Here is a 264,221-nt window from a genome sequence, read left to right on the forward strand (position 1 = left end):
GCAAACCAGTAGCCAACATCAAAGTAAATGGTGAGAAGTTGGAAGCAATCCCACTAAAATCAGGGACTAGACAAGGCTGCCCACTTTCTCCCTACCTCTTCAACATAGTACTTGAAGTCCTAGCCAGAGCAATTCGACAACAAAAGGAGATCAAGGGGATACAAATTGGAAAAGATGAAGTCAAAATATCACTTTTTGCAGATGATATGATAGTATATATAAGTGACCCTAAAAATTCCACTAGAGAACTCCTAAACCTGATAAACAGCTTCGGTGAAGTAGCTGGATATAAAATTAACTCAAAAAAGTCAATGGCCTTTCTCTACACAAAGGATAAACAGGCTGAGAAAGAAATTAGGGAAACAACACCCTTCTCAATAGTCACAAATAATATAAAATATCTTGGCGTGACTCTAACTAAGGAAGTGAAAGATCTGTATGATAAAAACTTCAAGTCCCTGAAGAAAGAAATTAAAGAAGATCTCAGAAGATGGAAAGATCTCCCATGCTCATGGATTGGCAGGATCAACATTGTAAAAATGGCTATCTTGCCAAAAGCAATCTACAGATTCAATGCAATCCCCATCAAAATTCCAACTCTATTCTTCAACAAATTAGAAAGAGCAATCTGCAAATTCATCTGGAATAACAAAAAAACCTAGGATAGCAAAAGCTCTTCTCAAGGATAAAAGTACCTCTGGTGGCATCACCATGCCTGACCTAAAGCTTTACTACAGAGCAATTGTGATAAAAACTGCATGGTACTGGTATAGTGACAGACAAGTAGACCAATGGAATAGAATTGAAGACCCAGATATGAACCCACACACCTATGGTCACTTGATCTTTGACAAGGGAGCTAAAACCATCCAGTGGAAAAAAGACAGCATTTTCAACAAATGGTGCTGGCACAACTGGTTGTTATCGTGTAGAAGAATGCGAATCGATCCATACTTATCTCCTTGTACTAAGGTCAAATCTAAGTGGATCAAGGAACTTCACATAAAACCAGAGACACTGAAACTTATAGAGGAGAAAGTGGGGAAAAGCCTCGAAGATATGGGCACAAGGGAAAAATTCCTGAATAGAACAGCAATGGCTTGTGCTGTAAGATCGAGGATTGACAAATGGGACCTCATGAAACTGCAAAGCTTCTGCAAGGCAAAAGACACCGTCAATAAGACAAAAAGACCACCAACAGATTGGGAAAGGATCTTTACCTATCTTAAATCAGATAGGGGACTAATATCCAATATATATAAGGAACTCAAGAGGGTGGACTCCAGAAAATCAAATAGCCCCCTTAAAAGACGGGGCTCAGAGCTGAACAAAGAATTCTCACCCGAGGAATACCGAAAGGCTGAGAAACACCTGAAAAAATGTTCAACATCCTTAATCATCAGAGAAATGCAAATCAAAACAACCCTGAGATTCCATCTCACACCAGTCAGAATGGCTAAGATCAAAAATTCAGGTGACAGCAGATGCTGGCGAGGATGTAGAGAAAGAGGAACACTCCTCCATTGTTGGTGGGATTGCAAGCTTGTACAACCACTCTGAAAATCAGTCTGGCGGTTCCTCAGAAAATTGGACATAGTACTACCGGAGGATCCCACAATAACTCTCCTGGGCATATATCCAGAAGATGTTCCAACCGGTAAGAAGGACACATGCTCCACTATGTTCATAACAGCCTTATTTATAATAGCCAGAAGCTGGAAAGAACCCAGATGCCCCTCAACAGAGGAATGGATACAAAAAATGTGGTACATTTACACAATGGAGTACTACTCAGCTATTAAAAAGAATGAATTCACGAAATTCCTAGGCAAATGGTTGGACCTGGAGGGCATCATCCTGAGTGAGGTAACCCAATCACAAAAGAACTCAAATGAAATGTACTCACTGATAAGTGGATATTAACCCAGAAACTTAGTATAGCGAGATACAAGGTACAATATGTAAAACATATGAAACTGAAGAAGAACGAAGACCAAACTGTGGACACTTTGCTCATTCTTAGAATTGGAAACAATCACCCATGGAAGGAGTTACAGAGACAAAATTTGGAGCTGAGACAAAAGGATCGTCCATCTAGAGACTGCCATATCCAGGGATCCATCCCATAATTAGCCTCCAAGCGATGACACCATTGCATACACTAGCAAGCCTTTGTTGCAAGGACGGTGATATAGCTGTCCCTTGTGAGACTAGGCCGGGGCCTAGCAAACACAGAAGTGGATGCTCACAGTCAACTATTGGATGGATCACAGGGCCCCCAATGGAGGAGCTAGAGAAAGTATCCAAGGAGCTAAAGAAATCTGCAACCCTGTCGGTGCAACATTATGAACTAACCAGTACCCCAGAGCTCTTGTCTCTAGCTGCATATGTATCAAAAGATGGCCTAGTCGGCCATCACTGGAAAGAGAGGCCCATTGGTCAGGCAAACGTTATATGCCCCAGTACAGGGGAATGCCAGGTCCAAAAAATGGGAATGGGTGGGTAGGGGAGTGGGCGGGGGTACTTTTGGGATAGCATTGGAAATGTAATTGAAGAAAATACGTAATAAAAAAAAAGAAAAAAAAAAAAGAAATGGGCCTCAGTGCATAGTCTAGTCCAGTTACTACTAGCCCCTATGGCCTTACAATAGAAACCGAGTCTTTCATTTTGTTTAATTCTAATGAGCATATCTAAGGGTGTGGAACTTAAATTTAAGTGTTGGGTGTGTTGGGCAGTGCAGTACAGCACAGCACAGTCAGGCATTTCAGCCAGAAAAGGAATAAATTTAAGGCTCTGAAGTAGAGCAGTGAGGGGCAGGATGGAAGGGTTTGATTAAAGGTAACTTGGACAAAATTAGAGAAGATGGTGTTTATGCATAAAAGGGCATCTCAGGCAATGTGAATAGAGGGAGGTGGGGGAGGACAGAGGCTTCATCTTTATGGTGTCATCATTCTCCTGCGGGATTAAATAAAGACAATGAACAGTGGCCCAGCAGTTTCAGTTCTTGCCACCAGGGGGCCCCATTGACCTAGTGCAGCTTGGTTTCTGTGGTAGCAGAGGCAGTGTTTGTGGCTGGCCAGCAGCCTATGAGGATGCTGAAGGTGTGGGTAATGGATGAATGACTCACTGTTTGGTGCTAAGCACTAACATTAAGTATTTTTAAAGCAATAGATGGATTAAAAATTTTTATCACCCCCATTTTTGCAGAGGAGGCAATATAATGGTTCAAATCACCATCAAGCTGTTAAATTCAGAGCTGGGAAATGCCCTCAGCAGACAGACTTCTGAAGTTGAGTTGACTGTTGTGCTACGCTGCTCCTGTGACGATCAAGCCTAGAACTTACCTAAGAATATGGCCATTCAACTAGGCTATTGCTACTCTTCAATGAGTACAAAGCCTTTGAGAAGTTTTATGGGAAATATCGTATTCTTTTACTGTTTCTTTCCCGGAAGTCACTCCTTAGCATTTATTTATCTGCCGAGGGGCTCAGCAACAGACGTAGAACATCCTACACACTGAGGCTGGGATCACAGAGCCTTAGAGAGGTGTCCCTTGGGGACTGATAAATCAGCAGGAGTTGGGATATAGATGGACTCGTAGTGCCCACTGTACACTACGAGTGCCTTGAGGCAGTGTCATCATTATAGAGGTGTGAAGGGAAGAATGCCACTTGTGGGGAAATTCATGGCTCAAGCCACTTGGAGTGTGACACTGAGTGGCCACAGCCTGGTGTGCTGAGGGCATTGGTGGAGAAGCAGCCTGTTCAGGCTTTTCCTGCCTCCTCTACACACTGACCTTCTTTGGATGCACATGATCAGCTAGAGCAGCCCCCAAGGCCCAGACTTCCTCCCAGGCCTTGTCCAGTGCCCGACATCTGGATTCCTCAGAAGCCGGCTCTTGAGACCTGTCCAGCAAGGCTTGGAAGCCCAGGTCCCTATAGACCTGCTAGTTAATGAGTTCTGCAAAAACTAGGTCTGTCTGTAATCGAAAAGGGAGTACAAGGCCCGCATAGTCCCTGAATTAATTCAACCCTGCTTGAAAAGGAGCAAGGAGAGGGTTTCCTGCCACTGTTTGTCAGATCTGGATCCAGGGAGAGGTCTGTGAGCATTGCTTCCATTTGGGGCTCCTTGTTTCTATCACTTCAGCACTCTGGGAAACACTCTCCAAGTGTATCACTCCTGTCTCCTGCTGCCACACTAAGGCAGTTTTAACAATGCTCTCTGCCCACACAGGTCTCGCCTCCATTTAGTACAGCCGGAAGGGCAGAGAATATTTAATGATTGCTCCAGACCAAAAGTCCCTATTATCTTACTCCCTCCTTACCCTCGTCCTGTTTCTTTCCAGGGTGGGGAAGGGCAAGTAGAAAACAAATGAGTCATGAATTCATGAAGATGAGATGTTAGTGCAGTGGGAAAATTGGATGTTGTCCAGAAGAAGTTGTCCAGGTCTTTGTGTGTGTGCTTAGGATCTCACAGGCCACCCACTCCCTGAGTCTGGCCAGTCCCAAGCTGCTCTGGAATGAGAAATCAGGGTATCTGAAATCTGTTGTCTCCTCAGAGATGTCTGGATATGGGATGAAGGAAAGGAGAGAAAGAGGCAATGGGTTCTCAAAGGGACAGCCTTCAAGAGGCATGGACAATGCTAACCCCAGGCTACCTTGGTCCCAGTTATTGTGCCCCTGGTGTGACAGTACCGTATTTCCTCTCGTTCTTTCAGGATTTTTCTTTCTTTCTTTTTAATGGATACATTTTCATTTGAATGGGACTTATTTTCTTCTCTCCTCTCTCCTCAGATGCTACCTCTGTTACAAAGTACTGCTCCATGCGCCTGGAATTAGTTACTCTCAATTGCTCCCTCACACCCTGCTTATGTCCTAATTAAATGTGTTATTGGTGTCTGGTGTCTGCATGGTCGATTGTCAGCTTGATGCGATTTAGAATCATCTAGGAGACTCACCTCTGAGCATGTATTTATAGAGAAGATGAACGGAAGGGAGGGGAGAACCCACAGTCCAAGTGGGCGGCACCTTCTGAGGAGGGGCTGGTATATAAAACGGACTGAGGAAAAGGCAGCCCATGCTTCAACACTTCTTTCTGAATTAGTGCATCTGTCGCTGCTGAGGTGGGCTCCATCTTCCCCAGCCTTCCAACACAGGCTCAAACACAGTGGAAGTTCTCTGTGGAGCTTCCAGGTTTTCACAGTTTGACTGGGACTGTTGAGGTGTTCAGCTTACTAGACTGAGAAGCCAGAAGGCTCCCAACGTCTGCAGGATGCAGCTGGCCATCACTGGGCTGCTCTGTCCCTTGTATGCATAGTCTCAGTCTCATACATTTCACACACACTCACACACAAATGCACACGCACACGTATATATACATATGTATATGTGTATATTCAATCTGAGCCACAAAAATGGCAAGATCTACAAGGCTGTTGAGAGCAGTGTGTCTGAGATGCCAGCTCCCTTCTTTGGAAACTTCTTTAGGAAATGGGACTCTGTGGTCACACCCATGTGGCCTGAAATTGTGACGCCACCATTTTCTGGCCATCCGTCATAATTTCCCTGTGTCTCACTCCTTCATCTTTGTAATGATGAGAATGTCTGATCTATCTCTCATTGGAAGACAATACCTGGCACCATATAACACCCAAAATGTTAGCCATCACAACTGCTGTTGTTATTTTGCAAACTGCAAGTTGGGGGCAGAAAGCTCAGCCTCTTATGGTACCTGGTGCCTACTAAGTCTGGAACATTTTTTTTTTTAACAAGAATGTTCTATAGGAAATTTGGGTGGTGCATGCTACAGAGGTACTGCTGGGTCATGGCATTCTTTGTCAATCAAGAATATTAAGATATCCTGGTGATCAGAGTTTGCAGGGTCTCCCCCAGGGCCAGTTCTCCAGGGTACTTAACTTTGTGGCTGTCGAAGAACCCCTAACCCCTTAGTCTTCTAGTTCTTTTAGAGGCAGGGACACACGGGTAATAAACACTCATCCACTGATGGCTGGTTTAACCCAGAAGGAAAGAAAATCCATGGCTGTCAGCTCACACACAGTCAGCAGCAATTGCTCGTGAGGCAAGGTCGATGGCCGGACAGACGGAAGAGCCAAGGACGGGCAGGCATTGGTGGAGGCTGCTGACCCCCAAGCTCTGGCTTCTGATGAAGCAGAAAAAAATGCACCCAGTAGAACCCTGTGGGGCCTGTGGAGATCATGGCCTACCTTCCAGGCCGAGGGCCTGGGACTTCCCTGAGACGTGGGAAAACTAGCTAACCTAAAGTGATCTTGTATCTACATCTGGATCTATAAATGTTCTGTGGCTATGTAGGATGAGGATATCCATATAGCTAATGTTTATTAAGAGCTAATTCCATTCCAGTTTGCACTGACCAAACCAGGTAATATCTAGACGTGCCCATGCATTAGATGCTAGTTCCTCGCCGTGAAGTGCAGAAGCAAACAGGTCCCATGGGCATTAGTTTGGATCAGCTCATCTACGCTGCGGTAACGAGCACCTCCCAGGTCTCAGTGGCCTACACCACACTTCATAGGAATCAGCCAAGGGCACTGGTCCATGCTGTTGTCATTGTCAGCCAGGCCCTGACAGACAGGACAACCATTATATGGAACACTGCTGTTCACTGTAACAGAGGGAGAGAGAAAGGGTGGCGGATCGTGTGCAGACTCTTAACGCTTCCTGTTAAAAGTGACGGACAGAACTACCATGCACACACTGGTTAAAGCAAGTCACACCTAGCTGTAAGTGGATAGGTAGGTATGGTCCTTGAAGGTGCCCAAAGGTGAACTGGAAATGCTAAGTGCCCAGGAAAGCAGCCACATCACCTGATGCCATATGGGGGCCACCCAGTGAACTCCTGGACTCAGCCATTGAACAGAATAGGTGTCTCTGGGGCTGTGTGTAGATGTGCCAGATACACTATTACTGCTTCTATTTGCTTCTGAAGGCAAACAGAAGGGCACAGCAGTGGTGTGGGGCCTCATTAGAGGTTGTGAACAAGGTCCCAGCTCCTGAGATGTGTTCCTGCTGAGAGCCCAGGCTTCCAGAATGGCCATGGGGTTCCCTCTTTGCCCTTAAGAGACAACCAGTCTGTCACTGAATGGTACATGCAGGGTGTCATTGAGTGCTCACAGAATTGTGACAGTGAACGGCCTCTCGGATGCTCTCTTCAGGGGTGGGGTCCCGGCTCTTTCAAGGCACTTAGAGAGTCAACTCTAGAGTGAACAAGTGCCACTTTTTATTCCCACAGAGGGGCCAGGTGTGTGTGTGTGTGTGATATATATAGGGATACACAGATACACATTCAGAGAGACAGAGATACACACAGAAAAAGACATACACACACACACAGAGAGAGAGAGAGAGAGAGAGAGAGAGAGAGAGAGAGAGAGAGAATATGTATGTAGCAAGCTCCCTGTGAGCAATCACGTACAGACTTCTGAGGGAGAGGTTCTATCTTCCATCTTCTGCTGGGGCACTCAGACAGGCTTCAAGGAGGAGAGGACATTTTTCCTGGGCTGGATTTTCTGGTTGGCTCTTCATAGCTATGTACGACAATAAGGACTTTTGTTCACAACAATAAAAACTTTTGTTTTTATTTTTGGGGGAATAAAAAGTGGCACTTGTTCACTCTAGAGTTGACTCTTAAGTGCCTTGAAACAGCTGAGACCCCATCCCTGGAAGAGAGCATCCGAGAGGCCGTTCACTGTCACAATTCTGTGAGCACTCAATGACACCTTGCATGTACCATTCAGTGACAGACTGGTTGTCTCATAGCTAGAGGGGGGCTGTGTTAGGGGTGGCTGTGAGGCTGGCACCACCCCAGTATCACCTCTGTTGGCAGTGCAGACTAATGATGCATGCCCCCATGCACAGTGGGCGTGGCCGGAAAGGAACACTGATCTAGACACTCAGCAGGAAGCAGCAAATGCCTGGTGGAGGGTGCTGGAGCCTGTCCTTTCCTGGCTCTGCTTTTCACCCTGTCCCCCTGCTTCCTACTCTGCAAGACTGGCAGCTTTCTGGCTTTCTGGAAGGTGCCAGCAGGAGGCAGGGGGTGGTGATGGAGGGTGAGGTCTTGGGGTAACATACTGGGTAGCTACGTTTCTCTCAATGTCCCTTTGCCAGATGTAACTTCAGTGGGATTTCATAACCACTTTCTCCTGAAGTCCCTTCGGGGCTAATGATGCTAATGGCTCTCTTCTGTTCCTAGTGGACAGTTTAATCAGCCTTTGCTGGCGTTCTCTGTCTCTCCCCCTCCCTCCCCCTCTAGTATAGGAACTCACATGTGTGAACCACGAGGAAGCCAGAGGGTGATCTAGAGTATCATTCTCAGAAATGAGGATCTCTCATTGGCCTGGAGCACACTGACTAGTCTAGATTGGCTGGCTAGTGGGACTCATGCTCACTATTGCTTCCCAGCATTAAAGGAACAGTGTGTACATCACTCATGGCTTATAAATAAATAAATAAATAAATAAATAAGCAAGCAAACAAATATTGCATATATATATGTATATATATATATATATACATATATATATACATACATATATATATATATATATATATATATGTAAATGTGTGTGTATTTTCCTGAGTGTATGTATGTGCCACCACATACATGCAGTGCCCTTGGAAGCCGAAAGACGACAATAGACCCCCTGGAACTGGAGTTACTGACTGTGGTGGGTCACCTGATGTGGGAATTTGAGTCCTCAGGGAGAGCAGCTAGTACTCTTAACCGCCGAGCCCTGTCTCCAGCCCTGACATGCCTTGCTTTTGCAGTGTTTTCTGGGGGTTGATCTCAGGTCTTCATGCTGCAAGTAGGCACTCCACTAACTGAGGTCACCCAAGCCCTTGTGGGGTTTCGTTTGGTTTGACAGAGTCAGGCTGGCTTTGAGCGCTCCTGTCTCAGTCTTCCTGAGTGCCGGGGTTATAGGTGTACATAACCACACCAGGCTATTTGCTGGGTTTTTCCTTAATCATGCCACACCTGTGTGGTCGGCTCCATTCTCTCTCTTTTCTTGATTCTGGGTTAGACATCTCCCTCCTGTCTGATGCGGCTGGTCTACAGACATGATTTACACAAAGTTACTGTTCAGGCAAGCAGGGACCTCAGCAGCCTCCTGGCCTTGTGGTATAAGCACTTGGGAATAATTTGAGGGGAGGGAGGGGGGTCAGAGAATTGCTCATAGCGCACAGCTGCATCAAAGATGGAGAGAACAGTGCTGTGTGGCACAGCCAGGGCTTGGAGGTTTGTTCTGTGTTTCAAGATGTGACTTCTGGGCTCTCTGTGGCTTCTGTCCTGAGAATAGCTGAATGCTGTGATCTAGGGTAGGAGATGCAAGGCTTAGGACTGGGGAACGTTGAGCAGCAGCGGTGTGTTTCACTGTTCCCACCTGCAGGAGATGGGTGCTGCCTCAGTTTCTCTATTAAATGGTGAGTTCTCCAGCACCAGGTCCAGCCTCCCCCATCTCTGCTGGCATAGCCTGGAGGAAGGATTCAGGGAACTGCACTGTGAGACCACCTGACCTAGGTTCTGCCAGTTCGACTTGACCTGAAAACTTCTTTTAGGATGAGTCCAGATTCCCCCTGGAAGCTGCCCCTCCACCCCCATCCACATCAGAGAGATGCCTGACTTATGCGGAGTCTAGAAAACACCATTTTATTCTTCTCCAGACATACAACAAGCAATCAAGACCATTTCTCTTGAGTCGGGTGTGATTTCCTCTCCAGCTCACTGCCCCTGCAGCCAAATCCCAAGTCTGCTTTAATGAACATAGAAAACTCACTTGTCATTAGTCGGACAAAGGCTAATGGACTGGAGTCCTTGAGGACGGTGGGTCTCTCGAGCAAATTAAACACTCCCCTTGCAATCTCGAAGTCAATGTTAAATTGTTTATCAAACCCTTCCTTCCCAGGTAGCATAAGGCTGAAATTTCCCACCTTCTGGCCATTCGGTCAGAAAATTTTATTGAGCTGGAGACAGGAAGGAGGAGGTAATTTCAAAATTGTTTTATTTTGAAGAGGGGGGAAAAGGTATACTGCTTAGGGTTTAGGGAAGGGTCCATAAATCTGCTTCACCTCTGGTGTCACTCTGGCCTTTGCTCATGACAGACATTACTAATCAATCATATATTCCCCTCCCATTAACTCAAAGCAAAAGGCATTTGCAAACCAGGGCCTAAGGAGAGTAGGAATGCACGATTCTGGCAGTTGAGGTTTGAGCACAGGGCTGAGTATCAGAAAGCCTGGCCCAGTGCTGTGGCCTCCACTTCCTCACCGAGTCTGGTTGTCCTTCTGCTCAAATGAAGACCCTTTCTTCCCGTGCTTCATGAAGGTGCCCTGAGTCGCTGTCCAGAGCTTAGCTATAGATACAGCTACATGTGAAACGTGTGACCTCCTGAGATAACACAGCTTTACAGTCATAGTGTCCCGGTTCCTTTTTTCTATTCTATGAAATTATACATGAGGTGGTAATTTATCAGGGAAGGATGCTTAGCAAGGGTCCATGGCTCTGGATTCTGGGAAGTCTAAGAGCATGGTGGGAAATTCAGGAGCAAGATACCACGGTGGGCAGTAAGACAGTGTGTGGAGCAGACCGAGGAGGGGAAAGATGAGGGGAGCCTTGCTCTGTAACAACCCAGTCTAGTCTAGTTGTGTAGGGTTAAAACAAAAGTTACGTACCCTAAAACGACAAAGAGCACGTCCAAGTCTCTGAATGGGGCCTTTGAAGGTGGAATGACTTCATTTGTAGACACCACATCCATTTCGTCCCATCTGTAAGCGTTGTCTCTCTACTCAGGAGGAAAACTGAACTCAGCTCCATCGATTGGCCCACGCCTGATGGTTTGGGGGAAGCCACCCTTTCTCAGAGGCTCAGGCTCAGCACTGCCAGAAGGTGCAGGAACCTGGCTTGTTTTGCAGAGCGTTGGGCTAGCGAGTGCTTCTTCAGTTGTCTACTTTCCGTCCTCCCAAAGCCGAGACTCACCAGGAGCAGCTTCGAGATAGTAACTTCGTATCTGAGAGAGGTCTGGAGGTCATTGATGCGGGGGGGGTGGGAGGGAGTATGTGGCAGCCACCTCTCTGTCATGGATCAATGTTCAGGGCTTTTCTTTCAGGAAGGACAGATGGAGGAGAAATCCAGGAGGCAGCCACCATCAGTCCTGACCTTTTCTTGGATCTCGGTTTTATGACACTTAGCCGCCCTGTTTGCTTCTGAGCACGACTCTGGCCGGGGTCAAGTTCGGATATTATCTTTCTTTACACCCAGATACTTCCCCACAGAAGTGTGGAACAGTCTCCGATACCTACTTTGATCTTCTTGCCTGGCCTGGAAGTGTATGGGCCAAAACTGGAGAAGAGCAGGAAGTAGATCCTGAGCACAGTGGCCTTCGCCCGTCTGGTTCCGTTCCATCTCCTTCCTCATCTTGTTTTGAGTCATGGCAGCCTGCCAGAGGTCCCACTGGGATTCTGTAGGCTGGCACCTCCCACCGTGAGCAGTGGCCACGGCCATGAATGCCACCTTCAGGCACACCAGTTGCTACTGAAAGCACGAGGGAGTACAGATGACGTGTCTTCACAGGCCCAGCCACTAAGTACCAAGTACCACACCTCAAGTAGGGCTGGCAGAGTGTAGGGGTTGGCAAAGGTGGGAGAGCAAGCGCTGAAGGGCCAGTCAGTTTTGGTTTGTTTGGTTTTTTTTCTCTTTCTCTTTCTCTCTCTTTTTATTTTTCTGCATCTGTCCTGCCTTATCACGTTGATAAAAGGAAATTAGAAAGGGTGGAAAGGAAGAGGAGGCCTCAGGAGAGAATCCTGTCTGGAGTCCCTGCTCCTTGTAGAAGACAAGCTGTTCTCAGCCGGCCAGCCCTCCCTCCCGTGATGGAACCAGCTCTCATTGTGTTAAATGTTGACGATTCCCATGCCACAGCCCCTCAGGGACAGATTCTGGCAAAGATGATAGATAGACCTTGGAGTGGGAAAGCAGATGATGTTTGAAAACACAGCGGCGCCCGGGGAAAACCAGTCTGGGGCTCAGAGAACAGAACACGTTTTATTTGTTTTGTTTGTTTCAGCTGATCTTCTTCAGGGGAGTGGAAGGAAACTGCAAAATATAACACATACACACAGACATACATGTACACAAACACACATACAAATACACATAAACACACATGTAGAAATACACATACACATGCACACACACACATCATTTTGTTCTTTGTTGAAGCTCAGGTTTGGGTTGGCTGATATTTTGCAAATGTCAGAAGCCCCTCTCTGGCTCAGGCCTTGAGGGGTCTCTGGGAACACAGAAAGGCATCCAGTGTGGTTCTTGATGTGAGTGCTTTAGTGTGGGGTGGGGAAGACAGTATGTTCAGACAAGGATGGTACAGAGTGACCCACACTGTAATGGAGGGGGACATGTGAAGGGAGGGGACACCTAGTGTGTTTGTGTTTGTGTGTGTGTGTGTGTGTGTGTGTGTGTGTGTATGCTTGAACATGAATGTGTGTGGCTAGTGAAAAAGATGACGAATTAGAAAGAGAGGTTACTGTCTACATATCTGTGTCTGTGAGGGGTCTGGGTAATTGAATTTTTGTTTCTTCTTTTAAAAAGATAATTATTTTATGTGTGTGTGTGTGTGTGTGTATGTGCACACTCATCTGTGTACACAAATATAGAGATCAGAGGACAACTTGCAGGAGTTTGCTCTCACCTTCTACCCAGTGGGTTCTGGGAATTGACCTCCAGTTGTCAGGCTTGGTGGCCAACACCTTCACCCACTGAACAGTTTTGTCAGCCCTAAATGTTCTTATATGTCTCGGCCCATGCAGAATCAACGGGACAGGAAGCAGAAACCTGTTCACAATTAGTGAGAGCACCAACCCTTTTTTCTGAAGGTGCCAGGGAGACAGGGAGTGCTTTGTTTTGTTTGAAGTACTGGGAATCGAACCCAGGGCCTTGCATACACCATGTTAGCACTCTACCATTGAACTTTACTTATTTGTTTATTTGTGTTATTTGTTGGTTTGTTTTTGAGGCAGAGTCTTGTTAAGTTACCCAGGGTTGGTCTTAAACTCACTTTGTATTCCAGACAGGCCTTGACTTTGTGGTCATCTGGTTTGACTCTCCTAGGAATAGTGTTGTTGTTGTTGTTGTTGTTGTTGTTGTTGTTGTTGTTGTTGTTGTTGTTTCGAGACAAGGTTTCTTGCCTTGGCTATCCTGGAACTCTTTCTGTAGACCAAACTGACCCCAAACTCAGAGATTTGCCTGCCTCTGCCTCCTGAGAGCTGAGAATGAAAGGTGCGTGACACCATTCCTAGCTTACAGAGTAGGTTTAATAGAGTGACCCAATGAGGTCAGAGCTTCACAGGGAGTGTCTCCCCAGATAGGAGGGGGGAGGGGCAAAGGGCCCAAGAGAATGGAGGTGGGAGAGGGCACTCCAATCCCTTCCTCTAGTGGGTGCAGCTGCCTTGCAGAACCCAGGGGGCATCTCCCCTGGGTAAAGTGGAACCTGGGAATGTGGTTATCCAATCAGCAGGCTGGGGCAGAGAGCCTGAGAGTGAGGAAAAGGGGAGACAATGTCATAAGCAGTGCCTGAAGCTTAAAATGTAAAATCAGGCAAGCCTGCCTTCAAAAAGGGTAGTACGGGTTGTGCTGCGATATCAGACAGCTCTGAAGTCTAAGTGGCAGAAAATGACGGCTTGCTATGTGTTCTTTAGTTAGGGTTGGCTGGCACTGTTATCCATAGGGGTAAACTGGGAACAGGTTTGTGGAAGCTTCTTTTTATTGCTGTTTCTCTGGTGACCAGAGCAGTGCACAGAGAGCGAATGACACTTCCTGGCTTTTAAAGTGACCCGCCTCATTTCTACTCCAGTTTTATTGGTGAAACTAATTCAGCCACCCATTATCTACAGGGTGTGGAGAAGCAAGAGCTGAAGTAATTGTGAACAATCCATCTGAGACCCAAGTCTCAACTGCTTTATCCGTACGGTGGGAATAAACTTGACAAGCTCAGACCGGCACCAGGAGTCTAATGAGATAATGTGTGACAACCCCAGTAGAATACAGTCACACTCAAACAACCACAGCCCCAAACCAGAAAAGGCTGGGCTAGCAGAGGAGGAAAGAGAAACATTTGTTGCTTTGGGGGGTTTCCTAGACACCATGGTTGACTGGCTAAGGAAAAGCTGCTGTGCCTGGAACAGCTGTAGTGGGAGCCACAGCCCTGCCTGCGACCCAGGAGCAGTCCCCGGTGCTCCTGCAACTCCTGGCAGCAAAAAGCTTCGGGGTCCTTGGAGAGTCTTAGGGCTGAGCTGAGGGTGTTCTTGGAGGCAGTGGCGGGTCTCCTTGCCAGGCATGTGCATTTCAAACAGCAGCCAGTAATGTTCCCGCTGCTGCTGCAGCCCCAAGGAAGTAGAATTTTTATTCCAAGAATCAGTTCCCATTCATCACCGTGAAGCGCAATACCTGGGGGGGAATGGGAGTCGAGACTCTTCGAGTCTCCAAAGAAGGGAGAGTGTCTGTAGCAGCTGAGTAATTAGAGCAGCGTTCTGCACACATGCCTAATCTTTATTTAAGACATTTCATTTAGGTACACATCCAAGTTATTCAAGAGTCAGTTCGGTTTGAGACATGTCTGTCATCAAACAGTTTCCCATCCCTATTTTGGAATAGTTACAGAAGCGCCTGGAACCATCATTTAAGTATTTACTGGTAACTCGCCATAGACTAAGCAGCATCACTCAGTCTTTTCAGGAAGATAACTCCCCACGTCTAGAACAAGACCTTATTTTGTCTTATAGCTGAGAGACAGGAAGGAGGCTTGAGCCGTCTTTCATGGGAGAGAGGGAATGGGCAGAATGTCTAGCCTGGGCGGCAAGTGGGAAAAGCAGCAGTTCACACTAGTGGGAGGTGTGATCTTTCAGGTGCTCGGGAGTCGTGGCTCATTGATCTTCTCAAGGACCTGGAAGGGTAGTACCCCAAATTTTCGTTAGTGTGACTGGTAAGAAGAGATTGTGTAACTCCCTCAATGTAATAATAGCCAAGAGTGAGGTAGAACTAGAATTTTATCCCTAGGCACCAGGTCCCTAGCTCTGGACCATAGTACATCCCAGTGTCTTAAAATACTGGGTCTGTCATTGGAAAGCAACTTTTCAGATCAACAAAAGTAGACACAAGCCACAAGCCACAAAGGCAGAGGGGACTCCACCTAAGAGGGAACTGTTCAACCTGCAGCGCCCTGGTGTTAGGGCTTCTTGTAAACAATGAGCTTCTGTGCCCTGAAATCTTCAGGAAGATGCTGAGTGGACACAGATGCAGAAGTGGGGGTGAGATTCCTTTCTAGCTTGTCCTGACTGTGGTGGTCTGTTCGTCCTTCCTTCTTTCCTTCCTTCTTTCCTCCCTCCCTCCCTTCCTTCCTTCCTTCTTGCCCCTCCTTCCTTCCCTCCAACCCTCTCTCCTTCCCTCCCTCCCTCACTCTGTCCTTCCTTCCTTCCTTCCTTCCTTCCTTCCTTCCTTCCTTCCTTTCTCTTGCTCTCGCTCTCTTGCTCTCTCTCTTTTTTGAGAGTATCTCAGTGTATAATCCTGGCTGGCCTGGAACTTGCTATGTAGACCAAGCTGGTTTTGAACTCATGGAGAGTTGTCTGTCTCTGCCTCACGTGCATGTTGGGATTAAGGGCGTGTCCAGACACTCCCAGCTTTGCTATCCTTTAACATGAGAATCTTCCAAGGACAACACAGGTCCTGACACCAGTCAGAGGCAAATTTGTATTGTTTACATTTCTTACTTTCTTCCATATATGCATTGTGTGTGCATGTGTGGAAGTCAGAGGACTGTAGTTCTTGCCTTCTATCCTGGGGGGTTCTGGGGATCAAACTCAGGTCACCAGTCTTGGCGGCAGGCACCTTTACCTGCTAAAATATGTCCGTGGCCCTAGAAAAAACATTTTTACACTAATATATCCTTCCCGTACTGATAACCAGGAATGGCAAAGCTGCATTGTAACTCAGAGACCTAAATGAGAGAGTTCTGTGCTATCATCAAATTAAACTTATCAGCAAGCTGGTCTGACACATGATAATGATGCAGATAAAGGCTCTACCTGAACGATCGACTGCCCTTAGCTCACTTCATTGATTCTAAGCAGTGTGATTCGCATTAGCCATGCCTGCCATTCCGTTGTTTTCCCACCAGCTTCCTGCATCTCCCTAACTTTTACAGGGATGTTAGATGTGGCAGCTTCCCTGGGTTACCTAGAATTTTGTCCTCCTTGGGGCAGCCTCAGGAGGAGGGAATTGACTTATCACAGCTCAGACTGGGAGAACCAGGAGCCACAGGCGTGGAGACTCAGCGGGAACATACATTGGATGTGGTCCAGTTGAGGGAAGAGTCAGGCAATAGCAGGTCGGAACCAGGGAATGCAGCGTGCTCCCCGACAGCTCTCAGACCAAGAGGCACAGCCCTGGGATTCTGCATGGAGCTGTCCATTGGTCGATGTTCACCTATGCACAAAGCCACAAAGCCCTGAATCTTATTCCCAGTACTGCACAAACCAGGTGTGATGGGGCATGCCTGTAGTCCCAACACTCTGAAGTCAAGAAGATCAGAAGTTTAAGGTCATTCTCTACTACACAGGGAGTTCCAGCCTAGCCTGGAATATGTGAGACCCTTTCCCCTGCTCCCTTCAAAAAAAAAAAAAAAAACAAAAACAAAACAAAAAGATGCAACAAAACAGGGTGAGCAGGAAGGTGCTTTAGACGATTCTGGGCTTTTCTTTGCTCCTTCAGAGGCAGCTTTTAGCAGGTGTTTCAGAGTCTTAATGCACGAACCCAAAACTGGTATTAATAAACAACAACAAAGACAAAGGAAAAACACCAAAACCCCAGCCCTGGAGACCCAGGAGCCTCAGGCGAGAAGTTCTATGTTGGTTCATAAGCTTCCTCCCATCCGGTTTACCCACCCACGACCACAGAGGTGAGGTCCTGACACCACAGAGCCTCTTCAGTGTCTCTCCCTTTGCTGGCTGCTGGGCTACACTCTGCCAGTGACAGACCTGGTACAGAAGGTTCCTAAGGAACACCTCCTTCTGGAACACAGTGGGGGCACCCCTCAGATCTCAGCACCACCTCCTAAAAGGGCTGGCAGAGAGGTTCATCCGACCTAGAGTCGCTTTTCCTTTTGCTCAAGAACTAAGGATTTCTATAAACTGAAAGTTTTGATTTATAATCCCAAGAGCAATACGGTGCAGGGGAGAATAATAAACTAGTTAGACTTGGAAGCTCCTGACAGACATGACACATGTCCCCCCAAGGGAAGGTAGACCAGGTGGGTCTCCCAAGGTCCCAAAAGGAGTCAATGGACCTGCCTCTTCCTTGAGCACCTGGTGAGAGCACTCAGCTCTCACGTTCTGAGTAGCTGTTCCTGTGTCTTACATCCCACAACCAGGTCACAGGCTGCTGAGGTCAGGGACTGAGCACTTAAGCTCTTGGGGAGGACTCAGGGTGTGCTTGCTGGCTAGTTGGAGAGAGGAAAACCTTTTTGCTAAAGATGGAAGTGTCCCCCATCACCTTGGTGGGATGGCCCACTGGGACCTGTGCTACTTTAAAATTGCATAGAGGTCCAGGCATAATGTCATATACCTATGCACACCAAACTCCTCAGAGACTGAAGTAAGATGATCATGAGTTCAAATCCAGGGTGGGAAAGTAACAAATTCAAGGGCAGTGTCTGAGTTCTACAGTGAGACCCTCTATCAAAAATAAGATAAAACTCATTTAAAAAGAAAGACATACAATCTCTGGGGCTTTTGATTTCTTTATATAGAGTAAATTATAGTGAGTTAGAGGTGTCTCCGTTTGACCCCTAAATGCTTCATTGCTGTGGTCTGGTCTCTAATGAGCACTGCAATATAGACCCTGGGTGCAGGCATGGGCTTCTCCCAAAAACTTTCTTGGCATCTTCTTAGTCTGAGGGACCCTGGAACTGGTACCCCCATGGCATTGTGCTCTAAGTGACTACAACAATTAAAACAAAGCATTTTTGGTGTTCGTTCGCACTTAGGTTCATGTGTACTTAGGTACCTGTGTGTGTGTGTGTGTGTGTGTGAGCACGAGTGCGCATGTGTTGGTCTGAGCTAGATGTTCAGTATCTTCCTCTATTGCTCGCCATCTTGATTTTTTGAGCCAGGGTCTCTCATGAAACCTGGAGCTCACTAACTGGACCGGCTGGCCAGGAGCTCTGGCAAGCTTCCTGTCTCTGCCAACCCTGGACTGCTGCTACAGATACCTGCTGCTGCTTTTGGCTAGACTAATTATTGCCAAAAAGCTCACACTTGGCCAGAGTCTGTGCCCGTTCCTTTCCCCAGGGAGTAGTCATGGCAATCCTGCTATGGGAGAGCTTTGGTCCACAGCTAAGGAAACCGAGACCCAAATCCACACAGTAGGGCTATTTTCCTCAGGCATCCTCCTCATTCAGGAGCCTCACTCCATGCTTCTTCTTACACAGTTCCTCACCATGTGTGGCAAGTAAGAGTGATCACCATGGGAGGTCTCATATATTTGAATACCTCATATATTTGAATACTCATTAGTCAGGGAGTGGCACTATTTGATAAGGTTTAGAAGGATTAGAAGATGTGGCCTTGTTGGAGGAGTCATTGGGGATGGGCTTTGATATTTCAAAAGGCACATACGAGTCTCAGCATATTCTCTCTGTCTCTCTGTCTTGCTCTCTCTCTCTCTGTGTCTCTGTCTCTCTCTATCTGCTTGCAGATCGGGATGTAAGTGTTCAGCTATCCCACCAGCACCATGTTTGCCTGCCTGTTTGCCACCATGCCTGCCATCATAATGACAGTGGACTAATTCTCTGAAACTGTAAGCCAGCCCCAATGAAATGTTTTCTTCTATAAGCTGCCTTGGTCATGGTGTCTTTCCACAACATTAGAACGCTCAGATACCACCCAACACTCTACCACCTGGGCCTCAAACTCAGCCATGTGCCTAGGCCTCCCAAGGCCTTAGTAAAGCACAAGTTACTGGGCCCCACTCCAGAATTTCTGATCCATTCGGCTTGAGCTGGGGCCCAGGAATTTGCACTCTGGATGTGTTCCCAGGTACCCCTGAAATACTTGGCTCAGACTTTAAGACTCATTGCTAAGGTCACTGTTTGTTTCCTTCAAGACACTAATCTGAGATTGCAGCTATGTAATTGATTTGTTTACTTCATTGGGTCATTTCCACATTCACCAGACTGTAGTCTTGGAGGGGTGGGGGTGGGGGTGGCAATGGCAAGAACATCTGTTCACCTCTGGATTGCTGGCTTCCAGCACAGATCATGGCAAGTGACAGAGGCTCAGTTACATTTCTTGACTGAATGGGTCACGAGGAACTGAGACAAAGCCCCAGCCTGACTGCTGACCGGATGCCGTAAGTGCCACAGACTACTGAGTGCCTCTGGTGGTACACCTTCCAGCTGCTCCAGCCTGTTGTCACTACGTAGGTGGACACCAAACTTCTGTGTCCTGACCAGCTCTTCAGCACAGTTCAGCACGTATGATCTGGTAGCTCCGGAAGGCCACAGGGGCCAAACAAGCAGTGTGTGAAGTATCTCAAGTGCAAGGTGTTTGGCTTCTGACAGTGCCAATGTGTGACAGCCAGGAATACAGGATGAGCTGGCCTACCATATCATTGGCCATCTAGTCCTGTTGGGGCGCCATTAGCTACTAAAAATTAATTAACTGATGGATTAATTGATTAATTAATTAATGTTCTGTCTGTCTATCTGCCTCTGTGGAATGGGGGACAGCTTGTGAGACTCAGCCTCCTCCTTCTACCGTGTGGGGTCCAGGGACTGAACTTAGGCGGTTAGGTTTGGTAGTAAAGGCCTCTAGCAGCTGAGTCTTCTTATCAGCTCCTTACTCAGCGTCTTTGGACCCAACCCCGGGGGCCACAGGTACTCAGCTCTGATTGTGGGGAATGTAGGAGGCACCAAGGGACACAATCCTGCAGATCTTTCATGTTGAAGGGGAAGGCAGAGGGAAAAGAACACGGAAAGCAGGGTCTTAAGTATGCTGAGGTAAGGGGACCGCATACCCCTCTGTTTAGCCAACCAAAAAAAATAAGCTGACCGAGATTAAGTTAAGCTGTGCAGGCTTTGGTGGGTGTTTTGGGGGGCTATCTGAGAAGAGCTTGCTTTGGGAGACTTCCATTAGAAACGACTCCATAACTAATAATGTGGTCTCTGTCACTTAACTGGAAAGTCCCTCCTGGACCCAAACAGTGAAGCGTTGAGGAAATGAAATCTCTCTCTCTCTCTCTTTTTTTTGTCATACACAGCAAAGTTTGATTTGTTGAGAGCATCTCTTCAGCTGACGAGTTATAAGCCATGTCTGAGAGGCCCACTGGGAACCTTCAAGATTTGAGCAGCATTTTCTAATCACTAGCGATCATTAGCATTTTAGCAGATAGATTTTTGATAAGAAAAATCTTTGCTCTGTGGGAAGACAAAAAAAAAAAAAAAAAAAAAAAAAAAAAGCCCTGACAGCTGATAACACAAACAGAGCGGCAATTTTAATTAGGCCCCCAGTCCTCCTTGGGGTGGCACATATCACACTTGATCCAGATGTTTTTGGTCTTGTAGGATGTGAGCTTACGGTGGTGTCAAGGTCCTTGGTCCTGGGTCCTATGACTGTGAACCTCGGGCCCTGCTCTCACTTGACTTACTGTGGCTCTCATTGTCATCTTGATAGGTGGCTGCCATTGTACAGTCACTCCCATGTTATCAAAGGGAAACAAAAGCCCAGGGCTGTTCTCCATCCCAAGGTTCTCCAGCAGTTGGAGGTGTGAGCTCTAGATTCTCCATTCTTACTCACTGAGCCACACTGCCTCCCACTTGCCATTTAAACAGGGGCAGGCTGGGTAACCAGGAGAGAGCAATAAACACTCCCACCACTAGGTCTCTGCAGCTGTGCAACAAGTCACATGACCTGTCCTGGCTTCAGTTTCTATGGGATGGGGACACTGGCAACCACATCTTTCTCACTGGGCTCTTGGGGGTCTCTGAGGAAGGAGTGGCTGCCTTCAGGGGAACATTTTCCTTTTTGGATCCACACACGGGGCCACCTGGAGAGGCCTTGCCTTGGGAAGTTCAGGAATCTGTAATCAACTCTAGGATTTCCCGGCCTTCAAAGACTCAGCAGTTTTATTCCTTCAGCAAGTCTGCATGTGTAGAACAAAGACATTGAAGTCGCTGTGAGGATCAGAGGAGTAAGGGCCCAACGCTCAGAGAGCAAGCACAGACATCCCAGGGTGTGCACACAGTTGTCGGGCTGACACCTGCTGTTCCCCTTCAGTGATAGATCCATGACCTGGTTCAGAGTATCTCAGGGACACTGTTGCCCGGCTCCCCTGCAGGTGGGGGTTACCCACCAGGTGCAATCTGGGTATAGCAGGATGCTCACATTGTAAGTGTGTTTTCTATCAGTGCCATGAATACACATTAAGACAGCCTTTTTCTACACAGCCACCCCTCCAAGGCTTGCCCATTTTAGAGTAAGTGGTGTCGTAGATTGCACACTTTCTGTGTCTGGCTTCTTCCTTTTGTCATGTTTTGAGATTCGTCCTGCGTGCACATCACTGTGGCCCGTTCTTTTGTGTTGCTCAGTGATATTCCATGAGATAACTAGCTACTCACTGACATCTCAATTGTTGTCCGCTTTTAACTGTTGTGGGTACAATTCTGTGACAATTGTTTTGACCAGTCTTTTTGTGCACAGGTTTTAATTTTTCTTGAATGGATACCTAAAAATGGTGTTGCTAGGAAGATAAATGCTTAGCTTTCCTGGAAACTGTGAAAAGAGTTTTCAAAAGTGGTTGTACAATATGACACCTCAGACGACAAAGTGCACAGATCACCCTTGCCCACATCCTTCTCAACATCTGCTGCTGATGCTGTTCATTGTTTCAACCATTCTAGATGATACGGAGAGATGGCTCGTTGTGGTTGTGATATGCACTTTTACGACAACTAATGCCAAGTGACTTTTGGGGTATGTCTTTGCCAGTGGTAAATAGATCTATCTTCTTTGTAAAGTATCTGTTCAGGACTTTTACCTTTTCCTTTAGAAATCACGTCTGTTGTTATCTAGTGTTGGAGACTGACCCCAGGACAGTGCACATGCTAAGCAGGTGATGTCACTAGGGGTGGGCTTTGAGGTTTCCAAAGCCCATGCCAGGCCTAGTCTGTCTCTGTCTCCCTGTCTGTCTCTGTCTCTGTTTCTTTCTCTCTCTGCCTGCTGGCTATGGATTAGGATGTAAAGCTCTTAGCTACTGCTCCAGTGTCCTGCCTGCCTGCCTGCCCGCCCGCCTGCCTACCTGCCTGCCTGCCTGACTGCCTGCCTGCCTGCCTGCCTGCCTGCCTGACTGCCTGCCTGCCTGCCTGCCTGCCTGCCTGCCTGCCTGCCTGACTGTCACTATGCTCCCTGCCATGATGATAATGGTCTGTCCTCTGAAATTGTTAGCAAGACCTCAATTAAATGCCTTCTTCCATAAGTACTGCCTTGGCCATGCTGTCACTTCACAGCAACAGAACAGTGATTAGATACCTGCTGACCCGACTCTCTAGCCCTTGATGATACTTTTTGATAAGAGAAGCTTCTATTTTTATAATTCATTCTCTTTTCCCTCTTATATGTCCTAAGACATGTCTGCTTACCTAGAGGTCATAAACATATTCTGCATTTTCTTTTTAACAGTTACACTGTTCTCATGTCTTCAGGTCTGTGCCCCATCTTGCATTAGCGTTTGTGTGTAGGGTGAAGTGGGGTGCAGGTTCCTTGTTTCTCTTCTAGGTGGCCATCATTGCAGACCATTGCCAAAGACATTTTCCTTTCTCTTCTCACTGGCTCTGCATCCGTGATAATATGTGTATGGCCCTGTGTCTAGACCCACCATTCTGTTCCACTGTCGTAGTTATCTCTGTTTCTATCACAGTCACACTGTAATTTTGATTATTGTGGCTAATATTAAGTCATGAAGTTTGTCAGCCTCTGCCTTCTCATTTTCTTAATTGATTTTAAAAATTCTTTCAGCAATTGTTTGCTCTTTGCTTGAGACAGAGCCTTATTATATATCCCTGGCCAGCCTGCAACTCACTAGGTAGTGAGGCTGGCCTCGAACTCACAGATCCCTGCATTCTTCTGTCCCCCAAGTGCTGGTATTAAAGGTGCAAGCCACAACACCTGCTTTCAAATAAAATGTAAGGTTCTTTATGATTTGGATTTGGTGGGGGGGGGGGCTCTTTAGATTAGTTTCGGAACGATGGATATCATCACAATGTTGAATCTTCCATCACGTGAATTTTAAATTTTAATTTATTCCATCTCAGCTGGTAATTTAAAAAGCACATTTCTTCTAAGCACAGTTTCATGATTTCAGTGTAGAAGATCACCCTGTTTTTATTACATTCACACATTAGTATTTTGTGTTTCCTTTCTAAAAAAAAACTTTTTACCGATTCGTGGTGAATCTCACATCATGTGTTCCAATTCCATTCATCTCCCTGTCTCTCCATATTCTCCCTCCACCCTTGCAAGCTGCCCTCCAAAAACAAACAAACAAACAAACAAACAAACAAACAATCTTGCTGAGGCAGCTGGGTCATGTGACAGGTGTCCCACAGTACATCCTTTTGCCCAAACAGCTTTATTTGCAAATGTTCATTGCAATGAGTGTAGATCAAGGCCTCCGGCTTCTGCTACATCATCAATACTGGATTCTCACCCAGATTCCTCTTGGACGCCCTGTTGTTACCGTGAGTCACGGAGATTCTGTGGCTTTGGTTCTGAAGGACCCGCCCTTCTACATGTTCCAGCAGTCTGTAGGTGGGGTAGATGTTGGGGTGGGCCAACTCAAAGCCCTGCATCTGGGCCTGACTGGGATGTGAGTTAGTGGTCAGCCTGACGGCTCTCTTGAGCTCAAGCCACTGGGACCAACTCTTCAGCACTGCCCAGGCAAGGGGTGGGGCCAGCTCTCTGGCTCACCTTGCCCATATCACCAGCTCTAATGTGCTGCCCAAGCAAAGTGTGGGGCTGCTCTCCTGCCTCCTGCGGACAGCAGGGACAGGGGTGGGGTGCAGCATCTCTCTAGAACCCATGCCACCAAACGGCCAACAAGGGGTAGGACCAGCTTGTCCTCTCGTGCTCAAGTCCTGTGAACGTCTCAGGGCCAGCCCTATTGTGCTTCGCAGGGGTGAGGGGTGGAGCCAGTTTTGCACAGCCCTGGAACATCAACATGGCACCAGGGAGTATTTTGTGTTTCTGAATGCTGTTATAAAAGGCATTTACTTTAACTTCATTTTAAAACTGTTTGCGTGTAGAATGCAATTGACTTTTCTATTGACTCAGTATTTGGTGAGAATTTAAATTCACAGATTCATCCCAGGAGGTTTGTTTCATTGTTTTGTGTATATTTAGGTTCTCCTATGTGCAAAGTCCTGCCAGCTACAAGTAGAGCCAACTTTAGTTGTTTGTTTGTTTCAATCTGCACAGCTTTTATTTTTCTTGTCCTATTGTGTTATTTAGTGTTTTTCTCTTTAACATGTCTTGATTTTGGAAAAAAAAGTCAGTCTTTGCAAAGGTCTTAGTTTTTCTGTCTTTCTTTCTCCTTCTTCACTTCCATTTTTCCTTCCTTCTTCCTTCCTCCCTTCCTCATTTCTGTGCCTTCCTAAAAATGTACAATCAGTGGTATAATTTTTTTCTATTCATAGAATTGGTATTTTCCCAGACTTAAGGGGAAATTAGCTTTAATATTTTTCCTTTTGGCATAGGATGAGATTTAATGCCCGTGTTAGTTATTAGTGTGAGTTAGCAATCATTTCTAGTCCTCTACTCCTTTGCGCAGATGTATTACCCTTCTTGGGTGCTGTATGGCTATTCCAAAATCATCTCCAATATGAGATATGTTGCTTCTACACAGAGCATTGGATGGATTAGACAGAAGCTTTTCCATCTGCCTGAGCCTCCGAACACAATTAGCAGAGCCTACACTGCTGGCCCACAGTGAACCTGTGGCTTGAGGTAGAAATAAAGTTTTGTTGATGGAAGGCACTGAAACCTGACACTATTTGTTACAGCAGCATTACCTTGCTTAACCTCACTTGTACAACTTTCATGATGTTTCAAAAGACAGGTGGCCAAGGAAAGTGAAAAAAGAAACAGTGTATGAGGACACATTGTTTCCTGCTCTGTGTGGGACAAAGGAAATGCACCCCTAGGGAAACCAGCAGTGAAACAGAGCCCAGACTCTAATTAAAGCTCTGTATGTAAACAAGAGCCCAGACATAGTGGACAGGAGAAAAAAGATGCTTCTAGTCCAGCAGGCCAGAGTTTTGTCAGTGTAAAGCGAGCTGGCTCTGCATAACTGAAAGCATAACGTCTCCCTTCCCCCCACTTCCGCTCTGCCTGCAAATGAGTAGGACAAAAAGAACTTGTCCTCAAAAGTTGTCCGGAGAAACTGTGCTGATTGCAAAATGCTCCGCAAATGTAAAGTCCTATCTAAGTGGCAATTTTCTCCATGGCCCTGCCAATTGTAATAAATAAATATTGTTTTTAAAGCTGGCTCCTGGCTTGCTTTCCAGCAGTCATCCCATCAAACACTCCCCCAGGCCTGGGGTTATTGTCCACTCCGGATTTGCATGCGTATGCATGGGGCCTGCCTAATGCTGTTTACTGAGGAGTTGAGGACGCCCATCTTGTAGTAATAAAATTTGAGAACGATGTCATAGCCCATTGGAGAGGTGATGGGTCAGAACAATTCAGGAAAAATGTACATGTACTCTCTAAGAGCAGGGGGCTTGTTCAGCATTTCTGCAGCCCTAGTGTGCCTAGACTAGGAAGTGTTCTCTATGGCTATTAAAATGTTTTAGTTCTTGGTTTAGCTTGAATCGGTGCCCCAGCTTCCTGGCTCCTTAGATAGTCATTAGTAAAATCTGGGAATGGCTGTCAATTGTGCACTTGCTGATGGTTAAAATCATGTTTCCTGGCTACTCACAGTGACTATATGCTAGAAACAATGAGGTGCACAGAGTCTCTGGTCCTAGCAGGTTCTCAGTTAGTAAGGGCTTAGGAGAGATATTCATTCATTCCCTTACTCTTTCATCTGTAGACCTACTCAGTCACTGCTTCTACCAGTGCCCTGTCTGCTCACATTAACTGACATTTCAGACATGAGGGGACTCAGCCAGGAAAGTGTTTGCTACATAACTATAAGGACCTGAGTTCAATTCCCAGCATCTACATAGACTTTGGGCATGTTCTTGTAAACTCAGCACTAGAGAGTCAGTGACAGGGGGATTTCTGGAGCTTCCTTGTCAGCAAGTTTAGCTGAATCAGTGAACTCCAGGTTCAGTGAGAGACCTTGTCACAAAAACAGAGGTGAAGAACAACTGGAGAAGACACTACCTCTGCCCCCCATACAAATGCATATGTATAGACAGACAGACAGACAGACCGACAGATATGTGTGTGTGTGTGTGTACTCACACACACACACACACAAATCTCAGCCTTTAGGGAACATACATTCTGAATAGATGATATAAATATCAATCAAATATTCATGACAATAAACATTAGACTATAAAATGCAATAAACACCACTGGAGAATAATATAAAATTCTGAGCACATAAGCTAAGGAAATGAAGGGAACAGACTATGTTACAGAAAGCAGGCAAGGGAAACTTCTTGGGGCAGCTGAGCACTGAGGGAGGCCTAGAGGAAGAATCCAGAGTTGCAGGGTGCCAGTGTGGGGTGCAGTTGGTGGAGGAGAACAAAGCCAGGTATAAAACCATGTACTAAGTGTAAGGCGTACTGTGGTGGGCCACTAAAGAGGGGCAGATGCTTTCATGGGTGCCCCGAGAGTTGCTGTCTTTCTGGGGGTTAAAGAAGGCTGCTCACAGGAACAGTGCTTGGGAAGGGCCTAAGCAGCACTTCCTGGGTGCTTAAGAAGGAGGTGGGGGAGGACAGCACAGGTGGGAATCCAGAGGCAGGTAGGAGGGGACAGGGGGCTGTGACAGAAGTGGCTCCTCTTGACTGCTAATGATTTCTTGGCAGTGAGGGGGTCACTGAAGACTTTGGGACAGGAGAAGTGGTGTGACTGGAGTCCTTGGCTGTGAAATCCCCCTCCATCCTTTCTGAAGACAGAAGTTGGGGAGATGCCTCAGGTTGGTAAAGCTCTCACTGTACTGGCACAGACTCCTGAGTTCGGATCCCCAGTGTCCACATAGAGTCTTGCAGTTAGTGCACATCTGTGATCCCAACACTGTAGTGATGGTGAACACGAATCCCTGAGGCATGTGGGTCAGCCAGCCTAGCCAGATTGCCGAGCAGCGAGGTCAGTGAGATAGCTTGCACACGTGAACAGGTACACACTATCTCTGTCAGTTAACCAATCAGTGTTCCTACAATGTTCAAAGCCTTTAGCCACCATTGAGCTCAGAGAAGGGACAGAGTGGTCAGATTTCCTTTGTCCCAATGCCTTAATGAGACATCACAAGGGAGGCACATGGAGACAGAGTCCTGTAGTAGAGCTTTCTTCTCCAATGATAAGGCGATGCGCATCGGAGCATGGTACCCAACGTGGCTTAGAGCTGGGGGGCCCCGTGAGTGCCAACTGTTGTGCAGAAAAAGCTGGCAAAGGAAAAGGCCCTGTGTTAGTTTTGTGCCTCTTTTCAGAAGCCAGGGAAAGGATTTCAACACATTCTGTAACAAAGAATAGAGTAATAATTGGGCCAAAGGAATGGACAGCTCTGGGAGATGCCTCTGGCTTCAGGCCCGGCTGAATCAAGGCTTAAACCAAGCAAGTGCTCAGGATTCTCTTTCTTCCCAGTTTCTTGGGTTCACTTATTTTGTGTCCTGGCCTCAGTATTTCCCACCTCAGTGAGCGTCCTCAATGCAGGTGATGGCGCACACCTTTAATCCCAGCACTCGGAAGGCTCTCTCTGAGTTGGAGTCAACCTGGTCTATCAGAGCAAGTTCCGGGCCAGCTGTGGCCACACAGAGAGACCCTATCTCAAAAAACAAAACCCAAAACACCGCCCTCCCCCCCCCCAAAAAAAAAAAGAAAGAAGGAAGGAAAAAGAAGGAGAGTCTTACATTCAGTAGAAAGAGGGGAGTGTCTGTAGGGTGATACCAGAGAAATGTTCTGATTGGTTCTGGTGAATCACATGACCACACCTTAGCCCAATCACCGTTGCCAGAGGAAAACAGTTACCTCGGTTGTAGTTGTCCAAACCCATCCCCAAACTGACTGTCAATCGGGTAAATTAGCTCGAGATCAGAGCTTCAGTGGAAGTAAATCAGAGCTGACAAAAACTACTTTCTCCCCACAAGCTCCCTCTGTAATCTTGGACGCGCTTATTTTTGCTCTGTGGTCCAAAGTTTACCCACCTTCACATCTGAGGGCGTTTCCTTTGCTAGTAGTTCTCATGGGTCATGGCTTGTTCGGCAGTACTAGCTTTCTCTCAGTTAAGTCACTCTGTAGGGAAGACCTATTGTGCCCACGAACACAGCCAGACCCCACAACCTTCCCTCTGAGGACTGGGTGACCCGAAGCATATGAATTCTGCTGATGTGGAAAATGAACTAATATTCAGTGTTTCTAAATTTCCTAGTTCTGGGCCTACTAACAAGAGCCCACAAAGAGGACCTTTACTACTGTAATTGCTCAGAAGTAAATACACGGAGTCGCAGGGACCCTGGACCAGAGAAGGTCTGAGAAGGTCTCATCCTATGCCGAGGCTCCTCCCCTGTCCTGAAAACACTGGCTCCCCCAGCTCTGTGCCCAACATCGTTCCTGGCACACACGGGCTGCCTTCCATCCTTGGGTTCTTCCAGCATCTGATTTGCTAGGACATCTCCAGACAAAGAATAGCCCACCAAAGAAGACAGCCTGTTTACACAGACCCTGAGGTGTCAGGAGGAGAAGAAAGGGTTGGGGAAGGACAGAGAGAAAGGCAGAGGCAGAGAGAGGAGTCAGGGACACAGGGAGGCATGTGGATGGGACAAAAGGCAAGAACAGGGGAGAATAGTTGGAACCACAGATACCCATGGGAAGCGAATTCCATCCCTCGAAGGAAGCCAGGAGAGAGATGCTTTGGGGACATTCCCTGGCTGGGATAGGGACGACTATGGAATTCAGCAGTGCCTGAGGGTCCCGCTCTGAGAGTGCTGTGTCAGTGAAAATGTGATGGTAGGTATCCACAGTAGGGGGGTTGTCTGGAGGCAGGTGAGGAGGCTGAGGGTGTGGGTGGAGGTAGTGGTTCACTAGGTGTAAGCTACTACCAACATCACAGCTGGGCAGCATATCTGGATGAGGAGGGCTCTAGCAATGCCTTTGGGTAAAGGATCGTGTGCGTGTGCACGTGCGCGTGTGTAGCTACCTGGAGACTTCAGGAATAGTTAGAGAGGTGGCATTTCAGACCAAGCACCCAGACTCACATCTACCCTTCAGCAGCCTAGGCAGTGCCTTTCCTGGGCCTCTGGGAAATTTAGTTCCACTTCTCTCTGTCTCTGTCTCTGTCTCTCTGTCTCTCTGTCTCTCTGTCTCTCTGTCTCTCTGTCTCTCTGTCTCTCTGTCTCTCTGTCTCTCTGTCTCTCTCTCTCTCTCTCTCTCTCTCTGTGTGTGTGTGTGTGTGTGTGTGTGTGTGTAGGCAGCACCCATTTCTGAATAGCATTCTGTGAAAAACAAAGACCTCCCCTTCCATTTGGAACTCTCTGTGGGAAGGGTAATGAGGGCTGTGGAGGGGGTCGGCTGGAATCCATTAACCCTCTGAGAACAGAGAGATTCCCCTGAAGTCCCCTTCCCCTATGATACCTCAGGTCGGCTGGAAGGTGGATGGAGGTTGAGAGGGAGAGAGAAAGGTGGCCAGGTAAGTATCAGTCCCCTCTTTCAGATGGCCTAGTGGGTGGCACCTGCCATCGGTACATCGGAGGGTATGTGGTTCTGTATCATTACACATTCTTTGTTTAAAGTGTATGAGTGTCTTTCCTGCATGTATGTCTGTGCCAAGGGCATGCCTGGTGCCCATGGAGGCCACACTAGGACATCAGATCCCTTGGAACTAGAGTTTCAGATAAAGGTGAGCTGCCATGTAGGTGATGGGAATTGAACCTGGGGTCCTTTGGAAGAGCAACCAATGTTCTTAACCACTAAGCTATCTCCCCTCAATACATACCCAGGTGCAGTGTTACCTATGGGTGAGGACCACAGAGAAGGACATACCCGGGTGCGGTGTTACCTATGGGTGAGGACCACAGAGAAGGACATACCCGGGTGCGGTGTTACCTATGGGTGAGGACAACAGAGAAGGACTAGCTTTCCAGTTATCTGACTCTGGATGGAATGCTTAAGGACTTCCGAGAGAAGGAAGGGGGTGGACCAGAACACAGCAAAATTGAGGTGCATAAAAAGGTGTAAGATTATGATACAAATACTAGATGATGATATCTGTGGCTGTATAGCTGGGCACTGTGGCATGTGCTTATAATGCCAGCACTTGAGAGGCCAGACAGGAGAACAGAGTTCCCAGCTGGCCTGGGAGCCACAGGAAGATCTTGTCTCAAAACCCAAGATCGCGGGCGGGTTTCTGAGTTCGAGGCCAGCCTGCTCTACAAAGTGAGTTCCAGGACAGCCAGGGCTATACAGAGAAACCCTGTCTCAGGGAAAAAAAAAAAAAAAGAAAGAAAGAAAAGAAAAAGAAAGAAGAAAATGTAATGTGTATTTAACAAGAGAAGGGCCAGGGGCAAGGCTTCAGCCTTCCTTTAGCCTGGGATTAGGGAGGGACTGGGCTCCCATGCCACAGTCACCAGGATCTGACAGAAAGGGAGGCTTGGTCTGCCAGGAGGTTTTAGGTTCTACCTGCTCCTTTCTGGCCTTGGCCTCTGTCTTCCTCCTCTGGAAAATGGGAGCAAGTGCCTGTCAGTGGTGTCATAGGGGTGGGGCAGCTCCAGTCAGGGGGCTGGGCTGATGATGAATGTGAGGCGGAGGGAACTGCTGGAAACCGGTAATTAATAAACGAAACGCCCTGGGGCTGCCCAGCCGCCTCACATGACATATCTGTCGCAGGCTCGGCAAACCATTAAATGGCCATTTTCTGACAGAACGACTTCCCCGCTGCCGTGAGCGGCAATGACTTGCCAGGGGACTATTCCCTCTTCCCCAATTCTCTGCCTGCCCCCATTCTTCCGTCCCAGACTCGGTCCTCTTTGCTGGGCTACGTGTCTTAGGAGCCTGTCCTATGATCTATCTCTGGGTGTCTCTGACTGTCTCTCTCCTACTCTGGGTACCCGTGTATCTCAGTGGGTGCTGGTTTCTGCCCTCTTGGTGTCCCTCTCAGACCATTTCTAGTGTCTGTCTCTCTGTCTTTTCTCTCCCACTCTGCCATCTCTTCCTCTGTCTTCCGCTCCCAAGCTGCTGTCTCTCCTATGCCCCCCTCCCTGGCCCACTGTACCTCTCTCTCTCCTATTCCCCCTCTCTGCTTTGACTCCCCCCCTTTCCCCAGCTCTCTGTGTGTCTGGTTTGGCCTCCCCCATCCCACTTTCCCCCTCCCCGGCTGCCTGACGGCTCTAGTTCATTTCTGCCTGTTTAATTGGGCCCCGGATGAGTTTGGTCGACAGGGCCATTCATCATGTGGCCGCGGCTGGCGGCGGAGCCCGGGGGAGCTGGGCTGACAGCTCCGCCAGGCTGGGATGCGGCCTGCGTCGGGAAGTTCACATATTTGGGCATTAGTGCAGCTATTAGTTTAACAAGCTTCGTTTATCCTTGTCACTACCACTTCAGCTTCCCATGTAATCATTTGAAATGTAGATTACAGCCAGACAAATGGGACAGCACGAGATGCGTGGGGTGGAGGGAGTGACACGCAGCTCGTTAGGGCTGCCTTCCTGGCCCCATCCCTTCTCAAGCGAAGCTTTGATTAGCTTAATATTCGCATGATTTCAGTGGGAAGCTCCAGTCACCTGTGCCGAGCGAGGGGCTGGGCAGGGGTACACAGGGTACATCCAGGTGAAGGGCCAGGCTCTCCTAGGTTACTAGGCAACCCAGTCTGGCCACGACACCTGTCAGAGACCAGGGGCTCAGAGCCTGCCCCTGTAGCACCTCTTCATGAGCTTTCCTTCCAGGATGAGGTGGTTTCCAGGCAGACCGTGGCTTCTTCCCTCACACCCTCATCTTAGTAGCCTCACCCTTGGACTGCTGTTTTGTTTGCAGCCCAAGTAAGAGCTGACTCTGTCCAGACCTCATGCCCCCACGTGGAAAGTGTACTGCCAGGGCCCATCTCACCCCACCTGTGGGGCCACCTCACTTCTGGCCCATTTCTATGCTACACACTTCAGAGCATGGGATCTCCTATGGATATAAACCAGATTGTGTACAAGAGCCCTGGGTCCTGAAGGTCTTGGAGGGCTTGGGGGAGGGGTAGAGGGTAAGTGGGGGCTGCAGATGTAGCACTGTCCACCCTGCAGGGTTTTCTCAGATGCCTTTTCTTTGTTTATGCAATCTGCCCCCTGCAGCTGTCAAACGCCCCAGATCTCCCTTGACTATGGACTTTTGTATGCACGGTTGTCTCCTCCAAAAATCCTTGTCCTCCACCGTCCCCTTGTCCTTCCCCCAATCCTTTCTCAGACGTTTTTCATCCTTTAAGCCTGTAGTTAGGATGTTTCTTCCTCCAGGAAACGTTGCTCTCTGGTCTTCCTGTTCCCCTCCTCTTATGTGTTCTTCAGATTCTGAGCCACTCCACAACAGTCGAACACACAGGATCAACCTGCTCTTGTAAACTCTCTGAGGGCAGGGTCTGCCTACTCTGATCCGTGATTCCTGGAAGCTGCCCGACCAGCATGTGCGTCCGATGTGCCTGAGAAGCCTCAAGAGGCAGCCATGCACCAGTGATCCTCATGTAACAAATGTGCTGTGCTGAGACTCCCTCCTCCCCACTCCCCTCTGCCTCCTCCTGCCTGTCCCCCACTTGTACATGCAGTTCCTGAAACATTGAGGTCTCAAGGGGGAGGGCTCTTCTGAGTCAAGGAGGGTCTGCAGAAGAAACGGCTGCCTCTTAAATAGTTCAGCTATGGAGAGTCTAAATGATGGGCAGACAGGCAGAGGTGGGGGCAGGGCTCAGGATGCCATAGGAGATGGGGCAGGAGTGGTGAGGAGCACAATATACCTGAGGCTGGAGGGCAAGAGACATGGTAGCCGGCTCTAGAGGAAGCCTTGAATAAGAACAGCAAACTCCAGACAAGCAGCCATTGGAAGGAACAGGGGACAATCCCTCTGACTTCCATTTTCTCTCCCCACCCAGTGCCTCCAATTGACTACACCCAACCGGTTGAGAGTCAGAGGGTTGGAATGTGATCCAGAGACCAATCTTGGATCCAGGACAGGACAGAGCAAGAAGATTGGGACCAATGTGGATGAGAACAATGGGATGTATCTAGCACAGCATCTCTCTGAGGTACCTCAGGCAGGCTACCTTGGACCACAGCCATCCCAGAAGGACCACAGCAAAAGATATCTCAGAGCCAAATGGAGGCCCCCTAGAGAGGATGCTTGCTCCATGAAGGGACACTTTCGTTTTGATACTCCCACTGTCACATCGCCTTGCCTATCACAGCTGACCCAGAGCACTCTGAAGCTCCCAGCCTTGTTCCTTGGCTCTCTCCCTGCGAGGAGCTTGTCTCGCTTTCTTCCTGACACCTTCTGAATAATGACACCAGACCCTGAAAGCAACGAGTCGTGAATCAAAGTGGCTTCTTGCTATCATAAAAGAGATGTTCTAAACCCCAAACATAAAGATCGTTTTATCTTTATTAATAGTTTAATGCATCTGAGAAGCTATTTGACATTTTTTACACCTCCAACTCTTTCCTTCATGCATTGCTGGTCAGATTACACCAGGGTTCAGCCACTTAAATCCACTTAATAACTGACTGAATTCTACACTGAATTTACATTGAGCTACAAGCTGATTCTAGGATACAGATGAATTTTCTAGTGGGAGAAAAAAAGCTCAACACCCTGACTCCAAAGTTGTAAATCTGCTCTAATAATGAAAAAGGAATTAGTCAAAGGATTGGTACTCTGATGTCATGTTTAATAGCTCTCATTGATGAAGACTCGGCAGCATGGAGTGAAGGAGTGTCCCCCATTAATAACTGGGAGTGAGACGTTTTCTTCACCTATGTAATCAAAGCAGCACACTTGCAAACACAGATGTGAGATTAATTGAAAACACATGGAATTTGCATGGAGAACAATTTGGTCCTTTCCAATTGCTGGCAAGCACAACATGTATCAGTGCATGACACTGAGGAGAGAGGTTTGTTATTGATGGTATCTGGTTTGGAATCACATCTAATTGGCTAATTTTTTATTGTAGGTACATCTGCACACCACCACTACCACACATCACAAATACATATGCAAATGCGTAGGGCTACACTTGACACATACATGCACACACACTGCAGCCCAGCACACACTAACAACCCCATGCTTACATGCACACATTAAGCACATATGCATAGAGCTAGGTTGTACAAAGTCCTACTCTCATGTCGTAGTGTAGAAAGCAAGAAAACATGTTCTCTGCCTCTCCCCAACTTCCCAGAAAGGAAAAAATATCGTAACTGTCAGAAATGTGATAGGACCGTCAAAGACATATGGAAAAATCCCAAACACACCATGTAAGTTGTGAAAATAAATCCTGATTCTATTTGTTCCGTGACAGTGTATAAACCACACATTTTTCATCAAGATAGAAAATTAAAACCTTCACCAGGTTCAGAATTACTGGGGAAGTTGGATAGAAACCCTAACGTCTGGCAGACGGAGGGACATCTGTTGGCTGGGATAAGACCTAAAGATGTTTCAGCACCACGGACAGCGGCACTCACTAGCTGGGGGTTCTGTCTGACTTTCTGAGCCGGCATACAAACCCAGGGGTCATGGCTGTCTACATACGGCACAGGCATAGCTTTCATGTTAATTGTTTTTTAATTAGGAACTGGCAGTATAACTCAGTGATTAAAAATTCTTGCTGCTTTTTTCAGAGGACCCAAGTTTAGTTTCCAGCACCCTCCTCTGACTGCTCACAATGGCCTGAAACTCCAGCGCTAGGGGAGCTGGTGCCCTCTTCTGCCCTCCTTAGACACCTGCACACATGTGGCATGCACATAAACAGACATACACATAAATAAAAATAAAACAAGCCATCCAAAACTTTAAAGAAATAAGCATAGGTTTGCTTTGGGTCAGTCCTTCCCACACCACCTGAACTGCATATTTCACTCCCCCAAACCCATTACTAATTCTCCCCCCTACTAAAACACATTCATGATTCATTTCAAACCTCCGCGTTGCCTGGGAACATTTCCAATACCCAACTTAACTCCTTCCTTAACCAGAAAGTTCCCCCAATAGCGGTTTTAAGATTAACTAACACCAGTTAGCCTCGTGCTCTACAGAATTTGAGAATGTTCCTCTACTCCACTCAAAGAAGTGTCTGTTTAACTGCCCATTGGGTCTTTCTTCCCCTAAGTCAGCTTTCTAGTCACGAGGAAGGGTGAGGAAGGATCCCAGCACCTCGCTAGAACCTTGTGAGTGGGGTTCTGTAGGATGTTCTCAAAGCTGCCTGAAGACTGGCCAAGGTGTTAACCTTTGACTCTTCTACATACCATTGTTCCTCAAGAACCTCACAAGTCAGACAGACATCTTTGCAGAACAGAATTCCCTGTTGCGGTGGTTTGAATAAAAGTGTAGGCTCTGGTCTTTGTATACTAGGTCCCCATTTGGTGGTGCTGTCTGAGGACGCTTAGCAAATATACCCTTGCTGAGGGAAGCTTCAAAAACCTCATGCCAGCCTTCATTTGCTCTCTTTACTTCCTGCTTGTTGTTTGGGACATGAATTCTTAGCCATTCCTTCTGCCATATCAGCTACCATACATCCCTGACAAAATGGACTCTTCCCATGCTGGAACCATAACCCCCAACACACTCTTCAATAAAGCTTTGCTGCAGCAAAAATGCCAGACAGAAACAACTTAAAGGATGAGGGTTTTTTTGACTTTTGGTTTGGGAGTGCAGTCTGGCCATCAAGATGGCCAGAGTGTGAGGCAGCTAGTCACATTGATTGCTCTTGTGGTCGGGAACAAGAGAGACACGAATGCTGACACTCAGCTCATGTCCTCTTCTTCATTCAGCCTAGGACCCCAGCCCATGGACTGTGAGGCTCACATTCAGTGGGGCTTTCTGTCTCCATTAACTCAATCTAGAAACTTTCAGGGAGGTGTGTCTCCCAGGTGATTCTAGATCTGGTCAAGACGGCTAAATTAACCATCACGTGTGGGCAGCAGGATTCACTGACCTCCAGCTCACCAGCTCAGAAGTATAACACTTGGGGCTGCAGAGGACTTCTGGGCTACCAGGATCAACAGAGGGGAGTCCAGACACAAGTGACCTCAGATCTCTGACTCATCTTTGCTTCTGAGTTCTCATGGGGAAGGTGAGCCACTTGGCTGTGGCCAATATGGAACTCACAAGACTTCTGAACTGAGAAGACCAGAGATTTCCAGGCTCAGTCTTAAGTCTCCATGTGCAGATAGAGAGACTGAATCCCACATGAGAACCTTCTAACCCTGATGGAAGATGAATCGGACAAGAAGATGATCGTTCTCTGGGGTCTGGTCTCATCTGGGCCTTTGTGGGCTTCTAAAGAGGTCCAGGTCCTCTGACATTTCTGCACAAGACTGTCCCTTCTCCCACCACCTTTCAATTCAACTCCACTGAAGGAATGTGTCTTTGAACCGAACTAGGTAGGGAATGAAGTCTAGAGGACCCTATAGCTATGCTTCATCAGCTCTTCTCAGTAATATTAATAGAATAAACAGATGGACAAACAGATTCTCAGGACAGCGGTCACAGTCCTGGCCTCCCCTGCAATTCGATGTCACTACATGATTCAGTTCCAGCCAGTGGGGTGTAGGCAGACGCATCAGGTAGTGGTTTGCTGCTGAAGGGACAGTTTCTTCTTTGTCTCCTCAGCTTGGAAGCCTGGAATCCCTACCCTCCATCTTGGGCCAAGTGGTTGAGGGGATGCAGTCTTGGGAGGGCCAAGGTTGACTGAGTCTGCTCCCTGTGGAGCTCCTTGGCCAAGCTGCCATATCAGCCATGGATCACTGACCTCCAGGCTGCATCTGTGAGAGCAGATGATCTCTCCTGTTTAAGCCACTGCTACTCTGAATTTGTCAGTCATTCATAGCAGACCTAACTAACTATTACCGGCCGTAGAATAAATATTTAACAAGGATTTGAAAGAGAAGGAAAAAAAAGTCTGCTCTTTTAGCCTTGCCAAGGAAAACATCGCACTTCTTTACAATGAAATGCCCCTAAGAATCTAGACTATGGCTGAAAGTATTTTTAAATAAAGCGATACAAGCAGTCATCCGGGCAAGTGTCTTTCGGAGACTAGGCAGAGGCTGTGGTCAGAGGCAAGAGACCTGAGAGTGTCTAAGGTAGGGAGAAAGTGAGATCCACTTGCTTACTTTTAAACAAATATTCTTCTTTGATTTGTTTCAGTTAAAACATTTTTAAACTTCTAAAAAATTATTTGATTGATTGGTATGTGTGTGTACTCACACACATGCCATAACACACATGTAGAGGTCAAAGGACAACTGGCAGGAATTGGCTGTCTCCTATTGTGTGAGTCCCAGAGATCTAACTCAGGACATCAAGTTTAGCAACAAATCCGTTTACCACTGAGTTATACTGATTAGCCAGACATTTTTTTAATTTAATTTTTATTTCTGTGTCTGTTCCTGTGTGAGTATGTGCACGTGTGCTTGCGAATCCCTATGGGGGAAAAGGAATCCCCTGGAACTGGAGTCACAAGCAGCTGTGAGCCACCTGATGCAGGCTCTAAGAACCAAAAGCGAGTCTTCAGGAAGAGCAGCAAACCCTTCGAACCAAGAGTCAGTTCTCCAGCCTCTCATTTGTTCATTTGTCTGTTTGCTCATTGTTGTATCCACAATGTATGTGTGTTCACAGGAATGCCACGACACATGTGCGAGGGTCAGAGGGCAACTCCATGGAGCTGGCTTGTTTCTTCTACTCTTACATGGGCACCAGGGGTACAACTCAGGTCTCCAGGCTACTTGTATTGGGTAGTATTTTCCTATATTATCATATCTGTGTATTTGTTGTGTGGTGTTGGTGTGTGCATAGTTCAGAGACAATCTTTCCACCAACTGGGTCTTGGGAACTGAACTCAAGTCGTCAGTCTTGGTAGCAGAGTCTTTACCTGCTGAGCTGTGTTTGCTGGCCTGTGCTATCTTTTTTAAGCTCCACAGTAAGAAACAGATGAGAGCTCGTTTTATGCCTTCAAAGACCCAGCCCAGGTGTATCAGATGAGCCATTCAGTGTTGCCAAGAGGCCATCTCGATTCTACTTGGTATTTAGTGGCAGGTCACTTACCTTGTCCCCAGATGAGAACAAAACAGTAGGTGATTTCCTGTATTTCCTGGAGGAAATACAGAAAGATCTTACAGGCCTGAGTTAGCATGCTTAGCAGATGTGGACCAGTCTTGCTGTTTGGTGACAGCGCTGACTCCCAGAGGACACCTTTTCCACACAGTCCTGCACTTCTGAGTAGCTTGCAGACACCATTCCTGAACTTCTGAACCCCCATCTGTTTGCCTCCCCTGCCCAGCAGAAGGGGTGTCCTCCCAAGGCAGGGTCCAGGCTTTGTCCTCCCAAGGCAGGGACCAGGTTTGTTTCACCTCTGTCCTGTGGTCCCTGTGCCCTGTAGAGACCCTGTTACAAAGTGGAGATCATGGAATCCATCTTGACTGAGGAACAAGGAAGCTGGTACTGCCTTTGAAGTGCAGATCCGGCCAAGTAGGGTGGCACATGACTGCCAACCTAGCCCTTGGGAGGTTCCATATGGCCTGAAAATCAATCGGTCAATCAGTCAAACAAATGAACAATAGGAAAAGAAAAAGAGCACAAAGAAACAGCGAGAATAGTAATAACAAATGCAGACTGATTCAGGATTTCGTTGGCATTTTAGTTTGGCCTAGACTGAACTGAGCCCACCAGAGGCACAAGAGCTTGAGAAGGGCCCAGAGGTTCTGCCTCTAGGGAAAGATGAATACCCTTGGTACCCCCCTAGGCCTTTGCTGCATTCTGGATTGCTGGTTGAGGTGCTAAGACCAATTACGTTGCGTGCTCAGTTGTGGTACAGTGACTCTTAGTGATTTTCTTTTGGGGATCACACTACCTGGCTTCAAGTCTTGGCCACAAAGCCTACCACCTGCACAAGGGTGAAATCTCTCGGGGATCATCAGTAGGACTGGTAATTATCCCGACCACGCAATTGTATGGGTTAAATGAGATGATGCATGTGTGGGATCAGTTCACTTAAGAGGCATCATTCCTTGTGGTATAAACATGGGATGAGGTAAGTTTCCACTCTGGCTCCACTCTCCGTACTATGTAAATCTGTTCCTTTCCGTTTCTTGTAGATTACTTTGTTGTGGGAAATATTAAAACAAACTGGCACGTTCCTGTGCTTGTGTCCGCAGCTCTCTGCCCTGGCGGCCTGGCCAGTCATGCACTGGCAGGCAATGGTCGACTTGTTATTGTCTCATGGAAACTCTGACTCAAAACTCCAAAATCTCTTCACCCAGCTCACTAGGTTTCCACTGGTGGGTTGCTACCATGCCAGCCCTATGCTTCAATACCCCCAAGGCCTTTGTGGTACACATCAGGCAAACCCACGCTTTGCCACCGTACCTTTCTCTCTGGAACCCAGTTGAGTCACAGAGAGAAGAAAAACACAACACAAACTTAGTTCAGAAACAATGGTAACTCAGTCTCTGGGTGCAACAACTAGAATCTTAATCTTGTAAGTCATATTAAATCTAATTTCTCCGGTGGTGAATCCACCAGGATTCGCCATAAGCCAGCAAACACTTGTAGCTACATCTTGTCCTCACACTATCCCCATCCAAAAAGGCCTAACTCTCTCCTGCTTCCTCTCTTCCTCCAAGCAACTTGAAAGTCCTGCCTACTTGCCCAGTGATTGGCTCCTTTATTCATTAGGGAATTGGTTCACAAGAAGTCACTTGACTATGTAACTCACTCCTTGTCCACAACCCCTCCCAGGAGAGTAGAATTAGCATCAACATACAAACAGCACCAGGCCCATTCATATTACTTGGTCTATTATTTGGACATCAGTGGTCAGATTACTAGAACTTTAACTATTTTCAGTTATTAGAACAATTTCATTTTGATCTCAGCTCTGTTCTTTTGGAAACGTCTCTCGCAAACACAATCAAAGGGGGCATTCTCTCCTTGTTCCCTGTACAGCTGGGCCTTTCTGTGGCCTGAAGAGACACCAGGTCCATCTTCTCTTGTTGTGAACCACAGATTCATTAGCTCAACATTACTGTGGGCCAGCAGTTTGACCATTCCTTTGCTGAGCCCTCTCCTTGAGCTCGAAATTTCTGGGAAGCCTGTTACCACTCTTAAAGCTCCAGGCCTTCTACATTACTGAGTTGCTGATAAAACCTGATTCTCTCAGGACAGTGAATCAAGTTCCTACTGCTATAGAACTGATAGTCTCAGCTCCCGGAGGCTGCTAGCCATTCCTTGTATCATAACTCCGCCTACAACATGGCAGATATCTGCCTTTCTGACCCCTTAGACACTCTCCTAAAGAAATGGGCTATTTAATTCAGGCCTACCCAAGATTCTCCCTTTCAATCAACTTAAAGTCAATGCATTAGGGCCCTGCATTACATCACTGGGGTCACAGCAGAAGAGGAATCAGTCATCTTCCTCAAGGGGAGGGAGGGTTCGGCCTCTCTGATGAACCTGCACATTCCCTCCATGTCCACCTCCTTCTGGCTCCAACCTTTTGTATTTGAAGTCAATGGCTGTGGTCACGAATGGTGAACGGAGGTTGTTACTGAGTGCCAGATCTAATCTCTTCAAGTATGTCTCTACTGCAGGAAGTAGCTTGAACATTTGGCTTCAATTAAGGGCCTTGGGTATGTCATTCTGGAGCAACAGGAAAACTTCCACTAAGTATCAGCGCCCGGTAAACAGTACTCAGTAAATGCTAATGGGTGTTCTTATTCACTGCTTAGCCCAGGGCACTTTTCAGAAGTGGGGCAGTGGATCAGAGTGAGGCAGGAGCAGGTCTGCAGAGGATGTAAAATGCCTTCACTTCTTCCAGGACAGAGGCACGCTTGGTGTCAGCGTGGATCCCACTGAGGGTTAGGGTAGAGGTAAGGCCTGGAGCTGGGCAGAGTGTGTTCATACTGTTCCGAGGGAAGCCAGGGCTTCAATCTTCAGCATTCGTGTTCATTAGGATAACACGATAGTCCTTCCCAAACCCTGTCTTTTCGTCTTCCTTATCACACAGCTAGACGGCAAGGCCAAGGGGCTGGGTTCTGGCTGGGTGATCGTGAATGGGGATACATACCCTTTCAGCCCTACTGATGGGAACATCTGGCATGGTCCCTGGGCTCCTCCCTTTTCTGCAGGCCTAAATAAGGCAAACTTGAAAATGGCAAAGCCAAAAAGAAGAAAGGAGCCTGGATCCTTGGGTCACCTTGCGGAAGGCTGTCTGCCTTCCAGGAGTATCAGTTATATGAGCCCCAGATTTCTACTGGGCTGACACTGAAGTTGCAGGCTATGCTTATTTTACTGTATAGACTGGCATCGCCTTGACAAATCAACACATTTACCAGTGGGGGGTGGGGGTGGGGATGAGAGAGCTTCAATTGGAGTCCATGGCTTAAGAATTTCTGGAAGTTTTCAACTTAGCTGCCATGCTCTGTAAAATACACACAATGTTTTAACTCTACTTCACAGAAGGGCTTTCTTCATGAGTCCTCTTTGGGGGCCTTCCCTATTAGAAGAGGCCCATTTATAGAAACGACTACTTAGCATTTTTGGAGCTTGTTATCCTATTCAGCAGAGCCCAAGTCCGGAGGCTCTGCACTCGGACAATTACTGCTCTTGATTAACAACAAGAGCTGATGAGTTGGCCTTTCCAGTGCGCTAAGCAAACTCAGCCAAGCAGAAAATATCACTGAAGGGAAACAACAGGAAGTGAGTTCCTTGGTTACATTAGTGCCGCGGCAATATTTACACATGTTTGTGGATGATGGGAGACCCTCTGCTGCCGCGTGCCCTTTCAGATGACATCAGCGAGACAGAAAAGCCCCAGCTCCCTCCCAGCCTCGGCTGTGCATCCCATCTCAGACTGCAGGCTGCGGGCTCTTGGGAAAGTCACATACCCAGGGATGGTCAGGCCTATGCTCAGAATCTCTACCTTGCCCCATTCGAGTCCCCCTCCTCCTGCGCACTGAGGGACCAGCTTCAGGCCAAGAAACAGATGAGCAGCTTTAGCCTCCTACTCTCAGCCACAGACAGCTCAGTGGCAGTGTGGCAGAGTCCATTTCTCTGCATTCTCCCCAGCACTGACATTACCACGGTTCTTTTTGTGGTGTGTGAGGTAGTGACTAGAAGGCTGAGGCAGAAGGATCAAATGAGTTCAAGATCAGTCTGGGCTAGAGTAAAAAAAATCCCATTTTAAACAACAAAACAATAATTATCCCTGTAAATTCCAATTATGCTTTTAATCCTGGTACTGTGAGGTGATGCATGCCCTTTCGTGAATGAGCTGTGCTGTCTTTGACCCACTTCTCTGTTGAGATGGAGAATCTCCTCCTCCTGTCTTCATATTTTGCATTAAAAAATTCTGTGTATTAAGGGCACCCCATCCTTTCATATTTCTTAGATTTATTTAACCAAGCAACTTGCCTTTGCATTTTATTAAAAGTTTTAATCACGCATAAAATTTTATCTATATTATACAACATATGTTAGCCAAATACACTACTCTTTTCTTCTAAGACTTCATATCTCTTTTTGAGCTCCAAAGTCCCGTCCCATGCAGTAACTATAGATCTATTGGTTTTAAGAAAAATTCTAAAGTAACCCCTTACTTAGTCTTGCAGTAACTGGATTAAATGTGAGGTATGAGGAAAGACCTTTCTGGGGTTTATACTGGAGAGTTAAGATGGAGGTGAATGATAGAGCAGAATTCTTTAGCATAGACAGGGCACAGACTGGCAGGTAGAGACAGTATGAGACATGCCAAGGGATAGCTGGTATGTGAAGAGCCAACCTAGGCTGGACATGGATCTGCGAGTCTTTGTAATCTTAGGTGAAACTGTGGACAGATCCCCAGATTCACACGCTGAAGTCCTACTCCTCAGAACTGCAGGATGTGACTGTTTTGAGCCAGGGTCTCTGAGAGGTGACGAAGGGGAAAGTGGTCATTAGGGAGGGACCTAATCCGGGAAGGATGGTGCCCTTCTGACGTGACATGCGGAGGGAACACAGAGGCACGTCTGTCTCCGTCAGTAGGATGACGAGGAGCCTCAGAGGGCTTCAGCCTTGATCTTGGACCTGGAGTCTCCAGAACTGACAGAAAACAGATTAGTGCTGTGTGAGCCACCCTGTGTGTGCTGCGGAGTTACTCAGCCTTGAAAACAAACACTGGGAAGTGCTGTATTTACTACATGCCCTCAGGGTTGGCCCGAAGCAGGGCTTGAATGGCTCCCACCATCAGATCCCGGGGAAAGACCAAACCAAGGACAGCTTTGTTGACTCAAGAAAATTATCTAAAGATTGTGTACAAGGCATACTCCCAGAGGAAAAAGAATCAGGACGTAGCAATAAGCAAACCAAAAATAAATAAATTAATTAATTAATTAATTAATTAATTAACACAAGATGAGATCACTTGGGGTGTTAATGTTTGTAGATGTCTAAAACCACGGTGGCTGTGTCTACTATGGGAAAGCTTCAGGCACTGGCCACCCCTTCTTCCTCCTGGACTTGGGGGCCAAGTACCTCTCCTGGAGTCTGTTGTGGCAAGTAGACTTGGAGGTCTCCCTGCCTACATAGCCATAGGTTGGACATCTTTGCATCTCTTCCATCTCTGCAGCCTGCTGAGGGGGAACCTTGGCCCCTGCCTGCACTTAGCACCTCCCTCCACTCCTTGGGCAGCCCGACCTGCTAGGGAATGACACAGGTCCAGGCTAACCATCTCTTTTGGTCCATACTCATATTAGCTCTGACTTCCAGAGGGCAGGGCCAAGGTAAGCAGTCTGGGGTCTTCGGCCAACACACCTTTCTGTGTTCATGGTTACCCTTGCCTGGGAGGCCTCTCCTGCCTTCTCTAAAATCTGTTGAAATCCTGTGTACTCTTCCTGGTTCAGCTCAAAAGGCACCTCTTCAGGGAAGCCTTCCCTAACACACACACTCTCTCTCTGTCTCTCTCTCTCTGTCTCTCTCTGTCTCTCTCTGTCTCTCTCTGTCTCTCTCTCTCTGTGTGTGTGTGTGTGTGTGTGTGTGTGTATGTGCCTGTGTATCTATCTCTGTGTGTCTCTATGTGTGTGTGTGTCTATGTCTCTCTCTCTGTGTCCGTATGTCTCCGTGTGTCTGTCTGTGTCTGTGTATGTGTGTGTTTGTGTCTGTGTGTGTCTATGTATCTGTGTCTGTGTGTATGTCTACTATGTGTGTGTGTGTCTGTGTATGTGTGTGTCTGTGTATATGTCTATTTATGTGTGTCTATATGTGTGTGTGTGTATGTCTATGTGTATGTGTCTGTGTATGTTTAGGTGATAGGCACACACCACAATGCCCGGCTTTCACATGAGTTCCTGAGGATCTGAAAATGGCTCCTCATGCTTGTTCAGAAGGCGCTGTAGCCATGAATCCATCTCCCTAGCCCACACTGTGACTCCTTCACACCAGAGAAGACGCCCTGGCAAATGTCATGCTCATCACTTAGAAAGACATACACTACACAACACTTACCCCTCACAACACTGAGGCAAATATGACCTAGTGCACACCCATTGAACAGGTGAAGAAAGGAAGACCACTGGTGCACCAGCAAAATGGTTCCTATCAAACCCTTTAAAAGACAGTGTCTTGTCAGATAGAGGTTTCATTGTCCACGCTGGGCATCCCTGTTTGCTGCCCTTACCAGGGCCCAGCTTGGAATGAGTCTGAGGAAAGAATGGACCTGAGGCTTCACCCTGAACTTTGGCCCCAGCATCTCTTCTACCTGTCTGTGGTTGCTGTCAAGTGGAGAAGGCTGCTGCAGGCTGGCTGAGCTGGCGCTTCCACCCTAGCATTTGTGATTTTCTTTGGCTGTGATAAGACACCTACCAGGAAGAAGGGCTTCTACTGGCTCACAGTTTCAGAGGGGTCAGCACGTATTTAGTCCCATGTGCTTGGGCAGGACCTCATGATGGTTGGAGCATGTGGCAGAACAGGTCAGTCCACCTTGTGGTTCAGGGCAGAGAAGGGTCAAGGGGAAATGGCCAGTAACAATATGCTGCCAAAAACCTACCCATTCCCCCGACCTGGGCTCTACCTCCTGAACAACAGGGAACAGCAAATCACCCAGGGACCAAACGTTAAAACCTGTGCATAACAGTTACATGAGCCGTGAGAGACAGTTCCAATTCAAGCTGTAACCACCCTCTTCTCCTGGAGCCTTTGTCCCTCACTTCCATTCAGCTGTCACAGGGAGCCACACCCGCCCCGGCTATCATGAACACCACTGCCCTATTTCTGAGACAGCAGGAGCAAGTTTTCTGTCCCCAGGAAAGCAGAAGCATCAACCTTGCTGACTGCCCCCCTGTGTCACCTATCCAAAAACACAGGAACCTCTCTCTAGAGTTTGTGCTCTAAGCCAGAGCCTTGGGAAGGAAGACGAGCTGGGCTCTTCCATGCTCGCTCCCCCTCTCCTTCCCTGAGGAGTCATCTTTGTCGTCATCATCCATTGCAAAAATGAATGGAGGCCGTGCAGCCAGCTTTATTAAATATGAATGAGTCGCAGTCCATAGCCCCCACGTGGTCACTTGCCCACTCCATCTCTGGCAATTACTGAGTTGCACACACTGTGCCAAGGGGCACAGCGGTCCCTGCCTGCCCTTGCAGACTGACATAGCCCGGCAGGGGCATGGCTCAGGTCTATAACTGCTCTGCCCCCTGATTGGAAAAAAAAAAAAAAAAAGAGCTCTGTCTCCCATACTGCCCAGATGCTCAGTTCTAAAGGCTCTGGACAAGGTTTCCCTGCTCAGGACGGTGGAGCCAGGTCACAGAGTTCGGGTCAGACAGAGCTACGTTCTGGAGATGAGGGCCACAGTGTTCTAGTGTCAGTAGCTTCTGAGGTTTGAGTCAGCACAGCCTGGGTTTAGGTTAAAAGCATAGGTGCAGGCAGGTGCCACTCACTCGGTGATTTACCTGTGTCACCTCAGGGCTCCCGAGCTACTAGTCTGATGTGAGCCAGGTTCTTGATTGCCCTGATATAACAGGGACAGAATAGATGTTCAGTCAATTGTTGAATGAATGAATGAAAAAATGCAACGTACAATGTGGGCAGCCTTGATTATTTCTGAATTGCAGAGGTTGAAGTTAAAGAGTTTATTAAAGGGGCAGGGAGGCATCTCTAGGATGTTCCAGAGATCTGGGATGGAGGTTGGGGGGTAGGGAGACCCCAGGGTGGCTATGGAGGAGACCCTAGCTGAGACTCCTAGCAGTAGGAGATATGGAGCCTGAAGTGGTCACTTCCTGTAGCCAGGCAGGTCTTCCAGTGGAGAGGTAAGGACAGCAACCCACCCACAAAACCTTTGACCCAAAATGTGATCTGCCTAGAAGATGTACAGAGACAAAGATGGAGCAGAGATAGAAGGAATGGCCAACCAACTTGAGACTGGCCCAACCTGAGACCTGTCTCATAGGCAAGAACCAATCTCTAACACTATTAATGATGCTCTGTTATGCTTGTAGACAGGAACCTCGCATAACTGTCCTCTAAGAGACTCCACCCAGCATCTGACTCAGATGCAGAGACCCACAGCCAAGTACTAGATGGAGCTCCTGGAGTCTTGTGGGAGAGTTGGGGGAAGGATTGAGGAACCCGAAGAAGATAGGGACTCCACAGGAAGACCAACAGAGTCAACTAACCTGGACCTTTGGGGGCTCCCAGAGACTGAACCACTAACTAAGGAGCAAGCATGGGCTGGACCTAGGCCTCCTGCACATGTGTAGCCGATGTGCAGCTTGGTCTTCATGGGGGTACCTCAACAACTGGAACGGGGCCTCCCCTGACTCTGTTGCCTGCCTGTGGATCCCATTTCTCTAACTAGGCTGCCTGGTCTGGCTTCAGTCGGAGTGGATTCACCTAGTCCTGCAGTGACTTGATGTGGGTAGTACCTGGGGGAGAGGTCCCCTTCTCAGATGAGAGTAGGAGCAGGGAGTGAGGGAGGATCTGTGTGAGGGGTACTGGGAGGAGGGGGGCTGATATTCGGATGTAAAGGGAATAAATAAGCTTTTAAAAGTTTAGTGATGGTTCCCATGCTGAGTGACATAGTATGAGTGTGCATATGTGTGTGTGTGTGTGTGTATGTCTGTGTGGTGGGGAGTATCAGCCATTACTCACCCAGCTAACTGGGCTGGAGTCCCCTCCGAGTCAGAGGCCCCTTCTGTCACATGCACAGTCCTATAAATGGATGTCTAAATTCATTTCTGACCACAATTTCACTAAGAGCCAACAAGTTGTCCACTGCCCTAGGTAGCTTAGTCAAGGTTGTCAAAGACTGTGTATGAATTAGCAAAAACAAATAAGATCAAATCCTTTTTCTGAACTTAAAAAATTACTTTTATTTTAGAAACCAATAAAATTATGGCAAATATTTACAAATAATTATCTCACATAAAGGTTACATAAAATCAATTCTTCACAAGGGACAGTCACTCATGAAAAGACATATATATTGAAACTACGCGTCTTATTGCATGTTTCTCCTGCTAATTTAAAATAAAGATGTGGCAGTCATTTAAGTTAAAATAAATCCACAAATCCCAGATTCAACAAGAAAAAAAAATTAAAAAAAATTAAACCAGTATCCCATCCCAGTCCCTCCCAAGTCCCACCCTCAGTCCCTTCCCATCTCCCAACAAAAGAAAAATAGTCCAACATCTTTGGCAAATTGGCACTGCTGTAATTACATTCAAATATTATCACACACAAAAGCAACACACATCACTAAGAAAAAAAAGCCACCAATATTTCAAGTCAGTTCTACTAGAAAAAAAAAGAATATAAAACATACATACTTTTAAGAAGCTTTTTGTTTCTCAATCTGTTGGAGACACATTGTCTCCCATTTTCAAAGGCAATTCAATTGTGTGGTTTTATTTATTTTTTGTTGGTTTTTTTTCTGTATTTTTTTTAACAAGCGTCTATGCAGGCATCACAAACTTTGGCGGATACAGTAGATCAGTAGAAATGTATTTCTTTGATGCTGGAAAGGTCTGTCCCTAGGACAAGGTTAACCATCTAAAAGAATGAAGAGCAAACCCCATGTGTCTTCCTGGCAGAGTTCCCTAGGAATGTAATCTTCATTTCTACAAATACTCAATGTCTGAAGGCCACTAGAGGGTGACAAACCAGGGCAGCATTGTCCAGAAGGAGCCAGGGCCACACTCTGGTCAAAATTCTACCTCCTGAACACAGTGGGGGTTGACCCTGCAGCCAGGCAGAGGAGAAGCATGCTGGTAACATCGGACCCCCATTGCCCACTACTCACACTGTGCTGGTGGCTTAGGGCTGGGGGCCAGCTCTTTCCCTTTCTGAGCCCCTGGACAGGCTGCTGCTGGGTTGCTTACCTTCTGGGACTAAAGGCAAGGAAAGCCAGCAAGAGCTGGCATTGGCATACTCAGCAGTTCTTCTGAGTTTCATGTCCTAATATCAGAGTGTGTGAGTGTATGTATAAGTGTGTGAGTGTATATGTGATTGTGTCGGGGGAGTGTGTGACTATGTGTGTATATAAGTGTGTGTGAGTGTGACTGTGTGTGTAAAAGTGTGCTAGTGTGTGTGTGTGTACATGTGTGACAGTGTGCATAAGTGTGAGTGTGTGACTATGTGTTTAAGTGTGTGTGACTGTGTATAAGTGTGGGTATGTGATTGTGTGTGACTGTAAGAGTGTGTGTATAAGTGTGTGTGAGTGTGTGACTGTGTATAAGTGTGTGCATGAGCATGTGACTGTGTGTGAGTATAGCAATGTGTGGATGTGTGGGACTGTGTATGAGTGTAGGAGTGTGTGTGTGTGTGTGTGTGGGACTGTGTATGAGTGTAGGAGTGTGTGTGTGTGTGTGTGTACATACTCCCCTTTCCATGCATCTCTGCACATGGAATGGAGAGGAAGGCCTGACTCTGTGGCTCCGAGTCTTGCAAGATGTTTAGAATAGGCTTGGGATTTATTTTCTTTTTATGTTTATAGCATTTTTTGGCTATTGATTGGTTGGAATGTTCAACTCTCCATTTCCTCAAATACAATAAAACAGTTTCATTAAAATGTATTCGTGCTTGCAAACGAGGGGGGGTCATTAAATGGGTTCCTTTCTGTTCCACTCGAAGGGAAACGCACCGTCTATAAATCAAACACCTATCATGTTCTTAGTGGTGCTTTTGGAGAAGACGAGGGGTGTGGCATCTGCATGGTGGTTTGGGGGGACTAAATTCCCATGTACGGCAGCCTTAGCGGGTGAGTGAACCCAGGTGGAGCAGGTGAGACTACAGGCTGGTCTCCTGAAGTCAGGCCTCAGAGTCAGTGAGAGGCACAGAGCTGCTAAGTCCCCAACCTTCATGCTGGCTTCCTCTATGCTCTGTGCTCAAAGCTGTCCTGACTGAGCTGGATCCATCAAGATGCCACCAAGATGCCAGGGCATTCGCACAGTGAGAACAAAAACAGCAGCTCGGTGCTGCCCAGGAGTCTAAGGTGTGGGCAGAAAGCTCTAGAGGTATCACCAGGTGGCTGTGTTCAACTGATGTCATCTGATGTACTAAGAGGAACCTTAGGGTTCCTAAGGACTGAAACCCGTGAATGGCAGTGATCAGATATAAGTTCTCTTGGTCCTGGAAGTATCCAGGAACCTGGCCGTGGTGCTGAGGAATTACCAAAGACAGAGAGAAGGATGAGTGTCTGCTCCCAGCATGCAGCTGATGGAGATGTGTCAGGAAAGCCCCTGTGCAAGGGACTCACTATGTGCTCTGCAGCTGGTCCTTGGGGACACAGTACCACTGCAGGAACAGCCTGAGCTGACAGCAGGGAAGTGTGGATCTATTCTGTGGCTCCCTCATGAATATGCAAAATGGGATCTTGAGGTCCAGGGACAACAAGGGCCAAGGGGCCACTGGGAGGTAGGGCAGACTGCAGGCGGGAGTCATGGCCTGACTGTCCAAGTCTCCAGTCATGTATTTTGTTTCCTTTTAAGAAATGCACGTGCCTTGGCCCTCTTGGAGGCTAAAGCACTGAAGGAATAAATTTACCCAGGTGCACCAGTGTGTGCCTGGAAACCATCAGAGGCAGACTCCAGACGGTGACAAGGCCAGGCCCACCATGGAGCTGGTCTAACTTGGAGACCTATGGGGTCGGCCTACCCTAGGCTGGCCTGCACAGGGGACTCCCGAGAGACTGTGTGTCAGACGTCACTTGCTCCTAGTATTTGTTTGGAAGTGCTTGGTTTGTTTTTAAGATTTGCTCCCCATGGCGTGGAGTTAAATTCTAGCTGAAATGTCATCTACAAAGAGCTAAGGCTGCCAAAGGCAGGGCGGCCACTCTAGAGCCGGACTCCTCATAAAGGGATTTCACCCTTCGATGCTCAGTGGACACATCTGGGGCTCTATACATGGAAAACCAACAGCTCCCTCCATACCCAAGACATCCGTTGTTTCACCCACTGCCACCTCCAAAGTCCAAGCAGCTCACACACCTCTTGCTTCCCTGACATCTTCTCCAAGGGTCATGAAAGAGTGAGAAGAGGGATGGAGGCTTTGACAGGGCCACGATGGGCAGAGACAGCCTATACATAGCTCTTTCTTTTGGCCAACAGAGTGTTTTAAAAGTTCTCACTATTGAGGTGCCAGTTCACGGGCCAGTTACACTCTAGATACCTGGGCCACACCATACGCTGCTGCTTTGTACCCTGCCCAGAGCATGGCTTTGAATCAGCTGTCTGTCTGTCTGTCTGTCTATGTTTTCTGGCTTATGGATAGCCAAGGTTCTAGAACAGGCTCTCCTGCACCTTGTCACAGTTCATTCCAAAGTAAAAAGGGCAGAGAAAAGAGAAAGAGGGATGAATGGCTTATGGAACTGCTGCGTTATACTCTTGAGAGTCAGAGCAGGTTCATGTCTAGGCCCTGCCAGGGACTGTGCCTCCGGCTTGGACACACTGTCCTGTGAGCCTTAGGGAACAGCAGGGAAAGGCTCCACACAAATACTAAGTATTCCATGAATTTACATAAAGAAGGAAAGTTTCAGTATTAATGGGACCAGCAAGGCCACTGGTCCCTAGACCCTTCCTGTTACCGGTCCAGTTTCTGGGCTCTGTTTTCCTTGTTGCATGTCTGGGAATTTCTGGAGGACTGAAGAGTGAGTGTCTTCAAGCCATATGCTCTGTGATGGATGCTAACCCTGTGGGCAAAGAATGTGGCTCAGAGAGCTGAGAATTCATTTCATCCTCGTCTTCACAGTGAGCCCCAAATGTCAGGGTCTTTGCCCCGTGGGGGAGTGAAGCATTACAAAGCACTATACAATGTCGGTTAGGAAGGCTCAATCTCTGAGAAGGTGTCTTAGCAAAGGGTTGGCGGATTTGCTATCTAACACAAGTTCTCAGGCGGGAGCTAGACAAATAGTATGAAAATATCTTTTTATCACAAAGTTCAAACAGGACGAAAGAAGTGAAGGCCCGTGAGGAATGCCTGGGCCTCCCGGCTCAGAGCTGCTAAAGCCCCCGGATTCTGTTCTCTGGCATTGTGCGTCTGTGGTGTGAGCGTGCGAGCGAGCAGGTGTGTGAGCCTGAGGACGCACACGTGCCCCTGCATCTCACGAGCTGGCAAGAGCAGAGTGTGCGTGAGCAGCCATGAGCCTCTGGGTTTTTGTGCTTTTAACCTGGCATTCCAGGAACCATGGTGTTGTCTAAGAAACCCCGTCTCTGATCTGAGGACCAGCAGCACCTCAGGTGAGAGAGGGAGGACGCAGCTCCTTCCAGGGGCTAGATCAGGTGGCTGGGGGGTGGGGGATGGGGACCACTGTGGGGCTGGGTGGGCTTGGCTGAGGAAGGTGTGCGGAACTGAGCAGCCACATTCAGGGAGGCTCCTTTCTTCCCAACAGTTTGAAACTGAAACAAGCACAGAGAGAACACCCCTAGAAGAGAGGGATGCAGGGGACAGGGACAAAGGGATGAGGACGGAGCCTTCTCCTACCTTAGCTGACAAGTGGAGGCTGGAGGCATGTCACTTAGCTCCTGGAGGTGGCCTGAGGCTCTAGCTGCTTTCTTTTGCCTAGCAAGTTCCCTAGGTATCCAGCCTGCTTCAAGCTCATGGGCCTGGTGACCGGGGAACCTTGGCAGTTGTACTGGTTTGGAAACCTAATCTGGAGTTCTGCGACAAAGCAGTACCTCCTGCTGTTGTCACTGCTACTTCCTCTCCCAGGTGAAAGGGACAGGAAGCTAAAAGTGACAGAGAGCATCACATGTCAGAAGGCAGGGGCCCAAGTCCCAATCCAGTCACTGCTCAGAGCCTTCACTATTCAGAGACGTAATTGGGGGTATGGAGGCACAGAATACGTGGGAAGGAGGTCTGTTTGGTCTCCCGGTCTGGTTCTGGGCTTCCATAAGCTGGGCCTCAGGTCCCCTCAGAGACTAAACTATGTGGTTTTGAAGACTCCTCTGTTTGCCATGCCTGTTTTACACTTGATTGGAACATTAACAAGATCCCCACATACTTGTTTAGAAGTGAGGGCTGACCTAGGTGACAGTCACCACCTCTGCTCTCTGGGAGGAAGAAAAAATCGTGAACTCAACCTACTGTCAGCCCAGCAGTGTCTCAGAGAGGTAAAGGGTCTGAGGCCCCACAGTATGGCTACAGCAGGCTCCCAGGGGACACTGTTAGGTGAAATGGTCACGTTCTCCATTATTGTTATAATCCAGCCTCAGTTTAGACCCGGGCTCTTCTCTGCTATTCAGAGTTGGCAAGAGGGACTGTGCAGAGAATAGAGTTCCAGATGAGAAAATTGTGTCACTGGGTACCCCAGACTCAAACCCACCCCCAAGTCACTCACAAGTTCTTCGTTGCTTAGCCTGTCCCTCCCCTCGCCCTTCCTGTACCTTTCCCACCCCGAGTTCCATCTCCACTTCCTGTAGCAGCAGAGGGACCTGCATGGTGTGAGTCAGGCACCCACCACCATCCCCAGAACCTCCATACCCAGTCACACGCTGTGCTCCCCAAAGGTGGGCAGGGCTACGTGAGAGGAAGCTCAGGTTCTGGCTGCTGGTCCAGTATCCGCTGGTCCTCGATGCAGGGATAAGTCCTTTCTGTTAGTCACTGTCTCTGTGGCTGGGACAGGCTTGCCCAGAATCCAGTAATTGGGGTCCCAAAGGACAGTTGATGGGTGAAATGTCTGTGGCTGATGCCCAAAGTGACCTGAGCCTGAACATGCCTCAGAAATCATATTCAGTTTGGTGCTTCCGGGGGTGGGGCCAGGAGGACCAGGGGAGCCTCAAGCCTGCCCCTGGCCTGGGTCACATGATCTTTTGATCCAGACAGCCATTCAGAGCTACAATGGCTCAGCACTCTTACTTTAGAACGGCCGCTGAAGAATGTCCCAGATAGTTCTCTTGGAGTCCCCGATCAAGAGAAGGACTCTCGACATTGCAGTGGCTCTGTGGAAACAGAGACAAGAAGCCAGAAGAGGAATTTCCCCAAAATGTATTCCTCTTAGGGGAAACCTCAAAGGAGACTTGCACCATGACCACCGGTGAGCCTTCTAGACAGCAGAGAAGTAGAGTGAGCTAGAAGCTAGGCATCCTCAAGTAGGCACTGCCAGTTTCAAAGACAGCTTTGAGATACCTGACAGGGCACCGCGCCGAGGGATGCTCTGTGCACAAGTGAAAGATGTCCTGGGCTGCACTGTGGGTTGGCTAATCTGCTCTGTCGGACCCTCAGGCCCACAGAGGAGCAAGACGGTATTTACATGGGTGCTGTGAAACAATAAAAGCTCCTTTCCAGACCTGCTGGGCTGAGATGCAGAGATGGTCAGACAGTCAGGGGGACTGGCAGGCTGGGCTTGGCTGCAGTGGTCTTTAGATCAGCAGAGACCCTGTCACCATCTGGAGAAGCTCATCAAGCGACCCTTGAAATGACAAGGATGGAGAGGTCCAACCACCCTACCTGGATCCCAGGCAGGGCGAAGGGGAGGAAGGACGTTTCAGGGGAGTGTGGGGCGGGGGTGGGAGACGAGTCGTTGGGCCCCTCTGTCTGTCTCAGGGGTTGGGAGGCTGCCTCCCGCAATGATATGTGTTGTAAGTGCTTGGCACCCGTGGCTCTGAGGGTCAGTGACGGTCATAGGCGGTGGCTGCGGCCGGTGGGGCCGCTCCTCGGGCTGCAGGGCTGTAATAGTATGGGGAGCCTAGAAGACACAAGAGAGCACTGAGGTCAGACCTGGAGTCCCCTGTCCACAGGTCTCCCCATCTCTGTCTCCTCTGTCCTCTCAGGCACTGCCCACTCTCCCTTAGACCTCTATCCTGATCTTTTCCCTGAAGTCTGATCAGGCCTGATCAGGGCCGCCTGCAGGCTGAAGGCAGGATTCTGTCCTGGCTGGTTACACACGGCCTCCCCTTCCTTCTGCGTGGCTTCTGTCTGCTTCCATGTCATTGAGAGGAACTAAGTAGTTGCCCCTCTGGACCACAAAGCCCAAAGTATTCAATATCTGGTCTTGTGAAAGCCATCTGAGGCCTTCCCTGCAAGAGTAAGTGTTTAGGGTTCTGTCTGATTGAGAAGTAGTCTGTAGTCAAGCCTTGGCTAACCCCTCTGGGCCACACTGACCATGCTGACACTCCAGCCATTCTCTACACTATGCCCAATGCTTATGCCTGACACCATCATCTTTACATGCCGGATGTTTCGTTCAAATGTATGGGCAGGGCCAGGGACCCCATTTATCAGACTCAGGACTCCTTCCTGGAGTTTCCAGCCTGTGCTCACACCCCCTGTCGTGTCTAGGCCTCCCTCAAGTCCCAGGGCCCTGCCTGCCTCCTCTGGAACCCCTCTCCTGTGAGCTCAGTTTCTCTCCTTTGTGCGTTTCCCCTATCCCAGGGCAGAGAATCCTAAACAGGCAGGGCTGAGCTCTGGCCTTCCTGCCATTTGCTCCCAGTTTCCAGCTAAGGGGAATCTGACCCAGCCATGTCTGCTCATATGTATAATCCGGATCTTGGGAGCCTGAGGGAAGAAGACTGCCAAAAGGCCAGACTACATAATGAGACCCTGTCTTAGAAAAAAAAAATTAAAAGGAATTTGTGCTCAGGAAAGCTGGGTTTTCAGTAAAGCTCTGTGGCCACTGACAGAAAGTGGGATTGATCTGGGCTGGGGCACGGGCATGGAGCAGTGGTGGCTGTGTGGGAGACAAGGGCTCTTCCTGGGACCTCAGGACAGAGTGGTCCCTGGGTTCCTCTCATGTCTCTGGACTATTTCTGCATTTTGGGCACAAATCTGCAGTAGCTACCAGACGTTCCGTCTATACTAGAACTCTTCCCCAGGGACTTGGGGAGCTGGGGTGGGTGGGAATTGGGGGTCCTGGCTGGATTCTCAGAACCACAGAGGTTAGAGCTTCAAATCTTCCACAATGAGGAGATGGGTGATCAGCAGAATAAAAACCTATTCAGGTCACAGAGCCCCTCAGTGCCAGAGCCTGGCCCCGCCCCCAGGATGTGTGCCCTCGGTGAGGCGTTCATCCACCTCACCACAGTTCAAGGCCGACACTGAGGGCAGGCTCATTGCATCAGACTCAAGGTCAGCCCCTGCCAGCCTGTCTTGTTGGGGTGGGCCTGGTGACCTTAATTCCCAGAGGAGTCAGCTTGGATTTGTTCGAAAGTGTCACTCAAATCCAAACCAGACATGATGGTTCTCCCAGATACCCTAACTAGGGGCTGAGCTGGGGTGGTTTCTTCACAGACCCAATCACACCTTGGTGAAAGGCAAGTGACTTTACTTCCCAGGACTCAGTTGCTTTTGTCTAATTTAAAAGGGGGTCTCAGCGGAGCAAACGTGAGGTCACTGTGGAAACGATCGCTTCCGTCTGAAGACTTACATTCATGAACTTGAGCAGGTAGGAACTATTATTGTTCCTCTTTATTGATGAGGATGCTTGCAGTGGGGTAGGAGGACACTTTAGCATCTAGACTCCTACCCACTCCTGCCGCAGACTCTGGCAGGGGTAGCATGGTCCCGCTCCTTGCAGTTCCAGAAGGCCCAGGGCCCAGGTCAGCACAGTCAGTCTCCTGCTGCCTTCAAGGTCACTTCCACACCCCAGCCGGGACTCAGAGGCATTGTCAGTCTCTGTACTTTCTCAAACTCTGTGGGATGGGACAGCAACAGGGTGGGGGTGGGGCTTAGTCCCTACAGGTCTGGGAATTTCATAAGAATATGAAAACCATAGGGGTCGCCCTCACAAAGGGGCAGAAAGTGGAGGGGAAGGCTCCAGAAGCCTCCGGTGGTGAGCTTTCAACTCCCTCTCTGGCTCCATTCACGGTCACCCTCAGGGCCTAGCCAGCCTGGGTGAGGGTTTGATTTACCACAGAAAATGAAAACATCACCTCGCCAAGCACTCTGTCTTCTGTGCCCATTAGACCTTCGTCTAGAATAAACTTGTCCTTCCTTCTGTCATTTTTCCTCTCTAATTCATATTATCATCAATTTACCTCTTGACACAGCCATTCCAGGCTGGCTCAGGGCTGGTTCCCTCTCTAATCCCTTTACAGCAGCCACAGGCGCCCCTGTTCTAATCCTAATTGACCAGGGCTGGCTTTTCTGTTGCCAGCCCTGCCAGCTCTGCCTGCCTCTGCGGGCCCCCTCCCCAGCCTGAGGGACCCTACAGGATGGGGTGCTGAGCATGGGACTGCCAGTGTTGACTGTCTGTGTTGGTAAAGGAGCTGGGGCAGCAGGGGTTTCTGAGAGCCAGTGCAAGGCTGTCTGAACGGGAGGAGTGCGCTGTGGATGCGTGTCTTCAGGGCCTCACTGGGACCTAAGGACACACAGGACAGGTCGCCCCATTCCTGGCCTCCTCCACACCAAATCAGAGAAAGCATCAGACTGAATCTTTGTAGTCTGAATCCGTGGGATTTGTTTGCCTAAACCGCTGAGAAGTCTGTGGCAGGGCCAGTGTGGTGGTAGCAGGCTGGAGCTCTTTGCAGAGCTGTGGTCGGGTGAGTCGTGTGTCTTCTTCATCAACATGCAAGTGGGATCCCAAAGGGCTCAGAGCCCGTGTCTCAAGAGCTTCATGTTCAGTGTCTGTGTGAGAGGCTACCATGGTAACCACCCTCATTTTACCCCAGAAACCAACTAAGGTATAGGCTGGTGGACGGCCTGATGGAGCCAGGCTATAGACTCAAGTATTTCTCATGTTTGGAGCTGCCCTACATGATGAATACTCCTCTTACGCTGGCACATTTCCTGTGTTGTGTGAGTTACCTTCCCAGCTTCCCTTGCTGCTGGGGCTCAGGTGTTTTACTTGGAAGCTGCCCGATAGACTCTCTTGCATTGGACATTGGTTGCAAAGGCTGCAACTTAAAGAAATGGACTGCAGACTCCATTCAGCAGGAACAGGTGTCAAAGACCTCCATGGCTGAATGGTGGGAGGGAATGCCCTCTGATGCTACAGAGCACCGAGGAAAAGTTGCATCGTGGCATAATTGGTAGGTGCGAGCTGACAGCCGTGGGGATGCACAGCACAGCCTGCAGTGCGGATGGGTGTGCTCCTGGCTCTGTGTCCCATGACCATCTCATCTTGGAAACCCCTGATATCTTTTACTAAATACGCGTTGCTTAAACTAGCCAGCGTGGATTCTGTTGTTTGCAGTTATACGTCATTAACCCAGTTTTCAAAACCAGCTGGCTGTCCTCAACGCACACAAGGCTTTAGTGCCGGGGGGTGGGGGGTGGGGGGCTCTCACCTGTTTCTACAGAGGCACAAACCCCCTCCCAGCTGTAGCTGTTCAGACTGAATTAGTTTGAGAGCTCTGAGAACCCTAGCACATACAGCCTAAGGATATAGTCTCTGGGGTCAAGGTGGCACCTTGTCTGACATTCTCATGTGTGACCTGGGGCGAATGAATCTGCCCACATTTCTCTGTCTCTCAGAGATACTAGGATGACTTCCATAGAGATTTTGAAGGGAGGAAATGAGATGTGTTTCTTCAGTGCCTAGTACAATTAGTAAATGCTCACTTAAATAATCCGAGTTCTGAGTCAGCTTCCTCCTCCCTCCCCCTTCTCTAGCCCTCCTGAAAGCCCTCAGGACTTAGCATAGGTACACCTGGTTGATGCTTCCTTACTCCCAGCCCGTGAGCTCACAGGGCCAATCCCTTCACATTATGAGCTGGGAACTGGGCTTTTACTCAGACTTAAGCAGAAAAGTCTCAGATCTCTACTCCCACCCCCACCCCCATCCCCTTAGACACGCCACTGCCCTGAGATCAGCTCCAAATTTCTTAGCCTGGTTCCAAGTCCCTCATCTGTGCATATTCCACAACCACCCCAGCTCCTGTGCCACCACTGTGGTTTTGTCATCACTGCAGTGTCCCTTAAGTCCCCAGAAGTGAGCATCACTGCTAATCTCTAGGATGCCTTGTAGAAAGCACACATGGCAAGTCCTCTTGGCAGGGCTTGGTGCCACCCACCGGCTGGATTTCTGCCCTTCTTGGTGCGGCCTAGGCCTTGAAGTAGAAGCCCTGGGTCAGTGTGGCTTCAAACAGAGCCATTCCCACAGGCTCAAGACCAACTTTGAGACACATCCTCTGTGCCTCTCCCTGTAGTACTAGGACCAGGGCTCGGTCGGTCAGAGGAAAGTTTATAGGAGGGACTCCTGAGTTTGAGTCTCAAACTATGACCTCTCTGCTACATCTTCAGGGAGACACGGTCACTCTCACGTCTTCCTGACTGAGATGGACAGCTTGGCCAATTCAGAGTCCGTGTGAGGGGAGACGGCAGCAAGATGCTTGTTCAACGCTTAAAGTGATTTTGACCAATCAAAAGAGAGACAGTAACCGGCAAACTTAAGACCCCTGGGAAACCAGAGCTCTGTAAAGCAGGCTGGAACGCTATCACACAGGGACATGAAACACCAATTAGCAGTGTTCCTTATTGCGTCTACAGTTGTGCATGACACACAAGAATGCTTGGGGTAGCCCAGGGTACCATGAGTGCATCTCACGCGTGGCTCTCAGGGTAGTAAGAGAGCTGTAGCACCCATACTGTGTGTCTGTCTTATTCAAGCTAGATTGGGGAGGGAACCAAAGTTTGGCAACTTGAATGTGAAGACTTTGGGTTAGTGCTTTTCTGACAAAGTCTATGGTTCTTGGTCCTAAAATAATTAAGGATTCGAGAGAATTAGCGGGCTCTCACTGACAGAGGCCTGGTTAGTGTGGACAGAGAGGCCAGAGCTGTCTCAAAGCTTCCTCCACTTTCCTTTCACTGGTCCAAACAGAACATCCTTGGCTGACTGTAGGGCGAGGTCAGTATTGGACCTTGCAAGCTGATTGGCTGGTTCTCCATGCTAAGTGGTGACCTCTGCATCCAGGTCCTCTGTTTTAAGTTAAACTTTGGTGGGCACTCATCAGCTGGCTTCATGTAGGTTTACGTCAACAAAACAAAGCACTCTTCTTGAACCTTGGAGAACAGTTAGGATGCTTGGGGTGTGTGTGTGTGTGTGTGTGTGTGTGTGTGTGTTTGTAAATATACCGATGATATTCACAGGCCAGGCTGGCTAAGGCAACGGATGTTCTGCCAATTTGAGTCTTGGATAGAGGTTAGGCACCAGCTGAGCCCTACACAGCATGCCTTGGCAAGCCACAGGGCAGCTGGTTCCTAATGGAGCTGGCACCAATGATGCCCATGGCAGACATCATTAATCAATCACTGGGCCTCAGAGCCCTTAGCAAGACAGTTTTCTCAGCAGCCAGCACCAATCAATGCGAGTTTGTATTTTCAGTGCCTCCTATTTAGGGAATTTTCACTCTTTTCAATGGTTCTTAAGAAATGTGAGTTACTCATGGGCGAGCACTTTCCCTTGCTTCTGTTCTCCCTCACATTCCCTCCTCCATGAGCTGCCATGGCATTAACTGTACTAAGACCACCAGAACAGAACCACACACATGGCCAAAGATATGACCAGACCTCAGAAGGGACTGTGGCCCAGCAAAGAGGACATGTGGGGCAGCCACAGACCCAGGGACGCCACAGGTTAGTACTCACCAAGCAGCCCTGGGTTGGGGAACCTCCAAGAATCATTGTAGGAAGAATACTGAGGGTGGCTGTAGGGACTTCCAGAAAATTCACTCCCTGCAGTAGGTGGGCAGAGAGAAACAGAAGACAAATGTTAAATCAGGTTCAGAAAAGGCAGTGGGCTCAAGTCCGTTTAACTGCTGGCTGTTGATGGTGCTCATCCCTTCCGTGAGTCTCGGGTGCTTTTGGTAACCAATAACAGCATACCGGGGTCATCCTCTCATCCAGTGAGCTGTCTATTTCACCCCAAAGCCCTTGGTATCAATGGGAATGGAGGCCACGGAGCCGTCCTAGGTGCTGGGTGGGGTCTCTCTGGGTTCACCTGCACAAGTCCAACCTTAGCCCGCTGGGCTGTTGGCACTGGCTGAGGCACCTCAGGGACCCTAGTGTGTCGGTTCCGTCCCTCATGACCTCGTCTCTAGTGTGGATCCTCTGTGCTGGGAATTCTGAGTGACTGTGCCAGGGCAGCTGGCTGGACAGGAGCATGAGACACAGGGCTACCCCATGTGTCTGCTGACAGAAATGGACAGGCTAAATGCTTAGGAAACAAAAGAGGAAGTGTGGGAGGGGGTCTAGGCACTTGGGAGGAGGCAGTTGTTCTTGGCGGTGGGCATGCTCAGGCAGGTATACATGGGTGAAGGGAGGGTAGGGTGAGCCCGGAGGATAGTTCACTCAGATCCACAGCCTGTAGAGCTAAGCACCCCTGACTATTCTGGGAGTTCACAACAGCCCCAAGAGAGTCTTCTGCCAGCAAGGCCAGCCTCGAGTCCTGTCCCTACATGCTTGTAGCAGTAGACTCTGCCCATTTCTTTCTTCCTTCTTCCTATACTTGGGACCCAGAGGGCAGACCGGGTCCTCTCTCTCCCACTCGAGTGCCCAAGAGCCTGGCATATCTATCTAGCAGGGGCTTTGAAGCAGGGCAGGGAAAGCCAGAACACTGGATGGTTTTCTTAAGCCCCCAGGTAAGGCCCTGCCCTGCTGGAGGTGACAGGCGTTTAACACAGTCCCGAGGGAGTACCTGCCGCCAAGCGTGACTCCATGATCCCCCTAAAGGGAATGTACAAAGGCCAAAGGGCAAGAGGCTTTGGAAGAGACCGGTTCTCCTCCCACCTCATAGGCAAGCACAGTCAGAGCACGCACACCACACACACACACACACACACACACACACACACACACACACTTGCTCAGGCCTCTCTGGGGGCCATTCCCTGCCTGACAGGCTGAGCCTTCCAATTCTCTGTTTTTTATGCCTCAGCGGTCAGGGTGCCAGGTTCCCGCATACAGAGGGAGAGTGGTGACAGGGCTGGGCCGCACAACTCAGCCTCAGCAGATCCATCAGTGCTACAGAGCCTCTGCTGCCTCCTCCCCTCCCCTCCCCTCCCTCTTTCTTTCTCCTCCTCCTCCTCCTCCTCCTCCTCCTCCTCCTCCTTGAGAAACAGGCTGGAGAGAAAGCACTCTTGCCAAGGCTCTCATACCCATAAACTGCCCCGTCAGAGGCACATCCTGACAGCCCCACACCTGCCCTATCTCTGATTAGCACCACTGTGCCAGGCCACCTCGTCCAGGAAGCCTCTCTGAGCTGCATGCCCAACGGGGAATGCCTTAAGGCTGCTCAGCTGGAGTGACTTGGCATAGACCCTGGAGGTCCATGAAGGCTCACAGGCAGCTTCCAAACCCTCTGGATTCTAGAGACTAGAAGACGAGTCCCAGTCAGCACCATCAGCTCTTCCACCTGTGTGCCCTTCCCTGTCTCCGCTGTGGCACACAGAGTCACCTGCATCATCCTCTCGTATCCCATTGGCCTTGCAGTGGGTGGAGTCCCCACAGCACACGAGTGTCTGTTCCTACAGGTCTCTACCCTGCCTGCTCCCAGCAAACACCCTGTTTGGCTTCCCCAGGGTCCCTGAGGCTCTCCTGCCCCCTTCCTGGGCTCCATCCAGGAGAGGCCCTCCCTGGGATGCTTCCCCTGACCAGCTCATCCTTCTGTCCTGCCACGGTTTATCCCACAGAGCTCATCACTTTCCAACCTGTCTTGTTCATCATGTTCATCTTGTTAATTATCTGTCTCTTCCACGAGGCTGAGAAGTCCTTGGGGACAGAGTTTTGTCTGTTTATGTCTCGATCCCAAGCTTCAGCACAGGCTTGGCATCCGTCTGCATGCATGGATGACTAATTGTTGAGTGGGTGAGTGGATGAGTGAATGAATGAATGAGTGAATGAGTGAATGTAGGTCAGCCAGGGACCTGTTACTGAGTGGACTGAGTGGACCTTTTCTTGGATAATGGCCCCCAATTTTAGTTCCCACAGCCAGGGATATGCTGTGGACTCTTCTGTGGGCTAAGATTTAAATTATTTTCTGATTCATTGTCCATCACAACATCCTGGGCCCAGGAGGAGACACCTACCTGGACCCCTACCAGGTGCCCTTAGAGTCATGGTGTGGTGGGTATCTGAGTCCTTGTCCTGTGTAATGCCCTTTAGAGTATTATACTCTTGGAAAGGGATCCTGGCTATCTCAGGGACTTGAAGCTGACCTGGAGGCTGTCCAGCCACCTGTTGAGGACTCTGCAATGGTGCCTGACTATCTCAAGTGCTATATAGTAAGCTAATATTGTGTACAGAGTAGAAAAGCTACTCCAGATCTTACTACCAAGGAAGCTGTCCACAGAGCTGGTCCACACAGTAACAAAGTTGGCTGGGGACAACAGACTGACCAGGCAGATGCCACAGTCTTCGATCAACTGGTGTGGGGCCAGGCTTCATGGGTTCAAATCCTGAGTTTGCCTCTTCAAAGTTCTGGAAATCCCAGTGAGTCGCTCAATTTCCTCTGTACCTCAGTTTCCTTCTCTGTAAAGCTGGGGCAATTGCAAAGCTCATGTGGTGCTTGCAGAGGTTCAAAGAAGGCTCAGCACATGTCAGCCATGGTGACATGCTCCTCCATCAGTCCCCAAGTCTTCCTGGGCATCCAGAATCAAACTGAAGCTCCCAGCCACCCTGTGATGCTCACAAGACTAGTAAAACTGCATTTCAGTTGTGAAGTGGTTTCCCTGGGGCCAGAGCATAACTCCAAGGCCAAGTTCCTACCTCCCGGCCCGGCCCTGGACTCTTGTCTTTAAGACATTGTTTTTCCACCACAGGCTCTGTTTCCTCTTTTGTCAAAGGGCAGAGCAGACCAAATGCTGTAGAACCCAGTGGTTCTCAACTTTCCTGACGCTGAGAGCTCGTCATCCTGTCCCTCAGCTTGTGGTGACCTCAACCATAAAATTATTTCATGGCTACTTCACAACTGTAATTTTGAATCCTAGTGTATCTGATATGTGACCCCTGTGAGGGTGAGACCCACAGCTATAGGTCTTTACCCAGCTGTGGGGATGCCTTTTCTCTGGGGTAGGCCTGGGGCTCCAACCTCCTCACCGCCATCCTCACGGTGAGGAGAACCTTAGCCTTTGCTGGAACCTAAAACAGAAGCTTGAAAGAGCAAGGTATGCTTAGCTTAGAGTCCTGGGAAGCCTTCTGGGTCCACTGACGGGCCACTGAGAGCAGTCTTAAGACTGGTTAGGACTCCAGCAAGGGAGACGGGACTCTGGGCCAAACTGAAAGCAGGAGCTGGGGCTTGAGGCCGTTCAGTGTGTGTTGTGGGGTGGTGAGGCCTGTGGCAGGGTACGTAAGGGTCAGGGAAGAAGGGGTCTTGTTAGCTGGCACTAGGATCCAGTCAAGGCTGTGGTTAGAAGGGTGAGGTCAGGGGACTTTCCAGTTGGCTAGTATATGATCCTTCTCTAGAGCAGGGAACCAAAGTGCCTGGTTCTAGCTTTTGCTGGGGCTTCCAGAGGTAAAGCCAATAGGCCCAAGGTCAAAGGTCATACAACAAAACACCTTTCTTTATGAGTTTACCCAGCCAAAAAAGACTCTGCCCTACCTTGGGGCTCCTTGCCTCTTTCTACTGATTCATACTCTGGATACCTCTCAAAGGAACCCCTTAAATCATAGATTTTTTATGTCTCATTAACAAGGAGGATTCTATGTGGCCCCAGAAGGGAGGGAAGGTCACCTTGTGTCCAGATAGCTGTCACTCAGATACCTGTTAGTAAGTAGGACCCATCACTCAGTAGAATCTTCATCCAAGAGGCACAGCGCATCCTGGCTCTCCTTCAAGAGCTACAGGTTCTGTCTAGAGTTCAACGCATGGAAGCATCTGAGAACTCTCCAATAGCAAACCAGTGCCAAACAACTGATCTGTCTGGTCAGTGGAGTGGCCCCATGGAGGAAACTGTGGATGAAGGCCTGTGGTTAGCACACAAGCTGGGCCCCTCATGGTGTCATGGGAGCACAAGGGAGGACCTGAGGCCAGCTGAGAGCTTATTAACCATCAGCACTTCTTCTCAAAGGATGTGTGGCTTTGGGCAAGTGACTGCACCTGTCTGAGCAGTCTCCTCATCTTCAATATGGACTAAATAAATCATTACTTATGGTTTGGATGTCCCCACACAAAAAGTCAAGTTGGCATTCATCTCTAGTAAGAAGCGTTAAGAGGGTGGAAGGAGCTGGGTGCTGTGGTGCACGCCTTCCATACCAACACTGAGGCAGAGGCAAGAGGATCTCTGTGAGCTCAAGACCAGACCAGCCTGGTCTACAGAGTGAGTTCCAGGACAGCCAGGACTACACAGAGAAACCCTGTCTCAGAAAAACAAACAAACAAAACCCAAAAAAACCCAACTAACCAAAAAACAACAACAACAAAACAAACAAACAAAAAAAAAGAGGGTGGAAGCCAGATCAGATTATTGTATTTGGAGGCTGGACTTTGGGGAAGTAACTAAAGATACCTGCGGTCATGGGGGAGGGGCATTAACACCATGGAACTGGGGCTTTATAAGCAGAGAGACTTGAACTATGTCCTGTGGTCATGTGAGGTCCTGAAACACCTCAGGAGTCAGCAGGGTTCCCTGTTAGCAAGAAGAGCTTCACCGGGTACAGCTGCCTGAGTGAACCTCCCAGTCCTCGGAGCTGTGAGCTAACCAACCCTCACTCTCTATAAGTACAGCCTGCACCATTCTGCTATAGCAACAGAAAACGCACTAAGGCAAGCACCTGCATCACGGGCCCTGCATCACAGTGATGCAGTGTTTCTGGAGGGACAATGTGACCTCCTCCCAACATGGAGAAACTAGGGAAGGTGGGGATGGAGGGAAATGGAAAAGAGCCCCACTAACAAGTGGGGGACAGGCTCCAAATGGATTTCCCAGCTTTTACTGAGTTCTTAGGTATGCAGAGGGAAGATCTGGGTGTAGGGGTGGAAGTAGAGAGAGCTGAGGGCCTGGCTGTGTGTGAGAAGATGGAAGGACCTGAGTGGAGGGACTTGAAGATGCAAATGCCCACATGGAATGTGTATGAGTACGTGTGTGCATATGTGTGTGTGCGTGCGTGTGTGTGGTATGTGTGTGTGTCTGTGTGTCTTTATCTGTGAGTGTGCATGTGTGTGAACATGTGTGTCTGTGTGTCTGAGCATGTGTGTGAGTGTGTGTATTTGTATTTGTGTATGTGCACACATGAGTGTGCATGTGTGTGTGTATGTGAGAGAGCCGTGTGTATGCATGTGTGTCTGTGTATCTGTGTGTGTGAGCATGTGTGTGCATGTATGTGTGTGTGCACATGTAAGCATGCATGCATGCATGCATGTGAGAGAGCTCTGTGTATTTGTATTTGTGTATCTACATACATAAGTGTGCGTGTGTGTATGTATGTGAGAGAGCTATGAATGTTAGAGAGCTGTGTGTATGCATGTGTGTCTGTGTATCTGTGTATGTGAGCATGTGTGTGCATGTATGTGTGTGTGCACATGTAAGCATGCATGTGTGCATGCATGTGAGAGAGCTCTGTGTGTGTGTGTGTGTGTGAACATCTGAGGAGTGGGAATCCTCGATTCAGTCTTAGGTGTTGTGTAATTACTGAAACTCTCCCCCTGTCCATCGCCCATGCATCCTTAAAGCTTGCCATTCACTGGTTTGTGTATGGATGCCCTCTCCAAAGTTCATGGAGAATTTTGGGTGCCATGTGACTATTTTGAGGGTAGTCTTATGGGACGTCAGCTCTTAGGAGGGTAAGCTGTGGAAAGCTAACCCACGCGTTCTTGCTTGTCACTCCTGTGCTCTTGCTCTCTGACTTTCCCCACATCATTCCATCCTGGCTGGATGCTGCTGCTGTGCCCTTACACTTCCCAACCTCCAGCACAGTGTGCCAAGAGAAACTTCTCCTCCTCACAAAGCACCCAGCCTCAGGTATGTTGTTATAGCAACAGAAAACACACTGAAACAAGTCTGACGTGGTGTTTTCCCCAGACATGGGGTCAGAGGAGATTCCTGGGTGCCATGCTTGTATGGACAGTGGAGTTACGGTACAGGCATGGTCAAAGGTCATAGTGTAGATCACAGAGTCACAGGCCAGTGTGGGAGAGAAGCCTGGAAACACTGCGAAACTGTGAAGGAGAACACCGTAGTTTTCTACATGGTGGCAGACAAGGATCTGATTACCTCTTGCTTTTAATTGTTGTGTTAAAGGAGAGCAGCCAGAAAGGAATGGTTTGGCCCAAAGAGTCAACTGAGCAAAGGCAGGGAGGTGTAAAGGCTGGATCCCTCCAGACAGTCCCAGGCCACACCCTGGGTGTGGTCCTGCATGCTCTGACCTAGAGCTGCCTACCATGGGGAAGAAGGTAGAAAAATGGCCTTTAGGGGTCTGTAAAGACAGCTCAGCTGTTGAGTGCTTGCTCTTCCAGAGCACCAGAGTTCAGTTCAATACCTACATCTGGCAGTTTATAATTGCCTGGAACTCTAGCTCAGGCAGATTTGGTGACCTCTTTTAGTCCTGAGTGCACCCACACACCGGTGGCATACACATATACAGATACACAGACACACACATAAGTAAAAACAAAATCTGTTTTAAAAGACAAAAAAAAAAAAAAAAAAAATCGGCTGGTGGTAGCACACACATTTAATCCCAGTGCATGGGAGGCAGAGGCAGCTGGATCTGTGTGAATTTGAGGCCAGCCTGGTCTACAGAGTGAGTTCCAGGACAGCCAGAACTACACAGAGAAACAATATCTCAAAAAAAGCCAAACCAACCAACCAGTCAAGCAAGCAAGCAACCAACCAAAATCCTGAGTTTGCAGACCTGATTCTGAGGGGTGGGACTGGGTTTCAAGCCTCTTCTGTTGAAGACTGATAGAGAAAACTCTAGGCTGGGGAGAAGGGCGGGTACCCACTGCAGACCCACCCACTGCAGACCCACCCACTGCTAACAGGCTTCCCCAGCAAGGCAGTCCAAAGAATTTCAGAGGACACCACTCCAGCCATCCTCCTTTTAATCACAAGCTATCTCAGGTTTGCCTGTCTCTCTATCCTTCTAGCCTGTTACTGTTACCATTTTTTTTTCATTTTTAAGTTAAGTTGCCAATATCAGTACATTTTAAGTACTCCAGTATACATATCATGAACTAAAGTTCATAGCCAATTTAATGAGCACATTTTCCCTTTGGATATAAAGTTTACATGTAACAAAACAAGCAGCTACTAATGCCTTCATTTGACAAGTGCATGAACTATGTTACCCAAGCCAGAAACTCTGATGAGTTCTGGAATGTTAGCATCACCCTACAGAGAATGCCAAGACCCAGCTGTGTGGCTATATCATCACATGCTCTCAGGTTCCAAGTTAGCTCTGACCACTGAAGGGCCCCTGATGGCCACCAGCAGCCCCTGCGAGGTCACTCAGAATTTGCGGGGAAGAGCTCTTCCCTTCGAAGTTTAAGGAATGTAACTAGAAGTCAAGCCTGCTGGTGTGGACCTGTCAGTCCAGCCACTCTGGAGGCTGAGAAACAAGCAAGTTCAGAGTCTGCATGACAGGGAGGGAGCCCCAGGTCAGTCTGGGCAACTTAGGGAGAGTAGGTCTCAAAACAGAAAGTAAGCAGAGGGCCAGGGAGGGAGGGATAGAGTGCCCCACTGGCATGAGCAGTGCCTAGTGCTTCCAGACAAGCAAGCAAGCAAGCAAGCAAGCAACAACAAACAACAAACAAAACAGCCAAACCACACCAAAACATTAGGATAGACGTGGGTTCCCTCAAACATCCCAGCCTTCCAAATACAAAAGAAAAAGCCCTGAAACTCTCACTACATTTGAGTGTAGAGGGGACGGTGATGAAATGGTCTCAACCAGAGAAGCCTGGGGCTCCAGCATCATTTTCTCCTTCACTCAGATCCCAGAGATGGCAAGAAAGTCAAAGTTTCCCAAAATCCTCAGAAGTGACAGGCAAACAGGCTCCACATAGCTCTTAATTAACCCAAAACGACACCTGCCAGATGACAGGAATTTGCGTGCTCGCTGGGGGCCGACCTGTCTGCAGATGGTCCGCTCCCACCTCTGCTCCAGACCTTGCCGGCTGCAATTAACATATGGAAAGTCTTTCAAAGTGACTTCACAGTCAACTTCTGTTTCCGAAGGAGCCAAACTGGGCTGGGAGAGAAAAAAAATCTTTGTGGAGGAGGAGGAGAACTGGACGAGGAGAAGAGATCTGAAAGGAGCCAAGGGTTCCTCAGCTGTTCCCTGTGGTCTTGTAGACCCACATGACAGGTGGTGGGTCAGGAATCAGCAGGTACTTGGGCTGTTGCGTTGCAGAACTGTCTGTGACCACGGTGACCAAAATAAGGACATGACATAGACACAGCCTATGCATTAGTATGCTATTCAATATACATATTACACATAGACAGGATGTAAACATATATGCATACACCTGTATGAATATACAGCAATATAAACAATATATACATAGGTATGTATGTGTATGCTTATGTGTACATATCTCTGCATGTGTGTATATTGACAGGGCTCTGTCAAAGTCTCTCTGAGTGACCAAATAAAAAGATTATTATTATTATTATTATTATTATCAAGCCTCAGTTTTCTCTGTGAAAATGACAACCAGAAGACTTTCCTTTCCCCTCTTCTCTGCATCCAGCCTCCAGCCTGGCCCTACACAGGCCAAGGGATGCTTGCCCTCCCTCTCCACAGCAAGACCTTCCTGGGCTCCCAATAGGGAGGCAAAAACCAGAGCTCAGGGAAGGTCAGCCTGTCAACCTGGACAGCCCTGCGCTGTGCGCATCGATCCACTGCTGGGAAAAACCTCTTCCCTTACCAACTCAGGCCTTCCTTCAGAAATGCCGAGGGAAGAGAAAAACCGAGACGGAGGGTGGAGGTGAGGAGAGAATGCACAATGCGACTCTCCTCTGTTACTGGAGGCCCATGGCAGGGCTGGAGAGCCATAGAGACCCAGGCAGAGGGCCGGCCTGGGCACTGGTTCTGCTACTGGCCAGCCAAAAGCAGTTGTGTGAACCTTCCTGACCCCGTTCTGTGTTCTGCTTCCTATGACTGTATCTAAAAACCTTCAGATTCTTCAGGGACTGATGCCTGCATTATAGCAGCACCACCCTAAGCCACGACACAACCAAGCTTTCTCAAGTTCTGCCCAGTGGTGGTCCATCAGATGCAAGAATGGAGCCTTGAGCTGCACAGTCCTGTTGGCAGGGACCCAGACCGAGGAATAACTCTATTAAAAGCATAAATGTGCATTAGCCACAAACCAAGCAATGCAGGTCCATTGTCTTGTTCCCAAGGCTTATTCCCCGCCCCCCCCCCCCTCCTTTGACATGCTTGTTCCCCTAGGCATCTCCATTTGAGACCATTGGCTATGCTGCTGTGGCACATTTTGAACAGTTCTGGTCCAGTGTTAATCTGCTCTGTTATACTCTTATTCCAAAACTCTGATCCATTATGCTCCAATTTAAGCAGACAACGGGCAGGACAATGCACGTGGGTTCCTTCCACTCCCCGTGGTGGCAGACAACACCTGACTTTTATGGGTCTTGAATGTGGGGCAAGCGAGCCAGAGCCTGGCTGTGTCTCAGAAGGAAGTGCCCACAGGCTTCCCACTTATGGAGATGAACTCCCAAGTTGCCTCAGGTAGGCTAGGTGAGGCCCTTCAGGGTCTGCTTATAACAGACGTTCCAGCCACATGTCACTGCCCACGGCCACACGCCACACTCCAAGTCCCTGCACTGCTGCTGTTTTCCACAGATGTCGCATGTCCATCCGGATGTGCCATTTTCTCCACCCAAACTCTTCCTTCCTTTCCCATTTCACATCCTATCCCCAGCTCATCAAGGCCCAGTTCAAATTCGACCTCCACCAGGAAACCCTCCTGAGCAATCCTCCCTATTGACAGCCTCCGTATCCTGAGTCCCCAGCCCTGGGTCCACCATTGCACTTTCTGGCCAGACTCAGGACCACTGGGAACTGTCTTCTCTGCCATTGAGTCTGTAGCTGCCTCTGGAAACCAACAGAGCCCTGTAGCTCTAACCCAGGGCCCTGCCCATCTCACCAGTACTTATTGTGTGCACTAAATGTGGCCTACTATGGTCACAGGACACTTTCAGGAGCCCTCTCCCACTCTGTGCCTTGGCTGATTCTTCCAGTCCCCACCTTCTACAACTTAGACGAAATGACACTGAGGTATGATCTGTCACAATGGCCCGAGATAGCTAACTTGAAGAGCAAACAGATCTATTTTGCCTCACAGTTTTGAGGCTTCAAAACCCATTGGTTCGGAGTTTGAGGCAGCACATCATGGCTGAAGACACGGCTAAGTGAAGCTGTCCACTTCACAGCCAGGAAATGGGAAGGAGAAAAGAGGACGCACCTGTGCCCAGAGTCCCCTCAATGTCCCAATGACGTCAAGAACTTCCACAGGCCTCACCTCTTAAAGGTTCTACCACCTGTCAATAGCACCAAGCCCTTAACGTGTGGGCCTTGGGAATCCTTCCAGATCTCACAGATCTACAGTGATTACCAAGAAAAACACCCACATATTCATAATTGCATCACAAGGTCCATTTTGGACTCCTTTGTGCCCAGCTTAAGAGTTGACAGAATGATTAAAATAGTTCTTCTGCCCTAAAGTCCTGAGACTCCTCCTGAACCTCAGACATGAGCTCAGAGGTTCTCACCGTCTGTCTCTGAATTGGGGGAGGCCCCTACATTAGTGATGGGTTTTATTTTGGCAAGTCCATCCAGCATCCCCATTGGCCTTTCTCCCTGACAGAGGTCCATAGCCTTGGGAGACAGAGCCCAGGTCCCAGACCTGTGAGAACTTCTGTATCAAAGACACATGGAAGTCAGCAGAGAGTCAGTGTAGAAGCTGGAAATCATTTTGACGAAGAGATCCAGGAAGTGGCTGTTATCTGGATCTCTAAGGACACTGTAATGTCATCATTCACGAGCTTCCGAAATCTACCCCTGTCCGCCAATCAGCTCATACAACATCCTGAAGCATCAAAGATGGAGGAGGGAGCCCCATCTCCTCCAGTCAAGAGGCCAGTTCAGCAGGAGGTTGGATGCCTTCCCTAAAGACTCATGTGTTAGAAGGTTTGGTGCTCAGGGTGGTACTCTGGAGAGGGGCTGTGAGTCTTTCAGGAGTGGAATGGTCTTTAATTCTCTGCAGGTGGGTGGCTGGTCCCTTCCACTCTCTGCTTCCTTATTCACAATGTGACTATTGACCGAGACACAGGTGCCAGTCCCGCCTCAGGCTCAGACCAGCAAGACTGTCCCATCTTGAAACCGAATCTCCATAACTACTGAACTTGAATAAGCTCCTCTTTTCTAGGTGAGTAGCCTGCTCAAACATTTGTCTTTTAGGGGATCCAAGGTGGTGTACACGCCTAGCAAACAATGGGCCACACCCTTCTTCTCTTAACACTGCTCACAGCAGCTGCTGGCTTTGGACCCCGTCTGGCAGACTTGGGAGGGAGCCTGGGCAGCTCCGAACTGCAGGACAGGTTTACAACTAAAGATGGAAAGGTGTGTCCGGATTTTGCACAGTCTTAGAAAACTGTGGCTGCCACTCTGTGCTAATAGCTGGGAGGCTGTCATCAGACCTGGCCAACGCCCACTGGCACTTACTCAAGTGGCGTGGAAAAGTCACTGAAACTCTGAACCTGAGGGGCTGACCGGCAGTGTTGTTATCCCAGAATTCACAGGGCCAAATAATAACGGCACACTTGAAGGTCCACTGCGGATTAAAAAGGGTGGCACAAATGTAAGAGGCTATTTGATGTTAAACTCAAGGCTTCCAATGACTGATTGAAAAGTGGACATGTTGGGGATTTTTATTTTTTGTGTTAAAACTTATATTTCAGATGGTTAAAAAACAACTGGTCAAAGTATGGAAAATGAGTGTGGGTTACTCAGCCACAAACGAGGCCTCTGTACCACACTCCATCCCTTCCTTCCTTTCAGTGACCATCTCAGAAAAGGGGACAGAAAGATTGTGAGAGCCAGGGGTCAGGAGGGCTGGAGCAAAATGGTGTCTCTGGACGTGACAGGACCACTACATGCAGGAGCTCACAGCAGCTGTGGCTGCCTTCGAGAGACCTCTACAAGATCAAGTCAGTCGGCATTCCACAGTAAACGGGAAGAGGCTGAGGAGCCCCCAGCCCTCCTAAGGAGCTGTGGATAGATGATGGTTTCTGGAAGAAGGAGAGACAATTTTCTTTAAGGGTGTGGCCTCTGGGGGCACTGCCCTGCTATGGTAGATGGCCTCATACCCATGAAATTGGATTTGGTGAGTGATTAAAAAAAACATGAAGAACACGTGAAATTGGGTAGGGGTGAGGAGTAGAGGGTGGATCTGGGAGGAGTTAGAAGGGAAGTGGGTAAGTGTGATAAAAATACTTTGGGTGAAAGTGTCAAAGAATTGAAAAAATATAATATTAAATATGTGTCAGGCTGGGTGGTAGTGGTTCATGCCTTTAATCCCAGCACTCGGGAGGCAGAGGCAGGTGGACCTCTGTGAGTTCAAGGCTAGCCTGGTCTACACAGAGAGTGATCTGGGATAGCCAGGGCTATACAGAGAAACCCTGTGTCAGAGAACCCTCAGATACATTTCTCACATTTCAACACATGTCTAAAATACTTGCCTGAAGGAAAGCCTCAAACTGGGAACGAGGCTCCTGATCACGGGTCTCTTCCAGCTTGTCCCTTTCAAATGACCTTATCCTTGGTTTCCCACAGGTAGAAGCAAGACGAGACTGATGTCTGGACGAATAGTCCCTGGGCCTGGACTCTTTGCTTGCTTACTGATACTCCAATTCCCAGTCCTTCCACGTGATCTCTCTTTCATTTGTTTGGTTCTTGAAAATAGACAGCTTCCTCTAGGCTAAATGTAAAATCTTGTCCCTGGTCCTTATCACCAGTTCTTAATCTCAAAAAATTTTCCCAGGCTAGTCCAAGTTAGAGACCCTCTAATGGCATCGTCTTAGTCAGGGTTTCTATTCCTGCACAAACATCATGACCAAGAAGCAATTTGGGGAGGAAAGAGTTTGTTTGGCTTACACTTCCATGCTGCTGTTCATCACCAAAGGAAGTCAGGACTGGAACTCAAGCAGGTCAGGAAGCAAGAGCTGATTCAGAGGCCATGGAGGGATGTTACTTACTGGCTTGCCTCACCTGGCTTGCTCAGCCTGTTCTATTATAGAACCCAAGACTACCAGCCCAGAGATGGTCCCACCCACAAGGGGCCTTTCCCCCTTGATCAGTAATTGAGAAAAATGCCTTACAGTTGGATACCATGGAGGCATTTCCTCTACTGAAGCTCCTTTCTCTGTGATAACTCCAGCTGTGTCAAGTTGACACAAAACTAGCCAGTACAGGCATATTCCCAGGGCCTATGGGAATTCAGCCTGACACCATTCCAGTGTCAGCCCAAAGCAAATGTACCTTCCTGTGGCCTTGACCTGGCCTGTCCCTCAGAGCAGCCATGGGCCCGGGAACTTGCAGGGCCCCTGCGCTGGCGAGGTTGGCTTTCCCCGAGACCCAAGCATCCTAGGCTGACTAATGAGATGGAGGTGAAGGTGCCGTACCTTGCTGGGAAGTCACAGTGCTAGTGCCGACCCGCACTGCCTGCCATCAAATTTTAATGCTGCGGCTGACATATTTATGGAATGCCTCCCCAAGTGTTTGCGAGGAGACTAGACAAGATTTACCTCTGCAATTACTACTGCGACGGTGGCTTCACTGTGGGCTGGGAACTCCGAAGCCCAGAGCCCCGCCGCACCCCGAGGAACACACTCAATTTTGCACACCTTTCCTGCCCCCCAGCATGCAGGGGTAGAAGTGCGAGGTAGAGATGAATCAGATACGGTTCCTGCCCACGGAGAGCCCACAGTCTGCAGGAGTGGGCTGTACACACATAAATTACCTTCCTCTGAGATGGCTGGGGACCATGGTGCTGAGACAGGTACTAGACACAAGCTGGGGCTCAGGGGTTGGGGGGTGAGGTGGGGGAAGTCTTATTTCTTTCCTCCGAGTCAGGATTAAGGAAGAAGTCCGAGATCAGAGCCTTCGGAGCCCTTCAGCTGCTGTGGCTCTCAGGTTCTTTCCTTGCAAGAGGGACCTCCCCAGTGCTTCCTGACCATTGTCAGAGGGACAATTCCCTCGTTTACCATGCTACATCCCTGCACAATCCTCTGGGGTTTCCCTTCTCAAAGGAGGTAATGGACCACACGGCTTCTTGCTGCCCACCAGTCCTCACTGTGCCAACAACCAGATCCCCCCTGCGGAGACGCCCCAGGGCAAGAGTAGATCCAGAACCTGGGATGGGTGGGGGCAGGGCTCCAGTTTGGCTGCACTGTATAGGCTGCAGAGTCAACCACAGAGTTCTGAAACTTCAGACTACAATAGACACCCCAGACTGAGTTATCCTTTAATCCCAGCACTCAGGAGGCAGAGGTAGGTGGATCTCTGTGAGCTCCACACCAGCCAGCCCTACATAGTAAAACACTGTCTTAAAACAACAACAAAGATTAAAACAACCAAGATAGACAGCATTTTCAACAAATGGTGCTGGCACAACTGGTTGTTATCATGTAGAAGAGTGTGAATCGATCCATTCCTCTCTCCTTGTACTAAGGTCAAATCTAAGTGGATCAAGGAACTTCACATAAAACCAGAGACACTGAAACTTATAGAGGAGAAAGTGGGGAAAAGTCTCGAAGATATGGGCACAGGGAAAAAATTCCTGAATAGAACAGCAATGGCTTGTGCTGTAAGATCGAGGATTGACAAATGGGACCTCATGAAACTGCAAAGCTTCTGCAAGGCAAAAGACACCGTCAATAAGACAAAAAGACCACCAACAGACTGGGAAAGGATCTTTACCTATCCTAAATCAGATAGGGGACTAATATCCAATATATATAAGGAACTCAAGAGGGTGGACTCCAGAAAATCAAATAACCCCCTTAAAAGATGGGGCTTAGAGCTGAACAAAGAATTCTCACCCGAGGAATACCGAAAGGCTGAGAAACACCTGAAAAAATGTTCAACATCCTTAATCATCAGAGAAATGCAAATCAAAACAACCCTGAGATTCCATCTCACACCAGTCAGAATGGCTAAGATCAAAAATTCAGGTGACAGCAGATGCTGGCGAGGATGTGGAGAAAGAGGAACACTCCTCCATTGTTGGTGGGATTGCAAGCTTGTACAACCACTCTGGAAATCAGTCTGGCGGTTCCTCAGAAAATTGGACATAGTGCTACCGGAGGATCCCGCAATACCTCTCCTGGGCATATATCCAGAAGATGTTCCAACCGGTAAGAAGGACACATGCTCCACTATGTTCATAGCAGCCTTATTTATAATAGCCAGAAGCTGGAAAGAACCCAGATGCCCCTCAACAGAGGAATGGATACAAAAACGTGGTACATTTACACAATGGAGTACTACTCAGCTATTAAAAAGAATGAATTTATGAAATTCCTAGGCAAATGGTTGGACCTGGAGGGCATCATCCTGAGTGAGGTAACCCAATCACAAAAGAACTCAAATGAAATGTACTCACTGATAAGTGGATATTAACCCAGAAACTTAGTATAGCGAGATATAAGGTACAATATGCAAAACATATGAAACTGAAGAAGAACGAGGACCAAAGTGTGGACACTTTGCTCATTCTTAGAATTGGAAACAATCACCCATGGAAGGAGTTACAGAGACAAAGTTTGGAGCTGAGACAAAAGGATCGTCCATCTAGAGACTGCCATATCCAGGGATCCATCCCATAATTAGCCTCCAAACGATGACACCATTGCATACACTAGCAAGCCTTTGTTGCAAGGATGGTGATATAGCTGTCCCTTGTGAGACTAGGCTGGGGCCTAGCAAACACAGAAGTGGATGCTCACAGTCAACTATTGGATGGATCACAGGGCCCCCAATGGAGGAGCTAGAGAAAGTATCCAAGGAGCTAAAGAGATCTGCAACCCTATCGGAGGAACAACATTATGAACTAACCAGTACCCCAGAGCTCTTGACTCTAGCTGCATATGTATCAAAAGATGGCCTAGTCGGCCATCACTGGAAAGAGAGGCCCATTGTTCAGGCAAACTTTATATGCCCCAGTACAGGGGAACGCCAGGGCCAAAAAAATGGGAATGGGTGGGTAGGGGAGTTGGGGGGGAAAGGGGGGGGACTTTTGGGATAGCATTGGAAATGTAATTGAAGAAAATACGTAAAAAAAAAAAAAAGTGAAGTAAAAAAAAACAAAAACAAAAAAAACAACCAAAATACAACAACAACCCAGCGGTCTGGGTTATTTGAACCTGAGTGGAGCCAACTGTAAAGATGTATCGAGTGAGTTTAAAAACTAGTGACTCTGGTTCTCAGAGGGGCAGGGCTGGCCTCCAGCAGAGAGTGGTTGGAGATGGAGATTCCTGTGTTAGCAAGCTGCACAGCTGGCCACCTTTTGCCTAGGACGTGTCCCCTTGACAATGTGCAATGGAGTTGCAGGTATGCTGGCTAATATTACAGTTTCCCAGCATCCTCTGAGGCCTAAGCACCTGAAATGGGTTTCTCAGAGGCCAGTCTCTAAGAAGGCTGTCCTCTGGAGGCTAAGCACCCAGAAGGGCTTGCTGGGTAGGAGGCCACCAGTCATCTTAGGGGCCACTATTCTCCAGAGAGTTTGGTAAGGCGTAAACACTGTATAGGCAGCTGAATTCGCAACACCCCCTGACTAGGTCATATGCAGGTACCTGTCATGGCCCTGTCTTCACCCCAAAACTCAGTGAATCAAAGTCCTTCCCATGCCTGGGTCTCAGTTACCCCAGCAGCACAGTGAGCAGGTTTACCTTAAAGCTGGCTTTCCTGATGGAAACCTTCCTCCTTTTAAATACTTTTTAAAATCACGGATCTGGGCTGGAGAGATGGCTCAGCGGTTAAGAGCACTGACTGCTCTCCCAGAGGTCCTGAGTTCAATTCCCAGCAACCATATGGTGGCTCACAACCATCTGTAATGGGATCCGTTGCCCTTTTCTGGTGTGTCTGAAAACAGTGACAGTGTACTCAAATACATAAATAAATAAATGTTTGCTTCAAGCAGCTGTTGGAATCACTTTTAAAAAAACCATCAATCTAGTATGTATGTATTTATGTGTATGTGTATGTATGCATGTATGTATGTATGTATGTATGTATGTATGTATGTATTTGTGCGCATGTTGAAGTTGGAGGACCACTTCTGGGAGTTGGTTTTCTCCTTCTGCCATGTGGGTTCAGGGATGGAACTTGTCATCAGTCTTGGCAGCTGGGCTCTGACCCTCTGAGCCATTTTGCCTGCTTGAGACCTATTCTTTCATAAATGCTACTGACACTTACCTATGTGTCCCCTGTGGCTGCCCCACAGACTTGTCTGAGGCAGCTTTGTGGGTAGACAGCCAAGGGGGAAAAAGGAAAGGGGGGATAGCTCAGTGACTAAGGGGAGAGGAACGGGCATGTTTCCAGGGGAGAAGAAGCAGAGCCGGTGCAGAAGTCCCCCAGGAGTGCCAGGGGACCGGACAGGTGCCCAGCCTGAGGCCAGGCATCACACAGGGCACCGTTTCACCCCTTTGTTCCTGTTCCAGCCACAGAGAGGGTGCCTGAGTTAGACACGGAGCCACAGGCCTGAGCAGATCAGACTGCAGTCCTGCCCCATCTGCGCTTACACTCCGGGGAAACAGCCACACCGTAAAGTCAGAGCAGGCAAACAGAGCACACGGTGTGCTGGACCCTGCGAGGAAGACACGCAAGGCATGGACGGAATAGACAGGGCGGAGGAGGAGATTTGATTTTAAACCGAGTGGCTAGGGATGGCTTTCCTTCCACTAAAGAGGAAGTGAGAACTAGCCAACTGGTGGGAAGAGCAGGAGAGGCGGAGCCACCTGGATCACAGAAGGACTGACATCTACATTTCAAAGAGACCGTGGCCTGTCATGGGACCCCACAGTTGCTGTTAAAAGTAGCCTGGCAGCTGGGAGCAACCTTTGATAGCAGAACTTGGGAGGCAGAGACAGGCAGATCTCTGTGAGTCTGAGGCTAGCCTGATCTGCATGCGTAGCAAGTGGCTGCCAGCAAGCATCACAGTGTCTTAGTTAGGGTTTCAGTTGCTGTGAAGAGACACAATGACCTTGGCAACTCCTACAAAGGAAAACATTTATTGGGGCTGGCTTACAGCTCAGAGGTTGAGTCCATTGTCATCATAGGCGGGAAGCATGGCAACATGCAGGCAGACATGGTGCTGGAGAAGGAGCTGAGAGTTCTACATCTGGACCAGCAGGCAACAGGAAGGAGACAGAGAGACTTGGACTGGCTTGAGTCCACTCCCAATGGCACACTTCTTCTAGCTAGGACTATGCCTGAGGTACTATTTTCATCCGGAGATCCACACCTTGTCTCAATAAAATGAAATAAAATGAAGTCAAGGCCTGGAGGAATATGGCTTGTGGGTAGGAGACATGGGGAAGCCATCATGAACTTTCACTGGAAGACTGACCTTTCCATAGGGAAAGGAAACGCTGGCCCTTGGGATCTTATGCCACAAGGCTGGGAAGGGTCAGGCCACACGCCATGCAAGTAGATGGTCACTGGCTAAACCTGAGACCACGTGTGATGCTGGGCTCTGGGTCTAGTCCTGGCTGCACAGGGCCGGCCCTGCCCTCTCGCTGAGCCTCTGTCAAGAGCAGCCCAAGACAAGATGTGACTTTGAGGTTGTGGTAAGAATTCTGGCAGAGAATAGATATGAAGACTGAGTAAACCAGGATAGGGGTGTGTGTGTGTGTGTGTGTGTGTGTGTGTGTGTGTGTGGTGTAGTGTATGGAGTGAGGCATTTCTCTTGTCCACTAGGGGGAGCCCTGCAATCCTCTCTTCAACAGAAATTAAGTTGGCAAGCCTCTGTGCCAACTCATGCAGAGAACTTCAAAAGCTCCCAGCAGGTCTCAGAGTGGAAGCAGGAGAGCCCCTGAGATGTTGCCATGGTGCCAGGGGTCCTGTGATTGGCTGGATCTGAGAGGTTGATACAGTGCCCAAGTTTCTTCCCATGCCCCACCCCCCACCCCAACCAAACAGACTCTATTGGTGGGAAGGGAGGAGAGAGGCTTCTCCGGGGACTGAACGGAGCATCCTGGTGCCAAGCTCTGTCTGTGTGCCTCCTGGATAGATGAACAGGTTATGTAAGGTGAGCTAACATTCCCACGAGCGTGGGCCTTGTGCCCGTGCTGAGCGTGAAGCAGCCTTGAGATGCCGCAGGAGTCCAGGCTCAGAGCCAGAGAGCCAGGAGAAGCCCGGGCTTTGGGTTTCTTAGGATCCCTCTCACCTCTTCATTTACCCAGTGGTATAAAAGGCCCCATAAGGAGTAGAGATGTGGCTCAGCCACTAAGAGCACTGGCTGCTTTTCCAGAGGACCAGGTTCGGTTCCCACCACTCACAGAGTTTCTCACAACTGTTCGTAATTCTGGGGTCTGACGCCGTCTTCTGGCCTGGATGACTGTGTTGCTTACTGAACAAGAACAGCCAGGTGACAGACAGGTCCTGGGGACTAAGACCTAACCTGCTTTCCACTCACCAAACTTTGAGTCCCGGCAAGAGGTTCTGTCTGTACAGGAGAAGGAACAGGGCCTTAAGAGATAGCCTGAGAACACCCCAGGGAAACCGGAACAGGCCATGGGTCACACGCCACGGATAGGGTCACCTATCTACCATTTCTCTTCACAGGAATCTGAGTGTGGTTCCTTGACTGAGTTTGCCTCGGGTTCCACCTTCGGCAGCACAAAACAACTGAAATAGAAACGTTCAGGGGTTCAAGGCTAGCCTGGGCAACAAAGTCAGGCCCCACCTCCAAAAAGGGCTCTGTGACACTACAGGACTCTATTCTAGTACTTCAAGTCAGAAGGGGGAAGCATGCGCCAGCTCTATCCTCCCTGAAATGGGATAGCATCCGCTGACCTCCAGATGGACAGTGAAAGGCGGGGGCTGAGGGGTGGAAGGGATTAGCCCAGGGTCCGTGGGGTGCACGGTGCACTGCAGGGAAGGTCCCAGGTAATTTCGCTGCCTCTTCAAAGTGAGCCCTTCACTCCCTCCCAAGGAGAACCGACAGATGGCGCTACTGAGGAGAGGGTCCTGACAACAAGCCTAGATGGAAGGAAGCCCAGCTCCCTCCGAGCTGGGAATCCCGGAGTCAGAAGTTGAACAACCATCCCGCAGAAGTGCGGATGGAGAGGGTAGAGCAGAGTCCCGTGGGGTCACTGGGAGCCCATCGGCGGCTAGGACTGGACCCTGCGTCAGGGGACACCTCTCCATTCCCACACGGCTCTGTGTCTCTAAGCCAGCCTCCCCCGCAGCCCACCCGCTAGCCTGCCTTGGGCCAGCGTGGTGGCAGGCCCTGCTTGCTCCCCGGGGAGTCCGCCGCCAGGCCTGATGGCGCTAGCGGAGGGAGGGAGGCCGCCAAGCTGTCAGTCTGGAGGTGCCCCTCAGAGCTCCTCCTGGCTGGAGCGAGGAGGGTGGGCCGGCTCCAGAGCTGGGCTGTCAGGGCCTTCACAGAGACGAGGCCGGAGAGGCCTGCCTGACAGCTCGCCCACCGAATTAGGACCATTTGCATGCTAATTTCTAGCGCTCCAACGGGCTGGCAGGCTGGCTGGGGTGTGCGGAGTGTGCAGAGAGGCGCACACCTCCCAGCCCGCCTGCGAAGGAACAATGCTTGACTGATCTAGCTGCGTTAACGAGCAAATTATGGTAATTTTGTTATTACAAATGCATAGAAATTTCCAAAGCAGGCAGCCATTCAGGGTTCCTCCCTGCTCCTCCCTGCCCCTAAATCCCGAGTCCCCTGTTTGTACACAAGGGTCAGCCCCTGCTCAGGACTGAGATTTCCAGGGGCCAGGCTTCTCTCGGAGCCTTTCCAGGGAGGTCTAGGATGAATGAGGCCGGAGCTGGCCACCAGTCAGGCATATATCCCGCAGGCAGGCAAGCCTCCAGCTGCTGTGTCCTTCAGACCTTGCCTCTTTGTATCCCCTTTGCCTCCTGGGACTCTCATTCCAAGGAAACCACTCCCAAACACCGTGTTCAAGTTGGCTCCCCTCCCTTGTGAACATGAAACATGGGGTATTTCTCTTTATAGAAGGTTCGAGTTTCAGAGTCATTTGGCCATGTCTGTGTTCACACTGTGAGCTGGGCTCAACAATGCGGACAAGCCTGTGATCCGATGAATGAATGAATGAATGAATGAATGAACGAATGAGAGTACGTGTGAGGGGAGACAGGCAGAATGTCGCTCACAAATGAGGATTCTCCCTTGCCCCCCAAGTTGGGTCAATGCATTGAGAGCAAAGCCAGTCCCAGTTTACCTGCCAACTGGCAACCTCACCTGGTGTTTGTCATTGCCCACTGTTAAAACAGCTACATGCTCATGTTTCTAGTGGTCGTTTTTGGTTGGAACTGCATCTCTGGAAGGATGGTCTGGGATGCATCCAGAGAGGCACTGTCTTCTGGGGGCTCCCAGTTCCCAGCTGTGGTGGGGAGGGGTGTGGCCACTCCATGGTTGGGGCAGGGCACCAAGGCAGTGAAGTTGCCTCAAAGGGCAGGGTGGCCATGTGTCCAGCACTACAAGAGATGGTGACAGTCACCGTATTCTGTGATCGGGATTCCAGGCCAGCCTGATGTGGCTCGAATCCACTTTGAAAGTTGGTCAAACAGGCCTCTCTAAGACTCACTTACAGGAAGCCTACTGGGAGGGAGGTCCTGCTTCTGGTAACTGGGAAAGCAAGGACCCAACCAGTGTCCGGGAGACAAAGGCCTAACCCAAGTGGAGACTTCAGGCTGCGGGTCATGGTCTGAGTTTTCTGTCCATCTGATTTTCTAGTTGGGTTATCACTTCTAGAGGATACTGAAGCCAGAAAAAGAACACAATCATGGAATTCTGTCAGCTACCTGACTCCAGATGAAAAGCCCAACTAGCTAAAACAGGAACAACCCCCACCCCCACCCCCACCAAGTGCCTCAGGTTCTATGCCCCACTCTGCTGGCCTGAGATATATCCACTGCTATATCCACTGCTCAGGGCAGCAGAGGTCCACAGGAGGGGCTGAGGTGATGGGGACATGAAGGCCAGCTGGCTCTTCTTTAACCTGCCCTGTGACTCTGCTCACAGCCTCTCTTACCCTTAGCGTGGCCGTCCAGGCCTCTCTATCCATGGTGGAGGGTGAAGTTATCGTAGACTGCATGACGGTGTCTCTGGCCCCTGAGAGGTGTGTGCTAGAATGAACCCCATCTGCACTTCCCAACCCAGGCCTGCTTCACCTCCAGCCATGCTTCTCCGACAGGGAGGACTTATCCACCAAGGACAGGGCCCAGAGGCCCTGCACAGCTGCCCTTCCCAGACAGACCTGCAGAGGTTTGCTATGTGGCTGGCCTCTTGACTTGTGGAAGGAAGACACAGGATTTTTTGCATTAACCAGTTTTTTTTTTTTTTTTTTTTGGTGGGGGGCTGGTTTTTGTTTTTTGCCCCACCAACCCCAGTGGCTCATTCCTGGGTGCTCTCTCTGAATGAGTCCTTAGCCAACGTGTTTTTGGAAAAGTGGGACATTGCTCAAGTTCAGGTGCATTTGGCTGAGCCCTGGCCCTCCACATAGACAGGGCGCTTCTCCCAGGTCAGCCTGGGTCACAGACCTTCTCTGCTGCCTCACAGAGACAACCGCTTCCAGATATGAACACAGTGTGATTAAGAGTCAAACTCCACGTGGCCGAAGTCCTTCCCCTTGCCATCCGGAATCCTCACTTGCTGTGTGACTCTAAAGCAACCATCTTTTCCTGGGTCTCAGTTTTCATCTCTGTAAATTGGGGCCAACAACTATGCCGGGAGGTTTGGGAACTATAAAACTCTGTGCAAATGGGAAGTCATGAAAGAAGTCTCAAGATGGTCCCAACCGTTCTGTACACTGGTCTGGAAGGACAGTTTCCAAAGCATTTTTGAGCTGGGATATTCTTTAGACAAAAGAATATGAGGAGTCAGTTGCCATTTTAAAACCCTCCGTTTCTCCCTTGTGCCCTCCCTTGCCTCTCACTTCTTCCTTTCAAGCCTGGCTTTAAGTCTCCCTGTAAGTCCTTTATCTGTGACTCTGCACATAGACTCCTTATAAAGAAAATTCATTTGTTCAGGGTCACCGCGTGGTTTTTCATTAAAAACAAATTACCCACTCTCAGGGAGGACATCTGGGCTTCCTGGCTCCCATTAATGACTATATTTCCAGCCTCCCCAGCCTGGTTGGGCTCCTCTTGCCTGTCACCCTGCCTTCCAGGCCCCGGGAGGACAATGAGAGTGACAGCCAACTGAAAGGGAAGACATGAGGGATGAGGGCGAGAGGCGAGTCCCCCGGGACGAGAAGGAGGGAAAAGTGAAAAAAATAAATAGCTCAAACAGAGGGTAACAAGGGCCATTGTCTCAGCATCTTCCAGAGAGCAGGTACTGAAGGACCAGGGCAGCGATGAAGAGGAGCGCAAGCCCTGTTTAATTACACCCTGGACCCCGAGCCTGGACTCCATCCTGACTAATAAGGGAGTGAGGGAGCAGGAGTGTGGTATTCATGTAAGTTCTATCTAGATCCCGCCAGCATCTACCGTGCCGCGTGTTGGGACTGGGCACAGTCCCTCTTCCAAAAAAAAAAAAAAAAAGCTCCGGGCTGGGTCTCACCCCAGAAGCAATCAGGAGACACAGTCCGACATAGCCCAACAGTTGCAAGCAGACAGAACATGGTTGTTGGCCTGGGTTGAGATGTCTATGGGCAGGCACGGCCCTGCCTGGGGTGCATGCAGGGGAAGGGGGGAAATTGAGGACCTATGTGACAAATAGGTCCCCTGAAAGAGTAAGTGTCAGTTAGGCGAAAGCAGACTCCACATGGACAGATGGACAGGGAGGAGGGAGGGAATATCCCAGAATCTGAAATGCAGTTTCCCAGGATCCCAGCAGCAAGGGGGCTTCCCCTGGCCAGGAAGGAACTGTGGATCGGGAAGGCTGCCTGAAGCATCAGAGGACCACCAGGGAAGCCACATTCTTCTCCAGGGACCAGTGTCTCTCAGGTAGACTTCATGCCCTCTTAGTCTCCAGGGCCACCAAGGCTGGGCAAGCTTGAGATACGAATTCTAGACCTTGCTCAGCCTCGATGCTCCCAGATTGCCCCTGGGGGTAGGACCACAAAGGTTATGTCACCACCAGAGTGGCTAACTTGCTTGTGAACTAGGGTGAACATTCCACTCTCACAGGGTGCTTTCAGCAGCAACCTGGGAACCAAGTGGGTGTCACCTCCCTAGCCGGTCAACACCATGAAGGTTAACGGGGTGGGTGGGAGAAGCATGGGAGTCTGGTGTCAATTAAGAACACTCTTCATTTGGAAGGCAAAAGCCAAGCCCTACTGACTCCCTCTGCTCCTATAGGCTCTGGGCAGAGGAGGTTAGTGTCTCAGGGGCAGTGAGCTAGGTGTGGTGGCTGCACCAGCTCAGGGCTGACAGGTGACAAAGTCTTGGAAACGGGGCGAGACTGTGGATTCCAGCAAGCCAAACGGTCCAAACACAAGAGCAGAGCTACTTCAAGGACCTGAGTGCAGACACACGGCAGACGCACGGCTCAGGACCTTTCTGTGTACCACCATGTCCTGGCCCTTCCATTGTTCAACCCCACCCCCTTCCCTCACTGTCTTGCTAGGCTCCTCCCATGCTTAGGGACAGCAGCACAGATGCCTCTGAAGGCTCTGGCTGCGTATTTGACCACCTTGGAATATGACAGTGGTGTGTCCCCTGCCTTTACAGCCTTCTGTAGAAGCACCTGCCCCGCTCCTTCTATGTCTGGCTAAATCCCTGTTCTGTGCTCCCAGAGCCCCTGGGCTTATGAGACACCATACCTGTTCCACTGTGGGCCCTAAAGGACTTGCCTCATGAGGTGCCCTTAGGTTCCTGTGTAGACGCTCAGTAAACTGAAGGAAGGAATTGGGGGCTGCTGACACCCCATTATCTGAAGGCCTTGCATTTATTCATTGTGGTCAGTGGGGTGCAATAGGAAAGCCAGGCTTTCCCAAACCCTTGCCCCCAGACACACAAGTACCATCCTGCGAAGGCCCCTTCCACCTTACAGCACAATAATTACAGCACATTATTAATTTCTGCTCTAAAATTACCAAAAGCTTCCATCTAGAATCTTGCCTGTGGAACCACGTGACCGTGAGTGATGTGCGCTATGATGAGCTGTGATGTCTTCCCAATTACTGCTCAGACTTGGGAACTTTCACAGAGTGAGACAATCTAACCTAAAATTGTTTTCAAGTGTGATGAAATTTTTATGAGCATTAAATGTAATAGTTAATAAAAGTTAATGTTGCAACGTGCAGACATTTCCCATAATGTTTATTAATACTCGCCTGCCAGTTTCCTTTTTGAATTTCAGAGGCAAAGTACATTTTTCTTCCAGCATCAGACTGTTGTAAAACCCTGAAAGGGGACTAGGCCTTTGGCACAGGGCCCGCCTGGACCCTACACTCCTGTTTACAGTCTTGTGGGACATCCCGGGGTGGGCTACCTGTAGGAGCTTCAGTCTGGCAGGGGCTGATACACACAGGTAACATAAGAAAAGGTGAAAGGAAACGTGAGCAGGAGAGAATGTGGGTCCTCGGCTTTAAGTGGGCAGACTGCTGATGTCCAGTGGACATGGGCTGGTGCGAGCCCTGAATGCACAGCTCAGGTAGCAAGGGCAGAGGGTGGTGGGGTGCTGCGTGGCCTGGCTCATTAGACTGCAGCGTCTATCCCACCCCATGCCCTGATAAGCCAGGCCTGTATCTGCTGTTCCTCATTTTCTCCCAGGCCAGTCTCAGAGAACCAGAGAGCACTGCCATGGGCGCTCTTGGCTGGCGTTTTTGGCGAGCAGTGGTACTGGGAGTCGTTCACAGAAGGACAGCCTTGAGTCAAGCAGTTTTACGCTGAGTGTGGGGCCAGGGACTAGGGATGGCCACCCTTCCTCAGTACTGGATTCAAGTCTAATCTCTCCCATCGGGATCCGGCTTGATCATTAGGACTTAGAAGCTGAAGGCCCAATGCCCGACAAGACCATCCATTCTCCTTAGAGCTCCATGGGCCCCCTGTGCTCCTCTCTGTACCAAGCCAGCCCTCCCGCCTCTCAGCAGGGGAGGGCCCTGAACCATCGGGCTCAGCCTGCTTCTTATGTGTCTGGGGTGCAGATACTCCTTCCCACAAATGCTTTCATTCCTTCTAAAGCAAATCTTGACTTTGATCTACAAGGCTGTTACAACCTAGTCGTTTTATTGTTTTCTGTCTGACTGTCTGTCTGTCTGTCTATCATGGCACGCACATTCACGTGACTACATGTGGAGGAGGCCATGGGACAACCTCGGGGTCACTCCTCAGGAGGCACTGTCTGCCTTGTTGCTTCGATGGCCACTCACTGATCACCCAAATAAGGGAGCTGGCCAGCAGGCCCCAGGGATCCTCTGTCTCTGCTTTCCCAGAGCTGGAATGACAAATGTGTGTGCCACCATGCCTGGATTTTTTTTTTTTTAATATGGGATCAGAGGATTTAACTCAGGTCTTCACGCTTGCACAAGTATTTTACTGACTGAGTCATCTCCTCAAAACTTCTAACATAAAACATGGGATTTTTGTTAGGTTTTTTTTTTTTTAATCTGTCTCCCAAACTAGACTGTGAGCTCCCTGAAGGCAGCTACTGACTCTGAAATGCCACACTGGACCCCAAACCAGCACTTAGTGTTTCTCAGGAAATGTCTCAAGAGTGAATAGCGAACACACAAATGGACCACCTGTGGCTTCACCCTATTTGCGGCTGGCTGGGTTCCGTCCTCCATTCCTAGCACGGCAGAATGACTGGCGGCCACTAGAGGGCAGCAAAGAGTCAGAAACAAGCAACAGGTGTGCGTCTGGGGGCCCAGGACCACCCCAGCCAGAGGTCCTGCAGAAGGCCCAATGGGAGCTCGTTGAGAAAGCCAGTGGGGCGGGGATGGGGCTCAGAGAGCAGGCAAAAGCCATTCACTCTCTAGAGAAGCACCCCGAGGGCTGTGGTTCAACCTCCCTTCAGAGGCTTGAGACTCTGTCAAGTCCTGGCTTCTGCCGGTCTTTACTAAACTGGCCCAGTTCACTGGACTCCAGTCCAATTGTGGGAAGGGTGTCCCCATACCACGGGAATAAAGTTTCACACCTGTGTCCCCTGTGCAGAATATATTTTACCCCGTGAATAAGAACATGACGGACTACACAGGGGTCCCGGCCACATCCCGCCAGATTCTAGCCCCACCCTTTCCGCCTGGCTAGCACAATTCAGGGATAGTCAGTCTCACTACAGATAAAGAAAAGTCCTTCCTCTCCTGACATCCTAGGCAATAGAGCCTGTGAATGTGTAAGATTCCACAGCAGAGAGAGATGAAGGTGGTAAAGAGGAAGCTGTTGCTGAACTGTCCTGGGTTGGGTGATAGTAAGTTCCTTCTAACAGGAGAGAAAGATGGCGGCAGCATGTGAGGTGGCCCAGCACTGCCAACTTTAGAAATGAAGCAATGGGGCCACAAGCCAAAGGATGCCGGAGGCATCTGTGAGCTGGAGAATGAAATAAAACCCCCACCCCCTGTGCGAGTGTCCAGAAGGAACTCAACCCAGCAGACACCCAGACTTGAGCCCAGTTTTGGGCTTCAGACTTTAAGAACTGGAAGATAAAACATTTCTGTTGTTTTAGGTCCCCGAGTTACGGTAATTTGTTATAGGCGCAACAGGAAATGAATACACTTAGGTTACTGGAGAGGACTTGTCTAGGTAGGGGAACAGAAAGCTGTGACTGAGCCAGACAGGCTGGCAAAGAGGGGTTGGAAAGCCACAGAGGCTGATGTCAGAGAGGCAGGTCTGGCTCCTGCCCCGCCTACTTGCAGCTTGCATCAGACTTCTCTTCTGGTTCCCAACGCTCCTTCTGTCTCTTGTCCTCACTCCCTACCTCTCAAGTGACTGGAGACTGTCATTTCACTGGGCACCTTCATTGCAAGGCGTTTAGAAGTAATATCTCCCAATCCTGACTACTAGTGACTACTAGTGACTACTAGAGTGCCTAGGAACATAGGGGCCACAGGGACTATAAGGACCAGCCATGCTCCTTTGTGCACTGTCTAACATGCATCCCTCTATCTGCCTCTGCTTCTCTGCTGCAGCCCAGGGGAGATGAGGAAGTTAGCCCCGCTGGTACTTCTTCCTAAATCTTCAAAGCAGGAGCTAAGCAAGGGGCTGGGGAGGGAGTCCCCACTCCCTTGAGTGATTTTCAAAGATGCTTTCCTTGTTTTCAGACTCACTGAAGCCAAAGGGCAGGGAACTCCCTCCCCTGCAGCCCAGGGTATTTAAGAGTTCCAAATGCCATGTCAATATCTGTTAGGTTGCACAAATATCTTCAGGCAGGTACCTGGTACTAACTCACCGATCAAGACACTGTGGAATCTTTGGTGCAAAACTTTTGGCATTTGCCGAGACTTGATGGAAATCAAAACTGAAATCTGTCTCCACCCTTAGCTGATAAAATACGAGGGCCTTGCTTTCTTCCGTATAACTGATCTGCAAAGGGCTGCCAGGAGGGAATCCGTAAACCCCTCAGAGGAATTAGATGCCATGTTCTGCAGACACGAGGATGCCCTGGAGCAGGAAGGGCAGATAGTACCTCAACAACATCAAGGCCAGGACGCAGGACATGCCAACAAACTGCCACTCACCCCAGAGCTTAACTGCCCGAGTGCGCCCTGGAGACAGTCCCTCCCCTGTGTTTCCCAGAAGCAAATGTTATAAATGGAAGATTCCACTTGTATGTGGGAAACAGGGACAGCCAAGCATTTCCTGAAGCCCACGGAGGCAAAGAGCCATGGGGTTTCTGCTTTCTCTGCAGACTGCACTGCAGACCCACAGCCAGTATGGGATTTACACAGCGAAACTATCCATCCCAGTGTGGCCACCTCAGAGCTGGGAAACCACATAACAGCTCCCCCCGGAGTCTTGTCAACTGTTTTCTCAGAACATGCCAACAGGCCCTCCATGGCTGTGATAACTGGATCCCATCAAGAAAATACCTCATGGGCTTAGAAACTGGAGAGGTTAAGCAGCAGAAATCTGAACAGATGCAAGATCAAAGCCCTCCAACAGATCACAGTGCAGCCACGGTGTGGTCCCTAGGACCTGACATGTGAGGCTCCCTGTGTGGAACCTGTGATGCCAAGACAAGTTGGCAGATGTGATTAAGTTGAGTTATCAACTACCTTGATTATCCACACGGGTCCCAAGGCTCGAGTGCCCTTATATGAGTGTAGGGAAAGGTGATGGAGTCACATGGCCTTGGAGTGGTGCAGCTGGATGAGGAGAGAGACAGCCACTTCCCAGGGTTTGCCAGGGAGTGTGACTGGGCCAGCGCCAGTATTTCAGCCCATTGATACTGATTTCAGACTTGTTACAGAAATGGGAGAGAACGTTCCCATTATTCTGAGCACTGCATTTGGGGTTGTCTTCTGTCTGTCACAGGAAATTAGAACACAGGCCTATCTGCTTTTCACAGCCTCTGTCCCCTAGCCAAACTACACAGAAAGTACCTAGAACCTGCTTGGTGCTATGGTGGCACCCATGGCTAACAAGGTTCCAGCGAGAGCAGTGTGCACCACGTGGCTGATGGGACAGAAAACACTAGTTCCCGATAGGACCATCCTGGAAGGTTTCTAGTGTTTGTGCTCAGAGCTGAATAGTGGAGGTGAATTGCCCAAGATCAAGGTGGGAAGTGGTCCAGGGTGTGGAAGAAAGGTCACTGACTGGTCAGAGTGATTGTTGGGACAGCGAGGGCTGGGAGAGGAAAGCAAAGCAAGCTAGGGCAGACCTTGGCAATGCATGGGATGGGGAGCAGGGGGAAGCAGGGAGACCAGGCCACTGCTCTGCTGAAAGGTGAGGGGTACAGGCCATCCAGGAAACAGGTTTGGAGACAATGGAGAATCAGGACGCGACAGTGGATAGGACACCGAGGAACAAGAGCTAAGCATTAAATGCCTGGTGTGGGAGAAAAGAAAGCTCAGAGCCAGCAGGAGGTAGAGACAGGATGGGAAACAGGGAGAGAAATATGGAGAAGAGTGCAGGGCTCTTGGGCAGCAGGCTCCTCACCCATAATTCTCGCTTCCTTCCCTCGGTGTGGTGTACCACCCCTCTGTGGTAGAGGACTGAGTCACAGAAGTTCCGTGTTCCCCTGACAGGAGACTTGGGAGATTGTGCCCTTGCATGGCCCTGGGATTCCTGCCACCATCCCTACTGGATGGGGAGCTATCACCATCCTGCTGGGGCCTCCTCCAGGTCCATAGCCACCATCCTGCTGGGGCCTCCTCCAGGTCCATAGCCACCATCCTGCTGGGGCCTCCTCCAGGTCCATAGCCATGTCTCTGGGGCCTGGTAACCAGGACTGGAGGAGTGACCAGGGTCAAGGGTCATTGTTTGGATAAGACAGAAAAAGTTCAGCTTCTCAACTTGGTCTCAGGAGAAGGGGAGGTTTTCTAGGATGGCCACTGAAGTGGTCTCACAAGTTCTCACAAGTTCTAACTGGGACCAGGATTCAGGGCTCCTACAGCAAGTCCCTTCTGAAAAGCCAGAGTTGTAGGTACCTCAGCACCCCATGCTAGGAACCAAGTTCATTAGCAGCTTCCTGCAGCCAGCTAACTTCTTTGGGTCCCAGCCATTTAGAGAAACGGGGTTCATACCCTCAAGCTAACCCATCTGACAGAGTTGTTCTCTATAAGCACAGAGAAAGGTGTTTACTTGTTACAAGGTACTACATAAACCTGAGGGGCGGTTCTCAGATGTGGTCTGTGGCCACATTTGGGGATGGCAAGCCCAGGTGTGTAGGGGCGGGGGGTGCCGTGTCACCTCAGCCTGTGTGCAGTATTTCTCTGGCGTCTGCCACAGGCAATCCTTGCTGCAGACGAGGCAAAGCTCTTGCAGTGCAACCTGGCAGGCCTCCCCGGTGTTGGCAGGGCCCAGGACAAGAGTGTTCACGGAGGCCATTTCCCATATGTCTCATATTTAAAAGGCATAAATCAAGCTAACAAACCGTTAAATGAAATATGCTCCGTCCTCCTACCTTGTTAAATACACCGTGCACACAACTAGGCCAGAGTGGAATTTTGAATTCTGGGCTCCTTGGCATGCTGTGCCAGGGTGTGCAGTGTGGAAAACTCCACTGGTCTCTGCCCTCATCTGCTCCACTTGTTACCACGTGAAGCCTCTCTCTCTCTTTCTCTCTCTCTCTCTCTCTCTCTCTCTCTCTCTCTCGCTCGCTCGCTCTCGCTCTCTTTCACACACACACACACACACACACACACACACACACACACACACACACCTATGAAGCCTTACATACTTGCAGGATACTTATCTTAAACTCAAGCTCATTCAAGTCCCCATTAAGAACCCTCAGGGGCTCACAAATTGGCCAATCGGCACCTTCAAGTAGACAGCTCCAAGGAAGAGCCTGAAGGAGCTCGGCTCCATCTCCGAAGAATGAGCCCCTTGGCCCTGTGGACTCACCCTGGTCACCGGGCTGAATACGGAGAGGGAAACAGAGAGAATCCTTTAAGGGATGGTGATCTCTGTTCTCCGTGTGAGAACTGACCCAGCACTGGTGGAGAGACAGGTTTTCTTGGTGCTCAGTTTAGCCCCAAATGACAGTCACAGTCAATACACTGTGCTCAAACTCAAGGAATGGGGCCATGGAGACCCAGGAGGGGCTGGCTCTGTGTGGCTCATGTTACACAGACTGGGGAGCAAAGATGTTGGGGGAGGAAGGAAGGTTAAGGGAAGACCCTCTGGGTTCTGGCACCCAGTGTGGCTGACAAGGGACTTCCCAAGTGTCAGACAAGGACCTACTCCCTGATGTCCTCCCCAGGACAGCCACTACTCTCCTGGCCCCACTGCAGACCCAGCTACAGAAGAGGCTGGCTCAACCTCTGATGACTTATTCAGGTCGGCTTCTCAGAAGCATGGAGGTCACCTGGACTGCTTTGGGGCGGGGGGGGGGGGTGCCCGCCCTCCCACAGCAACCCCGTCTGCTGCCTGCTGTGGAGACGCCAGCAGTGCAAACTCACCAGGCACCATCCCTGTCAGCGTCGGTGCAGAGTAGCTGCCCTGTCCAGCGGGGGGGACGTGTGGAGGGTACCCCGGGAGGGTTGTGCTCGCCAAGTCTCGGCCTGGAGAATCAAAGCAACAAAACACAGGGTGAGCATCTTTGCAGCCTGCTGCTCAGCCACAGCTCCTGGACAGCCTGCATATTTGTCTCCTCTAGACTCTGAACACCAGTATGTCATACATCACGCATGCACGCGCACGCGCGCGTGTGTATACACACACACACACACACATGAATATGCACACACACACAAACCCACACAGGCACACACCAGCTACCCTGGCTCTACTTGGCAAGGCCTAAGCTAAAACTGTGGTCTATCTCTGAGAAATCAGCACCCCCTCGAGGACCTGGGACAATGGCAGTGTACACACCAGGCTGTGTATCCTCAAGTGTGACTCCGATTGCTCCACCTCCATCCACCCCGTTGCTTCTGACTGGTTCTCAGCCTACCCTCCACAGCTACAAACAGCCTCCAGCCATTGCTTTTCAAAGATAGGCTCACACATCTCTCTTCTCCATTCCCAACAGCCCGTGGTGGCAGCACCTCAGACCCCCAGCTCCATATAGGCCTGTACTGTACTCCCCCTCCCAAGACACAGGGGTCGTGGGTTTATTCAGTGAACATGCAGGGTGCTTTTCCCATCACCAACACTGCCCTGCTGCTGGCACATGGAGGTGAAGGCCCTGGCCCTCAAGTGGATAGAGTCAGGCTCTCTGCAGGCCCCCAGCTCCTGGAGGGCAGGATAGCCTCATGTGCATCACCATGGCCCTGCTAGAGATGTGGGAATCCATTAAGAGTCTTGCCCTTTGTTTGAGAATCAACACGAGAAGAACACTGATGTCCCTTCTAGTGCCATCATTCGGAGGCTGATGGAGGCTACCCCACTTTACAAGTCTGTCAGAGGCTACCCCATCCCCCCAAGTCTGCCAACTTTCCAGAACCTCAGACAGTCCCAGAAAGGAGCCCTTGCCTGCCATGCTTATCACTGCCCTGGCTTTAGGCACCTTGGCTCGGGTGTGTTTACATGAGATGTTGGAGTTGAGCCAACACCCCGGGTTAACCTTGGAAGTCACTCATCCTCAGCGCGAACTGCACCTAAGCAATCCTCTCTAGGAAGGCCAAGAGGAAACAGGAAGGCCAAGCCTGCAGGACTGGGAGTGAGTTCCAACCCTGGTTAGATGTCCTATGCTTCTCTGCAGTGTCGAAGCTCCAAGTCAAACCTCTGAACCCCAAGGTCAGAAGGGCGCAGTCCTAGTGGATTTAGTGTAAGAAACCACTCCACTGGAGAACTCACGCAGGCCCCTCCACCTCTGTTCAAAAAGACATTCAAGAGGGCGCGCGGTAGGCTCTTCATGATGGATCTTCTCGCCATTTTGCAGTTGGAAAACTCAGACCTGGTGGAGGAAGGGGGTCAACTGGCTTGGGGCCCACTTAGACTATGTCAGAGCAGACGCCTGAGTCCAGTGCCTACACCAGCCCAGGGCGCTCTCACTCCCAGTCTTCTTTACAGCATCAGTGACTGGGCTTGTGGATGAGGGAGACCTGGGATGATGTCTCGGGAGTGGAGTGGGTGGCATTCAGACTACACAGGGCCTGAGATGTCAGTAGCCAGTGTATGAGATAGCCAAAGTCAGGGGCTACGTCAGTGAGGGGCTTTCTCAGGAACTGTGGGAGCATCTCTACCACGCAGGGAGCATCTTCATCAATCAAGGGAGCCTTTCCACCCATCCAGGGAGCATCTCCAACCCTGTCCCTGATCCCAGGTTCCTAACTAGCGATGACAACTGCAGGCAATGAACACTTGCAAGGAAGTGATGGAATGCAAGGCTCTTGCCAAGGATTTTGAAAGGGTTAACTCCTCTATTCTTCAGCCTTAGGAGGTAAGGTATTGACATGATTCCTTTCTTACAGGGAAATGAGATGTCCCGGGTGAGCCTGGGTCAAAGTCTACATGGTTAGCCAGTCAATCTGTCCACACCACTACCTTGCTATGGGACTGTCTGAATGAGTCCTGAAGTCCCTCTCTCCGCTGGGACACTGCCATCATTACTCTCTGTCTTCCAGAAGGAAATTCAACTACATAGAATTTATAGTGTACATATTTTTTTTTCTGGAGTTTAAGACAAAAACCTCTCTTCTGGAAGATGGGGGGGGGGTGCTGTGGGGAAGCATGCCCAGTGCAGGCAGCTGGGGTGTGCTCGAATGTGTCTACAGAAGCTCAGTGAGTCTGAGCCAGGCTGGGCTTGGACTCCAGCACTCCTGCCTCCTGGGATCCAGCTCGCTCTTCAAGTGTCTGCCCTTTGGGTCTTGTTTGGTCAACAGTTTTTGCTGTTGGTACACACACTTTAAAATCTTGATCCTTCAAGCAAAGTTTCAGAAAATCAGAACCTTGGCAAAACACTCAACGCAGAAGGCCAGATGAAAAAGCAATAAAAGCAACTTGGGGGAAGGAGGAGGAAGGAATCAATAAACGAACAGGCAAACAGAGGCAGACACGGCAGGAAGAGTCATTGTTTGAAAGGAACAGAGAGTCTGTGGTCAGACCACTCTGAGCATGCCCAGTCTTGTCCGAAAAGGCCGATAGAATAAACAGACCAAAGAAGATTAAAAACAAATCCCATAGAATTATTAAGATACAGAATGAGGAAAGATATAACTAAAATCATAGAAGAAATAATACTTATCAAGAAGAACACACACTGCCACAGTTATAAATAGGAAGTTCTCGACAGAAGGTTCAATTTTCCAGGAAAACATAAATTACCACAATTAACACAAGAGCAGCTAGAAAATACCAATAGCCTAATAATCCTAGAAGAGGCAGAATAAATGTCTTTAATAAAAAAACAAGAACCTCGTCCACTTAGCTTCATGAGCAAGTTTCTATTTGTTCTTATTTGGGTAAGTTGTTTTAAATCTCCAAGAGATATATTATTAGGTTATTAAATGGTCCAGATTATAAACCAAGAGAGTCTAGTTCATTCCACCAACCTGGCCAAATTTTGATGTAAGCACTTAACAGCCCACAGGAGAAAAATTAAGAATTAAATGCTAGTCTCATGATTCCTTCATATGGTACCAAGTTATTTCGTTTTTGCTGGTGTGAACAATGGCTGCCTACATCCACTGCCGCACCAGCTGAGCACTGCTGGGAGCAGTGACATGCTGTGATCACGTGAGTTTCAGTCTATGTATGTGAGCATGGTTCAGTATCAACACATTTGTGAGGACTTCCCATCACTATAACAAGGAAGCAAACCTGCCCAACTGTATAAAAGAGACAGAAAAGACATCGGCCACCATTCAAGATTCATTCCTTACGTGTCAGTAAGACAGACTCAAAGTACACCCCAAACTTACACTGACTCTAAAATTGTCAATATTATATTGTACTTCACAGTTGAAACACTTGGGGAATTTCCTATCGAGGTCAAGAATGTGACAGGAAAACTCATTATAAATATTATCATGGAAAATTATCCTGAAAGTTTCAACCAATACAATAAGACAAGAGAGGTAAAAGTGAGACGTGGGAAAATGACACCCGGATTACAAATAGCAGGATTTGCCTTGGATCCAGAAAATCCCAGGGAAAGTATTTCAGCTACTAGCACCAGTGAAAGAGTTGGTGGGCCAGCCAACTAATGGATAGATTTCCGGGAGTTTCCGTGTTTAAAGGCTGAGTAGCTCCCCCCACCTTGTAAGTTAAGAGACTTCTGCTTAGTTTTCCGTGGCCTCCTTAGTCTGTGTTCTCCCAATTTCATCCTCTCCCACCAGCCCCGGAGCCCCACGCCTTGGCTCAGGCTGTTCCCCTTTTAAGCAGCCTTCTTTCTGTCCTACCTACTTGGCACTCGGTCTAATCCCACAGGAGCATGCTCCTCCCCACGGCCTCTCTGGTTTTTCTGATGGTCACTTCCTCCAAAGGTTTCCCTGCCTGCCATCCCAGGCAGGAAACACCCCAGAGGGGAATGGACAAAGCTCAGGTCACGAAATTTGACTGACAAAGTAGTCTTTGCTTTGCTCAGAGACACCCTCAATCTATCATCCTGACGGCTCCATGAAAGAGGAAACTGAAGGAAAGAGCAGACACGTAACCTGTCCTCAGTAGCACATCAAGTAGGAAAGAGAGCTTAGCTTTGAGCTCAGGGATCCGACCTGTAGCCTGAGACTCTACTGATAGTGAGAGGCGCTGAGACCATGGGGACCAGGGAGTGAGGAAGGGTGGCTAGCAACTGGGAGGGTGGGTTGGTAAGTTGAATAACAAGATCAGATGAGCAAGTGACACAGCAGAGAGAGGGAAAGGAGCAAGTGAGAGAGGGAGAGGGAGAGGGAGAGGGAGAGGGAGAGGGAGAGGGAGAGGGAGAGGGAGAGGGAGAGGGAGAGGGAGAGGCACTGAAAGCCCCAACAGGGATGGCTGTCAGTTCCCAAAGAAGAAGCCATAAGCTCCCCAGGGTGCAGCTGTGTGATGCTGAACACACAACACTCACTAACACTCTGGAGGGGGAGACATAGAGACCACCTAGGGCTCTTTGGTCCCAGCTCTAGCTCTGCTTCTGAGCCTCTGTGGGACCCTGGGCAAGCCAGACTACTGTCCACTCCAGGCTCAGCTTCCCCAACTTCAGGCACAATTCTTTGCTCTCCAGCCTCTCAGAGCCCCCGGCGTTCATGCTGCATGTTCATGCTGCCCCAGTGTGCACACAAGTGAAGGGCATGAGTGTATTACAAGTGCTCGTAGCCTTGACTTCCCCTGCAGGTAAATAGCACTCCTGGAAGGTTACAGGTGCGCCCTGGGCTGCTGGTGGCAGGCTCTTCCTAAGCACAGCCACAATGGGGCATGGTGCCAGCTCCAGCCTCGTACTGGGCATACTCCTTCCCTTATCAACATGGTGCCCCACAAGAAGCTGGCAAATGGTGTTCCACAAGGGACCCTGCCGCCGGGTCTCTCAGTTCCTAGGGGCTCCTTTGTGTTACCTGTGAAGCCATGTTTTACTCTGAGAAGGGGGCTCTTGGTGCATGTGAACCTGGGTACGGCCCTGTGCATATCTGCCGTCACCATAAGAATATGTCCCCGTACCCTCTCATCCAGGAAACAGGGAGAGAAAGAGAGAGCTGAGATGAACTCATCCTCCACTAATTCAGCCAGTTTCCAGTTGACTCCCAAAAGGCACGAGCAAGACAAGCGACTGCTGACCTGCATTGCAGCGTGGACTGCAAAGCCATTGATGATTGATACAAACTTTATATGTGTGACCCATTCTGTTTCCACCCCCACCACCACACCATCATCATCATCACCACCACCACCACCACCACCATTATTATGAGCACACTTCCTCAGTTTCCAAGAATACCAGTCTGAATCCAAGCAGAAGCTGCATACATCCTTGGTAGGAAACAGAAATAACTCACGGCTTGCATTTGCTGTGTTGGCCTCTGAGGACTCTCCTGACCCGGAGCTGTGGCTCCCGGGACCCTCCCTGAGAGCAGTGGGTATTTCCGCTGCCTGGTGCCTTCTCCATCACTCTCCTCAGTGAGCACGAACCACACCCAGTGAGAAGCTACAGCTCTTACTTAGCGGATTCAGGCCTCTGGGCTGGGAGACCAAGCACAGCATGACATGGGAGCCCATGCTTATGACCAAGGAGGGGACGGTTTACACCGTCTGCAGTGCAGCGATGGTCCCGAGGACGGCAGCTCCTTTGCTGATAACTGAGCAAGATGAACTGTTGGGTCCCTGACACACAAAATGGCAGCTGAGCACACCCCTGTCTGACAGAGTGTAGCCTTCTCCTAGAAGCCTGGACTGTGAAAAGCAAGGAGTTCTAGGGACTTGGAAAACTTGACAGAACCTTGCTCTTCTCATGAGAGGAAGGGAAGGATTTAGTACCTGACGTACCACTGAAGAAACTGAAACCCAGAGGCCTGAGTCTCAGAGAGAGTTGCAAGAGCAGCAAGAGATTTCACCTCAGGTGTCTGTCCTGAGGTCTGGTGGGACTCAACTCTCGCTGGGTTATTCAGTGTCTCCCACGAGGAACTGCCCCCCTCCCCAGATGCTAGGACTTCCGTGGAAGTCTTTATAATTGAAAGCGTGACACCTGCTCATGACTAGGGAGCCAGTGGGATGGAGAGGAAGCCGGGAAATAGACCAGAGTGTACTCAGCTCCAGCCGGGGGCGCCTTATGTGTGCTGTTGGTTAACACACGAGTCTTTCAGAGAGATAGAACTGTGTGAGGAGAGTCTGCAGACTCAGAGAACAAACTCCACGTGCATCTAAGGCAAAGAGCTACACCAGAGCTGGGAAGGCCACCGAAGCCCCCTCCAGGCTAGATGTGCAGAAAGACTGCTAACAGTGACACAAAATCAGAGGTATGCATGCCCGCCGCCTCAGCGTGACTCAACATGAGTGTCAACATAGCTTAGACTTTCTTTAAAATCATGCAAATAAAGCAAGCAAATAAACAAAAGCTGGAAATTTAATTTATTATTATTATTTGCTTTAAAGGACAGCAATAAGAAAATGAAGATGAGCCGGGTGTGGTGACACATGCCTTAAATCCCAGCACTTGGGAAACAAAGGCAGGTGGCTCTCTATGAGCTCAATGCTAGCCTAGTCTACATAGCGAGTTCCAGGCCATCTAGGTCTACATAGTGAGAACTGTCTGAAAAATATGCTTTTTATTTAAAAATTTTAGAAAGAAAATAAAATGAAAACGACCCACAATATGGGAGAAAAATATTTGCAAATCAGGTTTCTCATAAAAGGCTGCATCTAGAATTTGTAAAAAAATTTTTTTAATTAATAAAAAAAAGAGAAAGAGAGAAACAAACCAATTACAAATGAGCAAAGGACTTTCATAAGCATGTGGATAAAAAGGAGCAAATGTAAGCCCAGACTAAGCTGCTCAGCGCCAGTGGCCATTAGGGAAATGCAAATCAAAGGCACAGTGACACGGTGCCTCTCCCCTGCCGGGACAGTTGCATTAAAGAGACAGATTATAACCGTCTTCCATAGAGGAAGGAAACTGGACTTCTCATCTCCTGCTGGAGGGGATGCAGAATGGTGTGTGGACTTTGGAAAGTCTGGTCATCCTGCAGAAGGTTGCACATAGAGTTCCCGCATGACCCAGCAATTTCTGGGTTGTGCAAGCAAGAAAACTGGGACCAACAGTCCCTGGGCAAACCTGTATGTGAGTGTTCAGAGTAGCACTGTGATAGCCAGAAAATGGAGACTGCTCATGTACCAACAGCCGACAAACCCAGGAAGTCCAAGGTTCGATTCCAAAAGGCATAAAGAAAGTCTAGGAGGGACAATGGTATGTGTGCGTGAATTTGGATGAACAAGTGAAGGGAAGATGTGCCATTCTGAGATGCAGCTAGGGAAGAAAGCAGGGTTGGCCAAAGGCAAGCCAAATCTGACCAGAGGAGCATGGCCGCCAGAGGGCAGCCTTACCTCCAGGGAGGAGATGCTGGGTCAGCTCTTTGAGGACCAGACTTGAAGAACCAGGAAACCCCCATAACCTTTCCTTTCACAGAGCCTCCCCAGTTACCTCTACAGCCAAATCTAGACCTTGGAATATGGCGGGGGGGGGAGGGTCAAGTTTTGGAGACATGTGGGCCTGAGTTCAAATCTTACCTCCATTACTTAGTAAAATCACCTGAGTCTATTTCTCTGATTGGAAAATCAGGGTCCTTTAGGGAAGCAATGGCACTCTTCATGTTTGTTTTTGAACAAAGCTGGGAATTCTTTGTCGCCCCTGTCATCAGAGGTGGTGTCTGTTTTGCTTCATTGTAAATCTAGGCTGCCCATCAAGAGAGCCACAGCCTCCTTGGGGGTTCCTATGAGCCGCACTTTGGGCCAGGTACTTCTCATGCCCAATCTTCCATGCTAGCCAGGTTTCTGGTATGGACCACATTCTAGGCATATTTGTGTTTTGTAAATACTCATGCGTTTAACCCTGAACACCCACAGGAGACAAGCCCCATTACCAGCCCGTGTTACAGATGTGGAAATGAAGATGTAGAGATTGTTTAAGCCCTTGTCCACGTTCACAGCGTTGGTAAGAAGCAGAGCCACACCCCAGGCATTACGACACCAGATCCCTCCACATTCCCGCCTGCACCCTACCCCTTGTCCTGCCCTGGGAGGCAGTAGGCACTCAGAAAGTGTCTGCCAAGACGACCTTAATCCACCGATACACTTCTACTCAGCTGAATAAACTATGCTATGGCTTCCTCTCACCCACGACTCAGAGGCTCCTCCTTACTATCTCCACAAAATGACCAGACCTGGAGAACCAGTGTCCGCTCAGTTGCAACTTTTTCTTTCTCCTAAGTAGTCTGTATATATACTAACGGGGTGGGGAGTGGGGGCGATATGCATCCAATTAACTTCAAATTTAGCTCATAATGAACTTATCTCATTTTGCTACCAGCTCGGTTCTCATCGTGTGGCAGTAATTAACCACTGGGGGTTGTCACTCCTAGACACACGGCACAAAAATCCTCCAACCCTTGCTTCAAGCCCTTGCAGAATTCATTACTCTGACAGTGTGCAAAGCCTTCACTTTGAATGCCACAGAGTACACACTCAACTCCCCCTCCACCTACCTGATGGTGAGTGGGAGGGAGAGAAAGGACTGCACCCCACTCTCACTACCGGGGCTGTCATTAACTGTGAAGGAGTTTGGGGTGGAGTAGGTGGGCAGGAAGCTAGTGATGGCCTTGGCCAAGGAAGGGGCTGCTGTCCTTGGTCCTGACCGTCCTTGTTGGACTAGAGGTCCTGCCCTCGGACCGGAGGTCTCTGCATGCTGTCTCTCCCTCCAGCTCAGCTATAAAGGACTTTGGTGGAATTGATTGGAAAAGATTCTTCACACCAATGCTCTGTGAGTTGGTGGCCTTATTGCTGACATGGGGACAGAAAGAAAGGCTGGTTCTGGCCTCGGGTAAGACGAGCCCAGCAGTGTCTGCCTGACAGCTGCACACAGTCCCTGCTTCCCCAGAGCCTCTGAGCTGCACCCAGTGAGAAGAGGTTAAAGGACAGCCTTATTGTCACGTGCCCAGGACAGAAACCTCTCGAAGGAGACAGGGTTGTTGGCCTCTGCCACAGGTCTCCTCACTAAATATACACACGGGTGTGCAGAACCTCTTCAGCTAGCTGAGAGAAGTCCTGGTTTTTACTTGGTTTCATTTGGAACCTTTTGACTACATCAATGCTAATAACTAATGTAACTTTAAAACACACACACACACACATGATGGTTTTCTGCAGGCTTTTACAATCAAGTTTACTTTAAAAATTAAAAACAAAATTAAAACAAATAAATACATCCCGAGGAACAAAGAAAATATGTCCAAAGCCCATGTCTAGGCCTCAGACTGCCAGTTTTCCACCATAACTCACCCTTACGGCCCCCGAGTCCCATCTCACCCACATCACCAGCACCAGCACCAGCCCTGCCCACTGCCAGGCCTGGTGAGAATCAGGACTGCTGCCTGGTGCCCAGATACCTGACAGAGAGGAAAGTCCCTGAGGGCGGAGAACAGAGAGACAGCATTTGGGAAGATGGTGTGTGTGTGTGTGTGTGTGTGTGTGTGTGTGTAGTCAGCTCCCCGGGGCCACCCTGTCTCTTCATTCCTGTGGGTGACACTCCTAGCTTCCTGGCCACTCCACTTTCAAAGTGAAAAAATTTCCTATGAAAATGAGAACTTCCCTTTCACCCAGTGGGGTCTCCAAGCCCTGAGAACTCTCTGTCCCCCTCCTCCACAGCACCCACCTGTCCTGGAACACGCTGTTCCTCCCTCCCACCATTCTTTCAACTGCTCCTCCCTACCCCCACCCCATGCCAGGGTCCACACGAAGAGTGCAAAGGCTACACACACCCCAGCTCCTAGCCCTGTTTTATCAGCTCGCCGCTGTGATTGCAGATGCTTTCTCCTCCTTCACGATTGCTCATGGCGTCTTCCCAAAAGCCCCTTTCTCACAGCCAAAGAGCATCAAGGGATCTGAGGAATGCCCTCACAATTCACAAAGCAGGCATAAAGGTGGGCAGTGCACAGGCCCCTCAGTGTCACCTGACTCCCCAGTGGCAGCACAACGGGCATGTCTCCGAGGGAATGTATGTATCTAGGTTTGCAGAGGTGTGCGTAAGCTGACCTTTGACCCAGTGAGGAAGGCCCAGGCTAACACGCAGACTTCCACAGGGTAAGAGACATGACCTCCTAGGTTTCATATGACATTAACCAATTTTGTTTTTAATCTGGTTTTTATGCTAATATTATTTTTTAAATGCTTTCCCTAAGGAATTGGAAGTACAGTTCAGTGATAGTGAGCATGCTTAGCACACACACAGGCCCCGGATTCAACCCAAGCACTGCCCACCCACAGCTATTTATTGTTTGTTTGAGACAGGGTTTCTCTGTGTAGCCAAGCCTATCATGGAACTTACTCTGTAGACCAGGCTGGCCCAGAACTGAGACTCGAATGCCCCTGCCTCCAGAGTACTGGGATTAACAGCATGTGTTACCATGCCTGGATAATGTATTTTTTATTTAAAAAAAAAATTAGAGGCCTCCAGAGATGGCTCAGTAGTTAAGAACACTGGCTACTTTTCCAGAGGACCTTGGTCTGACTCTCAGTGCCTGTGTAGCTATGGAGGCTCACAACAACCTGTAACTTCAGTTCCAGAGAAGCCAATGCCCTCTTCTGGCCTCTGTAGGCAACAGACAGATACACAGCACACAGACATACATGGAGGCAAAACACCTACATACAAAATAAAATAAAATAATTTACTTTTTTTGGTGCACGAGTGCTTGTGTGTGCATGCATGTGCTGGTCAGAGGACAGCTTGTGGGAGTGATTTTTCTCCTCCCCCCATGTGGGCTCTGGGTCGTCAGACTTTGCAGCAAATGCTCTCATCCACTGAGCCGTCTTCCCAGCCCACAAACACAGCATAAAAAAACAAAAACGTTTTAAAAGGCCTTTCCTGATAGAGGGTATAAATTCCTCTTTCTCAAATAGTCTTGGAACCAACAAATTTCCTTATTGGTTACAAATCGATTCAAGTGTTCATGTCATATATTATCATTTTTGCATTGGTATATTCACACTATGGCTTGGGTCAGTGTCTGTCAAAGGTTCCTGTGCTAATGGCTTTGTCCCCAGAGTGGCACTATCGGAGAAATGTTGATACTGTAGAAAAGTATGACCTGGGGAGGTCCTTAGGCCATTTTGAGGGTATTATGGGACCCTGGCCTTTTTAGTTTTTACTTCCTGGTCATTAAGAAAAGTGTCACCCATATATATTACCTCCCGCTGTGATCCAATGTCCCCTCTAGAGGCTCAAAGCTTCAGCTCCCTGGACCTTGGGCTAGAAACTCAAGTACTGTGAGCTGAGTACACCTCTCTCTGGGAATTAATTATCCCTAGTGTCATATTACAGCAATGACAATTACATTTTTAACTGTTCAAAATGTATTTGACACCTGTTGTAGGAATCTTGCCAAAGACATTGAGTGGCATGAGCTGAAGATTTCTAGCAAGATGGATAACTGCCACTATGGGGGCAATAATGGAACAATGTCAGGGGCTCAGATAGGGAACGAGGCCTGGTACACAGCCTCTCATCTGCACACAGTGTATATGGCACTGGCTCACAGCCCATGAGCAGCAGCAACTGAGATGTACAAATAGCTTGCCCTGAAGTCCTTCTTCTGACCTGCCACAGTCTAAGGGTGTGAAGATCACAGGGGTGGTGTGTGTGTGTGTATCCTGCCGTAGCCGCCCAGCTCAGCCTACAGACAGTGACCAGCTAACTGAGATGAGCGTCAGTCAGCCATCAAGAGATCTGGCAGGCTCCTAAAGACAGGCTTATTAGCCTTTAGTTTAAGGACTGTTGTTTCTCTAGAAACAATAAGCCTACATTTCTTTTTTCCCCAAATTACTAATTCCTCACATGTAACTAATTCTGACTGGCTTCTCTCTTATTATCCAGTCTAAAGGTGCAGCCTGGCCCTGTAGAGCCAGAAAGACAAACCTGAGCACTCAGAAAGTAATTGGGTGCCATTCATTTTCCATCTCTAGCCTTCCCAGTCCTCCACCTGGGAAGACCTCATCTGCATCTTTGAAGTCACCGAGGACTGTACCGTCTCCCAGTCCTTTGTTTTGGGGACTTTTCTTTGTCTTGTTTATTGATTTTGTTTTGGGTTTTTGAGATAGTCTTCTGTAGCTCAAGCACTAAAGTCACTTGACTTTAAAGGGTGGTCTTGAACTCCACAACCTCCTGCTTCTACTCCCCGAGTGCTGATATTATCAGTGTGCACCAGGACACCTGACTGGTTAGTATGTGTGTCAGTGGGTGGTGTGTGGATGCACATGGATATGCTTGTAAGCAGAGGAGGACACCACTCAGCCTGCTCTGTCATTCTGTCTCATCCCTTGAGATGGGGTCTTTCACTGATCTGGAGCTAGGCTAGCAGGTGAGAGCCTTAGGCACTTCCTGCTCCAGTCCTTACTCATTGCTGGGGTTGCAGGCCTGCATGGCCACACCTGGCTTTTCTCATGGGTTCTGAGGATTTGAACTTAGATCCTCATTCTTGCACAGCAAGCCCTATGCTGATAGAGCCACTGGGGCCTAAACCCAGAACTTTCATGAGCTAGGCAAGCTGTACTACTGAGCCCTTGTGTTCTGGTTTTGAGAGAGTGGGTTTCATCTGCTTGGAGTTTTAGACCAAACACTGGAGCTTGGTCAACATTTTCATGCACATCTGTGGCTTCCTCTTGTCTCACTGACAAGTGGTGGTCAAATACGATAGAAGGAAGAAGGCGGAACTCCAACCAGCATGGCAGATAAGCAGCCCCACAGCACCACTGGCTCCAGGGCTTTCTGCCAAGACAGGCCCTGATTCAGGGAGAAGAGGGGGCTGTGTTTGTAGCAGGAAGGGCAACCAGGTAACTGCTTGTTCGTGCATTATCTGACATCTACTAAGTGCTACTTCTGTGTGCTCCAGAGAACTCCGACCTGAGAACAGTCCTTGTAGCAACCACAGCATCATGTATGTAGCCCCGAGTCCCAAGCTCTAGTGTACATTTCATTTCCAGGAGATGGAAAAGCTTGACTTGAAGTAAGGTATTCGGCTAGTAAGAGTGGGTTGGAAGTCTATTGAGGTTCTGACTTGAGAGCCTAAACTCCCCTACCCACATCATCCATCCCATGCATTCTGTCTCAAATAGATGAACCACAAAATACGAAATGTGCCTCCCCTTTAACTAGACATTCTTAGATTTTATTGTAGAGATACACAAAGAATACACTAAGACTTACATTTGATTAGAAGGAAGGGGGAAGGGAGGGACCACATTTCTCCAACACATTTTATTAAATGTATTAAACAAAATAAAAAGAGAATTCCATACTATATAGTCTTGTTTCTACTAGTTAAAACAATTGATAAGATTCATGTGCTATGAGATAAATAAAATGCTTTTGAAAGTAAAACGTGTTTTCACAAAACTGAAGGAGAGTGGGCGTTGGCAGGGAGGGGCTTATTTTTCCTTCTATATTTTTTTTCTGTACAGTTTGAATATTTAATCACATGAATGTATCACCTTCTGTTCAAAATTAACATTTTGATTTAAAATTAACTTTTTTCTTAAGAACCAGACAGTGTCTATACCCCAAGGGGCCCACTTGCAGTCTAGAAAGAGAGATGAAATTTAAGACCTGTGCAGCTCAGGCCTCCTCCTGTCCCTTGCTTTCTGGGACAGCCTCGGGATGCCAGGAGTATCTTGGCCATGCCACTTATACAAGTGACAAATACTTATCCCGAAACCCACCAGGCCTCCCCAGGCCAGTACCCAACACTCAGTGGTTGCCTGCCTGAAATATCCCACTCAACAATGTCTGCCCCTTGCCACAAGGCTATGAACAGCATAAGACCTGCTCTGAGCCCTTCCTGCCTCCAACTCTGGAAAACCTAGTCTTCAGGGGCACATAGTTCCAACAGACGTGGTGGCTTAGCTTCCCAGGTTCCTACCCATGCATTAAAGAAGTGGGGAAGGAGACTTAACCAAGTCACGTCACCATGGGGAAAGTGACAGGTGAGTGGTAATGGCAGTGTGTTGATTATTTTCCTGTTACAAAGTCCCTGGTGAAAGCAACCTGAAGGCAGGGTTTATCATAGCTCAGTTTGAGAGTACAGTCCCCCATGGCAGGGCAGTCACCGTGGCAGGAGCGTGACACAGCTTGTCACAGTGCTTGCTCAGTCAGGAAGCAGAGAGAATTGAACGCTGCAGCTGAGCTCTGCTTGTACACAGTCTAGGACCCCAGAGCACAGGAAGGTGCTGCCCACACTTCAGGTGGGTCTGAAACCCATCAGGAAAATCGATCGCAGACACTCACAGGGGTTTGTCTCTCTGGTGATTCTAGGGCCGGTTGAGTTGGCGATCGGGACACATAAGGTGTCAGGAAAACAATATGAGCAGACACAGAGCCCAAACCTCAGTGGTCTGGGTGATTTGTGGCAAGAGCAGTGTCTGTCCAGTTTCCCAAGGCTTCCAGTGCTGTACCAGGGGGTCAGCTCTGCCTATTCACAGGATAGGCCTGGGCAGTGACTTCAGAAGCAGGGGATATCTTGCTCTCCAGCCTGCCTGTGCACCTTGTATGGAGACATGGATAGACAAGGGAGTGTCTGGTAAGTCCCTGTAGCTATAATTACCAGACGATGAGACACTTTTTGTGCAGGGGTGGCAATAGGACAAACCTCTATGAGGATGGGTGCCAACCACACCCCTATCCACACCAAGCCATCTCCAAGCCCATGGAGAACAAAACGACACCTTTGCCTCTTTGTTGTTGTTGTTGTTGTTTTGTTTGAGACAGAGGCTGGTCTCAAACTTACTATGTTGCTGAGAGTAGCCTTGAACTCGTGATCCCCCTGGGCGGGGATTACAGGTGTGGGTCACCATGCTTGACGCGTTTTTATCTTTTGGTGTTTCAGAGTCACAGAGTTGCTAGCCTAGGCTGAAACGTTGCTGAGTGGCCTCCTACCCAGGGCTGCTGGTATCGCTCCCCGGCCTCTCAGCCACCCTCAGTCTGTCCACACTGGCCCCAGATGTCCTGTTCTGTTCATGCCACGTCACTGTCAGAGACCCTCCATTCCCCATCACTGCTTACACGCAAAGTGCACACTTAGTTAAAAGAATGTCCTATAGCAGTGGCTCTCAACCTGTGGGTCATGATCTCTTCAGGTTCATTTTTATGTGGGGTTGGCTGAGATCATCAGAAAATACAAATATTTACACTATGATCCATAAGAGTAGAAAAAATTACAATTATGAAGTAGCAATAAAATAATGTTATGCTTGGGGTCAGCCCAGCATGAGGCGCTGTATTAAAGGGTCGCAGCAATAGGAGGGCTGAGAACTGCTGCTCTAGAGACCCCATCTGCTCGGGCCTTAACTCCAGCTCTGCCACGTCCTAGACTTTGGAAAGATAACTGCCTCTTGTCCTTACTGCCAGGGAGTGGGGCGAAAGGGAGGCTGCAGCTCCTCTTTGCTGAAACCGTTAGGAGGCTTATTTGACACAGAGCTGCGGACATGTGGACAGCGCTGCCGCCCACTCTCCACACTCCCAGCCCTTGCTAACACATAACTCCCTGTGCTGTGCTTCCACCAGGTGGGGACCCATGTGCATCAGTTGATGGATGAACCACGGGCCAGTGGGTAGAGAGGGACCCCCTGCCTCTCCCACTGTGCAGAGCTCGGGAGCCACTCACCCCAGGCCGCAGTGCTGCTGCCTGTGTAGTTCGTGCGCTGTGGCGGGGGGGGGGGGGGGGGCTGTGATGCGCATGCGTGTACTGTGGCTTGAGGTCCTGTGCTATACAAGCACCGTGGCTGGGGGTGCTGCGCATGCGTGCACTGTGGTCAGAGATCATTGTGGGTACCGTGGAGCGCCCACATCTACCAGACAGCTGTACTTAAGTGCGCTGTCCCATCCAGACATCCCCACAGCACTATGAAAGAGAATAACCAGCGCTGCTATTTTGGGGGCTGCTGAACCTAGAAGTTATAAGAACAAGATCCATCCATTGACAGCCTTGGGCATGCCTCAGTTCCCTCATCTACAAACTAAGACTGGTTAAAAGGATCTTAGAAGACTTCACACACACACAAAGCCTTTATCCGTTAGGCTGGTTCTACTACTAGTACTTTACCTAGGGTTTCACAGGCAGAAAATGGACCAGCTGAGAAGTCAGGATTAGATTTAGGATCCCAGCAGACTGTGTCCTTAGCCACCAAGACCTTTGCTCCGGTCTACCATAGATCCAAGCGTGGTGGGAGGGGCCTGCTCATCCTCTCAAGCTAAGGAGCGAGGTCAGAGCTGGAGGATCAAGCGCAAAGTCCACTGAGGTAGAACCTGGTCTGAGCGTGAGCAAGCCCACCACTTCCTTACCAGACTTCAGGCAAGTTCCCTTCCGTCTTAGAACAAACTCCCTCCGAACATGGAGCCCCGGTCTGCTTACCTAGGAGATCAAGCAATGCTACAGAAACTTCTAAGGACTCAAGAAATAGCCAGTAGGTGAATAGCCATGGCACCTGTATATGTTGATCTCTTGCAAAGGACTCAGGTCTATCACATCCTGAACCAGCACCACAGCCTGTCCTTGTCACATTGAGAGTTCCAGATGTCACAGAGCCCTTCCTGCCTGGGGGGTTACCTCTGGGCAAGGCTGATATCTGGCAATAGATACCACTCTCACTCTCAACTCTTTCCCCAACCCAATTAGTAAGGCCAATATTGGTAACCAATCGCCAAGAGCAAAAGGAGGGCTGGGCAGGTGTGCTGCTTGCCAAAGAAAACCAAGCCTGCCCTGCTGAGTGAGGCACCTCCTATGGTGCGTAGCAAATGAATGAGCTGCAGAGGACACCCATTAAATCGCACTGCTGGGCCAACGCTGCAGGCTGCCAGAGCACTGCCCCTCCCCTTCCAGAGAAGCAGGTATGGGGCTTGGCTGTCACAGTATTTCTGCCAGCTCTCAGAGCCCCAATATCGCTCAGACTCTTGCTTACAGATCCCTACCAGTTTGGGTCTTGACTTCTCTTCTGAAATGTAGCTGCTCCTGCCCTGCCCTGCCCTGCCCTGTCCTGCCTCCCTCATGGGTCAGGAGGTACAAAGGGAATGAGAGAAGGGACAATGGCTTGTGCAGAGCAGGGATGGAAAGTCTTACTACATGGGGAACATCATGGAGGAAGGAACATGGACTCAATGTGTTGTCTATTCATTAACTTCATGCCTACAGCAAAGGAAGCTAGGCTCAGAGAGGCAGAGGTAAAGGGCATGCCCAGGTCTCATACACAACCAAGAGTAGAGCAGCTGGACAAAGTGGCATATAGTTGCAATCCCAACACTTGGTTGTAGAGGTAGGAAGTTTAGGATTTCAAAGTCAATCTTAGTCAAAATCAAGATAGACCCAGTGTTAGAGAGAGAGAGAGAGACAAAGAGACAGAGGCAGAGAGATAGACAGAGACACATGGAGACAGAGAGAGGAAAGACTGAGGAAGAGGAGACACCAGCCAGCCTTGATGGCCAACTTCCTTCAGAAGGAGTTGGAGAGGGTCTTGATTAGAAAGGGGTGAGGCTGGGCTCCTGAGAGATTTGATCTGCTCCCTCACACTGCTCAGTGACTGGACCAAGCTGAGGTAAGTTGAAGTGGGGTGGGGTGGCGTTCAGTGTGCTTCAAGCTGAGCCTGGGACAGTGGCAGGGCAGAGGTGCAGTAGCTGGGTGTACAACATGAAGGTTGGCAGAGTAGGGAGCTCGGTAGGAAGGATTCAAGAGCAGGGCAGACATGATCACCCTCTGAACTGCCTTCATCCCGACCTAGAAACATTCGAAGCATCACTGGGTGCCAGAGCCCAAAGGACCCCCAAGGCATCTCAGAACCTTACATGCATACTTTGCATGATCAAGCATTGCTTGGCTTATTCAAGACTCCCCAGGAAGATTCCAGATGAACCAAGTTATCTTTGTTTAAAGCTTGTGCAGAAAGCCAGTGCATCCAGGCCTGGGCTGAGAGCTGCCCTGCCCTTTGTTGCTCACCATAGTCTCCCTTTGCTTTCTCTAGCTCTCTCTAGCTTCTGCTTCCTTCTTCTCTCCACAGGGCATTCATTCCTCAACCTCAGGAAACTGATAGTTTTTCACTGGTCTGGGGCCTGGGGTCTCAGATGATGTGAGCCAGAAAGCGTTTGTGTCTGTGTTTGTTTGTTTGTTTGTTTGGGGTTTTCTTGGTAGCAGCCCTGAGAATATTGGTATCTTCTTGGGCTCTGCAGGCATGGTCAAGTAAGCAGGGGTCCCTGGAGCCTTCTGGAAGCTACCGGGCAGGAAGGGAGAGGATAACACACAGAGGGACCTGAACCTCTGCTTCTGTGCCACCAACAAACAGCAACGCCTCACTGAGCCTTGGTTATTTACTTAGTGTTTGTGTGTTTCTGAGGGCATGTATACATGACCCGTGTGTGTGCACATGTATGTGCTTGTTTGTGAGCCAGAGTCTAAACTCTGGTGCTGTTCATCAGGAGAACCTGTCCACCTTTCCTTCCTAAGACAGTGTGTGTGTGTGTGTGTGTGTGTGTGTGTGTGTGTGTGTGTGTGTGTTCATGCATGCTTTTATGCTCCATAATGCATTGCAGAGGTCAGAGAACATCTTGCAGGAGTTGGGTCTTTCTTTCCATCACGTGGGGCTCAGGGACTGGTCTCAGGTTGCCAGGCTGGGTGACAAGCACCTTTACTGGCTTTTTTTGTCTCTGTCTCCTTGGTCTCACTACTTATTTTTCCTTTTGAAACAAAATTTCTCACCAGGGACTTACTTGCCAGTGCACATCAGAGGTGATTCGTCTCTTCCTCCCTAGCACTGGGATTGCAAGCACACCACCACTCCTGGCTTTTTGTGCCTGTGCCAGGAATAGAACTCAGATCCTCACCCTCGCACTTTCCCAGCCAAGCTGTTTCCTTAGCTCCCTATGCCTCACGACACCTGCACAAATGTGAGTGAGCCCTCGCTTTGCCTCCGGGATATCTTGGCTGACTTTGGAACTGGAGGAAGGAAAAGCAGGTACAGAGAGTGACGGGGAAGAGGGCTCCCCAGGGCAGTGTCAGTGTGAGTTTGGTTTCGCTTTGGTAGGGGTTAGGCATTTGAGACAGAGCCTTGCTGTGTAGTCCAGGGTGGCCTGGAATTTATTACATAGTTCAGGATGACCTCAAACTCAAGATCTCTCCCTCTTCCTCAGTCTCCCAAAGGCTAGAGGAGAGTTTGAGGTCTGAGGTTAAAGGTTAGAGGGGAGCGACATTGCACAGTATTCACCTTGTGTTTGAAAACTCACTACGCAGGGACTGACATTCCTGCTACCTGCACACTATCTATGTGGCCCCAGGCAAGTGGGCTTCCTCTCTTAGTTTCCTTGGCTCCAAAACAGAGCAAATCATACCCACTTGGTGGGGTCTTGGGGGGGGGTCACAAGGAGCCGCATGGGGTCTCAGTCCTCAAGCACAATAGGCATTCTTCTTCTCCCTCTGACCTTTGCGCCTCGGGAGCCCAAGTCTCCCCCCAACCTGAGCCCCTTCCTCTCCAGCCATCCCCACCAAAATGCAGAGAATTAAAACATGCAATCACACAGCTTCCTGACGGGAAATGCTTTGGAAATTTTCGGCCCCATTTACTTCTCAATCTAATTTTGTCCTCGGTTGCACATTATGCTCGAGATGGGATCTCATGTGGTTTGCCCAGCGCTCCGCACACCAGCAGGAGGCAGCCGCCATTACTTGCCGCTCCTGTCTCTCGAAGCACATGAATGGCATAATGAGAGCACCCAGCAGTCTCTGGTGGCACCCCTGGATGAGAAGGTCCAGCCTGGGCACTTTGGCACAGGTCAACCCACCTCTCCTATCAGGGACTAGGGAATATCTTCATAGCCAATTCCAGCCACAGCATAAGCTCCCATTGCTGTCCATCCTGAAAGTGCCACTACCTGGCTCCAGGCTTCTTTAGCTAGACTGTCTGTGGCTCCCAACTGCCTCCAGTTCACACCCAGACTTCCGCTGCCCTTTCCCCCACCATTTTGACTGAAGTTCTCTATTTGTTCCACACCACAAACAGCTTGTTCTTCCCTACTTCATCTCCACGCCTCAACAAACTCTTCGATGCCCTCAACAACTGCCACTTGGGCCGACCCCTCCCCAGAGTCCCTGAACCTCTTGATCCCGCACACGAGTCCTCATCCCAGCACTTGTGAGACTAGTGGCACGATTGTTCACTAGAAGACACATGTCTGACTTCCTTCCACCGGGGACCTAGTCACCCGTTCCCTGGGAGTGCCTGTACCACACTTGGCACAGAGCCCATTAGCTCAGAGAGCATCTTCCCAGAATTCCACTGGGCTAGCCTGGGTAAAGTGCTGGGGATGTGGTGCCCATGTGGGCTGGAGGCTTGTGTTTTGAGCTTCATTGTTTGCCTGGCCTTCTGACTCTCAGAGGAGCTTACCCTGACTTCAGCCACCTCTCCTTCCCTGCACTGAGCTGCAGCCAGTTCTAGCCTCACTTCTCTTTTATCCACAGGGTTGCAATCTGGCCCAGGGGCTCGCCCTTTCTCTCTTGAGGGTCTGTAACCTCTATCAGCTGGTCAGAGGTTGAGTCTCATCCTCATTACATAATCCTCTGCCAAGACCCCCAAGAGACTCCTATAGGATGCCACTCACTACTTAGAGGCCTTGGAGGTCCCTTCTGATCCTGCTCTGATCCAGCTCCTTGGGAGCCCCTGAGACCCACCCCTCCTCTTCTCCATCCCCTCATCTCTTTGCTTTGTATGTCCCCTCTCCAGTATGACGCTACTCCCCCTGTTTCGAAGGCCCCCTTTTGACCTCTCTAACAGTCTATAAAGAGAGAACTCTTTTTCTAGGTGTGGAAACTGGGGCCAGAAAACTTCAAAATTCTTCTCAGGATCTTGATGGTAGGGGTCAAGGACTCTCCCCAGGACTGGCAGGCAGGTCGGCAGGTACTCCCAAGTCTTGATGGAGGTGCTCTGCGGCTTCACACTGGGGGAGATCCCTGGGTGTGGCCCATCCCAGCCAACACTTCTCTTTACTTAACCTCAGTTTCCCCTTCTGTAAACTGAGGCTCGTTTTCTCCTTCTGCAAACCCAGAGTTAACTCTTTCCTTCTTATCCTTCTTAGAATGGAAGGAGCTCTGGCAGGTAGCAGAGGTTAAATCACCAGGAGGGCCGTGACAGGCCGTGGACAGTGAGAGATTAGGTGTGGGCTTTAGGAACTGTCCCAGTGAGGAATTTCTTGCTCTTCTTAGAACCCAAGGCTTCGTTGGCCTTTCTGAGAATGAAGGTGAGGGAAGGATTCCATCTCCTCCCTAGAGTGTCCCTGGGATATTTAAAATCAACACCTCGCTGTGCCCCTCCCCCACGACACAGTCATGACAGTCAAGCAAAGAGAGGGACGAGAGAGGAGAAAAATCCATAAAGGGCTCTGCAAAGCGGAGGCCGCTGGAATTCTCCAGCTTCTGACCACCAGTTAGTGACGTCAGGATTTATAACTGTATTAAATGGTGTGACAGGCAGCCTTGATATATCAGTTCTCCCTCTCCCCAAATCACAGACAATAAAAGCTTTGGCAGTGAAAGTCATTCATCATCATAAAGACCCAAGACATCCCGGTCATCAATTTCACTCACATCCTTAATACCCTGGAGAGGGTGCAGGAGTTGAGCACCTCAAAGCGGGGAGGGAAAAACACGAGGGGAGATTGAACAGGAATAATTACAAAGGTCAAAGAAGGGATTCACCCGAGAGGATGCCATGGCCGGCCAGTCACTTCCTGCTGCAGGTGAGCTCCAGTCACAGAGCATCTCGCCCCTTGTATCTGCCTTGGGCACTCTCAGGCCCCACCCCAGGAAGATGGGGTGGGAGCAGCTGAAACAGGGCCCTACGACCAGAGTTGGGAGTTCTAGAGTGTGGGGAAGCACACATGGAACCCAGAGCCTTGTGGGTCATTCCTCAGAAGCCTCTTACTCTCTCCAGAGAGAGTTTGAACTAATGAGCTCACTGGAACCTTGTCATGACCTAGCCCCTCACTGGCGATCCACATCAGTGCTGCTCCTGTCAGCAAGGCCAGGGCGGGCGTTCACAGTAGTGAAGGATGCCACAATCTTCCTGCTCCCTCCAGCTGGTGGAACCACTGCCTGGAGCCTTTAGTGCATCATTAGCCACGCCTGATCCTCTCTTGGCCCTATGCTTCCACGCCACCCCCAAATTCAATCACTTTGATAATGCACAGAGATGGGAGTCTAAAAGACGTTGAAGGCCTCTGTCAGTGAGGCAGGCCATCCTGCCCATCCCCCGTCCCCATCCTCCTGCCCTCCTTCTCAGGGTTGGCAGTGGGGCTTTCTACCCATCACAGGTCGGCTCCCTCACTTGGCCACCATTTTGCTCTCAACCAGCAGGCAACACCGGCAAAGGGAATGGGAAGTCCTCTCATCTCGAAGATGAGGAGCTGAGGACTCTACTGAAGAGAACCTGATCTAAAGTCATGACTCCCCTTCCCAGCTTGGCCAGAAAGTTGACAGAAGAGTGACCACTATTGCTCTCTTGCTTTTCTCCCCATCAAAACAAAACAAACAAACAAAAAAGGTTTGGGCTTTGTTGACCTGGGTTCCCCATACTGGATGATGGCCTATTGGGTGGGGAAGCCCTCCAGGGCCTAAACTAAGCATCCAGAGATGGTCATACTTCTCCAGATGGTCTAGACTAGGTAAGAACACGCTAGAAGCCAGGGAGCCAGGATGGGGTGGCCCACACTTGTAATCACAGCTCTTGGGAGGCAGAGGCAGGTAGATCTCTATGACTTTGAGGCCAGTCTGTTCTACAGAATGAATTCTGGGACAGCCAAGGGCACACAGAAATACCCCCCTCCAAAGGCTAGAATATAGAGGACCCAAGTTTCTGTTATGGCTCTCGTGTGATATGTTCCTCAACAGGATCATGTTATGAATGCTCATGTCCAGCCCATGGCTGTACAAGGTAGGGCTTGGCTGGTGGAAGTAGCTCACCAGGAATGGGTCTCAGGAGGGTCCACCCATGAGTGTTATGCCCAGAGAGTCCACACATGAGTCCCATGCCCTCCTCCCACCAGCCACACATTCTGCATGTTTTCCTCATGGTGACAGATGGAAACCCTGCTGAGATAGTGCCACTGTAAGCCTAGCCTCCCCTCAGTTACTCTGCTCAGGCATTCTGTTGCAAGGATGAGAAAAACAGCAAATGCAGTGTCGCAACATGGAAGGAACCCTGGCTGCCCCCAGCTTTGTGTGTAACTCCATCCCCTACATTACCTAGCCTGCCCCACCGAGATCTCCTCTGCCATTATTCCTATCTGTCACAAGCACAGCAGGCCCGGTAAGAGGCTCCGTGGTCTGGTGTGTGGCCTCTGCAGCGTGACTGCCCATATTCGGGTCCTCACGCCACCACTTACAAGCTCTGTGACACTCAGCACCTCCCCTGTGCCTGCTACCACTCAGGAAAATGGAGACAATGAGAACAACTTATGCAGACCGGACAAGGTAACACAAACCAAACGACTTAGAGCCACACCTGGCACAAAGCAGACCAGAAGCAAGTGTGTATTTTCTCTCCTCTGTGTGACTTTGGGTCGACTGGTCCCTAGCTTGGGTACACCTCTGGCTATTCAGAATTGTGCCAGCTCTTTGGAAGAGGGCCTTGCTCTGAGTCCACATAGATTACTAACTCCCTCCAGGTAGGCAAGTGACATCGTCCTGGAGGGGGCACAATAAAGGTATAAAAAGAGATTAGTGAGTCCGGAAAAGAAGACATTTCTCTGGATAGGCCAAGCCAACAAACAGAGGGCACCCCTAAGACTCAGGCTGACGGCAGCCTTACCAGGCCTTCATAGACATTCTCCGAGTGTAGCAGTCCTATAGCCTCAGATAATGAAAATAAAAGTTAATAGAGATAAATTAGAGAGGCTTTTTCCCCCTAGCTTGGAACATTGGCAGCTGGGTGGAGAGAGAGTGGAGGCAGCAGATAGTAGAAGCCAATGGATTTGGGAAGAAATAATAATTATGATAATATCTTAGAATCAAATGTGCCTCTTTGCTCACAGAAGATATGCATGTGAGTGTGTGAATCATATCAATAACCTTGACAATGACCTAGAAGGGTGGGGTGAGGGGTGATTAGCAACAACCAATCATAAGAGCTCATCTATCCATTTGTCTTCCACTTCCTGAGTCCCTACTGTATCACAAGCCCTGCATCAGGCTGCACTGGAAGAAACGGAGAGAGTGTAGGATCTCACAGAAAGTTAAGCAGGGCTCATAGAGTTATGAACGGAGGATCGATAGGATAGTACCATAATGGTGGCCTGGTTCAGGACCCAGATCAAGGGCATCACTTCTGAGTAGTGCTGAAGGGAGGGGACTTCTTGAGAAAAGTAACACTGCGGGGGGGCGGGGGGGGGGCGAGCATCTTCCAGAAGATCTGTGCTGAAGGCACATGCAGAGAGTCAGCTGGTTCCTAGGCCCCAGGGTGGATGTATTTAACAGGCAAAGCTCTGGACCGGATTTTACATCCCCTCTAGGGGTAAAGCCTGGAGCATTGAGTGCTGCTGGCAGGGTGACAGGCTCTCTGTGGGTAGGTCAGAAAAGGCACCGGCCTTACAGTTTATGGGACATTTGCCTTATCTTCCAGTGACACCTCACTAGGGTCCTACGGTAAGATGGGCTAGGATTGTGACTCTTGTTTCAAAGACGCGAAAAAGTTATGCTCAGGGGCAAAAGCCTCTCAGAGTTCTGGCAGCTGAGCCTGTAGATCTGAAGTGCCTACCACAGCTGGTTCCTACCACCAACAGGAGCACCCTAGTCAGGAGCCCTGCAGAAGCAAAGGCTCTAGTGTGGCTAACTGGAAGAAGACAAAAAGGCAGGCCTGGATCTAGGCTTCTGAGTTTTAACCACGGAGACTGAGGTGAGTTGTTATGGCAACAACGAAAAGACATGATGCAAATCACAGGAGTGTATAGAATAGAGAACTGGTGTCCCTGGTTCCACTCAGCAGCCCTTTGTGTGAAGACCTCAAAGTCTAACTCTGTCACAGGCTGCTTTCCTGTATTACAGAGTTTCAAGAAACACTTAACTATCACAGGAGAGAGTGCTATGTCCTTCAGTATTTAACTCATTTAATCACGTGATAATTCGTCTTAAATATCCGGTCGCTTGTATTGAGAAATACCTGGGATATCAGTAAAGCCCTCTTCCAAAGCCATCTATGAGGGTGTCTCCAGAGACAACTAACTCCTGAGGGCTCTGGCCTAAAGATTGGATGAATCCATTGATGAATTCATAAACGACAGCATTATTGGGAGTCAGAGAAAGGAGTCGATGGTACTTCATTGCAATCCGTATGTCCCCTAAGTTCTTGGGGTGTGTCTTGCCTGGTCTTCACATGTATTGCTTTTCTCTGCTTCCTGGTTACCATGGTGAGATCTGGTCTTCTCAGCCATGCTCTCTCCACACAATGGAGTGATCCCCCTGAAACCATGGGCTGAAATACATATTTCCTCCCTTGAGCTGTTTCCTCTGGTATTTTAGTCATGGTGCAAGGTCTTGTCCTCATGTCTAGAGGTAACTGCAGCTCACACACAAACAGCCGAAAAACAGAGGCCACCCAATCCTGAGTTACAGAGCTGCAAGCCAAAGCCAGGCAGACTGCTCTGGAGTCTATATGGGCACCATGCAGTGTGCTCAGCTCTCAGTCTGCCTGTGCTTCAGGACACAGAAGGCTCTGCTCAGAGTCCTGTGATGATTCAGGGCTCAATGCTATGAGAAGCAGGATGGCAGGAGCATGTGGGTGGGTGGGGTGGGGATAAAACCCACTTTTAGATGAGGAAACCCAGACACTCTCTTGAACCCTTAGTAGGACAAAAATAATGTTTCAAAGAATAAGGGGTGGGGAGACCCAAACCACAAATGTGTGGCTAGCTCCAGAGACAGCCTGTTCAGTTTTCAGAGAACTCAGAGTTACTCTCCTGAGGGCTGGAGAGATAGCTGAGTGATAGGAACACTGCCTGCTCTTCCAGATGACACAGGTTCAATTCCCAGCACCCACATGTTGGCTTACAACTATTATAACTCTAGTCCCAGAGTACCAGATACTCTCTTCTGGCCTCTGTGGGCACCAGGCATGTATGTGGCACACAGACACATAAAAACACATAAGCTGAAAATTTTTTTACACATAAAAACAATCAAGCTGAAAAAAATTTTAAAGTTGTTCTCCTGGGTAGGGGGCAATCTAAAGCGGTCTCCCCTGTGGCTTCCCCATGCTTCTGACAACTTCACATCCTCACCTCATGACACTGAGCCAGGATGGAGGCAGTAACCAGACCCCACAGCCTGTGCTAGTTTAGGACGACAAGATTACCCACTGTCCTCTTGCCTCAATTATTGAGAGCCATCTCTCCAGTGTCCCTGAAGCTATGGGCCATGACCAATGTCTTGCTGGAGAAAAATCCACAATGATTTGTCCCCATCATTAGAGGGGAGAGTTCTTCACTCAGTGATGGGTTAGGACCTCCATAAAAATATGAAGTAAAAAAATTAGAAAGCTAACATTATACAGAGTATAAAGGCAATTATAGGTAGTCAGTTTTATGCATATAATGTCGTGTGTGTTTACAAGGCATGGACAAGACTCTGGAAAGACACACAGCACAGCATTAACTCTGCTAACACCAGCATTATAAAACAGGTCTGGACTGATGTACAGGAACTCGGTCACAAGCTGCCTTAGGGACTTCTGTGCCTCTGGAACTATCTTTACAATGAGCTTGGATTACTTTTGGTTAAAAGAAACTGTGTCTTGAAACAGTGTCTCTCTATGCTGCTTTGATTGTCCTGGGACTTGATATGTAGACCAGGTTGACCTCAAACTCACAGAGATTTGCCTGCCTCTGCCTCCCAAGTGCTGGGATTAAAGGTGTGTGCCCTATGCCTGGCTTTAAAAATGAACTTTTAGCTGACTTTGGTTGCTCACACCTTTAAAGCCCAGCACTCAGGAGGCAGACGCAGATAAATCCCTGAGTTCAAGGCCAGCCTGATTTACAGAGCGAGTTCCTGGACAGCCAGGGCTACACAGTCTTGAAATGCCAAACAATAACAACAAACTAAACAAACAAACAAACAAACACTGCACTTTTAAGAAAGGAGGATGGTGAGTGGGGCATGGGGACACTTCATGGGGGACACTGCAGGGGGACACTGCAAGGAGGACACTGCAGGGGGTCACTTCAGGGGTCACTGCAGGGGGAGACTGCAGGGGCACTGCATGGGGCACTGCAGGGGGATACTGCAGGGGACACTGCAGGGGGCACTGCATGGTGGCACTGCAGAGGGTACTGCAGGGGGGACACTGCATGGAATTCTAGCACTCAAGAGGCAGAGGCAGAGGCAGAGGCAGAGGCAGAGGCAGGATTGCCCATTCTTTAATTTAAGGTCATTCTGTTCCACATAGTAAGTTCTAAACTAGTCAGGGCTATATAACAAGACCTGTTTATAGACAGACAGAGAGAGGTGACAAAAGATTAAAGCAACCTTGAAAGCAGAGAAACACAGCTTCCCTTACACACTGCCTCCCCACAGAACCTTCCCTTAAATTCCTGGCCAAGGAGAAGCCACGTTAACTCCCTGCCATCCGCCCACGTGCCCATTGTCTCGCAGGATCCTGACAGTTTCTCTGTGCTTCGTTTCACCCCACACAGGTTTCTGTATTTGCTTCCCACATCAGAGTGAGTATGTGGACAGAAGGGACACCGGGATCCTCAGGCCCAACACACGCCAACACACAAGAAGAGCCCAGTCTCCATGGAAAGAGGAATGAATGAGTGAGTGAATGAATGATGCATGGTAGAACCTCTACAAAGTAGTCAGGAGCTTCTTTCCCGGCTCCAGACAATGAGAAGGGCTGGGCGCTCTCTGACCGGGAGAACCAGCTAATGAAATCACTATTTTAGGAGGATGGATCACAGCAGGGTGGACTGGGAAGGTGGAGGCCCAGGGACCTGCTGGAAGGCTATTTGGAAAGGTCGGCTTCCAAGCTGCCTGCGAGTGTGAAAAATCTCCGAGTGCATTGCCAGGAGGGCCATCCGGCTCCGTTTATTTTTATCCCACAGAATACAAGGTCAGAAATGAGTAGAGCACTTTCGGATGAAATTATTTTTTTTAATTGACACCACACTTTACACACATATCAATTCATTTATTCAACAAATAGTTCTTAGGAACACTGGGCTAGCCTGGAAGCAAGACACCCATTCTTCAATGTGCATGTTAATTACAGAGATGAGCGCGTTTCACTTGGGCTTTCAGCCACCCGACCTCCAGCTTCTCTGAGCCTCAGAGTGGTCTTACAAATACTAAGATTCCCAACTTCTGGGATGCTAAGAATCCAAGCATCGGCTGCTGTGGGTATCCTTACTAGTGTGGAAATGAATATTTTATTTTTATTTTATTTTATTTTATTTTATTTTGGTTTTTCGAGACAGGGTTTCTCTGTGTAGCCCTGGCTGTTCTGGAACTCACTCTGTAGACCATGCTGGCCTCGAACTCAGAAATCCACCTGCCTCTGCCTCCCAAGTGCTGGGATTAAAGGCGTGCGCCACCATGCCCGGCCCAGGAAACAAATATTTTAAATGCAATTGAATTTGCCCCAAATCATTCTGGAAGGCAAATGGCCCCGTTCCTCGGGGAGAGAGGAGCATTTCCAGTCTCAGGTGTTGAATCTTTGCACACAGCAATCTAGTCTCAGCATTGGCTGGCTGGTAGTGTCCAGAAAGAGTTCACTACTGTTGCAAGGGTCTCCTGGCAGGTGGAGGGCACTCTGCAGTCATTAAAGGAAATGGAAAGGCCAGGGTAGTAGAAGCAGGCAGGGCTGGAAACCCAGTTGCTGGCAGGGGAAGAGGGGGTGGGCAGCAGGCTTAGTAAACTGGAGGGCTAGGCTGGTGCTATCTGAGGATTCTAAAGGGGCCACCTCTTCTCAAGTCCCCCATGTTGATCTGAGGGGAGCAAGCCCACCAGTCTTTCAAGAGAGGTGTTTTAATCTTTTATCAAGCCCTCTGATTTTTAAAAGGCCACTTTAAAATTGCCTTGGTAGTTGCTAAGTAGATAGCACTCAAAAGCTTAAAAATGTAAACAGAAGCTTGTAGGTGGCTCTGTGGGCAAAGGCTCTTGCCATGCAAGCCTGATAACCTGAATCTAATCCCTGAAGCCTCTGTCGAGGTGGAAGGTGTACCGGCTGGTTTTGTGTCAACTTGACACAGGCTGGAGTTATCATAGAGAAAGGAGCTTCAGTTGAGGAAATGCCTCCATTAGATACAGCTGTAAGGCATTTTCTCAATTAGTGATCAAGGGGGAAAGGCCCCTTGTGGGTGGGACCATCTCTGGGCTGGTAGTCTTGGTTCTATAAAAGAGCAGGCTGAGCAAGCCAGGGGAAGCAAGCCAGTAAAGAACATCCCTCCATGGCCTCTGCATCAGCTCCTGCTTTCTGACCTCCTTGAGTTCCAGTCCTGACTTCCTTGGTGATGAACAGCAGTATGGAATTGTAAGCTGAATAAACCCTTTCCTCCCCAACTTGCTTCTTGGTCATGATGTTTGTACAAGAATAGAAACCCTGACCAAGACAGAAGGCAAGAGCCCACTCCACACACTGTTCTCTGAGCTTCGCATGAGTGCTGTGTGGCATGTATGCATGCACATACACACACACACCTTGCACACACACTTTGGACACATGCACACCTTGCTCACACACACTTCCCCTGGGGCCACTGTGAGCTTCCTCGTCCTTTCTGACAGCCACATGCTACTCCACTGTGGGGATGACTCTCTACTTCTTTCACCTGACTCCTCCCAGTGGACATTCGGATCTGATCTTCAAAATGATAAATGATACTTTTAATGTTAAAAATATGTTATGCAGATAAAAAAAACCTTTGGGATGGACTTTCAGGCCAGGCTGAGGGGTCTGTGGGGCAGTGCTTGGGTCTGTAAGCTCACGGCACCTGGAGGGGGCTTCCAGCACAGTTCTGGATGAAGGCTCTTTGCCTTTGTGGTAGTAGTAAGATCACTGGCATCGACAGTGACCGAGTTTGGGTAAAGAATTGTCCGGGGCTATGTGAAGAGGCTAGCTACCTGGCTTGTGTAGTTTCTGCTGAGTCTAAGAACAGCCAAGATCTGAATTATATAGGCTGCGCCCAACTGGCCACAGAGAGGGACCTGAGAAATGGCCTCACCCTGCAGGCACCTTATTCTCTCATGTGGACATTTATAGGACACTTTCTGGGTTTGTGTCTTCCACTAGAAATTTCCCCCCCTCCCCCCAAGAAAATAATCCCGGAGCTTCTTATAACTTAAGTCTGAGATCAGACGCTACCTTTTGGGGACGGCTTTGCTTCCCCCTGCCCCCTACTCAGCTTCTCTCCCTTTGTACTTTTCTTAGAGCTCCTGACACGAGGAAACCACAGTGCGTTCATCCTGTGCCGACTGTAAACTTGCCCCTCACACGCACCCTAGCCCTCAGGCAGATCCAGTGAGGGCAGAGACTGTCCCCAGGGGTCCCATGGAGTGGATTGCTACTGATATCACCTCTTCTTTCCAAAACACGAAACAGCTTCAACAGCCCAGTGTTTTCCACAAGAAGCTGGTGGCCCAGCCCTGGGTCCCAGCTCTCCTTCTACGGTGTCATAGCTTTTCTTGTCATTCCCCCAGCACCTTTCAACAGCCTGGGTACACATACATTTCTCAGAGTCTGGCTTTCATTATTCATTATGACTCCACTCTGAGGGAAGAGGTATTTAGCTGCGTCTGATGAGCCTCCAAAAGTCTCATAAAAAGTGGGTCAAAGGAGGTGTTCCCAGTGGAAGGATGAACAATTGACTGTTCAGAGCTGCCTGGCGGCCGGCCAGAGCAAGCTTGAGTGGGAAGCAGAGCACATCTGAGCAAGTGCAGTGCCACTCAGAATAAGGAGGTCCCCCCCAACCAGGGACCCTGAACTGCCTCCCGACCCTGGACAGGGCCCCACGGGCCCAAGTCACTGGGCTCACTGACCAAAAGCAGGGTGGGGGTTTTTAGTGTTTCCTGGAATGTGGGAGATGGCTCAGGTAGCAATTGCTTGCTGCACAAGCTTGAGAGCCCAAGCTTACCACCCAATACCCGTGTGTTTAGAAGGTGGATGGTGTTCACCTGTAATCCCTGTGCCGGCGAGGCGGAACAGGCAGATGCCAGCGCGGCTGAGTGGGTGACCTCCAGGCACAGTTAGGTTCTAGCTCAAAAATCAGGCTGGGAAGGATCAAGACTCAACACTAACTTACTGCCTCTGCATTTACTCAGATGGACACAGGCACGGAGAGAATTGCGACACATACACACAAACATCCCTGGCTGCACTCAGGCACCTGCCTCCACTGGCCCTCAGCCAGACGTCCTGACAGCAGGTGTCCTGACCCTCAGAAAGCTGTCGGCTTACACAGCCACCCTCTGAGAGTGCCCAGAAGAGTGTGCCTCCCTACCCTCCACCCATAGGGAATTGGCACTGGAGCGTCTTCTTGTTATACACCAAGGACAGAGGTGAAAGACTCACTCATACAAGAACCAAGAGATGTAGTAAGATAGATGCTAAGCAACACACTGAGCACTGTGCAAGGAGCACTAACTTGACCCTCACAAGATGCCAAATACCAGTACAGATACCACCACCCAGAGCACTCGTCCTATGTGTAGTGTTCTTGCTGGGATCATCAGTATTACACGCCAGAAATTAAAAACAAAACAAAACCCCAAACATCTGAGGCAGGCAGCAAAAATGGCCATTCTCCCATTTCATAACTAGAAATGCTGAGGCTTAGAGAGGACATGGAATTTGCTTTAAAATATAAGAGCATGTAAGTGGCAAAGTCCAGACTTAACCCCACCTCTGTCTCCCGTTCCAGTGCTTATTTCTGTCCCTGTTCCCTAGCTTCTGCTCAGATCCAAAGGACAGGAGTGTTTGCTTTCTTAGAAGGCTATGTTTGGAGTACTGAGGCTCCAAACATTGAAGGTAGCAGGCAGAGCTGGAGACTCAGGGACTTGGCAGCTACTCTCTCTGCTGTAGTGGGTCTCACCTGCTGTGCTATAGAATGGCCCCTAAGGGTTGGAGGGAGAAATGCCAAAGAAAGCTCAGAGCCCAGGGCCTAGGCCACTATCACAAAGAGGCTCCCACACTTGTTGAGCCAAAGGAGACCCTCCTCAGTATCCTGACATTCCAATCTGCTGATGCAAAGATATGGTCCCCAGGGGAAGAGATCAAGAGGGCATATGTTGGCCTAACTCCTTTGTTCTCAAAGGCAAAAGGTCGGGGGGGGGGGGGGGGGGGCCCAGCTGGGGACAAGACTGTCAGTGTCAGCTCTTTGACCAGTAGGGAGGCAGGCAGAAGCTGGGAGCCTAGCCCTGCCCCACCTGACATCCTTTCTTGTAGGCAAACCGGTAGCTGCCCCAGCAGTGGGCCTGTGGCCCAAGGACACACCTGCAGATAATTAGTCCCAATCAGGACAGGCCCAAACTGCTGACAGTGCAGGACCCAACCAGCAGGCCGTGTCACCAAATTTGCAAATGGTGAGTGACTTCTGAAGCGTGGCCCTGGCCGGCAGAGCAGGGTTTGGCTTAATATTTAATGCGGCATATAAACGGTGCAAAGAAATGGGCCTGTTCTCCAAGCAGACTCTTTTGGGCTGCCTGGTGTGTAAGAAATCCAGTAGCTCAGGGACCGCCTCCCCCATTTTTTTTGTGGCCTGGAAAGAGGGACTAAAGTGGTTGTCGGATCAACCTCCATCCCCCCACACCCTCACCCCCAACCCTCCACCTCCCCGCCCCTGCAAGACTTCCGAGCTTCTCCAGGCAGCTACTAAGGCAGGCTGAAGTAAATGAGGAATCAGTGAACATTTGTGGAGTTTTCAAGGATGAGGGCCATTGCTGGCTGACAGACAGACAGACAGACAGACAGACAGACAGACAGACCACAGTTCTTTTTCTTTGGCTATAGCCCTGTCCCACAAAACATTCAAGTAGGTGAAATCTGTTTTCAGTCTTTTGGAACTGAGCTTTATTTTCACGTAAATGTAAACCTGTGGTCTCCACGGTTTCCACACACATGGGCTTTTCTAGGACCCCAGCCTCTGCATTTCACCTGGAGCTGTGCCAGGAGTCCCTCAACCTGCTGACACATGGTAATGCCAGGATGAGCCCACATGAGTCCCCTGACCACACCCCTTCATACATGTGTTCTGCGCATGGAGAAATTCCTGAACCTCTTTATGTCCTACAGTGTGGACTTTCAAAATATTACCTAAAAATACACATCATTTATCTCTCCTTTTGCTTCATACATAGTTCAAGCATCGTATTGTTTTGATTTCATTTAAAAGTCGATGTGGTGGCTTGGTTGGTAATGGCCCCCATGGCCTCACACATCTGAACGCTTGGTGCCCAGTTGGTAGAACTCTTTGGGAAGGATTAGGGGGTGTGGCCTTGGGAGAGGTGTGTCACTGGGGGTGACATTGAGGTTTCAAAAGTCCATGTCATTCCCAGCTTCTGTTTCTCTGCCTCAAACGTGTGGGTCAGGATGTGAGCTCTCAGCTGCAGGCTCAGTGCCATGTCTGCCTTCCTGCCTGCCTATTGCAGACTCCCCACCATGATGGTCACAGACTTGAACCCATTGGAGTCATTAGTTCCATTGAACACTTTCTTTTGTAAGTTGCCTTGGTCATGGTGTCTTATTACAGCAATAGAAAGGTGACCAAGACAACAGGCTACATTCTTTGTAAACAGGCATCAAGAATATAAGTGCTGTGTGCGAGTCTGGTGGAGAGAAAATGGAACCCCCACTGTTATAGCACAGGAGTTCAGCACCCCATAAGATGGAGGAAGGGGTGCAGAGGCCTCCTACTGAACATTTATGCCTAAGCATCTGCTATAGAGGGAATGTGCATGCATGCGTGAGACTGTCTGCTGAGTGTTAGCTCAATGGCAATGGGCTACCTAAGGACAATACAATTTTCTAACTGTGTTATGCTTTATATTCTTAATAATACTGCATTACATTTTACAAGTGGAATCATTTTGTCCTTCTATATTTTTAAATCAAATGTATGTCTTAGACATTCATGCTAGTAATCCTTAAAAAAATAAAGATTTATTATTACTTGTGTGTGTGTGTATGCCTGCTTGACTCTAAGTGTACCAAGTTCATGCAGGTGCCCATGTAGGCCAGAAGAGGATCCTGGAGTTACAGGCAGTTGTGAGCTGTGGTGCTAGAAATGAAACCTGAGTCTTCTGAAAGAATAGCAAGTACTCTAAACTACAAAGCCATCTCTCCAGCCCTAGCTCTATGTGTGTACATGTGTGTGCATATGTGTGCATGTGTATGTATGTGAGCATGTGTGAGTGTGTGTGAATGTGTATGTATGTATGAGTGTTGTGTGAGTGTCTGTGAGAGTGTGAGTGTGTGTGTGTGTGTGTGTGTGTGTGTGTGTGTGTGTGTGCCCATCCACAGAGGCCAGAAAAGACCATTCCTGCCCTGTCATCTCATCTTCAGGAGGTTGTAAGCCACTGGTCTGAATGCTGAGAACAGCAGGCAGAGCTTCTGAGAGGACAGACAGCATGCACTCTTAACCACTGAGCCATCTCTCCCCCAGCCCTTTGACTATCAAGGTAGCATTGTATTGTCTGTGAAAAAGCACTGCAACTTATTAGCTGGTTTCTATGTAGGGTCTGCTTTGGTTCTGTTTGTTTGCTGTTACAAATGACAGGAAAGTCATCACTGCAGGCCTATAGAGTAAGTTCCTTAACTCGTGCACAGAACTTCTGAGTCAGCAGGGAAACTTAAATGTATTTAAAACCTTGAAAAACATTGCCAAGTTTTGCTCCAAAAAATTTATATTCCTATAGCAATCCATGAAAATATTTTTACTGTGTCTTTCCAACACCAAGACTTACTATAGAACGGATGGTCTTGGTTGTGGCGTCTCGTGGCTGTTTTAACTGCGGCTTTGTGGTAAGGAGACAGGGTACATCTCCCCATACACTTTGGAGGCTCTACAGTTTTGCCAATAAACTACCCATTATTGCCTAGTTTTTCTACAGACCATTTTTCTTATTCATTTTGAAAATATTTATTTTATTATTTTAATAGTGTGTGTGTGTGTGTGTGTGTAGGGTGTGTGTCCACACATTAAGAGCCTGCCGATATCAGAAGTACCAGATGTGGAGTTGGAGTTACAGATGGTTGTGAGCCACCTGCTATAGGTGCTAGGAGCCAAACTCAGTTCCTCTGCAAGAGGATGCTCTTAGTTTTTTATTTGTTTTAAAAGCCCTTTATATAGAGGCTGCAGAGATGACTCAACAGTTAAGGGCACTTGTTGCTTCTGTAGAAAACCCAGATTTGGTTCCCAGAACCCAGGTCAGGCAGCTCACAATAACCTGTAACCCCAGTTCCAGGAGGTCTGACACCCTCTTCGGGCCTCTTTGGGCACCTTGCCACATACAGTACAATACAGATAAGCAGGCACACACATACGCATATAAAAATAGTACCTAGCAATCTTTTGTGTGTACACAAAAGCTCCTTAGATATTAAACAAATTAATGTTTACCATATATATTACACCCCCACCCTAGTTTTGCTTTTGGGTGTTTTTACATACAAAAAGATTTACATTTTTAACACTTTTCAAAATGTGTTAAAATGTTTTTAACATTTTTAAAATGTTTGAAACATTTTAAAGGACTTTTTCTACCCTAGGATTGTAATTTTTTCCCTTTTTTGGTCCTGGTTTATTATAGCTTTAATTTTTAAAGTCTTGGCTAAGTGGGGATTTGTTTTAAAGGTTACATAAGTATACATGTTTATGGGGTACATTGTGATATTCTGATATAAATTACAGTGTGTCATGGCTAAATCTGGCTAATTAGCATATCTGTTACCTCACAACCTATTTGTTTCCATAGAGACAATGAAGCAGGGATCTGACCACATATATCTGGACAATTTCTCCACTGTCCACCTTGGCCATGTGTCTGAAACCTCGGCTTCTACAATAGTTGCAGTTACTATAGCATTATTGTGTGCTCTTTTTAAAAAAAATTTTATTAGGTATTTTCCTCATTTACATTTCCAATGCTATCCCAAAAGCCCCCCATACCCCCCCTCCCCTATCCACCCACTCCCACTTCTTGGCCCTGGCGTTCCCCTGTACTGAGGCACATAAAGTTTCCACGACCAATGGGCCTCTCTTTCCACTGATGGCCGGCTAGGCCATCTTCTGATTCATATGCAGCTAGAGACAAGAGCTCCGGGGTACTGGTTAGTTCATATTGTTGTTCCACCTATAGGGTTGCAGATCCCTTTAGCTCCTTGGATACTTTCTCTAGCTCCTCCATTGGGGGCCCTGGTGTGCTTTTATTTTTATTTAAAATGTTTTTCCATTTAATGTGCATGTGAGAGAGAGACCATCCCGCTTTGGTACAAGCTCTTCATCCGCTGAGTCATCTTGTTCCTGGTCATATATTTTGGAATGTCCTAGAAGATCTGTTTAATTCTTTACTTTAGGACCTCTCTAGTTATGCCTAAATGTCTATTTATCCAGCACTTAGCACCATTTTGACAACTTTTCTTAAAGTCTCTTGGTGTCTGTGTGGGACTGCTTTAAGGTAAGAGGTTACGTGGGGAGTGGATGGAGCTCTGACAGTCAGTCTAGGAATGAACACCTCCTCATTCCTTTGTGTCACTTACGGAGTTCTAAATTTATTCTCTGGTTTGTATATATTGCTGTTGAAGGTCTCAGTCTTCTATTGTGCTCATTACTGTTGATTTGTAAGGAAGCTAATGACTAGTCTGACAGTTAGAACATGCCTTCCTTTTCTTCCTTTTGCGAATGCTTGTTCTTGTGGTTTGAAACTGAGTTTTCCTATGTAGACCAGGCTGGCCTCCAACTCCCAACCCTCCAGCTCAGCCTCCTGACTGAGCACATGTATGTGTGGCCACACCCTACTTTAGAATGTGCCTGGTGTTCATACTAAGCACAGCGCTGACTGGTCAGGGATGCTTATCCTCCATTTCTGTGTATCATGTGACTTTCAGATGAAGAAATCCAAATCAGTTCAAGCTAATCTCTCCTCCTCCAGGGTTTATCTGAAAACCAATCCATGTGGCGCCAGGCAGCTTCTGCAGATCGAGCCCTTGGAGCACCCAGATGGCCTTTCTAGCTGCAGCTCTGGATCTGGGTACAACGCACAAGCCTTGCCATACATACCTTCTAACGTGAATGAGGAGGCCTTTGCTGCAGACCATGGAAGCCTGTCTGAAGGGGCTGCTGCCACTGAGCTCCACTCTGTCACAGCTGGTGGCACCACAGCCCCAAAGGACCAGCTCTTCTACGTTTTTGAGAAGTCAGAAAGCTAGGGTTTTTGTTGTTTTGTTTTTGTTTTTAACTCTTGGCTCCAATTTTCTAAAAGCCCCCCATGAAATTCAGTGAGATTTGCCAAAGGCTAGATTAGCCTTGGTTAGGGAGCCTGCTTCTCATTTCCATGACAAGAGTTAGCCTTGGTGTTCACTGGACTATCAGCCACCTAAATGAGAACCTGCCCAAACCCATTTCCTAAATCCTGCCCCAAACTTCCCCTCTCCAGTGTGGTCTCCTCCCGGATCTCATGTGAGTACCACAAAGACCCTGGGAGATCAGAACTATTTTATGGATGGAAAAGCATCCAAAAGCAAATAGCAAGGAGGTCTCAGGCCTGGACGGACCCTCTGGCAGTCTCCATGGTTCAGTGACAGCACACAGGCCCTGTTGGAGTGCGTACAGCCACTCGTTGGCTGTGACCTCAGGAAGCGAGTTCTCTTCACTTATGCAATGGAGATGAAGGTAACAGTAGTCACTTCTCAGTGCTCCCCTGAGCTACCCAGCACAAGGCCTGAGACTCAGCGAAGGGACAGAGGCCATGAAGCTGAGCTGATCCAAGCTGGCTCCCCTGCCTTCCCTGTACCTCCTCAGTTGTCTGTTGTTCCTTGAAAACAGTACAAGGGTTCTAGAAAACTAAAGGTGACTCTAGAGTGGGCACATCTGAGCTTGGCTTCTGCACCTGTATAATGGGAACATTGTCACTGAGGTCCCTGGTGAACCCCGCAGGGGACCTCAGGAAATACCTCACTGGCTGCAGCTCACTGGCTGGCACCCCTTCCACACACCTTCTCCCCACGTCTCAGACGACTGTGCCCCAACTTAGATGCACCAAGGACCAAGTCACTTTTGCTCTATCTGACCCTCATGTGGTACCCAGACTAACAGACAGGGTTCAGCTGCTTTTAGCTTGAGCCCAGTACTGACTTAGACGTTAGGTCTCAGAGACAGGCCTCCAGTCTGGTCACTAAGGGACCCTGGGCCTCAGGTCTTGCCTCATCCATCCCTCCTCTGCAAACTCTAACACAAGCGAATTTCCTGGCTCTGCCTCTACCTTCAGGGTATGTCCATCAGCCAACAGGGACGTCTTGCCATCTCTATCTGGATCCCAAGCTCCAGCCCAAGGGTAGCCCAGGAGTCCCCACTGTCTGTACATTCCATATTCTGGAGACCCTCCTGCCTCCTGAGTGAGACACCCTCCCAGAACTGGCTTCAGGGACTGCTCCGGGGCTCCATGGTGCTGGGTTGGAGAAGGGGTTCCCCCTGCAGCAGCAAGTCCTCCAGTGACCAGCGTGAGGGGATCCTGGGGAGTCACAACTGACACATCCACTTACTGGGTGCTCGCTTTATACTAGGCAAGAGCCCAAGCTCTTCATAGGTGGGGACCCAGCCATTATCATAAGAGTCCTGTACAATAGCCATCACCACTGTTCCCAGCATACAGATGAGAAAACCACAGCTGGAATCCTGACACAACTCACTGGAGATTGCTTGACTGACACACAACAGGTCGGAACCCTGCAGCAAGTGGGGCCTGTCCTGGGGCTAGAACTCGGGCCCAGCACATGCTGGGCGGCACACTGCTGCTGAGCTGCCTCACCAGCCTGAGGCCTGTACTCTTCACCACTGATGGTGATCATGGCGGCTGCCAGGAAAGACAGCTGCTTGGCATATACCTAGCACCACCTAGTCCTTCTGTCCTCAGCCTCAGCTTGGAAATCTGACACGCCAATGGTGTCTTAAAAAGTCTCTCTACTCCTGGAAGTTAATGTCAACCAAAAGATTTTCCTGACTCATGAGAGGGAGAAACTCCAGACCTCGGAGTGCCTGGCCCCACCACAGGGACCCCTCTGACAGTATGATCCGTCTTCTCTTGGTGACTTGAAACAGTGTGCAGCCATGTCACCTCATCCACAACCTGTGTCCCCAGCAGTCTGTCACCTCACCCCATTAAAGCAGAGGCCAGTCATGTCCAAAAGCACCAAGGACAGCTTCCCACCTCACAGACCTATTCCCATTCTCTCTCTCTCTCTCTCTCTTGCTCTCTCTCTCTCTCTTGCTCTCTCACTCGCTCTTGTTCCCCCAACAACCCCCAAATCTCCATCTAGGTATGCTCACCTGTGACAATAGGGTAGGACTGTGGGCCTGGAACGCTGCTCCCGATGTCAGCGGGGGTGGGGCTCGTCAAGTTGGCTTTCATGTCATCCAGGCCTCCAGCCAGTGAAGCCATGGCTGAATACTCTGTGGTCTGAAAGAGGAAGCAGACATCTCAGCATGGAGCCCAGAGGCACCCTGATCAGATGCAAGGCCGTGACCTGTCCACAGAGGTTCTGGGAAACCCAGGCTGTAAGGGCAGATGCAGCTCAGTGGAGCAGCACATGTATCCAGAACCGACCACTGATCCCCGGTGGAGAAAGGGGCAGGAGCCCACACAGCATCACAAGAGGCCAAATCTAAAGTGCAGATTCCCTGGCTCAGCCGCAGAGGCCATGGAGGGCATCGAGCAAGCAAGGCAGAAATAAGAGTCTACTTGCCAAGGGCGGGGGCAGCATGGTTTCTGGCTTGGGGACTCTCAGACCCCAGAAACAAGTGTTCAAAAGGACTTTAAGTGATCACCCAGTCCAGATTCATTTCACAGATGGAAAAATCAGGGTTAAAGGGGAGGAGGGTTGTGTCCATAGTAGACCAGGCCAAATCCCAACCCAGGGACTGGGTACCACAAGTTCCCAGTCCCAATTCAATACAGACTTGAGTCACAGTTGGATGAGTGACTTTGGATTCCGGAAGCATATGAACACAGAACACATATTCTGCACACAGAATATTCCCTATATAGATGTCAGATTTATCAAACCCACGACAGCGCCTGCGCTGGGCACGGAGTCATGTCCCTTTCTTTAAGCATTTTGTGAAATTTAAGCCTGGGTACAAGGAGTCATTTCCTTGACATTGGAGCCATTGCAGAACGGCCTCCAGGGAAGGCAGAGAAGATACCAGCCTGAGCCTTCCCATTCAAGGAAAGACTACATTGTAAGGATGGACAGCATCTCTGCCTCCCTCCCAAACCTGACTGCAGACACTTCAGCTGAAGAACTTGGCTGTGTGCACCAACTTTTGGTGAGAGCTTCTTAGGAGCCTGCCTTGCCAAAGGAGGTCAGATCCCTGTGTGTCCAAGATGATACACTCTGTCGGCCAGCAGGAAGAGCAGGCAGAGAGCCCGTGATTTGGGAGCTCCTCGTATACTTGGGAAAATGATGGTTGCTATTTCTGAGGCCCCGCTTGGCAGGGGTGGAGCGGGCGCTATGTCTCCTGAAAAATGGTCACCAAGAAAGAGTCTCCTGAGAAGGAAGCACTGGAGTGGGATGGGAAGATGGCTCAGGCCTGCTCCTGTCCTCACTGTGACGGGGCACCTTGTGTAAGCACCGCTGTTCCCACCCCCAAGGCCTCGTTCTCTCTCATGAGACCATGCATGAGCCTGAGGAGTTTGGACGGGACCTGGAGCTGACCATATTAGGGGTCTTTGCCTTTTGCATTTAGGCCTCTAATCCACCAGAGATTGATTTTTGTGTCTGGTGCAAAGATCTAATTTCTTCCTTCTCCCCATTTCTGAATGGATAACCAGTTGCCCCTTGCTGGTTATTAAGAGCCCATCTCTCCCTGCTGATTTGTACATCTCCTTACCCATAGATCAAGGTTCCATATGTGCACAGATGGCTTTCCAGCCTGGATTCTGTTTCATTGGTCTATTTATCTATCCCTGTGCCAATAGCACACCGTGTTAATTACTGCAGCTCTCCAGTGCTCCCTTGCACAGGTAGACCCGGCCCCAGCCTGGCCTCTCCCTTGGAGTTCTTGGGCCAGCTATGGGCCTAGAGATTCTTGGCTACATGTTTTAGAATCAGCCTCCTCTGGAAAATGATTGATAAGCCCATGGGGCCCTGGACAGGCTGTCCTCAGCAAGCAACGCCTCGGGATACCTGGGTCTGCAGTCCCTCTCAGCTTCACTGGACTCTCAAGCCTGCCCCAGAAGTACTTCCCAATTTTCAGAGAACACTATGTGTCATGTCAGATCTTCACCTGTGACTTCCCATCTCAGCCTCAAGCTCTGCCCATGAAGGGGGTTGTGGTATTTCATTTCTCAACTCAAAGGCTTGAGACTTCCATTTCAGAAGGAATGAGATGTGCTTGAAGCTGAAGCCACACAGCCCCTAGGCCCCACAGCCAGGATGCAAACACAGGCCATCTCATCCCAGCATCTTAACCATTACCCTGATGGTTCTCCGACAGTGAGGCCTAACTGAGCAATGATGAAACCAAACAAGTGGTTCCAACTATTCAAAGTTGAGGTGGTTTTGATTAGTTTTCTTTTAGTTGGTTCTTGTTGCTAATCTTGGGGCTGTTTGTTTTGAAACAGGATTACATGTAGCCTAGGCTAGCCTTAAACTTACTATGTATCTGAAAATGACCGTGAACTTCTCATCCTCCTGTATTTACCTCCCCAGGGCTGGATAATGAGCAAAGATCATAACAATCAACTTCCTGCCGTGCTGGGGATTGAACTCAAAGCTTCATGTGTGCCAGGCAGGCACTCTACTGGCTGAGCTGCATCCCCAGCTCATTGGTAATGGAATCAGAAGTAGTAGAAGAGAGGCCAAGGGTTTCACACCTAGAAAAGCTAAAGCCCCATTTGTAAGTCATGGTTCAGACATCAGCAGGTAGAAAGGAAAGTACATGACTTGCTGTGAGTTAGAAAGAGCAGCGTTTGAAGAGCAAGTCTGCATTCCACGCAGCAGGGGGCTGTTGGGAAAGGTCACTGTCTAGATTTCCTCCCCGAAATACCAAGCTGACCATGCCCTAGCCTCCACCTTGCTAAGAACGCATCTAAGACCAAAGCTCACCAAAGGCAGCCATGCCTCTACAAGGGTCTCTTTCAAAGTGGTTCCTTCTGGAGTTTCTGGATGCCCAAACATGAGTGCTAGTTCCTCTTTCTGTGTCTTCCTAGTAGGGGTCTGAGTGCAGTAAGTAGACATTCATTTCCCTGTGCTAGGCCCTGCTGTATACATGCAGGCATGTGAGACTAAAGAGACCCTCTACAAGCTCCCAGAGAAATATGTATAACCCCAGAAAGTCCATCCAATATGGAGACAAGCACGGAGTCATTTGTTCTCACAGGCTGTGGTATGGTCAGGAAGACTTTCCTTTGGGTGAGATAAGCAGGCTCCATCCCTCAAGTGGGGATGGTTGAGGAGAGCTGAGAGGTGAAGGGGATGAAGGAGCCAGACCAGGAAGGGGCACTAGCTGAGGGAGTAGACACGAAGGTAGACCAGTTGGACCTGGGCCACGATGGCCCTCTCCCATGGGTACAAAGATAATTGAGGTGCACAAGCTTCTTCAAGAGTCAGCCAAGAGTCAGAGTACCCCTCACACCCATCCCTGATCCCAGCCTCCATGACTCTATTTGCAGACATGTCTGAATCTCTAAGGGAAAGCTTGGGTTTCCCCCTAGGAGACAGAGCCAATCTCAGAAAGTGTGGCTGATGGAGATTTCCTGCCTCTCCTGTATTTAAATTTCCAGGTAGAAACCAAGATTTGATTTTTGTTCCGTGTCAGACAAAGTGCCTGGAATCACTCCAACTGTTGGGTTTGCAAGGCTAGGTATGGGGGTGGGGCGGGACCTGCCATGCCAGTCTCTGAAACACCACTGGCTTCCAAAGGACAAAGAGAAAGAGCCTCAGTAAAGAGCCCAGGTTGTGGGCAATGGTTCTCATAGATTTGTCACCATCGGGCAGGGGCCCAGCCTCTGTTGTTGGCAGGATTGTACAATTTTGTCCAACAGGAGCAGGACACTGTCTTTTATGTGGATATTCAATTGTTCCTCAGGTGTGTCCTCTGAGTGGCCTGTGATGTTTCAAGGGCTACCGTGTTCTTGCTGACCTCCTGGACTTCTACAACATGGTCGAGTTCTCTATGCCTCCAACAATCCAGGCTCTATCCTGTCTTGGCCCAGAGGACCCATCTCATTAAATAAAAAGCTCCTATACTTTTCATAAGACCTAGCTCAAGAATAACTTCTTGGTGAAGCCATTCCTGACTCCATACCCCACCAAAGAAATCATCACCCCTCTTATGCCCCCTCATTATGTGGCTTCCTGTATCCCACTCTGTCACAGCATCTCCATCTATAACAGCTGTTTGTCTCTCTCCTTTCAGAATATAGGATCTCCTTACACCCACCCACAAAGTGCTGAATGAATGAATGAATGAATGAATGAGTGAATAAATAGTCCAGCTGCATGATGAAAACTACAGATCTCAAAAATTTACCGGAGGTCAGGAATGACAGCGTGTGCCTCTTATCCTTGCACCCAGATGGCTGGGGCTGGGGCATCCAGAGTTCCAGGCCAGCCTGGGCTATCCAGTGAGATCTTATCCTCAAGAGTAATTAACTAAGTAATTAAATAACTAACTAAGAAGTTTTAAAACAGTAGTTCCAAGTGATATGGAAACATGCCCTGTCTTCTCCCACCTACAATCCTCATCAAGCTAGCAGACAGGAAAGCTAAGGCCCAGCCCGGTGTTAGCTAAAGCCCCTGGGGAAGTACATCTATTAAAGGCAATAAAAAAGAACCCAGACATATAAAAGGTTTTTTTTTAACCCTCTGGAGACAATTTCCTTTAGAATATTCAAATTCCTCACCCATTTCTCTCATAATTCACTGGGAAAGAAAGGTTATTTCCCATGATGAGTTGTTAATTTGTCTCTGATTGAACAAGGAGAACATTAGAAACTATCGCATATCCCTTTTTGCTTTGGCTGGCAGGAAGCTCAGTCAAATTCAGCGTTCAGTGAGCACAACCACAACCCCGATGGCCCCTGGCACCACGGTCTTCCCTTTTCGCTACACTGCACTCGAACTCTTTCAGATTGACTTAGATATGTCTAATCCTTAACCCTTCAACTCAGGCAAGTCCTTTGTGGAGAACAGGGACTGAGAGAGACAGACGCATGTAAAAAGAGACAGAGTAGAGAAGATGGGCAAGAGAGGAGAGAACACTCCTGCTGACTCCTTCCTGGGAGCGATGCCTGTCTTCCTGGGATGTCTTCCTGGGAACTGGGCCTGTCTGCTCCCATTTCTCAGTTACTTGGGAAGTCACATGCTAGCCAGTGGGATGTGGAGGGCACACACACAGTCACAGTGTCTGTTGATGTATCTACGACCCTGGGCACATCACCCCATCCCGGCCACCCCCAGTCACAGACCCCAGCTGTGTCCTCCATTTTTCTCCTTCTCTGAACCCTTCAAAGTCTGTCTGAAGCTGTCATGTCAGGCTCCTACTCCCTCCCTTGAGAGCCCCTGCTGCTGTTCGTGCCCGTGACCCAGAAAGAAACAGTAACCGAGGTTAGTGGTTCACAGACTGCCCAGTCCCACGCAAACAGCTGGGACAAAATTCCATCTACCGGCAGCCGCAGACTCCCCCAAGACCCCAAAGGTCATGACCATCATCCCAGACCCAGCACCCTCCTTGACAGTGGGCCCCAGTTCACAGTCAGCCTCGCTCTCTCAACTGCCAGTTACAGAGATACAATGAGTCACCTTGTCTGATGTGGAGGTGCTGAGGAGCAGAGGTGAGTCTCTTCATTTTTATCTGTCATTTCAAGTCTTGGCCCAGTGGTAGACAGAAACAGAGCGAGGAGTGAGCACGTGGGACTCCTGCTCCAGCTCGGTCTCCCACAAGCCGGTTCCGGGGGGAAAGACCCATGAGGGAGACAGAGTGAAATGGATTTTCATTCTAAACTCTCTCTGCCTGCCTGCCTGCAGGAAGCTCATGAAGATCTCATGGGTGGGAGAGGGGAAACAACTTGGAGACCAGGTTCTGAGAGGTTGGGGGTTCCTAGCATCAGACTCCGGGGCACAGGCCCCAAGAGTGTGCACGGATGTCATTTGAGTCCCTATGAAATTACCTGGAAAAGCACTGCCTGGGGCTGCACCAAGTATTGTCTCATCAGCACCGGGCACCACTGCCATAGCATGGAGGAGAGAAGAAACAGACACGTAAGAAGGGGGGGCAGAGAAGTGGGGCTCAGCATGAGGACGAGACTCAGCCAGCTCTGGAGGGGGATTTCCCTGCTACCTGCTGGGGTCCTCTGGGCTTCAGATGGCCCTGGGAAGCCCCGTCGGAGACAGGACACACACTCCCATCCTGAAGGGCCAGACGCCTGCTCACCTCCACCCCTACCCAGACAAGCCTAGAGTAGGAGAGGAGAGGCCTCAGGGTCTGGCCTAAAGTTTGAGACTGGGGAAGCAAGGGTTCTTCGCCGGGAAGGCCCCCGTGGCTTCTAGAGATTTTTCTCTGGGAGCTTTCGCTGTATGATCTCTAATTCCTTTCTAATACTGAGAACTCTTTACTGTTACCATTGGCCCACAAGACAGAAAGTCACGTCCATTTTCATGAAATTAAGTCTAAGGCGAGGAAAGAGAGACAAGGGGACACCAGGCTAAAGGGGACTCGGGACCTGCCAATCAGTTCAATATGTACACTGACTGAGGCAAACTGTGAAATATGTAACCATAAAAAAAAATCATGACATAAAGGGAAAAGTGTGCTCAAAAGCATCAAGGAATTTGCTAACTTTTAGCTGTGATGAATGGGTTGAGTACACGCTGCCTAATGTCTTTAAGAGACATCTTTGAAAGATTTGTTTCAAACGTTCGTGGTGAAGTGAGACCATGTCTGAAAGGGACTGGGCAGCACACATGTCTCCCCATCCTGACTAGAGACGCTGTCTGTGTAGCCAGCATCCCTGCCCTTCTCCAGCCAGCATCCTGGGTCTTTTGCCCACCATGCCTCAGCTGCAGGGACAGATTGCATCCCTTCACTTAGACAAAATGAGCCCATCACCCCTAAGCTGGCTGCTCTTGGGATCTGGTCCCAGCGAGGGAGAAGTGAGTGGCGCAGGAACCTTCACCAGTATCCCCAAACACCTGTGGCACAATGGACACCCAAGAGGCCAAGGGCAACCAGGAGTTTTTCTCTGCTCCCCCGCCCCTGCGCCTGCCCTGCTCCTCCAGACTGCCACACCCGACTCCAGTGCTGTCTTCAAGGGACTGTGAACTCCAAACCTTTCCAGAGAAGGAAGACCTTAGGCCTTTCTCCCTCCTGGTGCGTCCCGGCCACATCCCTGCAGGTGCGTTATGTCCTTGGCACTCTGGGGTGTGAGCATATGCGGGAGGGAAACCCGGAAGGGGCACGGGTTCTCTTAGCAGCTCAGAGGCAGAGTTAAGGCTGGTGAAGACATTGCTCAGACACTGACATTGCCCCAGCCTCAGGCTGGCGCTGGGCCTCACCTAGGTTTTTATCAGTGAAAGCGTCATGGCCACGCTGTGGTCTCAGCTGCTTTCCTTAGCTAGAATATGGGGATGTCTGACCAATTCTGGAAGGCCATGAAAACATAGAAGAGGGGTAACTGGAAAGTAGATCCTCTCTCTCTCTCTCTCTCTCTCTCTCTCTCTCTCTCTCTCTCTCTCTCTCTTTTCTCTCCCTCCCCCCACCTTCCCATGGTCAAGCATCTTTAAAAACCAGACTGGCAAGAAAAACAACAAACTTTTTAAAAACACCCGCCAAACAGGGCAACAGTAAAAAAATGTTATGGTAGAAAGTGCTTCAGTGAAATGGCAAAACGGCTGCGGAGGCACACAGGCAGAGCTGTTGCTTCCGGAAGTGACGTGGCTTACGGCCACCTCGCCCAGCTGTGAGGTCATTTCGTGGGAAACTGCACGATCGCTGCATGCGATCTCTCTGCACTGCTCTACATGTGTCTACAATGATCTCAAAATAAACGGGTAAATTTGTTTTCAAAAATTAAAAAAAAAAAACCAAAAAACTCAAACCAACAGGCTTTAGCATTCTGTCTCTACTAATCAAATGAAAATGAACCAACATTTGAAAATGAACTGTGAGATGAATGTAGACAATGAACAACACTAGCAATAGTAGCCATCGTCTAACAAAATACTACTAGATGCAGGAACTGTCAAGGATTCTGAAAGGCCCCCCTCTTCCTGGAAGTCTTCCCTGATTTCCCTCTTCTGTGCTCCTAAAGCACTTCACTGTGCAGATCTCTACCAAGTCCACATCACTCACTATTGTGCCCTTAACTACTGAGGGCCCCCGTCCTCCAGCTGGAGTGTCAGCTTCGAAAGGGGAGGAGACTGGGTCCCCCTTATGTCAGCAGCTCCAGGCCCGACTGAAAACAGAGGTGGTACAAATGTCACCTATGGACCAATGGCCAAGTGGACTGGGACAGGTGCCATGGCTGAGTTCTACCAGTGGCGTCAGAGGGGCTTCATCGTGTCAAAGAGAGGATAACTGATGTCAAAGTCCTTTCAACACACTAGCTGAACTGCGTGGGAAGGGGCACGGTTGGCCTTCCGAGGCTATGGCCATATGTGGGTCAAAATGATTCTTAGCAGAGTAAAGGGCTTCCAAGAAGATATGTGCTCTGCCTGTGTCTGCTCTCTGCAATCCCAGCACACTATGAAAGGTTTCCAGGTGGCATGGGAGAAGCAGAGACATCCCAGAGAGGACAGCAGGGTCAGACAGCATGCCTTCTGTCCCAGAGAAACTTTAACAAAGAATAATGAAGAAACCCTTCTCTTCTGGCCTCTGATAGACTTTAGGTGGAGCCCTGAGGCTCAGAGCCCAAAGGTAAGGCACCAATCTCTATCTGGTGCTCAGAGCTCATCAAGTGTGTGACCTGGTGACAAGGGACTCACTACTTCCTGAGAAGGACAACTCTACTACCACATAGCCAGCCCTGGGAATGGCACTAAGTCAGCCCATGGAGGCCTTGGGCAAGCTCTCTACTCCAGCTTCATGAAATGTCCCCTGAACTTTTTAGGTTGGTGTCTTCCTGTCTGATCCCAGATAGGGCTTCAAGGCCTCCACCGCCTGTTCTGTACCCCTTCTCTGGCTGGGGCACGGGTCGCTTGCTTCTGATTTCTGGGGTCTCCATTTCCTGGCTCTGGGTGCTCAACCCAACTCCATTAAAAGTTGATTATGTATGTGACAAGAAATAAATATGCATTTGTTTCCTTCTCTCTCCAACCAATGTGATACCAGCAAGCTCACAAGTGTCCCCAGATATAAACAACAAGTTCTCCTGACAAGGACACCCCCACTGTCCTGACAAAGCTCCGAGTCTTGGTGCATGTTGAGAACTGACACCCACATCTGCAGGGCAGAAACTGAAGATAAGAGAAAAGCCTCTCTGGAGCCTTGGGCTTGCTCCAGCTCTGCTCGGCTGTACGATGATCAGTCAGTTCCAGGCTCTTATGTGAGAACGATGGAACATTCCAGATACAAACCTCCATCTCCAGGCAGCTGAATTCCCACAGCTTTCCCGTGGCAAAGCCTAGCTGTCCCATCCTGCTATAAAGCTAGCAATAAGCAGGGGTTCTTGCCTCTCAAGGAATGTGAGACTCCTGTCTACCAAGAGGCATGAGTAGGAGATGGAAAAGGGAGAGCCCCTATTCCCAGGTACCTGACATGGGAGGAGAGGAGCCATCCCAAGGTGCCTATGTTTCACCCTCTTTTATACTTTCTGGCTATGAGGAGGAGAGGGAGGGTATCCTGGGACCATGAAGAAATGATAACGGAACAGTTCCCTTCTAAGAGAGAAGTATCAGATAGAGTAAGAGTGGGGTCTTCTCCTGAACCCCTCTACCAGCCCTGCAGCTGCTCAGCAGAGTAGATCCCTAGCTACTCTTTCCCTCCCCTCCCCCTCCCCCTTTCCTTCCCCACTCCCTCATTCCCTCCCTTAGGCCCCTTCCGTTCCCTGTCAGAACAGACTTTCTATCAGGCAGTTCTCTGTAAAGACAAGTACAGGGAGTCTTGAAGGGACTGCCCTCTTTGCCACCAGAGATTTCCTAGGCCAAGCTGAGACATCGATGGAACATCCAGAGAAAGACCTAGAAAGTCATGAACACAGGTCCATGGTCTACAGTTTAGAGGGCCCCGCTGATCTCAAAGCAATCCTAACACACCTTGACTAAGCTTGCTCTGCCAGCTTCCTACACAGGGGACTATTGCAGGTTAAAATGTATCGATTCCTTTAATCCTCTGAACAACCAACCCCCTCACAGATGGCGAAAGTGAGGTACAGGTGCCAAGTGCCCTGAATGTGTGAAAAGCACCCACTTCAGCAGTATGTCTCCAAAGTCCAAGACAACAAACAGCGAGTGAACAGCTCTCAGATGCTACCTTCAGCCCTGTCCTATCGCAGAGAGAGAGAGCACTGGGGCTGAGGACCATACAGAGCAGGGGTAGATCACGTGGTCTCATTCCCAAGCCTAAGTTCATTCCTGTTTCTCCATGGCCTTGTTTTAATACAATTCCCTTTAATACAATTCCTCATATTGTGGTGATCCCCAACCATAAAATTTTTTCGCTGCTACTTCATAACTGTAATTTTGCTACTGTTATGAATCGTAATGTAAATTATCTGGTATGCAGGCTATTTGATATGGGACCCCTCTGGGGGTCAGGACCCACCAGTTGAGAACCCCTGGTCTACAGAGTCTTCAACGTACTGCCGGTTAAACCGCAGTTCTCGGTCCCCACTCTCACCTCTGCCCAAGCCCTGTCTCTCTGCCCCTCTGACTCTGGCTCAACAATGACTCTTTGAGAAATACTCCCAGACTAGGCTGGGAAGGTGCCCGGTGCTTAAGAGCACATCCCGCTCTCGCAGAGGACCAGAGTTCCATTCCTAGGACCCAATTCCCAGCACTTGTGCTGGGTGACTCACAACCTTCCATAACCTGAGTTTCAGGGGACCTGGTGCCCTCTTCTGGCCTCTATGGGCAATGCACTCAAATGCACCCTTTCCCACACACAAACCACACATGCGTGCACACACACCTGCACGCCTGTGTACCCATAAAAACTATTATTTAAAAAAAAATATTTAAAAAACAGAATACTCTCAGATTGACCCAGCTACCAATGTTGCTAACTTTACCATTATTCTTTTTCTTAATTTCTGTGTATGAATGTTTGCCTATGCAAGTTTATGTGCACCAGCTACATGCAGTGCCTTCAGAGGACAGAAGAAGGCCTTAGATCCTCTGGAAGTGAAATTGCAGACGGTTATGAGCTACCATGTGAGTGCTGGGTCCAAAACCCAGGTTCTCTGTTAGAGCAGCAAGTGCTCTTAACCACTGAGCTGTCTCTTCCATCCCAATGTATTCTCCCTATTAATATGGGAAGCTTCTGCGTGATTTGTTTGTTTGTAGTGCTTAGGGTTGAACCCATGGCTGCATGTATGCTAGACAAGCCTTCTACCACTGACATATAGCCCTAGTCCTCGAAAGCCCCTATGTGATAAATTCAAAGAGCGGGCACGCTCAGATCGAATGTCGACATTAACAATTAATCCTAACACTCATGGGAAACAATAGGGAAAGAGTGTGGTGCTCTTGGCACTGGTAAGGGAAAGCTGGATGCCTGCTGAAGAGTTGGCTCCTGTGCTCTGTGGTCTTCACTGAAGGAGACACCCTGACTTTTACTAGAAGCTGATGAAAGGAAAAGCTGGCTGGTCTGAGGTTTTAGCAATTATGGAGAAGCCCAAACTTTAGCTGACTTAATTGCAGAGTGGAAGTGCGCTTGATGACAGTGGTGCTTTCTGCCCATGTGCCTTTCTGTCAAGGATAAGTTTACTTACGAGCCTCTGGTTTTCATTGCACACTGTTTGCGCTTTGCAGTTATGTGTTAATTTCATGAAGCTTGCACCTCTGAACAGGAAACAAAGCATCATAATTATTTTCAGGGCCAATGCCTATAATTTATTTAAACAACCGCCGTTTGCCTTGAGACCATACACGCAAACAAACACACATCTCAAGTCTCGGTGTGAGTTGGTTCGAAGCACGCCTTGTCCCCATTCTGGTGACACTTACATTCATTTAGCTTCCTGATCTATTTCATCCACCTCTTTCCTACAAAGCAAGGCTCAGATAACACCAACATGCTGGCTGGAAACGAGCTTTGCACAAACAAAAGCTATCAAGCCAAAGGCGACCGAGAGGCGCCTCCAATCCCTGCCTCCATCCAACAGAGCCATCCCTGAGCCCCACTGCCCGGCCAAAAATCTCCAAATACCTAATTTTCATTTCTAGAATAGAAGGAGACCTGATCCTCAAATGAAAGACAAGTTTGGTGTAATAGGAGGCTGAGAAACCCAGGCAGGCTTCTCTTTGCCACCCTGTGTCAAGCTCACAAAGAGAAAAATCGTACCATCCGACATGGTTGGGAGAGCTTAATCCAAAACTGTGCTAATTAATATCCCCAGCTTTCCAGAAGCCAGTGCCACAGACGGCTGCGAGGGCAACAAGGCTGTTCTCCCTTCAATTTTATGGGGAGAACATTTTCATCACAAAGCTGCCTCCCATGCCCTCCTCTCCTCGCCAGATTAGCCTCGAGAAGGAAGCGGGGATGAGCCGTCTCTCAGAACTCCTTCGCTCTCCATTAATTTTATTATTTATATCTCCTTTGAAAAGTTATTGGCAACTCCCTGTGCACCTGGCCAGAGACCTCTGGACAACGTTCAGGTGGCACCTTCCTGAATCCCCTTGTCAAGGGGAGTTGATGAATTTGTCATCAGAATAGAGGGCCTTTTTAAATATCTGCCTGGGAGACAAAAGCCAACCCCAATGGCAAATTCCCCATTCCCCAGTGAATGTGGATGGTTCTAAGCTTGCCCTCCTCTGCAGTCTGTGTAACAGGCCCTGGGGAAGCCTCTTTATGCCCAGACAAACATCCTCAGTTTATACCCCATTTTTTTTAGCCCAAACTGCCGGAACCCAGGAAGACCACGTGTCTTACCGTTTGTTCTCAAACCCCACGTGCTCCAGGCTGTCTCTTTCCAGCCTCCTAGAGGGACCCCCAAATCCAATCTAAATGTTTTGAATTTACCTGTTTGTCTTTTATACATATAAATAGCTGCATTTCCATTCTTTCTCCATTTCTCATTTTCATTTGCTTCTAATATCTGCATGTAAATGTCGGAAAATAGCATCTGTAATTGGAGATTATGAAGTATGGCCAGCTCTTGACAGGCTGCTAAGGAAGATGGATTATCCTCATTTTTCTGTAAATTTTGTCAATTTTGGAATTCATAAGCTATCAACACTGATCAAAATGGGACTTCACAGCTGTGTCAAAAAAAAGGGGGGTGGGGTATGAGTGAGAGCACTCACTGGCAGGAGAGCGCAGAAGCGGCGTGGACGAAGCAGATTGGATGCCCAGCATCATTGGGGCCACCCTTGGTCCCCTCCCCTCACCCTGGCATCTCCCTCAGCCCCAGCTCTGGTCCCCTGGCTAAATCAAATAGCTAAATCACAAAACTGAGGGGCCGCAAATCCTCCAAGACGCCCACTCCAGCCCGGACTTAATTTATTGCTTGCACTGCCTGCCTTATTTATCCTGAGGAGCGCATGGCTCTCTCTGCTCGGGCCTCAGAGGTGCTCACTCCTTCCAGACCATCACAGCCCACTTGAGGCAATTGTGCTGGTCTCTCTCTCTCAATTTTCCCATTACTGGGAGTAAGTACTGTTGGGACTCTGTAATAGCCCGACTGCAGCCCATATCAATAACAGATGAGGTTTAATCGTCCAACACAAAAATTATTTAGGCGCAGTAAGGACATTCAATGTCATTTGCATAATGGCATTTCTATCGTACGCACCTAACCCGTCTTGCATAAACAAGGCCTTGGGACCATAAATAATAATAAATCATGACGTCTGCACGCCTCTTGTGGTAATAGGAGCCACTCTTTGTGGAAATTATTTCAGCAGGAAATGGGCACTGTAATTTTAAAGACATGTGGTGTGGCGAGGCCCGGTAAATCACGTGCATTCGCACATGAGCCCCAAGAGCAGCCTGGGGACCTGCCCTCAGCCCACAGTGACAAACTGAGCAATGCAGAATACCAGGCCTCCAGGGGAAAATATCCCGAGCCTCTGGACCAGCCACTGTCCCAGGAAACAGCAGGTGAAAGGGGCAGCAAGTCCAGCAGGAGGGAGCATGGGATTTGAACCCACAGGAGTTTCAAGGCCTGTGTATCAGGAGCCATCTTTGTTCCGGGAGAATGGAAGCTCCCTCAGGGCAGCTATCTTTTATCTGGCACATTCCATATCCTGAAGATAAGTCATGAGAGAAGAGATCTTGTGGCTGGGCCACAGAAGGACAAGAACAGCCTAGAAACCAAGCTCAAAAGGACAGCCAGAGGCACATCCCTAAAAAGAAGTCAACCCTGGACTGGCACAGAAGAGCTAGTATCCCTGACGAGATGACAGCAGCTCAGAAATGCCCAGGAGACTCTGTCCTACTGCAGGCAGCTATGCCTGAGGGAAAGCACACAGGAAAGCAAGACAGCGGCCAGCAGGATAGCTAAGCCTGAGGCTGGCTGAAAACTCAAGCCCTTCCCGTCCAACCCATGGCCTCACCTCTCCAAGCTTTAGTTTCCTCATCTGTGGGACATACCTAACCCAGTGCCAGTGCAGATCAGTCCTGAGCAATAAACCACCGACTGTGTGCAGGGTGGGCACGCAGTGCTCTGTAGGAGGCCAGAAGCCAAATCAAGCACCTACCTGCTCAGCCTTTTACTCTGTGTGATTTGGAACAAACATACCTCAGCTTCCTCTGCCTGAGAAGTATGTAATTATTAGGTCCCCTCCCCCTCCCCCCACCTGCCTCTAGGTGCTACTGGGAGACAACTGCAGCTGTGGGGTGAAATGCTTTCTTTACGCAAAGGGTTGGCTGTCTGTGGGCAGATGACCATTAGCATCTGTGAAGTGTTTAGAGAAAGGAGCATCTCCATCACTGTGGTCCTGACCACACCCTGAGAAACTCATGCTTTCTTGGGCAAGTTCGAGTGGGATGTACAACAAAGCAAACCTAGGGCTATCTAAGGATCAGAGAAGAAAGGACGGAATTTTAACCCAGCCATGCCTACTATGTGTCATGTGCTCAGGTCCAAGTAGAGACTCTAACAGAGGGAGCACCCTACTTCCGTGCCTTGGCCCTTGCTCACAGAACAGCAGCAAGGAGCCTAGGTAGACATTTAACAGCAGACGCCACACCTGTTCCCAAAAATAAGGAAAGGAAACCGTAGTCACTGCTCCGTGGGGTCCGGCCTCTGTGGTTCTCCAGGCCTGGGTATTCAGAGTGCTGTGTGTGGTGTGAGGGTTTAAGGGGTGGTAGCCATGAGTTCCGGAAAGAGAGGGGCTCTGGTACAAGCATTTCCACCTTCAGCTTTATATACAAAAACCTTGCTTTCACTCAAATATGCATAGATTTGCTCAAAACTGAAAGCCCGGAGTTTCGTTTTTAGTATTGTACCAACATCTGGTTTCTTAGTTTTGACAAATGAGCTGTGGTTAGGTCAGACATTGACAGTAGGGGAAACTGGGTGAGACGTATATGGGAACCAACTGGTCTACCTTTGCAACTTTTCTGAAAACTTTCTGTAGTTTTTTTCCAAAATTAAAGTATATGACAGTGGCGGGGGGCGGGGGAAGGGCAAACCTCACTCGCAGGGAGAAAAGAATGAATTAAAACCGCAACATCTCATTTCTCATCTTTCAGACTCAAAAGGCTGCAACCGTGGTGTGTAGAGTCAGGCCTTTCTCGCACAGGGGCATGAACCTCTTAGGAGAGCAATTTGAATCTATGTTTAAAAATTTATACTGTTCTGATAGGGGAAATGGAAAAAGAGAGGCTCCTTAGGGGAGGGAGAGGGAGGTAAATTCAGGAGAAGGAAGAGGGTGGATAAATATGTATGTCTGAACAAGCCACAAGGAATGATACTCTTAACTGTTTACATATATACATATATATATATATATAATGTAATTCACTGTATAAATATGCATATATAGTTTTAATGAATTTTTCTCATCTAGCCTGAAATTTTTCCCTCCTAACAAAATCCCCAATCTCAGACATGAGAATCCCTCATTGATTTGTTGGCTAGGACTTTCTAAGAGAGTCGCAGAACACGGTCTATCACTGTTGCCCTTGGTTAGCCCCCAAAGGTGGAAGTTCATTTCCTCTTGCTGAAGACACCATGTACTTCAGACACAGAGCCCAGAGACCTCTGAGCTGGAACTGACCTGAAAGCCTGCTCCCTGAGGACTTTTAGGGAACCAGAAGGCACCATGCAAGCTTCCAAAGGAGAGAGGCAACCAACAGCCCTACCCAGCTATGACACCTATGAATCACATCAACTACAACTACCACTATAGCATGATAACCCATGGCATAGCAGCAGCACACATACCTCGATGGCGTCCATCTGCTCTCTAACTGGACATAAGACTTGCTCAACAAGAGGTCTGCAGACCTAGCTAACTCTTCAGTGCTAGTGAGACCATGGTTATTGGAGGAGAATCTATAACCTGTCATTTACTAAACCAGCAAAATTCCTAGCCACAATCTATAAACATTTGTCCATATACTCACAGGTAAGAGTTGTTCTCTCCCCTCATCCAGGAAACTTTTTCGAAACAGATGGAGACCATTATAGAGAACCACAACCAATCAGAACGCAGAGTTGTAGAGCCCAGTCCCAGTGGATACATCTACCATAGGCCCCTGCAGCTAAGACCCAGAGAACACTGAGGAAGAGGGGTGGGGACAGAAAGACTGTAGGAGTTGGAGGAGCAGGGAGTTTGCTCTGAGATTGTCTCCTAGTAACATCAGAAGCCACACCCATAAAGTCTCACCAACACGACTGCCCAAATACAAGCTGACCAAGAGTGACATCAGCAAACAGGCCAAACTGAATGCAGGAACGCCCATGAAGCCACAACCCTACACAGAGAACCATAGCAACTGAGCCAGGAGGGAGAGACATGATCCTTCCAAGGGAAAACCACATTGATTGGTTGTCCGGGGCCAATGGTTAGCTCTGAAAACATGCACAAGAATCATTACATGGACTCAACAGGCTATATTTAGGGATATATGTGTATGAACATAGACATATATGCATGTAACAACGATTAGCAGGAAAAGTGGTCATGAGTTTGAAAGGGAACAGAGAGGGGTATGTAGGAGGCTCAGAGGGAGGAGGGGAAGGGATAGCTGTAAGTACATTACAATCTCAAAAAGAAACAAACAAAAACATTTAAAAAGATTCATAATGCTCACACACTGAGCCAGCCATTCCATCCCTGAGGATATGTCCTGCCAGGATAGCCTCTCCCAGAGATAAATAAATATGGAAAAAAATGCTCACTACAGACCTCAGAAAAAGAAAGGTATAAGAGGCAACCAACAGCACATTTCCTAAACGAGCAGTGATACCTTGCACTGTAGAATACTATTATGATGGTTTAAAAGAATAAAGCAAAGCAGAGGGTGGTGGTACACACTGGATAGGAGGGGTGGGTGGGTGCAGGAGGATCAAGACCAGTCTCATCTACACAGCAAGTTCAAGGCCAGCATGAGCTATGACACACCATTTCAAAATAGAAAGAAAGAAAGAAAGAAAGAAAGAAAGAAAGAAAGAAAGAAAGAAAGAAAGAAAGAAAGAAAGAAGGAAGGAAGGAAGGAAAGGAAGGAAGGAAGGAAGGAAGGAAGAAAGAAAGAAAGAAAGAAAGAAAGAAAGGAAGAAAGAAAGAAAGAAAGAGAAAAGTAACATCATTGTTTATTTTTTGCATTGTGTGTGTGTGTGTGTGTGTGTGTGTGTGTGTGTGTGTGTGTGTGTGTGTGTATTAGTATATTAGCATGCATGTGGAGGTCAGAGGACAACTTGCAGGAATCAGTTACTTTCTTTGACCATGTGGATTCTCTGACTTAAACTTAGGTGGTCAGGTTTTGTGGCAAGTGACTTTGCCCCTTAAGCCACCTCACCAGCTCTAAGAAGTAGTATTTAATTTGTGTGGAGCAATGCTAAGAAATACTCATTGACAGAAAACAGTAAAAATACATCACTGTACAGAGCACACTACCATCTGTGTTCCAAGGGAGGGGTGACAGTGGTCATGCTTACTTGCATAACGTACCTGCTCAATTGTGCTTATCTGCATAAGACCTGCACAAGTATGCTTACCTGCATAAGGTCTGCACAAGTGAGCCTTCCTGCATAAGGCCTGCACAAGTATGCTTACCTGCATAAGGTCTGCACAAGTGAGCCTTCCTGCATAAGACCTGCACAAGTATGCTTACCTGCATAGGGTCTGCACAAGTGAGCCTTCCTGCATAAGGCCTGCACAAGTATGCTTACCTGCATAGGGTCTGCACAAGTGAGCCTTCCTGCATAAGGCCTGCACAAGACTGGGCCTTGTCAACTCTCCACCAAAGATAGGGGAGGGGATTCTGAGAGTTTCTAGACACTCCCCTATAATTATCCCCTCCCCCACACTCCCATAAGCCTGTAAGCAGCCCTAAGGAAACTTACTGAGTCATCAAAAACTAAAAATGAATTAAAGCAAGATGCAGAAGTAGAGGAGGGGCAGACTGTGGAGAGAAAGGGATCAACAAGTGGAAGGGAGCAAGAGAGGATGATGGGGGATTAGACACAGGCTGGGTGTGGCCATACACAATTTTAATCCTACACCCAGGAGGCAGAGACAGGTGGGTCATCATGAATTTGATGCCAGCCTGATCTGTATAGCAAGTTCCAGGCCAGCTAAAGACCCAATCTCAAACAAACACCCTGTGGGGGTGTGAGAAAGAGAGACTATCACAATGAAACCTGCTTTATATATGATTAATATGCGATAATAAAAAATTTAAATGAAAAAAGGAATTATTGATAAAGACTTAAATACATTTGCATATATGGGTTAAATTAAATACGTATTTGCATTTATTGGTTGCCTTCATCAAAGTATGGGATTTATACACTGCTCAACTTAAAATAGAAGAGTGTCCAAAAACCACCGTAAATTGTAACTAACAGGAGTCAAAGTCATTCAACACTCTACCCCACCAGACACCACGGCTCTCCCCGCTTGCCCTAAGAGTGCTCAGAACACTTCTGGTGCCTGCACTTAGGTAAAAGTGTCCGTCTCAGAGCACATTTTACACTCGGGCACTCCAGTGTTCAAGTGCTAAAAGAAGCAGACCAAAATTGTGCCGCTACACTTTCACAGACTCAGAGAGCTCTATCTAGGTCAGGGGCCGTCAGCGCCCATACATACTTGTACGCCCATTTCAAATATACTTTCTGAGTATTTGCAGGCCAGAGGGCGCCTTTGGTGGTTGCTCAGGCAACTGTCTCCTTGGTTTTGAGGGTCTCTCACTGGCCTGGAACTGGCCAAGTAGGTTACTGTGGCCAGCCAGCGAGCCCCGGGGATCTTCCTCCCAGTGGGTCTGGCTTTTATCATGTGTTCAACGAGCTGAACTCAAGTCCTGTGCTTGTGCAGCGAACACAGGGGTGACCCCCTCACTCCATCACCCCATAAACAGTCTTTGAGATATACAGAAGCAACTGATAATAGGGCTATCTCCCAGAAGATAGACAGACAGACAGACAGACAGACAGACAGACAGACAGACAGATAGATAGATAGATATTAAAACTAAAAGAAGGTGGAGGGAGAAGGAACAAGGATGGAGAGACTTAATTTTGTTTGTTTGTTTGGTTGGTTGACTGGTTGGTTTTGAGACAGGGATTCTCTGTGTAGTCCTGGCTGTCCTAGAACTCACCATGTAGACCAGGCTGACCTCAAAGTCATAGAGATTGACCTGCCTCTGCCTTCTGAGTGCTGGGATCAAAGGCATGTGCCACCATCGCCCAGTGAGACGTAATTTTTATTGTATACATTTTGTAGTATTTTGAAAGTTTTGCACACATACCCCCTATTATGCTTTTATACATTTTGTTTTTGTTTTTGAGACAGAGTCTTACTATATATATATATAGCCCAGGAAAGTCTTGAACTTGCAATCTTCCTGCCCGCCAAAGTTATAGAAGGACATTACTGCATCACTTAAAATAATAAAGGAAAAAAAAAACTGTTGTACGGGTGAGTGGCAATGAGCAAGTGTCATCTGGACTGGAACTGAGCCATAGCTGTGACCATGGGTCCTTGAGGACCCCTCTGTCTTGATACCCCTTGATTCACCCAGTCCGGCTGGCATGAGTCTGCAGGACAACGTGCTCAGCAGTGGACACCTAATATGCAAATCTGTGTGCCCAGGAGCCCAAGAGAAGAGCCTAGGCTCTCTCTTGGATCTAACCTCCTGTTTCACATAGTGTCTGAGCTGAATGGGATTTGGGGGTACCATTGCCACCTCCCTGGGTGTCCCGTGAGAATAAAAGGGAACACTGTTCTGGGGACACTGTGTGCTGACACTGTATGAACTCAGGGTTCAAGGAGAGCAACACATGCTGGGGAGAAGCACCAGGACGTTTCTGGCTCTCTCTGGTTCTCACTTGCTTCGTCGGCAGAATGGGAGCAGCAGCTCTCACACTTTTCTCTTGGGTGTGGTTCCAACCTCCTCACTCCCCCAAGCAAAAACTGAGCATAGAGTGTCACGACCACACAGCACAGATGCTACGCATGCCCGTGCTGGAGGCAGAGCTCTCAGTCAAACAGCTGCTAGACGTGGTGGAACCTGGTGTTCCCCCAAGTGGGAGAGCGTGGAAGGACCAGTTGTGGTCTGGTCTGGACTTGCCTGGTGAGGCTGCAACAGCCTCTGTAATTCATCAGAGATGGGGAAATCCTGCCAGCCTTGTTCAGAGCCTTCCTTCTCCACACTGAGCCTCCAGTTGTCCCACTTAGGGCTTTCTGCTTCCGTGGGCAGGACCTTTTCCAGTTCAGATGCCCCAGCTCTGCTTATTCTGTTTATTCTTCTCCACCTCAGTTCTCCCTGCCCCAATTCCACAGATTCACACTCTTTTCTCTGCATTCCCTGGCCTATGAGCAGCATCACATGGCCTTGTAGGGTTCTGGTTTGTCTACAGGGCAGCTGAGCATGCATTTCCAGAGACACAGCCTTGAGGTGGGTGCAGGTCACAGGTGTACTCAGATACTCCACAGCGCCCACCAGACTGACTCATAGCATCCCACAGGCAGTGGCTCCGGGCCCGTCTCCCAGCCCTCATTTCAAATGGCTACCCCTGATCTCCAGGGCATTATCCAGGAGGTTTACACACCTAGAGCTCCTTTTGAAAGCCAGAACTTGGTCTTACAATGGAGCATTTGCTACCTTCGATGTTCCTGGAGGTGTAGCTTAGTTTGCGAGTTAGTTTAGCCACCACACACTCACACATACACAAGTCACATCTTTGCAGATGACTCAGTAAAAGGGAAAGAATTCAGAGCACTGTGCAAGGGGTGAGGGTAAATACTATCTCAACACATTTTTTCATAATAAAAGTCCCTGCATGATAAAAGACAGAGAAAGCAGAGGGACAAACAAGTCCCAGAGTCTATTCGACACTGTCAACTTTGTTAACTCTGTCCCGTCCATCACTCACTTCCCACTGTCCAGTAAAGGCTGAAGGGAGCTCACATCATGAAAAAAAAATACAGAGAGGCATAGAGGGAAAAAGGAAAGCCCAAAGCAGAGCCTAAAATGGGACCAAGGAGCCAGTGAGATGACTCAACAGGTAAAGGCACCCACTTATTACCAAGCCTGACAACCTAAGTTGGATAGCCAGGATTCACATGGTAGAGAGAACAGACTCCTGTATCTTGTCCTCTGACCTCCACATGTGCACACAGACAAGATAAATATGGTGTAATTTTAAAGTGAGACCAATAATAACCATAGCCAGCGATGAACACACACAGCATGGTATACATAGTCTCTATTTCATACAGATTCTCAGCCAAACCTCACACACCTAAAGAAAGCTAGCTCTCGTTATGTCCCTTTTGTAGACAGACAGAGACTTAGCTCACAATCTGTCTTAGGCTACTTAACACATCCAAGATCCTGCAGTTGGTTTTTGGAGCTGGGATGGAGCCCACACTCTCAATGGTCCCACTCCCCACACCCCCAAGACCAAGATCAAATGAGAGGCTTATGGCGTTGATGAAGGAGAAGCCACACTTGGTCCTCACTGCCACCTGGAGAAGAGAAACCGGTGAGGCTTCTCACAGGCGGTGAGAGGTGGACTGGGCATTACTTAGCGCTCTCTTACTTTCTCTCAGCCCAGTCACTATTTCTCATGGGCCTCCTAAGGCTTTGATGGGATCCATCTCCATGGTGATTTCCATAAGTGGCCTTCCACAGATAGAGTCAGGGACCACTTCAAAGCGCAGTTCTGAGAATGACACTAAGGGCACCATCCAGGTGGCCCAGGCACCCAGCTGAAAGATTTAAGAGTAAGTGGAAGACAGAGAGGATGCACACTGCCCAGAAATTCTCCCCAAGTATCACCTGCATGAGCCAAAGCAAGCTGCCATGTCTTCAGGTAGATGCAGACCCGGCTAGAAGAGGTGCTGTCTTGGAAAGCCAAGTGGCCTGAAGCCACCCACAGACAACGACCGGAGAGTGCCCATAGAAGAGTGTTTTGGATCCTCTCCATTACAGAGCTACAGACAAGACCTTAGACTCCTTACCCATTGAGCCCTGTCAGAAGCCTATGATCTGGAAGACACTTGGGACACATGTAACCACACTCCTGTCTCTGCCATCGAAAAGCAAAGGAAATAAAACTCCCTTTGGATAGCTGGCTTTGACCAGTGCTGCTTCCAGGATCTTCCAACAAGGAATTCATGTCAAGATAAACAAACCAAGCAGATGGTCAAAGGGGAGTGTTATTTATAGATCGGTTCAAACGGAAAGTAGTAACTTTTATTTTAAGAGAGCAAATATTCTTTATTCTTTCTAGAAATTCTGTCCACTGGTCCAATTCTCTCAGACACCAGCGGAATAAGAAAACACATCCACTTTTCAAATCTTAGCACCATAACCTCCTAGCTTTTGACCATTAGACAGTTATTCAGCAGAATATTTCCTATGCCGTAAAATTAAGGTAACAAATGTTTCTCCACCCCAGAGGGCTGGGAAGGTATCCCCTGAGTTAGTATATACGAAGCACTTAGATCGATGCTTAGCACTGTGACTGCTCAGTTATTATAAAGCAATGTGGTCAGGTACCAGACAGCATTTAAGTTTGAGTGCTCCACACAGAAACACGCACATACACCTCGCCCTGTAGAAGTATGTTGACAAATACAGCATCCTGGAATTATGAATTGTATACTCACATACAAGACACCATAGAAGAAAGAATACACAAACTCACACCATCAAAGAGAGGATGCTGATAGCCCCTGCTTCACCAGGAAGTGGCTCTCACAGTACTGGGGCTCTTTAGTGCCATGGCTGCAACTCCACCACCAGGCAGGTATCGCTGCTCCATGAATTTCTGCATGTGTTTACCGGAGCACAGGTGGGCCACCTGAATTTTTAAGCCAGGAACAGCTCCTGGAGGAAACCAGGAATCTAGAGAAATCCAAGCTGTCCCCTGTAGTTCTAGAAAATCAAATTTCCCTAGAGCAATCCAGAAACTGTTTTCAGACACACTAGATTTAAGCCTCTAGAAATAATCACCCCAAATCTACCTCAGAAGTGGATCTAAGGACCAATGCCAGCTTCCCTATATGATCTTCTTTCTTCAGACATCTCATATTCTGTAGTCTAGTACCCAGATTCCTTCACAAATGCATTCATATACATGAATATGCTTGCTCCTTAAAGAATGTCCCATAGTGAGGCCACAGCAGATCCAAATGCAGTCTCAGGAGCCACCAGTCTACACACAAAATTCTGAAGCTAAAAGAAGAAAAGACTTCCTAGTAAGGGCTCATTACAGGATTAAGTCAGATGATGCAAACTACTTAGCTGTGTGTATTGTCCAGATTGCATGCGCGCGCGCGCACACACACACATTATTTAATTATGTGTATACATATGAACAAACTAAATGCAGTATATTGAACATGCATAGGTAGTAAAGTAGGCTTTCCAGAATCATCACCTACACCCTGCTGCACCCTTAACTCTAGCCACCGGAACCCCCCTTTCCAGACAGCACACTTATTTCTATGCTATTTTTGTCCTTCATCCTTTCCTTTCCACGTGGCAACTCACTGTCCTCCCCACCACGTTATGTTCAGTCCCCCAGATGGTAGGCTGGGGTAGGCAGGAGCCCAGTCTGTATTGTTCAGACATTCTCTGAGGGAGTCAGTAACAGCCGGAGTATCTCCTGAGTGCAGGGTTAGATTCCAACACCAGGCTGATTCAGAGCTTTTCCTCAGAGCCCTGCCGTGTGGCAAGCAGTACAGGCTGAGCATGAGTGACAGTGACAGGTGTCTCTGGGAACACGCTCCCTCCCTTCCGCCAGGAGGGATAATCCAAGCCCTGCGCTAGTCCCTCAGAATCCCTTCTCTGAGTTTGTTAACACTTCCTCCCTCCCTTTGAGGAAAACCCAACGCCTGTCCTGTCCATTTCTCCAAAAAGAAAGCAGGAATGAGCTTGTTTGCAGAACTCCCTGTGTCCAGCCAGGGTTAATAATTTACTACAAAGGTTTCTTAGCTCCTCCAGCAGGAGTCCTAAAAGTGATACAAAATGTTATTTTGATTGCTTTAGCGGGATTTCCTTCTAGAAGCCTGAGTTCATTTGCCTGTGTACTCTGCAGCCAATGAAAGCAGAGCCTGGGGAGGGGGAAGTTCCAGCCACACAACAGCACAAAGGCTCTGCCACCACAGGCACGAGGCCCCTCTGGACCAGAGCTCCTCTCCACCCCAGTTCTAGACACTAACTCTCGGATGCAAACCAGATCTTGCCCCACCCTGCCCTGCTGCTGAGATTTCCTGTGCCCTTTCCTGGACTCTAGGACCTAGAGTCCCACTAAGCCCTGTTTATGTTCATCCCGTTTGATCAGTGCAGCCCCTGTGACAAAGGTATTGATATGAGAAATTGCAGCCAAAGCACTGGGTACTCTGAGAATGTTTAAATACCTTGATCCACTTTGGTAATAAAAGGAATCGTTGCCAGGAAGTGACGATAACCAGTGATCAAAGGGAAGATCAGGAAGCTCCCACAGACCCCGTAAGTAAACCTGAGACTCTTCCAGGAAGCTCACAACCAATGTTACGGGTTATAACGCTGTTGTCAGGACCCTGATACTCTCTCCACTGGAAGGCTGGCCTCCCTTTTTATCTCCAAGGCTACCTGAACAAGTCTGGGGTCTGCAGGCTCCTTCCTCCTCAGTGCCTCGTCTAAGCTACTGCTACTGCACACTGTTGTCTCTATAGCATCTCCTTAGGTCTCCACTCACCTGCCCATGGCCATCCACATGGCTCACACACCTGACAGCTCCAGCTTTCTCCAGATCTCCCACTCCGGACTCACCTGCCCCTAACTTCCGTGAATCATGGCTCTAGAGCCACATCCCCAGCCTCCTGGCCACGGGCAGGACCTTACTCTGCCATGTGGACCTGATCCACCTCTAACACCTGAGCCCTGTGGATGTCCTGACTCCATACCTGCCTTTCCTGCTCTTCTCCTGGAGACCCCTCTCAACCAGGAGCCAGAGACCACTGTTGGTTCTAAATGACAGCCTAAATGGACTATCCTACCAGTCTCCTGAAGGACTCCAGAACTTCCTGGTTCATCTCAAATGGGTGAACACCAGGCTGCAGCAGGTGGTTGGTCCTCAGTCCAGAACACAGGAATGACTAACAAATCCATCTTTTCCCCAAGATGAAAGGCAGGGGCTGCATCTCCCTGATTTCTCCTGAGCCCCTGGAACTGCCCCTCCTGAGTCAGACTACACCATCAGTAACCGCTGGGTTTTCCTTTCTCCAGGCCAAACAGCTCCAGTTCCTTTAACGACAAATTTGGAGGTAGGATTGGGTGATGTGAGTGGCTGTCAACACTGGCATTGTAAGGAGGCAGGTTAGGCAAGGCACAGGAAGAGAGTCCTTCAGTTTTGTTTATTATTGGCTTATTGTTTGGATTATTTTGCAATGCATTATGTTCCTTCTGTCTTGCCTTTTTTCTGAGTTGAGAACTTAATCATTAGACGTTAACCTTTAAAAATACATGCATCTGGAGGTTGTAGAGATGGTTCAGCAGTTAAGAGCACCAGCTGCTATTGCAGAGGACCAAAGTTTGTTTCCAGCCCACACGAGGTGGCTCACAACCATCTCTAACTCCAGTTCCAGGGACTATGATGCCCTCTTCTGGCCTCTGGGGGCACTGCACACACATAGTGCCAAGATATACATGCAGATATGCAGACAATGGATTTTACAAATGTTCTCTAGGTCAAGGTTCCCTCCAGGCGCTGCTTTGGCTTCATGGCTCAGCTGTGGGGGAGGTGCATAGCTAAGATGACCTCATCTTTTGTGGGTTTTGGCCAGGATTTCAAATTTTTGACACATGGTTCTCCCCCAAGCCCCCACCCCCCAGCAAGTTTATCATGGGTATTTCTGGGTTTGCTTTTGTTGTTGTTTTGAGCAAATAAAACATAGATTTATTAAGAAAAACTAAGCTAGGATTCTCATATGTATGAGGGACTCCAAGGAAGAAATGACTTGTTTTGTTTGATATTACCTTTCACAAAAATAAGGTAATTATATTTACTGTGTGTGTGTGAGAGAGAGAGAGTCAGTGTCTGTGTTCACACATGCATGTGTGAGTATTGAGTGTCATGACACAAAGATGGAAATGATAGAAAAACTTGTAGAAATTAGTTCTGTTCTTCTATCATATAGAAAAGTACCCAGGACAGAACACAGATCAGCAAGCTTTCAGCACCTTTACCAGCTTGCTTAAGTCTTGCTTACGTCTTGGCACTGGAACTTGTTTGGAATCTTCAAATATATTTTCTTTGGACTGCGCATTCTTTTTAAAAATGGTTTATTTATTTTTATTTTATGTGAATTTTTTTTTCCTGCAGGTGTGTCTGTGTGAGGGAGTTGGATCTCCTGAATCGGGAGTTACAGCCAGTGGTGAGCTGCCATGTGGGCGCAGAGAATGGACCCCTGGCCCTCTGGAAGAGCAGCCAGTTCTTTTAACTGCTGTGCCTTCTCTCCAGCCCCATGGACTGTGCTTTTTTGTTTGTTTGTTTGTTTTAATTTCATTGCACTGTGATCAGAAAGCACGGTCTCTGGGGTGGGCGACAGGAACTGCTCAGCCTTGCTGACCCAGCTGGAGAGCGATCACTCCTGTGAGTTCTGTCTCTGTTCCCAAGCTGCCCTGTGTTTCAAGGGCCTGTGGCTCTGCTGCTTTGTGTTGGTGTGGGCGGCTCCATGAAGCTCCTTCACTACGTTGCTGCCGGCTCTTACAAACAACCCTGCTACCTTTTGTCAGCATGAGCCCTTGTTAAAGTTTTAACAAGATATCATGGGATGGTTAACTTGTAATTTTTACTTCTGAGGCTGAGTGTAGACATTCACATTGTTCTGATGGATCTACCTAGGAACTGTTTTTGTTATCATTACACAACGGCCCCTTTGTCTTTGAGGAGGTTTGGGACCTCAGAAGCTCTTTCCTCTGGTGACGATAATATCAGGAGACTTTTTCCAGTTAGCACTGATGGGTCTGCGATGTCTATATAGAATAGACATTATCTTTATATAGTATCTATCATTACTTAAATTCTTTCTGTTCCATCCTGTTTTGTTTTCTGTAAATTGCATGTTTGTATGTTTTGGTTATTTTATATATCTCGCTATCTGCAATGTTTATCTTGAATATTGTCATAGAGTTCTACCCCTTATGACCACCAGCTTTTAGTTTGTATTGTGTTTCCCTTGTGTCCTTTCTCCTCCCCTGCCTTCCATTAGATGTCCTGAGGATTCTGTGTCTTTCTGGTTTGGAAGCCATGCATTCTGCCACACTTAATGACATGGATTACTGGGGACCCTGAATTTACCCCTGCTCATCCTACAGCTCCTCCCATGTCTTCCCTCTACCTGAGCAGTATGAGGGCTTAGAATGCTGTACCTTAAACCATCCCCCTCTCAGGACTGTCTGTCTGTCTGTCATGGATCCCCCTCTCAGGACTGTCTGTCTGTCTGTCATAGCTACCTCCTTTCCTACTTGTTTACAAATCCCCCAGAACTAGCCATGTTTTTGACAGTTGATACAACTTACTGAACGATCCATTTAGATTATCCTTGATTCGTCAGTGTACTGGTTTCTTAAAATCTCTCCTCTGTTTTGTGTCCTTGCAGGCAATGCATCCTTGAGTCCCCTGGCTTTTCTTAAACACTCTGCCCTTGGCCATCCTTCAATGGGTACACTCAGACCACTTAACCCTGGGGTGATTTTTAACAGAACCTCTCACTTTATTCCTTCTCCCATGATCCCATTCTGTTTCTCCTGTTAGCATTTCACTTGTACTTTTTATAAAGTTTTGCAGACTACAGTACTCTCCTTGGAATTCGTAATACATGTTTATATCACTAACTCTCCCTCCAAAACGGCATTCTTTCTCTTCATTTTTAGTACACTTCCCACTTCCTCCTGACCCCAGGATACTGCTGCAGTTCATTTCCCAAATCTGTTTATAGTAGTCCCCTTACCTAACGTTGCTATTATTAATCTATACTCACGGTTTTAGACCAGCTAAGAATAGTAAAAGCCATAGGTTCTATTGCGTTAAAAATAATAACAATAGGCTGGTGAGATGGCTCAGTGGGTAAGAGCACCCAACTGCTCTTCCGAAGGTCCAGAGTTCAGATCCCAGCAACCACATGGTGGCTCACAACCATCCGTAATGAGATCTGACTCCCTCTTCTGGAGTGTCTGAAGACAGCTACAGTGTATTTACATATAATAAATAAATAAATACTAAAAAATAACAAACAACAACAACAATAATAATAATAATGCTTTGCAAACCAGATAAGGTTTGCTTTTGTAGTTTTGAGGAGCTTCAAGAATACTAAGTTTCTTAAGCCAAACTTCCTTCATGGCTTCAAAACTATTGGACAAGCAAGCAGTTGGACAAGAGTGATGAGTTACTCTGTCCTTTTTAATTTGTTATTTTATCCTTTGAGCTGGGGTCTCACAGAGCCCAGGGTGGTTCAGACTCACTGTGAAGCCAAGGATGCCTGAACTTCTGATGCTCCCACCTCTACCTCTGACGTGCTGGGATTCTAGGTACTGTTGTACCTGGATTGTATGGTACAGGGACTGAAAAAAGGAGTTGGGTAATGCTAAGCAAGCAGTTTATCAGCTGAGCCTCATCCCCAGACCGTCTCTCTTTTTTAAATTGCAAATCTTGCTCAGCAGAGTTTGAGGGGAAACATCTCTGCCCAAGTCAGTTCCCACCCAGCAGCTCAGACTGTGTCAGCCATTATTTCTTTATGCCGCACACCATAGCACAGGTGGTCCCTGTCACTGACACGGCATGTCTGTAAAATTTCCTGGATGAATGAATGAATAAATGAACGAGAGAACAACCGGGGAAAGCGCAGGCAGCTCTGTGACAATTCGCTTGTAATCTTAAACCCCACAGACACAGAATCTGCCTGTCATCAAAGAAGAGTAAAGTAGGCAGGAGGGGGAAGATATAAACATGTCAAAATAAAAATAAGAGATGGATCCCGATTAATCTTATACCTCACAGGATGCTAGAGCTTAAATGAATCACAACGATGACCTAGTCCAGCGCAGCACCACAGAGACGAAAACTATGGCCTGAGAGGCCAGCTCAAAACCATCACTAAAGGCTAGGGCCCTGTGCTTTTGTATCAAAATACCTCACTTGGTCCTTGCTTCACAAATCAGGCACAACAATGAGAGGGAATCCACCCTTGTGCTTGGCCCACAGGAAGATAAAGAAGGCCCAGTGTTTGAGGAAATATTTTCAAAGCTTCCAAGGAACAATGGGTATTTCCAATGCAGTCTCTAGACAGCAACGCCAAGGAGGCTGAGGCCCCAGAGCCTAGGTCATTTTCACACTTGGGTCTCTTAGAGATGCGAGTGATTGAATGGTAAGAGGGGAGGTGACCTAGGGTACCTCTGAAGATCTAGAAAGCAAGAGTTACTGAACACTCTGCATCACCATCTTATTTCAAAGACAAGAAGATATTCTGTGTGTGTGTGTGTGTGTGTGTGTGTGTGTATCTGTGTGTGTGTGTGTGTGTATGTCTGTGTTTGTGGGTATGCATCTGTGTGTGTCTGTGTATGTGCGCATCTGTGTGTGTCTGTGTGTGTGCATCTGTGTGTGTGTGTGTCTGTGTTTGTGGGTATGCATCTGTGTGTGTATGTGTGTGTCTGTGTGTGTGCATCTGTGTGTGTATGTGTGTGTGCATCTGTGTGTATGTGTGTGTATGCATCTGTGTGTGTCTATCTGTATGTGTGCATGCATCTGTGTGTGTGTTTTGTGTGTCTGTGTAGTGTCTGTGTGTGTGTTTTGTGTGTCTGTATGAGTGTCTGTGTGTGTGCATCTGTGTGTGTGCGTCTGTATGTGTGCATGTATCTGTGTGTGTGTTTTGTGTGTGTGCATCTGTGTGTGTCTGTGTGTCTGTGTGTGTGCATCTGTATATGTGCATGCATCTCTGTGTGTGTGTTTTGTGTGTGTGTATCTGTGTGTGTATGTGTGTGTGCATCTGTATGTGTGCATGCATCTGTTTTTGTGTTTTGTGTGTGTGCACCTGTATATGTCTGTGTCTGTATGTGTGTGTGTGTGTGTGTGTGAGTTTGTGTGTATGCATCTGTGTGTGTCTGTATGTGTGTCTGTGTGTGTGCATCTGTATGTGTGCATGCATCTGTGTGTGTGTTTTGTGTGTGTGTATCGGTGTGTCTGTGCGTGTGCATCTGTGTGTGTGTGTGCATCTGTATGTATGCATGCATCTGTGTTTGTGTTTTGTGTGTGTGCATCTGTATGTGTGTGTGTGTGTGTATCTGTGTGTGTCTGTGGGAGGGGGTGTCCTGTACTCCCTTTTATTCATGCTGGGGAGTGAAACTTCTGCTCACTTCTGTCCTGCCATAGGTGTCTCCCCCACCCTCTTGGATCTCCCTGCCAAGCATTGTTCACTTCTGATCTTGACTCTGGGCTTGCTGTACTCCCTTAGCTAAGGCATTGTATCATCTCACTGGATCTTCACATAGGGGTGATAGAGATTCTCATGGCCTGGTAGGAAGAAGTGTCAGGTATGGCTCTTTGCTGAGTCTGGCAGGGCACATTGTGATCAGTGAGCACACACTGGCCACGACATGACAGTGATAGTTAACACTCTGAGAATTCTGTGTTCAAACAGGAAACAAGAGGATGTGTTTCTGGAGCCATAGCTGACTCACAAGAGTGGGCAAGACTCTGCTTGGCCTGGACCAGGTGAACATGGATACATTCCGGCATAGGCTGATGCTCCATGTGGGGAACAGTGATCAGCAGCTTAGAGCATCATAGTAATTACGGCGCCTGCCACCAAGCACTTGCTGAGCTGTGCCTGGGGTCCACACACAGGTGCATACTCATACGCATGCACATGCCATCCTGAGAGACATACTTAGCAATCCTCTCACCATAGAAGCAGCCCAGCCCTTGCAGTGCAGTGGGATGAGGCCTAGCCAGAGCCAGAGCCTCTTATTGGCAAGAAAAGAGACACAGGACAGTGAAAGATCCTGTAAAAGACAGATCAGGGAGAAAACCGTGGCAGTTCCTGTGTAGGGGTGGGCTGCAGGGAAAGATGCAATGGTCACGGCAGGGGTGGGGCAAGAGGCAAGAGGTCCCAGTGAAGACCCAAGCAGGGAGCATCGTCCAGGCCACAGCACACGGGCTCTTTGGGATTTGTGATCGCAAAGCATCATCTAGTGTCCCCACCTTTGGATTCCCTCCTTCTGGGATGGGAGTCCCTGACTGCCTGTCACGCAGATGGCATTCCAGCTCCGTGCTGCTGTTCCTTCAGACCTTCCCTCATGCTGTCCCAGATGCCCACAATACTCTTTCCAGACAACGGTACCATCTCAGCCAGCCCAGATCTGCCCAGCCCTCCAGACATCCCAGAGGGCATCTCCTCCAGGAACCATTCTGCTCATCTGGCCTGGCATACCCGTCTTCCTTTTCCTCCTCACCTTCCTCTACCTCCTCATGGTAAGACAGACATCCACCAGGGAGAAAAAGGAGCCCCCTGAAGTCAGAGCCTCACCTTCGCCCACAGTGCTCAGAACTCTGGTAGCTGCCGAGTCTGGCCTTGAGGAACAAGATCAGTCTTGTTGGGTGATGCCAACAAACCAGCCCTTCCCCAGGGACAGGATGCTCATAGGACCAGGCAAACTTAGAAACCTCCACCTGCTGGCCTAGAGAAGTGTCACCACACAGTGGGCAATGCCGCTCAGGAGAGCAGGGGGTGCTTCTGGTGGCTTTCTGTTAGACAAGGAACAGGCCATCTCCCGGTTTAACCCCCTATGACCTTTGAACTTCCTAGGAGGTCAGCAGCACGGCCCCCTTCCCCAGCTGTCTCTCTGTCTCTGGCCCAATGGGAGGGAGGGCCCTGGGCCTGTTCCATTTTGCGGCCCGTATTGATCTGTTGGCAGCAATGGGCTGGATAATTAGCCAGGAATTAGGGTTTCTATTACAGCCAGGAGGCTGCTCCAGCTGATTTATCACCTGAATAATTTACTGTGATTGAAAGGAAATTAAAATGAACTCCATTTGACAACTGTGAGCTTTTATGGGCTTTAGTGAAGGCTCAAAAGCCAGATTAATAGCCTGGTGTTGGTTAATAGTCTGCTGAGGGTAAATACGGCAGGCTGCAATCGGCTGCGTCCTCTCGGTGGCCGGAGGAGGGACCCACTCTGCCAGAGCCATCACCCACCACAGTGACAGCCAGCATCAACTTGAGTTTTACTGAAGCAGATTCCTGCTGGACACACATGTGCATGCACATACACACACAGGCGCACATGTGCGCACACAGACACACACACACAGGTGCACATGTGCACACACAGACACACACACACACACACACACACACACACATACCCCTCTTCTGCTCCGGTAGGTTGATTTTTATCCACTCCCCATATAGGGAAAACAGAATTGCTTTTTCAATAACTGTTTCGAGAAGGAAGTGTTTCGTTGCCCCAGAGTGGGTCTCATTAACCCCTTCCACCAAGGCAAAGGGGTTTCTGAGTGTCTCCATGGCCCAAGTCAGAACTGACCACCCTTAGAGCAGATCTTAGCAGAACAGGCTCACAGAAGTACCCTCAGGACCAGCTTGACCCTAATCTGGTGATGTTTTCCCCAGGAATTAGATAGGCGACCTGTCCAAGCCCATGAAAAACACACAACTATCGGGGGAAAGCTAGGCAGAACCGTAGCCAATCCAAGCACTGATCCCAGAACCCCAGAAACACAAAGACCTGTGACATCATCTTACACAACTTGAGGTCAGAGAAGAGCCTGAAGTCAGACTCCAGCTCTGTAGCCTCAACAATCCTAGGCCTAAAAATGGGTATGCAGTCTGTTTTAAAGCTCAGATTCACACATAGGGCTCAGAAGTATGACCCAGCTTGCTTAGAGGACATTTAAAGGGAGGTCCAGTGTCTAAGTCCATGGAAAGCTGAATGCATAGATGGGGATACCTCTGCTGTTAGGTGTGGATACCCCTGCTGTTAGGTGGAGATACCCCTGCTGTTAGGTAGGGATACCTCTGCTGTTAGGTGGGGATTACCCCCCACCCCCAGCCCCGCTGTCGTTGCTAGGTGGATGCAGTTGCTATCATTGTCCATCATGAATACACAAATAAGGAATCTGAGGTCCAGAAAAGAGTAAGGTGCTCTCCAGCACAGAGGCAGGTCTCAAATCAAGAGTCCCCAGTTCTTCGGTCAGGGGATCCTCTTTATGTCCCCATCATATCATCCAGTGAAAGTGACATCAAGGCCTGGGCCAGGCCACTAAGCTATAGAGACACACTCAGGGGGCTTGGCTTGCTGGCAGATGGATAAAGTGGCCAGTCTCTATCTGATCAGTCCAGAGGCCCACTTCTTAGTGTCACTTCCATACCGCTCTGAGGAGTCACAAGGGTCACAGGCAGGGACCGTGAGCAGCCAGTCAGAGGACAGTGAGCAGGAGGGGACTCAGGGATGCATACCCTTGATGCACATGCCTTCCCCAGCAGCAACCCCTTGCTCAAGCTGTCATTTGTCCATAGTGATTGGGGACAGGGCACGAGGGTATGTCATTCATAGTCCAGTGCCTGCATGTGTGCAGGGCGGCCTTACAGCCTCACCTTCCATCTCTCCTCATTACAGCATGCCACAGAGAGGTGAAGCAGATTAACCAGAAAACACTGAGTCAGTCATTATCCTGCCTTGCTAGACCTGCCTCGGAACTCACAGGCCAGCCTGCACCAGGCCACAGCATTCTGAAGGACACCATAGTCGGGCCTCATCTCCACCCTTATGAGCTTGTCCTTGGGGTCCCAGGCAACATTCTCCCAACACTGTAGCTCTTGGTGCACTCCCCAGAGCTAATCCCTCCCTCCCACAGCTAGCACTCCACACCACCCATCTCTCCGCGGCTCCCGAGTCCACATCACGCCATTTTGTGAAGGTATTGACAGAGACGATACCTAGTTTGTGCCTCTCTCCCCTCCAAGCCTGTCACTAGGCTGGGCCCACTGCCCATGTGCAGGAAATGTGTTGGACAGGTGAGCACTGGAGTAAGGGAGGGAGAGAGGGAAGGAGGGAGGGAGGGTGGCTGTACAGTTCTGGGATGCCTCACAGTGAACACCTGATCTTGTGATAGAAGTCAACTCTTCTCCCCCAAACCCAAGCTCTGGAATGGAGTCAGCTTTGCTCAGAGCCTATGGCCATGACACTTGCTGGAGAGATGTCATTTCGCTTGTAAGAGAATGAGCAACATCCCACACACACATACACACACACACACACACACACACACACACACACACACACAGCCCACAAGACCAGACTCATCTCCAGCATCACCTCCGCCCCTGTGTCCTGAATCGCAGAGACACTAGATCGTTCCACTCCTGCTCCCTTCCTCCCACCCCAGGGCCTTGGCACTTGCTGTTCCTCCACACCCATATCCCTTACCATGGCCTCCTCCAAGCTGACTCAGTCTCTGCTTTGCGTTCTCAGAGGACCTTAGACATTTCCCCAGCACCAAGCTGGGATTCATCTATACACACCTATAGATTTCCCAGGACAAGTCCAAGCCTTTCTGCTCACTGATGGATTCATGCTGTCTGCGTCTGTGTCTTACCCATACTAGACAATTGTCAATGATCATTAAGTGAATGCTTGCTGGGCAACCTTAGGGAAGTTGCTTTGTCTCTATGAGCCTGAGTTTCCCTAACTAAAAACAAACTGGCTAAGTAATCTGTAAAAGTTCCCATGGTTCTCAGAAAGCGCCATGACAGAAAAGCTCCCTGAGGTGGCTCAGAGGGCCTTGCTCACATTCCTTGTGTCATGCCCTCAGGTGCTGGGACCAGCTGGTGTCAGGCTTACCTGTCTGGGCTATCCACACCTGCAATCAGTCAGTCCTCTGATGCCAAGCATAGGGCAAGCATCATGTGATATTGTCTTGCACTCCCTGGCAGTGAGCCCCAAGCCATGGAGTGGTTCTATACTTAGGTCATGTTCCTAACTAACAGGATGACAAAACCATGTGAAGTGACCCAGAAGGTCATCCCATACAACCCTATCTAAAGAGCACACCGTTCATTCATGACAGAGCAACCAAGGCAGTCACATGCTTCTGTGGCTGGCCAGAGACAGAGCTACCAGGGCAAGATGCCTCAGAGCCCTTGCGCAAGTCCTCCTGGCCTTATGGGATGCTATGCCCAGCCAAGCTTGGCCAAAATCAATAAAAAGCCTGCTCTGCAAAGAAGCTGGCCCTCCCCATGCCAGATGCCTCTGTGTCCAGCAAACTGACCCAGGTCTGCACTGGGGCAGCAGGTGGGGTGGGCAGGAGTCACGGGCATACCTGTTCTGGCTTGATGGGTTCCGTGGTGGTGAAGATGTCAGAGTAGTGCTGTCTCTCAAACACGCGGTCCAGCACCTCCAGCTGCTGCTGTGTGAACAGGTCTCCCCGCATCTGCTTCCGGAGGAAGTCCCGGCCCGGAAGTGAGTGGCCATTCGGCACTGGAGACTCCTGAATACCTTTGGTGAGCATGAGAGAGAAAGGGTAAGTGGAGGCTATCCCACCACCAAAGGAGAGAAGGCTAGACCCCCGAGACTGGGAAGGGGGATTGACAGGATTTGGGTAAGGGGTAGCCCAGACAGGGTCACCTGCTGGTAACTGCAGGGCCAGCCTCCCATGATGACACACCAGGCACTGTGCAAAGCCTTTTTATTATGTCAGTCCTTTACTTTCACAGTGAACCCCTATATACGTGCTGTGGTTTGCATTTGTGCCCCTCGTGTTTATGTGTTACAGTTTGATAGTCAGTGATTGCTTACGGGTGGTGAAACCTTTAGGAGCAGAGATTTAATGGGGGAGGTTACAAGATTAGCCCCTCCCTGTTCCCTGGCTTTCCATCTGGTGGTGTCTATTCCTCCTGCTTCCTCCCCCTCCTCTCTTCCTTTCTCTCCTTCACACAAGTGTGCGCACACTTACACAAGTCTTTTCCAAGGTTGAGCCAGCACCACCGGTTTGAACTTCCAGAACCCTGAGCCGGATAAGCTTCTTTATAAAGCTCCCTGCCCCCGAGGAATTTCATTACAGAAGCCAAGAAAGGAACTAATTCAGGATATTACTCCCTTCCCTGTTTCACAGATGAAAATAACAGGCCCGGAGAAATGAAACCGTTTCTTTGCCAAGGATTTGAGCTCAGAGTGACTCAGGAGCTTAGTCAGGGGTGTTATCACCCCTCCTGTCCCCCTCGTTTAATGTCCTCACCCTGTACATTTGTCACCATCGTTGTGACCAGTCTGCAGCGCAGTGTTCTGGGAAAGTAGTCACACACCTGTGCTAGGTGACTTGACAAAAAAAAACTATCAAAATTACAAGTGCACTATCCCTGGGTGACTGATTTCTGAGAGTTTATTTTATAGCTGGCTGGTGTATATGGAATGTGATAGATACACACAGTTCTGGGAACAAAAGACTGGAAACAACCTGTTTATTCATAGAGAACGGACTAACCAAACTGTGGCATTGCTTGGACAGTGGAAAACTATGCAGCCATGAAAAGGAAGGGAACGAAGATGCAAAAGCTTCCTAATCCCCAGTAATGGGAGGGGTAAGTGAGGCAGTGTTTGTGTAAAAAGAGAAGAAAAGATGGCCTGATGTGTTCTTTCTGATGTCCAGAATCTGTGTATACTGTGTAACATCTTATTTTCTATGAGTAAAACACAATAGGAACACTGTATATAATGAGCATGATATAGACTTATGGGCTATACTTATGAAACAGCTGAGTTTTGTTTCAGAACTTGAAAGTTTTGCCTATTCGGACGTGTAGGTTAAGAGAATACTCTGGGGGCTGGAGAGATGCTCAGTGGTTAAGAGCACTGGCTGCTCTTCCAGAGGTCCTGAGTTCAATTCCCAGCAACCACATGGTGGCTCACAATCATCTGTAATGAGATCTGATGCCCTCTTCTGGTGTGTCTGAGGACAGCAACAGTGTACTCATATATACATTAAATAAAGAAATAAAGCTAAGAGAGAAAGAAAGAAAGAAAGAAAGAAAGAAAGAAAGAAAGAAAGAAAGAAAGAAAGAAAGAAAGAAAGGAAGGAAGGAAGGAAGGAAGGAAGGAAGGAAGGAAGGAAGGAAGGAAGGAAGGAAGGAAGGAAGGAAGGAAGGGAAGGAAAGAAGGAAGGAAGGAAGGATTCTGCCACAGTCACTACTCACAGTGTGGGTGATGTTTATATTTCAAAGAAAATACAATAAATTGTTACTTTGAAAATAGGGTGAGCTGTGTGTCTTGGGTTTGACATGTCCAGGGTGAAAGCAAGCTTGTGAGCAGAGATTTCCTGTGAGGAAATGGCCTCAGGGGGCTCACTGTTGCCCAGGATTCTCTAGGACAGTTGTCCCTACAGGTTGATGAGAGGCTATGGGAACCAGGCCCAGGTGGGGCTTCTGCTTGTTCTGTTGGACTCTATGATAGTACCACCACACACCCCAGGCCTTATTGCAAGAAACACACACTGCCCTAGGTGTCACTGTCATGCCAAAACCCCACCCCTGTGAGGAATGAGGCTAAACCAAGGAGCCGTGCTCTGGGATTTTGTATCCCTGGGCCTCACGCCAGTCAATCTGTTTGTGAAGCCTAAGATCTGAACAGACACCAGCCTTGGGTGTTCACCTGAACGCTAGCCTTTTAGGGTCCCCAAGGAGACTGACAGAGCACCTACATGTTCTACAGGAAGGGCCTTTAGGGGTAACTTACAAACTACCTGAGAAAACAAATCCCTCGTCCATTTCAAAGCAAGGCTGGGCCACAGCCTGAATGACCTGATAGACGTGGCCTATCAGGTCTCTCTGAATAATGTCCCCAGTATAAAATCTGTGTCCCTCCTTTTGCAGGACCGCTGGCTTCCTGCAGGCCAGATGCCTGATCTAGCCCACAGGATGACATTCCTAGTACCCCTTCTTTCATCGTGGCCCTTCTCTTGGAGACCCTTTTTATAAGGTCACCAAGGACAGCAGATGTAAGACCTTGCTGCCCAGTGATGTACTTGTGCTAGTCAGCACCCACCAGAGGACCTGATTTGCAGGGGTCCAATATACCTAGGTGCACTACATGCATGCACACATATGAACACACACACACACATACACGCTCACGCACAAAGATGCTCAGCTTGCTCCTACTCGGTGACCTCTCTGCCCAGTCATTCTGTGCCAGCTACTTCTGCCACGGTGAACTTAGACTCTCGAGCACCCATCAAGTTTCTCACTGCCACGGAGATCAGACCAGCTTTTAAGAGATTGCTTTCTGCCTACTACTTAAGCTAAACTCCCCATCCTGCACCTGGCCTCTCAGCCAGCCAACAAACTCCAAATGAAAGCAGCCTCCCAATTCCCACTGAGGTCTCCACTCTTTGTCCTACTGGTTGCTCCCGGAGACGGACCAACTCTGCCTTGTCTGGAGGTTCCTGGCCAACCAGACCCTCTCAGCTGAGAGCCCCAAAAGGGTAGAGCTGCATCTTCACTGAGGAAGCCCAGAGAGGGTGGCTTGACTCTAGATTCCCTGCAGACCGTGTCACTGGCCTTTGAGTAGGGCCCAGCACAGAGAGAGGACTCAGGGCATGGAGCCAACCAAAGTTATGTACACTGGGTCTTTGGATCCTATGAAAACATTGCATACTCTGCAGGCTCAAGCAGTCTAGCTAGGGCTTGAACCCACCTCTGCAGAGTCTCTCAAGAAAAGGACTGGCCTTGTCCAGCTGTGACTTTCTCTAAGTCAGTATTGGCCCCATGGACTGCACCCAAGGAAACTCAGGCTGCCATGGTGACCCTGATGCTACCACCAGGGCCTGTGAACTGCTAAGAATCAGCCCGTGCAGGCATCAGCCCGGATACAAATCACTCTTTCTCTGTTCTCATCCCCAGCAACTTCAGCCACATGCTTGCTTTAGCGAGGAGAGAAGTAAGGGGCAATGCCTTGGGAAGTCCTGGGATTGCGAGGTATGACAACATATGACTGCCATCCTAGAACTTAGGAGGCTGAGGCAAGAGGATCGAGATTTTCATGCCAGTCTGGACTACCCAGCAAGATCCTCTATCAAAAAACTAAATAATGCACAATAACAAAAAGACTTAGGATACTCCTAAACACATAATTATATATTCAATTTAATAAATATTTAAAATGTTACTCTGTACTAGAGATTATTAAACTTTTTAAATGACTTTGTTTTTAAATGTGCATTTATGTCTGGAGGGTATGTGCATATACGTGAAGGTGCCCACAGAGGCCTGGAGCCTTGGGTACCCTGGAGCTGTAGTTTTAGGTGGTTATGACCAGTGGATATGGGTGCTGGGAATTGAACCTGGGTCCTCTCAGAGAGCAATGTGTGCTCTTTACCACTTTAGGTGCCAAAATTAAATTTCTAGAAAGCAAACAGGAAGAGCGGTTACGGTGATGATGGATGCACTCTAGATAGGACAAGCCCACTTCAGTGATCAAACAGTAAACCAGTGATTACAGACTGACTGACAGTTTGTATAAAGCAAGGCACAGAAAGATACAAAGTAGCTATGTGATAAACCACCTCAGAGAAGGATACAATGTAGCCATATAAAGCACTGGCCCTGGGCAGAGTTGGGAAGAGCTTCCAAGGGGAAGCTGTGTTTGGACCACAAGTAGAGGATGGGCAGGAAAGGAGCAGAGAGGTGGGGATGAAACCACAGGAGACTATAGGGAGGCTCCGAGGCCACAGAAACCTTGTTGAAGGAGCCCTAGGCAAACTTGAGCAGCTGGAGGAACAGTTACTGTCATCATGTCTCAGTCCTAGGCCCTGTTTCCTAAACTGCTTCCGTCTTCATCTCTGAAGACCAAGTGTCAATCAAGACAGCACTTGCATAAGTCACAGCATGCGAGTGCACACACCTCCTCATCCAGGTCGCTTTCCATCCTGCCCCAGCGCTTTTCCAGGCCCCGTTCTTAGGGCTCTAACCACTCCTCATCTTTGCAGCAAGCCCTTGGGCCCCCATGCTCACCCTGAACTGTTCCCTGTTCACCTCTTGCTGCCTCTGGCAGCACCTGAACACAATTTATGACCAATACCTTTCCTCTGCAATCTTGGTCTGTACACACCAGGATCCCTTCACTCATCCAGTCATCCCTCCCTCAACCAAGCTCAGCAAGTGTTGATGGCAGGGATGCAGCCATGGACAAGTGCTAATGCAGCCCTTTCCTTCTTGGAGCCTCATCGGCAGAAGAGACCAACATTAACTGGGAACTAATCAGGCCAGACCAGAAACGAGTATCACCCAAGATTAGCACTCAAACAAAAGAACAGCTGATTCCAAGAGGACAAGGACATGCCTCTGAATGATGCACACAGTAGGTGCACTATGGGTATGAGCCACATGAAGAGATTATGTGTTTGATGGTGGTTAAAGAAATGAAAACAAAAACACCATTCCCATATCGAGGGCAGGACTGACCCTCCAGGCAGGCACTGGGACTGTCTGTGGTGTTTCAGAGACACCAACTTAATTGGAGACTGTGGCAGGCTACAGAAAAACTCAGATCCACTTTATTCAGGGAAAAACTCAAAACCCACACTGTGGATAGTATGCCTAAAGATATGGACAGACACTGGCAAAAGTGCAGAGATATACAGGGACACAATATCTTTAAATCTTTTTTTTTTCTTCTCCAAATCAAATAATATGTAATAGACCCAGTGCTGGGCTTAGTCAACCATGGCTCGTAGAATTAACATTCTGAAAGCTAGCTTCAGGGGAGCAAGGGGCAGGAAGGCCCTTCTCGAGAAGCAGAAAAATGCCGGCTTCAAATTTCAGGTTAAGCCAATGTTATTCAGAACCCGGCTTTGAAGCTAAAAGCTTTCCATGATCAGGTCTGGTCACGAAAAGCAGAAGGAAACAAGATGACCTGAGATTCCCATCTGTCCGGGAAAAGCTGTCTCTTGTGAGTCTTAAAAGATCATAAAGCCACTGCGTTTTCTTCAAAGCACAGCGGATTCTGGGAGTTTGCGTCTTTCTTGCACGGTTCTGATTTGTTTCTTTGAAAATCATCACACATTTTATGTCTGAAGATGCTCACTGGGAAGAAAAAGATAAAAACAAGCAGGGCTCTACAAATCCCTTCTGGCATCCTGGTCTCTGGTACTCAGCCTCAGCTGGGCATTGAGGAGCCCTGAGGAACCAGGCTGGCGCCTCGGGATCAGCCTCAGCTTTGCTCAAAGTTCTATTTCTCCACAGAGCTGAGATCAGCCCCAGATCCAGACATGCCTCTTTGGTCTTCACAGCTTCTCCCTAACAGGGCAGCCAGGCCCAGTATGAAAAGCATTAAGAGCTAGCAGACCTGGGTTCTGGCTGTGTGTGCTTGGGTAAGTATAGCTCTATCTCTGGGCTCCAGAGTCCCCATTAGTAAACTAAGGAAGTCGAGTGAGTCCTTTAGAATAAGTTATGGTGTTAAACATCTGTAATCCCAGCTCCTGGGAGGCTGAGGCAGGAGGATCACGGCTTTGAGTGTAGCTTAGGCTACACAGTGAGTCGAAGGCCTGCCATATAGATCTCCACTTCTAATTCCCATCTCCTTCAAAACTGACTTAAATGTTGCCTGCTAAATAATAGCAAGTATTTACTGTCCCCTCTGTATTATACTTGTAGGCCACACACACACTACTACCAATGCCCACTGTACTCCTGAATGACTGCTTAAGCCAACCAATATCTATTTGCCTTTCTCAATGCTTTGTTTGGAAATGGACAAGCAGTAAGGAGGGCTTCTGTCAGAGAAATCTCTCTCTCTCTGAGTGTGTGTGTGTGTGTGTGTGTATGTATGTGTATATGTCTCTCTGTATCTCTCTCTGTCTGTCTCTGTGTGTGTATGTCTCTCTGTATCTCTCTGTTAATCTGTCTCTCTCTGTGTATATGTATGTGTGTATATGTCTCTCTGTGTCTCTCTCTATCTCTCTGTCTCTGTCAATCTCTCTGTGTGTGTGTGTGTGTCTGTGTGTGTCTGTGTGTGTGTGTGTCTGTGTGTACGTGTGTGTCTGTGTGTGTGTGTGTGTGTGTGTGTGTGTGTGTGTGTGTTGCTGTCAGTGAAGCCCAAGGCCTTAGGAAGGCTGTTCTATCACTGAGTCTCTCAGGCCTAAGGCCTCTCTTTTTTCCACGGAACACATTCACTGATGCCTTTTACAATCTGGCAATACTGCTCAGGCCCACTACTGTGCTCCTGGACTGCCCTCATCCCAACATAGTGAAGAGACTAATAGAAAAAGCCAAGTCCAAACCAGTCATTTGCCCTTGAGCCAGCCTAATGGGCCCTGGATGTCACCTCGACATTTCCAAGTTGGGTCAAGCGAGCTCAAGGAACTTGGAGTTGATCTTTCCAAGGGTAGTGACCAGTTCTACAAGCAATCTAGACAGCCATGGTGGTCCATGCCTGCATCCTCAGCACTTGGGAAGTAGAGGCAGGAGGATCAGGAATTCAAGGCTGGACTCTGCTACATAGCAAGTTTGAAACTAGCCTGGGATACAAGAGACCCTGACTCAGAAATAAACAAGCAAACAAACAAACAAAAAATAAAAGCAGTATATATAAGACAGACCAATCATGTTTAGCTGCATCTTTAAGTGTTTTGAATGGGATTTGTAAGAACCTTGCCGTGGGCAAAATCAACTGGAATTTTTTGGCAGAAGGGACTCAGGGTCACACAGACTTGACCAAGGGTTAGGAGCCAGAAGGGGCTGAAGATTCTTGCTGGGGTTACATTAACAAGAACATCTCTGCATCTGTCCCCTAACAAAGAAAGAAAGGGGCTTAGCAGTACCAGTGGGAGCCCAGGTTCTCCACGTCTCTGGTGACAGCTGGGTGAAGCTTTGCCTAGCGTCACACAGGGCCAAGTGTGAAGCATGTCTTCCGCCCTGACTTTGTAGATGAGAATAGAACCTGAGAGAGTGTACCTGGATGTGGTCACTCAGCTCAGAAACAGAGTCGTCCCTAGGCCTTCCCCTTGTCCTCTGTGGACCTTCAGACCAAAGCCCTCGGTTCCCTCACCTGTTAACTGGAGCAGTGGCAGGCAGAACAAACCCTGGGGCTTTATAGGGACCAAATGGGATGACCCCTACCTGCTTATCAAGGCACCTATAGTCACCACCCTTTTCAGTGGAAACACCCTTCCCAGCCCCCCCTCCAGGGCCTCAGCCTCTGATCTGCCTTACCCATCAGGATCAGCTCCTGCATCCCCTACAGTGCTCAGCGGCTTCTTCTCTGGGTTCTAATACCTCTTCACTATTGCTCTCTAAGAGCTTCATTCCCTCTCATCCCCGGACTGCCAAACCCTTCACCCTGCCCGGCACAGCTCAGCCTGAAAGCCACTCTTTCTTCTGGATCCGCTAGAGGGTTTTTCACAGGCTATACCTATGGTCTGCAGTTGGCTTCTTACTAGTCCCCATGTGAGCTTGTCTGGTAGGGGGTGGCGGGGAGGGGGGGGTCTCTGTTTATTGTCAAGAGAACTTGGGAGATTAAGTGGCTTGCTCAAGATCGCACAGTAAATACACGGCAGAGCACTTCCAGGACCCTTACTGTGTGTGAGGATGAAGCGGATGTGTTTCGGGATACTGGGGAGCCTAGCTACTCCGCACTTACAAACTCATGATGCTCCCTCTCCCAGTGTGAGTGTGAGTGTGAATGAGTGTGGCTGTGTATTTGTGTGTGAGAGAGAGAAAGTGAGTGTAAGAGAGAGAGAAAATGAGTGTAAGAGAGACAGAGAGCATGCTACTCAAATCGAAGCCAGAGTCTAGAGCATACTTTCTAAGTTCCCTACCATTAAAACTTTTACCCTACTATTTTAAGACTGTCTCACTAAGTCACCAGACCTGCCTGGAGGCTCATTCTGCAGCCAGGCTTTGAACTTGCCATTCTTCTGCTTCAGCCTCCAGGGCAGCTGAGATTCCAGGCCACCAGGTCCTGCCTGGGTTTTGTTTGTTTTTTAACCTCTCTATAACTCTTAATTTTTCTCATCTGCAAAATGGAATGTTCATAATTCCTGGGACTGCCGAAAGGCCTGAGTAGGAGTCAGTGTAAACCACTGAGCGCAACGCCTGGCGCACAGTAGGTGCTGTGGCGAAGACCTCACTTGTTTGTTTTCCTTGCTAAAGCATGAGGTGTCTGAGGGCAAAGGCCCTATGTGGTTATCTCAGACACAGGAGAAGCTGAGCTGCTTCTTGACTGGATGGATAACCTAGGGAGATGTGAGGAGCCTCAGGGCTGCCCACTTCAGGGAAAGGCCACAAGGGCCAGCTTCCATTATGAGTTCAGAGAAGCAGCCATTGTATCAGTGACTCTGGAGGAAGAGAAAGAGTAGCCATGACAGGTTCATTTCTACCTCAGATTTGAAGCAGTTCACGAAACGTTGACCCAGAGATGAGGACCAACTATGCAGACTGACCTGAACCTCCGGTCTCCTAGAGTTCACACCAAAAAGCAGAGGCAGCTGGCTGCCTACTGCTAACAGAAATGTGGATTTTCTACGCCAGCTAATTCAGAGCTTCTATCCTCTGTCTGGTTCTATTGGGGTGACTTGGGGTTGCTCAGAAACAACCTAACAACTGAAAGGTGTCCTAAGGAGGGCCCACTTGAGGTCAGGATGAGTGAACAGGGACACAGCACCAAGCTAGGCAAAGCCATGGGAATCCAAGCAGGGACAATCAGAACCAGTTGGCTGCCATTTTTAGGGTATCTACTGGGAAACCAGGCTTCTTTCTAGGGACCAACTTGGCAGGGCAGGAAATGTCCCATGTCAGCCCAGAACTCAACCAAGGTTCCAGATGATCGTATTTTTATATATCCCTCCCCAAACTAGAGCCACAGACTGAGAAAACCCAAGGTGGCGCGGAGGGAACTCCCACTGGAGACAGCACAATTCAGCCATTAGTTCTGCTCAATCTCTCTTCTCAGGAAAGGAAAACACAAAATTGTAAAATGGCAAATGTGTCTAGGTTTGACTTGAGCAAATCTGATTGTGCCATGCGTTATCCAACGAGTCAGAGGCACTCTGACTTGACAGAAAAGACCCAAGGGACTATCACTCCCTCAGGAATGGCAATAGTGAAGCCAGACTGCAAAGGGCTTTGTCTGGGACCAGATAGCAAGTCCAAATAGAGCTACCAACCATGGCCTCTGATACCTGCACCAAGTCTCTCAGCTCATCTCTCAAGGGTGCCAGGTGGATGTCTGGCATGGCCCTTGCTCCAGAGCTTGGAGGGTTCAAGTCTTAACTCCCACCCTGAAGTGAAGGATGCACACAGTGGATACTTGGGAAGTGCTGGGAGCCTTTGAGGCAGGCATAGCCCTGGAGTCAAGTACCTGGCTCCCTGTGTCCTTACAAACCTCCAAGGACAGCAAGTCTGTTGCTGCCTTTACTTCACAGATTCGGAAAGCGAGGCACAAGGAAGTTAAAGTCCTTGCTCAAGATCTACAGCTAAAAAGTAGACGACCTAGGAACCAAACACAAGCAGAATGTTCCAGTGTGTGCTCTGAACTCAATTTACCCCACTCCGTGTTATCCAGACTGAGACAGAATAGTCCGGGGGGCGGGGGGGGGGGGAAGGGAGGTTTCTTAGAAACAATTCAGTTTGAATCTCAAGGTGAACTGGAAAAAGTTAGCCAAAACAAGGTAGGAAAGAGGAAGGACGTTCCCGTCAGAGGGAAGGATGTGTACAGAGGCCTGGGTGCATGGAACAGGCTACTGATCTGGTAGGAGCAGAATGCAGATGGAGAGGTACCGCACAAAGTGCACAAACCTATGCAAGGCTTTCTTCCCTCCACTGTCTGCTCAGCTCCAAGACTCCTTACCCAGAATGTAACCCATTCTGATAGCCAAGTGGTGCAAATTTATTATCACAACTCTTGACAGTGCTGGTGTGAAGAAATGGAGGACACTTCTGTGCCTCAAGAACATCACAATGACCACAGAGAACAACAGACGGAAACAAGCAGTCTGTTCTCTCTAATCCATCGCCCCATGGTACCCAATCCCTCCACTTCACAGAGAGCTATGCACACTATAGTTAGCAGGATGGTAACCACTCCTCAAAACATTCTAAAGCGAGCAAACTATCACTGGCTGTGGAGGGTGGATTGTTTCAAGGGAGCCAAGGAGGTTAATGCTTTGTTTTCGTTATATCTGTAAGGACTCCTGTGTCCCTTTTTGCTTCAGACCCACCCCCACCCTTGGCACACAACAGTCTGTCTCCCATCCCCCTGCTGGGCATAAATAATAGTTTAAAACCATATATACTCTGCAATCTTCGCATTACCCCTATTTGAGACTTTAAATTACTGTCTTTATTTTTCCCCCTCCATGGACGATATAACTAGAAAGAAGGATCATATGTTGAAGTGTATCTGTCTGATCATTGCACAAATGTTTTCAAGAGAAATCACTATATTCCTCCAAGATGGGTATGGGTTTAGTCATAGATCAAAGTGAGAGGAAAAAAAAGATAAATCATCAGAGATCCAAAAATACTTTTCATTTGGAGAATATACCAGACCATTTTGATGGGACTGATGGAATCCTTGTTCTGTCTCCATTACCTGCCTCAGGCAGCCCCAGCCAGGAGCCAACAGCCAAGATGATATTCTCCATAAGATAGTCCCCGATATATATATATATATATATATGATCTTCAACCTCTATTGATTGACCAATTTCACAAGCAAAGACTGGTGAAATGAAGCTGAAATGAACATCATGCTTTAACTCATTGAACCTATCAGGCCTGAGTTAATCTCACTGTCCACTGTCTCTGATAGAATTCAATTGATCAATCATGTTTCGGTGATAGTACCATTTCACTGGCTTATTGCTTCTTCATTTCAGAGCTTGACCTGTTAGATATACTCGGACTGGCTCGACTTCTCTTGGATACACAGAGATCAGCCACTGCCTGCCAACGTGTGTCATCTCCCGTCCCAGCTGAAAAGAACTTGAAAGGCTTTTGTGTGTATCTGAAGTGTGTTTCCCCACCAAGCATGCGCATAGGAGGGGTGGATTTATGGTGAACAGCAACCACAAGCGCCAAGAGGGCTCTTCATTCTGCTCCGAACCCCTATTCTTTCTTCCCTATGGGAGCAAGTTGACTCTGTGCTCAGCAAGAGCGTATTTCTGTATTAGCCAAGTGGCATACATGCCTAGAGGAAAAAAGGTATGTTAGACAATGATCAAAGCAGCAATCTCTACACCCCAGACATGCTCAGGCTGAGTGCTTATCTGGTTCTAACAATGACGTCAGACACCAGCAACAGATTATGGCTCCCAGTGTGCAGATGAAGAGGAAATGGGGTCTGAGACGCAGAGGTAGCTTGCCGAAGATCTCAGTGTTACCAGGCCAGGTATGACAAAAGCCCCAGGGAGCTCAACCCTTGGTGCCTCTGACCCACAGAGACCACCCCATAGGCACTTTCAGAGTCGCCAAGTCAGCTCCGGCCAGCCATTTCGTTCCTGGCCACTTGGATCTTTGCACTTTTGTTCTAACTTTTGAATTTAGGAGAGATTCTAAGATTGCCTTACAAGTCAAGCTCAGAGTTGCTCTGAGCCACCCATGACACCCAGTAGCTTCATAGAAACAAATACCTTTGTCCTGAGCCCTCCATTCAGAACTTCCTTTCTTTCCCTAAGATGTTCCCTAATTTATGCCAAAGCGCCTGCCTGTATCCACAGCAACAACTTCACTCTCCATTTGCAATATGGTCCTGTGCAGTTACAGTTTCTTTGTGGTATTTAATTTTCCAAACACAAGCCAAGGCGATGCTTTGGGAAATTGGGGAGGTGGGGGATGTCACTGGACGGGACCAGCTGCCTGGAGGAAGGGGCTCTTGCAGCAGCATGGTCACCAAAGAGACTCAGGCAAGGGCAGTTTGCAAATAGAGTTTGTGTCTGGTCAGAGCCACTGTCTGCAGTCAAAGGGAAGGGGGAAGGATTGTAAATAAAGCTGGCATCCGTGAGGGAAGCCATTGCTGTAGCTGGCACAGGGCTGTGGCTTGTAGGTGGGACAAAGAGCTTTGGGACACCCTCTATTCCACACTTCCGCCACACAAAAATGGCAGCCCACCTTCCAGCAGCACAGTGATCACACCCTGACTTCCTCCTCCCCCTGCACCCCCTCCCCTGGAGATCCAGTCCCTTCCCTGATCTTATCAATATATTCACAGTTTGTCTCTGTCACATGGGGAAGAGGACCTTATGGTCTGATGTAGGCACAGTGTGGAGACCCTGCTGGAGGGAGACATCTGCTCAAGCAAGCAGGAACTTCTTATTCTGAGAGAGGACATGGCAGGAGAATGGCTACCCACAGAAGGGGCAGGTGCCAGAGTTAGGATGGACTGTCCTCTATAAGTGATGGCTATCTAGGGCTAGGTGACAGGAGGACCTCCCATACTCCATGTCAGAGGTCCTGGCTGTTGTCTACTAATACCCTGGCTTTCTCAGCAAGACCCACAGCTGCTCGTACCTGCTGAGGCCTTAAAGCTGAAATGTCGTTAAAGGCCTGGCTGCTCCCCCTCCTGCTCTACATGTCCTTACTTTTTCTTTCATCCTTATCTTCATGTATGTGTGCGGTATATGTGAGCATTATGTGGCAGAAGCCCATGAATGTGTACTCATGTGCCTGTGTAGGCCCAAGGTTGACACGGGGAATCGTCCTTGGTTTTTGTCCTTAATCCTTAAGACAGGGTCCTCAGTCACACCTATTTGCCTGTCTGGCTAATAATTTGCTCTGTCTTTGCCTTCTGTGGTTGGAATGGCCAGAGAACTGCCACACCCACCCAACCATTTATTGGGGTTCTGGGGATGCAAACTCCAGCCATTGGCTTGTACAGCAAGCACTCAACTGTTGCACCATCTCCTCCGCCCACCTCTAGGACACCTCTCCCTTCTGCTTGCTCTTCCTGTTGTAATCACTCTGACCTCCTCGCTGCTCTTTCTTCAGCTACATCAAGTATGCTCTGCCTTTGTACTTGCTGTTCAAGAGCTTTCCCAGGTGTCCGTTTGGCTCATTGCCGTTTCTCTTAGTGCCTCTGCTCAAATGACATTTCAGCTTCCAGAAGACAACTAGCCCCCACTGGGCCATGAAAGCTCACACCTTTAGTCCCAGCACTCGGGAGGCAGAGGCTGGTGGATCTCTGAATTCCAGGGGAGTCTGTTCTACAGAGGAGTTCCAGAACAGCCAGGGCTACCCAGAGAAACCTTGTCTCAGAAAAACAAAAGGCAAACACAAAAAGAAAGCAAGTCTCCACCCCCAGTGCATCCCTTAACTCCTTCCTAGTTTTGTTATCCTGCTCAACCATCAACAAGCACGCGTGCACAGCCGGTAGCCTGGGTTTCATGCCTAGCTCTGAGGGGAACAAGCATTTAACAATGCAACATCTGTCTTTCTTAGTTTTTATTTGTCGTTTCTCCCTGTTTATTGGAATGCCACTCTTGTGTGCGAGTACTTCTGTCTGCCTCATCCTTTTGCCGTGTCCCTGTCACCTAGATCTAGAACAAAGGTCATCACAGAGCAGGCGCACACTACACACCTGTAGGGTGAATAAACAAGAGTGGATATAAACAACAAGGCGGGGAAGGATGGGGGGGGATGTACTCCCTCCCCAGAGGTCTCAGGCTCTCATGCCCAGCTCAAGGCTCCACTGACAGAACTTCTGAGGAGAAGAGTTGCCTGGCTTTGCCCACTACTGAGACCTCAGGACCAGCACTGGATGAAGAGCTAATGGTGACTCCCCCTCAGGAGGCTTGGCTTTGGAAATGTTCAAGAGATCAAGGTCTAGTTTCTGGATGCAAGCTCTAACTGTGTGACCTTTCCTCACCTTGTCCCTTACCTCGTCTGTGCACTGAGGTCAGTAAAGTACAACGGGCAGACCCCAAACAAGGGAGCACAGTGAAGCCCCGGGGTCACTCAGTGAGAACAGGAGAAAGAAGACTAGTGCCTGGTCACAGGGGAAAAGATGAGCGTTGTGCCCTCCATCTGCAGTCCATTCCCCCCACACCCCCTACCCCCCACCCCCTGCTCTGAGGGATGACAGAGGAGGAACAAAAGTTAAGGGGAGCCTGAGCTACCAAGTGAAACCCTGTCTCAAAAAGTAATTAATTACTCCACTTAACTAAAATTAGAAAGCTGGGTGTGGTAGCTCATGCCTGTAGTGTCGGCCTTTAGGAGGTAGAGGCAGGAGGATTAAGAGCTCAAGGCTGTTCTCCTGGGCTATCTGGTAAGTTCAAGACCAGCTTGGGCCACCTGAGACTGTCTCTAAATAAACAACAACAACAACAACAACAGACAAGATACACCAAGGAGGCTAGGCTGGATCCTCTAGTTCAAGCATTTGTGGGGATCTGGAGTCAGGGAAGGCTTCTTGGAGGAGGTGATATTCCAGCCAAGGTTGCATTTGGAGGCATGAGCAAAGAAGCTGAGGGGATCTCGGAGAATAGAGGTTTGTGGGGCTGTGCTCACTGCTGGAGATCTCCTGGGGGTCCAGCCACATCCAACTCAAGTGACATGCTTTTATGTCTCCACGGTACAGATCTTGCACACAGTAGGTACACGGCATAGGAAGTTTTCTCGTGTGTTTGTTTGTTTGGGAGGTTGGGCAGGGGGAGACACAGTCTTGTGCAGCCAAGGATGACCTGGAACTTCCGACCCATGAGTGCTGAGAGTCCAGGGGTTGCCACCACATCCGGGTTACGTGGTTCCAGGGATTGAACTCACCCCTTCTGCTTGTCAAGCGCACACCTGATCAACTAAGCCACACCCACCCCCAACTGCCAAAGCTTGTTTCAAAAACAAACAAACAAACCTTGCAGACCTTCCCATAGAAAAATACCATAGAGAGACCTTTTGTTGCAATGGGCCTTTGTTGTGTGCTTCTAGATGGCATCTGTTTAAGCTCCCATGTGGGGGTCAGAGGAAGCTGTTAGCTGTCTTCTATCGCTCTCCACCTTACTGTCTGAGACCATTTCTCAATGAACCTGGAGCTCACAAATTCAGCCAGACTTACTGGCCAGCAAGCCCCAGTATCCTCCTGTCTCCACCTCCTCCACACTGAGATGACAGGCTTCCTGTAGCTTCTCATGTGGGTGCTGGGAATGTGAATGCAAGTCTTTGTATAGATGCTTTAGGGACAACCATCTCTCCAGCCCTCCTGTTCAAGTGGCTCTTAGTAAGAGTAATGAGACGAGAGGTTTGGGAGGCCTGTGGATGGGTCGTTTGGGGGGAGATGTTAGAACAGGGCATGTCAGGGATAAGAGATGCCACAAAGCATCCCAAAGTTCAGGGACGATTGTCCCGTGTGACCAGGCTTGGGGGCACACTCTTGCAATTCCAGCACTAAGAGGAGGGTAGGAAGATTAAGGTCACCCTCAGCTGTGCGTCACACAGGGCTAATCTGCATGTCTCAAAACAAACAAAACAAAAAAAAATCAAAAACAAAAACAAAACCCTATCCTGAACCCCACGTATCTTTAGAATGCCACATTAATGTCATTCTAAAGCAGTCAGGCTGCTAGAAACTGTGTATAAATATCTGGGCCAAGAGCCTCACTCTGTTTTACTCAGACCCACAAAACCCTGCTGCTTTAATATCTACTGACTCCCAAGAATACAACCACCATATAAATAGAGAAAAGATGGTGCCTTGCACCCGCTGGAGTTTTATCAGGACACGTTCACAGTTTCAAAAAAGCAGTTTACCGATGGCAGCAATGCTGCAGGCATTGATATTGCCAAAACCCACAGTCGTCTGCATCAGTAGCTGGTGGGCTCATGTTGGGTCCACACTAACCGCCAAGTGTCTCCTAGTGCAATCATCCCTGAGCGTTTACATAATGGGGGAATACATTTCATTGTCACTTTGTTTATCTGCATTCCCTTTTTTATTACAGCTGGGCCATGATATTACTCTTTAGGATGAAGTGTGTTGTTGTTTCTCTTTTGCCTGAATTTCATTTTAGGGCAGCAAAGTGCCTTGAGGAGACGATGTGTCATCAGGACATGAAGTTGGTTGGTGTGAATGATTTCCCAGCCCTTTCTAAGCCTGCCATTGAGAACGGTCCTCTACTGGAGACCATTTTCCTAATCTATCTGTCTGAGAAAGGACTAACTTGGGGATACAAAAGACTTCTCCGGAAGCTGTTTCAGGGGCAGAAGACAGGTACCAAAAACAGTTCTAACTCAACAGCCAGGTAAGGGATAACACCAGAAGCCTGCTTCCGAAAGGCAAGGCTGGATCCTCCACTCTGCTCTTCAGAAAAGCATTTTCAAAGCCAGTTTGGTGGCGCATGCCTGTAATCCCAACACTCAGAAGGTAGAGGAAGAAGGATTAGGAGTTCAAGGTCCCCCCTCACTACACGAGAGCTGGTCTAAGGAAAAAAGAAGAGAGGGGAAAAAGATTTCTCAAATTCTAAACTCCTGCTAGACTGAAAGCTAAGAAGGGCCTTCGCTGACACCCTGTGCCCGAGCTTTCTCTCAGCTATCCACAGTCAGGTACAAAGGGCACAGCCAGAGGGAGAGATGACACTGGATAACAGAGCATGGTGACACATGCCTGTGATCCCAGCTGAGAGGGCGGAGGCAGGAGGATGCTAGACTTCGCTACACAGTGAGTTCAAGTTCAAGGCAATATGGGCTTCCATGAGACCCTATGTCTACAATAGAAACGAAGATTGGAAGTGTCAGCTTACCTCCTGTCCTGCAGACTCTGACCAGAAGTTTGAGGGGCTACAAGAGCGAAAGGGGTGGAACTAAGGTGGGGTTATAAGAGCTACATGCTCTCTATGCCAACTGATCTGGTTTGCATCTAGACCTCAGCTTACTGCCTCTGTGGCCTTAGGCTGTTTATTTAACCATCCTAGCTCCCATCTACAAAAATGAAGACAGTAATAGTTCCTGTGCTTCTGAGAGCTGCTTTAAGCAATCCTTTTCACATAGCGAGCCTGTCAATCTCACACTCGGCCTCAGAAAGCCGAAGAAGGGGGATGACTGATTTCCGGTGGTCACACCCAAGAGCTCTGAGGTAGAAACAGACACCTGATCCTAGCCCCAGTCTCCCTGTTGATGTCTTTCCCATTCAACTGGTTCTGAGAGTCAGTTTCGACTCCCTCATTCTTAAGAGATGGTGAAACCGAGGCCTGGAAAGAGAACAGAAAGCAGACAAGTTCTCACAGCAAACCTGTGCTGCATTTTCAGGCTGGGCCCTGCTTTCTCAGAGGCTCTGTGTGTCAGCTTGTGCGTCTGTAAAATGGAGGTGGGGAGACATCCTGGTGTCTAGAACCAGAGAGAAACAAGATTACCAAGAAGAAAGAAACTGGCGGGCGGCTAACAGCTTCAGTTCCAGAAGGCTTCTGGGATGCACTTCCAACCCTCTCCCCTCAGAACTCATGGCCTCATAGAGGAGGCAGCAGGTGGCTGCTGAAAGAGCTCGAAGGCACCTTTCTCTGTGGGGACCGGGGTGGGGGGACTTCCTGTGGCAGGTGTCACGTCAGAAAGCACTGGGATGCAGACAGGGGATCCCGTGGGAGGCAGCCCACATCCTCACGCAGAGCACACTGATTCTGAAATCTTGTCCCTCGGCTCCCCAAGCCGCAGTATTGAGGAAAGAATGTCTTTTGTCCCTTTTGCAAAATTAATTAATTAATTAGCTAATTAATTAAGAAAAAATTTAAAGTGACTGGAACTCCCTTCCAGGCTCAGAGCTAATGGGACGGTCCCAGATATAGCCAGGAAGACTGGTCCAGCAAACAAGGAAACTCAATGGATTCCCATCCGTCTCGGCACTGTGTGTCCCTGGTCCTGGCAGCTCTGTCCAAGGCGGCCGGCAGCTACTCTCATGCTCAGCCAGGCTCGGCTGTAACACTTGCTCCGTCCCCGGCCCCCGCTCCGGCGCCCCTGTGCTCAGCTCGCGCATCATCTGCTCGGCTGCCCAGCTCCTGCCGCCATCGCGCCCGCGCCCGCGCCCGCGCCCCCCGGGGTGGCGGAAAGCTGGCATCCGTTGTTACCATAACAAACTCAATTGTTCTCAGCAGGGCCCCGGCAAATAAAGTCATTCATTACGGGGCTTCTCCCGGCCACCGTGGGCTGCGCGGCAATCAGCGGGCCGCGGGCTGCCCCCTCGCGGGCCGAGACACGCGCCAGCGCCGTTACCTGCCGGGGCCAGCCCGCGGCGCAGCGGCCGCCACGCTGCGCCCCGAGGCCCAGCCGCTGCGGCGCCGGCGGGAGCAGCGACCGACCGCCGATTAGTTTTATCTCGGAACGTCAATTGACTTATACTGATTGGCTTCCTGCCGCCAAATGTCAATTAAATTGCAAATGTTCAGCGGAGGCCCAGCGCGGGCCGCGATGGCGGGAGGCCCCTTCCCGAGGGCGCCCGGTGCTGCCGCGGTGGGTTTGAGTTCTCCTCCTACGCCGCGAGCGGCATGGCTGAGCCTTCCGGGGCCAGCAACCCTCAGGCCCCGCCTGGGAGTTGGAGGGAGACCCACGGAGCCGAACAAGCCTGCCCTGGAGTAACTCCTGCTTCCAAGAAGAGGGACCTTCGCTAGGTGACAAGGCTGGCATGGTCTTTAATAAACTCCCTTTCGCTGCTCCCTCGTGGTTTTCCTCACCAGCCAAGGCTCAGAAGAACTTGGATGCTTAGAATCTTCAAGTTTGCGTGTGCTTGAGGAAATGGACAGACAGTTGTCTGGTGCCCTGGGCTTCACAACCGAAGCAGATTCTTTTTGCTGGCTTGCTTTGCTTTTGAAACAAGATCTCTTATATTCCAACCTGGCCTGGACCATCCTATGTAACCGAGGATGACCCGGAACTTCTGATGTTCCTGCCTCCACTCTCTGAGACCAGGGATTACAGGTGTGCACCACCGTGACCTCTTTGTGTGGTTCTAGGGATAAAAGGGGCCACGGCTCCAGGAGACACTATTTTTTGTTACCATTGTTGAGGTTCTGTTTTGTTTTGTGACAGACTCTCTCTATGGAGGCCTGGAATTGGTGATCCGCCCGCCTCCACTCTCTCCTATTAGAATTGTAGGTGAGGACCACCAAGATTGATTCCTGAAAAGTGACTGGGGCACAAGGCAGGGAAGTCATCCCAGAGTTTCCAAAGACAAGTGACTGTGGGACTTGCATTCCTCCAGATCTTTGGCTTCACTGTTTGCTCCCAGTGGACAGATGGCAAACATAAGACAAACATCAATGCCCTCTGCCTGCATAGAGCACCATCGCTCCCAGAGCACTTTCCTGTGTTCTGGGGCTCGCTAAACTTGCCAGGACTCGGAAGGAATCACTCACTCTCTCTTTTGATGGTAAGAAAACAGAACTGCGTGGGGTAGCATGTGCCTAAAATCTCAGCACTTGAGGGGTCTAGGCAAGAGTTCAAAGGTCAACTTAGGCTACATGACAAGACTTAGGAAGAGCAGGGAAGGGGAAAGGGAAGAAGCTATGGAGATGGCTCAGTGGGCAAGATCGCCTGTTCTTTAAGTGCAAGGTTCTGAATTTGAATCCCCAGCACCTCTGCAAATGTGGAACATGGCTGTGTGTGTGTCTGTACCATTAGCCTTAGGTAGCAGAGACATGTGAATATGTGCTCAGTGGCATACAAGGCTCAACAAAACGGCGAGCTTCCAGTTTGGTGAAAGACCAGGCTCAAGGCAATAACATGGGGAGCAATAGTGAAAGACTTCTTATGCCCTCCTGCGGCCTCCCAATGAGTGTACATGGGTGTGGGCACCTGCACACCCACATTCCTGTGCCATACACACACACACACACACACACACACACACCATATATATGCCACACACACCCAAAGGAAGAAAGGGAGAGAGGAAAAAACAGAAGGAGATTTAGGCCCAGAAAAGGCTGTTCAAGATCAGCAGCAAGGAGTACAGAGGCAAGACCTGAGGGCCCAGGACTCTGAGTCCAATGCTCCCCCCTTTTCTCTCTCTCAAAGAGGCCTTGAACAAGGACAACTCAGGCTTGGGGTCTGCTGCTCCGACCCCTCTGCCTTCTGAAGGAGCCAAGATTCTCTGAGCCACAGGGAAGAAATGAAAAGGAGGTTAGGGGAAGAGCCATTTGCTGGAGGGACGAAGCCTAAGGCCTCAGAGAGCTTTTGCTATTTGCCTGTCTCCAGCACACACACACATACACACACACCTGCCTGCCTCCCTAAGGTTGTCTCTTGAGAGAGCGCTACGAGGGTTCTTAACTGATCAAATGTCCAGCATTTAAAAGATACAAACCTGACCAGTCGTCCTTTGCAGAGGAGAGATGTTCACTGAACAAAAGTGCCATTCAGAAGAGCTGGATAGAGTCTGTGTCTCAAAGAAAAAGGAAATGAAGAGAGAAGATGGAGAAGGAGGGGGGCATGGAGGAGAGAGAACAGGGGGACCAGGAGCTACAAGATTTGCCAGTCTTCCTGCATCCAAATTCAGGACCAGATGGGGCAGGACCACCACTGATCAGTACTGAAACCAAACAAGGAAACGGGGTTCCTCCACCCGTGTGTGAGCTCACAGCCTACACAAGCCCCCTAGAGCACAGCTTGATCAGTTGAATTTGTAAAGCATGGGGCTAAGATGCTGCCTGTCTGGATTCTGGGTGGGGCTGGAGGTGTGGCCCAATGGGCGGAGTGCTTGTCTATCCTGTATGAAGCACCGGGAAAGACCCTGATGCATTATATAAACTGGGTGTATGCCGCACCTGAAATCCAGATAAACCTGGTGGCAAAGTCAGAAGTTCAAGATCACCCTGGGCTACAAAGCAAGGTCAAGGACCAACATGAGACTCCAGACCCTGTCTCAATCAGTTAATCAGCTGGTTCTTTTAGCTTTTTCTTCTGAACCTAGCCAGAATAACCCCAGTAAGCTGATAAACCACTTTTAAGCAAAAGAGAAAGCCAGACTTGGTGGCTTATGCCTGCAGTCCTAGCTCTTGAGGCTGGGGGATCACTGTGAGTCGTGGCTATATACTGAGACCTTGAGAGGAAAATGACAGTGGGGTGGGGTAAAAGGTCAGGAGATAGAGAAATGCCTCCTCGAGGTTCTGTTAAGGATTCTTCGTAGATTCAGAGGAAAACCTCTCTGCTCTGATATTAGAAAAATAACAGTAACCATTTCCTCTGGCCAGGATACTTTAAATATTATAGGTAACATTGTTAGTTACCAAGAAAGACATGAAAAGCCCCCTTTGGGCAGGTAAAGAAACCAGGGATGGAGGAAGGCCTTCTGCTGTGAAAGCACCCACAGCCAGTGGCTTAAAGACTGGGTAGGGCCCCCATCCGTCCATGATGTCACCCATGCAAATGACCAGCCAGGGCTGAGGCTAACTAGGTCGAATGTGGCAGGGAAGTGTGCAGAGCACGCAGTAGCTGGAGAAGTTTCCAGAATGGAGACCTCGAGAGAAACAAGCTCGAGCTGTGTCCATGCACGTCCAGCCTCAGGGCAGGACTGAAGTGGCCTTAAAGGCCCATGCTAGACAGAGCTGAGGCTATGTCCTCTGGGACACCCACCCTACACTGGCACTCACTCCTCTACTGTGACGCTGAGAGGCAGACCAGAGTGACACACGTCAGGGTACACTGGAGCCAACTGCCTGGGTGCCAAAGTGGCGGCTGAGCTGTGTGGCCTTGGACAACTTCCTTGAACGCTCTGACTCTCTCTAAAACCAGAGGGTGGTGGGAGTGCCCAGTTGGTAAACTGGCTTATATGAACTGCTTTCGTCGTTTAAGTGCATGCCAATCAAAACTTGTCAGTGCTAGTGATCGTATGGCTCCTTCCTGCAGTTCTTGGTCAGGGCCTCGACCCATCCACACTAGGGGCACATACTCAGGCATCAGACAAGGGGAGACTCTTAGGCACACATATGTGTGCACATCTGCCTTAGGACAGAGACACATACAGATGTATCCTGCAGAATGGTCTTCACAGCTCCCTTTTATGGGGCTTGGCAGCCATGCTGGAGGCTTTGGGTTGGGCAGGAGTGGGGAGTCTAACGGGCAAGGCTCTCTGGGTCCCACTCCACAGTCTGCCCTTACTATTCAGCCAAACCCATGCCTTCTCAGACATAGGGGACATATTTGCTACCACGAACCAGGCCCTGAACTCAACACTAGGGGGAGGTGGTGACTGCTGCCAAAAGGCTTCCTTTTGCCTGCATGGAGCTCACAGTCTTGGGGACTGAGGGGGATGGACAAGTGACAGATGTTTCATTCTTATTGACAGAGGTAGAAGGGACAGATAGGCAGGGGATCCTTCTTTGCAGAAGTCAAGCTGGACCCCGAGTTCTTGGGATTTCACTGTGGGGCTATGGTGGGGCAGAGAAGGGACACAGAACCATAATGAAAGGCCTCAGAAGTTCCCTCAGCACCTCACGTGCTTCAGCCCATCCCTGTGGCTCAGCGGCAGGCACGACTGGTACCTTTGTTTCCCTGTGGGAACTGAAGCGCTCAAAAGGGGCTCCCAAAGTCATGGGAGGAGTGATGGGTGGAGTCTTCAGTAGACCTCAGGTCACCTGACTCTGACCCAGCTGTGTGATGTCAGCAGACAAAGGGCAGGTGGTGCTGAGGAACTGCTGAAGGAACCTTGGGTTGACAGAACTAGGCAGGAAAAGTAAGGGGACTCAGTCTCGAGAGGCAGCCACTGGGCATGCTGTGTGACCCTTTGGAGAAATCCAGAGGCGGAGAACAGAGAGGAGACAGTAACAGTAGTCCAAAAGGACAGAAGGAAATGTTTGGACCAGGGCAGTAGCCATGGAGATGGAGAGAAAGAAGGAGATCGAAGAAATATTTAAGACAGAGACATGGTGTCTTAAAGAAGACAAAGACCCAAAGCCTTTTTCTGTGTTTACAAGCAGAGCTACAAACCTAAGGAGAGAGGACAGCTAGACGGACGGACACACACACACACACACACACACACACAAAGCATTTTCCAATCAGGCATTGCATTTAAAACCAGGAAAATATTTGCTGACGTGTTTCCTGTGAGAAGTGACCTGCCCAAGGTCATATAGCTAAAAGAAAGAGGCAGAATGGAACTCCAGCAGCAGTGTAACACACCACCAGATGTGGTAACACACCACCAGAGGTGGGACCCTTAAGATCCAGTTGTTTGTTTTTAACATGAGGAAAACAAACCTCAGAAGGCAGTGACTTGCCCAAGGTCACACATCAAGTAAAGGCTCAGGGTAGACCCAAGAATACCTAGAAAGGTTTGTGTCAAGATGTCTGAGCCACAAGGTAAAAAACAAGGATGGGATTAATCCCAACAATAATGGTCAGTCTTCCCTCTGGCAGAGAATAGAGACTCAGACAAATGGCCAGTCTGTCCAGGCATGCCACTCCAGCCCAGGAACAAGCATATCGATTCACAAATGCCCAGTACCCACTGCCCTGGTGCCCTAGACAGCAACTAAGCTGTCCTGGGTCAATGGTGCCACCTGGTGGTTGGTGCTGGGAAGTTCTAACCCCTCCTCACTTTTAATCCTTTCCCAAGGGGCCACACCTTCTGTTGGGTCATAGCTCAATTGATCTCACTTTAAGCAATGTCTCTCACACCATCATCTCTTTTATAAGTTCTTTTAATCTATATTCTTTACCTAAAACATCCCAGTTTCTCTCAGGACATGCCTTTTCTCTCCAGCAAATGATATGTCGGCCAGTGAAAGGAAGGACTGGAGTGTCAAAGTGAAATTATACATTCACCCAAGCATGCGTTGTGCACACACATGCGTATGAGTCACTCTCCCCTGGTGCTCTCTCTAGAGCACCCAGAACCCAGAAGCTCCTATGAAATCAGAACAAAATGCGTTCAGATCTTCCTGTTGCCCAGTATCAGGCGTCAAGATAAATGCTTGAGGCACTTTCTTATTTTCTCATATTTCATTCCCAATCAATATCATGGCGGGATTTTCTTCCACCAAAAATATGCCTAGGGCAGGGCCTGCGAGCAAGTGCAGAACTGAACTGGGTTTGAAGCTGGGTGGGTTCCCCGCCCTGAGGAAGCACTGAAGGAAGCAAGCTGGAGGGAGGTCAGACCTCAAACCCTACAGACAAGCTGCTGGACATAGGAAGAACTCAGTGCTCATCCCTCTTTGTGGAAACAAACACGAGCCAGAAACCACACAGCCGCCATGTGAGATGAGAGGGTTGCCAAAGCCTGGTGTGTCCAGCCACAACCTCCCGGTTAAAGATGGGAGACATGGGAAAAACTCCTCTTTTAACTCACACCACACATGTGTTCTCTCTGTCTGTGTGAGAGATGAACAGACACGGTCAGCGAGGAGCAATGTGGGCAGAAACCCCCCAGGTGCAGGCCAGAGAACCAGGGGGTTCCCAAGACCTTCAGGGGATCTGTGAGGTTGGAACTGTTTTCCCATGATGCCACAGGGTCATTTGCCTTCACTCACGATGAAAGCACAGGGTGGCACTTTCCAGAGCCTAGGATATGTATGGTATTGTGACAGTGAGTCCAGAGGCATCTTTTCAACTCTAGCTGTCTTCTGTCAAACCAGACACTAAGGAAGCTTGCGCAGGTGTAAGACAGTGCCTCTCCTGCTAGATTTTCAGTTTAGAAAACAGCTTTTATCTCAACATGTGTTGTTTATTATTATTTTAATAGGTCAATAAATAATTCAATTTTACTCCTTAATTAGTCCTCAATAAATTTTTTTAAGTTTAAAGGGGCCCCAAAACCTGAGAACTGCTTGTCATATATCCCTAGGCATCCCTGAACACAAATGCAGGGCACGGGAGCTAGAGTCTGGGGAAATATGGGAGGCCTGGGCTAAGCAGGCATGTAAATAGAGGGAGGTGGGAGGATCATCAGCTCTGGCTCCCACATAGGCAGGCTCTCTCTCTCTCTCTCTCTCTCTCTCTCTCTCTCTCTCTCTCTCTTTCTCTCTCTCTCTCTCTCTCTGAATCAAAGTGAAACTTAGGAACCAGAACTGGGAGGAACTGAAACCTAACCCCCCCACACCCATGGGGCAGGCCCCATGTCTGAGGGAAAGGCCCACGAAGCCCCACAAGAGACCACCTGGCCTCTTCAACCAGGATCCCCTTACAGCTAGTTGGCTGCCTGGGGGGGTCTCAGCTGAATCGATGATGGCTTCAAAAGCTGGATGAGAAAGAAGAGCCAACCAGACTGGGAACTAGACATACAGCCCTTAGCATCTCTGTGGCCCCAACACGTTCTTCGGTGATGCCAAAGCTTCTTGTCCCGGAGTATATAACCCTGTGCTGGACTGCCCACACCTCTGACTTCAAGGGTGCACACACACACACACTTGCACACAAGCAGACACACCCCCTGGCCCCTGCTGAGGCCTGCCACCCATGGTCTTCGGCTAGACAGAACTCCTTTCTCTAGGGTCTGGACTTAGATTCTAGAAGCATTAGGTTCTTGGAGCTTAGAAACTAGCACAGTTTCAGGTGCTAGAGCAAGCTGAGAGCAGTCACCCAGAAACCCAAAGGGTGGTTACCCCCAGAGTCCCAGATCTGACTTCACCCTCAGATGAAATCATGACCCACAGCCAGCCCGCTGCCACCAAGCTCTGAACGTTGAGCAGCAGCAACTGAAGAAGACCTTGGTTCTAGCCTGTACAAGAGAACTCAGGGATGAGGCCATCTAGATGACAGTACAGGACATTCCTCACAGAGCCAGGAATGTCCCAACAAGGGCCACAAAGAAACGGCAGGAGCCACCTGCCTGCCCCCTAAAAGCTACTGTGAGAAGGAGTACCTCCCTACAGCCAAAGTTCCCTGCTTTCCAGGGTTCCATGCTGACCCCGGAAGCATGTGTGGGCTTAGCGAGTTGTGAAGGTCAGATAGCCAGCATTGGACACCTACTCTAAGCCAGCTACGGACAACCCAGACAGGCTGGCTACGCAACTTCTTGGGCAGCCCGTGCCAGAGGGAGAGTTCTGCTGCGTGATGGCAGAGAACACACGGGTCTGGAAGCTCTGAGGAGTGAGAGGAGGGCTAGGGAGAAGCTCAGGTGAGAATCAGCGGGGGAGCCCCTCACGCCACAATAGGGCACCTTACCTAATAAGGTCACAATGGCTCTTAACAGCGATGACCACAGAGGACATCAAGGGTTTTCTGAGGATCCAGGTTTTCTAGGGTTTACCATGTGACCTACTTGGACTCCTTCCAGCCCAGCCTGTTTTCTCACGTGCCAGAACCTCCTAGCTGCTCTCCATGACACAAGCCACAGAAGCCCTGAGACAGACAGCCCTCCAGCCCCAGGCACTCTGATTTTGTCCCCTATCCTGGAGAACAGCGCCTGGTGTGCACCCTGTGCCTGCCTCCATGGGAAACTGAGGCCGTGCTCAGCCCTTTTTTCCTCTATAAAGGAGAGTGGGAAACTGAAGGGAATGGAAGGGTCCTGAAAGAAAAGAAATGTCATGGGGTGGCCCCTGGTTTTGCAACCAACACCTGGGGGCACTGTTGTTCAGCCTAGATGACATGGCCTCCCCAGCTTGCCCTCCTTCCACTCCTTCAGTACCCCCCAGCCCCACCCCAACCCTTGACTGTTATAAACAGGAAATCAGTGGCAGGCAGACCTGTGAGTTTCAGCTTGTACTGTGGCTGGAGCCATCCCACGCCTGAGGCCGCGCCCACCATGACCGTCCCCACATCCTCAAGCCCCCACTGACCATTTATGAAGCCTTTACCCAAACCCCTCAGGGAGCCACTTCCTTTAACCTCACGGTAATCCACTAGGCTCTTGCCACCTGTCCTTTCCAAATGACAAAATACAGGTTCAAAGACCAGATTACTCAAGTTCTCATTACAGCAAGCCCCTACAGGAAGTCCTCAGAGCATTCTAGCCCCGTCTTAAGAATGCCCCAGAACCTGTGGACGCCTCAGCAACCCTGGGTAGCAGGGCTCCCCTGAGATCACAGGCCTGTGAAATCTTGGGGCAAGATCTATAGGCAAAGGCTGCTGCTAACTCCTGACAAAAGGGTCCAGCTTTGTTCATCCCTGTCTCTTCTTTAAAATCTGACAGTTAGCTCCCCGACTCTGTCCATCCTCTGTTCAGAGTGCAGGAAATATGTCCAAGGGAAGGCAGAGAGACCAGAGCCTGTGGCTAGGATGAGTGCTGAGCCTGGTCCTCCCAACCCTTCACACCACAGTCCTCCAGGGGGTTGCTAGGCACAGATGACCTGGGACCTCTGACCAAATGACAGGAGTCGGGGTTGGTAAGAAAGAGAGAGTGAAAAATAAGCAGAGAAAAGAAAGTGTGCCGACTAATACAAAATACACAGAACCAAGAAAACCCAACATGAGAGGCACTCCCAAGTAAAAGGCACCACCAGGGATACAAAAACACCCTAGCAACAGGAACAGTCCTGAGAGGAACCCACAGCCAACTGCCCCAACCTCACTATGGGGTCACACTGAACTTGGCATTATTTTAACAGACTGGCACCTCAGCGTCCTGGCTTTCATTCTGTGCCCTTCCTAAAAAGGCAGCAGTCTGTTTGCAGCATACCTTAGCTGCCTCATCGTGAGTCTCTGGCCCAGCATCGACACGGGGCCTGGATCCTTTGGCTTTCTGAGCTGGTGAAAAGATTCTCACTCCACTGACCTCTTACATTCAAGGCCTTTCAAACTCAGGGGAGGCGGGGAGGGAAGGTCGGGGAGATCTGAATGGGGGCCCTTGAGACCAGCGGAAGAAGGCAGGAGAAGGCCTCGCTGGAGATCAAAGTCCCAGGATGCAGCAGAGGGGCTGCCCTTTCACCCATGGCTGCTATTCAGGGCCCTGCCTGATCCTCCCAAGTCTGGCCTGCCAGCAGCTCCCTCGGACTTTCTGGAGACAGAGGCCCCGCCTCAGGCACTGAACCTTAGCTCCAGCAGGGTCCCAAGACCACTGCCACAGCTTTCTCCATGGAAGATCACAGGTGAGACCAGGAGACCAGGCTAACTCTTCACAAGGTCCAACTCCAATCTGATAGCCAAGGCCTTGCCCCAAGAACCCAAGGCATCTCTATGAGCAAGAGGTGGGGGCTTTTACCCAGCTCCATTTCATGAAAGGCAGATTCAGAGCCAGGCAAAGGTAGCAAAGGGGGAAATGAATAGAAAGACTGCTTCAAACTGTTTGTCACAGAAGCACCAGCTGCCTTAGCTGTCACAGCCCCCAAAAGTTACAGTGACCTGAAAGTGACCTTCTCTGAGTCTTCTGTCCTTTTATACAGTCCTGCTCATACCTCTGGTGGTGGGGAGCTCACTACATTCCAAGATGCTCATCCTATCTTTGGTCCAGCTATCATCGGCTCTCTATAGTTCTCTTTAGCTACCCTGCTCTGCCTTCAGAGTCTATGAGGAACTGATGCTGTCTCAGCCACAGAATAGTGTTGTTCATCTAAGTTTGGGCTAAGTTGTTTGTTCTAAACCTAAGACTCTTTACTCAGTCAGGGCTTTCTGTGGTGGCCCCAACCTGCCAGACAGAGGTTCCGTGACTGCAGAGACCAGAGACGCCATTTGCTCTCCTTGTTAATCAGGAGGTCTCTAAAGGAACACGAGCGACCCATTCTGCCGGGAAGCAGTTATTGAGCATCTGTTATATGTTTAGTGTTGTTCAATACAGTAGCCATTAACCTACTAGGATGAATAAGCACTGAAGATATGGCTAGTGCAACTAGAAATAAAGGTTTTCTTCTTGTTTTGAAACAGATTTACGGTGTATCTTAGGCTGGCCTTGAACTCCACAGTGCAGGCTGCCCTCAGACTCACAGCAATCCTCCTGCATCCTTCCCCACAGTGCTGAGATTGTAGGCGTGCTCCGCCAACCACATTTGTCCACATTTTCAGATTTCATCTCAATTCACTTAAAAGTTTTAAAAAATCGAAACCAGGCTGGTAAGGCAACTCGGAGGATGAAAGTGATTGTGGTCCAAGCTGGATGACGTGAGTCACCAAGAACCCACATAAAGGGGGAAGGGTAAGACCACGTGCACAGAGTTGTCCTTTCAACCCCACGTGTCATCCACATGCCCTGACACACACAGCACACATAAACAGCGGTAGTAACAATTAATAATTTAAAATAAATAGCAAAAAAAATACAAAATAACCTTCCCTCTATCCAAACTTCCTTGTTCCAAGAGTCTTGATAACATTCGACTCGAGGCTTCAGAGGTTTTGGCATCCAAGCTGAGGCGTACTGCACCATGTGAAATGCACACCGCATTTCAATGACTGGCAGCATGTCCCATCTTAAGACTCCATTAAATGTTGAACTGATAATGTTTAGACTAAGAAAATACGTTGTTAAGATTAATTTCACTTGTTTCTGTGTAAGTGTGTGTGTGTGTGTGTGTGTGTGTGTGTGTGTCCGAGCTCATGGATGTGTGCCTATGTACATGCACACACACAGCATGTGGAGGCCAGAGACTGGCCTTGGGTACCTTCCTCTGTTGCACTCCACATTTGTGGGTTTTTTGTTTTTTGTTTTTTTATTTGTTTGCTTTATTTGGTTTGGTTTTTTGTTTTTGTTTTTGTTTTTGTTTTTGTTTTTTTGGTTTGGTTTGGTTGTTTGGGGGTTTTGTCGTTGCTGCTGTTTTGTTTTGTTTTTGTTTTTTTGAGACAGGGTTTTCACTGAACCTGGATAGTAGCAGTATGGCTAGGCTGTTATATGTTTAGTGTAACCAGTGAGAGCCAAAGATCCTCTGTCTCTGTCTCTCCAGAGCAGGACTCTAGGCTCACACTGCGCCTTGCAGCTCTTTAGGGTGCAGGGGATCCAAAGCCTGGTTCTCATGTTTATCTGGCGAGTACTTTACCGACCAAGCTTTCTCCTTAATCTCTAGCTCTGTTTCTTTCTTCTCCTTTTTACTCAGGATTGGTTTGGGAGGAGGTGATTTTTTTTTTTAAGGTTTCTTTTTGTTTATCTTTTGAGACTAGGTTCCCATAGCCCAAGCTGGCCTCTAACTTACCATGTAATCTGAGGCTGACCTTAAACTCCTGATCTTCAAGTGTGTTACCACCCTCAGCTCCAATTTTAGTTTTTTGAGACAGTCTTGCTGTACAGCCAAGCTGACCTTGAACTCAGCCCCACCATCCAGTGCTAAGAGAGAAGGACACAGACACTTCTGTCCTTCTGGTTATCGTTTGGTCTCCAGAAAGTAGTTAAGCCCACCTGTGGCTTTTGATCAGCTTCTGGGCAGAGCTTGTAGGCTAGTGATTCCCATACCCACATCAACACCCCTAAATATTCAGCAGAGTAGTTCTTGACTCTCTAAAGCTATTCTATTTCCAGACTAAAATGCCAGGGGCTACAGTCAGTGTTGAGCCACCGCCAACATGTTTTCCACCTCTCTCCCTGTCCAAGTCGTGAGGCTGGCCCCTCTCTGCATATGTTCACTAGGTCCCAGACTGGGCACACTCTCTGTTACCTTTGACTGGCGTGTTCTCTCTCCTGAGCCCTCTGATGCACCTCCTGAGAAGAGCCCTCCTAGACACCTTGGATCAAAAGAGACCCCCTTCCTGCTTTGCTCATCCCACCCCTAAAGAAAGTCTCACCTCCCACACACCACCCTTTGAAGGGACTCAGGGCTGTTTCTCTTGACCCTCTAGCCAGCCCTCCACATGAGGTTGTGTGCATGCATGTATCGTTGCTTCCCCAACCCTGAGGTCTGGTCAGGAAATGCCCACAGGGCAAAACCCCGCTCCAAGCTGGAAATGACGGTGCACCAGGGAGCTGAGTGAGGAACCCCACTGGGAAGCCTCAGTTACGGCCTGAAGATGTGGCATGAGATGCTCGAGCGGTCTTCCTCCTGACCCTTGAACATCCTTTTCCTGATGAGACTCTTCCTGCTGACCATCCTAGAGAACAGTGCCTTTCCATAGCCACAGTATGATGTCTAGTCCAGCTGGTCCCCACCATGCTCAGCCATTTCCCTCTGTGTTGCCCTGGTTACTGAGCTCAAATCCCTGACCTCAAGGTCTCACCACACCCTCAACAGCATCCAACCTACTAGCCGTGTTCTGGTGCCTGCCACTCCTTTTCATACCCACCGAGGGCTCTGCCCAGGCGCAGGCTGCTTCATCCCTACTCCTCCTCTCTGGAGGATCAGGCAGGTGACAAGCATTCAGATGATGCCAGGGGATGAGGTCACAGGGTTCTTTAGTTCCTTTCCTTCCCCATCTACGCAAGCTATGTGTCTGTCAATGTCACAGAGCACCCTGGAACCTTGGTTACCTTCCCTGGTAAAGTGAGGGTGCTGACTCTGCCCCATTCATCTCTCTTTTGGGCCAACGTAGGGGATCATGTGAATACAGGAGAGTGAGAAAGGATGAGGTGCCCTGTGCAATGCCCCACCCCACCCCCCCATCCTGACATCTCCCTGACAAGAGCTGCTTCTCTGTTAGACCTGCTCTGTTCTTGTTGAAGCAGGACAGCTTTGAGGGGGCCTCAGACAGCTGCACAGATGCCCCCAATCTCCCCAACCCTGTAGTTTCCAGCACTATCAACTCCTTCCATGCCACAGACTGAAACTTCACCCCAAATCTTCCTGGGGTTCAAGGCTCTACCAAGAGATTCAGTACTAGGACTGTGAGCATCCAGTCCTATGTCTCATCCTGAATGTTCTTGTTTTGTTTTTGAGACAGGCAAACTGTCTCAAATCAGTATAACTCTCTAGTGGGGCTAGAGGGAGGGCCTGGGGGGCCCTCCCTGCTCAGAATCTGTCTGTTAATACACATTAAACTAGTTTTTTTTTCCTTTCTCTAAAAAGAAAATCTCTGCCTGAGTTTTTCAATTGCAAGGGGGCATCTTCTAAGCCAGCTTTTCACTGTGATCAAACACAGCCAGACACCAGCTTGGCACAACTGCTTATCGTCCAGGTGACATGGAGAGAAAAGATGACACCATCAACTCCATAAACCAACAGAGATGGCAGGACAACTGCCTCCCACAGCAAGCCGGCACAGCAACCCACTGAGCTAAAGACTTCTGACATCTGTTCCAAGGCATGGGAGCCAGGGAAGGAGGCAAGGCACACTCTTAAGAGCCATGAATCATGCCAGCTTGGCCTACCACTGCACACTGAAGCCACAGGCCCATCTCCAACGCCTGGCACACACAGACCCCAGGCCAATCCACCACTGAGCTGACTAAATTTTCTAGCTACAGATCTTAAACAGTTAGGCATGTATTCATGAGGACATACATCCCTTACATGATGCTAAGGAAGAGTTGTGCCAGCAAATAGAAAATTGAATCAAAATTCTGTAACTCTACTCTCCAGTCCTAGACCAGAGCTCACACACAGACACACAGACACACACTCACACACAGACACCCTCACAGACACAAAGACACTCTTACACACACACACACACACACACACACTCACACACAGACACCCTCACAGACACAAAGACACTCTTACACACACACACACACACACACACACACACACTCACACACAGACACCCTCACAGACACAAAGACACTCTTACACACACACACACACATTTTCAGACTGAGAGTTCCAGGCGGTCATTTCTCCTCTCAAACTAGCTAATGTCAGCCAGTGCCAATGGCCCATGCAGCAGAAGGAGACCAGGTTACTGTAGCACGTGCCCTACACAGACGTGGCTAGATTCAATTTCACAGGCAGCACAGAAAAAAGTTGTCTCTTTGTAATCCCCAGGAGGCCCCAGGGCTCCTTCCTCTCAAGTCCAAGGGCAAAAATGAGACGGTTATTTATTTCCCTCCATCCTCCAACGTCATTGCTCCACTTTCTCCAGAGGAGTGTTTCCAGTCCCTGCCCTTTCTTCTCAACATGTGTCCCTTACTGCAGGACAAAGCAACAGCTGCCCCACCCAACCCCTCTCCTGCCTCCGAAACCCACAAAGGAGATGCTAGTGCTAAGCTCAGACCTTCTACACACTGCAGCTCTGGGGCACCATGTCTGTCCTCAGGATCCTCTTAAAGTGGCTGCAAAGCACGGGCAGCAATGGCTTTTCTCACCCAAGGAGTAAAGATGGGAGGAGACCAGCCAGGAAGGAGTCCTCCCATACAGGCCCCTGTCCATCTTCCCTGTCTCAGGAAAGGCTAGGACCCTGGGAAGCCCGGTCCTCTGCAGCTAAGCATGTCGTACTGCACTTTTGTTTCCCCCTTCTGCGAGGGTTCCACACAGACCCTGCTAGGTGCATTCCGGGTGGGGATGCGCAGCCATCTCTTACCTTCATCCCTCTTGCGTTTGTTGGTGTCGGCACTGGGGGACGTGATGCCCAGGATGCCACTGATGGAGTATGAGGAGCCCGCGGAGTCGGTGCTCACCGATGACACCTGCGTCACGGAGCCTGTAGACACTGTAGAAGGAGAGGGGTGCCGGCCTGTCACAGAGGTGCTCACTAGATATACTGGGCTGGGTACAACTGCTGCAGAAGGGCAAGTGCCAGCTCAAGGATACCCACCCCGACCCAGCAGAAAGGGAATACAAGCACAGAATAAAAAGGGAATTTACTAAGATCCCAGCCAGTCCAAGAGTGCAGGAGACAAGAGGGCGGGGGTAGAGTGGGTGGTGCCACCTCCAGTGCTGGAAAGACACCTAGATGCATTCTGGAGTCATGTTCATCTCTGCTGACATTCCATCCATGCATGTATTCACACACACACACACACACACACACACACACGCTAAGTAAAGTGCAATAAGAAGAATGCTCTTCACTGGTGAACACTGGAGAACGATAATGTATCTCCACTGCTACCACGCTTTCCACTTGATCCCTGGAGTAGCCCAGGCTCTACTGGTTATTTCTATTTGCCAAATGAGAAGAGTTAGTTCCACAGGGTGAATTGGTTCCAGGTGACCCAGCTAAGCAGCACCAAGCTTAGCCTCAGTTCTAATGTTTCCCTTCCAAGAAGTGGAAACAGAGGTGGTGACTTATTGTGGCCGGGGCCAGGTCTCTAAGTCCCTCAGGGTCAGGAGGAGAGGGGACTTCAGTAAGTTTCCCAATGACTCCTCGTCTAGAGTCCAGGAGACCCATAAGGGTCCTCTCTAACTACGGGGCTGGATTTCCACTGGTGAGAGGGAGGGGTTCTTCCTCCATTGGTGAAAACCAGCAGACCATCCTCACACCTCTCCATGGGCAGCCAGCTGGAGGCAGGTGGAGTCTTCACTTTGCAAAGCAGGATGTGGCTGGGGGTGATAAGTCACGTTTCTTGGAGCAGAGGTAGCACCTGCCTCTGAAGATCTAGAGGGCACAGTGCCTTTCTGCTCACATTTGAGCTTGGTTTTAGAGCCTTTTAAAGAGACACCAAAGCAGAGATTGCTAACTTCTCTTTCTCTTCACCAGAAAAAGCTCCTCAAAATAGATTTATGCAAATCCCACAACCTCTTCTGTACCGAGGTGCAAAGAACAAAAAGTAAAAAAATAAAAGTAAAAAGATCATTTGGGACTTCAAACAACAGTCCGTGGAAGCCAGGCTTGGCCGTGTCACTGGCAGAGCCAATGGCAGTTGCTTAGTTATTTTGTAATTACACAGGGCACAGAGGACCCAGGTCCCAGTTCTGGCTTCACCTACGACTTTAAACTAGTCACTGAACCTCTGTGGTCTGGAGCCCTCAGTGCTCAATAAATCCAGACATTATGTGAGGCTATATACATGTGAGATTAGGTTTTAATAGATATTTCTGGGGCAAAACATACCACTCTGCTGAGTTACTGTAGAATTATTCCTGATACTACTGAAAGACAGTTGTTTGTTTGTTTTTAGGCTATTCACCCTGGAACAGTTAAAGCCAAATGAAATGTCAGGTACAAACACCCCTCACCCCACCCAGGAAACCCTCTTCAGTCCGTCCTTCCACCCCAAGAAGAGGGTGCTCCCCTTCTGCTACACAAGCAGACCTGTTTTGGGGGCTTTGGTTGGGGTTTTTTGTTTGTATTTGTTTTGGTTTTGTTTGTTTGTTTGTTTGTTTTGCTTTGTTGGTGGTGGTAGTGGTGTTTTGTTTCGTGGTTTTGCTCTTTTGTTTTGTTTTGTTTTGTTTTCCCAAATTCCCTTCCCACACTCCCCCCATGGGACTGGAAGCCCTTGAGAACAGGAATTTCTGTCTGGCATTGATGTTACGCCAGGCTCCACATCACGGGTGCATAGTGAAGTCTTTCAAACGGCAGTGCTGAATGGGAATGGTTTCTGGGCAGGGAGGACTTCTGTCTTACCTTCAATCAAAGAGCCATCCTTAGAGGACCAGAAACCCCAGAAAACACCTTTGTGACCCTTCATACAACAACAAGGAAACTGGTGCTCAGAGCTGAGAGGTTCATTGACTGGGTGAGTTGAAGCCAGACCTCTGACAGTTTTCTCATCGCCAGGTTTTTATTGAAAGAAAGGATGGCAGTGGTGCCAGTGAGAAGCCCCATTGGTTAGTTGCTGTTCTTTCAGAGGACGTGAGTTCAGTTCCCAGCATCCATATCAGATTGCTCATAATTGCCTGTAACTCCTGCTCCAAGGGATCCAGTGCCCTCTTCTGGCTTCCTCAAGTAAGCACACACACATTGTACACACACACATTGTACACACACACACACACTGCACATACACACAGGTTTAACTGGCAGTGATAAATGTACAGGGATACTCCACAACCTGGGGTGCAGTTCTGCAGAATTCTCGGGGTGTGAAACTTGCAGAAGCTTTACTCAACAGTTACCGACTTTCTTACAATAGAGTAACTACTCCCCCTCTGCCCCCAGGAACCCGCAAGCATTCCCTTGTCCCAAGTGGAGAAATGACATCAAGAACGTGCCCTGACTATAAACGTCATTTTCAACTCCTCTTTGAAGAGGAACCAGGAGGAAAGTTTAGACTTTTGAATGTGGTGAATTATGACTCTACCCTAGTGAGTCATGGCCACTCAGACTTCCCTTGTGGACCTCGGAAACCCCTCAGGCAGCCCTCAACAGTTGGCAGAGTACGAGAGAGCGAAGTGAGAGCAAGGGAGAGAAAAAAGTTTGAGAAGTTTTGCTACATCTTCACTCAAGACTGCAAGCACACAAAGCATCGCAGAAGGCTGGTTATAGAAGAAGAAAAAAACACATTCAAAACTACTTACTGACTAATGGTGCAGAAAATGTTATGAATAAGTATCCCTTTCTTGATTTATTACTTTAATTATCTGACATTCTATAGACCCCCATTAGTGGATTTTTTTTTTGGCTTAGATTTCAATTTTCTGTCTCATGGTGAAAGCTATTTATCATAATAATCAGTAAAATTCAAAACCTTTTAGCAGTATTTATAAAATTCATTTGCCAGGTTCAGCCCTTGGAGAATGACAAAGAAGGAGTATTAGGACGCGTGTGAAGTGTTTTATGCAGAATTATCTGTCCATAAGAATGATTAAAAGTTCTTTAGAATATTTGGAGCCCATTAGATTTTCAAATTTTTTTAAAAAGTTCTTACCTATGCTGTGACTGGAAGCTGGGACCGGCTGATTGGGGGGCTGCTGTACTTTTGTCCGAATGATCCTGTAGGCAGTTGGGGGGAAAAAAAACAAATGACTATTTACCATTGAGAAGGAAAGAGACCCTGAGGCTGGTGTGTCATTCCCTTGAGAGAGGGCTTGCCTGGCATGAGGGAAGCCCTGGGTTCCATCCCCAGCAAGGAATAACCTGAATGTGGTGCTGCACACCCATAGTCCCAGCACATGGGAGAAGGAGGTAAGAAAATCAGAAGTTCAGAGTTATCCCCAGCTGCATAACAAGTGCTAGCCTCGTATAGCATCATCCCTACCGAGAGAGAGAGACAGAGACAGAGACAGAGACAGAGACAGAGACAGAGACAGACAGAGACAGAGACAGAGACAGATACAGAGACAGAGAGACAGAGAGAGACAGAGAGAGAAAAGAAAGAGACCTTGGCTAGGTAAGCAGAGACACAGGAGAAGAGCAGAATTGGGAGATTATGAGCCCAGGCTGGGAATTAGGAGTTCTGAAGGGATTTTTCCCATGGCTGTCTTTGGGTGGCTTGCACCCACCATTCCTGGACCCTCAGAACCTCTCTGATCATTGTGTGCGTGTGCATGAGCATGTGTGTGTGCGCGCGCACGTGCGCACTTTGGTTTAGTTTTCTGAGATAGAATCTCATCTAGCTCATCTAGCCTCAAGCTCCCTATGTACCAAAGGCTGTCCTTGAACTCCTTCCTGATTCTCCTACCTCTCCTACTAGGTGCTGGGATTTCAGGTGTGCACCACCACACCTGGCTGAGCACTTCCTTTTCTGAAGAAAGAAGATGATGGGATACTGGTCCAGGTTGGCCTAGCAGGTGTATCTGCAGCCCTGTCGGAGATCCTTCCCCTCTCTAGAGCTCGACCTCCACCCGTGGGACAGAAGAACTGAACCAGGCAACCTGTCTGTCCTCTGGCAGTGCTCCTGTGTTGGTTTCTTGGCCCTAAGGACTCCACAAATAAGATGAATGCACCCACCAGGGGAATCAGCAAGGGAGAGCATGCGTGTCACGGAAGGGTTGAAGTGCTGCCCAGAGAAAAGCACTTGGCTTTTTCACCAAGAAGCCAGCTCAGATCCATCTCATGAGGAGGAGCTTAGCTGCAGTGCTTGATGCTATTTCCAGAGTTTCACCATGTTGTCCAACGATGACAACAGGGAGAAAAAAAACACCAAAAAGTTGGCCAAAGACACAGAAGCCAGTAAAGAAATGTGAGGCAAAGTCACAATAGGTCACAAAGGCAGAGTCACAATAGGTCACAAAGGCAGAGTCACAATAGGTCACAAAGGCAAAGTCACAATAGGTGATCCAAAGGCAGAGTTCAGGACCAATTCATCCACCTGGTCCTATATGACAAACTCTGTAGACAGTGCCCAACTATAAACCACTCCAGCTGTGCTCTCTGAGAGACTGAAGACTCCAGGTGCCCTGGCTAGAGCAGCCTTCAGGAGTGTCTTAGCAGAAGATGCATCAACCTGACTACAAAGCACAGAGCCCATGTCATTTACACCACCAACACGAAGAATAGAGATGTCCTAGCTACTGCCAAAGATGCCAGAGGACGTTCAACAGACAGGATATTTGAAAAAGTAAAACTTTATTAAACGAAAACCAACAAACTTTATCATAGAAAGGACCCACATAGCTGGGAGCCAGAAGGGTCCCCAGTTTGCCTCTCTAGAGTCTTGGTTGCAGTTCTAGCATGAATCTCACTATGACCTTGAGCAAGACTGCTCCATTGTGGCCTCAGCTCAGACACGGAGGTACCATAAATTGTTCTTTGATTATTTTAAGTAATCAAATACTTTTCATGAAAAAATTAAAGCTTTGCAGGGAGGCTCTCTGTATTTAAAGATCAAGGCTGCAATGACTTCTCTTTCCCCGAAGCCTGGCAGCTCTGCCGCTCTCCAGGAGCATGGGGAGGGAGCCCTGATGGGGAGCTTCCAGCAGGATCAGTGGGGGCCTCAGACACCACTAGCATGGCACACCTTTGAACACAGAACAATGACAACCAAAAGTCCCTGGAAATGGGTGAGGCGTGATATAATAAAATATTGACTTTCTCTAGAAAAGTTCTGTTCCTGGCTCAAACTGTTCCTGTCTAAAAGGACATTTGGTAGAGTTCTACTTCATTATTAAAGTACTCTGTGTTTATTATAGTCTACTTTTCACTTTTCTGTGCATGAGCATGTGCCTGTATACTCCAGTGCACATCGTGTGAGTACATGTAGAAGCCAAGAGACAACCTCGGATGTTGTTATTTGGGGTAGGCTGGTTGCCAGCGACCTGGAGTCTGTCTTCCCCCTTCCTTCACCATATGGGCACCAAAGATCAAGCAAGCACTCAGGTTGGTGGTGAGCATCATCACTTGGCTGAGCCATCTCCCAGAACTCTACCCAGCTTTTATAAATGTGGATTCTAAAGGACTCAAAATTAGGTGCCTGTTCTCACAAGGAAAACCCTTTGCCCCCTGAGCCATTTCCCCAGATCCACTATAGACTGTGGGGATAACACATAAGTATAAAGAAGATATCTATGAGGTGTGGTGCTGCATATCTGTAATCCCAGCCCTTGGAAAGCTGAGGCACAAAAGACTGAAAGTTTGAGGCCAGCCTGAACTATCAAGACCCTATCTCAGAAGAAGAAGAAAAAAGAGAAAAGGAAAAAAAAAACACTACATTCACATTGGATACATAGTTATACCCACATCCCTGCTGCTGTTTCAAAACACCATTTTCCACCAACAAGCAAGGATTAAGCTGTGCACTCTGTTTTCATCTCCTGCACTTTACACAGGACAAACCGTTGTATCTGAATGACTGTTTCAAGGCTGCCCTGGGTTCCCAGCTTCTGCACAGGAAGGACAGAAGTAGCAGATGCCTCCTGTTGACCTCGCTGGAAGTCGGCTCTGCCTCTGCCTGACCTTACGTGCAGCTTGGTGCTCGGCACCCAGGGTACTTGACATCGGTAGCTGGTCTCTGGAATGGACTTGTTCATGGATGCTACAAGCCTAACCACAGAGTGTCAGAGCCCTGACCACCTGAGTGAAGTCTTCGGCCCTTTTCTGATGAGTCAGCTTAAACATTTCTTCAAATGTATTGAGCATATGTATACATTTGTTTCTTTGTTACAATTCTCAAAGTAGTTGTTTCCATTAAGCAAACAGTATATAAATACAAGACAAGACCTGGGAGTAAGATTCTTTTTCTTGACCTCTTGAATTATGTTGTTCCCCAACCTGGTTTTTAAAAAGTTTTTCAAGATTAAAGTGTGTGTGTGTGTGTGTGTGTGTGTGTGTGTGTGTGTGTGTGTGTGTGTGTGTGTGCTGGAGTCAAAGGACAACTTCCAGAAGTTGATTTTCTTCTTCCACCATATGGATTGAAAGGATAAACTCAGGTTGTCACAAGATGTGTCAAGTAACTACCTGCTGAGCCATCTTGGCAGCCTTGATCTAATGTGTGTGTGTGTGTGTGTGTGTGTGTGTGTGTGTGTGTATGTGTCTACAATGATGTAGCAGATATGTAAGTATATAGATGTTAGATATGCATCCTATTCCCTACTGAAGTCCAGCTTAAAACCCTCACTTTTTATTATATTTGTCTAAAGACAAAACAAAGTGTATTTTTCACGTCTTTTCAAATACCTGTAAATCACTGGCAAAGTGTTATGAGAGGTCAAGATCCATTAGCAGGCCACGGCAGCAGAGGAGTAAGTGGACAGACCCCAAAACCAGAGCTCTGGAGTTCAAATCCAGTCTTCAGTTTCCCTACCTCAGTTCCATCATCGTGAAAATGAGAGTAAGAATCAATTGTACCCCCCATGGAATTATTATTATTATTAGGGTTGAATTAATAAACTAGCCATATGTGGCTAGTAATGATGTTCAGATGAGCTGATCCTCACTGTTGTCCTCATAAAGATGAAGGAGAAGCTTCAACTTTAAAATATTTAGACACTTAAGGCATATGGAACAACTGTGATCCCAGCACTCAGGAGGCTGAGGCAGAAGGATCCCGAGTTCAAGGACAGCCTGGGGTTCATAGTGAGACCATATCTAAAGTAAATATATAAGGCCCGTTCTATATTGCTGAGAATACGCATGCTGAACGTGGCCCAGGGTAACATATTAGCATGCTCTGGTTTAATACTGATGAAGAGACGGAAGCCCAGCATCGTCCAGTGATTTAGCCAGGGGCACACAGCACAGGGTTAGTCCAGACCCCTAGCTCCCAGGCCTGAGATGCATCTGAAGGAAGTGGTCCCCTCAGCTAATCAGGGCCTTATGAAGCACCGAAGCTATTTAGACTCAAAATCCATTTTTCAGAATCTAAAGAATCTTCCATTGCAAGCATTTAAGGATCCCATTCCGACATCATCTCCCTCCTTTGAAAAACTAGGTCCTCTTATGACCATATCCCACCACCTCTCACAACTACACTGTAAACAAAAAAGTAAAAAATAAATATATACAAAAATATACATTGTGGTGCCTTGGAAAAGGTACGATGGGGTCTGGGGATGTAGCTGGCTGGTATGGTGCCTGCCCAGCGCATGCATAAACAAGGCTTTACTGTCAGGCTCTGGCACCACCCAAGCTCGCTGTGATCCCAGCACCCCAAGGTAGGAGGGTCAGAAGCTCACAGTCATCTTTGACTGCATAGTAAGTTCAAGGCCAGCCTGGGCTACCTGAAACTGTCTCAGAAAGGGGGCTAAGGGCTGAGGAGATAGCTCAGCAACTGAATCGCTTGGCAGGCAAGCATGAGAACCAGAGTTCAGATCTGAGAAACTCATGTAGATGCTGAGCAGCCTGTCTGTAATGCCAACCTCAGAAGGCACAGACCGAGGATGCCCACTGCAAGGTGGCTAGCTAGAGCAACCATCAGCAAGCACTGGGTCTCGCTGAGAGGTCCTGCCTCAACAGTGAGGTTGGATACTGATTGAAGATGAGTCTTGACATGAAGCTCCAGCTTAGACATACACACGTGTAACAACAACAAGAAACACACACACACACACACACACGCAAAGCAAAAGTAAGGCTGGCATGCTGGCACGTGCCTGCAAACCCCAGCACTCAGGAGGTTGAGGCAGGTATATAGGCAGTCAGAGAGCTATCTGGACCACAGGGCAAGCCCAACTCCAACAAAACAAAACAAAAATAACTAAATAAAGTAGTTAATGATCTATTCTTCACCAGGCTACCTTCATCCCCTGCAAAGTTGTTGGTTATAGAGTAAAATAGCAAGTATGTATAAGTTTTGAGGTTTTCCATAAAAGTCTGACCTGAGCCAGTAAGGCTGGACCCTAATATTCAAAAACACACACACACACCAACCAGTTGGTGCTAAACAGAGCTTACACACACACACACACACTGGGAATGCCACTTGTCCCAGCAGTAAACCACTAATTTAGAGCCACAGAACTGGAAGAGAAGAAGAAAAACCTCACTCTACCCACCATCTCTGTCTGCCCTGACACCCGCCTGCCTCAAGACTCCCAAATACAGCATCCCAAATGAGTTTAAGTCCCAGGAAGTCTCCCACCAGCCTGATAGAACTGCTTCAGTGATATTTAGCTCCACATCAGCATTCTTTCCAGACTTGGTTTCTGAAGACAGCAGTGTGGTGCCTCTAGAGTGGGTGGTAGAGAGGACCCCGTGGCTACTAGAACAAATACAAATGCAGATATCACCTTCTATCTAGCTGTTTGAAATAGAGAGACAGTGAGACTTGCCTTGGTGGACACATGCTAGGAGAGAGCTAGGAACCCTCTTTCTCTTGACACTTGCAACAGACTCTGCCTTCTTATAAAAAAGCAGTTCTGTGGTGGACAGCACAGGCTTCCCAATAAGTTTGGAGTGGGGGTGCATTAGCAAGAGAATCCTTCACGTTTGAGGTACTCTCACTGAACGTGCAATGAGGAGTCCCCAGCAGGAGCCCCAGAAAGAAGTTCTGGGAAGATCTGAGGATGCCAGGTATCATAGACAGAAAAGCACGTCAGCCATGATGCTCTGAAATAGGGAAGGAAGGGTGATGTCTCCTTCTGGCCTCCTTCCCATAGGAGGTGGCTTGCAGAGACCTTTAAGACATGGACACCAAGTGTCATTTTGCTATTGACTCTATGTTCATCTCCATCTGCAGCACCTTTCCCCTGGCCTTCCCATCTGGGCCTTAGCTTCTACACTTGCCACAGGACAGCATCAGGCCCGAGGGATGTGACAGGCCACAGATGGAAAGCCCACGTGGAAATACACTCAGTCAGCTACATCTATGGACTAAGATACCCTAGGGACCCCAGAGTCTAGCTATGGCTGCAGTCACCAGCACCAGAGCCTCCAGTAGCACAGCCCTAGACTCAGAATCAGCCATGCCTGATGTCCCTGGACCATTCACTCAAGTCCACCATCCGCAGCTCCCCAACCACTTCTACCCTTGCAAGGATGAGACGCGATGAGTAAATAAACAAATGCAATGTAAAACTACATTTAAACCCAACATTATCTCAAAGAAACACGTAGAGCAATAATAGGAATGATACACTTGAAACAAATTGCCACCATTTAAAAGTCTAGATGGTTTTCATGCACGTGCAGCCACCTCCACACAGAGATCCTGGGGTCTAGATTCCCTTGAGGAGTGGGAAGGCTCAGACACACTATCCCGGCAGCACTCAGCTGAGACTTGGTAACAGCTGCCCGCCCACAGGGCTGTGCTATCTCCCTTGCCTTGGCCACTGCAGTCTCTGCTCTCATGCCTGGCCTGTTTCTCTCATTAGAAGTCATCTGCCTGGCCCTACCCACATAGGCGACAGAGTTTGAGAGTGCCATGGACAGCCAAGGTTATTTTATGGACAATGTCATCATGTTTGTACCCTACCATGGAAAAAACCCGTGGGATCCCCAAATTCCAATCAGGTGCTTGCCCAAGGTTACTCTGCAGAGAGGACCAACTTCTCCAATATTGCCTCTGTTTCCACCTCTACATTCTCCAATGACCCCCTCAGCTGGACAATTCCTGGCTCATAGGGACCTAAGCAGTATGGTGCTTATCCATGAGAACAAGGTCGGTGAGCGTTGGTATATATCTGGTATAAGTCCATTTGTGCTGTAAACCACATTTTAAAATCTTAGTACCCAAAAAGAGAATGTTCAACAGCTCATTAACAATTTTTATACTGATTGTATGTTGAAATACTTTTTTTTTTCTATATTGGGGGTTAAGTAAATATAACTCCAATTAATTACACATTTCTTTTTACTAGAAATTTTTACTGGGAAATTTCAAATTGCACACATATTGTATCTAATCATAGTATTATTACTACTGTGTGCTATAAATTATATACTATTCCACCCCCCCCCAAGGGCCTGCTGGCATTGTCCTCCCTCCTCGGGTCTACTGCCTAGGACAGGTCTGAAAAACTTGCACCCACTTTCCCTCTTCTTCAGCACCTTGCAAAATGGCAGAGCCTCAGTAGAGATTGGCAAGAGAATCAAATGGGCCAAGAGTTAAGGAATTGGTGGGACTTAAGAAAAATCAACACATCCATTACACAGTGATGCTGTCCATCTGAGTCATCACCCACTGTGCTGTCATCCAGACCAGAGGGGACCTCAGAGGCATTCTAGTCTGACCACTTCTTTCTTGCAAGGGTGAGGAGTTCACAGCACAGTAGGGTGTGGCTCTGAAGAAACTAGAATGGTCCTATTCCCAGACTTCTGGCTTCTTTTTCTTATATGAACACAGTGTTTCTTATGAGAACGTTTGTGTATATTCATCTCATCATTTCATCCCTGGCCTTGGGTGTGTGTGTGTTTCTTTCTTTCTTTCTTTGGATTTTGGAGGTAGGATCTCATGTGTCACTAGGAACTCTCCACATCACCTAAGGATGATCTTGAACTCCATCCTCCTGCCTCTACTGCAATCCCACTGGGATTATAGGCATGTACCACTGTACCAGGTCTAGGTGATACTAGGGATGTAGCCCAGGGGTTCATGTATGCAAGGCAAGCACTCTTAACAACTGAGCTACACCCCCAGCTCCTGACTATAGGCTCAAATGGATCTATCTACAACAGAAAATATCTTCTTCAGGAGAACCACCTCGGGAAGTGGCACACATGTGTAACCCCGCACTCAGGAAACTGAGACAGGGGGATCATTGCAAGTTCCAGGCCAATAGAGGTACAAAGTGAGACTCTCTCTCTCTCATTAAGGAAGGAAGGAAGGAAGGAAGGAAGGAAGGAAGGAGAGAGGGAGAGAGGGAGGGAGGGGAAAGAAAAGGAAAATTTAATAAATTAAAAGGAACGTAATTTTCATTTTATGTAGTATTTTATTTTTTAAATTGGGTTCTTGCTATATAGTCCAGGCTGATCTCAAAAACACTGCCCTCACACTGCTGAAATTATACATGTGTGTTAACACACGTATGCCTAACCAGAAATTTATTCTTAAGGCTCTGATGGTATCCATCAATATGCCTAAGGAAGAGATTCGAGAGGACACCATTGTGAAGTCCACGAAAATGTTATGCCTGGCCCCCTGGTGCTTTTCTGTTTGTTCGTCTTTTCCTGAGTGAGATCTGAGGGTGCATGGGAGCAGGCACCTCTTTGTCTCTGGAGCACCTTAGCATCCTGAAGATTTCACATTAGAATCAATTAGAAAACCCACGACAGTGTCCTAGGCTCTCAGATCTCACTTCAGTTTGGTAGCAGGGCTAGAACAAAGAACCACATGTGCTCAGCCCAAAAAGGACTTTGTTTCCCACACATAAGTGGTTCAACCTCCGTCCCAACTGGAGGCTGGACTGTCTTGTCTGCCTGGGAACCTCTGAGAGGAGTTAGCCCCCAGGGGCAGGGATGTTTGTGAAAGGGTAATCAGGACAATTTATACAGCGTGCTCCACAAAGACAGATGAAGCCAGAGGTGTCAGTCATCCTGGCTCAGGAAACTCAAGCGGCCTGGATATTGGCTTGATGTCCTCTCCCAGTAGCTGAGTCCAGCACTGTCTGTCTTCTCCTTTGCTAACTCATCCCCAGGGAGTGAAAGGAGAAGAGCCAGCTCTTCAGGAGACACATGGGGACCCTTCAGTACACCAGCCCCACCCAAATCCCCAGCCTCACCTGTTGATGGAGCTGACGCTGGGCACAGTGTCATTGTCACAGACTCGCTCTGCCAACAGCCGGTCCCTGATCTCCCAGGCAAACATGGTAGGGTTTTGGCGTTTGTACTCAGCGATTTTTTCCACCACTTTGGGAGTGGCAACCTTTGGTTTGGATCCTCCAATCACCCCCGGCTTGATGCTTCCTGTCTCATAATACCTAGACCCAAGAGGAGAGGACCATAGTTAGCCATGGTTAGCCATGTGAGCCCGCAAAATGGATAAATATTTGAAACATGCAATGTGTGACTCGTGATATACTGAAAACGTAAATAAATCTTTAAATATAGTACAAAAAAGGGCTATTAAATAGCTTGATTGTTTTTTAAACTTTATTTCTTAAAAGTATGCATTTTGTGTACACACATGTCTCCGTGCATGTACGAGTGTGCCAACCTCAGAGGGCAACCTTCCAGAGTCAGTTTTGTCCTTCCACCATGGAGTCCCAGAGATTGAATTCCAGTTACCAGTCTTGACAGCAAGCACCTTGACCAGGTGAGCCATCTGACCAGCCCACTAATAATTTTTTTATTTGTTATATGTTAAAATGACAATCTGTATGCATTGGGTTAAATAAAATTCATAATTAAAATGAATTATACTAGTTTCTCTTTACTTTCTTCCTTTCTTTTTTTTCTTTCTTTTGGTTTTTCGAGACAGGGTTTCTCTGTGTAGCCCTGGCTGTCCTGGAACTCACTCTGTAGACCAGGCTGGCCTCGAACTCAGAAATCCATCTGCCTCTGCCTCCTGAGTGCTGGGATTAAAGGCGTGCGTCACCACACCCGGCTTTCTCTTTACTTTTCTTAATGTTTCAAATTGCCCGTGTGGCTTGTATTATACTATATTGTATTGTATTATATCAGTACTGTAATCATAAAATACATATTTACAGATTATTTTTAAAATGCAAGTTAGTGTTTTCTCTTGGTCCCCTGGCCGTTCTAAAGCACGTAAATTGCTTTAGAAGAGTAAGTGGCTGGACAGTTAGCTGCCATATACTTCTGTGATATAAAATGGCTTTCTACCAGTTAAATGTTTTCTTTGGGTAGCAAAGGATTAAGGTACTTTGACTCTGGCCAAGCCTCTTGAACTAAAATTTCCCCCAGAAAGGTGGTGTAGACCCTCAATTTGCTGCCTCTCCCATCACAACAGACTCTCCAGCATTCTCTCAAGCTGTCCCCTCTACTATACTTTTTTTTTTCCGAAAGAGAAAAACAGTAGCTGATATAAAATTAAAGGGAGTGTGGATTCCAGTGTTAATGGGAAATATGTATTAGAAATCAAATCCCGAGCAATCAGAAAAACCAACCACAATTCTTGCCAGCTCTCCCGGAGGCCTCCCCTGAGGTAAATGGCTGTTTCTAAGGACATTTCCATGCTATCAGCTTTTCCTCGTTAACGCAAATAGGATGTCAGGGTTTTACAGCAAAACCGAGACCAGAGAGAAGAGAGGCATGAAAGACCATTTGTGGGGGGGGATGGCTTGGGTCTTTTTCTGAATTTTAGCAGTCACTGGATGCCTCTGTTTTACAGAGGAATTTGAGTCCCTCTTTCAAAGAAGATTATTGTGAGATTGGAAAAATTTTAATCCAAAAGACATTTTAATAATTATAATGTTTAAACCTAGAGTATTGATAGGAAGTAGGGGAAGGCACTAGAAATGGTGGCACACATCTGTAACCCCAGTGCTTGGGAGGTGGAGGCAAGAGAATCACAAGTTTCAAGGAGACTTGGCTACATACATACAGAGAGGGGAGCGGGAGGGAGGAAGAAGAGGAGGAAGAGGAAGGAATGAGGTGGTTCTGTTGGATGGATGGATGGATGGATGGATGGATGGATGGATGGATGGAAATGTGACCTAGGGCATCATGGAACATATATAGGGTTGCTAGAACTCTCCGCTTAGATAAAACTGTCTAGGGCCAAGTGAATGAATATTATAGAAAAACAATCCTTGTTTTCATTGAGAAGACTGAATCGTTTACAAATTTTAACCATAAAACAAAGCTCAACTTATCTTCCTTCTTTATAAAACTGTTGAAAGATATTTTCTTTAAAAAAAATTGGTCTTAATCACAAAAAAGTTCAATCCAGGGAAATAATAGCTTTCTACAGAAAGTAGAAAGGCACCTAAATTCTGGCACACAGCATCTCCTAAGGATTCTACAGTCCTGCTGGCTTCTCAAGAGAAAGTGATTTGTTAACTGTCACTTAACAACTTGTAATTTAACAACAGCACTCTAGAGTTTATGGAGTTCTTCAAATTACCTTGGTCCTCGCTCATCTTTGGAGGCCAGCAGGATTTTATAGATGAAAAACATAAATAATCAGAAGACTAAGAGACTTGCACAACTCCTTCTGGCTACAGAGACAGACTCTGAATCCAGTGTTCCTCCCACTTCAAGCTTCTGCGTTCATTATAACATTTGAAGCAAGCATTGGTAGTTGTGCTTCTTACAACTGGGGAGAGCTTTACAAGGTCTTTTCTTAAGCATCTTTCACTCATTCATCGAACCAGAAGTCATTGGCTCCTCTTAGGGCACGGATGCTCTCGGCACTTACAGATGTATAGACTGGGTCGTGTTCTCAATGGGACTACAGTGACCACACAGCAGCGCACAGAGCCACAGGGTAAAGCCCCCGCTTACTTGGCTGGCATGCGTCAGCCCAGGGCTCCCTGCCCTGCAGTACTTGAGCAGTGCCAACTGTGTGACTCCACAGTCCCAACAATCGAGGCTTCTGTCTTCCGTTTGACTGACACGTGGGCCAGGCCCTTAGAAACTAACATAGACACCCCCCGAAACCCCAACTCGAGACTGTGTCAAGTGAGGATTCGGACTTAATAACCGTCCTTTCATCTCAGCAAAACAGCCGTGCAGCCCTTTGGCTTACAGACAAAAGGAGAGCGGCAGCCACCAGCACAGTGTCCCTCGATGCAAAGAGCACAAAGAGCATTAGGTTGGGAGTCAAGAGGTGCCATGCCTGTAGTGGCTCTGACACCAAATGGCTCTGTGATCCTGACCAACTCCCTCAGCCCTTCCTTCTCGGCCTCAGTTACCCTGCTTCTGTAAGGGGCGGGTATTTACCCTGATTCCTTCGCAGAGCTACTGTGATGCCAGGAATTCGGAATGACTGAAAAGATTTCGCAAAAAATAAAAAATAAATGAAAGATGAAAGAGAATTTGCATAGAGTGCACAGTTGGGGATTAAAATCCCCACTATTCTAATTTTATCATGTGACATGTCACCAAATTTCAAATGAGAGGAGCCAACAGTCCTGCTCCTGCCTTGGCCTTCATACAGTACCCAATCCTCTACAGCCTTGAATTCTAGAGTGAATGTCTATACTCCTGGAAGCCTACACACCTTCCTGAGCGAACAGGGAGAGCTGCCTGCTCCCAAGGATTTTGCCAGCCTTGCCACACAGCCTTTGAAAACTGCAGCCACCACACACCAAACACTCTATGATCAGCACCCATCAAATTCCTCTGGGGGTCGGGGGGAATCTGTGGATCGAACTGGCCCAGTTTGGAAATTCCCACACACACTGTTTTAGGGCTGAACTTGTTTCTTAAAAGGCAGTTCTAATTAGAGTGACATTTTGTCCACTGTGGTTCTTAGTTATGAAAATAATGAGCTATGAAATTCCAATTTATTGTTGACAACTTAAACGGCCAGGCACCGGAGCGGCGCATAACTTCCGAATGCCACTCTGTCCAGTGACAAATCTATTCTGGTCTATGGGAAGCTGCTGGCCTGACCTCAGTCTTCATGGGAGACGTAAAGGGCTCTAGAGCTCTAGAACATGAGAACCAGTCATGTGTATATCTGAGAAAGGCTCTCGCTGTCTTGAATTTTTCAAACAGAGAACCAAATGAACCGTCAGCTCAGCAAAGATGACTCAGTAAAAACAAAGGAAGAGCCTCCCCTCTCGTCCCCACAACTCCCCCCATACACAAAGAAACCTCACAAGAAGATATTGAAGACCATGCAGCATCAGAAGTGGGACCAGTAACCTCTGAAATAGCTCTCTTCCCACTCTCTCCTCTTCGGTATTTTTCTATTGTGTCTTAAAAGAAAAAAAAACATCCTTTCTTCCCTTTGTTTTCTCTCCTCTCTTTCTGTCTCCTTGCTTGCTCCTTCCCTTTGCTTCACTTGCTCTGACCTTTCTCCCTAAACCACCACCTAAACTCTCTCCCTAAACTGGCCACTAAGCTGATAACCTCCTTGGGCTGGAACTCTCTGGCTAGCTGAGTGTTAAGTAGAACTGGATTGCACCCTCGGCCTCCACAACCGATGTAACCCATGCTAGGCAAGAAGATGGAGAATAAATACTGGGATTAGTGGCCCTAAAGGAACAGTCAGATTCCTGGCCCTGCAACTTCTTAATCAAGACTTCCTATATGGTTTTTCAACATATATGTTGGAAGAATTCTTAAGTCCCAGCAGATGGAACAAGAAGAGCAGAGAGTCATAGGGTCACTGAGAAAACCTGAAATACTTCAAAAAATGTTCAGGCATCAGTTGTTAGAGCACAACGCAAGCTACAGGACAAAGGTAAGGACCACTGATCCCAGCAAGAAAGCCCTGAGCAGCTAAACTTGACACTGTTCCCATCTGCCAGGGCATCCTTAAAACAAATCACATGCCCAGGACATTAAACAAACAAGCAAGCAAACCTATAGATGTGGTTTGGAGTTATTGAGAGAGATGGGTCCCAGAGTCATTTAGCCCTCTGTCCATCCAGCCCAAGTGCTGACTTAGCCAAACATACCCTGGCCAGTCAGCTTGCCTGGGAAAGATTTGTTTCCTCTTCTTAAAACCTGGCTGGTGCTGAGGCTGATGAAACAAAACAAAACAAAACAAAACAAAACAAAACAAAACAAAACAAAACACAGGAGACTAAAAGTCTGCACAGCCCTCTGGGAGGGGGTCATTGTCAGTATTTTTGCTTGCAGCAAATTGAGGGGTCAAGTGGCAACTTTCAAAGGTCAGATTTGAGAGTTAATGTTTGTTGCTAGTTTGTTTTCCAGTGACTGAGTTAATGCATACCTAGGATGCCTGTCACTATGAAAGTAACAAAACACATAGGAGGGAAATTTTGTAGCCAACATGATAAGGCTAATGATACAACTAAAGATGACTGCAGGCTTTTAAAGACAGAATGTACTATTTAAAAGAAAACACTGAGGACTGGGGGTATAGCTCAGCCGGCATTGCTTAGCATGTACACCAACAAAAAAGAAAATAAAGAAACATTCGACTCTGGTCATGCACTATAATCTATTGATCTCCCTCCCACCCAACCATTTCCTTAAACCCCCACACACAAGCTCACCTAAGAGGTTTGGGGGAAATTCTTAAGAGCCTCCTACTCTTGGTTTCTTTAAAATAGTTCAGCAGATTTTTGAGAAGCACATTGTCCCTCCTAACAAAGTCTCCCTATTCCACGTGTCACTGAAAAGAGGAGTTTCCACAGCTACTTTGAATAGGGTGATCTCAAAGACTTTGCAAAGACTCAAGTGCTGGGTGTATGGAGCAAAATGCCCGCCATAGTCTCACGGGGACACTAGCACCTTGAACAGCTGCGGGCTATCTTTTAGCTCTTTCTTTAAAACATTGAAGGAAGCCTGGAGCCCGTGCCTTTACCTGCCAAGAATTTTGCTGACACAACCATGGCTGACCCGAAGCTGCCTGGAGATGTCGCAGGGCCTGACACCTTGATGGGCAAGTTCCACTATCCTTTGGCGGACTACATCTGGGAGTGGCCGTCCATTCACAAAAACCCCCCCAAGCTGATTCACTCCTCCATGTCCTGAAACAGATCAGAAACAAAAAGCAAGGGGAAGGGTGGTTAGAACCAGTCACATAGTACAAGTGCCCTTGTGAGCACCCAGACCCCTCTGAGATCACAAATGGCCGGCAGGCTCGATAGATGCCTTACACCTGGTGTCAATCATGCGGATGACATAAGGATCCTAGATGGCCTTTTAACTCCAGTCTCAGTTTTTGACCATCTGCAGGCAGTCAGCTGAGCCACCAGGAGCTCCTTACACTGTTTCTTGAGTTACTAGCATTTTTCTCTTCATTTGGGGGAAGGGGTAAGGGGACTGTAAAAGGCATCTATAGGACAGGAGCTCAATCTAAGGAAGATCCCGGGGAGAAGATTACGGTCTTAAAATAATCACACGTAAAGAGAAAAAAAATAGTGGAACTTGTTTAACATTTAACAAATGTCTTCAAAGGTGAAACAGGCTGTTCTAATAGCTACATCTCAAGGGGGAAAGTGTTTTCAAATCAGCAATCTAATTCAAGAACTGAAGACTTTCTTTCTTAATGACCAGCATTTTCAGATCACTGAGACAAAACCTAACTGCTGCCTTGATATAAAGATAGGAAGAAAAAACAAAAAACAAAAAACAAAACAAAACAAAAAAACCCTAAAGCCTCCCTTTAAGACTGTGATGTTGACGTGCAGGCTTGACCATTGTACCCTCTCAGAGCACACAATAGAAATGGGTCACAGGGTCTTCTGCACACAGCACACTCCACTGAATCAGGTTTTGTTAGAAAGGTGTGCCCCTGGAATTTCGGGCATGTCTTGCGATCTACAAGCAGGTTTAAACTGGTTGGAAAGAAATAAGGAAGCTCCTGCCACCCAGATTTCACGGGTGCCGTGGAGTGTATTTAAGTAAAAGGAGTCAGAGAAAGTGCTTGTTCTGCTCCTACACTTACAATGGACATCGGGAGCACTCTGAAGGGACACAGGGACCTGAGTAAACTGAAGACCAGATCAGTCAACACAGACTGATCCAATGTAACATGACTGTCAATCATGTAACAGCTGTCAATCAGCCACTAACTGGCTTTGCTGAAGGTTGGAGCCAAAACAAGTTCAAGAGAATATTGATGCTGTTGGCAACTCAGAGGCTAAGGAGGTGTAACCTCCTACACTAGGACAGAGTGAACTCCACTGGGGATGGGGGGGGGCAGGAATTGAGGCACCGCCAAGGTCACACATATATCCATACTCCAACTTTAAAACAGAAAGTAACCACCACAGCTCAGCCACCACCCATCTGGGTCCAGGACTTTTCTAGGACCAGGCCCATGAACAATATCTGAAATTGAGGAATAGAACTCTTATAACACCACCCATTTCCTTAAAAGAGTCTTTAAAGAATCATGAATTATTTCCCAAAATTTCCAGGTTCGGGTGTATGTCCAAGAAACCAAGAATTTTTTAGGAAATAACATTATTTAGTTCCAAACTATGCTGACTCTTCCTCTGATTTCTTTAAAATGTGCCTTTAAGGGATTTTGATTGTTCTGAAACATCAAAATTCACATAGGAGAAGAAAGAAAAAAAAAAGAGATAAATTTGCCCTGAACAGGATTTTACAGCTAGGGACATAGTTACATAGCTTACCTATAACAGAAAGATTACAGCAACCCTGATCAACAGCTTTGATCTGGGACAAAGAGTATCTAAGGGGGAGGAGGGTTGAATCAATCTTTTCAGAACAGCCTGGATGTGGGTAAAACAAAGTATATCCAAAATCGGGGTTTGTTCTCTGGAAGGATGGAGGCCAAGAAAAGGAAACTGAAAGACCCAGCACATTTCTAATATGATCTAGAGGTCCAGGAATTGCAGCCAATCTGCAATTAGAGTTAGCTGTACCACTGACAATTGAGACTTCTGCCCAAAACACAATGGCAACCTTCAGAGGACTTCAATGCCAAAAGCAGTTATATAGGGGATTTGTGGGTTTGTATCATAGCAAAAGCTGCGAAGAATCTCCTAGAGTCAGGTCTCACTAAATCACAACAGATCCCCCAAACTTCCTCCCTGTGTCCACAAGGCTAACAGATTTGCAGAATCTAAGGCAAGTGTCCACATCTGACACAGACTTGGCCTAGGTGACTCTTACTTTTCTTGACTTCCTGGACAGGGCCCCGGATCCTCTTAGTCTTCTTGCCTCACTTATAAACATACCCAACAGAGCACTTTACCACTGAGGCCTCAGGAAAGGTGCTAATCTGAGATTGGTAAGAAGGGAAGCTCACATATAAGGGAGAGAGCCACTGGAACCAAGAAAAGAGAGGTATGTGCAAAGGGTATAGAGAGTTGGGGTGGAGACAGACAGCAAAGAAAAGAAGGCTAGATAGAACACAGAGAAGTTTGGGCAGGCAGAGGGAGTTGGGACAGAAGAAAAATCAAAACAGACCGGCAAATGGAAGGGGGCTTCTGGAAGACAGGATTTCTGTGGGTGGGGCTCTGTTTCTTCTCCCTCTCTCTCTCTCTCAGGCCTTGCTCCAGCTTTGCATCTCCTCAAAGGCTCAAACCTCAACTTCTACCGTGTGTTCCAGCTAGGTGAGGGCTCATCTGCCAGGAAGATACTGGGCTAAGACATGAACTCAGCTATCATTCCTACAGGGAACAGAATCTGCAGAGACTGGCACAGAAACGGTGGAAACGAATTAGGTAGAAACTGGGAAGCAAACACAGATGTAACAAAAGTAAAGATCACCGGCCTGCACCTGGGGAATAGGGTTTGAAGGGGGACAGAAGGATGATGGAACTGTGGGTGCCCCTAGGACTTTTGTGTCTCTGGCCTGAAAGGAGCTGCCTTCTGTAGATTCTCCTCAGACCTTGTTAAGAACATGTGGCCCACAAAGAGCATTGCCCAAACCCCAAGAACTATGACTGAGCACAGAGTATTAGGTAAAAGATGTCTCTGCTCAGCTAAAGACTGAACTAGAAGACCCTGGCTCATAGAAATTCTTTCTAAATGCACCAAAGCAGAAGGAGGAAGGGACACACATAGACATGCAAACAGAATCCCAGAGAGTGGACAGCCAGGTGCTGATACACATAGCAGCAGTCATGCTGTGAATACAGACATGGCTGGACTACACAGAGGGAGAGCCTTGTCTGTGTGGATACTCCAGCAGTCCACTGCCCTCTCTGAGATTAGGTCCTTCTCTTCCCTCCTTTCCAGGAATTCCCCCAAAACCTAACGGTACACCTCTATCCTGAGAACCAGCTACAATTCTGTCAGTCCTTTTATCTCTCCAGCCACAGTATAAATAGTATTTATATTCTATAAAACAGAGGTATCTGAAGGTTTGGGTCACACTCAGGTATGACACTGGCCACAAAAGTACTTTATAACTAACTGGTAAAAGGGTTGGGGGAAGGAAACATCTGGGGGAGGGCCTCTGTGCCAGTGAGCTTGGTGGAACTGGAACAGAGTGTGGGGTACCTCTGAACCCAGAAGTCAAATGTCTGTCCTTCTCGACAGAAACTGTCCTGTGCAGAACTGGTTGTGGGGGGTGGGAGAAGAAGGGAGGTAACAAGGAAAAACTGACCAGGGCCAGAAAGAAAGAGAGAGAGAGAGAGAGAGAGAGAGAGAGAGAGAGAGAGAGAGAGAGAGAGAGGAAAGGAAGAGAAGAGAAGAGAAGAGAAGAGAAAAAAGATGAAAGAAGAATCCTAGTACACCTGTCACCTTGCAGAACCTATTTTCTCTGCCCCCATCACCAGCAAATAAGGACCCAGAGACAGATTACATTGTGCAAGCAAACAGCTTTAGGCATAAGAGCTAACTAAGGTCTTTCCAAAGACGCCAAGGGCTTCCCCTAGCTCTGGAAGCTAGGCTTGCCCAGCCCCCACTGTGCTGCCAGGGAGATTGAGAATGGGAGGAGGGAGGATTTCCCGAGGAGGGGGCAGATTGAAGGGCCGGCAGGAAGGCTGAGACATTAGCAGTTGGTTAACCTGCACCTGGAAGGAGCTGCCTCTCCACACGAATGCACACCGCAAGACCACCAAATCTGATGCTGTCTCCCCACGGGCTTGGGCACGACCTCTGGGCAGCAGAACTCTGGACAGAGAGAGGCAGTGCAGGCCTTTGGATTTCTGCCAGAAGCACGGGAGCCAGCCCTACCCATCTTGCCTCCCAGTTGTTTCTTGCCCACCTCAGAGTGTTGCCCCCAACTCGTTTGTTTTCAGGTTCGTTCTGAGTGAGAGCAGAGAGGCTCTAGAGCCAGTCTGCGCATGAAAATGCTGCGGGAAACGCTGGAGCCATGGTGGACTGGAAACCGCTTAAACCCAGTCTCCTAAAGGGGAGGAATCGTTGGGGCTGGGACCAGAGCAAGCAGCTTCTCTGCGCGAATCTTGTCGCTGCTCGCTCGGGAGATTTACCTCCGACTGGGATATTGACACAAAGAGAAGCTGACCTGCTTGAAGCCCGCTTTGGCTGCCTAAGCAAACCTTCCCCTGCTACCAGGCCACTCAGTTCTTGGTGGAAGACACGAAGATTATTGCTTCACCTTGCCTTCTCTCTAGCCGGGTCTCTATGCCTTTGTTAAATAGGGGACCCACGGCTAGAGTAGCGGGATCCCGGCTGGTTGAGGTTTAAAAAGCTTGCAGCCGGCTGCTAGCCACGGAGTTACTCTGAGATCTGCAACCCACAGAGACTCGAGCTGGGCACCCGAGTGCAGTCTGCCAAAGCCTGGCGCCTTCCCCTGGCCGAGTCTACAGCCAACAGAAAGGAAACGCGATTCGTTCCACTTGGAATTTCCTTGAAATCTCCGAATCTAATCCAGCGTTAACTCACCGTGAGAAGAGCGCTTGTCTCATAGGAGGCTGTGTTAATGGGTGAACTGGCAGGATCCCTGTGGGTCAGGCAGCAGGGCCCTACCGGTGTCCGAAATGACCCTGCCGGTCTCTTACACTGCACAGGCTTTCAGAAGGCAGGGATGCCTGCATGTGACTAATTAGCTTGCTTCCTTCCTTTCTTTCTTTCTTTCTTTCTTTCTTTCTTTCTTTCTTTCTTTTTCTTTCTAGTAGAGAAGCCATCTCAAGGTAGACATCCTACAGAGAAGGACCCAATGATGTCTTTAAAGGTCTCTGTATGTACTGGCCGACACCTAAACTGAAGTGTAGCTTAGGGACCCTGACTTCGTTGATTCTTTAAATCCCCTCTCCTCGATCCAGGGCGCATTTGGAATCCTGGACCTGGTGCCCCTTCTTAACTTTCACTTCTTTCTTCACATATTCAGGGACTGGTCGGGGCTCTACTTTTCCTTTTAAGCATCAGTCTTGCCTAGTCCCATGGCTGAAAAAGGCGCCAACAGAGTTGGGATGTTGAGCGCTGGCTGAGACTCTCACTGACCTCTATTCAAACTTCCTGCCCTCCAACTGACCCAGTCCCGAGCTGTCTATGCGTATGAACCAGGGTTCTGAGAACTAGCGGCTAGAGCTCGGGAAAGGCTACAGCTCGCTGCCTACTCTACCTCGTTGCTGGAGGCGGGATTCACCCACCAGGCGCTTCGGCCTCGGCGGCGTCCGCTACCTGAAAACATTGCACTTTGCGAAGTTGTCTACGCAGCTACAGAGGTCCCGAGTCCTTCAGGACTTAGTATCTTACCCCGCACTCCGGCACCCCCAACCCGATCCCGGCCGGAGAGTGAGAGAAGCGAGCTCGCCGCCTACTTACTATGCATGGATGCAAACGGGTCGTGCTTACAGTGTATTTCCATCGGGGCGCTCCAGACTGTAGGCCGGCCCACGCCGCTGCCTCTCGGCGCCAAAGGACTGCCCAGGGCGCCTAGGGAACCGCGCCACCAGGCCGGGCACAGTGTGAGCAGAGATCAGAAAACACCTCTGCAGCCGTGGGGTCCCTCTCGGAGCCGCCTGCGGAAGATCGCGGAGAGCTGAGCCGAGAGGCGGGAAACGGTGCTCTCAGCCAGTCGGTCTGGGAGCGGGCGCCCAACTCCCGCTAGCTTCGCTCCTCGGCGGGCTCAAGCGGCGGCTCCCGGCCCGCACCAGAGAAGCTGCGGCCCAAGCGCTAGCGGCGTCGAGGGCATAGCGCAGGGGCCCACCTCCAGGACGGCTAGGGGAGCCCGGCGCGGGACCAGCAGCCTGCAGGAGGCCGCGAGCGCAGGGCCCTCCGTCTCAGTCCGGGGCAGCGAGGCCGCGGACTGCCAGGCTGCTTCGGTCTTGCTGCCTCGAGGGTCTGCCCACCCTTCGGCCTCCGCCAGGTCCTTCTTGTTTCCCGCTTCTCCGTGTCTCTGGAGCCGGACCTCCCCTTCCACCTCTCTTCTGTCGGCTCTCTGACGTCTCCGACGAAGTTACAGAGAACTCCCTCTCCTGTCGCGCAGGGGCCGCGGCGGAGTCTGAAATGCTGCAGCTGCTGAAGCTGGGAGCCCGGTGCGCCCCGAAGCTGCAACCCTCGAAGCCCGGGACCCGCTTGCCTTCAAAGTTCCCGCGGGCCCCGCAGCTCCCGGCCCCTTCGCGCCTGGCTGTGGTTCACGCTACCAACTCTTGGAGCCCCGCTGCCCGATCTCGGGGTTCCGGGTGGATTGTCCCTGCCTTGCCTCTTCCGGGACAGCCGCCGCGTCTGCCCAGCGTGGAGCGAGGGGTGCAGAGAGGATGAGGGTCCCTGCCGCCCGGACCGCCGGGGCCGCCGAGGCTGTCGGTGCTGAGATGAAGCCCCTGCCGGCTCTAATGCCTGCTCTGCCGCCGCCGCCGCCGGCGCTAGCCCTCCGCCTGTTCGGCGCGCACAGTGCGCCACCGCGCCGCCCCGAAGCCGCTTTCAGGACCCGCTGCGTGTGGACAGCGCCGCCCGGGGCTCAGCCTCCCTCCGGGCGGGGGCGGGGCGAGAGCTCACCTGCCAATCATGCCCCATCAAGCCAATCAGAACAGGGGCATCCGGCCCTAGCCCGATATACTGCCCTATTGGCTAAGCAACCCACGGGCTCCGCCTGATTAGCCGGTACCTGGGCAATGGGAGAGAATGGGGGGCGGGGCCCAAGCTGCGGCGCCACGTTCATTGACAAACGCGTGGGGAGAAGGCCTAGTGGTTCTCGGGTGGAAAAGGGGTAGAGAGAGAACAGAGCCCACGCAGTGTCTGGAGAGCCATGCTCTTGGTCCCACAGAGCCGACCTTTCGGAGGGCCGTCGAGATTTTAGGATGCGCTTAGAGACTGGGAGCAACCGAGACAGGGTCGAAGAAGAGTAAGGATGGGAGAGAGATCTCCAGAATGAAAAGAAAAAACAAAAAACAAAAATAGAAAAACATCCACAGATTTTAGAGGTAGACGTTCAGCACAATAGAGATCCGATTTTCGGTCTAGGCGGCAGATTTCTGTGTGTATATCTGCCGCTTTAGACCTCACTTTGCTCCTCTGTAAAATGGGCAGAGTTTAGTAAAGAAGTCTTTGATGCTGGTTCCTTCCATTTCCTAAGTTTATCAAGAATCCACTAAGCAACGGCCGTCTCCTCTGTATCCTCCTCTATCATTCTTCTATCCACAGAGGCCCCAGCATTGCACTAACCAAAGGCAGAACTGGGGAAATATTATTTGAAGGTTACCAGAAATTTGGGGAGTCTCCAAAGCTTGGACCAGGTTGCCTCAAGTACAGAGGCATAGATCCTTTCTGTTGTCTTAGCCTAGGAGCTGATAGGTCCCTTGGGAGCTGGTGATGCTCTTAGCTCAAAGCTTCTGTCAACAAGAGGATTTCCGCATCTGGTGCAAGGCCTCTTTAAAAAGGGAAGGAGTCCACCGGCATCCAGAGCTAATGAGAGCACCGGAAGCCAGTGGCTGTGCAGTTACCTCCATTTGCAAGAGCCTGGCAGTGTAGCATCAGGATGGCCACCTGGTAGAGGAAAACCTGACCTTCCTCACTAGAGTTCTTGTAGATTTTAGGACAAAAATGAACAGGCTTCTAGAAGACAGAATTCTTCGATCCAGCAAAGCTCTTTCTTTAGCCAACACGTGTCTCAGTTTCTTGGGAATATAAGGCTCCCAGACCACAATCAAAGCTGTTGGACTTTAAAAAACAAAAAACGAAGTGTCTTCACCCAGGTAGCTATAGTTCTGTGAGGCTTCTAGTGTGCTAAGACCCAACCCAACACAGATACTGAGCACTGCCCTCCCCCTCACCGTGGCAGTTGTAGGAGAATACTAAACGCTCACTCCTTTGAATCGTAAGTGATGACTCTCTGCTATTAAACATAAACCCACCAAAACCCAAGACCTCTGAGGCGTCTGCTTCAGGCATAGTAGAGGGAGGACAAAGCTCAGAATGATCCGAGGATCATTTTCACTATTTACTTTCTCCTCATTTCCATTCTTCTCTTCTTGCTCCACTTCTAACATCTCTATACTAGGTCAGCTCGTGGGTCCTCCCTTGATAGCCGCCTCCTCCAAGCTGCCCCTGACAAGCGGGGAAAGTCTCCCCGGGCTAACACAGCCCCACCCCCACTGGGGCACAGCTGCAGGAAAACAGCCAAGGCTGGTCTCTGGGGACTCAGAAGGCTGTGGTGTGTGAGGCAGTGGAGTGGTAGCTTTTTCTCTCTCCATTTTCCGGAACCCCTTCCGGGTCTTGATCTTTGCTGCCCCACACCTACCTCTGCCTTAGAGCAAGGAGATTACAACTGGGAAAGTACTGTGATGGCATAGGGCCCCATTTGCTTTATCCCGTAGTCCCCAGCGAATCAGATATCGTAAGAGTTGAGTTCCAAGCCAGTTATGGGACTCTTAATTCCCACTATGGATGTCAAGAGGCTGCTCCGGAGAATCGGTCAGTGGTACCTCAAGCTCCCAACCCTGCTCCTTGAGCTTACAATCCCCGATCAAGAATATTAAAAACTAAAAGGGTTCTGAGAAAACTGTTTCCCCATTCTTCAGATTTGGAACCTGAGGATAAGAGGCTGGATTCAACTTATCTAAGGTCGCACTAGTGCAAGCCTGGGATAGAAGAAAGGCTGGAGGCTGGAAGTGGAGCTGGTGTCAAACTAAATAATTTATCTGGACAATACCTGAAGAGGCCAATTGTTCTGTATTGTTTGGACAAAACCCTAAAGGTATCCTGAGGGCAGGATGAAAATGCAGGTACCATTCCAACAGACACAGTCCAGGTCCCTCCTTTCACACAGTAGGCATTGTTCAGCTCTGGCTATGTTCTCTTCTGTACGACCCTATCTAACCAATGAAGGAAAGAAGGCCCTCCCAGTACTTAGTGATTCTGGGTCAGAGGAAATTTTCTTCTGAGTGGTTCTGTTTGACACTCCTGGAGTTCCTGAGCCCTGAGAACTTCAAATCCCCAAGAAGTGAACAGCCCTACTATTACCACCTACTCCAGCCTCTCAAGCTCCCAAATAGTGGCCCAGAGAAATTAGATGACCAGTCTGAGATGGCACAGCTATTTCCCCACAGAGATAGGCTTCCATGCCTCAAGCCCTGCCTTCATCTGCAACCTGCGTCCAGGAAGGGCTATCAGAGAGGTACACAGAGATCATAGCCCTGTGAAACAAAACCATGGGGGAAGGTGCAGGGAGTGGAAAAATAAAGCAAAACAAACAAACAAAACCCACAAGTTATTTAAATTCAATTGCTTTGGAACGTTTTGTCTGTTGATTGAACGACCATTTTGAGAGTGCTTCAGAAACCAGAACCCTTTTGGAGAAAGAGTCTGTCTGTCTGTCTGTCTGTCTGTCTCTCTCTCTCTCTCTCTCTCTCTCTCTCTCTCTCTCTCTCCTTGGAGACTTTGCCTGATGGGAGTCTGGGAGTCACACACCACGCCACACCATCCCCAATTCCTACCCTGCTCCCTGCTCTCCAACAGTCCCCGCTTACAGAACAGCCAGACCCTCTGAGTGCTGGTGCTGCCATGGAGTTCTGACCTGAGATTGACTCTTGCAGTTCAATTCCAGCCCATTTGACTGCTCTTTCTTCCAATAAAACAAGGCCTTTCGGGATTCAGACTGGTTGCTCAATTGGGAAGGATCTGAGGTGTCTGGGCACTGCTCTTCTAACCTGGTGGGTTCCTTTTAACTTTAATTTAAAAATAAAAAAAAGTATCGAAGAGGAAAAACAAATGGTCTGTGATTGCACAGCAAATGGGGCATAGAGATGCCTGTCTGATCCTTGAAAGTGGATCAAGAATCTGCCCTACTTGGTCTGGGTATATTGCAGGAATCACTGGGGAGGAGAATATTAAGCCAAGTCTCTCTTGATGTGCACACATGCTGTGTTGGGGCTTGTCATCCCTACTAGTCTGCCCTTGCACCAGGACAGTCTCTCTGTGCTTAAAGAGTGCATAGTCCTTGCTCCTAAGGCCTCAGCTTCTTGTACCTGGAATCCAGAGAACAACCTCTGGAATGTTTCCCAGAGCTTCTGTGAGATGCTGTCCCAGGCATGGGAAGTGCTCTTCTCTCCCTTCTAGAGCCAGTCTTGTTTTATTAGAAGTCAGCTCCTTCTGGGCCTCCTCTTTTCCAAAGGAGGAAGAAGCTTCTTAGGTGCCTCCCTGCTGTGTGCTGGCCTTGCTTAATGCTGGGCTTTAAACTTTAAAGACACTCCAGGAGGACTGCTAGATGGCTCTGGAGGAAAGAAGGGACAGTTTGGTGGCCCATGAAAGGCCTACAAGTTCAGGGCAGAAAGTAGACCTAGATGGCCTTTGAGTGCCTGGACAGCCCCTCAGTCCTCTCCCTCCTTTTCCCTAGGCTGGACCTCAGGACTTGGAAGACAAGCAAAAGGGCACACCTGAGCTACTACCTTTTCCAAAGCCAAGCAGGTGGCTTTTACCCTAACTCATCATTAAGGGGCGTGGCTCTTAGAATTTGAAGCTCCAAACCTCCCTAGGATTTCCCCTACACAAGCCCCACCCAGTCTAACAGCACAGGAGAGTGAAATGCTTTATTGATTAAATGATTATTCAGGCGATTGAACTAATCAAAGAGCCCATCGACCGCCATGAATTACATTCTTCGTAGTAGACAGCTTGTCGGAGAGACAGCCACTCGGACCCCTCTCTTGACTCACAGGCGTCCATCCCGGTCCCAACAATAAACAACCCAGGCAGGCACAGAAACCTTTGGGCATCCCACCACTTAGAGAAAGGAAGCTTGTCTGGGAGTTAAGAATGGAAAGGGAATGGAGATCCTGGTTTCTGCCTCTGAACTCTCACCACAGTGATGTTCCTCTGGCTCCTGCTCTCACTTGTTTTGTTTTTTTTTTTTTTCTATCATGGCTTTTCTGGACCCAGAGCTATGCCAGGAAGTCACCCTGGGTTGGTGGTCTAAGTTTTATCTTCTTGACTTTATCAAAGGCTTGAGTAGAACTGAGATCTCATAGATAACCCAGAAATGAGAAAAGTGGGTTTCCTGCCATTGCTCAGAGTGTTAGTGTACAGGTTGGCCCAAGAGTCTAAGGAGCAAAACAGGATGGCATACCATGTTATGTCTTAGCATAGACAGAGGCCTACTGCCCTGCCACATCTCAAACATAAACATATCCTGCTACCCACTGCATGGGCCTCTGGGAGGCACAGGGGCACTGTGCCAAGAAGGCCTGTGTACATACAGTAACCCCAGCTGAATGACCAGGCTAGGCTCACATACCCACCCACTTGTGCTCTCCTTCATTGGAGCAGCACCCACAGGACAAAGCCTGAGCATACAGTGTGACATATATACACACACAATGTCAGAGGCTAATCTAGGTGACAGCCTAAAGGCAAGGGATTGGAGTGTGTGTGTGTGTGTGTGTGTGTGTGTGTGTGTACACTGTCAAAATGTCATCAGTAGTCCACAGACTGTTCTTACCTACCAAAGTTGTGCTTGCTGTAGGAGACCCTTGTACACAAATGCTAAATGCAACACTACACTAATGAGACAGTGCACACTGCACAGTGAGAGCTTAATTGCCCTGAATTCACATCACTTTTGATTCTATCTCTCAATATTATAAGACTTAGGCCTGGCAGCACATGTGTTGTATACTATACCCCTAGTAGGCCCCAGAGCTATACCAGTGCTAGAGACAAGCACTTTTGTATGTATTGGTATGTACACATTGGGCAGCTGTTGACATCCAAAAATGGAGGGGTCAGAGAACCACCTCTTTCTTACTTCCAAAATCACTTGGGATATAGAGATGACCAGACCTCTTAAGCAGTAGATGTCCAGTGAGTGAGATGCTTATCAAACTATATACACAGAATTTACACAAACACACATCTTGGAGTCTTAAAAAGAACGCACACAAACACTAACTCATAAACACATGCTAATATGCTCAAGGCAAGATACAAGCTAGTAAAGATGCCAACAGGCGTACAAACTCAAACTGAACACCTATTTGGGGTAACACAAACTCCTGCACACATTGATCTCCTCAAGTGAGCACACAGATCCAAACTTGAACATCTCCAGATTAACACCAACACAAGTATCAGAAACAGAATCAAACAAAACCAAAGAAAACAGGCCTCCTTGAAGACACCTTGACGGACTAGTGAAAACCATGTGAACGCACTGTAGAAGGACAGGCCTTTTCCTGAGAAAACTACACACACACACACACACACACACACACACACACACAAACACACACACCTTTCTTCTTGCATGGATATTAGCATGGATACTAGCACTGGGTAGTGTCCCAGAGTAAGCATGGATGAATCCCGTTTCGCGGTGTTCCTACCTGTCCTGATGGTCCGAGGAGTCGGGTAATTTTTCTCTAAATCCATTTCGATATTTCAGGACTTGATGAAATGGACAGCGAGGAAAAGTTTCCACTTTTTTTGGGGTGTCTTTTTTCCTTTTCTTTCTTTTTTCTTTTCTTTTTTCTTTCTTTGTTTTATTTTCTTTTCTCCCTCTTTTTCTTTCTTCCTTTCCTCTTTCTTTCTTTCTTTCTTTCTTTCTTTCTTTCTTTCTTTCTTTCTTTCTTTCTTTCTTTCTTTTTTTTGGTGCTGGGGCCCGCTCACAAGTCGGAATAATTGAAGCCTTCCGCTCCCCCGCCGAGCTGGGGTAGCTGATCACTGAGCTGAAACTAAACGTTTTAGGTGGAAAAAAAGCGTCCGAAGGCACCGTGAAATGATTAAGGAACTAAAGAGCTTCTCGCCATGTGAGATCATGTCCTGTTCTCGCCAACATCACAAGATGTCCCCAGACACGTCGCGCCCCCGGCGCACCGCCCCGCACTGCGGGCCAAGAACCAGGGAAAGGGTGTCAGCTCTGCGGCCTGCCCAGCGTGCCAGACGGGGCGGACCAGGCCTGGCCGAAGGTGTGCAAGAGGCCCAGAGAGCAGCAATGCCGCCTCGGTGCCGCCTTGGACTTTTATAGGGGGTTGGGGGCAGGGAAGGAAAGATTCAGACTGCGCCCGGCCCGGCGTTAGTCGCGCGCCTAGGGGAAGGAGAACCTGAGTCACAGGGTCGTACCCGCTTCCAAACCTGTGTCTGGGGGTCGCGGCCCTGTGCGCTTTTGCTCTACATGTAAACTCTGCTTTGTGAGGGCCAGTAGGCCCATTTTTTTATTTTAAAGAAAGAACAATTCTGCCAAGCAAGTGGTTTTGAACCCTGTACTAGCACAATTGTCAACCACAGGGGATGCTCCAGCATCCTCAGATTCACCCCTAGGGCGGCGCCCGCCCTCGGGGTTCCCAACTACCCCACCCCCAACTCAATTGCAACCTCCATAGGTCTGCTGGGCTCATCTTCCAGGGCAGCTTCAGATCACTACAGTATCTAGGTCCCATTCAGCCACCAGGTCCCAGATCTCCCCTTTAGAACTCGACCCTTTTTACCCCAGAGCCCAGAGGTTCAGCGGAAAGCTGCTGATAAAACCCGGTCCTCTGCTTTTGGAGCACCCGGGCCAAGCAGAACCATCCTAGCAGGCTCGGAGAACAGGCAAAAATTCTGGACACCTTACCCAGGCCCCTAAATGGAATCCCACTGCCCTCGGGCCAAGAGACCTTGTAGCATCCCCGAGTTCCCAGACTTGATTTTCCAGAGAGAAAATCGGTTGCAGAGGAACTAGGTAAAGGTGTGGTGTCCAACCTCGCTCCCTGCCGTCCGAGCTCAAGCCTCCTCTACTCTGCTCCCTCCCCAGTCTGAATTCCAAGCGGCTGGGTTTGGCCGCGAGAAGCCTATAGAGCCCCGTTGCGGGGGTGGTCGCAGGGGAAGGTTCTCCAGGGCGGGTGAGCGCTCTAGGGCCACTGGACAATGGCAGTTTCGGAAAGTGAATCGCTCTCCGAGAGTGTTTGTTTGATTTTTTTTTTTTTGGAGGGGGGTGGTCACGAGGCTGGGCTGCAACCTAGGGGAGAGAGCCTAGAGTTCGAGGATAGGGGGAGGGGTCAGTGGGCACCGGACATCGCAAATTCACTGAGCAGATTTCGCCACAATTGGAAACGTGGCTGTGGATTCCCGGGAGTCCCCCACCCCCACCAAGTAGTCTGCGTAGTCCCCTGTGCCACCCCTCCCTGCAGCCTGTGGGTCCGGGTCTCATCTGCGGTTTGATTTTTGGCGGTCCTGGAGCTTTAGACTGTCGTCTGCGTCCGGGCCTCTGCTCCCGCTTCCCGCCCTTCCGCCTCGCGGGTGCCGGGAAGCAGCGCTGCGGAGGGGAGGCCTGCCTGCGCCTGGAGATCAAAAGCTCTTTCGGAATTGACAGTTCACCCTGGGCTGGGGCTGGAGTTGTTGGCTTTTCTTTTCTTCCTATTTAGGGTTTTGTTTTGTTGTTTGTTTCCTAAGAGTTTCCATTATCCGTGAATCTTTTGTTTCTTGCGTTTTGCTTTTTCCTCCCCTCTTTGTGGAACTGCTTTTTCAGGTCTAGCTCTGGGGTGGGTTTTGTTGTCTGTACTGCGTGGTTTGATTTTGTGTGGGTTTTATACTCTGCCCTTGTAGACTGTCTCCTTTTGAGTCCTATGCCAGGCTTCTCCTTCTGAGCTGTGTTTTGATATGATCTGATTCTGTTTCAGTTAGTGCCTTGTGTGTCCTGCATCGACAAATGTATTTATTTTGTTTTCTTCGATTTTTGATTTTCTTAATGAGCTTTTGAATGGGAGGGGGCATGGGAGTTTGTTTTCCTGTGTTGGTTTTAGTTTTGTATTTGTGCGACGATTTGGTGAGTTTCGTGTGTATATTTTCATTTTGTGCAGGCTTTGGGATTAAGGGAGAACACACCGATCACTATTTCGTTTCTGCCTATATCTAGCTAGGAACCAGGATTAGGCCAAACATCACTAAATGGCGGGTTTGCCAGACTCCGAAATATACCAGACTCGGGGACAGACATGGCGTTGCTCTATGTGCGCTTCGCACCAGCGTGGAACAAACGTGCGCTGCGTTCCCGAGGGGGCGCCCGTTGCAAGCCACAAACTCCGGGGTCCTGCGGTCCTGATGCTGGGATCGCAATTCAGAATTCCCTCCGCGGTACCCAGGCCTACCCGCGGTTCCTTTGCCCATTCGGCCAGCTGTGGCCTGCCGTCTCCTTGCGACCGCTCAGCGCGCTTTCAACTTCTCCAAACCCCCTGCCAGCAACGTTGAACACAGAGGCGGCTCCCCGCTGCGGAGCAGGTGACAAACTAAACCACTTCGGATGACACGGAATTGATGCTGCGGCCCTAGAGATACCGAGTCAAGGACCAGAAAGCGTGGAGTCTAGGCGCAAATTGGTGTCGGGATTCCTGAATACACCTGGCCTAAAACTAGAAACCTGTGTTAGCTTTCGGCTCCGAGTGCCCGCCTTGTTTGCAATCATAAGTCGGTGTATCCACAATTGAACACATGTGTACACAGCTAGAAAGAGCAAGCCAGCGGGCTCCGCAGCAGAGGCCTGTAAGATGAATCCAGCGCTGGCATCGCCTGGAGGGGAAACCAAACCGTAGTGACCGGAAACGTTCCGAGGACAGAATATGGCTCTTTTTTCCCCCTAGCCACGTTGCCGCAACAACATACTAACCTCAACTTATTGTGTGCTTTTTTAAACGCTACACCAGGCAGAGAGAAGGGGTGGGGTGGGAGGCACGTAGAATCAGAATCGTGCTAGCTAAGCGGACTAGGAAATGCGAGGAGAATCTTTAGAGAAAATCAGAACGGCAAAGACGAGACTGAGGAAGAGACAGATTGGAAGCCCAGGAAAGGGGCTGGTACTGAGGTTGCTCCAGGTCCCCGCGTGCTCTGGCAGGGTGTAGGAGAAAGCAGAAATGGAGCAGAGTGACAGGAAAAGCAAAGGGCTGCAGAAGGGTTGGCCAAGGCACGCTGTGAGCTTCCACTTAGCTAGGAGGCTATAGCCAAGGGAGGGGGAGGCCGACGAGAGGGGCCAAGTTTGAGCTCCTCCACTCCGCCAGGAAACACCACCCGGAAGCCTAGACTGGGATTCTGTTCTGACCCCGCGATCTACCTTTCCAGATCTCTTGATCGGTCTACCTTTCCAGATCTTGGGATGCTAGGGAAGATTGGATGATACTTGGTCGCCGCTTGGCCTCCGGGGCAAGCCCTGGGGGCAGCCACCCCGACCAACTCAGGCCTTAGGGATTTCCTCTAGAACTGGCGAGGACCTTGGGTCGGAGCAGATGTCCAGGCAGGAGGCGAGGAAGAGGCCCCGCCCTAAAGTCGAGACCCCAGGTCAGAGAGATCAGGTGGCCGGAGCTGGACTTGCTTGAGTCCGAGTTCGCGAGGCGCGCACGTGGTACTGTACCTTCAGCAGGCGGCGCCTGGATAGCCCAGCCCCGCCCTGCGCAGTGTGTCAGGCCCAGACTGGCAACAGGGAATGTGGACACCGGGTCCGGACCAGTAGGGTCATTGTGATAACCTTGGAGCTTGAGATGGATAGGGTCGCTCTTCGCCTTTAATTTTTGGGGCGCAAGGCGCAAAAAGCATCGTGTTAGCCACTTGCCAGGGCAGGTTTTTAGAGCTGTTTTGAGTCAAAACACCCATTTCTACTGCTGCTGAAGCCCTCTGCTTCGAGAGGGCTTCGAGCTCTGGAGCTCTGGCTGCTGGTTCGCTGGGGTGCCATGTGCCATTCACTCACTGTCTGGAAATACTCCGGGAGTGCGGAATACCTGATGGGGCTGTGTGGTCCGGGGAAACAGATGCTAATGGTGTGTGGTCGCGATTGTTTTCCTTTTTTTAATGATAATTTTTTAAAAAAAGGTTGTAGAGAGAAGCCTCAAAGAGTGCAGACTGGGATCCTTTGGATGGGTTCATTTCATCTCAAATCCAATAGTTCAATTCAGTTTCACCACTGCTTTGCAGCGCGCAGGAACACATGGCAGACGTCAAGTGTGTATGCTGTATACATATGCACAGAGACCCACTTTGAAAGCGACTCTTAGAGAATTCTGAGATTAAATTTACTCTCCTAAAGTTCCACTTGCAATATATAAATATGGAAAACCATCAGTTGCATTTAAAATTCGCCAACACACCCCAGCAATTCAAAATTACCTAAGGCTCCAAAGGGAGACATTGAAAGATTTTTCAGGCATTGTGATTGAAAACAACTGTATCTCAGTTAGTCTCTCCTTTTCTTTTTAAGTAACAATACCAGAATTGTCAGTAACAAATCATATCTTTCTAAGAAGACTGGGTTTTGTTTCTGTCAGTATTTGTAATGGACCTTTTACTCTCTCTACATTCCCCCCCCCAGCCCCCGTTGGTAAGGTTTAAATATTCATACACCAGCCCAGACTTAACATTTATTCAATGTGTTTTAAACTAATGAAAAATTAATGTGATGTAATTTGATTCCATGAAGTATTGAAATATAAAGGTACCTACTTCACAGTCAGTTTGGAGTGAGGGTAAAAACACCAGGCTCAAACATTCTTTTGCTTTTTAGTGCCGATATTAATGCTAAAAGGAAGTGAAGCTCATCTCTAAGCAGGCCCTTTAATGTTTTCACTCACTTTGTTCTCTCTTTCTCTGAAATAACCTAAGAGCTATGGCAAGGGACCACGGTGTGCTGGAACACATTCCTGAGACCTGGAATGGGAATCTGCAGGGTCTCAAACCACCCTGTGTACTGGCTTTTTCTTGTGGGAAAAGATCTTATGGGGGTGTCTAGGACTCTGTGGTATACAACGTCTGGGTTTGAAGATATGCCTGAAATAAAACTGTGCTCCAAAAGTCTCTCGGACTTTCAGTGGATACATGTTTTTGGCAACTTGGCCAGCAATGTGCTGATAGCGGCTTCCAGAACTCAGCTCAGAGTAAGAGAGTAAAGCTGGGGTCCTAAGGATCTGTGAAGAGAGCCCTGGAACCAGCCCCACTGCCACCAGAGACAGTTCCCAAAGTCCTAACTGTCCTTTGTAATGGAGACAGGAACTAAACTTCCCTACATTATTCAAACCTAAAACACTTATCTGCAAGGAAGAAAACTCAAGGTCTCTGCAAATGAATTTTCAGACTGCTGAAAGCCATTTGAAATGAGGTTAGGATATATATATATATATATATATATATATATATATATATATATATATATTTCTGTTCACAAACACCCAGGGATCTACCTACAACACAAGGAAACTCCAGCAGCCACCAAGATCAAAGAAACCAAGATAGGACACTGAAAAGATTTGAGGTCCAAAGATTAAAAAATATATATTCCTACTAATGTAATCATGTCAAGTTATTCATGCTAAAATTCTACAATTTCCATTCAAATGAGTTTAAAAACAGGGGCTGGCAAATTTCTGGAGAAGTCTTTATAAATTCCCTCAGAAAAATAATTAAGGAACACGCACTCAGCTTTTATATTGACAAAATACATTCATATCCATTATACAAACATATCTCCGTATAATACACATGTATGTCTTTAGCCTTTTATGCTGATGGGCTTAGGACTTGGATGGGTTTTGTTTTGTTTTCAAACCTACAAATTCTTACACAAAAAAGAACCGGAGATGGAAACATTTTGGCGAACTTAAAGGGAGGCTGGTTTTTCCTCGTTTGGTATCTCATTTCTCATGCCATTGGAGCATAGGCTCTTGTACCCCTCGAAGTGACAAAAGAGAAGTCGGCAAGGATGAAACCCTGCCGTGTCTGCAAGAGCACTCCTCTGGACACACGTTCCTGATGGTGGGGAGTTTGCCCCCTCTAAACCTAGCCCGACCTTTTGTCTTTTGACCTCTGATGCATGAAATTAGGTAGCAAAAGAAAATTCGAAGAAAAGGATACAAAAACATGGAAAAACAGCCTTCTCTGACAATAGTCATTGTATCAGGATCATAGCTGAGCAGCCCGGCACTGTGAAAGTGCTTGCTTATAAGGCTGTGGGTCTTCCTGGCTGGCCACTGGGGTTCCTGGTCTCCTTTGTGGCTGATTTGCATTTGTTGGGGGAGGGATTAAGCACTCTTTAATTAAGCTTGGAGCTGGTTTTTGTCCCCGCTGCTTTCACCAAAGCCTGTTTAGGGAGCTGGCCTTTGGTTCCTCCCTCACCTCCTAGGCCCTCTGTGCTGGTTGGCTACCTGCTTTGCACCAGCCAGGGCAGCTTCCAAGATACAGAGAAAACTCTGCCACTAAAGCTTTTCTGCCTATGCAGAACTATGCAGAATTCCTCGTTGACATGGGGAGGGAGGGTGGTGTTTGCATGCTTGCCAGTTTTAAAGGAGCACTATTCCAAATGGGTAACTCTTATTTTCCCCCTGAGCCAGGCAAGCACCCTGAGGTACTAGAGTTCCTTGCTCTCTCTACCTAATGGGTTCCACTATCTATCGAGCCAGGAAGAAAAGCAAGAACCTTTGTGGAGAGGGCCTTAGGTGGCCTCAGATCCTCTGATCCTCATAAGCTGTTAGGAAGAGTTGTGCATACTCAGTCAGAAGCCAAGGAACAAAGTCAGTGGAGCCCCAGGCCCTGTCCAAAAGAGAGGCAGGCCAGAAGAGTGTGAGGATGGGTGCGCAAGAAGGGGTTCTGGGATAAGACAGCAAGGTAGGCAAGTCAGACTCTGGAAATGGGTGATGGAGATGTTAGGCTGAGTGGCATACAAAGAAGAGTTAGTAGGACTTTTCTAGATAAATAAGGACAGAGAGGACATGATTAGCTCTTCATTTTAAGGACAAGGCTACTGGGTGTCGATGTGCAAGCAAAATGCTATGGGGGAAATAACACTGGTGAAAACTAGAGGCATGAGGGTGGATGCGAAGTGCATCTGGAGAAAGAAACTCCCATGGTCAGGAGAGCAGAGCTGAGAAAGGAGAAAGCCGGACTCATGGAGGGGAGGCCCCTGGCAGACCTCAAAGCTGCCTGCTCCTTGTGCCAGGTGCACCAAAATGAAGATGATGGAATGGCCTCAGGACCAAAGCAACATCAGGCAGGAAGCTTCATCTCTATCTATTTTTACCTTCTCCTCAGTGAGAGAGACTTTCTCCACAGACATCAGCCTGAAAAGCAAGCAAACAAACCAGGCTGAACTATTCATCACACGTATGATGGAAGCCTAACAAGGTGGTGAGCGACCCTCCCAGAGCTACAGCCTAGGACTGCTAGGCCTTGGCAGCCATGGTAGAAGGAACCTGAGAGTTTGGCTAGTCCTTGGGGGCAGAGATAGAAGCATGCCTGTTTCATGACTTCCCACGAAGCTAGCAGACAGGGGCCAGAGTACACCTGACCTTCCATCTGTCAAGAAATACTGACTTAGAAATGTTTCCAGGACAATGCTAGATGGGGTGGTGCAGGTCCCAGCACTGGGAGGGGTGAGACAGGAGGATCCTAAGTTTGAGGCTAGCCAGGGCTAGCAGGAAGAGGGAGGGAAGGGGGAAAGAAAGAAAGAAAGAAAGAGAAGAGGGAAGCTTTTCAAGGGAAGCAATCTACTGATTGCTGTTCTCCCCACTTAACCGGTCTGCAACTGTGCAAACATCAGTAGCCTGGAACTTAGCAGAGTGGCAGGTCCAGACTCCAGAAGTACCAGCAGCCAGACTCAGACTCTTATTCCCAACTTGCTTTCAAAGGTCCAAAGAAACATCCTACTTTGGAGATGGATGGGTTTTCTCTTCCTGATCTTAGTGTGAGTCCATTCAGCCAACAGCTGATTGCTTATTGGTGAGTGTTTTAGGAAGAGGAGAGCCTCCTGCCCAAAACTGAACAAAGTCAGAATACAGATATGAGCCTGTGATATCAGAGAACTCAACTAGCCTTTAAACTAGATATAGTAAAAGATGGGGAAGTTCTTCCTTTCTCCTATTAGGGGTAGCCACGAAGATTGCCAGGCACAGTGGGTTAAGACAGTCTCATGTGATCCAGGTTAGCTTAAAACTACCTATATAATCGAGACTAGCCTTGAACTCCCAGGTTGTTTTGCTTTATCACCCAAGTGCTGGCAATATAGATATGTATCACCATACCTAGCTCGTAAAGATTTCTGAAGGGAGACAGCATTTGTTCCGAGTCGTGGAAGGGTGAGTTAGAAAAGATGAGACAAGCTCCTAAAGCTTCAGTTAGAGCAATGGGGAAGAAGGAGAAGGGGAAGGGGAAGGAAGAGGAAGAAGAAGAAGAAGAGGAAGAAGAAGAAGAAGAAGAAGAAGAAGAAGAAGAAGAAGAAGAAGAAGAAGAAGAAGAGGAAGAAGAAGAGGAAGAAGAGGAAGAAGAAGAAGAAGAAGACATTAGCCTGTTTAAGAACTGGCAAGGCAGGAAGATAGAGGAGAAATTCATTCCTTGGTAAAGAAACAGAGTCCCCAAAAGGTGAAATTGTATTCATCTCAAAGTTTGGCCCACTTACCCCTAGTCCCAAGTAGCAGTCATGCAATCATAGGGTTTCCCTGAGACCTTTACACTTTCCTGGGCTTTGTGACTGCCCCATGTATCATAGGTCATAGGTATCTGGCTCTTTAGTGGGATCCACGTTTCTGCTAATGCATTTGTCACACTGTCACAGCTCCCTGGCTTCCTCTTGGCTTCACAGTGTGTGATCCATTTCTGCAATAGCACTTCACTTGTTTTGGTGAGTCACACGAATGAATAAACATTCTCTGGACCAGACCCTGATAATCCCACATCCTTGAAACACAATCTAACCTCTTTGCTCCCAGTTTGCTAACCTGCATAATGGGGGGAATAACACCACCCCACCACTCATCCTACCCTTCTGTGCTGCTCTAAGCAAATGATAGAACGCCTGGCTAATTCCTCTACAAAATATTTTAAGGATGGGTTTAGATTCCTTGGTGCTGTTAAAGAAAATCTATTTTTGGTTGACTGGATATATTTCTCCTTTAGCTCAGGAACCTATGGCCCAACGTTTGACAGGAGTTAAGAGTGAGGTTTATACAGGAAGAGGCCGACAGAACTCATGTGTTGAAAAATTGTATGTTTTCTTTGAAAGAATCCTTTCCTTATGCGGGAAGAAAGAAAGCAAAGAAATTCAACTCAAGCACATCGGAGGGCTGTGAGGTTAGCAGCTGTCATGCTGCTGCTGCTGCTGGGGTTCTGAAAAGACAGTGTCGGATGGACGGATGGACGCAGCGTTGCTGGGTTAGCACACAGCTGGGCAGAGCTGAAGGAGGAGGAAGAAAGCCTGGGATCCCGGAGGGAAAATGAAGACATGATAGCAGTCAATAGCACATCAACGAGGGGATCTCTACTGTGTATAGGCAGGTGCACACCTACCATCACAACCATCGCCATCACTAACACCACTACCACCACCCACCACCGCTACCACCACCCACCATCACCATCACTAACACCACCACCAGCACCCACCACCAGCACCACCACCATCACCATCACTAACATCACCACCATCACCCACCACCCCTACCACCACCTACCACCCACCATCACCACTACCTTCACCTCCTCCACCAGCACCACCACCACCACCACCAACAATCACCACCCTAGAAATTGAGGAAAGAATTTCACACTACAAAAAAACCAGGCTTAAGAAAGAGTCGTGAGTGTTCTGTCTCAGTCTCCACTCTATAATGGCTGTTCTCTTCAGGACAGAGTCTCTATAAGTGGTTCAAGCATGAACTGTTGCCCCCTAGGTTCATGTGTTTGAACTTCTTATCTCCAGATTGGGAGGTTCTGGAGCCTTTAGGAAGTGGGGCCTATCTGGAGGGAATGAGGGTCTAGCTTCGGGGCACCGAGAGTCATAGCCTGAGTTCCTTGCTTCCTGCTCCTCAAGGATACGGCCTATGAGGAGACCCAGCTCTACTCTGCCACAGCCATGCTTCTCTGCTGTGATAGGCTATACCCTCTCAAACCATTATTCCACCCCCTAAAATCTTTCCTCTTTTGCTTATGTTAGATATTTGATCACAATAATGTAAAAAAGCTAAAACAGCCTCCAAGAGCTATAACAAGTAGTTTCAATTAATAGTCTGCTAATTAAGCAATAATTAATTGATAAATAATTCGTTAACAGCAATGGAATTGGGATAGTGAGCTGTCTGCCTCCAGGCTGGCTGCTCTGCTCTATGCCAGTAAACAGATGTTCCGCCTACAGGTGAATACTTCAGGGACAGTAAGCTCTCCAACCCTTTGCATTTTGTGATATCTGACAGGACATCCTTTCTTTTAAGAATAAGTCGACTTCCACATCTACTGTCCACTGTTCCTAGTTCCACCCTTCAGCAACTCAATGAGAGTTCTTGGCAGAATCTGCTCAACTAATGTGAGGGAAGTTCCAACCCCCCAGCCTACACACACACACACACACACACACACACACACACACACACACACCTCAACACAAGCGTGGAGGTTTGGAATATCAGTTAGAAGGAGCACATTCAGAAGAAAGAAGCAGTGGCGTATGGGGATTATGGGGCCAAGAGCCTGACTGGCAGGAAACCTTAGACTCTGTTCCTTCCGGTGCCTGTGCCCTCCTGGGATACACACTTCTACACAAATGTGTCTTAAAAGGTCATTGCTGGACTGGTGTGTGGCTCAGTAGCAGAGCATAGGCAAGGCCTCGGGAGGGGCATTGATACAGCACAGTGGGAAGCAGAAGTTCTGGGTTTGCTCTGTCTATGATGAGACAGCCCTTCTCATTCAACAGATGCTGACCTAAGAAACTCAGGGCGTGGTGGCGCACACCTTTAATCCCAGCACTTGGGATGCAGAGGCAGAGGCAGAGGCAGAGGCAGAGGCAGAGGCAGAGGCAGAGGCAGAGGCAGAGGCAGAGGCAGAGGCAGAGGCAGAGGCAGAGGCAGAGGCAGAGGCAGAGGCAGAGGCAGAGGCAGAGGCAGAGGCAGAGGCAGGCGGATTTCTGAGTTCAAGGCCAGCCTGGTCTACAGAGCGAGTTTCAGGACAGCCAGGACTACACAGAGAAACCCTGTCTCGAAAAACAAAAACAAAACAAAACAACAAAACAAAACAACAACAACAAAAGAAATCCAGAGGAAGCAGAAGTGCCAGTTTCCTTCCTTCCTCCCTCCCTCCCCCCTCCCTCCCTCCCTCCCTTCCTTCCTTCTTTCCTTCCTTCCTTCCCTTCTGTCTTTCCTAAGCTGTCACCGTGTAGCCCCATCTGCCCTTGAAGATCTTCTTGTCTTGGTCTTTCAATAGTGAGGACTATAGAAACTCAGCATTGCCTGGCTTTTGTCTTGCTTTCTCATTGAACTGAAACATCTTAACCACTCAGTGAATGCTTCACTCTTTAAAATATGTATATATATATATTTTTTTTTATTTTATGTATATGAGTACACTGTAGCTGTACAGATAGTTGTGAGCCATCATGTGGTTGCTGGGAATTGAACTCAGGACCTCTGCTCGCTCTGGCCCAAAGATGTATTTATTGTTCTATGTAAGTACATTGTAGCTGTCTTCAGACACTCCAGAACCACCATGTGGATGCTGGGATCTGAACTCAGGACCTTCAGAAGAGCAGTCAGTGCTCTTAACTGCTGAGCCATCTCTCTAGTGCTGATGCCTCACTCTTACTACCACAATCCATCCCCATGTGCTCAGCAGGTTTTACTGATGATGCTTCACAGATGAGAGCCTAACAGAGACTCAGACACAGTCTGACTCTATCCCTATCGACTACATCACACTGATTCTTGATTTGTTTTTTGAGAGCTGACCTCATCTGGCCCAGGCTGATCTTGAAGTCGTAATCCTCCTGCCTCCACCTCCCAGGTGCTGCATCATTATACCCAGCTTCACACTGACCCTTTCCACCCCTTCCCCCAAAGTGTTGAAGACAGAACCCAGGGCCTCACTAGGCAAACATCTAGCCCTGAGCTGAACCCCTTCTTGTCCAGCCTACACTGATTCTTAAAGAACCAGGATCCAAGCTGACAGTTTCTCTGTTCCTTCCTGCAAAGTCTTTAAGGAATCCTGACAGCAGACCTTCATCACCATAGTCTCTAGCAGGCTAAGAAACACATGACCTGGAAATGGTGACCCAGGCCCTGCCAATAGGGGAAGACTAGACTGTGAGCTTTGGCTGATGAAAACTCTTAGTCTAAAGGAGAGCAAGGCCGTGTTCCTTTGCTTTGTGCGTCTGAAATTGAATAATGAAATAATCCTGGATTTTAAAATCTTCTGTGTGTAATTTATTCTTGGGAGGGTCTAGAGGAAATGCAATCTGTGGGTCGTTTTAAGGATTCACGGTGGTAAGCCATATCTAATCCCTCTCTCCAGTGGAGGGAGTTATGAAGGCTACAACAGAATATACCTATCTGTTGCTTACGGTGAATTTTTGCAGATTTTTATTTAGTTTATAGCATTTGAACAATAAAGGAAGTGAAAGGAATGAAAATCACCCGTGATCGTACCATCCCAACCATGAGCTCTCCCATGTTGCCCTTCCATCCTTTCTCCGGGGTGGAAGGAATTTGCAGAGGCGATTTATTAGAGTACGTTGTCGTAGTCAGCTCTCCTACCCAACATTTTATCACCATAATGCCACATGCTCTTCATAATTATCATTTAGAAATAAACATTTTAATAATAATTTCAATAGCTGCTTAATACCCTCTTAAGGGGCTCTATCATCCTTTTGAACTGCACATTTAGAAGGACTCCAATTTTCCACTCACGGATAATCCCAAGTGTGTGTCTTCGTACATATGGCTTTCTTCTATTTGTGTTGTTTCTTTGAAATCCTCAAATCTAGATTTTCTGGGTCAAAGGGCCTGAGTTCCTGCATGGGGAAATCTTTCTATGAATGTCTTTTGCCTCTGGTGATGGACAGTTACCAAGCAAGGCTTATACTGTACTCTTGCAATGGCCTAGAAAAGGCAATTAACTGATGGAATAAAGCTGGATATGCAACTCTTTTAATTCATTTAAAACAGCTTGACAAAGCTGCTGTGGGCTGTCTTCTCTTAGCTCTATTTCTGTCATAGATACCTACACCAAGAATTTGAGGAACTATGGAAATAATTATACCCATTTTGTAGCTGAGGAAACTGAGTCTGAGCTCAGGGTTTTGCTCAAGGCTTCCAGTGATTAAGTGGAAGTGCTGAGACTCTAATATGGACCAAGAATGTTTCCGTTGGTTTCTTATAAGAAGATTCTCTGCAATGTTGGTACTGAGGATTAAACCCAGGGCTTTAAAGATACATGCTAAGCATGTGCCTTTCAGATGAGCTACATCCCTAGTTCCTCTCATCCCTATCACCTCTGGATTTGTGGAGAACCAGGAAAACTACATGGACATCCTGGCACCAATAGGTCCTTTGCTCCTTTCACTGCCATGAGCATCCTTTGGAAGATGCCTTTGATACATTATTGCAAGACCTGACTTTCAGACCCAGAAAGGATGAAAGGCCACTGTTACATTTTACCTATGGAGCCCTGAGGCCCAGATGAGAAGGAGGGGCTAGGTTCATCACAGAGCTGACAGCAGAATTGAAATCCAATCTTCAGGTTGAAAACATTACTTCAAGCCTAGAGTGGGTTACTAGAGATGTGTCTTGTAAATGAATGTTAAAAAAAATAAGAATATCATAGTCCAAAAACCATCTGAGAAACACTGAGTGGCTGGAGAGATGGCTCAGCAGGTAAAGGCACTTGCTACCAAGCCGGGTGAATACTGGAGCTTGGTCCCTGGATCCACATGGGAGATGTGGTGGGCATGACTATAATCCCAGCCCTGGAAAGGTGAAGTCAGTGGGTCAGAGGTTCAAAGCCATCCTTGCCTTCACAGTGAGTTTCATGCTAGCCTGAGCTATGTGAGACCTTGTCTTAAAACAAAAAGACATAAACAAGAGTTTTATTTACCAAAGCTCCACATCCTAAATGACTTTCCCCCTCTTATTTGTTGTATTTGTTTCTGGTTGTTTTAATTTGATGTATAATTCTCATTTTTTTAGATTTCGTTTTCAAATTCAGTGTTCTATTTCTTCCTTTTAAGAGAAACTACTAAGTGTATACTGCTCAAAGTCCAAAGGTGCAACAGGAATCTGAAAGACAACCTATCTTACCAACATCTGCCTCTCAATCAGCCAACATCCCTCCCTGGTTACCGTGGTAGTCAATGTTGCCTATGTACTATGTATATGCAAAGATATTCTGTATATACGTGCCTGACAATACATCATAGTGATTGTTCCACAGTAGTGCTGAAAGAAGTAGGCTTTTTGTTTGTTTGTCTGTCTGTCTGTTTGCTTGCCTTTTTTCTTCTGTATAGCCCAGATTGACCTGAAACTCAAGATCATCTGGCCTCAGCCAGGATTACAGCTGTGTGATGTCACAGCCAGCATTACAGCTGTGTGATGTCACAGCCAGCATTACAGTATGTGATGCCACAGCCAGCATTACAGAATGTGTATCTGATCAATATGCCTTGACTCTCCAAATAGAAATTGGCTCCGTGTTACAGGACACATGGGCCCTTAGGAAAATGAGATGTATTTATTATAACTAAAAGAAGGCAGAAGATAGGCAGAGATGGCTTAGCAGTTAAAAGCTCTCATCACTCTAGCAGAGGGCCTGTATGCTGTTCACAGCCACCTATAACTCTAGCACCTGATCTTATGACACACACAAACACACACACACACACACACAATTAAAAATAATAAGAAGAAATATTTTTAAAAGAATTATTTACTTATTTTAGGTATATGAGTACATTGTAGCTGTCTTCAGACACACCAGAAGAGGGCAGAGGGCATTGGGCATTGGATCCCATTACAGGTGTTTTTGAGCTACCATGTGGTTACTGGGAATTGAACTCAGAACCTTTGGAAGAGCAGTCAGTGCATTTAACCACTGAGCCATGTCTCTAACCCCTATAAAAAGAAGTCTTAAAAACCAACAAACAAAAGAAGGTATAAGGTGCTGGGTAGGGTGGCCAAGCAGAGGAAGAGATCATTCTCAGCCAGGTTTGGGTAGAAACTGGGGCCTGAGGCAGTGTCTGCTGTAGGTGAATCTCCGGTTAGTTATTCGGCACACTGACCTTTGTTTTAAAACAAAGGAACCTAGCATGGAGCATCATGTGTAGCTCTGGCCCACACCAACATTTAGATGCTGAGCACAAAGGCTCAGCAGATTTTTATTAGCTATATCTGTTGCCCATATATTAGTACTGATCTTAAAGCGGGAGTCAGACGTGTGTATCAGATATCATTTGGAATAATGAGTGTATTTTTCTAATCTTTCTAATACCAAACTAACAGCTCATCTCCAGTTGCATGCATACTAATTAATTTGTTTTCCATATAGTAATAAGATTAACAACCTTGCATTTACACGGGGTACTGAGTCATATTCAAATAAAACAAGTCCTAATGAGAAAAATTGGATTCGGCAGCAAATCATGTCCCACCCGGCAATGCAGGTTTATGTGTGTTTGTCTGTCTTTGCTACGCATATTTTTGTCGGGAGCTCACTGTAAACACAGTGATTTCTTTCATGTCGGGTTATTCTGGATAAATTTGTTTAATGAACAACAAAAGCACTGTAAACACTACCCAAATCTGAGTGCCTTGCAGCGTGGCTGGGAATCTCTTAAGCTGCTTCAAAAAATGAAACATGCTCACCGCAAAAACAGTACTGGGAGGAAATACTATTAATATGTCAGAGAGGCTCTTAGCCATGCAGCCTCGATTAGTTCTATCTTGGCTAACTGAAGAGTTCAGAGTTTGCATAGCCATTCTCCAGCCCCTAATCTGGGACTCGGTTTCTTCCTCTGTCAACTGAGCAGAGTTGTGCTCACCGGAGCTGTGACATTCCACGTGTGACCTGATCATCAGCTGGAGGTGGATGATGTAAGAATTCACACCCGCAGGCAGTTCACCTAAATCCTGGTCATTTTAGGCCCATAAACACTGATCTCTGGGTCTCAGTTTCTTTAGTCTATAATTCTGTGGAACTGATCATCGTCATTGTTAGTTGTTCATTTTGACACAGAGTTTTGCTACATAAACCAGACTGGCCTTGAACTTGGTGTCCTCTGCTTCAGCTTTCTATAGATCATAGACAGACAGACCCATTGGATAGCCCAGGCTGACCTTAAACTAAAGATCTTCCTGCCTCTGCCTCTACCTCACTCGTAGACCTACAAGTGTATACCATCCCTGCAGGCCCTGTAATGTTGGCTTGATTGCTGGCCTTGAACTCTCGATCTTCCTACCTCTCTTTCTGGAGTGCTGGGATTGATTACAGACATATGCCACCGTGCCTGGCTTTGGAGTCTGTGCTTTAAAAAACAGCATCATTGTGAGACTTGCACCCAACCATGTTTGGGGTCTATGAGGCAGACAGATCACCATTAAGATCTTTTACAGGTCTTCTTTTCTTCTGATTTTGTGACTATTAAAACATGTCATTTTGGGGCTAAAGACATGGCTCTGTGGTTAGGAGCACTTGCTATTCTTGCAGAGAACCAGAGTTCAGATCCTAGCACCTAAATCAAGAGGCTTACAGCTGCCTGTAACTCCAGCTCCAAGGGATCTGACGGCCCTCTGGTCAATAGGGGTACAAGCACGTGTATACATATACAGAGAGAAGCACATATAGAGACATATAATCCTTTAAAAATGTGACTTTAAACATCTGTCTTAGAAAATGCTGTTGCATGCATCTAGACAAGGAAGAGAGCTACTTATGCAGTTAGGAGCCTAGATTCTAGGCCAGCTGTGTTCATCAGTGACTTCCCCTTCTTCCCAAGGCCCAGGGAGTCTCTTCTGCTTCAGTCCTCATGGTGGCTCCACCCATTCCAGATGCTCTTCAACGTGTGTATCTTCAGAACCCCAGACGCAGGGCCACACAGACGTGCCCTGTCTTACTCCTTTCACTCCATGCTTTATTCTATTTCGAGAGGGGATTGCCAGTGCTGGCTTTCAGTTATCCATTTAACTATATACACACCCAGTATTCATTTTCCAGAATGTGTCATACACCCCAACAGAAGAAGAAAACACAGAGGCAGTCCCGAACTGTTTGTATCTTCAAAGTGACTGGGGGGACGATTGCCTCCATGTGCCCCCACTCTCCCTTTCCCCACTCCCAATGAGCTTTAGGTCAACAGTAACTCAGCTTCCACTCCACCCAGCACGCAAGCCATGCCTCTGCTAACAAATACCCTCTGCTGCATGGGCTTCAGGCTCTTCCTAAGTAAAATGATGGCATAGCTTACAGCATAGCCCGTGGCGGGGCAGGGTACACTCAGACATAGGGGAGCCCAGCGTGCCTCTGGGCTCAGGTCTGAATCGTCACCTATGGCCAGGTAACAGTGTGGAAAATGAACATTACAGGCTTTGTGTTGATAAACCAGAGAAAAAGTGAGGGGAAATCTTTTTTCCATTAGGAGACCAGTTCAGCAACACTTGGGTTTTACCTGCCTTGTGCACGGCTCTGTGGGGAGTCGGGGTTTAATGAAGTAGGATAAACCACACGCACACATTAGTTAGCCTCAGCACCGGCAGGATTAGCTTTCCACTCCATTTGCAAGAGCAAAGCTCCTCTCCTAGAGTTTGTTATAAAGGGATTTAGAATCACAGAGTGATAGAGCTGGAAGAGAGCCCCTAAGACATCATCATAATCCTCCCTCGTCATTTCAGAGGGTCAGACTCCAGTCCAGAGACCAGAAGGGACGTGCCCAAGGTCACCTACTGAGCCACTGGCAGAACATGGGTTGACATCTTCTGATTGCCAGGTTGGTGTCCTATCCATGGGTTACATCACAGTTGCCTGACAGTAAGGGTGCACTGTTCCCCCCACCCCCACGTCCCCGTACACCCATACCATTCACATTCAGGTTTTGTAGGCATATGGACAAGCTTTGTGTCAATGTGGCTTGAATCAATGTAGCTCGTCAGTTGCTGTTCCTCTTGCCCACATTGCTTTTCCTCAAAGGCTCTGCTCAGTGTCATCTCTCTCACAAAGTCTTCTCTAGATCATGCCCTGCCCAATCCCAGCAGACTGTGAGCCCCTCTAGGAAGAAATACTTAAGTTTATCACCATGGACTAGCTTAGACTCTGCCACACAGAAAAGACAGAGTTCAACCTAAGCCCACCAGAAACCACCACATGGATACTCTTTAAGCCAAAACATCTTTATTTCTGGCCAGCAGCTGCATGGGAACTCTCCCAAATCACGCAGCCCTGAGCCTTACAACCTTTTGCCTTTTATGTACAAAAACCACATCCTGGTAGATACACTTGAATTGGCAAGAGGCAGAACGACAGAAGCTAAAAGGCAGGGTTAGTGCATTCAGGGACTGTCCTGGAACTATGGACTAGGTGACTAACAGATTAGGTCTTCATTCTTGTTTTGGCAAGCCTTGGGATCTACATGCTGGTCAGAATGGTGCCTCCAACATGATGTCAGTTGTGCTAAGGTCTGGGGACCTGCTACAAGAGTAAACCTTTGTTGAATGAATGACTGAGTGACCAAATGCAGACTAAATCAGTAATGAAAGGCATGACAATGTATGAAGCCAAAAGCAGAGAGAAAGAGGCTGTATGGGTTTCAAGATGAGCTCTTGGCTGTTAGCCACCATTAGGTTATCTCCCTCCTCATGGGGATCAGCCTTTCTTAGATAATCTCCATCACCACCATGACCCATGACCTGCACTTGGGGTGGCCAAGATTCTGACCATGTATCACTGAGGTGAGCCAACCATAGCCCTGAGCTTTCTATTTTATAGTACATTGTCCTTTGGGTATGACATGGTCATTGCTTTCTTCATCAGAGAAGGTGTGGTTACTCACAGGAGAGCATCACAAGATTTGGCCCACGTGTGTGTGTGTGTGTGTGTGTGTGTGTGTGTGTGCTCAGAAGTAGCTATTGAGGTGGGTTCAGTGGCCACTCACCTGTAAGTTGCCCAGGCTCCTCTGAGAACCCTCATGCAGCTCCTGCAAGTAGCCCCAAGTAAATTTGTGTCTCACTAAGCTGGACTTGGATAGGGTTATTCCTTTACTCTATTGTTGGTGATATATGCTTGTTCATGTCTTTCTAATGCAGTGGTCCTCACCCTTCCTAATGTTTTGACCCTTTAATACAGTCCTTCATGTGATGGTGACTGCCCAACCATAAAATTATTTTCATAACTACAATTTTGCTACTGTTATGAGTTGTAATGTAAATATCTGCACTTTATGATGATCTTAGGTAACCCCCATGAAAGGGCCTTTCAAGTCCAAAGGACGCCACAACCCACAGGTTGAGAACCACTGCTCTAGGGACAGTTAAGAGGCCCCAAATAGCCCCAAAAGGAGTGTAGTTCCCTCTTTGCCGTGCCTTCTGTTGGTTTCTCCTGAGCTTCCTTCACCAGTGACACACCTAGGAAACAAACAGAAGAGGCTTCAAGCCAGGCCCCTAGGACCAGAGACGGCTCCTTTGGGTGAATTTCCTGATTCTAAGAATTCCTGGTTGACAAAGGGCCTTTGGGTGTCCCTGATAAATGTACAGATTCCTGGAAGAGGAATTTGGGTGTGCTGTATACGTTCATAGAGTAGATATTGAAAGAAAAGTCAAGAAATGAGTTTCAGCCCCAAATCTGTCCTCGTAGCAAAATGGCAAACTATACCATTCCTGGATTACAGATATCTTGGGACTCCATACCAGCTTCTTCACACTTACTGGCTGCTCAGCCTGGGCAAGTTACTTAACTATGGTGTGCTTCATCTCTCTTTACCAGATGGAGTTGATGATACTGCCTGACTACCATGAAGAATAAATGAGGTGATGGTGGAGATCTGTTTAAAATAGTGCTAGGCACACAAGTCTAGAACTGTAGCTCATGTTATTCCTCCTTCCTGGAATGAATGCGCTTCCTCTGCTGTTTGTTTATTTTGAGCAGGGTTTCTTTGTGACCCAGACTAGCCTTATCCTTGTGACCCTGCTGCCTCAGCCCCGGGTGCTGGGGTTACAAGTATGCACACTGTACCTAGCTTCCCATGGCTTTTTCAAACCATTCATACTTATCTCCTTTTCACTCTCAGGTCTCTAGTGGAGCATCACCTTCTCAGACAGAATCTCCTTGGCCTTCCCAAAATCTAGGTTTTCCAACTCATTTACTTTGACCTACCCACTCTCACTGTACCTCTGAGCTGCTTAGTTTACCTGTTTCTTTGCCTCTTCCCTTTATCTAAGCTGAGAGCTTACTGAATGCAGAGTGTTTAGCCCAGAAAAATAATTGTCGGTGTTTGAAAAGCCTCATCCTCTCTCTGGCCTCTCCATTTCCATCAACATGTTGATGAGTCTGAACTGGGACATCTAAGGATCTACCCTGTGAGAAGAGAAGGTTCCAGAGGGAAGATGGTTAGACCATATAAGAGACGTGAGGCATTACACCAGTGTCTGAAACCAATATGGGCTGAACGGGTTGACTCTGCCCAAGACTCAGCTCCTTCCCTTGCTACTCAGACATCAGAACTCCCAGTCAGCACCCAGAGGCCCTGGGCACACTCTTGGCTCAGCCTCTGCCTTTCCTTCTCTTTACGAATTGGCTGAGGTTCCTAACAATGTCCAGATGTTGGTTTACTATGTAGATCAAATCCAAAATCACATGGGTCAAGGATTTACACTCTTTTGATGAGTCCCTTCCTTCCCCCCTTTAGAAGCCATTCTCTGCAGAAATCTGATGCCCAAACCCACTTAAACACCCCAGTTACTCTATACTGAATCACCTGGATTTTGTCAACAAGAAACATATAGTTTTCTCTCTCTCTCTCTCTCTCTCTCTCTCTCTCTCTCTCTCTCTCTCTCTCTCCTTGGTTTCTAAACATCTAGACAGTCATAGAGAAGAGACAGTGGAAAGGACCGCCCTTTTCGTCTGAAAGCCTCAGTTTCACCTCTCACTGCCTGTGTGACTTGGACTAAGTTATTCCAACTCTCCAAGTCTGGGTTTCTCTATCTGAAAAACTGGGGATAGCAATACCCATGAAGGATGTAGACTACTGATGACCAACTTGACAAGATCTAGAATCACCTACGAGACAGGCCTCTGGCCATGCCTGTGAGGGAGTGATGGTTACTTAACGGAGTCGGGATCTGGAGGCCTTTACAAGGAAGCTACCCAAAGTTTCTGTGTCAGAGAGAGCCAGTGCTTCCAGCCAGTTTCTGGGACCCCTGGTTTTGATCAACATCTCTTCTCAAAGGGGAGAATTAAGAGTGAAATAAACAAAGCAGTCAGGAGAGAGCTGGAAAAAGCCACAGGCGACAGCCACAACCCTGTACAGCAGGGAAAGACAAGGAGGTAGACTTTATGGTCTGGGTCCCAGCTGTAGGTGGGCAGAGCTGCACAGGGTGGGAGGAGCTAAGAACACAGTGTGGTCTGGTAATAAGGACCAGGTTGACCCCAGAGGGGTTTCTGGGAAGATTAGAGCTTTTCCAGGGAATGCTTCTCTAATCATTCCTGTGGGCAAGGAGCCTGTGAGTTCTTGCTGTCCTGCCCTGGATGAAGAAGCAGCAGTTCCATTGGGGAAGGTGGTGCTGTTATTGGAAGGAGGGAAGGATCCTGAGCAGTATCTCCCAACTGTACAAAGATGAAATACACTGTTTTGTGATGTAGTAAGACATCCATCATTGGTCCTGTTCAAATAGAGGCCAGATGCCCATTTACAAAGGAATCCTATAGGGACATGGCAGAATAATAGAGTGTTGGTCAGTGTCCCAGAATCCTCCCCTCCTCGCCTCGCTGTTTTCTATGGCCTTGTTTTTAGACATTATTCCTCTTCCAACCTATGCTAATCACATATGTCATTAAAACAGAACAACAAACATATCAACTGCAAAGCCTATTTGGTTTGGACATGCCAAGGCATCTGACACCATCAAGTTGGTCACCGGTTGCACTTCCAGCTTGCATCCGGTCCTTCTTGTTGCATCTTTGCCCCTGCCCCAGAAGCGTCATTACCAAATGTGGTAGGAGTCTTAAAGTTAACTTTCAGCTTTTGGCAGAATCCCAAACTAGATCATTAAAGTTTTATCTTCCCTCTTTGAAACTCCCTAAAGGAAAGAAATCACAAGAACAGATCTTGGCATAGACAGAGAATGAGACAAAAGAATGCAATCATAATACTAGTGAATGGTTTTCAGACTGACATCTGTACATTAAGAATATGTAAAAATACCAATTTCATGCTCTGACAACTTATTCTGCATCAGGGGTGGGGTAATGCCTTGGGAATGTCAAATGTCAAAGCATTACATAATGTCAGCTATTCATGTGTTCCTGCGATGAGAGATCACTGGGTATGTGAATTCCTTAAGGGCGAGATGTCTTGAAAGAGGGAGAGGAGAAAGAACAAGGAAAAAAAAGGAGAGAAGGTAGACAGCATCAAGTCAGAATAAAAGAACGTCTGTGTAAAGAAAACTTAATGCATAAAACAGTGCTTACAATCCCCAAGCCAAGCCACTGGGTGTGTGAGTGTGTGTGTGTGTGTGTGTGTGTGTGTGTGTGTGTGTGTGTGTGTATGTGTGTAAATACCTTTGTTTAGCTTCCTAGAGATGAAGCTTTTGTGTTTCATTTTTCTTTAATATGTGCAACAATGCTTTTATTGTTTGAATTATTTATTTAGTTAGTTATTTTTATGAGTATATTTTAAGATGTAATTGTACAATGATATACTTGACTTAAGCATGCTTAGTGTGGTATCTTGCCTGGATATATGTCTGTGCGCCACATGTGTGCCTGAAGGGCAGAAGCACCAGATCCCCTCTAACTGAAGTTAGAGACAGTTGTGAGCCCCGTTTGCAGGTTAGGAATTTAGCCCCAGGCCTCTGAAAGAGCAGCAGAGCTCCTAACCACTGAGCAATCTCTCCAGCTCCCCTTTTTGGACTTTTATAACATCAACAAGAAATCTAAGTGTCAAATTCGCACATGATTCTGAATAAATTAAAATAGCTCAGTGTTCCTGCTCTGTGATAGTACACATCACTCCAGAGAGAGGCCAGAATGAATAATCAGTCACGTGGTTTCCAAGGTTCCTGTCTAAAATATCACTTTCTCTATGTTATCATCACTCGACCCTCATAACATCTACTTTAAGGACTTGGGAATATTTCTAGACACACTTTAGCTATACTTCACTCAGTTTAGTATACTCAACTTCACACAATCTAGCCATATATGGGAAGAGGGAATCTCAGCTGAGGAATGCCTTCTTCATATCAGCCTGTAGGCAAGTCTGTGTGTTGGAAGGGGCTTCTTGGTTAGTGACTGATAATGGGAGAGCCCAGCTCAGTATGGCTGGCGCCACCCTTGGGAAGGTGGTCCTGGGTTAGAGAAGAAAGCAGGTTGAGAGAGCCACGGTAGCAATCCAGTAAGCTGAGCTCCTTTATGGCCTCTACTCTAGTTCTTGCTTTACTTGAACTTCTGCCATGGCCTTCCTCAATGATAGACTTTGACCTAGGAAGTAAGCCAAATAAACTATGTTCTCCCCAAGTTAGTTTTAGTTGTTTTATCATAGCAATAGGAAGCAAATAAAAACATTTAGCTCTCATGAATTGCCAAGGATTGAATCTATAGTCTCATTTCTGTTAGGTAAATGCTCTATCATTGAGCTCTCTCTCTTTCTCTCTGTCACTGTCTCTCTGTCTCTCTCTTGCTATGTGTGTGTGTGTGTGTACTGTGTGCATGTGCATACATGTGTGCTTATGTGTTTGTGTGTGTGTGCACATGAAGACCAGATGTCAACTTCAGGTGTCATTCTTCAAGAGTCTACCTTGTTCAGTCGAGACAGTCTGTTAACTGGTTTAGAGCTCACTCAGTGTTTGCCGGAATGAAAAATATTGGACCCACGCTGACTAGATTTATGTCAGTCATCAGAGAAGAGGAAACGTGATTGAGAAGACACCATGTAGACAGGGCTGTGGGTGAGCCTGTCGGGCATTTTCTTTAGTGATTAATAGAGGAGAAACCACTCCACGGAGGGTGGTGCCATCCTTGGGCTAGTGGTCCTGGGTTCTGTAAGAAAGCAGGCTGAGCAAGCAATGGGGAGCAAGCAAGCAAGCATCACCCTTCCATGGCCTCTGCATCATCAGCTCCTGACTCAAGGATCCTGCCCTGTTTAAGTTCCTGCCCTGACTTCTTTCAATGAAGAACAGCAATTTGGAAGTGTAAGCCAAATAAGCCCTTTCCTCCTGACTTGCTTTTAGTCCTGGTGCTTCCTCACAGCAATAGAAGCACCTAAATAATAATGGTAATGATGATGATAATAATAAATTTATCAGAAAAAAAAAAGCCAGGTGATGACTTTAATCCCAGCACTTGGGAGGCAGAGATAGGTAGATCTCCAGGAGTTTGAGACCAGCCTTGTCTACAAAGAGAATTCCAAGACAGTCATTGTTGTTACATAGAAAAACACTATCTTTAAAAACAAAACAAAATAAAACAATGACAAAATCAAGTCACATGAGATACATAGTAATAAAACATAGAGAAAAAATATAGGAAGGGATGAAATTTGAGTATTACCACTTGAAGAATGTTATTTATATGATGGTAAGCTCATATATTTTCACTGTAAACAATGATTGTGTTTAGCAACCAGCTTTCAAAATTCCTAAGAATTTGAAAAGTAGCTTTCACGAGCTAGGAATAGATAGTTCAGTCATATCTCATTCATCTATGATAATATTAGCTCTAACTCAGACTAAGGCAGAACTCTCCTAACTGGCTTCTTACTCTACTCCTCACTCCAGCCAGCAGAGAGATGGCACAAAACAGGGATTTGACCATGTACCCTTCTTAAAACCTATGGATCTGGACTGTCCTGAAGAGAAAACCAACTTTTGTGATCTGGCTTCTCCAACAGTCATTCTTTCAGAGACTCCTTTCCTCTTTCCACCTGCAAACAGACTGTGCTCCAGTTGGAACAGCTCACTTTTATAATCTCACAACACACAGGCTGGTCATGCCTCTGTGCCACTGCCCCTGCCAGAGTCTCCTGGGACGTTTCTCACCTGACCCTGCCTCCATCACGGAGCACCAACTTTTCTGTCAAGATGCAGAGAGTCACTTCTGGCACTTTCCAAACTTGCCACTCCTGTGACCCAGTGAACTCATCAGTGCCCCAGCTCCAACACACACACACACACACACACACACACACACACACACACACACACTACACATCCAGTCATACCTAGCTCCATAGTCCTGTCCTTGGAGTTCTGGTTCAAGTCTCAGGCCTCTATTTACCTCTCATCTATTGCTTTCTTGGGAAAAAGATAGTCTATGATCTTAAAACACCTTCAAAATTGTGTGTGTGTGTGTGTGTGTGTGTGTGTGTGAGTGTGTGTGTGTGTGTGTGCCTGTCTTTCTGCCTGCCTGCCTGCCTGTATGTCTGTATGTCTGCCTGTCTGTCAGAGGACAATGCTTGCAAGTCACTTCTCTTCTGACATAAGTCTCCAAGATGAGTGAGGTGGTCTGGCTTGTGCAGCAAGTGTGCTTCCAGCTGTGTCACCTCACTGGCTCCTAAAATGTCTTTTCATAGGTAGGAAGCATTTTTCCCAGGTTTGCAATCAATTAGAGAAGTAGAGATGCTCTAGAAAATGACAGGGATGGCTCAGCAGGTAAGGATACCCACTGCCAAGCCTGCTGTCTAGAGTTTAGCCCCAGGACCCGCATGGTGGAAGGAGAGAATTGACTCCTAGAAATTGTCTTCTGGTTTATACATACATGCTGTGAGGAATTCTTCTTCCCTGGATCCCATTCAAAAAGAATGTGGACCTGCCAACATCTTGACATTGGACTTCTAGCCTCAAGAACCACCAACAAAGCACATTTTAAAAACACTATTTATTTATATTTTGTTTTGTTTTAAGCTACCTAGTTTGGGGTAATTTGCTTCAGCAACCCTAGGAAACAAATATGGAAATGTTGCTAATACATATATTTCCCCAGGGCCAAGAGAAGTTGGGTCCATAAAGGCTTTAGGGTAGAGGTATTGTAGACCAAGAGTTGGGTTAGGATCAAATTCTTAATAACCCTAAACCCCAGAGTGTCTTTGCCAGGCACCAGAATCTGAGTTCATCCTGCAGAATTCATGGACTAGAAATTAAATCTTGGAAGTCTTTTGTTAATAGTAGCAAGAAGGTAGAAATTTTAGTCTAACTGTAATATTCGGCTCTTGACTGAGTCTTCCCCAACTCTCCCTCCTGAGGTGGAGTCTCATAAATTCCAGGCTGAACTTGAGCTCATTATGTGCATAAGGACAACCTTGAACTGATCCTCCTGTCTCTGATTCCTGAGTGCCAAGATTATAGGCACACGCCCCAACTCTTGTTTTTTACGTGTAAGAGGAATCTAATCCATTGCTTTCAGCATGTCAGGCAGGCATTCTACCTGGACAATATGCCTGTGCCTTAGATTATGTGCCTGTGTGTTTATGTGTCTGTGTGCATGTGACACACACACACATACACACTAAGTATCTTACTCAGGGTGTCAACACATACTAAGCAAGTGTTCTTCTTCCACCTGACTTATAACTCCAGGTAGTCATATGAGAAGAAAAGGGGTCATACAGATATATGCAAGGTCCCCTCTCTGTTGCCATGTGACACTGTTTACTGCCTGAAAGTCCTGACAATGAGACAGTCATCACCATTTTTAATTCCTGAAACCTCCAGGACCCTAAGCTAATATAAACCTCTGATTTTTTTTTTTTAAGTAGCCTGCCCCAGGTATTTCATTCTATTAACAAAAGATGATCAAGACACCAGAATATTGTCAATGAATCAGAAACAAAGGTGGAAAGATTTTTCTCCTTCCTTCCTTCCTTTTCCATTTCAAATATAATCCTAAATCTTCAACCCAGTGATAAAAAAAGACTAATGGTTTGTGCAGGCCCAGTCTCTCATAAAACTCTTTCTACCATGTGGTGGTTTGAGTAATAATGGACCCTATAGACTCATATATTTGAATGCTTAAGGAATGACACTATTTGTTAAAGTTGGTGTGGCTTTGTTGGAGGAAGTATGTCAATGGGGATGGCTTTGAGCTTTCAAAAGCCTGACTGGCCCACTCTCTTCTTCTCTTCTCTTCTCTTCTCTTCTCTTCTCTTCTCTTCTCTTCTCTTCTCTTCTCTTCTCTTCTCTTCTCTTCTCTTCTCCTCTCCTCTCCTCTCCTCCCCTCTCCTCCTCCCCTCTCCTCCTCCCCTCTCCTCCTCCCCTCTCCTCCTCCCCTCTCCTCCTCCCCTCTCCTCCTCCCCTCTCCTCCTCCCCTCCCCTCCTTCCCTCCCCTCACCTACTCTCCTCTCCTCTTTTTCCTTCCCTCCCCTCCCCTCTCCCCTTCCCCTCCCCTCTTCTTCTTCTCTCTTCTCCCCCTCCCCCCTCTTCTTCTTCTTCTTCTTCTTCTTCTTCTTCTTCTTCTTCTTCTTCTTCTTCTTCTTCTTCTTCTTCTTTTTCTTCCTCTCTCTCTCTCTCTCTCTCTCTCTCTCTCTCTCTCTCTCTCTCTCTCTCTCATGCCTGAAGATCCCAATGTAGAACTTTCAGCTACTTCTACACCATGTTGTCTACCTACATACCACAATGCTTCCCTCTATGCTAATAATGAACTAAACCTCCAAAACTGTAAGCCAGCCTTAATTAAATGATTTCCCTTTTAAGAGTTGCCGTGGCCATCGTGTCTCATCACAGCAGTAGAACACTGACTAAGATCAATCCTTATAACTAAACTTGTGTGTTATAAACAAAACTTGTCTATGTTCAAAAGCCAGGGTGGGGGGAAATTCTGCAAAGTGACTGATAAACTTCTTCCCTTAGGATTCTTACTAGACTGCAGCTGACTGACCTTAGTCCAGAGAGATATGCTCACCATAAGCAATAGATTTTTTCACTGGAGAACCAGCATGACTGACTGAAGCGAGCTTAATAAAGGTATCAAGCAGTACATTGGGCTCACAGGGAGGTAATTCAATAAGGCTAGTATTTGCAGGGGAAAGTTACCAACTCTAGATCTAAAGGAACAAGGAATAAAAAGAGTGGTTGTATACCAAAGGCCATCAAATAGGAGCAGTTAATACAACCAACACATGAAAACCCAACAGAGATGTCTTGAACAATTACATACCTATATCAGACAATCTAAAGTGAAGAGAAAACAAAAGAAGTCACAAACTATTAACCAATAATTTTATACCCAGCACAATTATTCTTCAAAATCCATGGAGGAAGACTAAGACATTCCTTAACAGAAAAAAACTAAGAGAAGGGTTAGGAAGATGGCTCAACATATACAAGTGCTTGCTGCCAAGACTGGCAGGCAACTTGTTCCATTTCTAATACCCACATATACAAATGTTTTTCTGACTTCCATACATGTGCCAGCATGTATCATGGTACATATACACTTGAACACACACACATATATGCACACAAACAATGTAAAAAAAAATTAAAGGTTAAGTAAGTGTTCCTAGTAAAGTATTTTTCAAGAAACAATGAAAGAAGTCTTCAGGCTAATAGTAAAGGACACAAGAAATAAAACAAATGAAGAAGTAAATATTTCTGGTAAACATAAACAATCTATGAATGACTATTATTTTATTTCTGATTTGTAACTCCTCTTTTTTGTTTCTTTTATGACTTAATTGAAAATTTCATGAGCAGTATTTATAACTATGATTATTAACTATCATTATTTTGAGGTTAGGGTCTCATGTATTCAGGCTAGCCTAGAACTCAGTAGGCAGAAGGTGATAGTGAACATCTGATCCTCCTGCCTCTGCTTTCCTGTGCTGGAATCACAGGCAAGTCACCACACTCACCTGGCTTTTGTATGTGTGGGTTCTTGGGGACTAAATCCAAGGCTTTTTTTTTTTTTTTTTGGGCTAGGAAAGTATGCTACCAACTAAGCACTTCACCAGCCCTTATAATTAATATTACTAATAATTATAATAGAATTATAGCCATGCACATGAAAGCACAGTGTATAAATGTATAATTTGTGTCTATACCAACATAAACGGGCAATAGAACAGAGGTAAATGGCATGTGGCTACCTTAATATTAATTAAAACTAAAATACTATGAGTTTGGCATGTTAACTATCATATAACCCTGATGATAACCAATGAACAAACAAAATTTTAAAAGATGCCAAAGAGGGGCTAGGGCAATGACTCAGCAGATAAAGTACTTGTTGAATTAGTATGAGGACCAGATCTGCAGAACCATGTGAAAACTGGGTGGCAGAGCAGCCTGCTTGTGATCACAGACACAAGGAGTGGGTGTGAAGGGGTGGGGAGGGTCAGAGACATAGAATCCCTAGAGTAAGCTGACTAGCAAGACCAGCAGAAATAGAGTCTGCTTTAGCAAGAGTCTGGGCTTCAGTGTATGAGGCGGAGTGCAATCAAGGAAGACACGCAGTATCAACTTTGGTCCTCTGCATGCATGGCACAGATTAAACAGGAGTCAAAATGATACTCTTTACAAAACAAAAGAAGTATTGGTGGGAAGGGGAAACAAGAAAGATGACAGAATAGAGAAAACACATATCAAAGTGGCAGAAAGAGATTCTGGATTGTCAGTGATCATTTAAACATAAATGATTAGACTCACAAATTCAGAGAAAGACTGTCAGGGTGGAGGGAAACTGCTCACAGAAGTGCTGTGCACATATTACCTGCTGGATGAGGGCACCCACACTAAAGAATGCAGTCTGCTTTGCTCCTCCCAATTCAAAGTTCATCTTTCCCCAGAACATTACTGTAGAGAATTAATCAAATTGCTGTATAACTGACTATCATAGTGGGGTTTAATAGAATGTTTCTCTTTAAACTTATAAGTTTGCCTCCTGTTCTGGAGGTCTCCACTGTTTGGTGGATATAATTGTTGTATCATTTTCATCGTTTGTCTCTTTTAACAACATGAAATATCCCTGTTTATAGTCGCAAGTTTTATTTTAAGTTGATTTTGTGTGATATTAATATAAGCTACTCAGTTCTGGTTTTATCATTATTTGTGTGAAATGTGTTCTTCCAACCTTGTACTTTTTCAATGATACTGACAAAAACTGAAACAAACCAGGAAGAGAAAAAAAGGTAAATAACTAAAATCTTAAATGAAAGTGGAGAAATTACTATTGAATTTGTAGAATTGAAGGGTTATGAGAAAGACCTGTAGACAATTAATTGTACAGCAACAGAG

At 48.3% G+C, this 264,221-nt stretch overlaps 1 protein-coding gene, 2 long non-coding RNA genes and 1 other non-coding gene across 5 annotated transcripts, besides 24 other annotated features; 2 read left to right on the plus strand and 2 right to left on the minus strand.

The window, feature by feature from the left end:
• Positions 1 to 47,805: 47,805 nt before the first annotated feature.
• Pax5 (paired box 5) lies at positions 47,806 to 233,752 on the minus strand. The gene is made up of 10 exons (NM_008782.3): positions 233,421 to 233,752; positions 220,580 to 220,745; positions 214,893 to 215,090; positions 205,727 to 205,791; positions 202,498 to 202,626; positions 168,606 to 168,781; positions 132,773 to 132,902; positions 93,060 to 93,161; positions 60,478 to 60,564; positions 47,806 to 54,640 (listed from the first exon to the last, which is right to left on the minus strand). The coding sequence occupies exons 1-10, from the start codon at positions 233,464 to 233,466 to the stop codon at positions 54,564 to 54,566; spliced, it is 1,176 nt and encodes a 391-aa protein (NP_032808.1). The 5' UTR covers positions 233,467 to 233,752; the 3' UTR covers positions 47,806 to 54,563.
• Positions 130,549 to 130,626, minus strand: Mir5120 (microRNA 5120). Its single transcript, NR_039580.1, has one exon. It is a non-coding gene; the product is annotated as a microRNA 5120 (primary transcript).
• Positions 191,083 to 191,741: a DNAseI hypersensitive site, noted in NCBI's record as "HS-D; the nucleotide coordinates are approximate for this feature". NCBI's record gives the evidence for it as "EXISTENCE:in vivo cleavage assay evidence [ECO:0001075][PMID:19345119]".
• Positions 191,083 to 196,348: a biological region, named in NCBI's record as "Pax5 enhancer in intron 5". NCBI's record gives its function as "regulatory_interactions: Pax5".
• Positions 191,895 to 196,148: an enhancer, noted in NCBI's record as "HSR region including HS-A, HS-B, HS-C; inferred as AflII/HincII fragment". NCBI's record gives its function as "enhancer in B cells" and the evidence as "EXISTENCE:transgenic organism evidence [ECO:0001131][PMID:19345119]".
• Positions 192,359 to 192,977: a DNAseI hypersensitive site, noted in NCBI's record as "HS-C; the nucleotide coordinates are approximate for this feature". NCBI's record gives the evidence for it as "EXISTENCE:in vivo cleavage assay evidence [ECO:0001075][PMID:19345119]".
• Positions 194,023 to 194,608: a DNAseI hypersensitive site, noted in NCBI's record as "HS-B; the nucleotide coordinates are approximate for this feature". NCBI's record gives the evidence for it as "EXISTENCE:in vivo cleavage assay evidence [ECO:0001075][PMID:19345119]".
• Positions 195,384 to 196,348: a DNAseI hypersensitive site, noted in NCBI's record as "HS-A; the nucleotide coordinates are approximate for this feature". NCBI's record gives the evidence for it as "EXISTENCE:in vivo cleavage assay evidence [ECO:0001075][PMID:19345119]".
• Positions 204,269 to 208,962, plus strand: Gm12462. 2 transcript variants are annotated; one of them, XR_003955387.1, is made up of 3 exons: positions 204,269 to 204,595; positions 205,018 to 205,385; positions 206,492 to 208,962. It is a non-coding gene; the product is annotated as a predicted gene 12462 (long non-coding RNA). The 2 variants fall into 2 exon arrangements; XR_003955388.1 differs by lacking the exon at positions 204,269 to 204,595 and adding an exon at positions 204,780 to 204,804.
• On the plus strand, positions 225,858 to 228,168 carry 5730488B01Rik (RIKEN cDNA 5730488B01 gene). Its single transcript, NR_073462.1, has one exon. It is a non-coding gene; the product is annotated as an RIKEN cDNA 5730488B01 gene (long non-coding RNA).
• Positions 227,108 to 227,980: a DNAseI hypersensitive site, noted in NCBI's record as "HS-8; the nucleotide coordinates are approximate for this feature". NCBI's record gives the evidence for it as "EXISTENCE:in vivo cleavage assay evidence [ECO:0001075][PMID:19345119]".
• Positions 227,108 to 236,423: a biological region, named in NCBI's record as "Pax5 promoter region". NCBI's record gives its function as "regulatory_interactions: Pax5".
• Positions 228,126 to 228,642: a DNAseI hypersensitive site, noted in NCBI's record as "HS-7; the nucleotide coordinates are approximate for this feature". NCBI's record gives the evidence for it as "EXISTENCE:in vivo cleavage assay evidence [ECO:0001075][PMID:19345119]".
• Positions 228,386 to 228,420: a protein binding site, noted in NCBI's record as "HS-7 EBF1 site". NCBI's record gives the evidence for it as "EXISTENCE:protein binding evidence [ECO:0000024][PMID:19345119]".
• Positions 229,058 to 229,636: a DNAseI hypersensitive site, noted in NCBI's record as "HS-6; the nucleotide coordinates are approximate for this feature". NCBI's record gives the evidence for it as "EXISTENCE:in vivo cleavage assay evidence [ECO:0001075][PMID:19345119]".
• Positions 231,948 to 232,661: a DNAseI hypersensitive site, noted in NCBI's record as "HS-5; the nucleotide coordinates are approximate for this feature". NCBI's record gives the evidence for it as "EXISTENCE:in vivo cleavage assay evidence [ECO:0001075][PMID:19345119]".
• Positions 233,503 to 234,625: a DNAseI hypersensitive site, noted in NCBI's record as "HS-3 and HS-4; the nucleotide coordinates are approximate for this feature". NCBI's record gives the evidence for it as "EXISTENCE:in vivo cleavage assay evidence [ECO:0001075][PMID:19345119]".
• Positions 233,984 to 235,780: a promoter, noted in NCBI's record as "1.8 kb fragment (AF148961.1)". NCBI's record gives the evidence for it as "EXISTENCE:reporter gene assay evidence [ECO:0000049][PMID:10435576]".
• Positions 234,681 to 235,452: a DNAseI hypersensitive site, noted in NCBI's record as "HS-2; the nucleotide coordinates are approximate for this feature". NCBI's record gives the evidence for it as "EXISTENCE:in vivo cleavage assay evidence [ECO:0001075][PMID:19345119]".
• Positions 235,132 to 235,152: a protein binding site, noted in NCBI's record as "SBM (STAT-binding motif); includes Pax5-EBF1". NCBI's record gives its function as "positive regulation of promoter activity" and the evidence as "EXISTENCE:protein binding evidence [ECO:0000024][PMID:10435576, PMID:12811842]".
• Positions 235,132 to 235,152: a protein binding site, noted in NCBI's record as "SBM (STAT-binding motif)". NCBI's record gives its function as "positive regulation of promoter activity" and the evidence as "EXISTENCE:protein binding evidence [ECO:0000024][PMID:12811842]".
• Positions 235,807 to 236,423: a DNAseI hypersensitive site, noted in NCBI's record as "HS-1; the nucleotide coordinates are approximate for this feature". NCBI's record gives the evidence for it as "EXISTENCE:in vivo cleavage assay evidence [ECO:0001075][PMID:19345119]".
• Positions 239,670 to 240,104: an enhancer, noted in NCBI's record as "435 bp fragment". NCBI's record gives its function as "enhancer in midbrain and hindbrain" and the evidence as "EXISTENCE:transgenic organism evidence [ECO:0001131][PMID:10662641]".
• Positions 239,844 to 239,866: a protein binding site, noted in NCBI's record as "E1 probe". NCBI's record gives its function as "promotes enhancer activity" and the evidence as "EXISTENCE:protein binding evidence [ECO:0000024][PMID:10662641]".
• Positions 239,844 to 239,866: a protein binding site, noted in NCBI's record as "E1 probe". NCBI's record gives the evidence for it as "EXISTENCE:protein binding evidence [ECO:0000024][PMID:10662641]".
• Positions 239,844 to 239,866: a protein binding site, noted in NCBI's record as "E1 probe". NCBI's record gives the evidence for it as "EXISTENCE:protein binding evidence [ECO:0000024][PMID:10662641]".
• Positions 240,057 to 240,083: a protein binding site, noted in NCBI's record as "E2 probe". NCBI's record gives the evidence for it as "EXISTENCE:protein binding evidence [ECO:0000024][PMID:10662641]".
• Positions 240,057 to 240,083: a protein binding site, noted in NCBI's record as "E2 probe". NCBI's record gives its function as "promotes enhancer activity" and the evidence as "EXISTENCE:protein binding evidence [ECO:0000024][PMID:10662641]".

The sequence above is a fragment of the Mus musculus genome, chromosome 4 (assembly GCF_000001635.26).
Source record: "Mus musculus strain C57BL/6J chromosome 4, GRCm38.p6 C57BL/6J".
Taxonomy (NCBI): domain Eukaryota; kingdom Metazoa; phylum Chordata; class Mammalia; order Rodentia; family Muridae; genus Mus; species Mus musculus.

What these genes read in the sequence shown, in the direction of transcription:
- Pax5 (NM_008782.3), bottom strand. Translation starts at nt 233,466, where the DNA reads ATGGATTTAGAGAAAAATTACCCGACTCCTCGGACCATCAGGACAG. An exon ending in GTCAGCAAAATTCTTGGCAG is followed by an intron (nt 215,091 to 220,579) that starts GTAAAGGCACGG and finishes TCTTGGGTCTAG; the next exon opens with GTATTATGAGACAGGAAGCA. An exon ending in GTCCTACCCTATTGTCACAG is followed by an intron (nt 93,162 to 132,772) that starts GTGAGCATACCT and finishes TTGATTCTCCAG; the next exon opens with GCCGAGACTTGGCGAGCACA.